Here is a 288,358-nt window from a genome sequence, read left to right as displayed (position 1 = left end):
GGAAATATGTCCTGCTTCACACTGTACTGCTTGTTAAGGCAGAACTGCGTGCACCTAACAGTAGTGCACACTGTATTGCCTTTGTATTTGTCAAAAAATTGTCTAATAGCCAAATTGCATCATAGGAGCCCCCCTGACTTAAGTGCCCGGGCCCCCCGAGCCTTAATCCAGTTGGTCAGCAGGAGGATCTGTGCTCCGTCCCGGACAGGGCACAGCCTGCAGAGCAAGCAGCGGAGCTCTAAGTCTCACGAGATTTATTAATCTCATGAGACTAAGAGCTTCCCTGCTCACTCTACAGGAATGTCAGCAGCATCAGAAGCATAGATAAGTACAGTGGGCTGGGGGTGTCATAATGTATCTGGGGGGGTGGCGTAATGTGGATGGGGAGGGTCTGATAAATGTAATGTTTTATTATAATGTATGTATCAACGCACCATTTTGACCACGCCCCCAACATAATGTAGCTACGCCTTTGGCGGCACCGCCACTGCACTGCGGCACACATTTTTTTTTCCAGCTTATCAACAGAGGTGGGCCTGTGTGCTTTAAATGCCAGGGCTGATTTTTAGTCCCAGTCCGGCCCTGGTAACAGTGCTATTAAGCAATTGCAAACAGATGCAGACCAGGACAAAGATGAACATGCATCTGAAAAAGCCATATTATTTGTGGGTGGTCAGGGGCAGGTGAAAATAATGGATGATAAGAATAATTGTCCCTAACACTGCAGGTACGCTTGTGATTGGCTTTTTGCGAATGATCTGCTTACACTGATCAGCTATTTCTTTTTAGTTGGGTCAATATAGTATGCTTTTTTGTGAGTATTTAAGCAAAACCTTTTTTTTTTCTTGGTTTCTCCTTTTCACTTTATTTGACATCTATGCCTCTAACCAAAACCAACATTAACTTATCTAGGAAATACATGATCTCAATTCAGAAAAGGAAAACTCATTGTGACTGGAGGCTTCAGTGCAGTTGCCTCTGATGAAATCACCGATTGGTGATGAAACGCGTCAGGTCACGTGACCAGATGATTTCATTCATTCTTAAGTGGATATCGGGGAAGCGTGCTGGCTGTGTTTACTCTAGAGCGTGTGTGCTCTCTGATATTGTTACACTGTTTCTGCAGCTCCAAGTCTATTACGAGATTCAGCACACAGCTTATTGGGACTGTGATTCTCCTATTATTGCATCTATTGTGGCTGTTTAACATATGGATACCCATCTCTGATTCCCGAAGTGTGGCCACACTTATCGGGTGGAGCGGGATTAATATTGTGGAATCGACTCGTGCATGGTAATCATTTGCATGTTTGCTGAAGACCGGATGATTTGTATTGAGTCCCGCAGACAGAGCTACATCTGCTATTTCCACCGAGAGTATTGACAGTCTGAAGCAGTGTTGAACTGCCGGGTGACCTACATCGAGCCCAGTTGGACATAGAGTCCATTTATTTACTATCAGAATCATTGACATTGTACAGCCCCTTATTGTAATTACTCATAAGCTAATATATACTACTCTACTTTCACGGAGCTCTGTGTTCTCTTAATTACCAGTAATTTACTGAGCATTTTCAGATATCGTGTTGCAATATCTATTCAAGGATATATCATTAGAATGGACACAATCATTTATTATCCCTAATTGAAAGTGCTTTTTAGCAACAACGCTATCAGTTGCTTATGATATTTACCAGTATTTAATGGGTTGGATCTTATTGAGATTGCGATCAGCTGGTCATTCATTCATTGTGATTTGTAATGTATTTGTTGCATTTTATAATAAATTGTGCTTTTTAATACACACAGTTATATGTTTCTATTGCAGAGATCATTCAGCGCTGTTATTTGGTTTGCTTCCAGTGTTGAGTAGCACTCTGGATAGATCTACTCCTCTGGCCAGTATTCCTGATAGAGCAAACCTCACAAATTTTCTCAAAATCCAATTCCTATACGACTCATGGAGAGTTAGGGACAGAGCCGGATTTAGACCTCATAGGGCCCTAGGCAGGATACTGTTTTTGGGCCCCCTCCCTGAAACAATCCATAGCACTATATTTTTGCAGCCTACCATATACCCCTATAGTTACGTAGAAGTGAAAGCATGTGCCGCCGCATGCCTACCATATACCCCTATAGTTAAGTAGATATGATAGCATGTGCTGCCGCGCAGTGGCGGCACGCCGCCAAAGGAGGTGAGGGCGTGGCTTGCATCTTTGGGGGCGTACCTAACATGTGAAAAGAGCAAGGCCACCCTGCTACAGAAAAAGGCACCCCTAAATAATTACCAAGCAGTCCCGTTTTTTTAAGTAGTTGGGTCAAAACAACTTAATAAATATTGAAGTTAGGGCAGAAATACTTACTTAAGTTGTTTGCAAAAATAATACGCATAAATCCAAGTATGTGCTCTTGTCACTTTTGTCCCTCTATCATCACACTGTGCCCCTTCATTGTCACTTTTGCCCCTTCACAATATCACATGTGCCCTTTCACCATCACCTCTGTGCCCATCACCACCTCTGTGCCAATCACCATCACCACCTCTGTGCCAATCACCATCACCACCTCTGTGCCCATCACCACCTCTGTGCCCTTCACCATCACCACTTCTGTGCCAATCACCATCACCACTTCTGTGCCAATCACCATCACCACCTCTGTGCCTCTTCACCATCACCACCTCTGTGCCCCTTCACCATCACCACCTCTGTGCCCTTCACCATCACCACCTCTGTGCCAATCACTATCACCAATTCTGTGCCCTTTACCATCACCACCTCTGTGCCCTTCACCATCACCACTTCTGTGCCAATCACCATCACCACTTCTGTGCCAATGACCATCACCACCTCTGTGCCCTTCACCATCACCACCTCTGTGCCCATCACCACCTCTGTGCCCATCACCATCACCACTTCTGTGCCCCTTCACCATCACCACCTCTGTCCCTCCGTTGTTTTACTTACCTTTCTATTGCCTTTCTTCTCCGGCTCGCTGCTCCTCCTCGGTCAGTCCAAACAGATTTAAAAAAAAAAAAAAGAGTCACGTGATCGCTCGTCGGGTCCCGGCAACCTCTCCTCCTCTCTCTCTATCACTGAGACACTGAGAGGAGAAGAGGCTGCCGGGACCCGATTCGGCACCCGACCCCCCCTCCCCCGATTCACAGCACCCGACCCACCCCCCCTCCTCCGACTAGCAGCACCCCCCCCCCCCCACGGGAGGTAGGGGGGGTGGCACGAGTCGGGGGAGGGGCCGAAATATTATTTATTTATTTTTTAAAATTGCTCCTGTCCTACCCAGCTGTGACCCCCGAGAGCCGCTAGGCCCTAGGCAGGTGCCTAGGTTGCCTAGCGGTAAATCCGGCCCTGGTTAGGGAGTAAATACCGAAGAGCGCAAAACAAATAAAAATGGACATAACTTCTGTAATCAAAAGAAATGAGAGTGTTTGCATTGAACAATTAAATTGTTGCATTATGAAACAGAGCAGAGTACTACAACTCCATTTAAGAAAAAAAACAACAACAATCTAATAAATGATATAAGCTCATGTAAGGAGGTGTCTAGGTGATTGAGAACTAGCAGACGGAGAAACTCGTGGTGGGGTAATTGTTTGGAAGTGTCGTTTAACTTCAGCCAAGTCATCAATTATATTCGTCATACCTTTTTCAATTAGCCTAACCTTTGCTGGATACAAAAGCACAAAGCACCTGTTGTCCGAACAAATACTTGCACACAGGCGTGAATTCTTTGTTTCAGTGTGAGCATGACTGAATAATCCTGAAGAATCAAAATCCTTTTGTCATTTATGACCAAATGCTTAAGTCGTCTATAGGCTGATCTTTGCTTTAACTCGGAAATCCAGAAACAGAGCTATGACGTGGCCTAGAAGCATTGCGCTCTGTAACTTGACCGAAACGATGAGCCTGCTCAATTTGAGTGGTGTCAATTTCATCATGAATATTTAGAACTACAAGTCAATCCTAAGGTAAGAGTGTTAGGAACCCCTCCAGCCGGTACAGCAAAACACGGAGTTCTGCTCTGCAAGTCTGGTGTTCACTGGAGCCCCTAGTGGTGGGGACAGACTTGGCCGCAGACTAACAGTGGGTCGTGAAATGTGTACCGGCTGGGGAGAACCCAGGAAAGTGGAGTGAAGTCCAGGCAAGGGTCGAGGGCCGGCAGCAGACAGCTAATCCAATAAACAAGCCGAGGTCAGAGGTCACAGGCACGGTAGCAAGGTCCAAGATACAGGCAAGAAAGGTCAGGGTCATGAGCAAAACAGGCAGGGTCCAAATCCAAGCAAGGGGTCATACACGAGAAATCCAACAGAGTATCCACAAGACAGTAACTAGGAGCAAGCAGATCAGCAGGACTGAGACAGAAAAGCTATAACCGGCAGTGAGGCTTCAGACCTCACTGCCCTAAATACCAGTCAGCCAATCAGAGCCTAGCTCTGAAATCACCCACAGCCCCTGCTTGATAAATAATATTAAACTTAATTAGCCCACAGGCTATGTATATTTTCTGCGCACGCGCCCGGCTGTCCCCAGCCGCCGGGATGCGGCGCTACTACAGCTGGCGTCCGACCGTTGCCTTGGCAACGGTCAGGTAGGCTCCGGAAATGAAGTACCTGTCGTCAAGGTGACGGCCGGGACGTCAGAGGGCACCAGAAGCGAGCCGCGGCGGCTGTGAGTACCGCCGTGGCTCGTAACAAAGAGAATAAATCCTGTCCTTTGAAAAGTTCTGGAATAACTATAAACTGTAAATTATTCCTACGGTTACGATTTTCTAAGTCATCTAGCTTCCCTTGAAGTTGCAACAACTGGTTAGCATGACGTTCAAACCCATTCTGCAGAAACAAAACAGTACCTTCAACGTCGCTAGTGCACTGTTCAAGAGTGGTTATTCTGGTTGTGTTATCAGAAACCGTAGCTATGGCAGAATCAAGGGAAGTCTGTAATGCCTCAAACTTTTTGTCAGTAATAGGTAACAGGATATTAAGTATTTCTTGAGCAATACCCAGACCCGAGATAGAAGAAGTAAGTAGAATGCGGGCACTGCCACTTTACTCTCACTATCTGATGGCAGGGGCATATAGGGTGGGGGGTAGACTTTTCCCAGTTTTATTTTTACCCATTCTAGCCTGCTCAGTTCTGTTAACTGAACGTTTAGAGGTTGTCTTATTATAGAATTTATCCATACTGTTTTTATAAGGAATGAGGGAGAGAGGATCTGTACAATCCCCAGGATGGCAAAATGGAAGACAAAGCAAAGGTCAAATAGCTATCTAGATAAACTCAATTGAAAATAGATACTACATTTTTACTGATGGAAATATTGAGTGCATGAAGAAATACAGAGTAAGAAACCATTCAGAGGGACGATTGTATAACGTAATTAATCAGAGTAGATGAGCCTGATGGAAACTCTGACTACAAATTGAGCAGCAGCAATTATACTTAGACAGAGATCAAAAACACAAAATATCACAGTACTCCTAGTGGCACAGACAGTAATATAACATTGTGACCTACAAATAAGAATATAGGATCAGCAGATTAAATAAGCAAGAACAAGAAATATACATAAAGGCATTGAAGCAATAATCAAGCATTGATCTTACAAATCTAGTGTCAGCAATTGTATATGGGCATAGATGTAAAACAGTAAATATCACAGTATTTCTTTGTCATAGCAATAATACTATACATTGTGATCTAGTGAGCGAGATAAAGCTGAACCACACGTTTCTATCCCAGCAGCCGACAGTAGCAAAAGGCAGCAGATGATGGAGCAAACAGGTAATAAAATTACATCTAAGTCAAGTAGTGCATGACAAATCGCAGAGGCAGGTCTTATTAATAGTCAAGAGACTGTTAGGAACTGGCTGAAACTGCCTCCTTGAAGGGTATGAACTCACCAACTCCTGGGAACCCTGGTATCAGATGAAGAGGCAACTTACCCCACCTAAATAACAGAGTAGTCCAGGAGCTGACACAGCAACCTCCAAATAGCAGCTGCAGTAAAGGTGATAGCAGGTACAGACTGTGGTTCTACACAGTAGAGTTTCCAGGGTAATAAACAGGTGAGCTTTGATTGGTCTCCATATGACCGTAATATCCAGGCAATGTGAACTGGATCCCAAGAGTGGAGTAAAATCGTGGAATCCTGAAAGAGGGGGGAAAGAGAACACACAAGCCTTATACCACTGGACTAGCATGTCCGTAGGCAGCCACAGCAATGGCAATGAGACACAGCCGTGAGGCTGGTGACGTGTGCAGACGGCCCCGCACCCTTAAACGACTTCAGCAGTGAAGTCATCGAACCTCTGCCTCACACTTCAGTTGCAGCAGTATGGAAAAGTCCCTTAGAGTGGTCCAGAATGTGAGCACTGCACTCCTGAATAATAGCTTGGATGCGTAGGGGCAGGTTGGGAACTTAAAGTGGCCCTGGAAAAATTAATGAAGTGTCCTCATGTGGGCGGGTCCAAATCAACTGTAGGTGGGTCCAATACAAAAGTAGGTGGGATTTGGAACTACTGGAATTCGGTTCTAGTAACATTTAAGAAAACCTAGATGTGATGACTTAATACACAGTGGGTCATTTCTGAAGCAATGCAGGAAAAAGGCTGTTAGTCCTGTGATATAAAAATACATTAATCCTTTTACATGATCTGCGACTGGTTTATGTGCTCAAACTTCAGTTTAGTTTAGTTTATTTTACTTGCCTACTAACACATCCTTCCAAAATTCCCATCAAAGAAACATATCTGACTTTATTTAATAAGTTTAACTATTACGAAACATGTTGGCAGAATCCTATCTGATCAGTCTGCCAGAGAAGCATATGAACACCTCACCGCATTGTAGCATCTTTCCTTGACATCATGAGCTGTAAACTACCAGTCAAATCTCTCTCTCTCTCTCTCTCTCTTATATGAAAATGTGTACTGTGTGTTTCGAAAAATGCATTAAAAATAATCCTTACAATAAATGACCACAAAGGTTAAATGCTTCAAGCATTTGCAAGAAAACACTTATTTTGTAACAATTGTGTATGAGTCCTAGTCCTGTGTCCAGTGATTGGTGGTGGTTTGATTTAATACCAGTGCAGGGAGGGTTGGAAGACAATGATATAAGTGAAGGGGAGAGCTATTCCAACGGTTTGCTGGTGATAAATTGCAAAGGAGGCAGGATTAATGATATTGTCAGTGCAATTGCAGCTGGCCATATGTTCAACAAAGTGATCTGAGAGTAGGACCAGTGCAAGGTAGAAGGCAGGAATGGAATCAATCCAAGAACCACTAAAGTAGTGCTAGAGCTGGAATAATGCTCTGGAGGGCCCGGGTCCTTAAGACAGGGGGGTTATCATGTAAGAAAAACAGGTAAAACTGTGAGCACTACTGTTGGGTACACACAGTTCTGCCTTCATGAGCAGTACAGTGTGAAGCGGGACATACCTCTCAACAGTCCTTTCAGTCAGACCAAATCCTGACTAAGTGAGACAGTCACCCAAATTCTGGACTGTGACACCAGATTCAGGACAGTTGGCAGACTGTCCTGCTCTCTCCTAACTGTTCTTGTCACTTTCACCACCTTTGGCTGCTGGTGTCTATAACTCAGTTGCTGCTTGTCTAGCTCCTGAAATGGGGAGGCCCTATTTGGAAAAAAAAATTGGTACATGAAATTTAGAAAACTCCAACCATCCCTGGCATTTAATCAATAGCACCCATATTTAATAATTAGGCCTCCCTCCAGCCCCAACATTAAATTAATAGTATTCCCATTTAATAAATAAGCCTATTTTCTTCCCTCCAAACAGCCCCAACAATAAATTAATAGCATTTATGTTTAATATAACCATTTTCCACAAACATCCCCGGCATTAAATAATTAATATTCACATTTAATAAATAGCCCTCGTCCCCAAACTCAGCCCTACATTCAATTAATAGCCCCAAAACACATCAGCATTTAATTAAAGGTCCCTTCACCCCATATTAATTTAATAGGCCCAAGTATTAAATGAAATTGCCCCACCATCACCCCACAAATAATAGAACCCATTAAATAGTTAGCCCCAACATAAACTCCACCATTAAATTAATAACCTACCTCCCACCCATGTACTGTTAAGATAGCACCCCTCCCTTTACTCATATCACACAATATATTAAGACCCTCACATTCCACACTTTAGCAGCCGCCCTTCTATCCTTCACACACTTTAGTTGCCCCCTCACACACACACACACACCTTAGTAGCCCTCCTCACACACACACACCTTAGTAGCCCTCCTCACACACACACACTTTAGTAGCCCCCCTCACACACACACACACACACAAATACACATGCACACTTTAGTAGCCCCCCTCACACGCACACAATTTAGTAGCCCCCCTCACACACATACACTTTAGTAACCCCCCTCACGCATACACACACACACACTTTAGTAGCCCCCACACACACACTTTAGTAGCCCCCCTCACACACACACACACACAAATACACATGCACACTTTAGTAGCCCCCCTCACACGCACACAATTTAGTAGCCCCCCTCACACACATACACTTTAGTAACCCCCCTCACGCATACACACACACACACTTTAGTAGTCCCCCACACACACTTTAGTAGTTCCCCCTCTTCACACACACTTTAGCAGACACACACTTACCTTGTTCCTGCTGCAGACTCCTCTCACTGCACACATGGGATGGCAGCTGTCATGTGACATGTCCCATGTGACCTGTGTACGGAGACAGCAACCACAAAGATAGGAGGGACAGATCAGCAGACCACCCGCGGCCACATTAAGGACCAGCCACCTAGTACCACACTGCTGCCCCCATCCTGCTGTCACCCGGTTTGGGGGGGGGGGGGGGGCGCTACACGTAATTTTTTATTTATTTTTAAACTCTAAAAAGATACTAGTCGGCCTCCTGAGGCAATAATCGGCCTACCGGAAAAAGTCCTGGTAGGTTACATTGCCAATCCACCCCTGTGTCACTCACCGGACCGTGAGTGCCTCTTCCCGGACATTTAGGAACCGTGGTCGTCCTCCATCCTGAGGGTCTGCGCATGCGCAGCCCTTTCCTATACTTCAGTGTATGTCCCTTTAACTCAATTGGCAGATCAGGCAACACTCCCTATATTAAGCACCTGTGGTCAACACCACGTTGCCTGATCTTGGAGTCTCATTCCCCATGAGCCTCTGAAGGTGTTCCTGTGTTTCCTCGTGTATTCAGCGCTGCTGATTCCTGTGGTTTCCAAACCACTTCTACCTCTGTGGTTTCCTAACCACTTCTACTACTGTGGTTTCCATACCACTTCTACCATCAACTGTATCATCGTGACTGTTTGCTGATTCCTATCCGCTGCCTCCGTGCACTACAGCCTCCAGCTGGCAACTCGCCTGTGTTCATCATCGTGACTGTGAGCTGATTCCTATCCGCTGCCTCCGTGCACTACAGCCTCCAGCTGGCAACTCGCCTGTGTTCATCATCGTGACCGTGAGCTGATTCCTATCCGCTGCCTCCGTGCACTACAGCCTCCAGCTGGCAACTCGCCTGTGTTCATCATCGTGACTGCAAGCTGATTCCTATCCGCTGCTCCTGTGCACCTCAGCCTCATCTCATCTCTCCCGTGGGTCCGCAGAGTCCTGCTGCCGCTGCCAGTCCTATCGTCCATCTACTGCTGATCCGCTCTCCACGCCTTCCTGGTTCCCCTGGTCGCTACCCCCCTGTCAGCATTGGATTCGTGTCCCTGTTGGTCTACTTACCTGTGCGCTGCACCTACTAGACTCCTGCTTCTTACATCCAGGGACTTCTCATCCTGTCGGCCTCCTGCCGCCCAGGTATCACTGCACTCCTGTCTGACTGCCTTCTGAACCACGGTATGCATACTTCTCATTGACTGTGCTGGTGTATTGCATATCTTGCTGGACTGTGTTGGTTCTCCTCTGGAGTCTGCAATCCGCTGAGTCTTTTGCCATCATTGACTGTGTTACCTTGTGCTGGATTACTTCAGAGACTTCCTACATTTGCAGACCTGTTCAGTCATTTATATATATTGTGCATATTACTGTTGATCGTGTTTAATGTGCCCGGGTACATCCTGTGTTGCAGTCTCTCCCCGTACACCTCCTCACATATATTTTCAGTGGTACAACTTGCTGAAGGCAGACCACTGATTCCTGTTCCAGTATCACCTGTTCCATTCCTCTCACATAGCAGTGGTACAACTTGCTACCGCAGACCACTGACTTCCCGGATACCTCCACTTGGATTCCATTCCTTCACTCAGACAGCGGTACCACTTGCTATCCGCAGACCGCTGACTCTCATCACCTCCTCGTTTCTGTTGGACATTCCTCCTCACTATAGCAGTGGTACAACTTGCTAACGCAGACCACTGACTACCTCCACTTGCCCTTGTCCATACAGTCCCTCGTGTATTATTACCTCCATATTACCAGTGCTGCTAGTCATAGACTTTCCTGAGCATCTCATCATCTACTATTGCCTGTTCCGTGATCACCCTGTTACCAGAGTACACTATTACCATCTACATTGCTCTGGTAAGCTTACCACCTGGTGATCCCTGGGTAAAGACTCCTAGTGCCCGTGACAGTAAGATCAGGCCATGACAGACCCAGATACGGAACCTACCGCCAAAGAGATGCTGCAGCATCTGGTCAGCCGTGTGGAGCAACAGGATGCCCGCCAACAGCTGTTACTTCAGTGTTATCAGTCATTAACCTCCCAAGGAACATCTGGACAGACTGTGACAGCGACTCCTGAGGCTTCTGTGCTTTCCTCCGTTTCCCCAGTGCCATCCCAGGTGTCTACAGCTTCCACGCTTCACCTGCCTACTCCGTCAAAGTACGATGGAGACCCCAAAACTTGTAGGGGTTTCCTTAACCAATGTTCAGTCCATTTTGAGCTCCAACCTCAAAATTTTTCTACCCATCGTTCCAGAGTGGCCTATCTTATCTCTTTGTTTTCAGGACAAGCCCTGGCTTGGGCCTCCCCTCTGTGGGAGAGAAATGACCCTATATTGCAAGATAGTGCCAAATTCATTTCTACATTTCGAAGTGTGTTCGATGAACCAGGTCGTGTGACCTCCGCTGCTTCCAGCATCCTCCGCCTACGACAAGGACCTCATACAGTAGGCCAGTACGTCATTCAATTTAGGATCTTAGCCTCTGAACTTCAGTGGAACACTGAAGCCCTAGTAGCCGCCTTCTGGCAGGGGCTCTCCGATAAAATTAAAGATGCACTGACTACTCAAGAGCTTCCTTCGTCACTTGAAGATTTGATCTCTCTTTGCCATCGTGTTGATATGAGATTTCGTGAAAGGGAGGCTGAGAGAACAACTTCTGCTAAGGCACCTCTTCGTTCTAACCCTCAATTTCGTCCAGTTTCACCCTCTGTGATTCCCATGGAGATAGGACGTTCCAAATTATCTTCCGAGGAGAGAAAACGAAGAGTAAAGAATAGACTCTGTATCTATTGTGCTGATTCCAGTCATATTCTCAGCTCCTGCCCTAAGAGATCGGGAAATGCCAGGCCCTAACTAGTTCTGGAGAGGTGAAGTTAGGGTCCCTGGAGTCCTCTCCATCTTCCTTGAAATCTAAAGTCTGCGCTTTTGGTGTTACGATTTCCTCTGCTACCAAAACCTTTGAGTCACAGGCGTTAATTGATTCCGGAGCAGCAGGAAATTTTATTTCCAAATCATTAGTAAATCAATGGTCTCTACCAGTGATTACCTTAAAAACACCCATTACTGTGACGGCTATAGATGGATCACGTCTCATCAACGGTCTCATCACTCAGAGTACGTCTCCAGTAACACTTCAGATTGGTGCCCTGCATCATGAAGTAATATCGTTTTTAATCCTTCCTGTTACGACAAGTCCGATTGTCTTAGGCCTTCCATGGCTTCAGTGTCACTCTCCCCAGATTGACTGGCGCACCCCTCAAGTCACGTCTTGGGGGCCTGAATGTCATCATCGTTGCCTTTCCCAAATTATTCCTCTCAAAGTACAGCAATCTTCCATCTCATCTACCTCACCGGGACTCCCTCCTCAATATGCTTCATTTACCGATGTGTTTGATAAAGCTCAGTCTGAACGCCTTCCTCCTCATCGTTCTTGGGATTGTCCGATCGACCTTCTACCTGGCAAGACTCCCCCCAGGGGCCGGGTCTATCCACTCTCGTTACCTGAGACTCAAGCTACATCTGAGTATATACAGGAGAACCTCCAGCGTGGGTTTATTCGACCTTCCACCTCTCCCGCTGGAGCTGGGTTCTTCTTCGTCAAAAAGAAGGATGGATCATTACGCCCTTGCATAGATTTTCGTGGACTCAACGCCATTACTATCAAGAATCGGTATCCCATTCCGCTGATCACTGAGCTATTCGATCGCATCAAGGGAGCCCGTATTTTTCTAAGTTGGATCTTCGTGGTGCCTACAATTTAATCAGAATCCGTTCCGGTGACGAATGGAAGACAGCGTTTAACACCAGAGACGGGCATTACGAATATCTGGTAATGCCTTTCGGGCTGTGTAATGCCCCCGCTGTTTTTCAAGGCTTCATCAATGAGATCTTTCGGGACTTATTATATGTATGTGTCGTCGTCTACCTGGACGACATATTGATCTTTTCCCAGGACCTGCCTTCTCACCACCAACATGTGGCAGAAGTCCTCTCCAGGCTACGAAAAAATTCATTGTTCTGTAAATTAGAAAAATGTTCATTCGAATTACCCCAGATTCCATTCTTGGGGTATATAGTTTCCGGAGTTGGCCTGAAGATGGATCCAGACAAGGTGAATGCTGTACTACATTGGCCCCAGCCAACTACTCTTCGTGCTATTCAGCGTTTTTTAGGTTTTGCCAATTACTATAGACGCTTCATTCAAGACTTTTCTTCCATTGCATCTCCTATTGTGGCCCTGACTCGAAAAGGGGCTAATCCTAAGCAATGGTCGCCTGAGGCTTTTTAAGCCTTTCAAACACTCAAAGAGTCCTTCTCTTCGGCTCCAATCCTTCGACAGCCTGATGTGACACTCCCCTTCTTTCTAGAAGTAGATGCCTCTAATGTGGGCTTGGGAGCTATTCTCTCCCAACGCTCTGAACAGCAAAAATTCCATCCTTGTGCCTTTCTATTCTCGGGGTCTTCTGCCCGCAGAGAAGAATTATACTATCGGGGACAAGGAGTTACTGGCTATCAAAGCTGCATTAGAGGAGTGGAGATACCTATTGGAAGGAGCTCGCCATCCGGTGACGATCTTCACGGATCATAAGAACTTGTCATATCTTCAGTCTGCCCAATGCTTGAACCCTCGCCAAGCAAGATGGTCTCTTTTCTTTTCCCGTTTCGAATTAATAATAACCTTCAAACCAGCTGCCAAGAACAAAAAAGCTGACGCTTTATCTAGAGCTTTTGTGACGTCCTCTGATATAGAAGAGGTTTCCAACCATACCATTCTAGACCCCAAATGTATCTCACTGGCTGCTTCATCCACCAAAACGCTACCATTTGGGAAGACTCTCGTGCCTCCTACTCTAAGGAGGAAAATCCTTTCGTGGTTCCATGCCTCTCGTTTTTCTGGACACGCCGGTGAACACAAGACCTTTGAGATGCTCTCTCGAAGTTACTGGTGGCCTTCAATGAGGAGAGACGTCAAAGAGTTCATTGCTTCCTGTGAATTATGTTCCCAATTCAAATCTTCCCGCAGAACTCCAGCAGGGTTGCTGCGACCACTACCCATTCCGTCCAAGCCGTGGACCCATATTAGTATGGATTTCGTTACTGACTTACCACCTAGTAAGAATCATAACACTATTTGGGTGGTGGTGGACAGATTTTCGAAGATGGCTCATTTCGTCCCTCTGTCTGGTTTGCCTTCCTCGTCTATCCTGGCCGAACATTTCATTAAAGAGATCTTCCGCATCCATGGATGTCCGTCTGAGATTGTGTCAGATAGAGGAGTACAATTCGTTTCCAGATTCTGGCGAGCCCTTTGTAAAACCTTGGGCATACGATTAGCACTTTCATCTTCTTACCATCCGCAATCTAACGGACAGACTGAGCGTGTCAATCAAGATCTTGAGACTTTTATAAGGATGTTCTCTTCAGCCAATCAAGACAACTGGGTAGAGTTGCTTCCTTGGGCCGAATTCGCCCATAACAACATGTACCATGAATCATCATCCAAAACTCCATTTTTTTGTGGTCTACGGTCACCATCCGTCTTTTCCGGAATTTCCTGCCCTCCCGCCCACCCAAGTTCCAGCGGTGGAGACGGCCTGTCAGACCTTTAAAAATATCTGGTCTCAGGTCAAAACCTGTTTGAAGAAAACATCTATCAAATATAAATCTTTCGCAGATAAGAAGAGGCGGGCTATTCCACCACTAAAAATTGGAGATCGTGTCTGGTTATCTACTAAAAACATTCGTTTGAAGGTCCCATCTATGAAATTCGCCCCTCGTTTTATTGGTCCATATAGGATCATTCAAGTAATCAATCCAGTATGTGTTAAACTTCTTCTTCCTAAGAATCTTCGGATTTCCAATGCCTTTCATGTGTCTTTACACAAACCTCTTATCATCAACCGTTTCTCAACTCCTCCCTCAGCTCCGCAGCCAGTTCAAGTTCACCAGGAGGAGGATTTCGAGATTACTGAGGTATTGGATGCAAAAATTTCGCGAGGAGTCCTCCGTTTCCTCGTTCATTGGAAGGGCTTTGGTCCTGAGGAGCGCTCTTGGATCAAAGCTGAAGATCTTAATGCTCCTGCCCTTTTGAAGAAGTTTTATTTCAAAAATCCGGACAAGCCCGGTTCCAGGCGTTCTGTGCCCACCTTTAAAAGGGGGGGTACTGTCACTCACCGGACCGTGAGTGCCTCTTCCCGGACATTTAGGAACCGTGGTCGTCCTCCATCCTGAGGGTCTGCGCATGCGCAGCCCTTTCCTATACTTCAGTGTATGTCCCTTTAACTCAATTGGCAGATCAGGCAACACTCCCTATATTAAGCACCTGTGGTCAACACCACGTTGCCTGATCTTGGAGTCTCATTCCCCATGAGCCTCTGAAGGTGTTCCTGTGTTTCCTCGTGTATTCAGCGCTGCTGATTCCTGTGGTTTCCAAACCACTTCTACCTCTGTGGTTTCCTAACCACTTCTACTACTGTGGTTTCCATACCACTTCTACCATCAACTGTATCATCGTGACTGTTTGCTGATTCCTATCCGCTGCCTCCGTGCACTACAGCCTCCAGCTGGCAACTCGCCTGTGTTCATCATCGTGACCGTGAGCTGATTCCTATCCGCTGCCTCCGTGCACTACAGCCTCCAGCTGGCAACTCGCCTGTGTTCATCATCGTGACCGTGAGCTGATTCCTATCCGCTGCCTCCGTGCACTACAGCCTCCAGCTGGCAACTCGCCTGTGTTCATCATCGTGACTGCAAGCTGATTCCTATCCGCTGCTCCTGTGCACCTCAGCCTCATCTCATCTCTCCCGTGGGTCCGCAGAGTCCTGCTGCCGCTGCCAGTCCTATCGTCCATCTACTGCTGATCCGCTCTCCACGCCTTCCTGGTTCCCCTGGTCGCTACCCCCCTGTCAGCATTGGATTCGTGTCCCTGTTGGTCTACTTACCTGTGCGCTGCACCTACTAGACTCCTGCTTCTTACATCCAGGGACTTCTCATCCTGTCGGCCTCCTGCCGCCCAGGTATCACTGCACTCCTGTCTGACTGCCTTCTGAACCACGGTATGCATACTTCTCATTGACTGTGCTGGTGTATTGCATATCTTGCTGGACTGTGTTGGTTCTCCTCTGGAGTCTGCAATCCGCTGAGTCTTTTGCCATCATTGACTGTGTTACCTTGTGCTGGATTACTTCAGAGACTTCCTACATTTGCAGACCTGTTCAGTCATTTATATATATTGTGCATATTACTGTGGATCGTGTTTAATGTGCCCGGGTACATCCTGTGTTGCAGTCTCTCCCCGTACACCTCCTCACATATATTTTCAGTGGTACAACTTGCTGAAGGCAGACCACTGATTCCTGTTCCAGTATCACCTGTTCCATTCCTCTCACATAGCAGTGGTACAACTTGCTACCGCAGACCACTGACTTCCCGGATACCTCCACTTGGATTCCATTCCTTCACTCAGACAGCGGTACCACTTGCTATCCGCAGACCGCTGACTCTCATCACCTCCTCGTTTCTGTTGGACATTCCTCCTCACTATAGCAGTGGTACAACTTGCTAACGCAGACCACTGACTACCTCCACTTGCCCTTGTCCATACAGTCCCTCGTGTATTATTACCTCCATATTACCAGTGCTGCTAGTCATAGACTTTCCTGAGCATCTCATCATCTACTATTGCCTGTTCCGTGATCACCCTGCTACCAGAGTACACTATTACCATCTACATTGCTCTGGTAAGCTTACCACCTGGTGATCCCTGGGTAAAGACTCCTAGTGCCCGTGACACCCTGTGGACACGGCTGCCCTCCATGACACCCACCGCTGTGCAAATCACTGCCAATTAACTCAGCTGACAACCAAGTTAAGTGCAGCAATAGAAAACAGGCAGAGTGGCAGGGACCCCAGTTCTCCCAAGAAAAGAGAAATGCAGAGTAGGCTCCAGAGTCTATAGCACTTATCACTGTATATTCAAGCTGGGGCCATGCAGTATGATATGCTTGGGACAAGCCCCACATGCACTCTCTGAATTGTCTCACCAATCAGGAGATTTCCTTAATAAGGAAATTATAATAGAAGAAATGACTCTCACTATTAAAAAGTAAACGTCGGTCAAATCGCTGGGTCTTGATGGGTTTTCAGCTGCTTATTATAAATCGTTCTCTGGTGTACTGTCACCTCACCTGCACTCAGTGTTTAATGCAGTACTCCAGGGGAGCCCCTTCATCACAATAGGAATGATTGAGACTTGCGAATACTTGTTATACAAAAGCAGGACAAATATGAACACAACTGTACCAGCTACAGGCCCATATCTCTCATAAATAATCGTGTTAAATGTATGCTAGAATTCTGGCTACCTACTGGCTTTATGGTTTCTAACATTATAACAAAGTAGGATTCATTCTGGGACGTCAGGCCAGGGACAACAAACAACTGGCCGTAGATCATACTTGCCAACATGGGCAAGTTGTTTCCTGGGAGGTCTAGGGTGCAGGTGGGTGTGTGGGGGGTGGGGCTCAAAGAATCGAGTCATTAGCCCAACCCCAAAACGGACATCACTACTCTGGACCAATATAAATGGGGCAGGGCCACGATGACGTGTCCATGATGTCACTAAGCCCCCTCCATTTAGTCTACACAGCCGGCCAGGATCAGGGAGAATTGCCTGCTTTCCCAGGAGTCTGGGAGGGCTCCCAGAAATTCAGGTGTCTCCCGGACATTCCGGGAGAGTAACTATGCCATAGATTTAATATATATGATAAACTCCAAAAAGACCCCAGCTACCATCATTATCATATTATTTATATGGCTCTACATAATCCACAGCGATGCAAAATCAACAAAAATTACAGATAAGTAGGCAAGAAACACAATACAAGAGACAAGAGAGAAATAAACTACATAAGAAGACACTAGTACTGTGATTCTCTCCCTTGATGCTGAAAAAGTGTTTGACAGAAACTTGTGACCCCCATCACATGATGCCATAGTGGTTCTTTGTCTTGTAATATATCATGCCTCTGTATCTCCCACATGTACTCATGCTCACAATGTGTCTGGAGCTTTCTTCCCCTACCATTTGTTATTACAAAATTCCTGTTGTTACTCCCCACCACCACCTCCCTCTCTATTATATATCCTGCATTGTATTGTGCTAAGTGAGATACTGAAAACATGCGTTGCATGGATTCTGCTCTACTACTGTACTAATGCTACTAGAGATAAACATATTTCCTACCACAGAAATATATTTCCTACTCATATATTATCTAGGGTGTGAGAGAAAGAGGTGTGGTTGTGTGAGATAAGCTTAAATATATACCATAACTGATAGACGAAAGAAGCAGATCTATACGGAAAGGGGGAAGTGACATAGACCGTGATGGGTTTGTTACAAGGTCTAGGATTTCAGAAATGATAGAGTCTGATTGAATAATATTTCTTTTTTATTAGACATAATATAATTTAGTTTGTTTTAAAAGTTTTCTTCCATGCACCCAGATGCATGTATTGGACTATTAGATAATGTCCAGATGGATGTTTTTCTCACTTATACATTCTTCCTGTCTCACCTTTTCCAGGACTCTAGAATATAAAGCAATCCAGGTTTTGATGGTGGAGTGGGAATACTTTCTTTCCACACTAAGAGCTCAGGACTCCTGTGCATTTTATGCACAGGATTGTCTTATGGTACAAAACAACATATTTGGTGCAGAATCTGTGATCACTGATTACTAGGCCAATATTTGTGCATTGTTCATATGAACAGAAATTACAATTGCGGGTTTGGCAGAACTATAGGAAAATCACACTTGCTATTTTTCAGCATTCCTGCTAGTCACGTTAGTAATGTCTGCTCATGTGGATAGTATTTACATTTTGGCTTAGATCTTAAAACGCTTTAAAAGCTCTCGTATGAATAGAAGTCCTAAATATAATGATGTCCATCATCAAATTAAAAACTACTCACCTACAATTCAATTTTTTAAATAGATTGTAATTATGGGTCATGGGTTTGATTGTGACCAGGGCTATATCTGTATGAAGTTTGTATGTTCTCCCTATGATTGCATGTATTTCCTCTGGGTGTTCCAGTTTCCTCCTACAGTCTAAAAACATATTGATTGGTTACTTGGCTGCTGACTAAAATGAACCCTAATGTACATGTTTGTGGGTTAGAACATTTTGAATGTAACCTCCAATGGGGCAAGGTCTGATGTAAATTATAAAAATTCTCTGTACAGCGCTGCGTAATATGGTGGCTATATATAAATAAGCATTAATATGACATATGACATAGGCCCACCTCTGTTTGAGTACACCTTTTTCCACTCTTTTGTAAGCTATTGATAGGACTTGCTATAGCTTGACAATTTTAATATCAATGAGTGTAGCTTTTGTGGTACAAAATGCAGTTGTTTAAGTTTGAATAGTCAAAAATGATAGTATTAATTATTTAATAAAGCTACCAATTGGCTCACATTTTTTTGAAAATAGTTTTCTATGTACTAAAAACCTTGTGATATTTCACATCAAACTTGTATTTTTAGCAGCTAGACTACATGGTCGTCTGTAGCCTTTCTAACAATAGTGCTAAGCCCTGTACTAGTTCTAATAAACATAATGTCATGCCCAAGCAAAACGGTGATCGGATTTAACAGGAGAGACCAGACTGAAACCAGATTGCAGGCTGCACTGTCTGTGCAGAAATAACTGTATAGATTGCAGACTGCTAGAAACCAGGTTGGCGTCTAAGGAATCAACGTTGCACTGGCAACAGATTAGGGCTCCAGGAAGTCCTTTTATAGTAACTGCTATCCCATGATTGGAGGCTACGGTCAGCTGAGCTGAAGCAGCACTCTGACTGAGTAAGAAGGATCAGGTAAATGGATCCAAGATGGCGGTGCTCAGGTACTGGTTTTTGAGGGATCTCTGGAGTGGAGACAGACTGGGCAGCATCCTGCAGAGAGATCTGAGACCAGCAGAGCCTGCGGACCGCAGGGACAGGGGAGGGGCAAGTAACAGGACCTGAGTGCATGACATTTAAATTGTATTTGTGGTTGTGGTTGTCCTTTGAAGCAACCCCTAAGACTGGCGAATGAATGGTCGACCAGATCTCTGTTTAGATTTATTTAGATTTAGAAGCCGATTTAAATTTGCTGGCTGGTTGACTGTCATTGACAAGAAGTGACATTTGTATATCAGAAAAGTATGAAAGCCCACACCCCTCAAAACAGTAAATAGCTTTTTACCATAATAATGATAATAATATCTAAATGTTTCATAATGGAGCGTCTTTCGAGATTTTTTCCTACCACATACACTAAATGTATGTATATTCATTTATCAGGTTGGAATTTCAGATGACATGGTGAAACGTTGTGCATTACAGCTGGCCTGAGCTCTAGCATACATGCATAATAAAGCCTTGGAAAACAGGGAACTGAAACCAGATAATGTAATACTGATAGTCAAAGAATGCCACCACTTTAAGCTGAGTGACTGTGGATTGGCTCATCTTGCATATACCGTTGTTCCATCCACATCAGCCATCATACCCTACATGTCACCAGAACTCTGTGGCTTGAAACAGTGATTTCTTAGACTTGGATACTAGTGGTGATGTCTGGGCATTTAGTGTTTCTGTTATATTCAGTGAAACTTTTTAGTGGAAAAGAGCTGTTGTTCAAGATCCACTTTTCCATGAGTTCATCAACTGGCAAGTGCTGTACAAAGTGTTTCACTTTCATGCTGGCAGAAATTCAGTAGAATTCTGCCCAGAATTTGTTTGATGTTCTGCTATCCAAAGATTCTACCGTCACGAATAAAGTAGGTGTTCTGAATTATCTTGACTTTCAATGAGTTGAAGAGGTTCCCCACTGAAGTTGTGATTGAAGAAGATATTGAAAGGAGAGCATATGACGGCTAAGTCATCATAATAGATTGAGAAGGTGAATTTATTATTGTAGAAAACCATGGTGAAGTGGACTATATCTTTGGGAGTTATATCTCAGAAAAAAAAACATTTTTTAATTCCTGCAGCTCAGTGTTGATGTTTTGACAGACAACACCAGCCCTAATCTGCGATATTTTAAGGTATTGGGTAGCTCTCACCAACCATTAGAAGTTGGGTGAAGCAAGAACATGTCTATTTTCAGCTAAAGAAACATCAGAGTGAGGAAGAGGTTGCAACAAAAAAAGCAAAACTTTGAGATGATTCATTTTATTTATCATTTTTGGGAGATAATGGGGTAGGTGGGGGATTTGTCATGTGTATGATTTTTTTCAATTTTGAGTAATATTCTAGTTTCTTATTATTTTTGTTTTATATCTTTATTTTACCTGTCTGAACTTTTTTCATTTTAATGTATGATTTGAAATATAATTTGATTAGCATGTTGATTTTAATTTTATAGTTACTGCAAAGTGGGAGATGATACCATTGTGGGCCACATATATGATTAATGATTATCACACAATCTGGTTTTTAATCCCACCAACCGTTTTTATTAATAATTTATAATATAAGATTGTATTATAATATAATAATAATTTAGATAGACTCCTAAACCATTAACTAATTAAAAACATTTTTTTTAAATAGATTCCAAAATATTCTTTAGACTTTATGTCATTACATTGTACTGTACTTTATTACATTCACTTTTTTATCAATAATAATTTGTCTGAACAGATTTGGAATAAGAGACTTCTATTTCAAGAGTGTCTGTCAGTGACATCTGACTGTCTCCCCTCTCTATGATGTCAGAATGTTTCTCTTTCTCTGTGACTTCTGAATCTACAAAGTCTCTCCATCTCTGTGTCTCCTGGCTGTAGACCATCTCCGTCCCTCTTTGATATCTTTCTCAAGACGGGTGCTTTTGTTTTAACACAATACATACACACCACTTACCATTTTTAATATTTCGCAGTTTCTTCATTTTAAATATATACAATAAAAGTCAAGTTTTATATTTACATATGGAATTCACTTATAAGGGACTGGAGTGCCTCTTATGTTTTTCTTTTTCTTTTTTCTATATGCTTTATGCTTAAAATTATTGAGAGTGCACCCTATCTATCCTTGGATAAATCTTGCCGTGAATAAATAGATAACGAGTCCCATCTGTGTGCGACCACATCCCTATGCTACTTTGAGACATATTTTATACATACATATCTCATGGTCTGCTTGTAACAATCCTGACCAGGTTTTGTTACTTTCCCTGTCTGCTCTGTTTTTCTGTGCATCACACGACTCACCCTCAGGGCGTGGTCATTTTACCTGCTCTATTTAAACTCAGCACTGACATCTGCTCACTGTCAGTGCAACTTGTTGCTAGCCTGATTCCTTGGACTCCTGTGTATCCTGTGCCTTCTTGTGTATGATTTTCAGTTCTCTACCTAGTGCTGGAGCACTTCTACTGGGATTTCCCTGCTGCAAGTATCATCTTGTGCATATTACCAAGACTTTGTTATCTCTCTATTGGGCCTCTACTGATTCACAGCCTGCTGCAAGTCTGTTCATGTGCATATAACAAGACTGTTATTGTGTTTACCCTTGTCACGCTCCGCCGTGGCTATTGGACACCTGCATATTATCATCTGTGCTGTGAATAGACTGCTATTGTGTTTACCACCTTGTCACGCTCCGCCGTGGCTTTTGGACACCTGCATATTATCATCTGTGCTGTGAATAGACTGCTATTGTGTTTACCACCTTGTCACGCTCCGGCGTGGCTAATTGACATCTGCATATCATCATCTGCATATTTATATATATATATATATGTGTTTTTCATTGAAGTTTTGAAGAACTACATCGTGTCTTGCCTCCTTATTCTGAACCTAGTAGACTCAGCATCTGGTCGTGTACAGGCCTGCTCTGACTATCAGACCTGTAACTACCAGCACCGTAACAGTTTGCACTGACCCAAAAAAGGAAATGAACACCATGGACGATCCCACTACAAAGGACCTATTTCAACACCTAATAGGGAGAGTGGAAAAACAAGAGACCAATCAAGATCGTCTCATGCAGTTCTTACAGGATGTATCCTCTCGTCTGGATTCTTTTCAGGACACAGGGCATCCTCCCATAAATCTAAGACATCTGCTGAGTCTTCTGCTAACACAACCACCATGTACCCACAAATTCCTAATCCTCCTATGTACGATGGGAACCCCAAGTCATGTAGAGGATTCATGAATCAGTGCGCAATTCACTTCGATTTATTGCCCAGAAACTTTCCTACGGATAGGGCAAAAATTGCCTACATTTTGTCCCTTCTTTCTGGTCAAGCCCTGGCCTGGGCCTCACCCCTATGGGAGAAGAATGACCCCTTGCTGCAAAATTATACAGAATTTCGGACAACCTTAAAAAACATTTTTTGATGAACCTGGTCGACTTTCCAGTGCAGCTACAGGAATTCTTCGTTTACGACAAGGCTCTCATTCTGTGGGACAATATGCTATCTTATTTAGGACAATGGCCTCCGAGCTGCGCTGGAATGATGAAGCGCTGGTGGCCACGTTCTGGCAAGGCCTATCTGATCAAATAAAAGACGTGTTGGCTTCCCGTGACCTCCCATCTTCCTTGGATGATCTGATCTCATTGTGTGTCAAAATAGATCTTCGATTCAAGGAGAGGGTTCAAGAAAAGGAACAGATTTGGTGTCCTAATCATCGCCCTGTTTTCCATAACTTAGGGGCCGCTAAGCCCCCAAAAGAACCCATGCAAGTGGGTAGGTCCCGCCTTTCTCCAAGTGAGAGAGAGAGAGAAGATTTAAAAATAATCTGTGCCTCTATTGTGAAGGGAAGTCCCATCACATCAGTAGTTGTCCTACGCGTCCAGGAAAACGCTCAGACCAAACAGAGCAAGTGGGAACCCCGTTAGGTCTGTTTGATTTTTCCCTCAACAGTTCTCATCACAAAGAGAACCTCTTGTTGTCTGTTTTTCTGTTTTTTGGGAATCTCTCTATTCCGTTGGATGCTTTTCTGGATTCTGGTGCAGCCGGTAATTTTATTGCCGCCACTGTGGTTGAAAAATATCATATTCTTACTACACCACTAGAACATCCTGTACGCCTCACAGCCATCAATGGCAGTAATATTCCAGGAGGCTTCATTCAGTTCCGGACGGTTCCTCTCACCCTTCAAATTGGAATCCTACACCAGGAAAAAATATCCTTCCTAGTTCTTCGAAAGACCATTAATTCCCTTGTGTTAGGTCTGCCATGGTTACGTCTCTACTCCCCAACTCTGGACTGGCATACTGCTCAAATTTTGTCCTGGGGATCACGGTGTCAGTCTCACGGTCTGAAGAAAGTAGTACCTCTTAATCTAACCAATGCATTGTCATTACCATCTTTACCTCATCAATACCAACAGTATGCAGACATTTTCTGTGAAAAGGAGGCAACAAAGCTTCCCCCTCATCGCATTTGGGATTGTGAAATCGAGCTTCTTCCTGACAAACCTATTCCTCGTGGTCGTGTATATCCCCTTTCTCTTCCCATTACCCAGGTAATGTCTACATATATTCAAGAAAACCTGCAAAAAGGTTTTATCCGGAAGTCCACCTCTCCAGCTGGCGCTGGATTTCTTTTTCGTTAAAAAGAAGGATGGCGGCCTCCGGCCATGCATTGATTTTCGAGGACTTAATGCTATTACCGTTAAGAATAGGTATCCGTTACCCCTCATCTCCGAGCTGTTCAACCGCATTAAAGGCGCTACTGTGTTCACCAAATTAGATTTACGAGGGGCCTACAATCTCGTTCGTATTAAAGCAGGTGACAAATGGAAAACAGCATTTAACACACATGATGGGCACTTTGAATATCTTGTAATGCCCTTTGGGCTTTGTAATGCTCCGGCTGTATTCCAAACCCTCATGAATGATATTTTCCAAGACCTTCTCTATCAATTCGTCATCATCTACCTGGACGATATTCTCATATTTTCTCGAGACCTCCCTTCACATAGGGAGCATGTAGGTCAAGTCCTGACTAGTCTGAGAGAACACAACCTCTTTTGTAAACTTGAAAAGTGCCTTTTCGAGCAACCTCAGATTCCTTTCTTAGGCTACATCATCTCGGGCACAGCCCTTCAAATGGACCCAGCTAAACTAAGAGCAATTGTGGATTGGCCCTTGCCCACGGGGTTGAAAGCTACCCAACGCTTCCTTGGCTTCGCCAATTATTACAGACAATTCATCAAGGGGTATTCTACCATCATTGCCCCCATTACTGCCCTTACCAAGAAATCAGCCAATCTCAAGCTTTGGTCCCCCGAGGCCATCTCTGCCTTTGAGCATCTAAAGTCAGCCTTCTCTTCTGCTCCTATTCTTCAGCAACCTGATTGCCAACGTTCCTTCTTCTTGGAGGTAGATGCATCTTCTGTGGGCACTGGTGCAGTTTTGTCTCAACGTGACGCTTCTAGGAAACTACATCCATGTGGGTTTTTCTCTCGCAAATTGCTCCCAGCAGAAAAGAATTATGGTATAGGAGATCAAGAATTATTGACTATTAAATTAGCCTTGTCTGAATGGCGACATCTGTTGGAAGGGGCCTTGTTTCCTATTACAATATATACAGACCATAAGAACCTAATTTATCTCCGTTCGGCTCGATGTCTGAATCCGCGTCAAGCCAGATGGTCCTTGTTCTTTTCAAGATTTGATATTAGACTTACCTTCTGTCACGGACTTACCTGATCCCCGCCGCTCCGTCCAGCCGCACTTCCGCATTCAGGACCATGTGACCGCACCCGGAGGCGGTCACATGACCACAACCCTAGAGGCGGGGATTTTGAATCCCCTTCAGTATAAAAACCTCACTCTGACACTCGCTGAGTGTCAGAGCAACACTTACCTGTTCCTGGCTCCTGCTCTTCGTGGATTGCAGTGTCTCCCTGTTCCAGTGTCTCCTGTGTGCTGATCTCTGCCTGTTTGACTTCCCTGGCTCTCCAATCCCTGTGTACCGACCCGGCTTGCTGACCATTCTCCTATTCTTGTGACCCGTGTACCGAACCTGGCTTGTTGACTCCGAGTTGCCTTCTGATTCTGCCTGACTCCATTTCTGTGTACCGAACCGGCTTGTTGACTCCGCTACCACCGCTTCACTCCGCTGTACTACATCTTGAGGCGAACCTGGGGACCGCGACCGGCGACTCCTGGCAGCGAAGCCCGCCCCGCCTTGCGGCGGTTCTTGGTGAACACCGGGGAGATCGTTAGACTCCGCACCTCAGGTAAGCCAGTGCTAATCAAGATTAGTAATATAGTATCCAGAATCTGTTACAGTTTGCTCTGACCATGGATACCACAGCTAAAGATCTGTTGGAGCATTTAGTAGGAAGGATGGATAAGCAAGAAGCTAACCAAGAGCAACTTTTAAAATTCCTCAATAGTCTATCCACTCGGTTGGATGTTGTCCAGAACACCCTAGTGGCTGGTGGATCACCTGGGCCGGCAGTGGCCCCTGTACCTCAGGCCGCAGCAGCAGCTTCTTCCTCGCAGCTACGGTTACCTAACCCACCTAAGTTCGATGGAGACCCTAAAAATTGCAGAGGATTTTTAAATCAATGCTCCATACAATTCGAGCTTTTACCTGGGAACTTCCCCTCCGGAAAAACGAAAGTGGCCTATGTGATTTCGTTATTGGCCGGTCAAGCTTTAGCATGGGCTTCCCCCTTATGGGAGAGGGACGACCCCATTCTACATAACTTCAACCTCTTCTTGTCCACCTTCAAGAAAATATTTGATGAGCCAGGAAGGGTGGCCGCTTCCGGCTTACTACGTCTCCGCCAGGGAAACCAGTCTGTGGGGCAGTATGCGGTCCACTTCAGAACCATGGCCTCTGAACTTCGCTGGAACGATGAGGCTCTAGTAGCTACATTCTGGCAGGGCCTTTCAGACCGAATCAAAGACGAGTTGGTATCCCAGGAACTCCCTACGTCTTTGGACGACATTATCTCCCTCTGTGTCAAAATTGATTTGCGTTTCAAGGAACGTAATTCCGAGAAGGAACAGTCGCGGCGTAGCATGATTCGCTTGGCCCCCAACTTCCAAACCCCTGTTCTTCCCCCTGAAGAGCCCATGCAACTTGGGAGGACCCGCCTATCAGCCGAAGAGAGGGAGAGGAGATTTCGGAACAAGTTGTGTTTATATTGTGGAGAGAGTGGCCATCTTCTGAGTTCTTGTCCCAAACGCTCGGGAAACGACAGGGCCTAACGAGTTCTGGAGCTGTATCGTTGGGCCTCTTTTCTCAGTGTCAGTCAGTTCCCAATAGTAATGATTGCCTGTCTATTCCCATTTCCCTTCAGTTAGGACAAAAGACCTTCCCGCAGTCGGCTCTTCTAGATTCCGGAGCCGCAGGAAATTTCATTTCTGCCACAGTAGTTAAACAATTCGCTATTCCCACACAAGCCTTGGAACAACCCATCTCTCTGATGGCCATTGATGGGGGAAGAATCCCTGAGGGGTCCATCCTGGTACGCACTATTCCTCTTGTACTTCAGATAGGAGCACTTCATCGGGAGAAGATTTATTTTCTAGTAATACAGAGATCTACCAACCCAGTCATTCTAGGACTTCCTTGGCTTCGTGTCCACTCTCCCACCTTGGACTGGAAATCTGGTCACATATTGTCCTGGGGACAGTCCTGCTTCTCTCGCTGCCTACAGAGAGTGGTTCCCCCGAATAGTCCCAGACGTACCCAAGAATTTCCTGTGACCCTCCTGCCTGAGCCATACCAAACCTTCTCTGATGTTTTTTGTCAACAAGAGGCCACTAGACTTCCTCCTCACAGAATCTGGGACTGTGGCATTGATCTGATACCTGGTAAACCCATTCCCAGGGGCCGTGTTTACCCCCTTTCCCTCCCGGAATCTAAGGCTATGGAGGAGTACATCCAAGAAAATCTAAACAGGGGCTTCATCCGCAAGTCTGCCTCCCCAGCTGGGGCTGGCTTCTTCTTCGTAAAAAAGAAAGATGGGGGCCTCCGCCCTTGCATTGATTACAGAGGCCTGAATGCCATTACCGTTAAAAATCGGTATCCACTGCCACTGATTTCTGAATTATTTGACCGGATCAAGGGTGCCACCATCTTTTCTAAACTTGACCTCAGAGGAGCGTATAACCTTATACGCATTAAGGAGGGGGATGAATGGAAGACGGCGTTTAACACCCGAGACGGCCACTTTGAATATCTGGTCATGCCTTTCGGGCTATGCAATGCCCCAGCCATATTTCAGAGCTTTATGAATGAGCTGTTTCAAGACCTCTTGTACCAATCTGTAGTCATCTACTTGGACGACATTCTCATCTTTTCCCAAGATCTAGCATCTCATCATACTCATGTATTGGAGGTCCTCTCTCGTATCCGAAAAAATCAGTTATTTTGCAAATTGGAGAAATGCACCTTCGAGCAGAGACAAATTCCCTTCCTGGGATATATTATTTCGGGCACCGGTCTACAGATGGATCCCACAAAATTGAAAGCCATACTTGACTGGCCCCAACCTTCGGGCCTTAAGGCCACTCAACGCTTCCTAGGATTCTCCAACTATTATCGTCAATTTATCAAGGGGTACTCCTCTCTCGTGGCTCCCATCACAGCATTGACCCGCAAATCTGCTGATGCTGGTATTTGGTCCTCTGAGGCTATCCAAGCCTTTATATTATTAAAGTCTCTCTTTTCATCTGCACCAATTCTTCAACAGCCAGATTGTTCTCGTCCCTTTGTCCTGGAGGTAGATGCCTCTTCTGTTGGCACAGGAGCCGTACTATCACAGCGAGGTCCTTCTGGAAAACTTCATCCCTGCGGATTCTTTTCCCGTCGCTTTTTACCTGCTGAGAGGAATTATGGGATTGGCGACAAAGAGCTCCTGGCCATCAAATTGGCTCTCTCCGAATGGAGACATTTACTAGAAGGAGCGCAATTCCCTATCACCATATATACCGACCATAAGAATTTGCTTTACTTACGCACTGCTCGATGTCTAAACCCTCGACAAGCAAGGTGGTCCTTATTCTTCTCACGCTTTGATTTCAACATCACTTTTCACTCAGGATCTAAGAATACGAAGGCAGACGCCTTATCTCGCTCTTTTGATCCAGCTGACATGGAATCCTCGGAAGATAAGAAATTCATTGTAAATCTATGTCAAGTATTGGCAGCTACACACCTGAAAAAGGGTTGTCCTCCAGGCAAAACATTCATCTTGCCACATCTACGCACCCGGCTCCTTCACTGGGCTCATCACTCACTCTTCTCTGGGCATGCCGGCATTCGCAAGACCTGGGACCTATTGTCCCGAAGCTACTGGTGGCCTTCCTTGCTGGAGGATGTGAAGAGATTTGTTGCTGCTTGTTCCAAATGTGCTCAACACAAGACCTCTAGGAAAAAGCCTTATGGATGCTTGCTCCCATTACCCATTCCTGATTACCCTTGGTCAAAGATCTCCATGGATTTTATCACGGACCTTCCCCCTTCCAAATCCTGTACTGTAGTGCTTGTGGTCATGGATCGCTTCTCTAAAACAGCCCACTTTATTGCTCTCAAAGGCCTTCCTTCTTCCTCCTCCTTAGCCGATATTTTTATTAAAGAAATATTTCGCCTCCATGGCTGTCCTCAACATATTGTCTCCGATAGGGGATCACAATTCATATCAAAATTTTGGCGGTCTTTTTGCAATAAATCCGGGATTAAGCTTGACTTCTCTTCCGCATATCATCCCCAGTCCAATGGGGCTACTGAGAGAACCAACCAAGAATTAGAGAAGTTTCTAAGAATATTTATCTCTAGTAACCAAGACAACTGGGTGGACCTTCTCCCTTGGGCCGAGTTCGCCCATAACAACCATTTTCATGAGGCCATCTCTAACTCCGCCTTTTTTGTTCTGTATGGCTGCCATCCTAGACTACCCACCTTCTCTCAAGTCTCATCTCCTGAAGTTCCAGCAGTGGACTCTCTGGTTCGTAACTTCTCTGATATTTGGGAACAAACCAAGACAAACTTAAAACAAGCAACTACTCGTTCCAAAAAATTCTACGATAAAAGGAGAAGAATGACTCCAAGTTTTGCAGTTGGTGACAGGGTATGTCTATCCACCCAGAACATTCGTTTAAAGGTTCCCAGTAAAAAATTTGCTCCCAAGTTTATTGGCCCATTTGCTATATCTGAGATTATTAATCCCGTAGCCTTTAGATTGAGTCTGCCTCCCTCCTTACGCATACCCAATGTCTTCCATGTCTCCTTGTTAAAACCGATGGTAACCAACAGATTCTCCACCTCATCCAGAACTCCTCCTCCTGCTGTGGATCGGGATCAAGTTGAATACGAGATTAAAACTATCCTAGATTCTCGTAAAGTTCAAGGTGCCATACAGTTCTTGGTGGATTGGAAGGGTTACGGCCCTGAGGAGCGCTCATGGGTAAGAGCCATTGACCTACATGCTCCCCGTCTACTTAAATCCTTCCATAAAAAATTTCCTTTGAAACCCTATTAGGTGTTCGGAGTCCACCTTTATGGCAGGGGGTACTGTCACGGACTTACCTGATCCCCGCCGCTCCGTCCAGCCGCACTTCTGCATTCAGGACCATGTGACCGCACCCGGAGGCGGTCACATGACCACAACCCTAGAGGCGGGGATTTTGAATCCCCTTCAGTATAAAAACCTCACTCTGACACTCGCTGAGTGTCAGAGCAACACTTACCTGTTCCTGGCTCCTGCTCTTCGTGGATTGCAGTGTCTCCCTGTTTCCAGTGTCTCCTGTGTGCTGATCTCTGCCTGTTTGACTTCCCTGGCTCTCCAATCCCTGTGTACCGACCCGGCTTGCTGACCATTCTCCTATTCTTGTGACCCGTGTACCGAACCTGGCTTGTTGACTCCGAGGTGCCTTCTGATTCTGCCTGACTCCATTTCTGTGTACCGAACCGGCTTGTTGACTCCGCTACCACCGCTTCACTCCGCTGTACTACATCTTGAGGCGAACCTGGGGACCGCAACCTGCGACTCCTGGCAGCGAAGCCCGCCCCGCCTTGCGGCGGTTCTTGGTGAACACCGGGGAGATCATTAGACTCCGCACCTCAGGTAAGCCAGTGCTAATCAAGATTAGTAATATAGTATCCAGAATCTGTTACACCTTCCGTCTGGGATCAAAAAATAAAAAAGCAGACGCACTTTCTAGGTCCTTTCATTCCGAAGACCAGGATTCTCCTGAGGACATTCATTCCATCTTTGACCCTAGTTGTGTCTTGGCTCTTACTCCTGTGAATAAATCTACTTGCCCTTCAGGCCAGACCTTCATATTACCACATCTACGTCTCAAGTTGTTACGCTGGGCCCATTTATCTCGCTTCTCGGGTCATGCTGGAGCCAAGAAGACTGGAGAACTCCTGACCCGGTACTATTGGTGGCCATCCCTTCTGAAAGATGTAAAACCATTTGTTTCTGCCTGCTCTAAATGTGCACAACATAAGATTCCTCGGCATAAACCATTCGGTCCCGTTATTCCTCTACCTGTTCCTGAAGTACCCTGGTCTCAAGTATCTATGGACTTTATTACTGATCTGCCTCCTTCCAAAGCTCATACAGTTATCTGGGTGGTGACAGACCGTTTTTCGAGAGCAGCTCATTTCATTCCTCTCAAAGGACTCCCTTCTTCCGCATTGTTGGCAGAACTTTTTATCAAAGAAATATTTCGCCTCCACGGCTGTCCACTCCATATCGTGTCAGACCGTGGTTCACAGTTTTTCAAGGTTCTGGAGATCCTTTTGTTCAGTTAGGCATTAAATTGGACTTTTCATCGGCATACCATCCTCAGTCTAATGGCCTGACCGAACGGACTAACCAAGAGCTTGAAAAATTCCTACGAATGTATGTGTCTGCTCACCAAGCGGATTGGCTGGAACTCCTCCCATGGGCTGAATTCGCCCATAACAATCATTTCCATGAAGCTGTTGGTAATTCACCCTTTTTTGTCATGTATGGATGTCATCCCAGACCACCTACCTTTTCGCAAACTCCTATCTCCTCAGTTCCTGCAGTAAATTCTCTGCTACGCAAGTTTTCTCTCATTTGGACTCAAACCAAAAGTAATCTGGAGAATTCTGCTGCACGGGCCAAATTTTTTTTCGATAGAAAAAGGTGTCCTGCACCTCCACTTCTACCAGGGGATAAAGTCTGGTTATCCACAAAAAATATCCGTTTAAAAGTTCCTAGTATGAAACTAGCACCCAAGTTTATCGGTCCCTACCGAATCTCCGAGATAATTAATCCAGCAGCTTTCAGATTGGAACTTCCATCCTCACTACGGATTCCCAATGTGTTTCATGTCTCTCTGTTAAAACCTGTGGTACAAAATCAATTTTCAAGAGTCACAGCTTCTCCGCCTCCGGCTACTTCTCAAGATCAAACTGAATATGAGATTAAACAACTATTGGACTCTCGTAGATCCAGAGGATCACTGCAATTCCTGGTCGATTGGAAAGGCTATGGGCCTGAGGAACGTTCTAGGGGTTAAAGCTTCAGACATTCAGGCTCCTCGTTTACTCAAACAGTTTCGGAAAAGATTCCCTAAAAAAATATCGTAGGTGTCCGGAGTCCACCCCTAGAGAGGGGGGTACTGTAACAATCCTGACCAGGTTTTGTTACTTTCCCTGTCTGCTCTGTTTTTCTGTGTATCACATGACTCACCCTCAGGGCGTGGTCCTTTTACCTGCTCTATTTAAACTCAGCACTGACATCTGCTCACTGTCAGTGCAACTTGTTGCTAGCCTGATTCCTTGGACTCCTGTGTATCCTGTGCCTTCCTGTGTAGGAGTTTCAGTTCTCTACCTAGTGCTGGAGCACTTCTACTGGGATTTCCCTGCTGCAAGTATCATCTTGTGCATATTACCAAGACTTTGTTTTCTCTCTATTGTGCCTCTACTGATTCACAGCCTGCTGCAAGTCTGTTTATGTGCATATAACAAGACTGTTATTGTGTTTACCCTTGTCACGCTCCGCCGTGGCTATTGGACACCTGCATATTATCATCTGTGCTGTGAATAGACTGCTATTGTGTTTACCACCTTGTCACGCTCCGCCGTGGCTAATTGACATCTGCATATCATCATCTTCATATATATATATATATATATATATGTTTTTCATTGAAGTTTTGAAGAACTACATCGTGTCTTGCCTCCTTATTCTGAACCTAGTAGACTCAGCTGGTCGTGTACAGGCCTGCTCTGACTATCAGACCTGTAACTACCAGCACCGTAACACTGCTTTACTACAAACCCTGATTTAGACATACTAACATCTGCTGCTTCTTGTCCTTCAGTCTCTGTGTTCTAGGAATTATGGCCTGCATCCTCTCTATTCTGTAAAGAGTTTACCTATGAAGCAGACTGTTCATCTGTTTGCACATTTACAGATGCCACTTCTCCATAGGTGGGCATACACTGGGCTTTGTGCCCACTGGGAATTAATCAGACCATTACTCGCTCTGAAGGGGAAAGAATGATAATTTGTGTTGGGTTATTCCTTCCTCAGATGTCCCCACTGACTGTATGTTCAGCATTTCTGTACCGTCTTCTTCAAAGCAGGAGATGCATACTTTAGCCTAGACTTGTCCAACCGGTGGCCCTCCAGATGTTGTGAAACTACAAGCCCCAGCATGCTTTGCCGGTAGACAACCAGCTGATAGCTGGAAGGGCATGCTGGGACTTGTAGTTTCACAACACCTGGGGGGTCACAGGTTGGACAGGCCTGCTTTAGCCCATGAAATGTATGGTGGCCATTTTGCCATGGACCCCCATATAAACCATGTTCCCAAAACTTTACTGACTTCCTGTATGGTTAGAAATGCTTTAGGGGTCTATAATGTTGACACAGGAAACACAGCACACACCACCATTTTTTTTGTGGTGGAGCTGTAGGGTTAAGGTGCATTTCTCTGCATAAGTTACCTTATTGTGTGTATATCTATCTTGTGATCTGCTGTTCACCAGTGTGTCCCATGACCTTTACTGGCCTTTTCTTTCTCTGTAAGTCTTGCCTGCACTCTTACATAACCATTGCTACATCCAAAATTGTAGACTCTTTCACTGCACTTAAGTGTATTGAATTATCAACATATGGGAATTTTTCCACAAACGTGTGGTACCCATATACTCTCATTACATATGTCATGGTTTCAAACCAATCACATAGAAACACATGCTTATCATTGATGGTGGGTTTAAAGTTGTACAAAATATCCGAGGTTACCTCCCAATGTCCTGTTACTAACCTCATAAAAGTAGAGCCTCTCTCCTCCTTGTCATGGTACTGTCCATTTTTAGGTGGTGTTTTCCCACATGCCTCATAACTCTCATTCAGGTGGATGGGTAACCACAATTTGTTCTGAGGGCCACAATAAATTTAGTACAGTCTTTCAAAAATATCACATGAAGTAAGGAGTATCTATAGTTGGGAATTTCCTTACACATTTTTGACAGAAATGTTTGCAATTCTGCCCCATTATTGTGATTTGTTTGTAGTGTATGTAAAGTTTCTAAGCTAATGTTTATCCCAGAAACTGGTTCATTTGTAGTATTTGTGCAAACAATAGATACATTGTCCATGGGTACTGGAGAAAAATTTAGTGTGTGCGGATACCTGGTGTCAACGGATAGAGCATGTTTGGTGAATGGATCCCAACCTTCACCTCAAAGTGTGCCATACCATACAATGGAGTGGGCAGGGTTAGTATTATGTAATCCAGAATGTCCTCATCTGGAGAGGCTCTGGATTGGGACATAGGCCTAGTTTAAATGTGCTTCATCGGCAAACCGACCTACATCATAGCTAAACTCTTGGCCTATTCTACCATGTTTGATGAGAGTGGGGCGGGAAGCAGGGGAGGGCTGGCAAACTTCAGCCCAGGGGGTGGGACTGAACTCAGCATCCTATTTTAAAGGAAAAAAAAATGCAGATGACCCAGCCCAAGGTAGCCCACTATGGGATCGGCCCAGGGGACAGATGCCCCCGAGCCCAGTCTGCCTCTGGTTGGAAGTACTGTGTTTACGCATATATATATATATATATATATATATATATATATATATATATATATATATATATATATATATATAGAACAATTTATGATAATAGAAATCCTTGGCTCTTAAAGTGCTACAGGTGAACAGGTAAAGCTGGGTACACACTACAGAATTTTCCACCAACTTTTTATGCCGATCGATTTTACATCCGATCGATGGTCCGATCGCTCGGTCCATGGAAGAGCGGCCGCCCCGTTAGCGACTTTTTACAGCCATGTTGTCGTGAGCAATAATTTTAATTTATTAATTCAGTACACACTGAAGCATCATTTGCAGGGCATGTAACGATATACCAAAGACATTAGCATAAAGGGGCAGAGCTTTCACTATATTTAACACCCAAGCCGCTTAAAAAGAGAAGGCAACACAGTCTCTTCATTCTATCCTATAAAATAGAAGTTAAGTAACATACATAAAATTTAGAAAAAACATTTAACTGGTAAAGTGCAATGCAATAATTATTCCCTAATAATAAAATCCCTTTGAATGTAATGGAATGCTCCATTCTCTGCGGTATCATCGCTGATTGGTCCAAAGCAGAAACGACCGCCCATGTCTGCGTGTATAAAATGATGGGAGCCTGTCTGGCGCAGAGGAGCGTGAGAAGATGGCGAGTGAGGAGAAGGTGTCAGTGGGGGTTGCAGCTATGGAGACGGAGTCTGAGTCAGAGATGGTGCTGAAAGGACCAAAAAATGTTGAAAAGTTAAGGTGGGGGGTGGAGATGCTCAAGAAGAGCAAAGAGCAAAGCCAATGAGCCCAGGAGAGGTGGAGATGATGGTAAAAGTACTGGACCAGTAAGACTACGACATTAAAAAAGGTCAGTAGCACATGTAGTGTACCTGTTTGAAGGACTCAATCTAGTTTCACACGAAGCAATCTAGACGCCTAATTTGTAACATAATTGTTTGTTCTGACAAAAAATAATCTAACGGTGAGAAGGCCTGTTTACATACCAGATACCACTAATGTAACACCTGTTATCAAACAAGAAAAAAATTGATGTTGAATCCCTAGATATGAAAGAAGTTATACACGAAGGTATTGCAGTGAACATATATAGACAACTAAATGCTTTGGTCAAATACCTGTACCGTTATAATTAACCAAAATGGCGCCTGTTTTCCAAAATATATGGAGGTTAAGCCCGCTATTATTGCGATTGCGCCACAGGGACCACAACATAATATGATCTCGAGCAGTGTGCAAGGTGAGCAAATGAGAGTATTTCTGGTGTTGGATATAAATTACAGATATAGAAGTTTAATGGTAAACATTTTTTATTTCCTTGTTTCGTAGTTAAAGAAATCAAAGGGAACAGAAACCCAAGCGACATCAAGAAAAAAATTAAAAACCTTGAGAAAAATTTTGTTGAAATGTGTATGCTGTTTGGAACTGTTCTGCCACAAACCAGTAGCACCTTTAAGGTGTAATACTATTTTTTTCACTTGTCATATTCTGCAATAAAAATTTGTGTACTTTTTTTCCTGCAATAAAACTGTTGCATGAACACTGTGTGGTTTATTCTGGGTATTTTACAAATATTAGTTAGTAAAGGTTATCATGACTAATAGTTTCTAAAGGTGTACGTTTATAAAGGGTAAATATGAATAGATTCCCAACATAGATGCAAAGGGTAATAACACACGTGCTTTATACAAGTGTACTGGTCTGTAGCCAGACAGGTGCAATACACATCTATACAAAACACAAGTCTGTGATGTGCGGATACCGCACCACGTGGGACTGGTACAGGCATCACAAATTTACATACACACGCCTCCCAGGTCGAGGAAGTATTGGAGGATTGTTGTGGATCGGTCAGAAGTTTATACACACTACACAACGTAAAGGAGATTGGAACGAAAATATTGAACGGTACGACCCACCAAATGAGGCGACAATCGTCCATTTGGGTAGACTTTCGACCATCGTGTCACTATACACACTGACCTGACTTTTGAATATGTCGGCTGGATGAGCTGATTATTGGACAAAAACCCTGTAGTGTGTACCTAGCCTAAGGTAGTTAAAAGTAAAAGTCTATAGTAAGAATTTACATAGACTATGTTAGTGTGAACCAAACAATTTCTAAATGGTCTGAGTTTTTAAACACCTTTATCTATACACATTAGCCTTCACCTGTGTTCCCAAGTATCAGCAGACATTGTAAACAAGCGATAGAATATATGATAAACCAATCTGACAATAAAGTAGGAAGGCCTGCTTTTTTTACCATAAATTTTAGCACTTGCCTATGTTATTACAGATAGGTGTCTCCTTCTTTGACTAAATGTATTGTTTTAGCTTATCACTGCGTTACTGAAGGGTGATGCTTGGTCCTTTTGAAGGTTAGAGGGACTCATGCTGCAGCCCCCCCATGGATGTGTATCAGGTTGCCTATCCCTGCATTAGGACATTCGAGATTGTGTGGTGTTTAAGCTAAAAAAAATAAAAAATAATTGTAAGTATTGTGAAAAAAAATAATAATGTAAGTTTACCCCTAAATGATTAATGTGTAAACTGTCATCTGCACTACAGTATAACTATAGCAGGATTGGAGGCTAGTCAAAAGGGTGCATGGTAAATATAAATTTAATGGAATGTAACACTTCAGTAGGTCTTTGCTGTCACACCAGTGTATTAAATTCTTAAAACAGAAGCTGTATAAACAATATCTGTTTGTTCACAAGAGATATCCGAGATGTATTAATTTCCACAGACTCAGATGAAACAAATGCTTGCGATGCTACTAATAAGGTCTTACATTTAGCAGTGAGTGAGACAACTGGACAAGTAGAGGAAGAGGAGATTGTGGAGTCAATTCCTACCAAAAAAAAAACCCCTATGTGTTGTATTTGTAGATTAGTATCAGTACACAACGTTCCTTTTTCTATGTATTTTTTGAAACAGGTTTTCCTTATGTTAGAGTGACAGTAAAGTGTGTTATTTGCAATTATCTGTAGTTGTATTAATCACATATTAATTATGATATTGGACTTTTTGAATAGTTTTCAAAGATAATTATATCATTATTAAATTTCCTAAATATGTTTTAATGATGTATAATTAATTTTATCACATTACACTTGACACTTATCTAGACTGTTAAGGTTTCATGCATAAGTGTCTTCTGGTGCTTTGTGCACCATTTGCTGCATGAACAGAACACAAATCATCAGGTTTTTTTTAAATGTTTCGACACTATTGATAGTTTTTTCAGAATCATGCCAATGATTACTACCTAATATTCTGACCAATCTTCATACTGGGCCTCATTTAGAGTTAGGAGTAAATCCAGGTAGAAGGTGCACTTTTGCACCTTGGCAAACCATGTTATGCTGCAGGGAGCTGAAATTGAAAATGTGTGGACAGATTTAGAGTTGGGAGGGGCTGGGGCATTTCATAGCTAAGCTCTAAATCATAGTGTTATAAAGCTACCCAGTATTTGTGTCCTGCATACAAAAGCAGGCAGTATTTTCAATGCATGCAAAATAAAATTATATTTGCACCCCTGCTCTTGACTCTAAATGAGGCTCGCTTATTTGCGTACCTCACACCCATATAAATAGCAGAACTGAGGGATGGGGAGCAAAAAGCCACATCCAAGTTGCCCAAAAATACCTTGATCTGCAAAATCCCACCCTGATCGGTCTGCCACGCCACCATTTCTACGATTCCACTCACTTTTCAAGAAGCCACAACCTTTTTGGCTCTGAGAAATAGGAAAGTGTCTTCGTAAAAGAAGTTCCCCTGATCCATCCTACTCCACCCATCAGTGGCTGCAATCCTTTATATTCCTAAAGACACAACCATCTTAGCTCATAATTCTATATATTTGTTATGCAAGACTGGCAAGTGGCATCATCAAAAAGCATTTTCCTTCCAGTATTAGACATTTGAACTATTGTAAGTGAGCCTTAAGAAGTGACCTGGTACATAGAACCCTGAAAAGTATGTCTAAAAAGTTGAGAGGGGGAGCTTTGAGAGTACCACAAGTGGCTCCAAGATGGAATTAACTAAGCTCTGCTTCAAAAGTGATAAAAACTTTTGTTTTTGTCTTTGTTTCATGTCCTTGTTCATATGTCATTAAAAACTAGTCAGAGAGAAAAAAAAGTGTATTATAAGAAAGGAGCTGGGTTTAATTCCATTTTCTAAATGTCCCTACTAATCTTGTAACCCCTAAAATTACCACCTCTCATACACTGATGTAGTGTCTATACTCCAAATAGACAATAAACTGTGGATATTCAAATGAAAGTGCAAGGAGTGGAATTCACTTTGCTTATTGTTGCCATGTTACATTACAACTGAGAGCAAAGTCCAACCTACACTCAAGCCATCATAAGCAAACATCAAGCAATGATTTACCCATCTAGTACAGTCTTTAACAATAGACAGCCAATACACAGGGAGGACGGGGATGTTATCCAACACATTTCAATTACATTGATACTGCGTTCAATTTGTGGCAACAACAGACAGTGGGACTGACAGGTTGCCTCAAGAAGAAAATTCAAAACAAATGTTTCATTATTTGTTGGGTATGATTTAAAATGCCATTATTGTATGTAGGTTAGGAGCTGAATAATGTAATTTTGTAATTAAAATCACAATAGTAATTTACAATACTTTGTCTTCATTAGAAAATCAAATGGCAAAATATGATATGAAGACAAGCACGGAATTAAAAACAAACAGTTACTTATGGATGGGCAAATCATCACATGACAGCTTCGAGAGAGATAACCTGATCCCTTCTTTTTTTCCCTTAGACAGTTATAGTCCTTAGGACATCTTCTAATAGAGCATCCAAATTTTGTTTAGTGTATTTGATTTTTGTTATTAGACACTAAGGGCCGGATTCATTAAGGAAAGTAAAGAAAAAAAAAAGGAGCAACTTTTCACCTTGGCAAAACCATGCTGCTGTTAGGAACCCCTCTAGCCGACACAGCACAACCCGGAGTCTGCTCTGCCAGTCAAGTGTTCACTGGAGCCCCTAGTGGTGGGGACAGACTTGGCCGCAGACTAGCAGAGGGTCGTGAAGTGCGTACCGACTAGGGAGAACCCAGGAAAGCAGAGTGAAGTCCAGGCAAGGGTCGAGGGCCGGCAGCAGACAGGGAATCCAATACACAAGCCGAGGTCAAGGGTCACAAGAAACACAAGCAGGGTCCAAATCCAGGCAAGGGGTCATACACGGGCAATCCAACACAATATCCAAAGGACAGGAGCAAGGAGCAGAGCAGGTCAGCAGACTGGTAACAGAAGCTATAACCGGCAGTGAAGCAGCAGACCTCACTGCCTTAAGTACCCAGATGGACCAATCAGGGCTTGCCCCATGATTGTGCACATTTGCAGGCTAATTGCCTGGTATACAAAACACCAATCAGGGCTTGGCCCTGGCATACACACTTGCAGGCTAATGCCTGCTAATACAGCCCACAGGCTGAAAGGAATTGTTTGACAATATGCGCGTGCGCTCCTGGCTGCCGGCCGTTGCCTTGGTAACGGTCGGGCGCTGGGCGGAAGTGACGTCCCGGTCGTCAAGGTGAGGGCCAGGACGTCAGAGGACACAGGAAGTGAGCCGCGGCGGTAGTCACAGCCGCCGCGGCTCGTGACAGCTGCATTGTAGGGGCATGTAAATTTAAAATCTGGGGACCGATTTATAGGGCATATCCTAGATCAACTTTAAATTTCAGGGTAAAAATAAAGCTATCAAGTATTTGTGTTCTAGATGAAATGGTATTGCCGCCACACCTTTCACACCCACTTTGTTTTCTTTTCTTTATACCCCCTCTACTTTGCCTGCCTACATTTTATTGTGTTGCTGTAAAAAAAAACAAAAGAAACAATAAAGGATTCTCATAAGTAAAAACAAACAAAACAATCTATACAATTGTGTATGTGGAAGTGCTTGTTTTCAGACCTGGCCATGGGTTTAAAGGCAACATCAGATGGGAGTTCTAGAATTTTCTGACTAGAAAAGAGCAGCATTCTAATGCAAAAATATACTCAGTCTATAATGAAAGTGAATGTTGTGACTCTATGGGGGAGAATGAATTCAGAGAGATGTGCCTTCAGATATCACTGCGATATCCGGCAGCACACATTGGCACCTATTATGGTAAGGAATCTCCGCTCATTTATCTGCACACCTCTATGAGCAGTGAGGAAAAATGATTGGAGATTGCATGTAGGACATTGTGTCGTTGTGCCTCCACAAATTGTTCGAGACATGTTAGGCTGAATTTAATCTCCGCCCTATGTATCATCAGATGCAGCGATTTGACAATTGGAATCTATGTGTGACAGCAGTCTGCATTCACACATCTGATCTTCAGCATCATTATCATTATCTGGAATTTTTTGTGAATGTAACAGGTCATTTATAAGGCATGGTGCAACACCAACTTTGATCCTGCCATGCGTCTTGAATTATGCAAATACAACTTGAATTTCTTAAGATGGCGATATTTGTCAATGAGCAGATATTTGTGCATGCCAAAGGGAAGAATTTGGCAGAGTGAAATCGTCCCTTGCAAAATACAGAGTAGGCACACCAGTGTACCTAGCTTTATGTAGCAGTGTAAAACCAAGATTCCATTTTGCGGAGCATGATTAGTAAAATGAGATAAAGTAGTGAATATGGTGCATTTTAGCAGCATTCCCAGCCACTGTCACATCGCAAGATGACTTCAAATTTGCACCAGCTCAGAGCTGGCAGTATTAAATTCTTGTCCTATAATTTTAATGGGTCACATTTTTGCACTTTGGCAGCTTTTCTAAGTGCACTGTGAGCAATGAAATAAACTTCACACACTCACACACATTGCGTTAGAGGTAGTTTAGGAGTTTTATTTAATGCACGGATGGTACTAAAGTGGTAGAAGTTTGCACTTCGATGTGATGTTTATATTTTTGTATAGTGCACATCCCTGAAACCTAGCCCATACCTCCCAACTGTCCAGGTTTAGACAGGACAGACAGGATTAGCATATGCCTGTTTCCACAAAGCAGTGGTACCTGCACAATGTCCCGATTATTACATTTTTAAAGTTAGGAAGTTTGATAGTATCTGTATATTGTATGGGCATGCAGGATCTTAGGCATTACTAGGTTTCTTATCTGCATTTTTACGTTGATAGGAAGGAGGGAATACAAAGCTAACCCCGGAACAATCATATCTGAAATTCTAGATCTTGTCTGTAGTTTGTTTTAAAACTGCTGTGTACAATTACTGTTCAGTTTTTGCAAATTAGTGAGTTACTTATACAACCTCTAATCAGCATTTACTTATTTTTTATAGCATGATGGTTTTGCTTTGATGTGCAAAATTACTTTCTGCAGTCTGCACACACACAACAGTTAACCAACATACACTAGGGTGTATATGTATTAAGCTGCAAGTTTCCGGCAGATTTGAAAAGTGGAGATGTTGCGTATAGCAACCAATCATATTCTAGCTGTCATTTGTAGACTGTACTAAATAACTAGAATCTGATTGATTGCTATAGGCAACATCTCCATTTTTTCAAACCCGCTGGAAAATCATAGCTTGATAAATTTACCCCTCTGTGTGCTTAATACCTGATTGCAAACTTAATCCACAGTGTTAGATTTTAAAACGGACCTGCTACCTCTTAAATCAATCCCATACTGTTAATCTCCCTAATTCTAAAGACCTAAACTATATTTAAAAAAATAAAGTCATCCCTATAAAATAAAACAAATTATCCCTATATACACTGACTTTTTATGATTCAAGAACAGTTTCTGGATGATGCTGGAACAGTGGCTGCCCCTCAGATATACTATTTACTACACGGAAAGTAGAAAAATACGCTGTCAGCATATGATGCAACTGTACTTTTTTCTATTACTTCAATAGTATTGTTATTAGTTTTCAAGATTTATGGGGGATAGAAAATGGGAGGGTGGAAAGGAAGGACAGAAAAAAAAGGGGTAGGGGCGGGTACATAGTGGGAGGGGACACATCAAACAATACAATATCTGTAATACACTCTATAGAAATACCCGGGAATCTTATGAGCTACCTATTCAAAAAAAAGCTATCCTGCGTTCTAGCCACCTAGAGGACTCTATGGAGACGGGTGTGGAGATTCTACTTTTCTCTTTTGCATTTACTGCTAGTTATATTGCAATGAGCCAGCAAGTTTATCACTGTGATATCCACCCACTACACTTTATATCATATTTAGTGTACCTCTGATTAAATACTGACTTGTTTTATTGAAATGTGCTTGCAGGCAGATAGCAATCATTACACAATATCCACTTCAAATGATGACATCATTCTTTTCAATCCTCATGTATACATGAACCCGAGAGATTATTATTAGCTCCTATCCTGATTTACTCTGGCTAAGTATTCTCATCCAGGCTATCACAGAACCCTATGTTTTAGCTCTGGAAGAGGGTCTTAACTCTACCCTAGCAAAAATCTAAATGTGCTCACACACAAACATTTTTAAGTGCAGATCTGAGAAGCTTATGCAATTATCACTGTGTGTGGCACATAAATGATCTACAAATCAAAATGAAAATGTTCAGAAATATGATTTTACAAGTTTCGCAATTAGGGCAACTCATTTCCATACTTCTCAACTTTTTAAGCTGAAGAGGGACACATGGCACGTAGCTCTGGCACACCAGACCACCCCCAGTCCCCTTGCCCTCCCTGAAAGATACCCTTTCAATGACACTTGCACACCAGTGACAAGTGCGCGTGGAACCAATTCACTGCTGCTGAACAGGACATACCGCCCAACTTAGAACTTTTGCAGCAGTGGCGCACGCAGGGGGGGTTTCTGAGTCTCTAAAAACCCCCCCTGCGCTAAGTGGCCACTGTCCTATACAGCAGCCGCGGCGCTGTCAAAGAAGCGTCCGTGGCAGTGCTGTAGTGTATACCCCCCCCCCCCCCGACAATCCTCCGTGCGCCCCTGTGCAGGGTCATTGCAGTGTCAGTCCTGGGTCGCCTGCAGTGTGAACAGTGCAACCCGGGACTCACTGAACACCATTGAAAAGTTAAAAAAAAGAAATAAAAAAAAAACCATCGCCACAAGAAGAGCCAATCAGAGCTCCTCTTGTGATGTTGCCAGGGAGACCCGGGCAGACCCGTGTTCAGTATGAACGGGGTTGACCAGGGAAATTCCTGGGTCCAAGATGCAGTGTGAACAGGGTCTCCGAGCTGGGATGCTGTGATGGCAAAAACACGACTTGAAAAACCTGAAAAATTGCAGGGTCGGTAATGTGAAATATACAATATAAATATGAGACTTGGCTAGATGAAAACCTTGCAGTGAATTTATAGCATGTTCAGATGATGATAACGTAGAGTCATTTATCACAGATTTATCAATCTGCGATCTTGAAAAATCAATGACATTTGTTGATTTGCTGGCGGTATTTAAAATGTAAATTTTATTAATGGTAAAATCCGCCAGTTTGTGTTTTTTATAAAACTGACGTTTTAAACATCACCAGCAAATTGCTGAAAATCTGCAATTTCTCAAGACCGCATATTGATACATTTACCCCCAAAGCAAGCACAAAGTAATAATATGAATGCAAAATGAAGAGGGCAGAAAAGAAAGTGGGGTCATAATTAGAGATGAGCGCACTCGGATTTATGAAATCCGAGCCCACCCGAACGTTGCCGATCCGAGTCGGATCCGAGACAGATCCGGGTATTGGCGCCAAATTCAAATCTGAAACTGAGGCTCTGACTCATAATCCCGTTGTCGGATCTCGCGATACTCGGATCCTATAAATTCCCCGCTAGTCGCCGCCATCTTCACTCGGGCATTGATCAGGGTAGAGGGAGGGTGTGTTAGGTGGTCCTCTGTCCTGGTAGATCTCGTGCTGTGCTGTTTAGTTCTGTGCTGTGCTGTTTAGTTCTGTGCTGTGCTGTGCTGTGCTGTGTTCTGCAGTATCAGTCCAGTGGTGCTGTGTGCTGTGCTCTGTCCTTCTGAGGTCAGTGGTGCTGCTGGGTCCTGTGCTGTGTCCTGTTCAGTCCAGTGGTGCTGTGTCCTGTGCTCTGTGCTTCTAAGGGCATAGTTATTTCCCCAATATTCCCCTGTGTTTAAAAAAATAAAAAAAAGTTATTTAAAAAAATACCAAAAACTAATTTAATTTTTTTTAATTACCACAAAATTTGCACAACCAATCCTGCAGTATAAGCCCATTGGTACTGCAATATTACCAAGTTCACACATTCAGCAGTAAAAGTCCAGTGGTACTGCAATATTACAAAGTTTACACATTCTGCAGTATCAGTCCAGTGGTGCTGTGTCCTGTGCTCTGTCCTGCTGAGTTCCGTAGTGCTGCTGGGTTCTGTGCCGTGTCCTGTTCAGTCCAGTGGTGCTGTGTCCTGTGCTCTGTGCTTCTAAGGGCATAGTTATTTCCCCATTATTCCCAAGTTTTTAAAAAATAAAAAAAAAGTAAAAAAAAATAAAAAATTAAAAAAAATAAATAAATATATAATAATTATAACCAAATTTGCAAAACCAATCCAGCAGTATAAGTCCATTGGTACTGCAATATTACCAAGTTCACACATTCTGCAGTATCTTGTGCTACATATAATGGAGACCAAAAATTTGGAGGATAAAGTAGGGAAAGATCAAGACCCACTTCCTCCTAATGCTGAAGCTGCTGCCACTAGTCATGACATAGACGATGAAATGCCATCAACGTCGTCTTCCAAGCCCGATGCCCAATCTCGTAGTACCGGGCATGTAAAATCCAAAAAGCCCAAGTTAAGAAAAAGTAGCAAAAAGAGAAACTTAAAATCATCTGAGGAGAAACGTAAAGTTGCCAATATGCCATTTACGACACGGAGTGGCAAGGAACGGCTTAGGCCCTGGCCCGTGTTCATGACTAGTGGTTCAGCTTCACCCACGGATCTTAGCCCTCCTCCTCCTCCTCCCCCCCCTACAAAAAATTGAAGACAGTTATGCTGTCAGCAACAAAACAGCAAACAACTCTGCCTTCTAAAGAGAAATTATCACAAATCCACAGGGCGAGTTCAAGGATGTTGGTGGTTGTCAAGCCTGACCTTCCCATCACTGTACGGGAAGAGGTGGCTCGGGAGGAGGCTATTGATGATGTAGCTGGCGCTGTGGAGGAACTTGATGATGAGGATGGTGATGTGGTTATTGTAAATGAGGCACCAGGGGGGGGAAACAGCTGATGTCCATGGGATGAAAAAGCCCATCGTCATGCCTGGTCAGAAGACCAAAAAATGCACCTCTTCGGTCTGGAGTTATTTTTATCCAAATCCAGACAACCAATGTATGGCCATATGTAGCTTATGTAAAGCTCAAATAAGCAGGGGTAAGGATCTTGCCCACCTAGGAACATCCTCCCTTATACGTCACCTGAATAACCTTCATAGTTCAGTGGTTAGTTCAGGAACTGGGGCTAGGACCCTCATCGGTACAGGGACACCTAAATCCCGTGGTCCAGTTGGATACACACCAGCAACACCCTCCTCGTCAACTTCCTCCACAATCTCCATCAGATTCAGTCCTGCAGCCCAAGTCAGCAGCCAGACTGAGTCCTCCTCAATACGGGATTCATCCGAGGAATCCTGCAGCGGTACGCCTACTACTGCCACTGCTGCTGTTGCTGCTGTTAGTCGGTCATCTTCCCAGAGGGGAAGTCGTAAGACCGCTAAGTCTTTCACAAAACAATTGACCGTCCAACAGTCGTTTGCCATGACCACAAAATACGATAGTAGTCACCCTATTGCAAAGCGTATAACTGCGGCTGTAACTGCAATGTTGGTGTTAGACGTGCGCCCGGTGTCCGCCATCAGTGGAGTGGGATTTAGAGGGTTGATGGAGGTATTGTGTCCCCGGTACCAAATCCCGTCGAGATTCCACTTCACTAGGCAGGCGATATCAAAAATGTACAGAGAAGTACGATCAAGTGTCCTCAGTGCTCTAAAAAATGCGGTTGTACCCACTGTCCACTTAACCACGGACATGTGGACAAGTGGTTCTGGGCAAACGAAGGACTATATGACTGTGACAGCCCACTGGGTAGATGCATCCCCTTCCGCAGCAACAGCAACAGCTGCATCAGTAGCAGCAACTACAAAATGGCGGCTCGTGCAAAGGCAGGCAACATTGTGTATTACAGGCTTTAATAAGAGGCACAACGCTGACAACATATTAGAGAAAATGAGGGAAATTATCTCCCAGTGGCTTACCCCACTTAGACTCTCATGGGGATTTGTGGTGTCAGACAATGCCAGTAACATTGTGCGGGCATTAAATATGGGCAATTTCCAGCACGTCCCATGTTTTGCCCACACCATTAATTTGGTGGTGCAGCATTACCTCAAGAGTGACAGGGGTGTGCAGGAGATGCTTGCGGTGGCGCGCAAAATTGCTGGACACTTTCGGCATTCAGCCAGTGCCTACCGCAGACTAGAGGCACATCAAAAAAGCATGAACCTGCCCTGCCATCACCTCAAACAAGAGGTTGTGACGCGCTGGAACTCCACCCTCTATATGCTGCAGAGGATGGAGGAGCAGCAAAAGGCCATTCAGGCCTACACAGCCACCTACGACATAGGCAAAGGAGTGGGGATGCGCCTCAGTCAAGCGCAGTGGAGACTGATTTCCGTGTTGTGCAAGGTTCTGCAGCCATTTGAACTTGCCACACGAGAAGTCAGTTCCGACACTGCCAGCTTGAGTCAGGTCATTCCCCTGATCAGGCTGTTGCAGAAGCAGCTGGAGAAAGTGAGGGAGGAGCTGGTAAGCCATTGCGATTACACCAAGCATGTAGCTCTTGTGGATGTAGCCCTTCGTACGCTTTGCCAGGATCCGAGGGTGGTCACTCTTTTAAAGTCAGAGGAATACATTCTGGCCACCGTGCTCGATCCTCGGTTTAAAGCGTATGTTGTGTCTCTGTTTCCGGCGGACACAAGTCTACAGCGGTGCAAAGACCTGCTGGTCAGGAGATTGTCCTCTGAAGAGGACCGTGACATGCCAACAGCTCCACCCTCATTTTCTTCCACATCTATGGCTGCGAGGAAAAAGCTCAGTTTTCCCAAAAGAGGCACTGGCGGGGATGCTGATAACATCTGGTCCGGACTGAAGGACCTGCCAACCATTGCAGACATGTCTACTCTCGCTGCATTGGATGCTGTCACAATAGAAAAAATTGTGGATGATTACTTTGCTGACACCATCCAAGTAGACATGTCAGACAGTCCATATTGTTACTGGCAGGAAAAAAAGGCAGTTTGGAAGCCCCTGTACAAACTGGCTCTATTTTACCTGAGTTGTCCCCCCTCCAGTGTGTACTCGGAAAGAGTTTTTAGTGCAGCGGGGAACCTGGTCAGTGAGCGGCGAAGGAGGTTGCTTCCTCACAACGTTGAAAAAATGATGTTTATAAAAATGAATAATCAATTCCTCAATGAAGTACAGCACTGCCCTCCAGATACTACAGAGGGACCTGTGGTTGTGGAGTCCAGCGGGGACGAATTGATAATGTGTGATGAGGAGGAAGTACACACTGTAGGGGGAGAGGAATCAGAGGTTGAGGATGAGGACGACATCTTGCCTCAGTAGAGCCTGTTTAGTCTGTACAGGGAGAGATGAATAGCTTTTTTGGTGTGGGGGCCCAAACAAACCAATCATTTCAGCCAAAGTTGTTTGGTAGGCCCTGTCGCTGAAATGATTGGTTTGTTAAAGTGTGCATGTCCTATTTCAACAACATAAGGGTGGGTGTGAGGGCCCAAGGACAATTCCATCTTGGAACTTTTTTTTTTGCATTATATGACCAATCAACAGTCGTTTGCCATGTTCAAAAAGTAAAACCAAATTTAAAAAAATTCAAGAAATTAAACCAAAAGTAAAATGCCCTGTCATAATTTAAAACAAGAGGTATTGACGTGCTCTAAAACTACTGTATTGTTGTTTATATTTTATAAACACTACACTTGAAAGCTTGAGTCTTTCAATAAAAAAGTAACTGTCCATTGCACGAATATTTGCAACAGGGACAATTTTAGGGTTAAGAAAGTCAACTAATAACACTTCGACGCTGTCTGTCTTTATAAACACTACACTTGGAAGTTGGAGGAGGTATTGTGGCCCCGGCACCAAATTTACTACCGGGGCCACTCCACTGTGCAGTCCATATTTAGGTGTATCAGATATTAAACAACGGTGACAGTTGATGCCCAATTTTTTAATTATATTGTGGCCTCGGTACCAAATTGTGTACCGGGGCCACCACACTACGCAGTCCATACCCTTTTTTGGTGGAATTCTGACACGTGGAGGGTTTTTTAATTATATTGTGGCCTCGGTACCAAATTGTGTACCGGGGCCACCACACTACTCAGTCAAGATAGATGCGTATCATAGATAAAGTACATTCAGTGGTGTGGGGCAAATTGAAAAATATTCAAAATGCACTGACATTATCAAAAACAAGAGGTTGTCACACGCTAAAACTCCAACATGTATATGATGGAGAGGATGGAGGAGCAGCCGTATGTGTAGTGTAATGCAGACCTGTTGAAGGTTTTTTATATATTTTATTGTGGTGCCCAGTGCCCACTCCTCTACGCAGTCCAGATACATTTATTGGTGCGAATCATAAAAGTTCAGGGTTTTTAATATATATTGTGGTGACCCACTCCTCTACGCAGTCCAGGTACATTTATTGGTGCGAATCATAAAAGTTCAGGGTTTTTAATATATATTGTGGTGACCCACTCCTCTACGCAGTCCAGGTACATTTATTGGTGCGAATCATAAAAGTTCAGGGTTTTTAATATATATTGTGGTGACCCACTCCTCTACGCAGTCCAGGTACATTTATTGGTGCGAATCATACAAGTTCAGGGTTTTTAATATATATTGTGGTGACCCACTCCTCTACGCAGTCCAGAAAGATACCTCGTTGCAACGTTTTGGACTAATAACTATATTGTGAGGTGTTCAGAATACACTGTAAATTAGTGGAAATGCTTGTTATTGAATGTTATTGAGGTTACTAATAGCATAGGAGTGAAAATAAGCCCAAAAACTTGATTTTTAAACTTTTTATGTTTTTTCCAAAAAAAATCCGAATCCAAAACCTTAAATCCGAACCGAGACCTTTCGTCAAGTGTTTTGCGAGACAAATCCGAACCCCAAAAATAATGAAAATCCGGATCCAAAGAACAAAGAAACTGACTGTTCAAAAGATGCAGATTTTTTTATCTATTAAAAAAAAAAAAAAAAAAAAAAAAAAGACGTGTTAGAAGAACCAATGCAAGGGGCTCTACTCTGCATTAAACAGATATTATATTTATTGGACAGCAAAGAGGGCGTTTGGGGAATACCAACCAGAAAATGGTACAATTTGATTTTGGGTTTTTGTGATTGTAAGGTATTTTGTTTACCTTCAATACCCTGCTGTTAGTAACCACTCCAACTTGTGCCACTTGTCCAAACCAGCCCCATGCTTGTTTGGACAAGTGGCACAATTGACACCAGCTGAGTGTCAATTATGAGCATGCTAATTCATGCGTACACATTACACAATTTACCTTCAGATCTGCTCCTTAGCTCTCATAACCATCTGCTGAAAAGATTGTGACTCTGTACACACTACAGGTATCGGCCTACTAAGCTGGTCGCGAGTACATACACTTCCACATTTGCCAGACATTGTTCCGTCATTGAACATGAATCGTGTGATCTGCTTGATGATTGCATAGGTGTGTACCCAATCTAAGTTAGCATTAAGTAAATACATGGACTGTAACAATGTTTAGAAAAAAAAAAGAAAAAAAAGACGAACAAAAAAGAAAAAGAACAAAAAAAAAAAATAGAAACTGAATAAACTGACTGCTAAATAAATGAAGTCTAATAAACTTTTTCAAGTACTTAAACTATAAAACGGATCATTGGGCTACTAAATGATATACTGAGGAAAAATAATTGTAGATGATAAAGAAGATATGTTTTTGAAAACATGCTTGGAAATGTGTTGTATAGTAATAACCAATGCATAACTGTTATTATTCCAATTATAAAATCTGGACAAAAAGCACCATTCACAAACAGATTTGGCCAAACCAAACACATTTTGAACGAGACCACTCCGTTTTGACTACTGAATATTGGGACTGTCGACAGGTATGTCAGTGCCCACCCTTAATTACTTAACGACCCTTCATCTCTTTTAATGTCTAAACAAAATTAAGACTGATCAAGCTGGCCTAGATAGCATCCTCCACCATGTGTGAAAGAAAGTACACCACTCTTTTTAACACTTATGGACCACCCTTATAATGGAGTCAGCAGATAGTAGACATGGTTGAAAACAATGTAATGTTATGTATAAAAGTGGTAGTAACAGTTCTACTACTTATACAATTAATGGGGTATTATTGTAGAAATCATGAAAAAAGATTTAGGAATACTAGTGCACACAAAGCTGTTTTACCACTGTATAACTGACTAGTAATACTATATTTGGATATGGGGTATGGTTTTGGGTGTCAGTTTATAATAAGGACATAGCAGCAATAGGTTTCAGTGGCAGGTAACATCATTAATAAAGGGGGTGGGGGTGAAATTATATAGAAACATTAGAAAAATAGGGTTTATTTACTTTACTCAGTATCAAAACATGTAAATGCATTCAGAAAGACTATATTAGACAGAATTGAAATATAATTAAAAGTCCATATTCACTTTTGATGTGTTTCTCACAGATGTCTGTGGTGTTGATCAACACATTAAAATCACATGGTATGACTAGCCTTAAAAAGGATCATATTATGTATTATTATATCAAAGACTTGCCTTATAAACTTTTATACCCAGCAATGTGCAGGTGATCAGACCACATCCACTGTGCTGAAAGACTTTTACCATCAGCATGGAAAAGGGTTCTTCACTGTAAGGGCAGTCAGACTGAAATTCTTTACCAAGGAAGGTGGTGACACAGAATTCATTAAGGCATAATTAGAAAATAGTTTGGATGCCTTTCTTACTTGAAATGGTATTTGCACTTCGTAAATAGTATTACTGATATAAATAATCCAAGGGATTATTCCAACAGCCCAATAGGTTTTTTCCCCTAATCTGGTTAATTTGCTGGCTGTACTACTTGTTGTTTATTTTCTCTGGATCAACGCAATTAGAATTTAACGAACATTCTACCTCACCATCTATCTATGCATGCGTACTTATCCCTAATTTAGGCAGCTATAGCAGGAAATCCTGGAGAGTTAGGAAGCTGCAAGTTTACAGTTACAAAATGTGGTCAATGACCAGGATTACAAACTGCAATGTGATCTACACAAAGGGAAAGGATACTCAACCCCTTTTGGATCACTGACACAATGATCTCCATTACATTATGGTGTGTTATGTGGTTTCTGTGATTTAGAAGCTCAAAAGGAACACTTGTAACACCCTGTGGATCTTGAAAGACTCGCACACAAGTATTAGGACACCCAAAAATCACATCTATTTGGCTTATTAAAAATCTCATTTCAAAGCGATGGGTATTAATATAGAGTTGCCCCCCCTCCCTTTGCTGCTATAGAACAGTCTCCCCTCTTATGGGAAGGCTGTCCACTAAGTATTCGAACACATTGGGAATTTGCATCTATTTAGCCACAAAAGCATTAGTGAGGTTGATCACGGATGTTGGACAATAAAGGCCTGGCTCGCAGTTGGCATTCCAATTCACCCAAGGTGAATGATGGGGTTGAGGTTAGGGCTCTGTGCAGGCCAGTCAAGTTCTTCTACACCAAACTAGGGCAAATAGTTTTTTGATGGACCTCGTTTTGTGCACAGGCCTTCCTCAAAATGTTGCCACAAAATTGGATGCACATAATTCTCTGTCATTGTCAGCTGTAGTAATAAGATTTCTCTTCACTGAAACTAAGGGGTCCAGACCATTATTCCTCCTCCAACAAACATTACAGGTGGCAGTAAGCATCCGCCAATCCCAGACCCAGACATCAAAGTGCCAGATAGTGAAGGCTGATTCATTACTCCAGAATATAATAGCAGTTGCTTTCCATTACTCCAGCCAACGTTTGGTGATCAGAGGCTTATTTCCATGGCTCAAAAAATAGAAACTTTCATTGGGATATACCATATGTAGGTTTCATTCGGTGAGCGCTACTCAGCCATGTAAACTCAATCCAAGAAGCTCCCGATGAACAGTTCTTGTGCCACCCAGTGGCAGTTTGGAACTTGGAAGTGAGTATGGCAACAGAGGACAGACCTATTTTTTACCCACTATGCATGTCAGCACACGACACTCCCATTGTGTGAGATTGTTGGGCCTACCGCTTTATGGCTGCGGAGTTGTCACTCCTAGATGTTTTTGCGTCAGAACAGCAGCACTTAGTTGACCAGGTCAGCTCTAGCAGAGCAGAAAAGTGATGAACTGACTTGTAAAGGTGGCATTCTATGATGTGTCACATTGAAAGTCACTGAGCTCTTCAGCATGACCCAGTCATCTGCTATTAAGTTTGACTATAGAGATTACATGGTTATAGGCTTCATTTTATGCACCCGTTAACAATTGGTGTGTATAATATATTTATGTAAAAAAGTCTGGGATGTGGTCCACAATCACCACTATACTGTCTATATTAATGATAAGATTATTATTCTATAAGGCAAATCAGCCTATAATGTACAGAACTTTTAAAGGAGTCTTAGGAATCAATCTGGAGTGCCTCCAAATAAAAAAAAACACAAATAGGTTTTGCAGCACCCTTCCAGTTACGTGATCTTCACAGACTGCAAGATCCATATGAAAGAGGAGAGGGGGAGCACCAGTTTTTTTTAAAAAAAAAAAAGTGTATTTTACTTCTATTGAGAGCATTGAAAAACGCATACAGGATAATGGCAAGAACGGTGCTTAACAGAGTGTATTCACAGTTGACCAAGAGAGGAACTTCCCCCTGCTCATCACTATAGCCACCCCAGTTGTACTAGGATAGACCAAGAGGAATTTCCCTATTATTTAAACCTGCCACCTACACATCAAACTATCCCCATAACAAAGTGGAAGCTCCACGTGGAGCCTTCTACGAAGATCTCTACATTCTGACAATCGCTGTTCTTATTAGTTACATGTTTATTTCACTTCCATTGAAAGTATTGTATAATCATTTAAACTGGCAAAATGGTTAAACTTGAATAATGAAAATGTATTAAGTACATTAAGAAACCAAAGCAAACTTAAGCAAAATTATCGCCATGTCCATTTAAATGTAGTTCCCTAAATTAAGACATTTTATTTTAGCATAACTAAATTGCTAAATTGTGACATAAAATAAAGTGAAATTTGCTCTACATGGATATTTTTTCGCTTGAACATAACATTCCATCTATGTCTCCTAAACAACTTAAAGTATTAAAACAAAAAACAAAAACAAAAAACACAAAATGGTCACTTGTGCTTTAAATTGTTTTACTAGCAAATACCCATACATTTTTACATTGTTTACAGTGTACAAATGTCCTCATTCAATTGTCATTTCCGGTTAGAAATTGCATATTGAAAGCTTTTCTGAAAGTGGCAGCAATAACTTATATGTTATATAGCTTTCCTTTCAACAGCCCTACAAAGTGCTCCAAATGAATGATTAATTAAGGTCAACAACACCTCAAGGCAGCAACAATGTTTACTACATGTGCAATGTTAAGAGACCTGCATATTGAGCACCCAGAATGCTCTAGCGCAACAAGTACAAGTGACCCCGATTAATCATGTGTCAACAGAGCTGTATCACTGTACTGTATTCATTTTGCAGTGTTTTGACATCAGTATGAAACAATGGTAATTTGATCACTGTACCAATATAGGGGTTCTGCTTTTGTCTGAAAACAGATACCACATCTTTAAATACCTCTTATTATACAACTTAAAATTGGGCAGAATCACTAGTTTATAATTAGCAAAGAGAAATTGTTGGTGCTTGTCAATTTGCTTAAAAAGACAGAGTAAATGACATTGAATACACAAATAGTTCCCGCTATATTGGATGTGGAATAAACACCAACCCTTCCTTGTATTACACCTCTACCTATACCGACAACCTTCCAGCCCTATCTGTACTTTGTGGAGAAGACTGTATAGTAGAATTAATTTATTCTGTTGTACTGTATAAAGCCAATATATAGAGGAAGCAATCCTTTCAGTAGTTGGTTTGTATTTCTAAGTAACTGACAGAACATATGATTGATTTCCTGCACTGCAATCCTTCTCTGAGCCAATAAATAAATATTGCAGTATTAAGGGCCTATTAGCTGAGGCGGCAGTTATGTGCAACGTAAGCCAAAACAATGTGGAAGAATAAGGAAATGAGAAAAGGGAGAACTGTCACTGCAGACAAGAGAACCAAAAGTGTACATATTTATGCCAAAAGAACTAGTAAAACATTCTTTAATCAGTCACACAAACAAAAAAATACATAAAATGCTAACTTGATATTACTAATGTTTATCAATGATGCGATGTTAAACAACTGCTGTGTTGCTCAGGTCTGTAACATTAAACCAAAGGTGAGCACTGGATGTTTATCTATTCATTCATTGCACTACCACAGCCCCGGCGTGCATCTCATGCCAGATAATGGTACTGTTTGGAGTTTTCTTTGTCCCTCTCCATGTAGTCTCTATCTATTAATGATTCGATCCTCTTCTTCAGGTCTCCAGGCTGGAATAATATAATTCAGTTTGATTAATACATTAAATATACAGAGAGAATTAGATGTGCATGTGATAAAGTCTGCCTAACGTCCAACATGCTTGGACTTGATGGGGTGTGGGAGAAGCAGAGGGTGTATTAATGGAAAAAGGATTATGGTGCATGCAACTTGGTAGCATCCTAACAAATACTTGGTTCCATAAAAAATTAATAATGAATGTCGACAATATTAAATTACATTTTGTAAAGTATGAACTACGACCTACATACTACGCAGATACCTTATATTTATACATCTGCCTTCCAATCAATCTTTAACTGGCAACACAACCAGCTGGCAGGGTGTGTGCGCCTCAGTAAGCCAAAGTCACTATGGAGGGGATGTAGTCAAGTAAAATCAGATTTCTACTAAGTAAAAACCTCTATAAAGCACCAAAATAGGTTAAAAGGTGGCGTTTGACCAATTGCTTTTTTTTTTTTTTTTTTTTACGGATCGTGATATTCCCCCATTCTAATCTATATACGCTATAAGGCGGCACTACTTTGGAATCATGGTGCTATACAATGGACCACACTATAATGTGCAGGACACCACAATTCTCAAGGAGCAGAAGATTTTTTCCATTGATGAAATAAAGAGATCTGGGCAGTTTACTTTATTTTCCATTAATTCTTAGAGAAAACAGTAGCAGGAGACCCAAAGTGTACATAAAGATAAACAAATTAAAAGCATGTGCACATGAGGAACACACAGAGCTTTGTTTACCTTTACAGGGAATTTCAGCTGATTATAAAGCTCAGAGACCAGGAGGTTGTGCGTAAGAGTTTTCCTCATTTTCATGATGCGTACAATCGCCGCATCGATCTGGTACTGTCTGTCCTGAAACACCCTCTCTGTTGTATTAACCTGTTCTTCCACCTGAAAATACATCGCATGTTACGCTGGACTTTACGAAAACGGATTAGCAAATATGAAAATTTATACATTGTACCACCTTAAAAATAGCCATTTAAAAGCACGGATACAAAACATTTGGAATAAGAAATGCTCACCGTTTCCTTCATTTGGATTTGGTTGATTTTAATTCGATATAACTTGTGTTTAAAGTCCCCATTAAAGTGAAACTTGTCTCCATCCTCCACATCCTTACTCTTTGGTGTTTTGTTTAGCACTCTCGCTTTCCCACATGCAAGTGACTGCAGAGTCCTTCTCAGCTCGTTCTCCTCTGCACATGGAAAAGAAAAACCCAAAAAACCTTCAATAAGATTCATATTGTACAAGTTCTTGAACATCTCTGCCTGGCTCCCTCATATCCTCTGACATCCCCACCATCATCATGGGTGATTTTAACAACCCCATTGATAACACACATTCTACTTGTGCTTCCAAACTTCTCTCTATAACTTCCTCCCTTGGCCACTGCAATGATCTTGTTATCTCTAGACTATGCAACCTCCTTTCCCCCTCTTGGATCATCACCTCATCAACTACAAGAGCTCCTTCAGTACTTTAACCTCTCAGCTTTCAAACTCTACCAAGCCTACTCATACCCGTAGAACTATTCCATTAATTTTCAACAGTTGTCCACCTCTCTCCAAAACCTTCCTCTCCTCAATTTCTACATCCTCCAGTCCTGATATAGCAGTACTGCATTTTCACCAAACCCTAACAGCCTTGCGGTAAGCAAACATACTTCCAATCTCATCTCTGCTCAGGCTTCTAAAGCTGGGTACACACAATAGGTTTTTCACCCAACTATCATGCCAATCACACAATAAACGACTGTTAGATCCAATATCACATTAGTGCAGGCCTGTCCAACCTGCGGCTCTCCAGGTGTTGTGAAACTACAAGCCCCAGCATGCTTTGTCAGTAGACAACCTGTTGATAGCTGGAAGGGCATGCTGGGACTTGTAGTTTCACAACATCTGGAGGGCTGCAGGTTGGACAGGCCTGCATTAGTGTGTAAGCTCCCACGATCATGTTTTAGTGTACCAAAGCACGTCATTTGCTTTGATAAAACAGACTAAAAAAAATCACTATCAACGATGGAACGATGTTGGGCAAATTCTGAAGTGTGTATGCACTCGCAACTAGCAGTGTAGGCAGATCTCCATAAAGTCTACAGAGTCACGATCTTTTCAGCAGATGGTTATGACAGATGAAGAGCACAGATTTGAAGGTAAATTGTGTAGATGAAGTACACATGAATCGACATGCTCATTGGGACTTTCAATCATTGGTAAAATCGTTACAGATATTTCACCGTGAGAAATTTTCTGTAGTGTGTAACCAGTTTTACCCCAAACGCCTTTTGAAACACATTTACATCTCTTCTCAACCCTCCCTTCCCAAACCCTTTGACTACTATCTGTGTTGAAGATCTTGCGTCCTACTTCAAGTACCCGATTGAAAAGATTCCAATTGAAATGGTATCTTCTGCCTTGGTAAACAACCTGCTCAATTCCTTCCTGGCACTCTCACTTCATTTGATTAAACAAATGAAGATGAAGTATCTACTCTTCTATTATCTTCTTACTCTACTACCTGTCCTCTTGATCCTAGAACTTCACAAATCAACTGATCCCTGTCTCCTGTGATCATTCCAACCTAAACTAAAATCTGAAATATCTGTCGCTCTACTAGTATCTTTCTGTCCTATTCAAGCATGTGATTACTCCTATTCTGAAAAAACAGATTCTGACCCAAACACTATCTCAAATTACCATCCATCTCTCAGCTCCTATGCGAGAGAGAATTGCCTACATTTGCCTCACACAATCTAATGGACCCTCTTCAGTCAGCTTTTTGTTCCCAACACTCCAGAGACTGCACTGACAAAGGTTGTCAATTATTTGACCACTGCTAAATCTAAAGGCCATTACTTGCTTCTATTTCACCTGGATCTCTCTGCTGACCACTCTTCTCATACAAACGCTACAATCCCAGGTCTTCAGGACACTGTCCTACCCTGGTTCTCATCCTACCTACCTCCTGCTCTTTCAGTGTTAGTTTCTCTGCATCCACCTCCTCTCCACTTCCTTCATCAGTTGGATTACCACAAGGCTGTCTTCTACTCTTCACTATCTTTACCACTACTCTTTGAAAAACTAATAAGTTCCTTTGGATTTCAGTATTATCCCTAATCGAATGATACCCAAATTTATCTATCCTCTTGTGTTACTGTCTCTCTGCCATCTCATCTTGGATGTCCTCTCGCAAACACTTTCAAAAACAAAGCTAATAATATTCCCACCAGCCAATAGAAGTTACCTACCTGATATTTCTATTTCTGTTGACATGATAATTTATCCTACACCACAAGCTTTCTGCCTAGGTGTGATCCTTGACCCGAAACTATCCTTTGTTCCCCACATCCAATCTACATCTAAATCATGTTACATACATCTAAAAAACATTTTCAGAATATGCACACATCTCAAAAAACACACTGCGAAAACTTTAATGCATGCACTCATCTCCTGCATGGACTACTGCAATACCCTTCTTACTGGTCTTCCCCGTATCAGACTCTCACCTCTCCAATCTATTTTGCATGCAGCGGCTAGATTGATTTTCAATGCAAATCATTCTTCCACTGAGAAGCCACTTTGTTGGTCTCTGCATAAGTTGCCTGTTTATTACCAAATCCAATATAAAATACTTCTGCTAACATACAAGGTATTAACAAAACTGCACTAACATACATCTCTTCACTTGTCTCAAATTATCTCCCAACTCAACACCTCCATTCTGCACAAGATCTGTCTCTCATCACTTGTTTTCATTCCTGCCCACAGTACTTTCTTCAATCAACACCTACTTTACAGGAAAGTCCTATTGTGCGAGGAAGTCTTCAAACCTACAAGCGTTCTCTGAAAACCTACATCTTCAGATAAGCTTACAAAAGTTGTCAACCACCCTCTTAACCTCCCCAGAGTACCCTATTACCACACTCTACACAGTTCACATAAGACAACTCTCTGACCCTCTGACTAACATTGCTTTGTGGCTAGATCATATAATGCACTAAGCACTTTTACCTTTGCAATGTGGCTGGACCAATACGTAGAACTTAAATCTGTATCAAAACTCCCATTGTCCTATAGATTGTAAAGTTGTGAGCCAGGCCCACTTACCACTCTGTCTGTATTACCCAGTCTAGATTTATTACTGTGTTGTTCCCAAATGTAAAGTGCTACAACATACAATAAGTACTTTACACAAATCAGTTCAGTTCATGTTGTATATATTACTACATAATTCTTCCTTTCTGGATACTAGCAGGCCTGGATTTGTTGAACTGCCCCTCAAAGGACAAGTAAAAATACCTTAAAAATATTTTCCCACCCTCCTGTCTTACAACACCCACCCTGCCCCTGACTAATTGCACAGGTCTTTCAATTTATTTATTTAAAAGATTTTATTGAAGGTTCACTGAGTATTACAATAAGACCAAGCATTACATGTCTCCGCTTATTGAGTTAGCGTTTACTGGTCCATTAAATTTCCACTGTTCGTGTGTAATTCATTTTTTATTCTTTTTTATTTAATGCAGCTACAGTTCTCCTAGCACTGGGGAAACAGGAGAGTCTGAGCACAATTACAGTGAGAATACATTTCTTTTGTATGTTGCTGGTTGTGGCAGTAGTTGGGGCTATAGGGTTCTTGGCAAACCCTACAGCCCTAACAACTCAGGGATTGTCAACATTTAATTAATCTAATGTATCTACAATTATTTCAGCAACTCATCATTGTAACTATACATACTACAACATTACATTTCAGTAGTATCAATTGTAAACCCCTTAGATTGAAAATATAACCTAAAAGAATAATAACGTGTACCATGAAAGCTATGATCAAAATACAGTCCAGTGTTCCCACAATGTGATGACTATTCTAAACTAACAATGCTATGAATGCCCAAACGATGTGATTAATGCAGTACCCCAAAAATTGTAAACATAACAGGATGGGCTGACAGGCACTGGCAAGATGCAGACCTTTAAAACTCTCTTATGCTAGTCAGCTTTCCCTAAACCTGCAGACATTCTCGTTCATAGAATTTGTCCTGGAAACACATATCTGTGACATATATGTGGCCCTCCTTTACTGTGTTAGAAATAAGTAAGGGGTTACAAGATCATATAGATGCTATACTGAGGGCAGACGGTGTATTACAGGTGACTTAAGGGGCAAAATTTTAAAAACAAAAGCTACATCTTTCCTGTAACCTAATTAAAATTACTGTAAGCACTGCACTTACAACAGTCATGAAGTCAGGTAAAAAACTGAAAAATAACCTAAGCTTCTATATATTATAAGGTTTAAAGTATCACATTAATGTAGATTATAATTTACCCACTACAGTAAAATATAACGATACTAGAAGTCATTGAGGATTTGTGTGGTTTGATAATGACCCAGGGTACTATTTGCCTGGAGTTTGTGTGTTCTGGCTTCCTCCAATGATCCATATAAATACTGGTAGGGATATTGGCTTCTGATTATATTGGCCATAGTGTGCACTTATGCACCTGTAGTAAAGACATTACATTTTACATTCCATTTGTGCAGCAAATTATATGCCTGAACACCACACTGGTGCTGTATAAATATCAATAATACAAACACGTACACTTATTTATTTATTATTGTTTAATTATATAATGCCAATCATTAACATCAGTCCCTGACCCATTGGAGCTTACAGTCTAATTTCCCTTACACACACTAGGGTCCACTTTTGTCAGAAGTCAATTAACCTACCAGTATGTTTCAGGACCTTGGGTAGAAACCAGAGCACCCGGAAGAAACCCATGAAAACATGGGGAAAATATACAAAAGCTACACAGAAAGGGCCTTGGTCTGAATAGAACCAAGTGATGTGAGGCAACAAGAATAACCTCTGTTTCCCTGTGCTGCCTTGGCATTTAGTAGTAGGAGTGTGGACTCTGGTACTTGGGTAGTATGATTAGTAAAATGGAAGCCACAACTGCCTGTTTTCAGAATAGGGTGACCTACTTGGCTCTGCCTAGCTGTATCAACCGATAAAGAAGCAAACATTCCATTTTACTAATACCACTTTTTATTTAGAACTATAGTCATATATAACGATGTGTGGATTAAACTCTGTTGCTCAGTGATGCCACTAGTTCATTATGAAGTAACAGGGTTTGAAAAAAAGAGCTGCCTCCAGTTATACATTTTTCACATAGCAGTCACATAATGAAAATGGGAGTCCTCTGAACACAATGAGACAGTGATCTCACCTATTCCTGTAGCCATTTTAATGTCTTCAAAGGTGAATTCTTCTCCCTCATTGAACATAAGCAGCACCAGTGTCTGAAACAATGATACCTGAAGCTCTTTCTTCTCCTACATGGAGTTCATAATGAAAAAAATATGTCAAGAAACACAAGTCATTAAAGTTCTGTCTTTGTTAGGATATGTATTGATGATGGTTGAAACCTGAATAGGAAAAATTTATTAAAAATGCTAGAATTTGTCCAACTTATAAGCAGTATAACTGTAGTTATACTGCTTATAAGTTGACTAATTTTATGCCAAGCAACCCCATTCTGTATTTTCTAATACAACACAAAGATAATTATCCAACTTGCTTAGACATTGAATAACAAACAAATTCAAGGTTTGTGTTTTAGAACAGCTTACACTAAGGGCTAGATTTACTAAGCTGCGGGTTTGAAAAAGTGGGGATGTTGCCTATAGCAACCAATCAGATTCTAGCTTTCATTTATTTAGTACCTTCTACAAAATGATAGCTAGAATCTGATTGGTTGCTATAGGCAACATCCCCACTTTTTCAAACCCGCAGCTTAGTAAATCTAGCCCTAAGACTCTTTAATTATGCTAAAGAAATTGCTTTTATACAATGTCTTCCAAATCAAACATAGAAGCATGTCTTTTGCATCTAAAATGATGGGAAAGGTGGAAACAAAATTATGGAGATAGGCAAATTGATATGTGTCAATATGCAATGAATCTAGAATGTATGGATCCAGTATTAACATAAATAACTGAAATTTGATCTTACAAAGAAAACCTTAAAGATGTTAAAAAAACCCAAACAAAAACAAACTATGAAACTATGAAAGTTTACCAAACAACTGAAAAAGCTCATTACATGGTGAAGACTGCTTGCCATGGTAGAGACTCCTTAAAATGGGGATACACATCCACACATTAAAAGCTACACATGTAAGGTTTTAAATTACTACTAATCCCCAAAAATTTAAATTTTCAGATATGAGCATTGAAAGTGAAATACATAGTGTGAGGATACCACCCTTAGCTGGGATGGCAGTTACCCTCTGTGGGATTCAACTCAATCGGGTAGACCAAAATATATCCAAAATAAGGCTTTATTACGACAGCACAACACCACAAGACGTTCACAAGATGACAACAGGATAAATGGTAGTATGTATCCGCCAGCAGCCTCTTGCAGTCAGCACTCCAAAGAAATAATCTCTGTCTCTTTCACAGTCTTATGCTCCCGCAATATTACCACTACCGTTTAGCTAGACAGTTACTATGTCGCCCAGCTTGGGATACTGGCTCACACAGACCATGTTCTGGTAAGGTTTCCTCCAGTGGCACTACAATACCTGCCCAGAGTCCATTTCGCTGATGTCTTGTACACCAGAATCCTCTAAGCTAGAATAGCTCTCTTGGCATTCTACTCTCCTTATAGTCTTGGCTGTATACACAGGGAGTAGGAATAAAAATTAAATGTCTCAATCTTCCCCTATCCAGCAGGGGTCTATCAATGGACACTAACTGTTAGACATACCATTTCTGTTAGCTTGATTATACAATGGAATGGCTTGACTGAATTAGTGGTTTGGTTGGATACACTAAAGAAACGGTTATGTGGAGGTTTAGGAGGCTTATAAGGCAGAATGGTGGTGATAATATAAGACAAATCAGTTGATGTTCTAAGAAACAATTACAGCTGCGGCCTTGCTAGTATCGGTGAAAATGGAATTTGGTTGTCCCCCCTCCCCCCACAACATCGCAAGCTGGGAACTGAAGAATACAGATAAAGAAATTCAACTTGTGACTGTTCATGTGAGAAAGAAAACTACTGATATCCAAATTAGGTCTGGTGGGCGTTGTTGAATATGTTATGCTTTAGCAAGTAGCAACGTATGTTATATCCTTAAAAGGCTTGGGAGGAAAAATGAATGTAGTGACGCAATAAGCTCTATAAAAAGGTGATTGAATTGCTGGGGACCTTCTAGATCAAGAAGGATTTATAACCTTTGATGCTCTCTGCTCCAAATTTCCCACACTAAACCCGCCATTCTACCAATACTTATAAATCAGACATTTCGTCCTCTCTCTCCTGTCGGGCAACTCACCTCCATCGATATCCTCCTTTGAGACCCTCTGTCTCTCCTCACCGCTTCAGAGGCATGATCGCCTCAATCTATAATCTACTTCCAGACAAATTACTGGTCTCCGTGAGTGGCCACGAGAGAGAGTGGGAGAGAGATTTGGGTCCCCCCCCCAGAGGAGGACTGTTGGGAGACCATCAGATCAAATGTAGCCTCTAGTTCCATCTCCACTCTAATTAAAGAGAATGCATACAAGATTCTCTACAGTTGGTATCTTACGCCTGACAGACTAACTAAAATGTACCCAACTGCCTCCCCGGCCTGCTGGCAGGAATGCGGACATAGAGGTACCTTCTTTCATATCTGGTGGTCTTGTCCTGTCATTTCCTCCTTCTGGAATAAAGTAGCTACTCTCCTTTCCTCCCTTCTTCAATTCCCTATCCAGAAGGATCCTTGGTCCTTCCTCTTTTGCTACCCTATACAAGATGCTGATGTCCCCTCTGCAAAATTGGCTTTGCATGTTCTAGCGGCTGCTAGGTGCCCGATAGCCAAATCCTGGAAAAGCGCACCACCTCCCCGCGCCTCCGTGATAAAGACGACAAGTTTTACCAAATCTGGGCCCCTTGGTTACACCACTGATGTCCCTTATACTTCCCCTCCTGTAGGTTGACTCGCTCGTACTAGACGCTTCTGTTCATAATAATCCTTCGGATAAAGTTACTCCTTCTGAGGTCTGAGACACCGACCTGTAATAGCTTACTAGCACAGACAACCCCCCCCCCCTTCCCTCCCACCCACCCACCCCTTTCTACCCACTGCCCTTTATAATAATAAGGATATTGCCTGTGTCAATACAGTTTTCCAGTTTTGTGCCACATGTTGCTATGAACAGCAATTACTAACATATATTGTGACAGTGATTGCCTTTTTTTTTGTATTATGTCTCTGCCATCTCTTCGTATGCTGGCTGTCACCCAGGTTGATTGAATAGAATTTGAGTTATAAAAAAAAAAAAAAAAAAAAAAAAAAAAAAGGTGATTGAAATAAATGACCTCAGCTCAGAATTTTAAAAGGATATACTTGTGTGTGTGTCTTGATTACTGGACTCCCAGTTAACTGGTTTATAATAAATCACAGACAAGCTGAAGGACGATAATTAAAAGAAGAAGTAACTTAACAGTTACAATATTGCAACAGGGAATGACACTTCACGCTTAACCTAATTCTCTCTCAGATTACCTGTTGACCTAGCTAATTAACTTGGGCTGCCAGTTAGTTAACTCAGGCATTGTACTGATTACAAACGGAATCTAAGCTGAACCTCATAACAATGGACATTAACTAACACAGGCAAAATGACTTCTGCTGTCCTGTTATTTTCACACAGTATGGCAATATTGTTTATATATCTAATACATACAATATTGCAGGTAATAGCAAGACCAAAATGTTCCTAATAACATGAAATAATAATACACATAATACACTGATGCTCTGGTGTATATACTTACACTGGGCCAAAGATTAAAAAGTACATTAAAATGTGAGAAACTGGTGAAGAATAAAAAGTCCTCAGTCCAGTAGCACCCCGTTTCCTCACACATAGTAACCTCACATTTCATTACAGTTCTGTTCCAAAGTACTAACCGCCATTAGACAGCTGTAGCTCCTCCCACATGCAGTCAGTTAATTAGCCTTTGATTGCAGAGTCAATAGTAGGGAGTGGAAATTGTTCTCTCAAAGCACACAACACCCTCTGATCGGCAGTAGGAGCGGACAATAAGGATATTTATATGTGACAATACACTAAACATGGCTTTGCATATCGAGTGCACATGGATATATTTAGTCAAGTATAAAAACTCCAGACAGTTATTCCATGACATTCAGTTCAGGAGCTGCACATATTTCAAATAGTATGTCTGAAAGTCTTCTGCCACTGTGTTTTCCCAAGATAAATAAATGAAAGTTCATGTTTGGCGTAGTGTCTAAAAATTACCACTTTACTGTGAAAGACCAGATATCAGCTAAACACTTTATTTTACGACCCATTGAAATAAATTCTCAAATACAGTTATGGCATCTCCTATCCATAAACACATTATCCTTAAAGCATAAATAGATCCAGATATTTAGTAACGTCATACAGGCTTGATCACTGATCACGTTTCCCTACAGTCGCTAGGAGGAGGAAATGCCAAGGGCAAAGTGGGGATAGAGATGGATATTTTTATATGTAAATTTAGAATATTTTTTAGGCATGTATCCCGAACTGTGGGGGAAAAAAATAATATCTAATAAACCCAAGCATTCAAGGTAATATTATAACACAAACACATGTTTACTAAGATAAACATGACATATGGCAATCACACTGTTTTCCTGATACATTTCTTCTTAGTCTCTGAAACATACGATTCTCATTTTTATTTTAGATAAAGAATACACTAGGAGATGTTACTTTAGATGTCAACCCAAATCTATTTTTTAATATTACACCTCCATAACATAAGTGTCAGAAGAGCAGAGGTCCAGAGTCCAGGATGCTTAACACACCGCAGAATGCTAAGCACCTCTCTAAACACAAATTCTCCTGTCATTGCGGCTGAACATTGTTTTTAATTGAACATAGGGACAAAGAGGGTCTTCTCATAGTCATGTTTTAACAGAACGGATTCAAACCCAAATCGCAAAGGTCATCAAACACCTGACTTTCTGATACTGGGGAGGGTAATATTAAACAAATAAAATGTTTTGGTTGAACTTAATTACACTGCATAATGACACATATCATATCCTGTGTAGAACACTTAAGTTACAATCTGTAGCAGCTAGACTGAAGAGTGAGTGTAAGCAGTTACTCTGCATTTACTCTTTTGTATGTAGTGCAGTAGCAGGTGTTAACATTATACAGTACAACTAAGCAGTAAAGATTGTTAACATAGGGGGTAAGGAGTTAATTTTCATTTATAGTGTTTGCTGGTTTCAAGAGCTCTTGTAACATCATGTATTTTTAGACATCATAGCTTGAGAAACTTGTTTCAACAATTCATTATCATTCATCAGTGGCTTGTGAGTAACAAAATGCAGATACAAATCAGTATCACATGACAGTTTATTGTGCAAGAAGGGAGAAGTTGGCAAGAATTAGGTGTCTAGTTTAAAAGCAGTACAAGTCTTGGCAAGGAGCAGAAAAATGCCTTATTAGGAAGCAGAACATGTGACTGCGAACTTGAGAAGATTTTCATAGTGAATTCTGATATAAGAGCTTGTGGGCGGTCTAAAGCATGGACACACACAGTTCAACCCAGTTGCTTGGTCCAATAGCAAAACTGCTGAATCTGTAACCTTCTGGCCAAACCTGAGAATGAGCAATTTGCATATAGCCAACAGGAAGCTATGCTGTTATGAGGTCATCAGAAGCCAGGATTATGCCACAGTGATTAGATTTTGACTGTTTATTAGGCTGGTTTTAAGGTCTACAAATGTGCTACTTATCTGCCAAGTTTGTGAAAAATCAAATACATCTGCAGAAAAAAAAATGTATACATGTGTAGATTCATACCCTGTCAGGGATAGAAGAATACGGCTGGAGTAATGAGCCGATGCACCAGATTATTTTAACATGCATCTGTTTTATGGATGCACCAGTACAGAGCTGTCCAAATGGTCAATGGGCTAGGTTCCATTTATGTAACAAGTTAATTAAAGCAATATATTCTATATAGTATACATACTTATGGACACAGCAAATTATTTCAAGCAACATTATACCTGAGGTTTGAAAAATAATAAACAATGCAGAACTCTTATGGTTGAATAAATATCTGGTGCTGTTTTGTTTGTGATATTTTCTTCATTGCATGATGAACACAAATACATATTTTTTCCTTAACAAATTGGCAAGAAAGATGTTGCAAGTAATATTGCAGATTTCACTTATTATTAAATATACCCATGTATTTACTTAACATTTATAGAAAAATAAAGTGAAAATAAAGCCTACTTTATAATCATTTGGTATGTGCCTTACAGTCATTAAGTCCTGCATTTGTGGGCTGGGGTTAGAGGAAAAGGTTCCAGGGAAAACAATAAGGTAAAGCTTCCAACACTGTTTCTTTAAGTAAATGCAGATTTAAAAAACAAAAACAAAAGAATCAGGTGTACATATAAGGCAAACATATGGAGAGCAATGGCCTTCAAAGTGCGAAGTGCATGACACAGTAGATGGTTTGAAAGTGTACTTGTGATAATGTTATAGCTTCTATCTCCTTCACCGCCTCACGAAATATGCCTTGCCATATGTTAACTGAACCAGATTTAAAGTTCAGCTCTGCTTCAGTAACGAGCCAGCAGGAGGGGAGGGGGGGGGCTGAATCTCATCCACAATTTGCTATCAAAGTTAACAATAATCCAGGGTGGCACAGTGGTTAGCATTGCAGAATCACAGCGCTGAGGCAATGGGTTCAACCAGTGGACTATATGTGTGGAATGATGTGAATGACTGAATATTCTCTGATAAGTGCTACAGAATATTGTGGCGCTATACAAATAAGTGATGGGTATATAAATAATCTAGGCACTCAGCAGAGTCGGTCCACATGTGGTCAACTAAGTACTTTTTTTAGGCACTTGGAGAGAACAGTTTCCACTACCTATCACTGGAACTGTGGAGTCAAAGTCCAAATCAAGCCAGTTTATATTAAATGCTGTGTATTACTGAGCTCAGTTGGCAAGAATTAGGTGTCTCCAGTTATTTCATACTGCTTTTAATAACTAGACTGTATATACCGTATATACTCGAGTATAAGCCGAGTTTTTCAGCACATTTTTTGTGCTGAAAAAGCCCCCCCTCGGCTTATACTCGAGTGATGCTTCAAGACCACAATGCACGGCCGTAAGGAGGGTGGTGCCTGCCTCCATAGCTTCAGCCCGCTTAAGGGCTGAAGAGAAAGAGAAGGAAAATATTAACTGAGAAGAGTTTGGTGGAAAAAAAAATCAACTCACAAGAGTTTGGTGCTTGCTGTTAGTTCCGCAGTGGAACGCATGTGCGTTCCACAGACAGGAAGCTCGGCCCTTGCAATGCAAGTGCCGAGCTTCCTGTCTGTGGAACGCACATGCGTTCCACTGCGGAACTACACAGACAGCCTTACAGACATTCAGGGAGAGAGGGGGCAACCTGGCTCCAGTCAATACCACGCCCCCTGAAAAATACATCATTGCACACAATTATTTTCATCTTGAGACCGGGACTGAGGATTCTAACGAGTGCAGAAGTGACAGGCTGTGGTGAGGAGGAGATTGGTTGTCCACGCTTACCTTGCTTTACTTACGCTGATATCTGGTATGAATCCCATGTTTGCCGGCTCTTGTATATTTTATTAAAAAGATAATGCGCTAGATCTCTTTTTATCTTTTCTTCTTGAGTGGGAAATGTCCATATGATGGCGGGAGTTGAATCTACATCTACCATTCCTGCTAAGGGCGTTTTGTCATGTACGTTTTAGTAAGCATATACCCTATGGGGTTTCTACACAGAGTGAAGACACGGGTGTTCCGTAGATTATTCACGCACGGGAGTTATTTGGAAGCTTGATTGACAATCATCTTTGTTGGACATACTACACTATTATTTCCTCCTATGTTTGATGATTGTATATTCTAGAAACTTGTCCGGAGGGATCTATTGCATATGTCCACATACAACTCTACACCCTCGTTACAAAATACAATGAAATTTACCAGTAGCTGCTGCATTTCCCACCCTAGGCTTATACTCGAGTCAATAAGTTTTACCAGTTTTTTGTGATAAAATTAGGTGCTTTGGCTTTTATTCGGGTCGACTTATACTCGAGTATATACGGTATTTAAATAAATATGTCCACTATGCTCTCTTCATGCCTCTGTAGCAGGTGCTTCTCGAACTAGATAAGTTTACCGTTACAGCTAGGCAGACACTACAAGAAATATCCTGTTTGGATTGGTGGGCTCATTTCCAGGGGCAGGGCCAGTGATGTCACAGCAACTCTAAATTCTGCAGCTCTTAGCTTTCAGACCTGTATAAGTTCCCATCAGGACACAGTCTGTAAGGTGTGCAAATGCTGCAATTCGAGGTCCTCCACTGGCCCCTTTATTCAATGCTAAAACCATGTACATTGTACAGGTGTCCATGTTTTGATGATTACTGCTGTTTATAGAGGTCATTGGGGATGGTTGCATCCCAGAGTACCCAAAGTTTTTTGCGATCTTAAACTGCAGCGAGTACTGCAAACAGCTGTATGTAAGAGGAAGGGAGCTGTGGAAGACCCCAGGCCTGCAAAATAGCTGCACAGGACGCCAGGGGAGAACAGAGAGGGACTCTGAAAGCTAGCTAGGACCCCTGATCAATAGCTGTAGATCAAGGTAATCAATTGCATCCAAAAAATATATAAAACAACAGTTTTCAAAATAAATATTAATTGAATAATGAATTTGGGGGCCAGAATGTAATTTGGTTGGGAAGCATGCATCTCTATAGATCAGATGCATGCACAATTTGCGGTTACAGTTCGTTGTTTTAAAACAGGATTGTGGTCTGGGCTAATGATTTATGACCTCTCATATTAATAAGGGAATATGGAAACAAATAATTGATGGAGATAAAGAAAGAAAAATCAGCGAAGAGGACTTATGATTGTTGAAAGGAGCAGTACGGGGAAATAAGTTGTTGAAAACAAAATACCAGCACTATAAACCGGCTAATCATATAACCAACTGATAACAGGTATCCAATTCACTGACGGGGTCTGAAAACAGGATATCATTATTTAAAATAAAAAACACTAGTGTAGTTAAATAATCAATAAGATACAATCACAAATAACCTACTTGTTTAAACTCCGCTTTCAAAACAGAATGCCCCAATGTTGACTGCCATTGCAGCCTTCTGCCACTGTGTTTTCCAAGATAAAAAGTCTTAAATATTTCCTGAAGTTTCACCATCTGGAAAGGAAGATGAAATAGAATATAATAAAAGGCAATGTCTCTTAGTGGCACTGTGTGCAGGAAAAACATTATATCTAAACCGATCTCAGGATAATGGACTACTCTGGAATGGAGGAGTAAAATGTGGATAGCCCATTTAAAATATCCACACAGCTATTTCACAGGAATTTGTGTTGTTGGTTTTTAACAACATACAGTAAAAAGTCACACACACACACACACACACACACACACATTGAAATTGATTGTGTTTGTGATGTAAAGCCAGAAACCAAAATAAATTATGTGTGGAGCCTCTGGTACCTACGGGAGAGCTGGGATTCTCTGTCCACCACCGCCCCGCCTAACGTTCTATGACGCCTCGCCCCACCCACGAACTAAGCCCTAAGACGCTTCAGACATCTCCGGCCTGGACATTCTCCATCTAGTACCCAAGGAACAAAATGTGCTATGCTTGTTTTTTTTTTCTTTGTTTATACTGCTGTATACCTGTCTTATACCAACTAAAGTTTATTACTCTACAGCAGTCAGTTTTATCCACTTTTTACCTAGCCACCCCCCATCCCTTTCCCCCCTAGTTATAGAGAAATATTGAAAGGGAATGACTTGAATGTATGTGTAGTACTACTGATTGTGTTTGTTCTCATTTGTCCCCTTTTTTAAAAAATAATAAAATAAAAAAAATATTGCCTTGTGCTGTTTTAGCAGCTCTCTATCAAGCCTACAAGCCTCTTTAAGGCCTTTTTGGATGTGGCTCACAAGCCAGCCTTTGCTAGATGTACACCTTTTAACACTGCACTCAGTGGCGGGGGGTTCATCCCTCTCCACGCGCTGCCAGGGTAAGGTTGGACTCCAACCCCTCTCCATCCTGGCACCACCAACTCTAGATGGGGAAATTTAGTTTTAAATCTTGGGATGGTAGTCAGACGCCGTTGCAGCAGTCAAAGCTTTTTGAACTTGGCTGTGGATTTTACGGTGTTTGAGGCATATAGGCGAGTGTAGGACCTGCATACAATGAGATACCCTTGACACTAGGATGCAGTGTTAAATGTTTTGATCAAAACATGAACAAATACCTAAAGTTTTCATTTTGCTAGATACACACAGATATGCAGTCTCAAAGATAAGCGCTGACAACAACTGTCTTTTTGTTTTGTAAATGTATAGGGCATTTCTACTGCCTTGCAGCTGATATTATATGCAATATGGGATTAACCGAGAATGGGCTTATTTCTTCTCTGGTTATGTGTGTAAAACTGTATAAAAAGAACAGCAAACACTCATGTAAAGTATTTATAGATCAATCTACCAGCTCAATTAAAAATTATTGTTGAGCAAAAAACACAACTATTTGTAAAGATGCAGCCCTATTGGTGCAAGATGCCTCTACCTGATAAAATCATGTGACTTACAGGTAAGAGAACATGTCCCCCTGCTGGCCTGTATTGAACACACTGTCCAAAGTCATTGTTCTGCCTACTACCCTGCAGGCATGATCCAAAGTAAGCTGTCAGGAGGAACCAGCCACAGTCACAGCAAAAGATTGTTGTAGGAGTTACACACACAACCCAGAGCCTGGTGTTGGCAGTGATCATTCTCCTGCACCTATTGGCACTGCAATAGTGTGCAGTTGATACTTACGGTCAGTGAGAAAACACCAGTAGGACGGGCCAGTAATGTCACGTTACTGATAAGAGGAGCCCTAAGACAACTTGTAAAATCTATCCCCCCAACAATGTGGCAAAGCAAGTTCATCTTGCCACACTCTGTGAATGTGCAGACCTATATTTTTTAAATAAACTTCTGTCTTTCCTTTGGTTATTTCTACCAAAATATGTACTGACTAACAGTGGTACAATGTGGTCATAAAGAATATAAATTAGTCAGAAGAAACATAAGTAATTAAGGAGAGCAAGGCAAAAAAAGGAATCATTTTGATCCTGGATAAACCATGTTACATACAAAATAATAAACTAATTTGTACCCCTTGCACTTGTAAGACAATACTGTCTGCTCTTTTTCTTATGTAGCGCGCAAATATTTGAAAGCTTTATTTTCACACTGAGATTTAAAGTTGATCTAGGACATGCCCTACCCAAACTATAAATCTGTGCATAAATTTACATTTACTTCCCCCTCCAATGCAAGATGGTTTTGCAAAGGTGTAAAGTTACTCCTTTTTTTGCTTTGCTTAATGACTTAGGTTCATTATGTGTATAACTTCCTTCTCTTCCAATAGGGTGTAATAAACCTGGAATATTTTGAATATGGCTCAAAGCAAAGCCTTCTTTTCAAAACGGTAATTCTGACTCCTTAGGGGAACTGAACCTACATTTGGTGAAGGTATGTATCTTTGACATCCAAAGACACCATAAATTCTCCCTTCCTGACTGACTGAATAAATCACCAAGGAGATTACATTATAAATCATTGCTATTGGAGGATATGAGAGCCTTGAAATCCAAAAGGATGATTGAAAGTTCCATCCTACTGTGAACCAGAAAGAGGTTAGTGTAGAATCCTAGATCCCTAAGGTGATCTGGGACCAGACACATGACCTCCATTTTTACAGAAATTGGTTAATAGCCCGAAGACCTGTTAGCTTCATGGGTGCTTGGGAACCAAAGACAAAAAGGAGCAGTTCCAAGGATGATATAGGTTCGAACCAGAATGAGAAGAACACAGGGACATGGGGTGCGAACAGGAGACACTGAAAAGCAAAAGACGTGCTTTCACTTCCCCCAAGCTTAAAAGGTCCACTTTGAAGTCCATTATATCTGGCAGTTCACACAAACATAACTATGCACTACCAGTTTGAATTTGGAGCCTTCCACTTAGGCTTCCAATTAGAATGTAAGTACTCATGCGTAGAGCCCCCCGTCTCATGTCTGCATATATTTTGTCTGCCCCTGCTTTCTCTATGTCCTCTTTTCCCCACTGTGCAGTGCTGCAAAACAGTGCTGCACCTTACAAAGCAATAATAATAACAATGATGATGATAGTCAAGGAATCTGGAAAATTGGGTATAACTATTCCAGAGGGGTACTCTGGAACACAATTAGGAGTTTCTGAGGTGAGTTGCAGCCAAGCACCTAGGATCACCTGATAAGAGTGTTACAGCCAAAATCCCCTACAAAACAAAAACACAAAAAAACAACATGTCATTAATCCAGAGGAAAGCAAAATACAACTGCTAATGAACACCTTCCTGACCCAAAAATAGCCAGCAGATAAATACCCAGGATCAATTGTGGCTACAGTGTCTTCTACTAATTATAGAGCAGATATCATTTCTTTTAAGAAAGTTAAGGGATTTTGAGTGGGAGTAGATAGGGGCTTCCAGGGAGAGAACGGATTTGCTTTTCTACCTTCAAGAGTGTAGAGCCTATCCAGCATCTATGCCCACCTACTGCAGAAGGAAAAAAACCCAGAAATGAATACATACAATTAAAAAACAAACATTCTGCATGCCTACCTCTGCTGGTAAGTGGACCTCCATTGGTGTATATGATGGCCAGTATCCCATTGTAAGTATATTAACTGTCAAGTCTATGTTTCCTGGGTCAGTATGATTTTGCATATACTAGAGAGAGAAAGCAAATATTATTAGTATAGTGTAACATGGTATGAGTTACAAAAACACATTGGCTCAGTAGTATATGTCATATATAAATAAGAATTCGATATAGAAAAACTACTAAAAAGGTGCTTGTGCAGCATAAGAAAACTTATCAGGAAAGAAGAAGAGCTAAATATATACAGCTTATAGAACAGAAGGGAAAGAAGAGACATGATAAATTAATAAAAATATTTATGTAATTCAACCAATATTTTTTTTAAAAAAATAAGTGATTTGCAGAACAATGGGGCACACTGAAACGGGAGGAAGACTGGAAGGCAGCGTAAAGGATTTTTTGTTTTGTTTTACAGAAAGTGTGAGGGATATATGGAAAAGTCTCACAGCAGTTGTGGTGGGGCCCACAGAGTAAAACACTGGGACCAACATAAGGCTATTGTTAGAGCTTTGATTTGAATTATTATAAAATGAAAAATAAAAAAGGGGCAGAACATATGCACCTATATAATCTTTTCTGCCATCAATTTCTATGTTATAACCTAAGAAAATACTCTGTAGGAAATAAAACAATTTTAGGATTCGTATAAGTGTTGAATCAATAAAACATTTAACCAAATAATGGATCAGAGATGAATCTAAATTCAGATGAGAAACTGAAATTGGGGGAGATAAAGTAACAGAAGTCCATCTTCTATATGCCGTTCTTTAACTTCAATGTCTGATAATGTGCTTTATTTTATTTTTTTATATGTAAAAAGTTATGCTTTTAAACCAAATATACATGTTCCATCTAATCAGGAGGAGAATAGAGTCTAAGAAATCTGTGAATCTAAATTACAGCTGGACTTTTAGGTTCTGTAAAATGTGTCAAGACTGTAAAATCTTAGCATTGCTTAGAATTAGTTGCATTACCTCTGCCTAACCGTAAATAAGCTTATCTACAACATTCCAATTATTCTGAAGAGATTTCCATTCTACTTTTGAACAATGTAGCATTTATGAGAATTTCTCATGTTTGTCCTGAAATGTGTATCTCAGAACCAAATAAAATAGCTGTCAATTTATGGGTGGTGGGGGGGGGGGGCGTGGGTTGGAGATAGGAAAATTACAAATTACCTAACAACTAAAACCAGAACTCATTTTATTAGGTATATATGACAGGTCGCAGTTTAAGCTGAAAGCAGTAAATCTTCACTGAAAATGGCTTTATTAAAAACACAGGAGAATATTACCTGCTTGAATTGAACCATCACATCTTTTGAGAGTTCCATATCTTTAAACATTCCCTCCAATTTACTGGTAAAGGCTGCACCACACTCTACAGATAAAAACAAAATATTATCCAGGTATTGTATATAAAACTATCCCAAAACTGAAAGTGTTACTATATAATTACTAGTCACCATCAAGAATACAAAGTGAAGCACATTTTGATCTGTCAGACAATTTAAAATCTAGATTTTCTTATTAGTTTTGTTCTACTTGGCCAAGAAAGAAAACCTTGACCATTCAGGTTTTTAGGACAGTAAAAAACAAAACAAAATAACATTCTAAGGGGCATATTCAATTAGCTTTTTGATTCGCGGTAACGCGCGTTGCCGCGAAAAGTGCGCGTTCTTGCGGGTATTACGGTACCGCATTAACGCGGATTTTCGTTCGCAACCCTATGGGCTGCGAATGAAAATCCACGTTATTGCGGTACCGTGTATTACGTTTCGCGGCTGTTCCGGCGCGTTACCGCGAATCCAAAAGCTAATTGAATATGCCCCTAAGGGGCATATTCAATTGTCGGCGGGACCGCCGAAAATCCCACCGCTGAAAAACGAATACATGTAATACGGTAATTTGTAGCTGGATTTCAGCTCGCGGCTCAGGGAGCTGCGAGCTGAAATCCAGCGAGTAAATTACCGTATTACATGTTTTTCTATGCACAATTACCGTAATATCAGTAATCGTGCGCGGACCGCGGGATTTTCGGCAATCCCGCCGACAATTGAATACCCCCCTAAGTGTTAAAAACAAGGTTTGATAATTCCCCCATCAATGGAGGGCCACGTATAACATTTGTAGACAGAGGGTCTTGTGGGTCATGGTACATCTGCACCAGCCGAGTTTTTAGAACGTACCACACTGAACTATCATTATTGCTCTCTCATTGCTGGTCAGTGACTCGTCAGTAAATGGTAACCAGACAATCATAGCATCAACCGGTATACATAAATGAATCCGTTATATCCTTTAATATCACAGATTTAAACAATGTTGACTAATAAACTTCATACCATGTTTTAGTTTAGATAACATTGATTTCTCTGAATCAACAGATGCACTTTTCCCCACCAACAGTCTTTTAGCAAGGTCTTTCTTGTAAAATGCCTCAAATACATCTTTACCTGCAGGATAAGAGAAAACCAATTTGTAGGGTGAGATAAAGTTGAAAAAAGGGGAAAAATAATTGGATTGTTAAAAAAAGAAGATAAAACAGAAAGGTAAAAGGTGAGAAAGCAACAAACAGCATTATTTTTACCAACAACATGAACATGTAAGACTTATTGAATGAGAGTGGAGCCAGCCATATATTTGTTTTCCACTGGATGCCGCATTGTCTACTGAGAATAGAGAGTACTCATACACAAAGAAGGGAAAGACAGAGCAGAAAAGGGGCACTCAGAATCTATAAGTGGAAAGGCAAATAATGAAATAAAACATAACCTTTATTATTATCTGTAAAATAGTGTGCTTCTCCTGATGAGAAAACTAGCGAAATATTAAAAACCAAAACATACAAAGTGAATTAAAATTGCAGTTCAACTGCAAACGCTCTGTGTTCCTGTCTAAATTTTTGTAAAGTATATAGGATAATTAATCTTCATATATATAGCACAATCTCATACATTTGTCCACTAAATCATTTGTCTATTTGTTATATAATAAAGGAGCTACTCATCCTCAGTATATCAGATAATTACAATTTCTAGCACTGAGAAATTATATTTCTTATATTCTTTGTGTTATAATAGAATTCAAGATAATTGGATTAATCCTTATAAAGAGTTTCAATTGGTTAATATGTAGTCTGAGAGATACAGTTCATACTCAAAAGTTTTGCAATAATATCTCAATTTTCAAATTTAGAACACAGATCTATCCTATTATTTTGTCTTGCAGGCTTAATAAAATATTTCTCCAAAATTATGGTCTTTATCTGTAAAAATTGTGCACCAGACAGTCTAATTTCTAATAGCCAAGTGTCTATCCAACATTAATACACAGGGTTAAATCCTTTTAGTAATGCCAGAGTTCAAATACTCCCCAGCCTGAATATAGAAAGGATTGGTTTCTCCTTTTACAACCTATTAGGTTAATAGGATTAGCAATCTTAACAGCAACAAACAGTCTGCCTGTCAGCTGTAGAAAAAAAAAATCCAACAACTGTATATGGACACAATGAATTTTTTTGCTCACCTGAAAATTCCCTTTTCTTCAGTGTCCAGTGACAACACACTTGAAAGATAGTTACACCAACCTAGGATCAAGCATAAAGAACACACCTCCAGAAATTTCAATTAAAGGCTACAAACCTAACTAAGAAAAAAAAAACCCCCAAAAGACTCGATACAAAGAAAGTGTTTATAGAACACTTTATTTTTGGAAGGGAGTCTATGTGCTTCCTTCTGGATAACGAGACATGGAACATTCTGGTGAGCACCAAAATTCATTTTTTCCTTTACAACCACTTCAGTTGCACAGCTGAGAGATTTACCAAAGATAGATCAGATGGTTTAAATTACTATTGCATGATTTTTATTTTGCCATATGCAGCTGGTTCAGACTTGGGAATGTCTTTGCAATGTTTAATGAACATGCCAGGAGCCGTTTAGATACCTGGTCTGCATATCTGGTCCATTGAACCCCCTGCTCTATCTGTCCTGGAAATGGAAATCAAAGTTTGAATGAACCTTCAATTTTGATGAGTGTCTCTTGTTTAATGCAATGCAGGCTTCAATTACAACCAACTTCATTTTAGAAGCTGAAGATCCATTGATAACATCCACAAAGCATAGGATCAGATAATGAGTTCAGAAAGTGTTGTAATCTATGAATGTAGGTAAGTAGAGGTTTGGTCATCCTGACTATAATGCCTCTTGCTCTTTCATTTTCTGAAATGGGTAGAGTGTAGGAAAGAAAATGTATGAAATAGAGGACACCTTCGGTATGAAATGTGGGGTCACTAACATGACTACTTGATTGTTGTGAACTACTAGGAACAGTTCTCTTAGTCTAAGTGCCTATAGTTTCCCGATTCTAATGGCTGATATCTTTTTGTCACTTGCATTTAAAACCAGATTGAAGTCCCAGGGTGGGACTCGATGGGTTTTTAATTAAAAACCTCTTATTGCTGTAGAAAAAAATGGAAAATTATTTAATTTCCTAAGGGTCTACATGTAGGAATGCTCCTTTAGCTGGAATTTGCATCTGGATTGTACTGGATTGCATGATTTTTAGGCAAAACCCTCCTGTAAGAAATCTAACACTGTAAGCTGGGAACATAGTAGAAAAAACATTTTTTTCTCTTTACACACTTAGAGCATTAGGATATGTTTCTATGTCTTTAGATAAATTCTTGAAATAACCTTTTAAACATAGAGGAAATTCTCCCCCCACTGGCTTGGAGAAAACCCTCACTTTGGTTTTTCTTGTGCAAGTCAAAGCACTCAAGGCTAGCATTTTGCAATCTATACATTACAGTTGCCACTGCTTCAACAGATCAAGTATATGAAGCAAGATAACAAGATCATGGATGGACACTTTGAGGTCTGTGCACCAAGCACTCTTCCTGACTATTCATACCTTGTTGCTTGTATTACTCTGGCCAACTTGGCAGAGGTAGTGAAAAAAGTCTCACCAAATCATGTACAGTGAATCTTAGGGGGGTATTCAATTGTTAGCGAGATCACTGAAATACTCGCGCTCCAAAAATATTACCGTTGGAGCTGCGAGCTGAAATCCAGCGAGTAAATTACCGTATTAACGGTATTTACACGCAATATTACTTTATTAACGGTAATATTTTTGGAGCGCGAGTATTTCAGCGATCTCGCTAACAATTGAATACCCCCCTTTGAGTGACAAACGGAAAAAAAATCTTTTACCTTTGCATTTGATCTTGAAGCCATCAGGTAAAACTGGAGTAACAAATCAGTACACTATCTCTTGGAACACTTTTTCATGCAACATCTGTCCTGCTGAAATAATCTACCAGGACATTCCTCAATGCTTTGATGTGAGTAGACAAAAGAGTCATGAAGCTTTTGCTATGCTCCGTCATAAACATGAGCTGTTAGTGAAATGAATGGAGCCGATCTTGTTTGTCCATTGTTGTTTAAGTATGCCTATATGATGGTCCTCGAGTATGCTGCGTTTTTGCATCCCTAACGTAAGAGTAAGCTTACAGCTGCAAAATTATGTAACATGCAATTTAAAATACACTGTAATTATGCAACTACATCAAGGTATGCTTAGCATATCTTTGTGCATCAAAAGAAGTGTTTCCCAAACCCAGTCCTCAGGGATCCCTAACAGTGCAGATTTTCCAGGTCACAAGTGAAATAATTAGTACAACCTCTGGATATTTTCAAAATGTGTCAGTCAGTAATGACTACACCTGTGCTCCAGAAAAGAGATATGGAAAACCTGCACTGTTAGGGGTCCTGAGGACTGGGTATGTGAAACCCTGATCTAAAGTAAGAATATGACAGCCATCATCAACGCGACCGTGGTGACTAATTTAAAAAAAAAAAAAAAAAAAAATAAAAAAATAGAATAATTAAATAAAAGAAACATCACTGTGCCATAAAAGAAGTAACCAGCACCAGTGCTGTAGTCTGGGCTGACTTACAATTAATGTGTACGGCCCATTGGAATAACCTTTTTGAAAAAGTCCTGCTACTGGACGGCTCATGGCTTCTGTGAAGGTTTTTGGGGTAAAGCTTAGCCCAGGAGGTGAGGCCTGAAAATGGAGATGCTTTATTTCTCGAGATGTGTTGATCGATGCTCTTAAGAACTTCTGTCAGTAAAGGCACGTACAGAGCTGCCTCCTTCAAATCCAATATTGCCCTAATATCTCCTTGGTCAAACACATGCTTGGTGAACCTGATGGATCCCATTTCAATAGGTATAGGTTTCACAAAAGTGTTGGCAAACACCAATCTGGGATCCATGGTAGCATTTAGTACTGTAAATAGTATTTAATAAGTTCTTTGGCCCTACAGTTCCTTTGGAATTTGTTTAAGCACTTAATCAACTAGGTATATTTCCAGTTGTCACAGCAGATGGAATGTAGACAATTCGACCAGGAGCATGCAAGTTCAATCTTCTAATTATAGCTTATTTAAATAAAATTTTCTAATTGTGGAAGTTTTTTTTTTTTTACATCTTTTCACTACTATCTCTTCTTCTTCATACCTTTGCCGTAAGATGGAGAAGTTACTACTGGAAAGAACCTTTGGGATTTTAATTTCTGAACCCAGGTAAATAAGGCTTTTTCATTCTTGCTTTCGATCAATTGGTTGACAACTTCCTTAAAAAAAAACGTGCATACACACTTATAATTACTGCGCTTCTTATCTTGGGAATCAAATGTCTTCCATTCTTCAAGAGGTTTCACTAGCTTGTCCAGTTTAATCCAGTATGGCCAGTATATGTTAAAACACTACAAGAGCCCCTACGGAAACTCAGGACTCTGCTATAAATCCAGAAGTTCCAGCAGCACTCAACATCTCCACTATGGTTATGTAGCAGGCTGGACTGAAGGTGCTAGATAAATGGATTCTGTAAATTCTTCAGAATAGAAAGAAGGGAGAGGGAGAGAGGGCGAGGGCATATGTTTTTAATGTTAAATATATTAACCAGCTGATAAAAGCAGTACACAGCACTATGAATAGGGAATACGTCAGAGAAGATAGGAGGGAAATAAGCTATTTAGAGAACACCTAAAAAGACTGGATGTTACTGGTAAATGAGGCCATTGTAGAAGTACAATGGAAGGTCCCAGAGATGTTTTAACTCTACTTCTATACACTTTTAGCATTTTTTCTTCATCTTTTGTCATCCTGCACTAAAATATAATCGGGGAGTTAACTAATACTGAAGAAAGCAAAGAGATTGAAAGACAGTCTAAGATTTACATATGAGATTAAGCCACCAGAAGCAGTCAGCAACATTGAGCACTTTTCCTAACTATTAATTGGGCTTGGGATCCAGTTAAACACTACTTTCCCACAGCAGCCCAACCAGTATACACATAACAATTGATATCTCTAGCTACTTCAGTGGTTGTTTCACAATGAGCCTGACTCTATTCCGCAGAAGGGAACCTCATAACCTGGACTTACATTTAAAAATAATCCAAGCAGAGTTATTAAAGTAAAAACCTGCTAGGAGGCTCCTGCCACTGCCTGAAAATGGTAACTGGAGAAAAAAAACAAAACAAAACACTGACTCAAGTTAGAGGTGGTAGCCTTTTACAGAAAATGAGGTGTGTTCTTTGAGCTTAATACTAGGTAGGTGAAACTTTTTCTCAGGTATGTTGCTAATGGAAGAGACAGGAAGGAAATTATATGTGTGTGTATATACGGATATATAACTATAGCTCTCTAGATATATATATCTCTATTACTTGCTTTATCAGCAAATTGTTTGGTAAAGTAAACCAAAAATGGTATTTAGAAACGAAGATTTGTTGCTTTATCACACTGTCGTGTTGTAGTGAGGTTTCCTTCCAGCAGTCAGACAATTGTTTACAACCAAAAAATGATGTTTTCACTATTTGTCGCTCTGTGGTCTAACAGCTTACTTTTTCGATACTAAACAACTATGTAAGGATGAGGTAAAATTAAAAACAAATAAACCATTAATCACCCTTTACCCAATGAGTCTAACTCTCCTCTGCCCACATGGCCGGTTTACAATAAGCTGAGTGGGTGCCCACGCCATTGGGCAGCAGAATGTGGCTTGGAAACATGCCGGGACACAAGCAGATGCAGTGAATAATATTGTAGAATATTTGTTATTATTCTGTTAAATAATCTACATACCATGGATGAATCTGAAAATAATCATAATTTTATCAAGGAATCTCTCCAGTTCTTCATCAGTGGCTTCTTTGTTTCCAGAGCGCAATTTGGAATCTACATATTTGGCTGTAAAAAAATAAAATAAAAAAAAATAAATGAAAAAAAACAAACATGAAACTGCTTTTTCATTATGAGGTGAAGCAATTTCATTGTAGCGATGTAATAAAATTTACATCAACAGAGTCTATTCATTGTGCTGAATTATCTGCTGTATTTGATAGGAAACTGTACCTTCAAGTGCCCATTACCCTCAATGGCATTAGAAAAATATAAGAAACAAAAAGACCCAGTTCTCAAACCTCCCCTCAAGTTTCTGTGTGCCAGCAAATGAGCAGGAGATTAGACCAATTTACTGCCAGAGATGTAGGCAAGTGCAACTCTATTAAACAATATGGATATAAGACCATGGTCATACTTGAATGCTAAGTTTCATACAGCAAAGCACAGTGTACTTTTGCTGGTTCGTGAACAAGTACAATGGAGATAAAGCTTATATTGTTATTTTCTTCTCCTTAACCCAGTTTAAAATAAAGTAAATAGGAGAAACATGGGTCTAAAAATGTGTCCTTCTGAAAAATAACTAAAGCATGGCAAAAAATAGTAGTAAGCACTTATATACAATAGAAGAACTTGTGAACCTATAAATTCTGCAGTATTGTTTCTATATTATCACAGGGGAACTTGTTGTGTAATGGCAAGTTGTGCCGTGAAGTGACCATTACACCAGAAATTAACTTATGTACTGTGGTGAAACGTTGAACCCGATTGGTATCCCATCTCGACAACATGTAGCAATGGTGAAACTTTAGATTAGGCAATAGTACTTTACACCACCTGGTATCTGTTTTCTGAAGTGTTATATTCACAGAGTGTGAGGTGTGCATTAAAGTCTGTTTGTGCTTGTAATCAACTATTTGCCTAAGTGATTCCGAACCTCTGAAGGGTACCACAAGGCTGCTCTTGGGAAATCCAGTCAGCTGGCAAGGCAAAAGAGCAAAACATTCACCCAGTATTCTCACATGTACCTATAAGTTCTGCTGGCTTATTTGTTCGCTTGTTGATAAATGTTTCAAATGATTCCTTCATCGTGTTGACAAACTTTTCATTTTTTTGGAAGCAGACACAGATTATATGGTCCACTTTATCCTTGAAATCCAATAACTCTGGCACCATGTCTTTGTCCTTTTCTGGATTCACCACTATTGAACTCCCAAAGCTCTATAAAAGAAAAAAAAAGTCAAATATATACATATAGCAGGTCTCAATTGTACACATCAAATATAAAGCTCACAATTACAAATAGGAGATCCTTACACAGTCTCCACTTCAAAAAAGGAATATTGTTCTACATTGCTATTTAAAATTCAGTTTCTTATCTTTGTCAACCACAGCTTTAGTGTTATTACTGTTCAACTCTAAAGGATAAAAAACGTATTATGTTGTTAAAATTGATGGTGAGTCAATAATGTGTTGTCTGTTATGCCAACATAAAATGCCAGAATACTACATTCTCCAGCCCGAGAACATAAAACCTTTGCCATTCTTTCAAAATGGAAGCCTCAAATAAGAAAGGACATTGTGTTGACCATGCCAGTAACTTGTTTAGTAAATCAAGAGTGAGATGATGTCCCTGACACAGCTCCCAATGTCTGGTCATCAGCCTATGAAAAAACCGTGGGAATCTAGAGAAGGAGAGGGAGTGCACCGATTTCATTGGACATGTAGACAATTTCTAGATCTGGGGGTAAATGTATCAAGCTGAGCGTTTTACGGTGGGTTTGAAAAGTGGAGATGTTGCCTATAGCAACCAATCAGATTCTAGCTGTCATTTTATAGAATGTACTAAATAAATGATAGCTAGAATTTGATTGGTTTTTCAAACCCACTGGAAAACTCTCAGCTTGATACATTTACCCCCTGGTCTGGTATTAAAATAAGATTAGCAGAGAGCCACCATGCTATAAAATGGAGGGAGCAAGTGATGTACAGGGGAAGAAAGTCCTCTCTATAAGGTGAAGACTGGAAAACAATGCTATAATAATTATTATTCTCTCCATTTTGTTTACATTTTATATGTTATGTGATAATTCCACTTTAAGTAACTAAAACAAGAGTTCTCTAGTTTTCTCTACTTTTAGGTAGTGGTGGGCGATTCAAATCAGTGCGATGTTCCGTAGGAACCTTTCGTGTTTTAAAGCTTCACCTAATTCCGGGTATTACGATACCTAAAACATCGCTGATTTTAATTTCTACTTCCAAGGGGTGCAGAGCAAAAATCAGCGATGTTTTAGGTACTTGCCATCCCATAGAGTCTCATCTTATGAGGCTCTGATGAGACATATTCTGTAACTGAATTTCTCCCTTAGAATAACATTTTCTTAAAAAAATAAACACCGAAAAATATAGAATTTGGAACTTCACAACTAAAGGGTCTACTTCTAATTTTATATTTAAGGGCCAATTCAAAATTATTTGAAATAAGAGTACTAATGCATTTTTGAACAAATTAAATAAGATAACAGCAAAAGAGCATTAGGAACACAGAAAAAGAACTGTAGTCGGTCACAAAAGCATGAAGCAGAATACAAAAATGGACGACACCACTGGCGGCTGGAAATTTAAGCACTTCCTAAGAAACTGAAAAAATGTATAGAGAGGGGGAAATCTCACACAGAAAAAGAATAACTGTGCCTCAGGATTTATGAAACAACAAATATATTTTTCATGTCTGTACAGTTGTAATGTAAAATTCAGCCTCATACAATTTCCCATGCTATTAAAACAAACTTTGAAATATTCAAAAATACTAATGCAATGTTTCAAGTTTTATAAAGAATAGATATAGCATACTTTAATGTACTCCCCCCAGTGCTGTAGGAGAATTGACTGACCACCTCTGACCCGACTGAAGAGTTGATACATTAGCGTCAGGTCCGGAACTCTGTTCTCATCAAGCATGCTCTTCAGACCTACGTATACAAAACCATTACAATGGATAAAGTATGCAATACACAGTAAAGGATGCAAAACGAGGACTTTTATACTTACGATAAATCCTATTCTCTGATTCCATCTAAGGGACACTTTTACCATGGGGTTTTATGAGGGGAGCTAGGAGTTGGTTAGTTACCTGTTTAACCTACAAACAGACTTCTCCCCTCTGCAACCCCCTGCATCCTCAGTGTATTTATAAAGCCCCAAGGAAGGGTAAGACAGCCGAGAAAAGAACAGAATTCAGAAGAGCAAAAGGGAGGGAACGCAATGTCCCGCAGATGGAATCAGAGAAAAGGATTTATCGCAAGTATTAAAATCCTCCTCTCTCTTTCATCCTATCTGGGGAACACTGCTACTATGTGGACGTTCTAAAGCAGCCCCCTAAGGGAGGGACTGCTCTGATAGCCCAACACGCAAAACAATGTGCCCAAAACTGGCATCCGAGGACACAATAAAAACATTAAACAGTAAAGGTAAGGACAGAGGATCAGATGGCTGCTCCAGAAAGCTGATCCGCTGAAACTCCATTTTGTTAAGCCCAAGAAGCACCACCTGAGCAGGCATAATGGGCGGCAACATGGCTAGGCACAGGCTGATCTGTCGTGACATAGGACTGCCTAATGGTGGATGTGATCCAACTGGCGATTGTCTGCTTAGTAGTCACCCATCCCCTCTTATAAGCCTGCAACAGCACAAAGAAGAATCTGTCTTGTGAATTTCAAAAGTTCATTTGACATATATGTTGAAGGGCACGAACAACAGCCAAAGATTCCTTGGATTGTAAACTCAAAGAACCACCCCGCACCCGGAAAGCCGGGACTACGATCTCCTGATTCAGGTGAAACCTGAAACCACCTTAGGTTGAAAAGAAGGAACCATCCACAGAACAGCCCTATCATGGGCAAGCAGCAAGAAAGGGATCCAAGTTCTGACACTCTACGTGCAGACGCTATGGCCAAGAGAAAAACCACCATCCAGGTGAGGAACCTGAACACGACTGTGCTCAATGGTTCATATGGTGCGCTCTGAAGCATAGTTAGCACCAAGTTCTGATCCCAGGGAGCTGTGGGCGGAATGTAAGGAGGTTGGATATGCAAGACCTCCTGAAGAAAGATCCTCACTTCCAGCAGCTCCGCAATTTTCTTCTGGAATAGACAGAGAGGGCTGATACATGGTCTCTAAGAAAGCCGAGTCTAAAGACCTGCGAACAAACCATCTAGGAGAAAGGCCAAGAGACCAGAAAGTCAAAAAGCCCCATGTGATAAAGAGCGACTTGTACTACCTGATGTAGATACACCACACTCTGTGATAAATGCGGACAGAAGCCGGCTTCCTGGCTCACAACAAAATGTCCACTACTCTGGTGGATAAACCTTTACCAACCAAAGACTGGCTTCAATAGTCAGGCCATTAAAGCCAGCCGATGAAGGTCCTGGAACCAAAACGGGCCCTGTAGTAGCAGTTCGTCACGAAGAGGTAGACGCTGTCCTTGCTCACTTGGCAATTGCACAATGTCTGCTAACCAGACCCGGCGTAGTCAATGTGGAGCCACCAGGAGAACAGGTAGCCCTCCTTGTTTCACTTTTCTGCCAGCATCAGAATGAGAGGAACAGAGATCCTAGCTGGAAGTCCCAGCGCATGGTCATTACATCTACTGCTATCGCCAGAGGATCCCTGGTTCTCGATCAGAATTTGTCCACCTGCTTATTGAGAGGAGAAGTCATCAGGTTGAGGCAGATCCCACCTCTGGGCCAGCGACTGAAAAAACCTCTGGATGGAGGGACCACTCACCAGGCAGCATCTTGTGTTTGCTTCAGGTAGTTGGCCTTCCACTTTTCCACCCAGAAAATGAACACTGTCGATATGGCTGAAACAACCTTTTCCGCCCAAGCCAGAATCCAAGCTACCACTTGCATTTCTCCCACACTTTTGGTACCTCCCTGACGATTTACATACGCCACGACAATAGCATTGTCAGACTGGGGTACTCTGCAGAACTTGCTGTGTCCCCTGCAGAGCAAGCAACATGACCTTAAATTCCAAGACATTTATTGGAAGCGAGGATTCCTGAGGTGACCAGGTCCCCTGAAAGCGCAAGTATAACACCACGGCACCCCAATCTAGGAGGCCTGTGTCCTTTGTGACAATGGTCCAAGAACTGTCCATGGTCAGAAGATCCTTCATCAGCCAACAGCGAAGGGACAGACAGGATTCCTGAAATGACAGAATCAACTAGTAATTCAATGGTAGAGCATGTCCGTTTCTTGAATAGGTTCCACTAAAGGTGCGTGAATGGAATCTCCCAAAGGGAAGTGTCTCGAATGTGGAGACCATCTGGCCCAGAAGCTTCATGCATACTAGCATGGAAGACGAAAGAAGGGACAGAACCCTTTGCACAGAGTTCTAAAGAGAGCGCACTTTGGTGTCTGGAAGAATAATATATTGCAACCTGGTATCCAAGATAAGACCCAGGAAGACAATCCGGTGACACGGAGTCAGTTATGACATTAGAAGATTTATTATCCACCCACATGGTATCCACTCGAATGGTAAGAGCGATGTTCTCTCAGTAGCTGGTCCAAATCTGCCTTGATCAGCAGACCATCCAGGTAAGAAACTATGCTGACCCTCTTGGAACGCGGCAGTGCAGCTATTATTGCCACGATCTTGAGGAACATCCTTGAAGCTGTGGAGAGGCTAAAGGGAAGAGTCTGGAACGGATAATGGGAGTCCTCCACTGTGAACTCGAACAGGGATTGGTGGCCTTCCCAATGGGCACGTGTAGATAAGCATCCCAAATATCGATGGATGCCAGGAACTCCAGTGGTTCCAAGCCATTGATCACTGGTCTGGGGGATTCCATGTGGAATTTGTCCACCCGAAAGGTGTAGATTTAGTCTAGAGGTTCAGAATTGGACAGAAGGACCCATCTGGTTTGGGGACTAGGAAGAGATTGGAACAGAACCCCTTGCCTCTCATATGACCCCTGCTTACTTGCCCATGCCAGTTTCTCCATCTGGGGCATAGTACTACCCTGGGAATGTTGTCCATGGGTTCCCACTTCACAGCCTGAACAAACCATCTCAAGAGTCCTGCTGTCCCCACTGGGTAGTTTTGTGCCTAGTTTTGGAAACATCTCCCCTGGATTTTACACAGACACACAGACACACAGACACACAGACACACATATATACATAGGGATTTTTGCTTTTTTTGCACACAACCATGTAAACCAGCAGCACATATATCTATTTTATCATATATATACATATATGGCTGGTATAGCACAAGATATGTAAAATAGTACTTAGCACTCCTAGGTGGCCAGGGATCCTCTGATACATTGTGAGGAAGATGAAGTCTGTTTGCAGCCTGTGGAATTTACAGCTTGTCTCAGGTGTCTGCTACTCGTGCAGCTGCTGTTTTTCTCACTCCTGGGAGATACCACTGACAGACATATCTAAAGGGGTGGCCTCTATGTAAGCCATCCCACATTGCTTCAGTCTGGAGAATGGCAAATTGCGTACCTGTCTGCGTTAGCAAACCGCCTGTCAAGTCCTCACTTCATGAAAAACGAAGGGATGTCATTGCAACATGGCTTATCACACTTCTGAGGATGTGTCATTTATGAGAACGCCACCAATATTGTGAGAGCATTACAGCTGGGTGAAATCCATCACATTCCCTGTTTTGTTCACACAATCTACTTGGTGGTACAGAGCTTTTTGAAAAATGACAGTGACATGCAGGAGATGCTGTTCTGTGTCCAGAAATAATTCGGGTCATTTTTGGCATTCTGCAACAGCATGTAGGAGATTGCAGCTGCTGCAAGAAGAATCGAATTTGAGGGGGAATGTACTTTAGTCCAGCCCAGTGGAGAATACTTTCTGTGAAGTTCAGACACTGTTAGCTTGAGTCAAGTGATTCCCCTAATTAAACTTTTGGAAAAGCAGCTAGAGAAATTGAAGGAGGAGATGAAACTTAGAAATTCCGCTAATTAGGTAGGACTTGTAGATCAAGTTGCTTCGCCAGGATCCGAGAGTTATCAACTTGATATCTGATCACTACATTTTGGCAACAGTGTTGAAACGAGGTATTAATATCACCTCAACCAGTCTGCACCTCATTTCTCACAAACTGTGGACTATAAAAACATATACTTTTTCTAGCCCTCTGGATCCCAATATTTGTCAATCATATTTAAACTTGTATATATATTCTATTTGTAAGTAGTTAAAATGTCTGACAGCATGGTTTTCTTATCTTGCAGACTAGTCCATTGTTTCAGCCTAGGCAAAAGGATTATTATCCACCAGTTCTGTATGAATGTACACCACACCAGAGGGTCTCATGTGTTAAGATAGAGAAAAGGTCCACAGCTAGAGCTCTATGTTTAATTATAGAGTTCTACATTGTGTATTTACATGTAATGTGTCTGGATTGTGACCTCACTTGTTTAAACAACTTCTGCTGTATAGCCATAGAACAATACCTATTCTTAATTATATCAAGAGTGACTCATCTGGTATCCCTATGTCTGCATGTTTACCTGTGAAATGGCAAACACAGAAAAGGACCAATCAGGCAGGTTCTGAAACTCCTAAAGGAGGTCAGTTTTGCATTTAAAAATGAGCTCCAGAAACAGCAAAGGAGCATTCACTACCCAGTGATGGCTGAAGTCAGGCTGGCACTGAGGGCTCAGTCCCTGGAGCACTGCCTTTGCCCTGATCTACCTCTACAGGTCTTGGGGAGCAGTGTGTCCGCAAAAAGCACAGAGACAGTGACTCAGGACCACTACCTTGCTGGTAGCCTTAAAAGAGAGATGGGGAGAAGCTTGGATGAATAGAGAGCAGTCCCTGAGAGTGGCTAGGATACTGGTGAGGTGTTTTCATTATACCCTCTATGTTGTCTGTGGCAAACTGTAGTGTTATTTGTTGCAGGTTATTATTTAAAGATGTTTATTGCTGTTTGGTGCTACCATTTTGTTAAATAAACTTATTTATTTTTATGTCGGATATTTGCCTGGGTGATTTTGAACCTTGGATAGGTACCAGGTAGGTCATCAGTGCGGTGCACAGGGTTACATTAAACCCGGTATCATTACAGCAACTGTGCATGATCCTAGGTTTAAGAGTTATGTCTTCTCTTTCTTTCCAACTGACCCAGATCTCAAGAGCTATTTTTTTTTACATTTTTGTTTTCCTGACTTAAAACCACTATGCACTTGAACATATGCTTTAGCACATGACAGAGTGTTTGGTATCATCATGACTGAGACTGGAGAGTGACAAGGACACTTTCATCCCTTATGTTTCTGTATGAGCTATGGCACAGCAGAATGTCACTGGAGACTTAAGAACACTGCCAGCCTTATTGTTACAATTTCTGTTTCAGCATTAAACATTGCCACCTCTCCTGTTTCTGTGTGAGCTATATCTCTGTAGAATGTCACTGGAGCCTTTGAAGAACACTGCCACCCCTCCTTTTTCTGTTTTACCTATGACGCTGCCCAATGCACTGATGACTGCCAACAATCTTGCTACCCCTTCTGTGTCTCTCTGCGAAATGGTGCTGGATCTCCGTGGATGGCGGTACTTATAGAATCGAATACACGTGAGATCCGAAGACGCAACGATAATGTTTTGCCTCATTTTCACTTCAGAGGGCGTGTGAAAGTACAGAGTCAGCTCGGTACTCTGATCGGGGAAGTTTGGGTGGGCTCGGTTCTCGGAGAACCAAGCCCGAGCATCTCTAGAACTTAGCCCTCCTGTATGGCCAATGACCCTCTGAGCAGCATTAGAAGGAGAGGAGAAATGTCTGATAACAGACAGTTGCCATTTACCCGCACTTTTCAGGGACACACCAAGTCGCGACTTTCTGTAGGGGTGTCCCTCTCTTTATGCTGCTCCCTGTTCCTATAATGTCCATTATGGCGTGCTTCTCTTTTTATCAAGCAGTCTAACGGTATCGCTTGTCTCTCTGGCGGATGCGCTAGCTTCCACATATAAACCCGCATCTCCCTTTAGCCCATCTGTGACAGTGTGCCTTCCAAGTCCCCCCTCATTACCAGGGAACTTGGTACCGTCCTAAAAATGGTGGCCTGTATCGGGATTGCGGCGCTCTCCGCTGAGTAACACCGCCAGTCACCTTCCTGTCACTTCTTATAGTGATATTTAGTACCAGACCCGTCTGTGCTCTGGCAATGCAGCAGCCGGGGTCCTGTGAGGAATTGGTTTCCAACACATCATCAGTAAGTAGATGCTGCTGCAACTGCACCTAATGTTAAATAATGAAAGATAAAATAAATGAAAATAAAATAAAGAAAAGTAAGAAAATGCTGCAGAGAATAGAGAGTCAGCCAACTCTTTGGGCACTGAAATTACACTGAAGATGCAGGGGTTGCAGAGGGGAGGAGTCTGTCTGTAGGGTTAAACAAATAATTAACTGTTTGAGTGCCAACTCCTAGCTCCCCTCATACAACCCCATGGTAGCAGTGTCCCCCAGATAGGATGAAAGAGAAAAGAGCATTTTTACTCAACATTAAATCTGTTTCTCCGACTCCATTGGGGGACAGTGCGAGACACTAGGGTATAGTAGGTGGACTAGGAGTGTAGGCACTTATCAAACTTGTTTAATTACTCATTCCTCCCCTCTACTATGCCCCTTCTCTCTGGCAGCAAACACAGTTTTGTATAACCAAGCATAGAAAAGACCAAAAAGACAAGCCTAGAACAAAGTAACTATAACAGAACAGAACATATTTCAGAGCAAAAGAGAGGGTGCGCAGTGTCCCCCAATGGAGCCAGAGAAACAGATTTTACGGTGCGTAAAAATCCTTTTTTTTTTTTTCTTTCCTACCATTGGGGGACAATGCGAGACATTGGGGACATACCAAAGCTGCCCCAAAGGAAGGGCTTGCTCTGTGACAGCTACACACAACACCTTGCGGCCAAAGCTCGCATATTGCCGATGCAAAGCCCTGCAACCTGTAGAATTTTGAAAAATGGTGGACAGACGAAGAATTTGCATCTGTCACAGCTGCTCCGCCAAAGCGCCACGACGCCCCGCCCAAGTAGGACCAACAGCCCTGGCAGAATGAGCCGTCAAAGCCATCGGCACAGGACGAGGCGCTCAGACATAAGCCAAACGAATGGTGGATGTAATCCATTGAGCCAGGGACTTCTTAGATGCAGGCACACCCCACTTACGAGCATCATAAAGAACAAAAAGGTTGTTCGTCTAATGACAGAAGCCGTGTGATCGACATAACACCTAAATGCGCGAATGTCTCAGGAGTAAGGTCTCATCCAAAGATAAGGAAGGACGGAACGCTGGCACAACAATTTCCTGATTCAAATAAAAACCGGGACACTACCTTCGGAACAAAGGAGGGCTTTGTTCAGAGCACCGCCCTATCACCAGGAAAAGAGGATTGCAGCACAGTGTTCCCAGAGTGAAACACAGACTTCCCAGAAACATAAGTCTACGGAATCCAACAGCTCAAAAGAATCCCCTCAGCACGAGATTAAGATCCCATGGCCCCATTGGATGGACTGGCTGTACATCTAAAACCCACCTGAAGGAACATTTGTATATCCCGAAAACCGCCAATGACAAGGTCCTTTTGCTTCTTCTTGTAAATAAGCGAAAGGACCTCGTCTTTGGGGTAAGTATACTTTCTGGGTTATCATGTTCAAGGGGAGTCCCAGAAAACGGAAAATCTGTTGCGCAGGACAGAGAGAGGACTTGGATAGATTTAGTAACCAGCTGTGCATTTCCAGTAACAGTAAGTTCTGTTGTAATCTGGATGTGGTGTAGAAACAGATATGGAGACGGCGCCTTTAGCAACAGGTCATCCAGGAAGGGTACTATGGTGACCCTATGGGTGTGCAGGATCTCTGTCATGACTGCTATCACTTTGAACACCCATGGGGCGGTAGCCAGGCTGAAGGGCAGAGCCTTGAATTGAAATTGATGTTTTAGTACCGCAATGAGGAGACATCACTGGTGTCCTACTCAAATGGACACATGTAAATAGGCATCCTTGATGTCAATGAATGCCATGACTCCTCCCTGTTCCATCCCTGCTATCACCAAAAGCAAGGATTGCATCCAAAACCTGAACATGTGGACCTGCTTGTTAAGGGTCTGAAGGTTTAGTATGTGACGGAAGGACCTGTATGGTGTGGGGATCAGAAAAAGGTTAGAGTAAAACCCCATACCTCTTTCTTGTTGTGGGACTGGAAAAATTAACCCGGAGGATAGAAGCTTCCTGATGGCTTCCTGAAGCGCTTTGCGCCTGAGTGCAAAAGAGGGGAGGGCTGTGGTGAAGAATCGCAGCATGCAAATTGAACTAAGTGAATAACATAACCTTGTGTCACAATCCTCCACACCCAGGTATCTGTGGTCGATATCCACCATTGCTACTAGAAGCGTAGCAGCCGAGTTCTCACCACATTATCGTGACGCGGGATCTCGTTATGCAGTGGGCTTGTCCTCCAACCTGGGGGTCCCACGTCTGCTGGAGCCCCAGCCACTGTGGTGCCCCACTCCCTAGAAGCTGATGATTGTCCTTTGGAAGGAACGCCGTGAGCTCTGCAAAAGGGACGAAAGGAGCGAAAATGTATCAGTTTCAGTCTAGTGGAGGTGACAGGTAAAAAAAGGTTCTCTTGCCCCTGAGGCCACCTGAATAACATGTTCTAACTCGGAACCAAACAGCGTGATAGCATCAAACAGCAATGCTTCTAAGGTGCGCGCCTGCCATTCAAAAGTCCAGATAGAAAGTGTGGTGGCTCATGATAACAGGGCCCGAAACTCTGAGTGACTGACATGGCATCCAAAGAAGCCTGACCCACAAAAACTCCTGAATGTGTTCTGCCAATGTCAGCAGTTCAGCTCTAGGGACATTGTCTTGGAGGCCCCTAACCAGTTGTTCTGCCCACAGCTGAATGGCCTTTATTGACCCGTGCTGTGGACATGTTGGGTCTAAACAAGCTACCTGTTGCCACATAAGTCATGTGCCTTTCTTTTCCGCTCAACGTATCAGTGGGATCCTGGAGAGAAACAGAGCCCTGTACAAAAATTGTCGTAGCTGTGGTAAGGCGAGACACAGTGAATGCCTCTGCTGGGAGTGAGTAAAGAGATTTAAATCTACCCTGCATCTGAAACTACTTATTTATCTTCTGCCAAGCATCAGACACCATTTCCAACAGTTGAGAGGAAGGGGGAAAACAAACACTCTGCTTTTCTGGTCTAATAAAAAGAAAAAGCAGTAGGGTCTCCAGTCTCAGGCTCTGCACAACCTAATGAGTGTATAATCCCCAGGATAAAATTGTCCACACTGTGTACGGAGGAAGAATCCTCCCTCAACCTCAGATTCTAGGAACAACTCTCCATCTTCTGCAGAAAAATGGTCAGAATCCGGAATGGGGGCCTGAAAGCAAGCAGTCCAAACTAGAAGAAGCCAGTGCCAAATCCTGGGCGAATTCGGCCAGAGATACAGCCAATCTTTCCTCGGCCTGGGAGTCTCCACTACCCACAGGTAGAGACTGTGAAGATTGTGTGTGTGATGCAGTAAAAGAATAGGAGAAGGATCATCTACCTATGTGGACCGTGACATCGCCCTTGCGAATTCGGCTACGGATGTCGCTAGCAATGCTATATGTAGGGCGTCCAGATCAGACTGTCCACAAGATAATTTGACATTATATTTTGCACATACATATTGCAGCACAGACTTTCCAGCAGGTCACTTACACTTGGAAGTCCCTTTCTTAGACATGATGGTACAGTAAAGAGGTGTCACTTTCTTAAATCCGGTCTATAGAATTTGTTTTTCGTTGTGGTTTGTTTTTAAACAGTAACTATTTCCGGAGAAACACAGAATTAACTCTGAACATATGTACTAAAAGTTAACCCCACTTTGAAAAACATCAGCACCTTGAGACACAGTACTCTAAAATTAGTTCAGTTTGCTCAGCTTCACTCCCATCCGATCAGTAATGCTACCGTCAGGGGGCATCCACGGCTGCCCCTGTCTTCCCCCAGTCAATCTCCACTTTGCTCATCTTGACTAGGGGGATTAACTGCCAGCAGACTAGTGTGTGAGGGAGGGAGTGAAGCAGACTGGCTGCTTACCCCTATGCAGGGACCCAGCCGACAGGCTGTTCTCTCACAGGATCTTAGGAGGGTCCCTGTGCTGACACCTGTTCAAAGAAAAAACAGAAAACAATGAAGAACTCTCTCTATGCTAACTACATGGGCAGGAGCCCATACAGACATGACCTAACTTCTAGGCACTTAACAGAAACGGAGTTTGCTGCCAGAGAGGAGGAGCATAGGAGGAGAGGAGTGTGTAATAAAACAAGTATGATAAGCGCCTAAACTTCTAGTACAATGTCTCGCAGTGTCTCCCAATGGTAGGAAAGAGAAATGTTTAGAATCAATGTTTTAGAATCAACAATTTATTCAGAATTAAGAGTCATTAGCCATTACCAAAAAGGAAAGCAAAACATCTAATGGGAGGAGATTAAGTAGAATTGCTCCCTTGGAGAAGATTCAATTACCCGTCTTCTTTATAACATGGGCCACGCACAATTGTTGCGCATTACCGTTTCGAGCTGAAATCAGTGTTAAAATCATAGTAACAGTAATAAGGTGCAGCAATTACCATAGTAACAGCAATTGTGCGAGGCCCGCGTTGTTCTTCGTGAATCTACCCCTTTATTTGGTTAAAAGCCCAAAATACATTAATTACAGAAAACAATACATAATATGATATATTGGGGGCAAGTGAGCGCAAATTAGCACAGAGGGTTAGAATTTCTAGCCCTTTATATCTAAAACTTAAAAGGGTCGTCTGTTTAGGCTTAATGAAAATGCCACAGCAAATAGCATTGTCAACCTTCAAAACCTTTCCATAACGGAAACTGGCTAGGGTTTAATTGTGCTTAATATGTACTGCCCTCTGTCCAAATCCCTTCAATTGAGCACTATGGACCAGCTTCCATAGAGCTCTATCGCAGAGCTATGGACTGATTGAGAACAGAACCAAGAGCCATGGTGTGAGCCTCTGGGTATCAGATACCATGGGGATGGTGGGGATTTACGTGGGGACTGTATTTGACTTTGATTTGAGAACAGCCCTATTAATGCACAAGTAATTCTATCAATTAATTGGATATTCCTCTGGATATACTCATGTACGGATTGGTCCAAATATGCTTTAAAATCTCAAAACACTTAATTTAAAGGCTAACTACTTGAAATAACATTTACTGCATGAAGCACATGTACTTTATTTACACTAGGATGTGTATTAATAACTAATAATGATCAAATATGAGAGTGTTTACCTTTTTGCAAGATGGCGACCAAGTGCTCTCCCAGTAGCTGTTTTTCCACACAAGCTATCAGAGGTTTACTGTGTGATAAGATAAAACGCATTACCTGGCTTGTTATACAATTTATTCTACACATACCTTTTAAAATCCTTAATGAACGGGATTGTTTGCAGTACTTCATGACCAGACCAATTTTCACATTTGTAATTGTTTTACTGGGAATAACTTGTAAAGTTAAACTGTTTAGACTAAGGAATAAACATTGTAGCTTCCCCAAAACAATGTAAATATGTTTTTAATAATAAAAACAAATACCAAATGGGGATTTTTATGCTGTTAGGCAAGGAACAGCTCTGCTAGTAAAGGTCCAGTCTAACTATACATGATCTGCTCTCGTGCCCAATACATCCAAGCCTGTCACCCTTAAGTCCTACAGCAACTATTTTGCGCTCAGTCTTTAACTCCAGCATCCAGTTACCCCCAACTGTCACTGGTCTCAGGTGCAATCTTGCTTATTGTGAACTAGAGAGGAGGAGATGAGCTCTGGCATTAGGCATCTGCACTACCACCGCACAATTGCTCCAACAATTACAAACATATTATAGTCTTTGCTCTTAGTCCACTAGGGGACAGTGGAAACATTGGGGTATAGTGGTGCAGACAGGAACATGAGTGTTTTAAAAATGTGTATTAGTCTGTAGCTCCATCCCCACCATACCCCATACCTGCGGAGGCTTCAGTTACTTTTTAACCAAGAGCCTCAGGAAAGAGTAGGAAAGGAGAGGAGAAAACAACAATGTCCTCCCAAAAGAATCAGACAGACAGGCAGAACTACAGAGTAAAGTGTGGGCGTCCAGTGTTCCCCCAATTAACCAAGAGAAAGGAATTTAACAGAATTGGGGGACACTGGAGACATAGGGGACATCCCAAAGCTACCCTAACAGGTTGGTATGCTCAGTAGAATCAGTCCAAAGCATATTCTTTCCAATACTGGCATCCATAGATGTAAACACATGAAACCTATAGAACCTGATAAATGCGTGAACTGAGGACTAGGTAGCAGCCAGATACCAAAGTAATACATCTAGCAATATATACTCTGGACAATGTGCCAACCACTCTTATAGGCTTCATAGAGAACCTCCTCACTCTTGCAAATGTCGCGAGTCCTATAAACATACGTCTTCAAAGGTCTAACAATATCCAGATTCAACCTCTTCCACTCGAGACCTACCCTGATTTAAGACCACAATCCCTGTATCTCTGTTGAGATGTAATCTGAAGACCACCTTAGGCTGAAAGAAAGGTTTGGTCCGAAGGACCACTCTATCCTCATCAAATATAAGAGTTCACTTGCAGGACAAAGCTGTCAGCTCTGAAACTATTCTAGCAGTAGAAATGATTTAACATCTGACAAAAGAGCCAATCTTCTTTGAACGAATGTGGATACAGGTGACATATGAAATTTCAGGGAGCTAAAAGCACAACCCGGCATTTAGCCCATCCAAGAATTAAAGAAATCTAGACAACCTGAAAGAAGATGCAAGCTACCCATTCCTTTTCTCTTCCACACACTGTAGTATTCTTTAATTCTTTGTCAAAACCTCGTGCAGATAGGGCCCTTCAATTACTAAGTCTGGTCTGAGAGGCAGACGTTGCTGCAACAGACCTACCGACATGGTGAGGACGACTGTGTACCAGGATCTTCACAGCCAATTTGGAGCCACAATGGGGGAAGGGGGAGCAGGTAAACTATATGGAACTTCCATGGAATGGACATGGCAATTACTAAGACAGCCTTTTGGTATCTTGGCCTTGAACAAAGTAGCTCCACCTTTTGTTCAACCAATAAGCCATCATATTGACGTCTAATTGTCCCCACTTGACCACAATCTGATGAAAAACTTCTGGATGAAGAGATCATTCTCCTGGATGAAAAGTCTGCTTCCCAGTTCTTCACTCTGGATTGAAGACTGTCATTATGTCCTGAACCTATAGTTACATGCAAAGCAATATCTTGCTAGGCAGAGAGGATTTCTGGTGCCTCCCTGATGTTTGAGCTCTGCCAGAGCCGTGTGTATTAAGACAATACCTTCACTGTCCTGCCCCGCAATAAATATTTTGCTCTGACTAGAGCACAAAACACTGCTCGGAATTCTAAAATGTTTATTGACTCTTCTAGAAAGAGTGTGTGAAAAGTAACAGCCCCCAAACGGGAAGGCTGGCGTCCGTAGTCACTGGAGTCCACTCCCAAATGGATAATGGGTGAGGTGCACCCTCTACAGAAATTAAAGGAGCAAGTCACCTTTGCGGAAAGGTGTATCACCAGTCTGGAAAGGCAAAGGTGAGATTTCTTTCACTTTCAGAGTTCTATCAGGACTTTTTTTGCAAGAATCTGAGCAAACTGGATTGTCTTAAACGGTGAAATCAACTTTCTCAGAACTGTCATGCAGAAATGTACAGAAGTCTGTTTGAGAGTCAGAATATTTACTATACTCTGGAAGGCCAGAATCTTATCAAAAGTAAGACCACCCTGTGTTTCTGGGTGTTGAAGAGAAGACCCTATAAGATCATCTTCTCTGAAAGTCTCAATTTGGACTTCATGTAATCTACCAGTGGGATTCTAAAGTCTGTGCAGACTCCTGCACATGGTCCTGAAGCATGGTTGTTGACTCTGCTTTGATCAAAAGATCATGTAAGTAAGGAATGGTCTTCACTCACCTGGACAGCAGCAGTGCCGTTATGACCATGGTGACAACAAAGCCAAATGTAAGAGCCTAAAACTGGTAATGATGCGACTGGACAGCAAACTTTAGAAAACAATAATGCCTCTTCCCATAGCAGAACATGTAGACAAGCTCCCTTGATGTCCAAGGTGATATTTATTACTGATCTCTAGACTCCATCTTGAATCTGCCCATCCAAAGCTTGGAGTTTAAAGGTCTTTAAATTCAAAATGAACAAACTGTCGGAAAGAAAAGGAGCAAAACCCTAAACCTTTCCGATGGTGCTTAAACCAGAACAACCACCTCTGATAATATCAGAAGGAAGCTCAGTGTTGAAGGTCCCGGAAGAGTATACGAGTCCAAACCACAGTAGTTCCAGGATGAGCATAATGCTCATCATGCTGATGGCTTGTCTGAAAACCTGGCTCCAAGGAGTTTAATAGCTCAAGCCAGTCTTCCTCTGTACATACCTCCCCAGGAGAAAAGTTTGCACTCTGGGATACCGATTCCTCATTTTCTCTCCAGGTACCTCCTATGAGAAAGGAGCGCAACCTGAGGCCCCTAACGCATTAATGGAATAAAAGCACTTCTTCCCCCTGTAGCTTGGTTGATAATCTTAGCCAGCTCAGGGCGAATGAAATACTAACAGAGAATGGAAGGCATTCTAGAATCTGCTTAGACGCCACACTGACTTTAAGCCAGAGAGTCTGATGAGCCGAGACTGCAGAGACTAAAATTCTAGACCTGCATTTCCCTAAGTAGTCTGTTGCTCCCTGAATCTGCTTCACTAAAGGTGGTAACTCAGACCAGATCTCCCAGCTATCAAGCCTTCTGAAAGCTGTTCAGACCACCTCCCTGCCACTTTATTAACCCATGCAGAGGGTAAATTGGGTCACAACTAGGTCCTCGCAGCCACAAAGATAAGACTTAAGGATGCTCTCAACATTACAATCAGCACTATCCGGACTATCAAACATAGTGCAGTGAAATCCACTTTGGGAGGCATTTCCCGTTTAACTGTATCCTCAATAGGAAATAACAGCTTTGCAGCGTAAAGCACACCAGGAACTTACAGTCCGGTGTATTCCACACAGTGCCAAGCAAGTCACCTAGCTGGGAAAAAGGAAGAAAAGAGAGTTAGTTTGCCTTTTTTTTTTTTTTTTTTTTTTTTTTAAATACAGTAGTTTCTGAGATATCACGAAATTACATGTCTTAGATGTCCAATACCTGGGTCACAGTCCATATTTGATCATCCACCTTTTCTGGCTAGAAAGATCTTCAATATATGAAGAATCCTCTAGCTCCTAACCTCCAGCTAACAAAATGGTGGAAGCTGCAAAGCTGATAGGACCAAATTAAGGTCTCATGACACTAAAGGAGGAACATAAGGAGGCTGAAGTCGGAGAACTCTCTGCAATAATGCCTGCACCTCAGGAATGAGGATAGGCTTCCTATGGAAGCAAACAGATGGGGGCGAGACCTGAACTTTTAAGAAATTCAATCTCAGACAACTGTCCAGACCATCCTTAAGAAAAGAGGAGGCAAGATAGCCTGAACATAAATGTCACCTACTTTCGCAGCAGACAAAAGATTTCAAAGCTCTGTGGGTGTTCTTTGCTGAAATAGGGTTCCTGGCCTTTATATAAAACATGGATGGTGTACATACATTAGGCGCCAATCTTTAAGGACATCAGAGTTTGAGGCAGTTTCCTTCTCTAAGGCCTTTAACATAGTTTGAACTACTCTTTCAGAGACTCTCATAACTCTCAGCTTCAACAGCCATGATGTTAAAGCTTGACGAGCTAGGATGGGTTTAAACGTTGACATAGAAAATTCTCTCATAGAAGAAGTCGTTATCCTGGTCCGGCCGCCATTTTTGTGTCAGCATACCAGACCAATCTGGTACCACCATGATCACTGAAGTGCTTTCCATTTTGGCCTTCTGAGGACACAAGGAAAAGGTATATAAGAGGAACTCTGACTCTTTGCTGGACCAGAGACCATGAAGGCTGGCATCCCTTGTTAAAAGGGTCCAGTGCTGGATGTATAAGGGGCGAACTCCGTTCAGGTGGTCTGCCATGAGCCATCACAGAAGGAACTGACCAGTCCAAGGCGACAGGCTAATGAATTGAGTGGCCAGATACAAATTGAATTTAGACCACTTTCTCAACAGGTCGTTTTAACTGTTAAAGAGGATGGAAGCATGAAAGCTGAACTGCTTTGAATGCTAACACCATATTTCCCAGTAATTTCATGCACAGGAGAATGATGTTCTCCTGCCTCACAGGGCCAACCTCACTAGCTTCAGTATAGACACAATATTCTCTCATGGAAGCAGAACTCTCTACAGGCAAGTATCAAATGGAAGGCTTAGGAACACCATGCGTTGAGTTGGAATCAAATTTGATTTTCTGTAATTTAGGATCCACCCACGAGATTCTATTAGCTGTGCCTTTATCAGAAGGTTGGCGAGAAGAAGCAGAGATGAGTCGGCCTTTATTAATTAATTGTCTAAATAAGGAATCACCATGACTTCTTTTGATCTAAGAGCTGCCATGACTTTTTTTAAATAATCTGGGGGGAAGAAGTAGTCAATCCGAAGGGAAAGGCTATGAACTGAAAGTGGATGTCCTTTATAGTAAATCGGAGAAGACTCTGGTAGCCTTTCCAGATCAGGATGTGAATATGTTCAGTGAATCAAGGAATTCTTCCTGCTCCATGGCACTGATCACTGACCTGATGGACTCAATCTTAAAATGAGCCATAATGTCTTGTCTGGTTTCAGGAGCAGGATTAAAATTTGAGTAAAATCCTTGTTTTCTTCTATGCTTGGTAACTGGAACAATCAACTCAGATGTCAATAAGGACCGAATGGCCCTCCTGAAACAAACCTCTTAGAATCCACAAATACAGCATCTAGAGCCGCTTCCATTAATTCCTCATCTTCAGATGCCTCTGTAATGTGACCAATTATGGGCTGGAGTGCCTGGCTGATCACCTGTACTGAACAACTCTCAATAGCCTTGTTGACCCATATTGAAGCCAGTGTCTCAGTTTGTAAGCTTCTGATGTGTTTAACTCTAAGGCAAAACCCGCCAAGGAGGAGGTGCCACAAATTGGGATTGCACTGTCCCCCCCCCCCCCAAAGGTTGAGCCCAGCATGTGCCATGCTGTCCCTAGTGGCAAAACACCCTTAGAAGGGTGACCTGTCCTCGGCCGCTGCACAGCCATACGGAGTAGCAACCCTGTACTGTTCACAACCAGGTTAAGAGATAACCAATGAAGCCACCGCCTTATCTCCTAAGGGGGAAGGATAAACCTACTCAAGCTTGGAACGTGGACCCTATTAACATGATGGAAGCGACCACCGGCGCTAACAAAGAATAGATGCCTGCGTTCCTGCACAGACACTCCGAATCGGGTTATGTACTAAACTGCGAAACCGAAAATATGGCCTGTTAACATGAAAAAGTCGGCAACCTAAATGCCAACACTTCCATTCTAGGGACAGCTTTAAAATGTCGACAGTGTGATTGTCAACATTCCGACTGTTGATATTTTTTTCAAGCTGTCCCCAGAACGGAAGGGTCTGCATTTAGATTGCTGACATTTTTATGTGGACAGGTTAACTACCGACATGTTAACTGCTGACATTTCCAGTTTTGGAACTGTGACCGCAGCTATCCGAATCGATAGTCTACAAACGGGAATGAATACTGAGGCACCTGAGCGGCTTCTGCAGTCACCGCAGTGCAGCTTCTCGATTGGGGACTGGAGCTCCTGCAGGACTAGCCTCATACCTAAAACAGCACTAGCAAACAATATTAAAGCAATTGAAAATTAAATGAAAAGCTGCCATAGGCTGCCCAGAGACAAGCACACAAACTTTAGGGCACATAGTTAAAATTGGAGTTTACATCAGTTTTGGTATGTAGAGGAGGAGCATTCCCTGGAGCCACTATACAAGCAAGATTAGATGTAGAATTTTTTTTTATTATTTTGTTATATGCGGCTGAAAGGAGAGATTCTGAAAGAGGATACAAGAGAAAAATATAACATAAAGACCCTTTATTGAAGTTAGCCACATTACCCTGAATAAGCCTAATCTAGACTAATCTTGGAAGTTAAAATATGATTGGGTCCGCTCAATACTTAGATGGGAGACCATCTGGGTATATGATATAGAGATGTGGATGATTTATCAATATAAGAAGAAAGAAGATACAAGAGAAGAAAGAATGTAAAGACCCTTTATTGAAGTTGATTGTCGTCTGCCTGTTGATGTAAGCATAACACCTAGGGGGGATCATAAGACACCTATCCTTTCAAGATAGATGACACAAGAGTGCTTTAAAGATTTTATGGAACTATTTTGATTCATTTCATTATATATGTTACATGTGTCTATGGTGAATTTTCCTATACGTTTTTCTAACATTTAGTTTGCACCTTTTTACCGTTGTATGTTCAAATTGATTTAGTGGTATTCCATTAGGTTTGTTCAAGGCTGCTGTGGTTGTTGAAGCGCCCTAGATCTAAATTTTGTTTTGCTATTCCACTGAAACAGTTAACTCCTAAGTGCCCAGCTGCAGCGTTGCCTTTATATCCCCATGGTGAAAAAGTGCCCTCTAGAATGGATGACACAGAAATAAATATCTCTCACACACTGAAGTACATTTGTTTTACAATCAAAAATATTGCTTTCTGACTAATTGATGTTCCTGTATAATTTCCCTTAATTCCGTGTTTGTAGAACTTTGTCTGCACAGTATTTTTATGAACTATGCTAAACCAGAAGTGCTTACCTAAGGATTAAGATCCCAAGAGCAGTCACAGAATCTGTTTTTGGTCACCCAAAACTATGACATTTTATTGGAAACCCCCCTCTTTTGGAGTCCCAGTACAATGTTCTGGGAACACTTGTGTTCCCAGAACAATGGCTCACTGACATTTAAGGGAAAAACTTCTTCAGCATTAAGTCACTATGTTAAACCATGGATGTATCATGGATGTATCATGGATGACAGCAGTTGCAATTCCTTACTGTGTCCCATTGTCCAAATATGTAATTACTCTGTCTGCCTCTTCTTCTAAGCGTCTGTTCACATGATGGAGGTACTCTGGAATCTAAAAATAATATTGTGTTAAAATATAGTTACAAATAAAAGCAAGACCACTATTCATCTACAGCTCATTAAACAACTTTCCACTGATCAACAGCTCAGTCTTGGATCAAATATCTAAAGACGAATAATCACCATGTACTTTGACTTTCTTTTGATTACATTAGCAACATTTCGTCAGCAAGATTTATTTATAAAGCGCCAACAAATGCCACAGCACTTTACAATTAGGAACAAACACAATACTGGGGTCACACAGACAGAGGTAAGAGGGCCTTACTCAAAAGTTTACAATCTTATGAATTATATAGTTAAAAATAAAACAAACAAAAAACTTACACATTGGCCAGAGAGAAAGATATTAATCCAGTGAGCTGTATATCTGCTAAACTCTCTCCTGTGCCAGTTTCCTCCAGACCACACAGTATGAGATCTGTGAGATATAGAGGAAAAAAGCTTAAAAGCAGGCATTCTACTCTGATAGTTCAACTTGCCTTTTGAGCTGAGCTTTCAAACAGCACTAAATAGCAAGCATAAACAACCTCATAAGAGTGCCCACTAGTGGCCAAATCATGTAACAGGAAGAACACCAAGCTGGCATTACATTTTTTCAATACAAGATCTCTGATACATGCGCATACATCTGCTAATCTAAGAAAAGCGCCACACATTGTTAAACAAATTTGTAGTATATGTTACTAAGGTGGCTATTATAATTCTTACATCAAATAACTCCACACAAGGAATATAACTTGTCTATAAGCCACTGATGCTCACCTCTCTTTCTTGCATTAGCCTCTGACCTTCAGATGCATATAAACAATTTGTTTCTTCTAAAAATCTCACTTCAAATGAGTCTTTGTAAACCTGTAAAAATATAAATCATATTTGTGTATTTATATGTACAAACATATTAGTCTGCATCCTGTCAAACACACTGTAAAAACACAGGTAAAAAAAATAAACAAAGTCCAAACATAAAAAGGTGCCCAAAACCTAAGAGTAATAAGAGAATGTTGAATGTAGAATGGAATTCCTTATTAGACAAGGCTGTTCAGACTAGCAGTAAAAAGAGAAAATAGTAAACCCAATTTTGTATTAAAGACTTCTATATTTTGTTTATAAAATGTTTATCTTCCCTTAACTCAAAACAGATTTTCCTTAATACATAATTAAACCGGTTGAGTGCACAGGTTCAAAGAACTGGCCGGCACCATTATGTTTACTAGTTAACAACCACCAATAATTTAGCATAATAAATTTAATTTTGTCAAGCTAGAGGAAAAAATTGGGAATTATACATTTTAAACACTAGCTCTATGATTTAAAGGACTTGCCCACCTTTGACAACCTCTGCTATTTAAGAAACCGCCCCCACCAGCTATTCAGTGGACAACCACTTTAACGTATTTCAATTAATATTCTGATCAGATTGACAAATGTCCACAAAAACCACTTACTTGCAAGTCAGACAACATGCCGAGTAAACTTCGCAAAAGGCTTCGGTCTACAGCCTCTCCAGAACGCTCTCGTTCTATGAGAAGGAGGATGCCATCAATTGTCTTCATCTGAACCAATCTGTCGCTTATAACATGACTGCAAAATAGCTCCAAGCCCATATCCCTGCATAAATACCAAAAGCATGCATATAATTTTAATGCAGTTTCACTAAATGCAAATATTATATTGTATAATAGATAATCACAGTTCAATGAGATCATAGGGTGAAATAATAAATCGGAATAAAGTAAGTGCTAAAATGGTAGTGGAGTCAAAATGATGAGTGTATTGGAAAACAACACAGTTTATCAAAGGAGTATGGATAAACATTTAAACCTTATATTTAAACTTGCATCAGTATGTGTATACAAACATATAGTCTTGCCAAACTGAGTCCCTAATCCCCCATAAAACTCTGGCGTTCTGTTTGGTTTTAAAGCCTGTGAGTAGCAAATTATTTTAGCCTCATAAGAGATACTTTATGTTGTTTTTATAAACTATTACACTTGTCCTGATTTCCTGCAATACTGTAAACATATTATATACTAGCAGGGTCAACCGGCGTTGTGCAGGTCCGATATGTAATGTGTAGCAGTTGTTATATATTAGCAAGTTACCTGGCAAATAGACCAAAAATGATATTTAGAAAATAAGACTTGTTGCTTTGTCATTATGTCCTGTTGGAGCGAGGTTTCCTTCCAGCAGTCAAACAAATGTTTACAGCCAAAACATTATATTTTCAATATTTGTTGGTCTGTCACTTTGTCGTCCTATAGCCTACTTTTTCAATACTAAACAACTATGTAAGATTTGTCAGCTTTACCTTGGAGCTGTGTGTATAAAATATAAATATATATATATATATATATATATATATATATATATATATATATATATATATAAATATATATATATATATTTATATATAATATTTTTTTTCATTTATTTTTTAGTGACTAACCATACCTGGCATCCACGCACCTCCTGAAATGTGAAACACCCCATCAAAGAATCACATCCCCCAGACACATTTCTTAGATCATATTTTTAGGTCAATTAATTAATGACCTGGTAGCCACAAATAGTTCAGAATATTGTCTTATTTTGGATGGGAGACATATTTATCTAGCATATAGTGAATTTAACTCTACTTGAAAGAACAAGTGCCAACAATCAAATATACTCTAGTATGTCGCAAATGGTCATCAAAAATAAAATTACATAATGGCTGGAGATCAGGACAAGCACCTTTGTAATGTTCACATCATAAAAATACTTCAAACTGCAGTACAGTTTATTTAGTTTTATTTTGGGTAAAAATTGGATTTTTATATTTGCGTATCCACCTAATATGAATCCTTTCGGGGACAAACACCATGGGGTAAAGAGCCTGAGTTTAAGACACTGGGACTTTAAAAAAAAAAAAATCTTATAATTTCTTCTGTTCCTCTCCATATCCCCATCCTGAAGGCAACTGAGTTAATCAAACCCCACAGGACAGAACCAGACAAATAAAAAAAACAAACAAAAAAAAAAAAAAAAACCACAAACAACAACGGCGGAGTAGATTTACTAAAAACTAAAAAAAAACAAAAAAAAAAAAAAAACGCAAAAGGTGCTGACAGCAACCAGATTCAAGCTTTTATTTAGCATCTAGAAAATGATAGTTAAAATCTGATTTTCTTTTTATAAATTTTAGTAAATCTATCCCTAAGATTGAAACAACCATCCTCCTGAAAACATTCTGCAGGAGAACTAGAGCATATAAGGGTGGACACTCAATGCTCCCCTAAGGATTGAGAGAAAATAATTTAACACAAGTATAAAAATCCTATTTTTCTCACTCATCCAATTAGGAGACACTGAAACCATGGGAACGTCCTAATGTTGCCACCTCCAGGTGGGTACGCTCCCAGAGCTGTGTTATGAAGCACCCTCAAAATAAAACTGGCGTCCTTACAAAGAGACAATGACCTGAAAAAAAGCTTATAAATGTATGAACCGAATACCATGTGTCTGCTCGACACAGTTGCTCCGTCAAAGCACAATTGCAAACCTCCCATGATCAGCGATCTGATAAAATGAACATTCCCTTCACTAAATAAGGGACAGGCTTCTCCACTCCAGTGACGGTACATCAAAACGATCCATGAAACTATAATCTGTACAAATGCTAACCAGCCTTTATAGAAGCATTGTAGACGACTAGAAAATCACTGTTCACCCATTGTCCTGACAACATCCAGTAAGAGTAAACATCCATCTAACTCTGAGAAGTGACCCAAAGCCGGCATCACTATGTCTTGATCTAAGTGTAATCTAGAAAGGCCTTAGGCTGAAAGGATGAAACCATCTGAAGAACAGCCCTCTGAAAACACATAGGGGGATCTGCAACAAAAGAGCCACAGAACAGAAACCATCAGGGCTGAGAAAATTGCCAGAATGGAAACAATTTAAAATGTGAAAATCCAGTGGTTCAAAAGGAATCTGTTTATATGACTTCAACTCTATATTCAAGTTCCAATAACCATACGGGGGACAGAATGGTGGTCTGCACCTCCAAAAGACTTATCTCGTCTGGAAGAAAAAGTGCAGAGAACTGAAACTTGCGCAAAATCAGTGTCATGAACCAGGCCATCCTTTAAAACAATAGGATAAGAAGCAACTGAATGAAGAAGTTGTAAACCTCCTAATTCCCATTTCGAGAAGAGTTTGATTAGGAATGTGCCCGAATGAAACCCTGCAACCGCAAAGCCTCGAAGTCAAGATCTCCACCTGAGCTTCATACCGTCCAGGGCAACATCTGTCAGATAGTCAATAGACCTATTCAGATCCAGTCTATACAACAATCCACCTTTTATATGCAGTCAAGAGTCCAACAACAGACCCAGATGAACTCAAGAAATCAAACACCATGAGCTACCCACCCAGACTGAGATTACATACACATGCCACCAAGCCCTGCTGAGCAGAACTTATCTCAGAGCAGGGAACAAGTTAAATCTCTGATAAATTATTCCAACTCTGGGACGTAAATACCTTTGCTTTTGCTTAGTAAAGTGCATGAAGCAAATTTAGGTATTCCACCTTGCTCAAGAGTTCGTCCAAGCAATGGTATAACCAAAAGAGCAGCCATGCTTGCCATATCTATATGAATACCCAAGCGGCTGTCACTAGCCTGTACAGCAGAGCTCAAAACTGGAATTGGGGAAACAAAATCACAAACCTGAGAACACGCAACATGTATCCCTGACGGCCAAGGACTTTTTTTACTGTATATAACAGTTCTTAAGACTCCATCTTGAAACTATTCACCCAAACAAGGACTTGAGACACAAAATGGTTCAAAAGCTCCATAGGGCTTGAACCAATACAGGTTTGAAAAACACTGTTCTACATGCAGTGGGGTGATTACATCCACATATGTAAAGCCTGACTGGTCGTGCGCAAAGCGTGACACTTCGCCTAGTACACATGGAAGACCGGTATGGAAAACCATCTGGATGGAGGTTTGAGGAAGACTATAAATCCCTAACCATAAACCCTTCACACAGAAATCTGATGTGGAACAGAACCACTGATGCAGGAAGAAAAGCAGACAAGCTCCCACCCCAGTTTCTGTCGGGTGGGCTGTCTGCAGTCATACAGACAGTTGGCTGATCCCTTGTATGCTGGATGCTTCGCAGACCATTGCAAACTGCAGACGGCTTCCCTCTTGACACGAGCCTTACCTTGTCGACAGCCCAAAGGACCAAATGAATAAGTAGCCTGCTCTTTTGGCATCTTTACCAGCTAGAAGGAACTCTTCTCACCCACCTCCTAGCTAATGATATCCAACTTCGGGGTGAATAAGATATCACCTGAAAACTCCAGGGTCTACTTAACCTCTGAATCCAACTCCCCAGCTTTGACCCAATGAATATGGCAAAGTGACATCTCTGGAACCGAAAATTCTGGTCCCAAAGAGACCAGCATCCAAAGCTGCATCCCTTAGCTATGCAAACACATCACGGATGTGCCAAACCAGGATGCTTCTTACTGGGCCTCCCAGATTGCAATCTTCCAAAATTTGATCCAACCACTTTTCCACAGCCTCCCTGTCCCAAGTTGAAGCTGAAATTTATCGCAGAGATGCACAAGCCTTAACATAATAGAGACATAAGACAGTTTCAGTTTATCTATCCTTACTATCCTAAAGTGCTGCAGAGTCAGTCAGTGTAATAGAACAGCCTGTTATAGGAGCACCCACATGGCTGGATGCTTCCATTATGTTCCTGGGGGGCAAGGGATAAAAGGTAAAAATCAAAGCTTCAAAAGGAGGTGAGAGAAAAGAAAAATCTTATTTTTCCTCTGAAACAGTGTATTGTCCAACTCCACTGACTCTAGGCTGTTCTGGATGTTTTGTGCCTGCCGTGACACACACACTAACTCATACTCCAAATACCATTTTGCAGAATCCACATATGAGGAATCCCCCAACATTCTAGTCTTCTACTACCTCCCCCTCTATGAACAAGGGGCCCTTGAAATCAGACCTTCCCCAGAATGGAACCAATGCAAATCTCTGATGCTACCATGACCTAGACACTGACAATCTCCAAACTCCTTTCTAAGAAAAGGAAATTGAACAAGACCCTGGACCCACTTAGCCAAGGCTTGCCTTTATACTAGCTCGGTATTGCATAGAGAGTGAAGAAGGCAGAAGGATGGCTTCCTTCACCTACCACCTGGGTAAATGCAGTAAGTTATGGGATCTCAGCAATAATTTAGGCCAAATTGGTCCTGGCAAATTAGTGGCGAAAAACTGTGGGCATGTCCGACAGTTGGCTGTCTGCTTTCCAGGCTAAGCAAAGGCATGCCTGTCTGACTGTCCACTGGGCAACCTAGCATGACATTTACACAAGTGTAAAAAGTCGAGCAAAATAGCCAATGACTACTTCCCACCTCCCCCATCAGACATGCCACAGGAGGGGAGAGAAAACAGGCAGACACAGGGTACATAACCAGGAAGAAAATTAAGCTGTAAAGACAGACACAGAGACCCAGCAGTACATTACATTAAACAGACAAAAGGTCCTTCTCCACCTGTTCCTCCTCCATCTAGAGGGACCATGAGTCGCAGCACAATGTCTGGTCAAGAGACTGAAACCCACCAAGCTGCCACTCTATGTCAGCCCTAGGCATCCGAATCTGACTGTGGTTAAATTATCTCAGGATGGGTGGTGGTGGGAAAATTCCGCTTACCTTGTCGCCACTCCTTGTGTGTGCGGTCTGGCAATGTCAGTGCAGAGCTCCCAGACATTGCCCGCGGTCCGAACTGGTGCGGAACTCTAAAGAGCCGTCCAAGGAGTGAGGTACCACCGGGAAGAGCTACTGAGATTGGTTCCTCCTCGTTCCTGCTCCAAGGTACAGACAGCCCGGCAAGGCTGTCTGCTCCAAATGACCGCTGGAGCGGTAAATTCAAAAAAGCTGCAGCAGTGGCAGGAAATGCAAACAAAAAGAAATAAAACAAAGTATACAGGGTGCCGAAGTAGCCCAAAAGAAAAAGCATCCTGTCCTGTGGGCACTCTAAAACAAAAGTAGAGTTGCCTACATGATGGGGACATACAAGAGGGAGGACTAAAAGCAATGGTTGGTTTTTGTTTTTTTATTAATATAAGTAAAGCATCTATACCCTATGGTCTCAGAGTCGCTCAAATTGGGTGAATGAAGAAAAGATGCATCTCTCCGTGTAAAGATAATCATCAGCATTTATTTATATAGCGCCAACATATTCCGTAGCGCTTTACAATTAGGGACAAACATAGTAAACTAATAAACAAACTGGGTAAAACAGACAAAGAGGTGAGAAGGCCCTGTTCGCAAGCTTACAATCTATTCAACAATGGGAGTTTGACACGAGGTTAAGTCTACATTTGCAGTCGGCCCAGCCAGACTGCAAAGGTAAAAGTGACTCATAAGCTAAAAGATCCTGTCACACAACAATGGTGATCAAGGAGTAGTAGTATAACAGGTGGTAATAGGGTAATGTAGTGAGGTTAAGAGGGTGGTTGAGGAAAATTATAAGCTTGTCTGAAGAGGTAGGTTTTCAGAGAACGCTTGAAAGTTTGTAGACCAGAGGAGAGTCTTATTATGCAAGGGAGAGAATTCCATAGAGTAGGTGCAGCCTGGAAAAAGTCCTGTAATCGGGAATGGGTGGATGTAATGAATGTGGATGAGAAACGCAGATCTTGTGCAGAACGAAGTTGCCGAGTTGGGAGATATTTTGTGACAAGAGAGGAGATGTATGTTGGTGCAGCTTTGTTGATGGCCTTGTAGGTTAGTAAGAGTATTTTATATTGGATTCGGTAGAAAACAGGCAACCAGTGTAGAGACATACAGAGTGATTCAACAGAGGAATAACGATTTGCAAGGAAAATCAATCTTGCCGCAGCATGCAAAGTAGATTGTAGGGGTTGGAGTCTGTTTTTGGGAAGGCTAGTAAGGAGGGAATTGCAATAGTCAATGCGGGAGATGAGAAGTGCATGAATTAAGGTTTTTGCAGTGTCTTGTGTGAGATATGTGCGAATTCTGGAAATGTTTTTTAGATGTATGTAACACGATTTAGATATAGAGTCAATGTGGGGAACAAAGGATAGGTGTGAGTCAAGGATTACACCTATGCAGCGAGCTTGTGGAGTGGGATTTATGGTCATGTTATCAACAGAGATAGAAATCTCAGGTATGCTCTTGTTGGCGGGTGGGAATATTATTAACGCTGTCTTAGAAAGATTAAGTTTGAGTTGGCGAGAGGACATCCAAGATAAAATAGCAGAAAGACAGTCAGTTACACGGGACAACACAGATGTCGAGAGATCAGGAGAGGATAGATAAATTTGGGTATCATCCGCATAGAGATGATACTGAAATCCAAAGGAACTTATTAGATTTCCAAGAGAAGCGGTATAGATAGAGAACAGCAGAGGACCTAGCACTGAGCCTTGCGGTACTCCAACTGATAAAGGAAGCGGAGCAGAGGTGGCCCCAGAGAAGTTAACAGTGAAAGAGCGATTAGAAAGGTAGGATGAGAACCAGGATAGAACAATGTATTGAAGCCCTAGGGATTGCAGTGTTTGTATGAGAAGAGAGTGGTCAACGGTGTCAAATGCAGCCGAGAGATCCAGGAGAATTAGGAGAGAGTAATGGCGTTTAGCTTTAGCAGTGATCAGATCATTGACAACCTTAGTCAAAGCAGTCTCTGTGGAGTGTTGAGAACGAAAGCCAGACTGAAGAGGATCCAACAGGTTGTTTGCGGATAATAAGTCTTGCAAGGAAGAAACCAAAATAGTACCTAGGGGGCATCGGGCTAGGCATATGTGATTGCATTCACCATTTCACTGTAAGTAATTCAATAAAACACATCAAAGTTAGAAGGATGTTTTAGAGCAAAAAAGTTATCGAGTCACTTACCATATGGAGGGAAGCATTGAGTTCTGCAAGACATAGGTTCGGTCCAAAAATAAGAAAATGCTCCGGATCATGATCTAAAAAGAGATTAAAAAAAACCTTCACTGAAAAGCCAAAATGACAGAATAACTAAGCAAACACTGGGGTTAAGGGGGCTGGACAACTCCTACTCATTCAAAAGTGTCTCCAACCACCACCATTAGTGATCTGACAGATCACCAATGGTGGTGGTTGGAGACACCACCATTAGTTTTGCTACTTCTGGGCTGGCGGATGGAAAAACAGGCTCTTACACCATCCAAGTCTGGATGTTGTGACTGAGGTGTGCAATTCAGTCACCTAAATAGAATCAACATCTAGTAAAATAAACTTCCATATTAGTTACATTTTTTCTAGGGGATTTCAACAGATAAACCCCATGCAAGGATTAGTCCACATCTTGAGGTTTTTCTTCATTCAGAATCAAAAGAACCTTCCTCAATAAGGACTCCAAGAATGTAGAAGCCATGAAAGATTTGTTTGCTTTTGAAGGGTAACCTACTTTGTTCTCCCCCTCCCCCTTTGCCCTCCAACTTAGACCTGTCTAAATGTCCAGAAAGGGACCAAACAAGGAACAGAAAAATGACCCAATAGGTCTTAGAGAATGTTATCCCACAACAAACTCCTTAGAAACTGCAGGGAAATATTTGGTTGGGACCTGGCCAAAAAGAATCAAATATCAAAGCTTTTGCTGTGCTATGTCCAGTTTCTATGTCTCTGCCCTGCCTACTATAGTGTGGAGCTTTACCCGTCTGTTTGCATTGATTTATCAAATGTAGGTTGCCATAATAAATATTGCAAGTTTTGTTGGATACGACAGCCACCAATGCCACATTCTTCATATTACCCATAAGGGGTTCCAATCTTGCCTTTCTAGGCACTTATAAACTTATTTACTTTATATCCAAGCCCTTTGTGACCTGGGACTTCTCAATGTTCTCATAGTATTTGTTTGGATACTTTGAGATTCTTTTAATATATAGTGTATATAGTGTAGTTTTGCATTAGTATAGCTCCCCGATTTGTTCGTGCATCTGTCACTTTATCTTTAGAATGGTTATATGTGGGTACTATAAGGACTCTAATTTATAGACTGTCTGTGTATAAGTACATTTTAATATCTCTCTCTCTATATATCTACATTTTCTACTTGGAGTGTCTCTGAATTAGCAAAAAAAATAAGTATTTTGTCTATAACAAATAATGTGTGTTTCTCTTTGTTCATTTCAAATGTTGGTAGGTATACTTGCATATAAAGTGTGTGAGATTATACATATTTAATTTGTGTTCAAGTAAAATGGTTGAGAAACAGTTATAGACCACTACCAAAAAAATGTTTTACTGCACTTTTAAGCCTTTATATTTTTATTTTTTAACTTAAAAGGTTTTTATTAAGTTTTTAGTAAAAGAATATGTAACAAACATGGCAGTTACAACAGAGTACAGTGCATAATGTAGATCCAATAAATCAGTCAGAACTGCCCATAACAAACAATCAAAAAAGTAACAAAAAACAATAACACAAGAAACATTCAAATACACATAAGACAAAGCATTCAAGGGGGAGGGGGAGACAGACAGGTGGGCAAGAGTCAAGCCTTTTAATAATTAGAACTCCGTAATTGGATACTTGGCAGCAAGTAGGAAGTGAGGAGACCATCATGTGCATCATGGCTGATATCAGGCAATTCACCAAATCAGCTGTAATGCTGGACACAAAAAAGTAATATTGGGGTCTAATGTTTCAGTTATGTAATTTCATCCAAAACAGAAACAACCTTTAAGATTAAGGAGAAGTTACAATTCAGCATGAGGTACCGGCGAGCATCGCTCATTTTCTCTGCGCCTCTACTGGAAAATGAGTGGAGAATTCATTCAGGGCATCAAGGCAATGTGTCTCCATGGACTGTCCTGGAGACACATCGCACTGAATTAGAGATAGGTTGTTACCCTCCAACTGCAAAAATTACAGATGTAACATAGGTGAAATGTATATATCTGTACATTAATATCCGTCTTCCTGCCTCACATGAACTAATATAGAAGCACTGGTGTGACAACAAAACAAAACCAGAGCATAATTGTATGGAACAGTTGTCAGTTTCTATGGCAAACAGTTGTTTGGGATCTGTTTTTTAAATTTTTAAAGACATTTGTATATAGACAGGATTATAGACTTGATAGCTTGGTAAACTTACCATTTGTCTACAGTGATCTTTCCAACACAAGTTCACCTTTTTTAAAAACAGAAAGCTATCAAGAGATTCTGTGAAACATTAGAGTAGTTAAGGAAATGCCATAAATATATTTGGTACATCTAAACATTTAGAAGGAACAGGTGAATTTTAGGGTATATTTTCTGGGTTACAATAAATATGTCAAAGAAACTTTGAACAGCATAAATGCAACACATATTTCTTTCCATTTTATATTAATTTATGTATCTATTTGCACCACATAATAATGTGCACTGCACATGAGCAAAAAGATGCATATTTATAGGTATATGTAAATTGCATTTGGTATGGAGTATGGAGAGGTGAATCAGTGGTGTCTATGTGTATCTTCCACACAGTAAGAGTAAAACTGAAGCAGGTCCTTTAGAGATGCGTGCTATAAAGCCTCAGCACTGGGGTCATGAGTTTGATTCCTGTGTGTGGAGTTTGTATGTTCTCCCCGTGTTTGCATGGGTTTCCTCCGGGTGCTCTGGTTTCCTCCCACAAGCCAAAAACAAAAAACAAACATACTAGTAGGTTAATTGGTTGCTATTAAATTGACCCTAGTCTGTCTGTGTGTGTGTATATTAGGGAATTTAGACTGTAAGCTCCAAAGGGGCAGGAACTGATGTAAGCGAGTTCTCTGTACAGCACTGCGGAATTAGTGGTGCTATATAAATAGATGATGAGGATTATAAAAGATAAAGTAAAGTTACTCGGAGTCCACTGGGGGACACTGGAACACTGGGAAGAGAGGCTCATTAGAGTTGCACTTCAAATTTCACTCAAAGAGTAAACTCTTCCCCTTCTATATACTTGCAGTATGCTGGGATACTCAGTAATTTTTATTTTTTTTAAAAAAGCACCAAACACCAGAGCAAAGGAGGAACAAAACAAGAGAGGAAACAAGGTTCTCTAACAACAACTGTAGAACATTTTTTATTAACAAGAGAAACCAAGAGAAAGACCAACAGAGTAGAGTGGGTGTCCAGTGTCCCTCAAAGGACTCAGAGTAAAGGATTTAACAAAAGTATATAAATCCTGTTTTGGTTTTTTTTGCAATTCTTATGGGGTAACTAGACCAATGGAGATGTCTCAAATTTGCCTCAGGAGAGTACACTCAGAAGTTGAGGTGCCGTCCAAAACTGGCATCTTCGGATACAAAAATATTGAATCTGTGCCACCCAGGAGTAATTGACTCCGTGTTCTCCCCAGCACCTATTTCACAAATGCTCCACCTGGCTGTTTTTACTTGCCACCCGGCTCTTGGAGCCCAACAGAGTCCTATTATACTTGAATAAACCATTATTTCTCCTATTAGAACAGACACTATGTGAGCACGACAGCCAGCAGTGTGTGTTACACCATTGACCACCAGTCTGACCAGTCCTGGCAGGTGTGGGCAATAACTTACAACACTTTTTATTATTATTGCAAAGAATTACAACAGCCCTTAACCGGCTACTTCTTAATACCACCCGATTGGCAAAATTGTCCTGGGAGAATACTGTAGCTAATCTGGGAGAATGAGCAGTCACATTTTTGGGAACAGACTGTCCTGCTCCAATGCAAGCCTGACAAGTTACAAAAGTAATCCCCCTAGCAATGATCTGCATGGATGCCAGCCAATCTCTGTTGTGAGGATCATAGATGACCAAAAGATCATCAGTCTTGAATACTTCACGGGTCCTATGAACAAAGGTTCTCAAAGCCCCAATGACATCCAGAGTGTGATGATAGCACTCTTCTTCCACAGACCTACCACGTCTAAGGAAAGAATCAATGATTTAGGCGAAACATGGAGACCACTTTTGGCTTGTAAGGTTTAATCCAGAGAACCGCCCTGTATCCATGAAAGAGTGAGATATGGAGACCTACAAAGACAGAGCTTTTAAGTCCTGAAACTGCCCTAGCTGTGCAGATCATTAAAAAAAGCTTACCTGTCTTCCTGGTATGAAATTAAACACCTTCAAATTCAAAGGTCTGAGCTGTAAATCTGTCAACAACCTGGTTGAGATCCCAAGGAGTTTTTGAGGTGTTGAATTCAGGTTGCTCGCGCTTCACTCCCTGTAAAATATCCTGCACCTCAAGTAAAATGCGAGTATTCCTGGGGGAAAAAAAAGGAGTGCCGAAACCTGAACCTTCAGAGAGCTCGGTCTAAAACCACCACCCAGGCACTTCTACAAGAACAGCAGTAGTCTGACCGACTGAAAAGAAGTGGTAGGATACCCCTTCCTTTCATACCAAGAGATGCAATTCTTCTAAAAACTGTGACAATTCACAGCTGAAACTGGCTTTCCAGCCTTAAGCTAGAAGTCTGAACCATGCTGTCAGAGAAACGGTTAGGATCATGACTTCAAAAGCCACACCATTAAAGCCAGCTGAGCAAAATGTTGGTGATGATAGAGCCAGTGACAGAATAGGTCTCATCTTAGAGACAGACACCATGATGGTCCCTCTACCATGTTGAGAATGTCTGAACACCCTCTCTTTATCAGACCAACAATGCTTTTGCATCCTTTGTCATTGATAAGAGACACTGCGCCTTGTGGTTCAATCATGACAACATCTGGCTGGCCCCATCTTTCTACAAACTTCTGAAAGACTTCTTGGTGATGGGACCATTCCCCTAGTTGTAGAGCATGTCTGCTGAGAAAATCGACTTCCCAGTTTTCCAACCCTGGAATGAAAAATTCTTCGGTAGCTGGTACATTCCGCTCCGCCAATCGCATGGTCCTGTTTGTTTCTCTCATGGTAAGGGAGCTCTTGGTGCCTCCACGATGGTTGAGGTATACCACTGCTGTGGAATTGTCTGACTGTATCATTACTGGCCTTGCTTGAAAAAGTTTACATATTCTGATTCAAGCTCTTAATAAATAAGTGTCTGTGGACAAGCGTCTGTGGAGATGCCGGACAGGGTAATAATATTAAAAGAAGAAAGTAATAAAATATTTTAAATGCTCAGCTGCCAATGGAAGCCAAAGAAATGCACTCCTAACTCCTGGCAGGCAGTTTTAAAAACGGAGTCTCTCAGCAGGCTGCCAGGGTATAGATTTGGAGGATTTCAGACTTTTGGAGTGAAATTTAAATTGCCCATATTGCAGTTGAGCCTAAATGCCCAGTGTTCTAGTGTTCTCCAAAAGGATGAGAGATACATTTTCTTTTAAATTAAGTTTTATTGAAGTTTGTTTTCTTTTTAAATAGTTTGTGTGTCTTATTTTTATTCTATTACAGCTATTGCGGAACTACATATTCCAGCGTGGCCAGTGAAAGCCATGATCAGGCTGGTGCTTGTAGATCCTTAGCGCCAGCATGCACAAACAGTTAAGGGCTGCTAGGGCTTGCCTTGGACACACTGCGCCACAATAGTTATGCTAACTGTGAAGACATATTTGCCACTCCAGTGGTCCCTAGTTTTCACAGTCACTATTGCCTAGGCACCAACCACGCCAGGTGTACAGGGAAGAGCCCGATTGGTGTTCAGCAGGAGACTGTTTGGCTCCAGTAGGATGGGCACTCATTTTTTATGGGACCCCCGAGAAACTTCAGCAACGTGTTAAACAGGCTGAAGCTGGACCACGTTGTAAGAGTGCAGAACCCAAGGTGCAGGTGTCCCTGTTACAGTGTGATCCAGCCCAGTATCGGTTAACACTTTACTATAGACAAGATTTTTTTTTTATAATAATAGTAATAACAATAATAATAAACAATAATAATACAAACATATAGCAGTCATCATTATGGTAACTACTTTTGTATCTTTACTCCAGCCACATCTGTAGGCTGTTATAAAACTTCTATGTCCAACCCAAACTACAGAGCGCAAAAGTGCAAGTGTCCATCATTATTGTTGCGTCTAAGTTTGTGACACAATCATCAATATAAAACGTCACTGTGTCAACTGTGAAATATAAAGCATAATCAATGTGTCTGATACATAGAAATCATTCAGAGAATTAAATGGAAATGAAAACTATGGGCATGTTCTGTATTCTTTTACATATAGAAGAGTGTCCTGTAATCTATGTTACATCAATAAAATGGCACTTATTAATTTTTCTGTATTAATAATTTGGAATTGCTCTGTATGCAAGTCCACTGGATCTATACAGAGCTTTATACAGCAATAAGGGCGGCTCACTTGCTTTATTCATTCAATTAACTTGGCTCATATACTATCCAAATAAATGACACTTACAGCTAGTTAGTGTGTTATGCCTATTGCTGAACATCACATTGAAAAGTGACAATCCCACGAGTACTGAACAAGACAAGCTACCAATAACAAAAGCTGCAGGTCCCAACAACAAATGTAATATATTCTGAAAATAAATCTAAAGATAATTGGTAAGAACTATTTCCTCTACATTCAGATCTAAAACTCTTATAGCCACTAACATAATTATTTTCTCACAGTTTTTTTTTTTTTTTGAGTAAAACAAAGTACTCACTGTGACCAAATACAGTATTTATATATGAATGTAGAAATGAAAACTGCAGCATATGTGGGCACAAAATGACCGTCCATCCTCATCAACATCATAAACATTCAGATGTCAATAACGATTAGCAGAATATCCTGTTGGATGATGACTGCCATCTCATGGTGTGACATCATCATCCAACTACAATATTTGAACCCCATGGCATAGGGACACACGCAACTGCATGGATAGATTTGACTGCACAGGTTGAACATTGGAATCTGCAGCACTATTAGCATCTTAAAATAAAACAGATTCCCCCTCAACAATTTCCTGCATCCAACATGTAAAGGATATTCTCTGAACTGATGGATCTGAGCCTTCATATGCTCCTCACATACTTGGCGGAGCTGTTTATACAGTGTGTGTGAGACTTTATAAGAACATAAGTTTTCCACAGCCTAGAAAAAAAAAACAAGTTTAGAACTGAATTTAATTCAAACAGCATAGATCAATAAAAGTAAATAAAAGTAAAAGTACTGCAAAGAAATACCGAAATAGTAAATAAAGCACCTGCAAAAGCAATTTTATTTTATATTCAGAAGGATGTTTGCATTGAATGATTTTTTTACTGCAGTTTATGTTACAATATATAAATAACAAAACTGCACAAGCAACGCACACATATAAAAGAGTTTGTTAGAAATTCTGCAAAACAGATTACACTATGACACATTATTATGGTTAGGCATTTTACTCCTTAACTGGACTTTTTAGATTAGCATGTGCAATGTGTATGCTGTAAATGTGAAGCAACACATTACATTTTAGCACAACCCAGCACAAGTGAGGAGCATCACTTTTGGAGGAAATTGCAATATAGGGAATGTCATCTGTTGATTTATATTTAATCTGCTATGGTATGGAAGCATACTTCTGAACAAAAGATATATAAAAGTTCTGCTGACTCTGTCCAGCTCAAAGAACAGAACCTGTTTACAAAATTAAAATAAATAAACTCAAGGTGCATAAAGTCAGCCAGAGCTACCACAGCATCAGTGCTATGAATGCTGATAAGACAGGCAGAACAGCAATATATGGATAGGAGAGTGGCATCACAGAAGAGCTTTTCATTCTGATACTTCAAAACGTTTTTTCTTGTTGGCATGAAAAATATTGCTTGAAAAGTTCTACATAGTACCCAAGCAGTTTTTCAGCAGCATCTTTTATAAAAATAAATGAAAAAAATGAAAAATTATAATAAAAAAAAACAACAAAAAAAAAAACAAAAAACAGAACAAGCTTGTGTGTGACACCACCCAGATTTTCATATGAACATAAGAAAAATACTCCTAAGGGTGGATTCAACCTTGCTAACACACTTAAGTGAATGGGGAACACTCAACCCATGACAGGGAAGACATTATGCTCAGAGAACATTGCATGCAGCAAATTCAGTAGATCCCTGTTCACTCCAATATGTATGCATGGAGTGATTTGACCTTATCACTGCTGGCTAATTTTTTACCTGGAAAAGTATCTTGCTATGATACAGACATAATAACTCCCATTTATTTACCACAGTTATAGTATAACACATACTACACAAACCTTTTTACATCCGGCAATACCCCGGTCACTTTTCCAGAATTCACATACAGACACATGGAGAAAAATGGTAAACTAAACACGGCGATGAGAAACTTGTCTAAAAAGGTTTACATAGCTGAAGGCGTTACCAACATTAACTAATTAATTGCAGTGGCTACATTTTCACTCCCTACATTACACTGACAATAATTTGGAATTAGAACTAGACAAATTACTTGGAAAATTAGAAGCCACAAGTTACGAGTCAGTTAGGAAAAACTTCCAGTGCACACAAAGAAAGCACTTAAGAAAAACTAGTCGGAACCACTGAATCACATGGACAAGGTCAGCATGACTGTCGCACATATACAACCATGCAGCCTATTGCTGCTCACCTGCATTTAAGTGACGGAGGAGCATTTAAGTGTACAGCCAACAGATAATAGAATAGCAAATATATTAGCATATATTAACCATACAGACTTTGTTTGAACAGTGTACATATAAGAAAGAATGACAAATCCTAGTAACACTTACCAGGTTTTATAGGTCCCTAATCACTTACATACTAAACAATGATCTCTCATACCTGGTAGAGTTCCTCCAAGTTGTACTTTATAGAAGTGCTACTTTCTATTGCGTTTACTGCTTCATGGAGCTTCTGCCAAGTATCCTGAGTGTAATTGTCAGGCAGCTTTGGTTTATCTGCAATAGCCAGTGTTATAGTCAATACAAAGTCTCAAAGATAAACAAAGTTTTAAGACATCGTATCATTTGTGATAAGTGACATTTGATTATAAACTAGAAAATGAGAAACTAAAAATGGGAGGGAGAGAGGAAGAGAGAATTTAGGAATAGGCTTGTTTCTAATCAACCATCTGGAACTTCATTGGCCAACACACAGAATTATATGCTTTTGAAGTAGTCAATAAGCATAATTAAACGTGTCAGGCTATAGTGAATACAACTTGCTAAATTCAGTATACACTACCTATCTGCACAAATTTATAAGTGAGGAGAGATATGTTTATGTGCCAAAGCACAGCATGACCAGAGTGTGGACTCTGTAAAATACCACACATTTTTTGCAGAATATATGCATAAATGGTACCGGTTTATAAATGACGTACTGTGCATATGAACAGGTACCATAGAGCAGCTAGAAGGGTTCCTACTTCATATAAACAATAATGATCTTAATATGAAGTTCACGGCCCACTTCAGTAGGGAGAAAGTTGTATTTTTGGACTTAGAAATATACATTGAGAGCAACAAGGACGCATTTAAAAGAAGTAGACTGCAACTCGTATATCCCAGCCTGTAGCAGCCACCATGCCAACTGGCTGCGTAACATTCCCAACGGCCAGGTCACTAGGATTAGGAGGAACTGTTCCACTTTAGAACAATACGACATTCAAGCTAACCTGATTAAGGATAGATTTCTACGAAGGGGCTATGACAGCACTATTGTAGAAAAAGCCCTAGTTGAGGTCAGAAAAGAAGACAGGGGGAGTCTCTTGATTAAGAAAACCACCAAACCTCTCGAGCAACCTGATGCCCCCCTTATTTATCACCAGATACAGTCGGGATTCCAGAAAAATGGAAAGGATTATCTGCAAACATTGGAACATCCTTCTGGGCGACGAGAAACTAAGGGAGATTCTCCCGAATAAACCAAGGTTCATTTATAAAAAGGCCAATAACCTGAAAAATGCCCTTGTTAAGAGCAGTATTCCGACTACCACACAGACACCTACAAGTACATGGCTAGGAGAAGACAGAAAAGGGTTCTTCCACTGTACTAGGTGTCAAGCGTGTAGAACTAGTGGTATGAGGGGCACTAAACCTGTCAGTACATTCATCGCAACTGCCACAGGTGTCACATGCACCATAAAAGACAAAATATCCTGTGACACTAAGGGGGTGATATATATGCTAGAGTGCCCCTGTGGCAACCAGTATATAGGAAGAACTGCGAGAGATCTGCACACCCGCATTAGTGAGCATCAGAGGAACATTAAAAAGGGATTTGAGGCACATAGTGTCTCAAGTCACTTTGCCCTCCTTCACAATAGAGATCCTTCATTGCTTAAGTTTCTAGGCATCTGTAAAGTAAAAAGATCATGGAGGGGGTGACTTCATTTGATCCATGTCACGTGAAGAAAGTAAATGGATCTACACATTGAAAACTTTAGCACCGCGGGGTCTAAACATTGATTTTGAGCTCAACAACTTTCTATAACATCTATCTGTGTTCATCTTTATTATAACCTATTTATTTGTATTCTTGTTCTCCAATTACTCAATATTGGGTTATCTGTCATCCTGTATTTACACTAATACTTCAGGTGGTGTTTTTACAAATTTGCTTGTACTCACTGCTGAATAGAATCAGTACTGAACCTACCCATTGGCAGGTTCTGATTAGCACATCTGATATACAGATTCAACAACCTATCATTGGACAATCCTTTGATAAGGCAACTACATAAAGAGGCAAAATGGATTTTGCCCTCCAGATATCCCCGAGGAAGCCTATTATCGGGTGAAACGCGTAGGTAATGACTATAAACGGATTTTATACATGTGAACCAACACTCGGCATATTTTTTCTTTTCATCGCTAAGAGAATACATATCGGACAGACATAACCGCAGGCTCTTACACTTTCACTCGGCAGCTGGATTTGAAGCAGCGCAAACGGAAACTTGCATAGCAGATTCCCCGAACGTACACTTGCACAGCGGGTTCTCTGGGAGCGGGGTAAGTGAACTCTTTTTCTCCTCCTGTGCATCACCGAAGTTGCTGTTATCCCTGGAGTGTTACAGTGAACTGACTTTCATTGGCGTCATTATTTCTGGGATCCTTATTAGTTACAGGAAACTGCTGCTTATGTAGCTGTTTGTGCCACACATGTGGCTCACGGACTGTCTGTGAATTTTTAGCCCATGATGTCAGATGATATAAGATTGGACTTTTGTATGCACTGGAATCCATTTAAATGTACTTATATAATGCCTTTCCATCGTTACTGAGAGAGTGAGCAAATTTTTTACGTTCTGCAGAACCCTTTACAGTAGCAGAGTTTCCGCTGGACGTTCTGATCTATTCAATCAGTCATACAACATGGTTTTTAATTGGTACTATTACCTTGAACTTGAAGATAAAATTATATGTCTATCTTTTCTTTTGTGTCTGCATCTGTTTGTGATACACAACTGATAGTCGATATTACACTACATTCATCTGGTATCCTATCAGGCGCCTGGGGATTACCCCAAGTCTACTTGTGGTTTTTCTATATCCTAACAGGGGGAGGGATTCCCTCTTCACATTATCCTCATCCTTCGGCAGCCAAATCAGATCTACTGGGTATTAGCGCAGATATTTTTCTCTAATTGTTTGAGTATACACTACCTATCTGCACAGATTTATAAGTGAGGAGAGATATGTTTATGTCCCAAAGCACAGCATGACCAGAGTGTGGACTCTGTATAGTAGTTGGTAAATGTGTGGTATTTTACAGAGAGATTTTTTCCGAGTCACTCATTGTAAGGACCTTGTCACAGTTTTGGGCTAATACAGTTTACTCATGTAGACAAAAAAATTTTCTGTGGATGATATCACATAACCTCAAAGATGTTGAGATTACGCAGCAGTTCAGGTTTACGTAAGATGGCAATTAACAACAAAGTCTGGATTTATATATCCATATTGAGTATAAAAATGTATTTGAACTAAAATGTATATATTGGAGGAAACATATTTGCTTGGCAAATAGGTTGGTAAATGAATAGATTTGTAAACTAAAGAACTGTGGTTATTGATTGTTCATGGTAATATACGCTATACAACTTTATGTATGGAGTTAATTATTGTTGATTTATAAGGCACCATAGTGCTCCACAGTGCCGTAAACTAGGGAAAACACATAAAACAGGGACAATAAATGCAGACATGAAAACAAAGGGTATGAAGGACCCTGCTCAATAGAGATCTTACACTCCAAGTGGAAGAGGGCACAGCTGAAACAGATTAAATTTAGTAAAAATATATAGTGTATGGTTTTAACAGGAAGCCGATTCTTCTTAATAATTTCATCTGTAAAATTATATTGATCTAGAGATTATCGCTCAGTGTGAGAGCAACAATTAGCACAGTTTTGTGTGTTTGCAAGCACTCAAATTGCCTGCTCCATGTAACACAGACAGTAAGTGTTTAGGAGTTACAGCAGAGCAGTGATAATGACGTTTCATAAGCATAGCAACATAAAACAGTGAAATGGTAGTTATTTAACTTCATAATATGGGTGTCATTCTAGCGTAAATATACACCGTTTTATGTTAAATTTTTGGCACTCCTGTTGAATCTGCATGTTTCAGTTAATCTCTAAGTGACAAGTTACCAAAACCTATGCAGGTTAGGAACTTAAACATGACATTTTATGAATCATAGCTATTTAATTGCCGACTTTAACAGATTGGAAAAAATAAGTTAATTTGGGTATGCTAATTTCCTTTTCTCGAACTCCATGGCAGCCCTCACGAACGGGTTAAATCCTTGCTCAGCTGAACAGAGACAGGACAAGGAAACACATTACAAGGTGTATAACGCAGCTTCTCCTTCAATCATGTGTCTTCGAGTAACTTCTCAAGATGGTCCTGATAAATATGCATACAACATTTGAGGGGTATATTAGGGATAAAGGGATGTACCCAAGCAATGATAGAAGGTGGGTAAAACAGGTAAACAGACACCAGTATGGATGTAAAATAAAAATTTCTTTTTTGATCCATACTAACCATCCTTGGATGAAACCACATCAAGAAGATCATGTTTCAAGAAAGTATGCAGTGACGACCATCCTGCTGCTTTACAGGTGTCACTTGTTGAGGCATCAGCTTTCTGAGCCATGGGTGCCGTTACTGCTCTTTCTAAATGAGCCCTGAGGATTTCTGGTGCCTCATGTTTTCTCATTATATGCCTGTATGATAACTTTCCAGATCCATCTTGAGATTATATCCTTATATGGAGCATATCCTTTAGGAGTTCCTGTTGGAAGGATGAATAGTTGGTCAGACCTCCAAAGTTCCTTACTCCAGGAGAAACAAAAAAGATTCATCTCACGAGGTCAACAGTATGCAGGTGCTCTTCTTTGTGACTTGATGGATGTGGACAAAGGATGGTAAAATACACTCCTTTGCTGTGCAAGGATGATACTTCTTTAGGTAGTAATTCAGGCTTCATCCGAAGCACTAGTTGATCATTTGCTTGGAGCACTTAAGCAAGACCGTTTGCAAAGGCTCAAGATGACTCGATACCAAGACTTCTAGTACAAAATTAAGGACCCATTGGCATAATGAAAGAGCAAGTTATCTTTACTGCTTGAAAACATCTTAATACAAGAATATTTCATGCAAAGAAAAAACGACATTCAGAGTGGATATCTGTTAAAACTTTTTACAGATTCAGTAATAAATCATTAATTATTCTTCACAGTGGTTTATAAAATCCAGTTGGAAATTCTATACTGTTTGATCAGCATCTGCTCACTCTCCACCCCATCAAAGCAAGACTGCTCAGATTTGGGTGATAAATGGGTTATCAAGAACCATGACCTGCGAGGCCAGAAAGGGAGAACTACAATTACTTCCACTTCCTCCCTGCTGATTTTCCTCAGTATTTGGTGAATGGTTATTTATATGATATAATAAGTTATATATAAAATAAGATATTTATATAATATGTGAATGATGGTGAAAAAAAAGTTACGATTTTTGTACTTAAATCCTTCTCTTGGAATCAAATGGCATCACTGGAGATGCCGGGTATAGAGCATTTAGGCACTTTCAAATTTATCAATGAAGTTGAAGCTCCTCCCACTCTATACCACATGGGTTGCTTCCTAAACCTCAGTACTCGTTTAACAAAGCCCGAAAAGGACAAAAACAGGAGTACAGAACAAGAGGCAGAGGAGAAAACAATGTTCTTCCACAATAAAAAAAAAATCTTAAGAACAAAGAACCAGAACATAAACAAAGACTATAAATGGAGAGTGCCAGTGTCCCCCACTGAAATCAGAGAAAAGGATTTAACAGTAGAAAAATCCTATTTTTTCTTACACCCATGGGGCACACTGTAGATGCTTTGGATGCCCCCAAGCTGTCTCTAAAGGAGCGTATGCTCAGAAGTCACGGTGCAAAGCATCTTGCATACAAAACTGGCATCTTTGGACGCAAAAGTATTAAACCTGAGGAACTTTGTGAATGTGTGCAACAAAGACTAGGTGGCCGTCTGGCACAACTGTTCAGCGGAGGCCCTGTGCCATGCAGCCAAAAAGACACCCACTGACCTAGTGGAATGCGCCCTCCCATTGTCCAGCCCAATGTAAGCCACCTGTCAATGGTTTGTTTAGAAAGTAGCCAGCCTCTCTTGTGGACGTCAGAGGACCAACAGGTCATATGTCCTTCGCAAATCCTTGGTTCTATCCACATACCCTCAAGGTCATAACCACATCTAGAGATTGAAGAGAACTCTCTTACTCCGAAGACTTATCCTGATGCAAAGTCAAAATCATAATTTCTTTATTCAGGAGAAATCTTGATAACACCTTATGCAAGGAGTGGTTAGCCCTAAGCACTGCTGTGTCCTCATGAAAAATGAGAAACTGAGTTCTACAAGCCACCAGTTCCAAAGCTCTTCTGGCAGAAGAGGCAGAAAACAGGAGGACTGTTTACCAGGTGAGGAATTTCAACTCCACCGAACAGACTGCTTCAAAAGTAGAGTGCTGCAAGGCAGAGAGCACCAGACTGAAATTCCATGGAGCTGCCAGAGGGGTGTATGGAGGCTGCACATCTATCAATCACTGCAAAAAAAAAATAAAAAAAAAATGTCTGCACCTCAGACAAAAAGAGACAGCTTTCTCTGAAAGAAAACTGAAAAGGGCTGAAACCTGGACCTCCAAAACCATCCTGCAGAAAAGTCTGAAAGAAGAGGTAGGTAACCCCTTAAATTCACAGCAAGAGATCTAGATCTAATTCCTGTCTGACACAGTCTTACAAGCCTTGATCATGGTTTGCTCAAGACTTGACCTTAAGAATCATGCTTTTTACCTCGGCTGGCTTTAATGCCATAGCTGTTAAACTCGCCACTAAACGCCTGCGGATCCTTCATCCTGGAGCAGAGGTGCTCCACCTTGGGTTTCAACTGAGACGCCATCATATTGATTGATCGCATTGTCCTGCCCTAATCAGACTGCCTCTTTCTATAACAAAACACTCACTTCAGCCATAGACAATGCGGCTTCAGCTACTATATACAGTCTCCGACAATACAAACCCCGAACAGACCTGCTACCTGCAAAAGTGCACCTGCTCTGCAGAGAGCCACTGGAGGAAATATCCTTTCTTTGCAGATTTCCTCAACTATAAATTCATTCTTTTAGTTTTACAGCGTTGCCCTTTCAATTGACAAACAAAAATACTTCAAATCTTTAATATCCCACCCAGTCTTCTAACCCATGTCCTGTCTTTGCCAACTTTAACAAACTTCTCTGCCCACCTGCATCTCCTCCACCTTCTTCCCTCACAGCCGATGATTTTGCCACCTAGTTCAAAGACAAAAATCAACACCATTCGACAAGATATTTCCTCATGCCAAATTCCAACCACCTTCATCTACACCGCCCTATAACCCTCAATTCATTCTCTCCAGCAACTGAATACAAAGTTTCCTCACTTATCATATTTCACCCTACAACCTGTACCGATTCCCTCCCAATTTCTCTGATCCATCTCCACTCACTGCATGCTCGCCTCTTCAACCTGTTTCTCTCCACTGGCACATTTCCATCCTCCTATAAACATTTGCTTATCTCACCAAATCTAAAGAAACCAATTCTCAATCCAGCCGCTCTCTCCAACTACCACCTTATTTCTCTCCTCCTCTTTGCCTCCAAACTACTTGAGCGATTGCCTCCATCTCACTTTCTCCTCTCAATCCATTCTAAACTTTCTGCTAACAGGCTTACACTCCCAACATCCCACTGAAACTGCTCTCACAAAAGTGAGACCCTTAGACTGTGCAGCAAGTAGATCATCAATCACTTCTGCCTACAAGACTTCTCCCGTGTTCCCTACCACAAGCAATCAGGCTTTCTCACAACCTTCAAATCTTTAGACGCTCTCTGAAAACCCATCTCTTTTTATTTTTAGATCTTACCTTATCCCCAATGACACTATTCACACTGTCCCAATCTCCACTCTGAACCATCCTCACTTCTCTTATTTTAAATGTGCCCATTTCCACTTACAATGTCAGCTCTCTCATAGGCAGGAACAAACCAAGAACAGGAGTCTTAGCTAGCTACAAGAAGTTTTTGGAAGCAGTGATTTATGCCAAAGGAAATATTACAAAGTACTGATATGATGCATAAACATCTGTCTGTTAAATTCAACAAATAAATAGCAATTGTCCATTACAATGTGCAGACATGTTTAAGCTTGAACTGGCAGAGATTGTGCTACCTTGCTTTAACTGAGAATTAGTTTGATCAGGTGTGTCCAAAGTCTTGCCTACAACTATATATAAACATGTAATATCGGTTTTTGCATTTTAGTCTGATGATGCAGAGTATAAGTGGAAGTCATCCTACAATGTGGTTCAATAATCACTGGAGGTAAGCGGGTAACATTTTTATTGCAGGTTGGAATATTTAATGCAATTCAAGTGACTCCCATGTTCCAATTAAGTATATTTTGCATTATATGATTAAACATCCCTATTAGATTCCAAAGCATACAAAATCATAATTCACTTAAAGTGGATTGAAGCCTAAATATCCCAGAAACCTACCTTTAAAATTTTTAATGATCAGTTTTCTTGAAGCCGCAGGTTTGGACGCCAGTGCTGAAGTTTTAGTAAGTCCATTAGTATGGCCAACTGGTGTTGAAAAATTTGCTTTTTTATGAGCGTCTTGCTCCATGGCAGCAGCAAAAGAATAATTTCAAGTAGGTGATTATTACTAACCACTCATTTGGTGTCTGAAAAAAATAATAATTAGAAACTGAAAAACAGCATGCTATTAATACAGTATAGCAATATGAAACTCATTCATTTTGGAGATGTTTGATCACAATATTGGAATTGAAGGCTTAACAGATATGCAGATTTTCTCTCATATTTGGAGAAATGGCTTTTGCCAGGAATGTGCCATGATGTGAATGTGTTCATAGCACAATACCCGCTATATGCTCATTATTCCAGTAATAAGCATGCAATAAGGAAAACAGAACTATCAGCATTAAAAGATCACAACCAAGGCACTTGATCTAACAAGAGACCTTTGTGGAGAAGCAAGAGCACCAACATACATTGTTCACACAGCTAGCTAGCATGTTAGGCTGAGTAAACACTACAATGTTTTTAGCCCATTATCAGGCCAATCACACAATAAAGGGCTGTTCGGCCTGATATCGCATTAGTGTGTACACGGCAACGATGAACAATTAGCATTCCAAACCACATTGTATCATTTCATCTGAATTTTAAACCAGACTTAAATGTCATTTAACGATGAAACTATGACACTCCCATTCTGCAGTGTGTATGCACTCATGATTAGCAGGGTTCTCTATAGAGAGTGTGCAGTCACAATATTTTCAGTTGATGGATATGACAGATGAAGTGAACAGATCTGAAGGTAAAATGTGTTTAGTGTAAACCAATTAATCAGTACCCCCCCCCCCCCCACCCCCTTAATCGTTTGTAAAATCTTTACGGATATTGCATCGGGAGAATTTGTTATAGTGTGTACTCAGCCTCAAGACAAGCTAGTCAAGTTGGTAAACAGACATGACCAACAATGACAGACAAAGCCGCTAGACTGTGTGAACACATTGTGCTCAGTCTGCGACATCAAAAACTCTAGCAGCAGGAAGCAAAGATAGGGTAAGTGGCCTGCATGTGACACTTTCAACTGCCAGGGCTGTCTGCTGTCCACCACTGGACTAAACAATCATTTTTGGTCTTCTCTGCACAACATATTTTCTTTAAATCTAATGAAAACACTACAATGTCAAGATATTAAGTATACATCACTATTATGTATTAACAGTCACCCTGCAGACAGAATCCAGGTGTGTAAACAATTACGTAAAGCAATAAATTGTGAAACCAACATAGCCATAACAGTATTATCCTGAAATACTCTACTCACAACAGTGAGACACGAACCTAACACAGCAATTATTATCATTTATGCAGATAGTTCCATCCAATGCAGCAGTTAAAAGCACAGATGAAATCATTTACTTTAGGGTGCACAAACTCTATATACCACAATAAGGTTGACACAGTGTTAACCGAGTTAATATTAAATCCTGGTCAAAGTGCGAATATAGCAAGTACCAGACAATACAGTACACTGATATTTTAAAACAGAATAACATTGGTAGCAGAGGCTCTGAGTACTACCAGGATATATAAAATATTCTAGAAATGTATAAAAACAGGTTAGAAACTTTGAGGGGAAAAACAAATTGAGAAAGAAAGTGAATTCTATGGTATCTTTAAAACAAATCACAACAGCATGCAAGCAAAGAGAGGAATCAAAAGTTTAAGGCAAAAGCTTATGAATTTAAGTGGGAAAAGCACCAAGATGTAAGGATATCGGGGGAAACTACACTTTGCTTCGGTTTTAAAGACCAAAAAAAGTTTACGTTAACTAATCGATTAGAAAATCGGTTCTGAAGTTTATCTACTTTTCATTTCATTTTTTGTAAGTGCTATAGGGAGCATTTTATTTTTAAACTACCAGAATACTTCCAGACTCTATCCCGTTCATATGATTTTGACTCAAACATGAACATTGAGAAATATAACAGAAGGAACTAGAACATTAAACAATTCTACAAAATGAAGACTTTAACAACACTAAAACATAATTGTGAACCACAAAGTCACATTCTATCAAAGATTAGTAGCAGCAAATATGTATTAACAAAAATCTGTTATAGGCTTATTAAAAGAGGTGAACATGCCCCATAACAAGAGACACCTGGTTCCAATATTGGAATACCTGAGTCTGTTTTCTCACAAGTCTACTTACAATGTCACTGGCTTAACAAAGGAGAAGTCAGCAAAGCAGAAGGCAATTTCTCACACAATGTCACTTAACATTAGCAACCAACCAGTGTATTACAGTCTACAATTAAGCTGCTGACATATAATAAACATTATGGTAAATTGGGACAGCACACTCTTCAGTGTTATTATACTGCAGGCCTAATTTTATGGAAACTAAACATACTAATAACAAATACGACAGTGGTGAGGTGTCTCGGTATCGCCAGGCTGCTATTACTACACACAGCGTTTCTCTCTTCCGGTAACACCGGGACCGAGTATTGGCAACTATCGGAGACTCACCATGCAGGGACCGCGCATGCGTCAGGAAGTCTCGCGTCGCTAGACATTACAAATGACGTGAGGGTTCGTAGCGCATGCGCCTTTCAGTGAAAAGTATCGCGGACATCTCAACGTGACGTCATCAGAAATTGTCGGCGCTTGCGCGGTTCTGTATGGTGAGTCCTGGAGAGGTGCTCTATTCTTGCCTTTAGTAGCCGATTGCCACCAGAAGTTCCAATTAGATGAAGACAACAACAGAGTGATTATATTGTCGTCACTCTGGGATATCCGAACGATCAGAGTGTATCTCAGAGGTACTTATCTCATTCATTGTTCACTAGCATAAGTGACTGTCAGCATTTAGATAACCCAGCTGCAGCTCTCCATTGGTGTTTTCCCAGGCACGATGGGTGTTTATATGACTGGCTATATGAGTGCCTAGGAAGCAGATCCCATCATTGCGGAGAATTTTCAGTATAGCAGCAAGATCAGCCATACACAACCCATAGCTGCTGGGAATCAGGGATATGGCAGTCTAGGCAGTATCCACAACTTTCCACTATTGGGAATCAGATATTTTGCAGTCTAGGAAGTGGTTTAGAAATCATTACTTCAGAGAACAGCCACTTGATGCAGACATTTGGGAGCTTGCCAGCTGTCCACATCCTGAAGTTGTAGGGATGGGGGGAATATGCTGTTTCAGCAGCTGCCACATCCCTTAACTGTCAGAATTTGGGAATATGACAGTTTAGGCAGCAGTCCATATATACTATCAATTTGAGGAATGATGTGTATAGCTGTCTAGAAACCACAAGCCATCACTACTGGGATTCGGGGATGTATGTGTGACAAGAAGTCGGATATTGTGCCTGCTACATTGAAGCATCAGATATTTCATTCTGACAGCGAGAAACTTATAAATCCAGTTCTTACAGCCCTATAGTATAAAGTCTGATAGCAAAATAGTGTGTCCAACCAAATGTACAGGTAGACATCTACTGTGTAAAACAGTGCTGGTGTGCCCCCCTTACCCTATGGTATTACCTGTCGGTATACATGGGGATCAGTTAAAAGTGAAGACCATTGAACAGGGCCAAATTAAACTTTTATATATATATATATATATATATATATATATATATATATATATATATATATATACACACACACACACACACATAGAACACTTAAACTAAAATAGCAAATGGAACAGAGTAATCAATGTAAGACTTTGAATTTGTCAACTTGTACTGCATTTTGTACAGTGCAGCACTATACATGTTACAAGCAACACAAAAATGGATAGTGTAAATATTTTAAACATCATAGAGAGTAACTAATTAGAAATATGTACTAAGATGCTACGTACTTACTCAAGGCACACATGCCCTTCTCCTTCAGTCAGCAGTATTGGTGTGTGCCTGCACTTGTGGTTGTACCAATTATTGTTTTGTGCTTACCTGTACCTCAAAACTTGGTGTCAGGCTGACCCCATGCTGCAGAGTTTTCCCTGTTCTTTACTGTTGATTGTGCTAGGTGAATGAAGGTGTCAAAGCTCCTGTTGAGTCTGCAGGATGTCTACCAATCCCTGGTGCCCACCAATATGATCATCCCTCCTTTATGTATTCATATAGCCATTTGTAACTATCTTGTCATATTCTTCACCTCACCTCCTCCACTCGCTCTCCCTTCTCTCTTCTGGCTCCCCTTGTGCCTGGTTCTGTCTACCCTCCTTTAGGATGTAAGCTCACATGAGCAGGGCCCTCTTCCCTCCTGTCTCCTCACCTGTTCTTCGGCTCCATGCTTATTGGAGCAGCCTGCCTGGAGTTTCTGAAGTATTGGTATTTTTGTTTATTGTTCTGTACTGTTTCGCCCTGTATAGTCTACTGTTTGTACTGTGTACGGCGCTGCGGAAATCTTGTGGCGCCTAACAAATAAATGATAATAATAAATAATAATAATAATTCTTATTACATCAGTATGCTTTGTTAGCTGATGCTTGCTGTTTTTTTGTTGTTTATAACAGGCCCAGAATAAGCTTATATTGAGGAGGAAATATGGCACACATTACTATTAATCAATATTTACAACAGGTATTGTGACTTTAATCGGTTATATTTTGGCTGTTTGTGGAAATATTAGCAAATGTAAAAAAATAAATAAAGAGGATCTGTCATCAATGTATAAGAAAATGATTTCAGAAATGAAGATAACGTTTGTAAGGTAACTTTATTATGACACTTGGAATATAATATGTTCTGTATTGACCTTGTCCCAGTGGGTCATATGTTGTAAATGTGTGTGATGTTTCTTTTGCTGAAATTGTGGACAGTCTTCATATTCACAGTATAAGATGAAACTACTACAAATTATGCCAGCTGGGATTGCTTGTTTTCATAGCATTTATCATATGCTGTTTCACTGTCTTTTTCCAGGGTTCCAGAAAATAACCCTTTCAGTAGAATTGAGTATTTTCATTTCTAGATAATGCACAGAGATTAGAGGTTACTACAGGGCTAGGCACTGGTCCCAGTGAACTAGCCCTCACACCTTTCTCATGAACATAACTATTTATATTACAGACTGGTTTTTAGTTAGGGTTACTCTACCATTTTTAGTAGCATAATTGTGTATAATTAATCTCGTGAGACAACTTGTGTGATCTGTAACCAATGCAATTAATCTCAAACAATTGTGTGACTGAATATTGCTCAGTGGAAAACTACCAAAATTGCAGACTTATAGTATAGTAGCTTGAATCAATTCATAATACAAACATGTGCTTTAATACAGTGATTATCTGTAGTCATAATATAATGTGCAGACTTTCAAGTGTTAACTATTATGAAATTTACTTTCAGCCTCAAACATGAATAAACAAGAAATAATTTGAATGCTTGTAGTAACTGTATATGTATTGTGTGTTAATCTAGGTGGTGGAGGCTATTGAATCAAAAAATGGTATCAGTTTTGCAGACCTGGTTTCTTTTAGGCATCCTCACATTGCAAACCCCAGGTTACAGGTAGGAAACAAATCACACATGTGCCCTTTAGTATATTTCTTTTTGAAAACTATTAAGTGTATATAAGTTCTTAGTATTTTGCATATTTAATGGTTGTACATTTGGTGTTGATTTTGTTAAGCTAATTGTTCATCTTCATTTTGTTTTCTTTGCGTCCTTTAAAGGGTTTTTCTCTTTTATAGTGAAGGGAGACAGGGGATTGTTACATTCAGTATCAAAGTACGTTTGTGGGTTTCCCGCCATTTGCTGTTCTCAGATTTACTGGAACTTAAATATAGCCGAGACTTTGCTGAACAACGTCAGTTCTGCTTGGGTATCTCCAGAGCAGATGATATCTGAAGCAGCGCTCTTATCGTCAGGAGCCAGAATCAGACCTTTCCTGCTCTGGAGAGCAACAGAGACCCAGCTATGTTTTAATACTAAGTACAGCAGATAGTGGGGGTCCCATTATAGGAGTCCCGTGAGACCCCCTCCAAAATTAGAGATGGGGGGGTCCGGTTCTCCGAGAACGGAACCCACCCGAACTTTGGGTATCCGAGTACCGAGCTGAGCAGCTCGGTACTCTCTCGCCTGTTCCGAATCGAGGCCGAACGTCAACGTGACGTCGTCGGATCTCGGGGCTCAGTTCTCGCGATACTTCAACTTTATAAATACACGCCTCCACAGCAATCCATTGCCATAGCAATCTATTGCCATTTGACAGAGGGAGAGAGCAGGATGTAGTCATAGGCTGATTAGAGCAGGGACAGAGAATACAATATTGTTCTTGCAATTGCTCTAACCAAAATCGCTAGTGCAGAGAGGAGGATAGAGGTTTATTATTTTTTTCTTAATATTTGGCACTCCCCAGCGCTTTTGGGGTGTCCACCATAATTGTGCATAAATATTTCTGGCTGTCAAAAGTCATATCTGTCAGCAGTATCTACTAAATAATTTTTAGCACTCCTCAGTGCTTTTGGGGTGTCCTCCCTAATTGTGCATTAATATTTCTGGCTGTCAAAAGTCATATCTGTCAGCAGTATCTACTAAATAATTTTTAGCACTCCTCAGTGCTTTTGGGGTGTCCTCCCTAATTGTGCATTAATATTTCTGGCTGTCAAAAGTCATATCTGTCAGCAGTATCTACCAAATAATTTTTAGCACTCCCCAGTGGTTTGCGCTCAGAATGGATTCAAAGCAGTCCACATATGATCAGAATGAGCAACCAGGTTCTGTCACCAGTCCTGATGTTAGTGTTCCCAGTACGTTATCTGGCCAAGGCGATGTCAAGCAACAGAGTGTTTCCAAATTAGTGCAAAAAATAAAAAACCCCAAAAAATTTACTGTATTGAAGCGAAAAAGAAGTGTAACTGAGCAAAAGTTAAGTGACGATAAAAAAAAAATTGCAAGCATGCCATTCTACACACGCAGAGGCAAAGCGAGAATGAGGCCTTCACCTTTGGCTATTAGTGGCAGATCCCAAAAAGTTACCCAGCCTACAATTGGTGCACAACTACTGTTACACGTCAAAGCCGAGCTGCAAGATAACAGTGAGGCATTACAGGAGAATATTTGCTCTGATTCACAAATGACAACAATCCCTGTGGAGAGTCCATCCAACAGTGGGATGTCTAATCGTGAGCATTCTGCTGATGTGTGCCTTAATAGCCCGAGTGTAGCCGGTGATACCCAAATTAAGGATGCCACTTTGGAATTAGAAGAGGATGAGGGGGAGATTTGTGTAGGCGACGAGGGCGCTAATGAGGATGTTGATGAGGATGAGGTTGTTTGTGTAAGTCCTGCACCAGTGGCAGCAGTTCTGGCACGTGACAAGAAAAGTGTAGGGTGTAATATACATTCAAAGACGATGGCTGCATTGCCAATATGCATAGATGGAGAGGAAGACAATCTGTTTTGTGTGTAGAATAAATGAAGGCCTACCAACGAAGAATTAAACTGTTTTTTTGGATGATTTATTACCTCAACAATTAGATTACTTGTCTCTAAAACAGTTGGAGCAGTAAATTTGGTTAATTTAGGCCCAAAAACATGGATTTTCCCAAAAAATAGCAAAACTAAACCAAACAAAACCAAAACACGCAATGGCGGTTTTGCAAAACCAAAACACGACGGTAATCCAGATCCAAAACCGAATCCAAAACCAAAACACGGGGGTCAGTGACCATCTCTATCCAAAATACTATTATATGATAGGGAGGGCAGTGGGTTAAATTCAGTATTATAGTCAATAGCCACAAGAGCTCTTCAAAATAAAACATGATATTCTGTGTCTCCAAGGAGTAAATGTATTATGCTGTGGTTCTTGCAAGACTCCGACATTCCGACACTTGCCTTTAAAGACATTGTCGTTTTAAATTTGCCCTGCAAAGTCGCTGAATGTTGGAGTCTTGCAAGAACTGTGGCGTAATACATCTACCCGCAAAGGGGAACATCTACCTCATTAAGTTCCCCTGTGGTTTGCAGTACATAGGCAGGACCAGCTTAGACTTTTGACCTATAGCCTTTCCTAACATTTTAAAACTCATCTTAGTGCCAACTCATTTAACTTTAAATTTATAGGAATCCAGCTTACATGTTTGTACTGTATATCAATAGTCTATTATTTTCTGTATTAAGCCTGCAATATTGTTAATGCAACCCCATGCACCACGTTTGTGCGTCCTAATGGATTTATTCTTAATGTCCATGTATATGGGACCCAGTTAATTTTTTTCAATTTTTTACATTTCATTGTTTTTATTCATTATATATTTTATTCATTATTTTCCTCTATTATTCTTTTATTTACATCTGTGTTTTATTTCCCCCTTGTAATGATAACCAAATTTATGGCATATTTGTACTTGTTGTCAACGTCACTGATTCAACAATTATCTAATTATGCATACCCATTCTTCAACTACCTTTTACAATTATCCAATTAAGCCTATTTTGCACTCCCCTCTGCAACACTCAACATAATATTAATTCCACTGTGGAAGTCAGTACTAAATATAAACCTGTATTGATTGTAAGCTACCCTTTGTTTTCATTTATGCATTTATTTTGCCTTTTTTTTATGTCCCTGTTTTATGTGTGCCCTGATTCCCCACTGTCTGGCGATGCCTTACAACATCTACAATAACAGGAATAATGATTGATAACACATTTAAAAGGTTTAAAAACGTTTTGCTGAAAGGAAGTATTATTGGTCATTAAAGGCTTCCATAGTTATCAGGCTGTAAACAAGATCATTAGGGGTTGACTCTCTGTGTCTTTTGCTGCAGCTCAGCAATGACCTACCTAGGTTTTATTTACATTGTAAATACAATTGTTACCTAAAACACAACTTTTCTCTTACTTGTATGCATGGATAACCCATCCCATTATAACACCAAGTCAGGAAGTCACATGCCCATAAAGAACAGAATATTTGAAGGCACTACGCTGATCCCTAAAGACTGCTGGGACCAGTAGTAGATCCACTAACTACTCTGGACTTACCTGGGTCCTGAGATGGGTGCTCGTAATTCATTTATCTTATTTCATTCTATTTTAAGTAATTTATTTATTATTGTAGCTTGAATTTCTATTCATTGCTGAATATTTAGATCCTTAGATGAACTTTACTAGTCTTGAACTTCTATATATTGACATTGTTCTTATTGATTGACAACTGCTACTTATATTGATTTTACTGCATTATATTGGTTTCTGCATCTTTGTCTCATCCTGCACTGAACAATATAGATTTCTCAACTTACAATTTATGAAGATCTTGCTTGATTGTGGAAGTTTAGTCAGTCCCACATTTGAGCAGCAGAATAAAAGGGTTCAAGAAGAATTATTACTTTAAACTATGGGGGTCCACTTCAAAATTAGCATTGTGTAATGAAATTCTGAAACAATGCAAAATACAATTTGTAGAATGTATTGCTTAACACTAGACCAATTACATACACTGCCTACCAGATACATTCATATATTTTATCATTTAGTTGTCTGCTCCAGAAGAAAAGTGTCAGCAGATGCTGGAGCCGCCATATGATGAAATGTTTGCAGCTCACTTAAGGTAACATCAAATATCGCACCTAAATGTCAGTAAACTCAAGCCTTTTAAATGAACAAACCATTTATTTTACTTCAAAATGTGCCAGTTGCCTCCTCATAGTGGAGGTAGCCATTTTGTGGAGTGAACCAATGTTCACAGCTTCATAGCTCAGAGGTATCAATAAATCCTAGTGAACTGGGTGTACTCTCATGAACACTGGTGTAGGCAACAAATTGGTTTCTAGTGGCCAATTCAACTATTCCTATACAAAACCCCCAGAGAATACATTTAGTATGTGTGATCTACAACTGCAGCAAAGAGCACAACCAGTAAATTACAAATAGCAATTGCTTGGCCATTATCACAATTGATTCAATCATATCTAATTTCTGTCAGAAATTAAAATATCAAAATATCTTCATTATCATTGTTTAATAGCTTCAACTGATTGCTACAATAGCAGATTTTATAGCTATATTATGTTTTTAAGAACATATAACAATGCAGTGCACATATAACAGTACAACAGGGGAACAGAGAAAGGAAGTTATAGGTGAATTGGAGGTGCTTCTTCAACTTTTGATGAAAGATGGTGGGCTGGAAATGGTTATGAAGGTGAGGTGAGGAACTGGATGTTATTGTGAAATGACAAAAGACTGAAATTGAGGTATTGTATATTAGCAGTGCCTTGCAATGGTTAAACACTCATGTAAGACTAAACCTATAGAACAGAAGGACCTGCTTTCCTGTTCAGGTGCTGGCCACACCCACTTCAGTCACGTGACACATTGTGAAACTTCCACATTTAATGCATTGAAGGAAGAATACATGTAAATATGTGAAGTACCTATTGCCAGCTACTTGGTTTGTCATGTTGTCCTATAGAGACGTTGTGCTTCCTATCAAACAGATAGTGTTTCCCCAACTGCTGAAATGCAGCATTCATTAATTCTACTCATGCAGTTTGAGTATGGGAACTTTTGCGGAAATATTAGTGAATGTACTATATAAACATGTTCCATTTAGGATTGTGTTGACACCTTATAACTTTTCTTTAAATGTCTTTATTTCTAGGTGCACATATGCTGTTTCCAACCATGATTTTGTGGAGGCATACAAATGCCAAACTGTTGTCGTTCAATATCCTTTTATGTTGTAGACGCGTGTTCTGAGTAATTAATATACTAAATGTAGCAAAAACAACTAAATAAATAAAAGGTTTCTTAGAAGTAATATATGATTTGTGTGTTGTAGCAGTCTACCGATCTAGTAAATTAGTGCCAGTACTCCTGTCTTAAATTACTTAAATGAAAACTTATTATCAAATTATTATTTTTTTAAATACATTTTTATGGTGATATAAATGTGTCTCATTTAATGTATATATTTGCAAAATAGTTTTCATAAGTTAACTGGTTAGTTATAATCTCCTCTAGTATTGTGGTGCAGGTGTTACTAGTGGTACAACGGTATATGGATGGCACCGTACTAAAAGGGAAGCATCAGAACAAAATACTAAATTTAAGCAATACTATGTATGTTTATCTAGTGCAATTTGCAGTGTTCTTTTTGTATGTATTTTTGCACAACATGTTTATTTTATGTCTTGATAGTTTTCCTTTTATTAGGTTAATAATTAGTTGAAAAGTTATTGATTAGTAACTCATGTTTTATGACCTTTTTTGCCACTGGGTGGCACGGTAGCTTTTTATGGTTTACTACTATCTATTCATAATGTTTTTTTTATGTCTACAGATAAAGGACAGCATTCGCTGAGTAATAAGAACAATTAGGCCCAATTTATTTGTGGTCCTTCCCCTGGGACCCTTAAATATTCAGTTGGGGTGGGAGTAATTGTGTTTATTTGTGTTTTTGTTTTTATATTATAAAGTGTAATTGTTCTGTAACTATTTGTGGTAATAAGGAGTATACAAAGAAAATAAACTGTAAACTACTTTGTAATGGTTCATATATGCAGAGATTTGGTCACCCAATTTGATAATTGTAGGCCAAATTTGCCACAAATCACTTTGTGGGTTGGCCAAAGAGACCAACAGACTTGTTCAACATCTTATGAAGACTGGTAGAAAATCTGATGACCATGGTCTGCCAGAGTGCCCAGCCGTTCGTCAACCATGTTGTCAAGGCGCCTTGTGATCCATACAATTTGGTCACCCATGTTTTTTTATATCCCAGGCTGCGATACAGCATGTGTTTCAAATTACACGCACCAGCTTTACTTTTATTTTTACCTATAAGTGTGGCTGTTTTCCAAATTTAAAGCCAGATAGTACGTTAACCTTAACACAGTTTACATCCTTTTTGAAAACATTTCAGGCACATAAAGAAGAAAACTGGTAAGTATGATCGATCACACATGAGCATACAGTGTAAATAATTAGGTTCCATGATTTTTCTTTAGTAATTCAGTTTTCACTTAAATCACATAATTATATAAATCTGCAGGCATAGGTAATCTGTGGCTCGCTGCTGCTGAACTGTAAATTAGAGCATACCCTGCCACCTTCTTACAATATACTGTATGAAGAGCTGATATTGGCATTCCTTTCAACCTTCTGAAAGTTCTACAAGTTGATATGTTTCTGTAGTATATTTTATAATGTAATACACTACTCCTGTATCATTGTTACAATGAGAAAAAGTGGTGATAGTTAAGACAAAGTTGAGGATTGTTTGACTGTTCCGAGACAAGACATTTAAATGGGTCCCATTAGAGACAACATTGTGTTTCTTGAATAAAAGTCTAGTGCTGTCTTGTGTTTTCTTACTGACATGGTCAAGACAATATTTTTCATCTACAATCAGTGTAGCCATTTTAAAAGCACTTTACTGAATGCTCTTTAGCATAGAACATATAGGTGAAAGTATTTGAAGATGTTTGGGTAAGTACATGTGGGTGCTTGCTATGCGCTCACTGTACATTTACTTGTCACTGAACTCGTGATCACTAAACCCTAAATTTAAAAAATATTGTATACAAAGCCTGAAGGTAAAATGCATTGTTCAGTGTTTCCTCAACACTCAACTGCAACTCTCTTAAATGGTTTATTAGAGTATTACCTCTTCACTATTTACAGGCAGCTGTTGCCAGCATCAGTGTCCTAAAGGAATCTGATACAGGTCATATGCTCTGACATAACTGGCCTTGCCCCTGTGCATCCCAATCTTTACAGTGCAAGTCTGCAAGCCTTTCACTCGTGCTCTGCTGATTGAATGATGTATTATAGGGAAGCACATTCCTCGTAACTTGCTTTTCATTATTAATTAAGTATGATCACTTCCATTACTTCAGAAGCATTATTATGCAAGTAATGCAACAATACACAACCTTTTGATTAATATTGAATAGTGGCTTTACGTGCTATTGTAATAGTTGTAAAAATAACCTGTAATAAATGCAATGTTTATATACACTTGACGGAGCAGGAACAGATCTTAGCCTGTGCCTTTGTGCACATAACCTTTAAACTTCTACAAATTCCTTTGTTTGATGGTAGTTTAGTGTTGGTTGATTGTATTGTTTTGCTAGAGAACTCTGTGCATGATGTTACAATATTTGGACAGGAGCGAAGAGTCACTAAATTAATATCCCTCTCTTCTGGTAATTCAGTAACAAGTCTGTTCTATTCAGTAATTATTTATTTTTAATGTCCATTCTTGCAATGGCTCTCTTCACTGGCCTTCCAATCAGTGCTCTCTATAAAATAAATTTAGAGCTCTGAGATTTCAAATAATCCTGCAAACAATGTTATCTTGACTGAATCACCTGGTGGTTAATGTCTCATGAATGGTGTTGTCTCGGAATCCAGGCCCCCATTAATCCTAAGTGTGGGGGGGTTCTACTTTTTATGTATGGCGGGAGTTCTTTACATTTCATGGATACTTTTTTTTATCTTTTCATAAAACTAATCAATTATATTCATAAAGTAATAATATGCATGCATACAATGGCATGCTTACACGACGATAGACAAATTACATATACACTGGATAAGGTTAACCAGAAATACTTTTGAGAATTATTGACATTGGTCATGTAAGTAAACAATTGCACAGGAGATTTACAATTTAGGTAACACTTTGTCAATAATTAACACTATGGGCCTGGACAAAACTCTGTAGATGTACTGCAGAGAAAGAACCTTAAATGAACAATACACTGAGATGACCTTTCTGTCAGGCAAATGCTGGTGTTTTGTATTCACTTCTTGTACACTGTTTAAAATGTGTTGGGTTTTCTTTTCACTTTAAATAAAAGTTTGAAGAAAACTCATTTTAACTGAACAGTGGTAGAGAAGGCACAGTAGATTCCCATGTACAGTGTCTTTCAATATGTGACTATTCTACAAGCTGATTTTGTCTTCCTAATATTACAGGGCCTTGCCTGTTATGTATGCTATTACTCTGGATTTGCGGAATTTTGCCAATAGTGTAAGTAAAATGGACGTATTTTACTGTGGACATTAAAGTTCATCTGTTGTCTACATAAAGTAGGGGCAACTATTTTGTTGCTGAACCAATATATTTGAGAATGCAGCCTATGCATTCAATAGGAATCAGTATATAGTGGGACAACAACTGCAGCAAAATTTGGGGACTGTACTAACTCTTTATCGTCCCTATAACAATATACTTCTCTTTCTGTTTACACCCACTCATACTTTTTTGTTTGTTTTTAAAATATGGCTACATGGGAATATAACCTCAACTATCCTTTCAAGGATACATTCACGCCATGAGGTCTACCAGTGCTGTATTTAAAATGTGTTCACGGTTTGATGAGTGTGTGTGGGATGCAGGTGGCCAGTGGATCATTGATTGCTATAGCACCAAAAACCTTGTTGCTACTTTACATGTGATCACAGGTCAATCCACAACATGGTGTATTTTTGGCACATTGACCCTGTAACACATATGGGCATGGTTCTGGTGGTCCTAAGGATCTATGACCAGTCTAGCCTCATTCATTTTATAAGCAATGACAAAGGAATATATTTTAAATACACCTATAGAAAAAGATGTCTGGTAATAGCTCCCAGTTATGACCTATCTTCAGCTTGTTTTATGGACTGCATGCCAGCAGTACATTTTGATTTGTTAAAGTAGAGCAATGATAAATGCTCCCAATGCTCCTGATGTATTCTCAAAACATGCCCAGTTGTTGTGGCCTAAGGACCTGCTGAGAGTCACTTTCCTGCACCGTAATTTGTTGATACTTTCCTCTAGACATTTAACTGTCAATAGTCCCACTTGTTACATCATTGGGGATCTTCTCACAGTATGACCCAACAGAAGTAAAACTAGCAAAATAGAGACTTCGGAAGCAATTGGTATTGGTGTAAATTTATTCGGACATTTACACACTTCCATGTAACGTTGAGGCTTACCACCAAGCAGCAGCTGTTCATTCAAGGTATATCTGAAACAGTAAATTAGAAGAAACCTGCAGGATATTGTTTCTATTCGAGTCTAATGTGTTTGTCTCCTGTTGGGGCTGATGTAGTGTTGGATATAAGTCCAAAATATAAGTGCAAAACGCACTTTTCCATACTGCGCAGTAAAATGACGTACATCTGCGGCTGTATGCGGCCTGAGACATATCTTCCCATTGTGTCTTTCTACGCTTAGATGGGGGAGGCAAAGTGACAGGCTGGTGCTGCCCAAGTATACTAAGGGATTTATGCACCTTAATACCGATTGTAGAGAGGAAAATGGGCAGATACATCTCTAAGTAGGCTTATCTGTCCTGTTTTCTCCCTGGTGCAAAATCCATGCAGACAGAAATATCATTCACTGTTGTTTGGGGCTAAGGCTCAATTTCATATACTAGTGTACAAAAATCTGTATCTATCTCTTTGTCATAGACGTTACAACATTACAATTACTACTACTACTACACTCTGAGGTTTATCAAGTTGTCAACCTCAAGGAGTGTTTATAATTGAAGAGATGAGGAATACTTGGCACTTTTCTAATTCTCTCTGAAGCTTCTCTTAACAGTGTTGCTTTAAAATGAGTGTCTTGACAGCTTAAATATTTGAGCTTACTGTTCTAAAGACGCGGATGGAAGGGTAGTATGCAACTGTTTTAAATCTATTTATATATATATATATATATATATATATATATATATATATATATATATCTCTATTTATCTATTTATTTCTTTAGGCTGACCAGCAGCTGGTTAAGAAAGGCAAAGGGAAAATTGGAGATATGTTAGAAAAGGCTGCTGAGTTGCTAATGAGCTGTTTCAGAGTGTGTGCAAGTGATACGTGAGTATATCTGTTTTTCTTCATAAGTTTTTCTGATTATTATGCATCTACAGCTACACACATTCCAATATGATCCAAGCTGGCAATAATTGCTGCGAACAATAGCATATTTATTGTACTTGTTTAGCCGGGATTATCAGGTTATATTTGTTGCTGCTCCAATGTGTATGTATGTGTGTGTGTATATATTTATATATCTATATATCTATCTATGTCTATGTGTTACACTCAAAAAAGAAGTCCCAATCAACAGACCATAGCTTGGAGCCCCGTGGTTCCGGAACAAATACCTTGCCTGCACTTGCAGCCTATGATGCTCCAGACGGCATTTTAAATGTAAATTCCTATTGATGTGCCAATGCGGGTTGTTGAAAGAGCTGATTAACCACCACAGTTCTGCTAATTAGGCAGAGGTGTATTTATAGAAACATTTTATTTATTGACCAAATAAAAAAAAATGCCTCATTTATTTTGTTTTGTGTTGTACATGTTTCACTTTTTTTTTCTCTTTTTCCTTTGTTACACTCCCTTTTTTAACAAATTGTAATGTACAATAATTCTTAACAGAAAAAATCTATAGCTGTTATTTAGGTTTGCATTGTGTACTAGATACTTTATAACACTTTTTTGTTTGTAATAACAGCCGCGCTGCCTTCGATGACTCTAAAAAGTGGGGAATGTTGTTTCTCGTCAATCAGCTTTTTAAGATTTATTTTAAGGTATGATTCCAGGTATTTTTTCCCTTTCTAAATTTTTTGTTTTATATTTTTGGAGCTTTACAAATTTACAGTTGATTTTTCTTACAGGACATCCACATAATGTCTGATGTTTTGTCTAGTTATCTTGTTGTTTGAAGATTATTTCTAGTCTTCAATATATTGTGTAGCAATGTATGTTTATGTCATGTTGTTGCATTTATTTCATCAGTTCAAGGATTGTATTTAGGGTACCAGTGCCTTTGTCCTCATTCAAGGACTGATGTGTAGTCATAAATTACGCCTGTGAAAAGTACATTTGTGTAATGCGTAGAGTCGCATATATCTTAAGATACCTGGAAGTCTGCACAGTTCTCAAATTGCATACATTTGAGTAAATTATGCTTTATGCATACCTTGCAGTGCCGGCCTTTAATAAAATAAATAGTAAAAAAAAAAACTGGCTTTAGCGCTGCCAAACTAGGCTGACATCACCAAGGCTGTTGCTACTATAGCAAGAAACCTAAGAGTGGCATCCTCTTGCCATAGTTCCAATGAGCTCTAGGCCTAGTGTTTGGGCATGTTTTTATCAGAATTTTTTATTTTCTTTTTTTTTTCTGAATTTATTTTTTTAAATGCTGATGTAGGATCTGTGCTGATGATCATCATCATGTGTGTTGCTCCAGGGGGTAAGCATCCACAACAGACACGCCTCTTAGGCTTGTCTTCTACATAGCACATAAGCGTGGAATGTCCTTGCTGTACCATAGGCTATGCTGTCCCGTCCATTCCTACTCCTGTCCCACCTCCCTAAGAGTAGAGAGGGGCAGCGGGCAGGTATGTCTAAGTCTGCATAAAGGCTTGGACATACGCCATTTTATTGCACATACACAGTACATTAGGGTATTTTGCGCTTCATAGTGGGACTTGGTCTAGTTCATGGAGGGCCACATTCTTTTGAGTAAATACTCCCCTTTCTTTACAGTAAGTTTTACATATGTTTTATTTTTCTCTTTCTCACTTACAGATCAGCAAACTACACTTATGCAAGCCCTTAATCAGAGCTATTGACAGTTCCAATTTTAAAGATGAGTACGCAATGTCGCAAAGGGTCACTTACAAATATTATGTTGGTCGCAAAGCCATGTTTGACAGTGATTTCAAAAAAGGTACATAATACAGAAATGTATTGAGGTTTTTCTAATTATCATTTTTTTAGTACATTATACAAAATGATAGCTAGATTCTAATTGGTTGGTGGATATTCGTACACAAAGCACTCATTAGCCAGTAAATATGGGTATTATAAAATTGACTGTATTGATCTGTAAGACAACAGAGAAGTATACTGGTTGTCAGGAGAGATGAATGTTTTCATGAGTTATTTATTAAGCATTTACAGAGATAAGAGCATACTTGATAAGACAGGAGTTTAATGAACTGGGCTTAACTTCCTTTTGGCTCTATAACAATATTTCCTCTTATGTGTGAATATTCATAAGCTACCCGCATAATTTACATAGAATGTCACAAACGTGACAAACCTGCACATCTGAAAGAGACAATTATATAATCTTGCTTTTGTAAATTATTATATAAAAAGATAGTGACTTGTTCTTTATAAATTTTAAATCCCAAACTTCAAATGCTTGCATAATCAGCATATGGTGATTACTATGACTGAATGCTTTCTGTAGGCTCACTATGGAGCGAGACTGTTTGGTAACTGACAGAGGACACTGGGCTCAGCGCAGTTATCAGGGGGACAGATTAAAGTATGTGCTTTAATATGTTGGTCATAGGAACAGAGTAGGGTCAGACACTCCGTAGAAAGTCACTTGATCTTCTTTGTGATTTTGTTTATTGGCTCTTCTAAGCACTGTGCATACAAACACCACCCAAAGGGAGCGCCGGTGGATAACTTTTATGAGCTACTAGCCCTTCTTTTATATGGTTTTTACACACAGGGCAGAGGCTTAGTAAAGCAACCCCTTTAGCCAGTCCAGTCTGACTCTCTCTTATCTATGCACCAGGGTCACCTGGTCACTTTACTTTCATTGTACATTTACTTTAGCGGTGGAGGGTAGTGTGGTTTTTATTTTTCACACTTACAGATCAGCAAATTTCAAACGCCCCCTTTACCTGTGCAGCCAGCTGCCAGGGGAACACAGCCACCTCTTGGTATTGATGCCTTTACATTTGGGTTAAGTGACATTGTGCCTTAATCTCCCACCAGATTTACTACCAGGACTATGGATTATGTAGACGCTTAGGGGCATATTCAATTAGCTTTCAGGTTCGCGGGACCGCGCCGGAACGGGCCGCGAAGTCAATACACGGTACCGCAATAACATGGATTTTCGTTCGCAGCCCATAGGGTTGCGTACGAAAATCCGCGTTATTGCGGTACCGTATTACCGGCAATACTGCGCAGGTTTTGCGGTAACGCGCGTTACCGCGAACCAGAAAGCTAATTGAATATGCCCCTTAGAGTTATTAGACAATGTTTATTACTATGGGGACCTGAGCATGCTTTATTCTGGGTTAGGAAATTTGCTGGTCTGCATCATACGAAGTGTTGAATTAGGGCCTGTTCCTGCATAGCCAATCAAATGTGCTCTGCATATAGTGCGGCTTTACCTGCTGACAACTTGCACGACATATTAAAACTACAAACGTTTTTGGAAACCCTGATCGTGACACTGGTAGACCTTCACCATTCATTGTAACGCACATTTAAACCCCAACACACCTATACTACATTACATTTTTGTCTTTGTTTTCATCATCATCATCAGCGCCACTAATTTAGCAGCGCTGTACAGAGAACTCATTCACATCAGTCCCTGCCCCATTGGAGCTTACAGTCTAAATTCCCTAATATAGACACACACTCATACAGACACAGATAGACAAAGAGGGAGATAGACAGACAGAGACTAGGATCAATTTTTGATAGCAGCCAATTAACCTAGCAGTATGTTTTTGGAGTGTGGGAGGAAACCGGAGCACCCGGAGGAAACCCACGCAAACACGGCGAGAACATACAAACTCCACACAGATAAGGCCGTGGTCGGGAATCGAACTCATGACCCCAGTGCTGTGAGGCAGAAGTGCTAACCACTAGGCCACTGTGTGACAATGTGTGTGTTTTTGGTTTTTATTATGTGCTTTCAGCTGTGAAGGGGCTGTCATGGAAACAATGGAGAACTGACATGAATAACAAAACTAATAATGTTGAACTCATTCTGGCAGCATAGTCCTCCGTTTACTGGTGCTAGCTCATTGAAGTCTGTCTATGGTGGGGAAAAAGTGACGCATGAAGAGATTATATATGGAGCTACAGATGAAATAAAAACCACCTATGTTCTAGTAGCTGCTGTAGGAATAGAAACTAATATTTTTATATTTTCAGTCATAATAGATTATCATATTAAATTTCTTCTTTTAAATGTATCTGTTTGCTCTATACCTATCTAGCTGAGGAATATCTATCATTTGCCTTTAAGAACTGTCACCGTTCCTGTCAGAAAAATAAAAGGATGATTCTCATCTACTTGCTGCCAGTAAAGATGCTATTGGTGAGTGGAGCAGTGTTTATACAGCTGAAAAGGATTATACTCATTCAGGCATATTTGTTATGTGTAAATTGCCTGAAACTAAAGATATTTTATTGCCTGAAGTATGTCAGGTGCTCCTGGCTACTTTGTCCATGTTACATTTTTTTTCTCTTTAAATCAGAAATTTTTGTTAAAGTCTAAAATTCCTGCTGTCTCACATGAGATACCCTTATATAGAGGATTATCTGAGAAAAAAAGCAACAATTCTGACAGGATATTGGAGAATTGGCACATGTAAAATAGAATACATGATTGTGCAGGTCTGGACATGCCCAGGAGTAAATAACAAATTTAGTCTTCCTCCTCCCGAGAGTGTACTGCTCACCTTGTTCCATTTTTAATAAAGTATTTTGAGCTTTTACCTGTGTGTGGATCTTGATCTTTTTGACCATTTGCCACTGTCCTATTTCTGTGTACCTTTACCAAATCCCAAGTCACTAAGGCTTATTTAAGAAACAGAAACAATGCAGGCTCACGCATCTTATTTATTAGCAGAAGTACGTCTAATTGTCCACCAAGCGTATTGCATCTGTCTGCAGATGCTCTGGAAGATGCCTATGGTGGAAACCATAAAAAAAAAAAAAAAAAAAACCCCACAGGAAAGTCCAAGCCATTTTAGATGTACTCCACTTCATTTATTTATACGTTTACACATTTATCCTAAAATACTGCTTTGTTTTATGTCGTAAATTAATCATCGGAATGGAGGGATCAGAACTGTTTTAATAACGTGTCACTTTTGTGTGTGTGTTTTTTTTATTTTTATTATTGTGTTGGTCAAAGTTCACATACATATGTGCTTTTCTACCAAAGAGCAACTCTAATGTACGAAATATGCCGCTTTAAAAGTATAGGGAGAGGTCTGGTTTAAGTCACCAGTGGTGTAATTATCCGTGTAGTAGCTGCTACATGGCTCCTAAGCTTCAGATCCGCCTCTACCTGCTACTTATGTTGCTCCAGGGAAACATGAATTGCAGCGCTAAAAACCTATATGGCTAACTGGTACAGGAATGGTGACTAATAAGTATAAATGCTGCTCCAGGGCCTCAATCCCCTCTACAAGGAATTTTGAGGCCCTTACTGTGTGCAGGGGGAAGGGAACTCTGGGGTTTCTCCTTCAGTGGAAAGTGAAGTGGAGAGCAAAACGTTGTGGGTGAAGATTAGGTGGCTGGCAGTTAAGGTAAGTGAGTGCAAGGGTGTCCCTCCCCTAGAGGGAGAAAAGAGCATTTGCAGGTTCATACTTTTGCATAGTGGTAAATGAGTCTTGCCAACTTTAATACATAAACGCTTATCCGTAAAGTATGATGATGTAAGATGCATCATCTTCACAATCGGAGAAAAATATTTCTAATATCTTTGCTCTCCATTTATACTGCACACTCCCACCCACTTTAACATTGATCATCATGACAACGCCTACTCAGCAAAATCTGAGATTATAGAAATGGTATAAGGCAACAGAAAATACTTGCGTATCACCCTCACGTGTATGAAAAATGTCTCGGTTATGGAGTTTAGTCTTTGTTTCACTTTAACCTCTGACATTCATATCGGCATAATAAAGCACACAATAATAAAATCGGCATAACATTTTTTGGGGGCTCTAGAATGTGCCCCTCCTCCAAATAAGTCCATTATCACTTACCACCAGGTATATTCTACGTACAAAAGTGAATTTAATTGTATTTACTCACTTATACACCATACTTGGTATATGAGTTAAAAGTGATATAAAACTGGAACATCAGTAATACAATGCAAAATAAATTATTATTATTATTATTATTATTATTAATTCTACCCACTATTCTCTGTGAACTCTAGAGACTGTGTGTGAAAATCCCAAGAGATCAGCAGTTTCCGAGATACCCAAACCACTCCTGGTGCCGACAATCATTCCACAGTCAAATTCACTTAGATCACGTTTCTTCCGCATGCTGGTGTTTGGTCTGAACAACTGAACCACTTGGCCATATCTGCGTGTTTTTATGCATTGAGTTGCTGCCTCATAATTGGCTAATTAAATATTTGCATTAACAAGCACGTGTACCTAATAAAAGTAGCCACTGAGTGTGTGGGTTGATGGATATAAATAGTAAAGTGTTCCTTGTGTAAGTTTATGATCAATTGTGTTGTTTATATGTTTTGTCTTTTTCTGTCTAATCTTAGGGTCACATGCCGACTATTCAGCTGCTGAGAAAATATGACTTGATGCAATTTGCTGAAGTTACAAAGGCTGTCAGGTATTGCACTGCATGTTTTTTCCCACAAAAATATTAGTGTGATATGGAAGTCACAATCCATTAATATTAAACCTCTGTTTTTGCCTTTAGAGAATAAATACACTACACCTAAACTGAAAAGTGTTTGTGTAATTATGGCAAAGTTTCCAATGCCATGATGGCTTAGCTTAGAATGCTTAGAATTGTATGAAAACCTTGTTACCTCACTAAGAGCAAGCCATTATCATCTGTTGTCAGGCATTTTAGGCTATCAAAAGCTCTGTTATATCAGCACAATTGGACAAATTTCTGCACAGCTATCAGGCAGGGCTAGAAATTTCTAAGGAAAAACTTGTGGTGTTCATAGACAATAGAGTAGGGTATTTTATACATCACACGTGGCATGCATACATAACCAGCTACTGATCTGCGCCCACAATTAGATGAGAACTGGTGTCACCTCAGTATATCAAATAATACAACAAAATATAGAAGTGATTTGAGCGCTCCTGGTGACTCCCACGTTCACCAATTGATGTGACAATCAGTAAAATATACAATACTTTTATTTCAAGTTATGTAAGTCCAGTACTTCTTTCTGTTTCAACATCCAATGTGAGCATTAAAAGAAATTAAACATTCAAATAGTGTGATACCAACTACACAAAGCATTAAATTTGTATAGTACATATGATGATAAAATAAATTGATAGATTTAGGTGATTTTACGCTCCAGATTTCCAAGGAATGTAACCTGGTTCCCCTAGTGGTAACTGACTCATCAGAGTGTCAGCTTGAGTAGACCTTTAATAATGAATGTTGTATCTGTCTTTTAAGTAGATCTCCAAGATATACACCACTCTTTTGCTTGTCAATAGCTATCTGAAAATTGAAAGAGAAGATCTAGTGTAATATTGTATTAAAAGGGGGTAATTTTTATTAAGTAAAATATTACACACTCATAAATAAGCATCAAATCGTAGTACGGAAACAAATGTGCAGAATATTCATACCAGAGTAAATGGGGTGATCAAGCACTAAATACAGATCTTAAGTCCTCCTCAGGGTAGAGTGGATACTGGATGGTCTAAGATGGTAATACAGGTCAGAATAGTAGCACCTCTCTCATCCTCCATATATATGCCATTGGCACCCCATCATTCCACAACATTAATATTTTGTTTGTTTATATAACTTTGCATATCAGAGAGATCACTTCCACAAATCTAACAAGCATACAACATGTTTTGTTGTGTTTTTTTTTATCTTTGTAATAAGTTGTAGATACAAATATGTTAATGCACTATGCATTGGTTATTTGTTTGATAATTGAGTTGACTATAATACTGTGTATATGGCACCATGATTTTAATTATTCTTGCACCTGAACGAGGCAGAAAACTTGTGCACTTTGATATCCATTTGTCAAGTTAAAATGAGAATATAAAATGTCTGCTATTTGAGTCACCATGGCTACCTGGTGATCTGCATTTTTACAGTTCCGTAAATACAGTATTTATTGTTCAATTAGTATTAATCTAAATATTGCAACTGCCACTGGCTCAAAAAAATGTTTACCTATGCTATTTAGGATGGGTCCACATCAGCATTTTCTTTTACAAAACTATTACTTGAAGTCATCAGTAACTTATTTTCTCCCTGCTTCCTTTAGTGGACATCCGTTACATTGGAGTAGGTATGGAGTAGGGGATCTAGGTGTACAGACACTTTAAGAATATTAACAGTTATCCAAAGATCCTCCCACTTTATACCCCTCTCCTATTAGGCCTTTAACTTATTGCCACTGAGTGGCATAACACTCTTTTTGGGTTGGGGCTGCTGGGCAGCCATTTTTATTCATTTTTTAGTTAATTTTTTTAATTTATTTTCAGGCTTTTACCTTGTTAGGTGAATGGAGCCGCATCAGCGGATCCATGAAGCTGCAATTGCAGCTGGCTTCCGTGCTGTGTGCTGCTGGGAGAGGGGGATCAGAAGTACTGAGGGAGCTCCCAATGGTGGATTCCTTTCCGAAACTCCGCCACAGACACCGCAGGCTGTGCCCAGGACTGGCAGTGACTGCTTCACCACACTCCAGAGGATGGCAGGGCAGTAAAAGTTCACCTCTATCAGCAGAGTGCTAGGCGAGGGGTTTATCAATTCTCTGTGGGCCCCAAGAATGGCTGCCTCTTTAGAATATGTTTCCTTACAGGGCTAGGTGAGGTGGGGGTTGTTACATTTAATGCCCCCGCTAGGCAATGGATTGGTGGAGGGAACTGTCTCTCATCACAGCTACCAATCCAGTTCTGGGCTTTTTCGCTTTCCCTGCACTTCTTCCCTGGTGGTCGCTCAATCTTTGTGTGCACATACCTGCATAGCAGCCATCTTGGAGCTCCAGCACTCCCATTTTCCATCTGTAAGGTCCCAAGTTGTGGGGTTGGTTTTCTGGGTGGTTAGTCCTTCAGATTTATTAGACTATATTGCATGCTCACTTTTTTTTTTTCTGGTTGTGGGATGCTTATGTATTTTCTTGTATGTTTTCCTTCTATCTTTATCTCTCATGTCAGATAGGAGGAAATAAACTGCCTTCTGGACAGCCAGACACGGACGCTTTGTGCACAGCCTTCTGGCCTGTGGATCAGGGCTCTGGTTCTGACATGGCGGAGCATGCCTGGACTAGGTCAATAGCCATCTCTGTGGCTGAGATTGCTCAGCTAGTCTGTTCCCAATCGGGGGTGGTCCTGCCCAGGTTTCCTCCGGCTTTACAGGGTGTCTGGCAGATTCCATGTATGTAGCGCTGGCCAAGTTCCTGTGGGTCCTGTAGCAGCGGTCTCAGAGAAACCAGCTTGGGTCAGAGGTCTAGTGACTTTGGTACCTGGTTTCTGGTTTTCTACTCTTTAGAGAGGATATTGGAATCCACTACACTAATTTCCTTGTGTAAGCGCAGGAGGGTGGTGGCGACCTAGCTGGGAAATGAGTAATATTCTGACTGTTCTTCCCAGGAGGAGGGTTTTTTGCTTGTTGGGTCAGATGTGGAGGATTCCTCTTTTGGGGAGAACATCCCCTCTGACCATCAGTTGGTGGAGGAATTGATACAGGCTTTGCTGTATGTTAGACATTCCACAGGTGACAGTCCCTGAGACTGCAAAGTCTTCTCTGCTTAAACAGGTCGAAAAGCTCTCTTTCTCTTCCTTCTTCCTCCCAGCTGGTGTATTTTTTGAGTGTCCCACAGGCTGCAGTCTTGTTATCCTCTTCCCCCTTAGGATATTGCTACATGATAAGTGCCTTCCAAGGGAGATACTCCTGTTGCGCGTTTGTCTAAGGCAACCACAATCCCCTTTCCCAATGCAGCTACGCTTAAGTATGGTGTGGTCTGTAAGGTCGAGGGCATCTTTAAGTCCATCCTTGGCATCTGCTTGGGTGACCAAGGCTGGGGAATGCTGGTCTAAGTAGCTTTCAGAAGGCTTGTTAGCTCGCAAACCGGGATCTGAATTGCTTCCTTTGGTGGAACAGATTCAGAGAGCTACGGTTAATTTCGGGGAGGCAGCCCTGGATGTGGGACTGATTGGGGCACAGATGTTTGCCTCTGTGGTCTCTGCTTGTTGGACTTTCTGGCTTCAGTCCTGGGAGGCTGTTGTGGAGTAACTTCCTTTTTCTGGGGGTGTTCTGTTTTGGCCAGAGCTTGACAACATTATTAGTCAGGCACAGGTGGAAAGAGTGCTTTCCTTTCTTTTAATGCTCTAAAGCTTAGAGTGTCCAGGTTTCGCTCCTCTCCACTCCAGTGGACAGTCATATGTCCCCAGGAGTGGATTGCAGCGTGGGCGCCAGGCCTGGTCTGCTAGATGTTCAGTAGCCAAGTCTGCTGACAAGCACTCTGCATGACTGGCATTCTGCCCATCCAGGATCCACTGTGGTGGGAGTCTGTCTGTCTACTTCTCTTCCAGGGTCAGTGGTTTCAGTCTGCCACAGATGCCTGAGTGAGAGTAATCCTGCAACTGGGGAACATGATAGATCTCCACAGCTGTCTGCGCCCAGACGGTTCTTTTCCACAGGGTTACCCGCAGGTTGGCAAAGTTTCTTGCTCTGCGAGAGGCCATCCACTCACTGATTTCCTCAGGGGTGGTTATACTAATACCAAAGACCAAACCTCAAAGAGGTTTGTGATTTTATTCCAACCTGTCTCTGGTTCAAAGACCCCAACCGGTCGTTTAGGCTGATCTTGAATCGCAAATCTTTTAACACCCAGCTGCCCAAATTCAAGATGGAGTCCTTGAAGTCGGTAATTTACCAGTATGGAACAGGACGAGTTCATGGTTGCTTTAAATATCAAGGATGCCTATTTACATGTTCATCAATCCCTATTCCAGTTTGCTTTCCAATCGGAACATTATTACATTTGGTCTCGCCACAGCCCCACGGGTCTTCACCAAGACCATGGCAGTTCAGTTGCGATCTAAGTAAATGACAATCATCTGTTACCTGGGCGATCTTCTCATCAAGGCAGAGTTAGTGTTTCTGTCCAGATCGCTGCACAGAGTCTGGCATCCCATAGTTGGTTACTCAATTTAAAGAAGTCCAAATTGACTCCGCAAAACTGATGATCTTTTTGTGTCTCCTCTTCGACACCCGCAAACAGAGGATGTTCTTACCACCAGACAAGATTCAGGCCTTGAAGAAGAGGGAAAAGTCTCTATTGGCTGTCAGACAGACTTCTGTACACTATTGCATGAAGATTTTGAGAAAAATGGTATCGACTTTTGAGGCAATTCAGTTTGCTCTGTTTAATGTGAGAGAGTTTCAACTGGAATTCCTCTTTAAGTGGAATAGATCTCACCTGAACCTTTCCAGTCAGGTGTTTCATTTTTCCCATCGGGTATGTCAGTCGCTCCTTTTAGTGGCTTCCAAAGGACAATCTCTGTAGAGATCACCCTTTCTCTATCTAGGATTGGACCTCGGTGAAGATGGATGTCAGCCTTTTGGGTTAGGGGGCTGTATGTCTACATGCCTGTTTTCAGGGTCTCGTGAACCTGGAGGAATCCAAGCTTCCAATCAATGTGTTGGATCTGTGAGCAGTGTTCCGCACTCTAGTCTGTGCGTCAAATTTGCTAGACAGTGTAGATACAATCGGCCAATGCCACGGCAGTGACATATCTCAATCACCAGGGCAGCACCTGGGGTCTTCTCGCTATGCGAGAGAGAGACGGGATCTTTAACTGATCCAAAATACAAACTCATGTCATTATCTCAGGGGAAACATTGGGAGGCCAATTTTCTGAATAGGCAGACTTTCAACCCACCAAATGGTCCTTGCATCCAGAGATATTTTGCATGTTAGAGAACAGGTATGGTGTCTTGGTTGAACAACAAAGTCAAGCTCTTCTGTTCCAGGGAAAGAGATCCTCAGGCAGTCTTGGTAGACAAACCAAATAACCAAAAAATAGATCTAATTGGCGCACTATATGGATTAACTACCACAAAGTAACCATGTGGTCAATATTACCACCTTCCAAAAATAATTGGCATACAACACTAACAATTAATAATATCACACGTTGGAGATTAGTAGCACAGCTGTCAAGGTTTGTGAAGCCCTATAATCAGATACCAAGAGAAAAGAGGCCCCATGGGTTTTCACCAATGAAAATGAATATAACCACAATGCTAAAGAAATATAACAAACATATATTTAATACATCATAATATAAAAACTACAACGAGAATGGTAAAAACAATGGGTCAAAAATAAAATAATCCAACTTTCAGTTCCTTTACAGAACCTGATAATATTGGCAAGTTGATTTACGGCAAGTGAGCATTATACTCGCAAATGGATGTGAGCTGAAAAAAAATACACAAATAATGTGTGAAAAAATGTTAGTTGTTATAGCGCTTTATTAGTAAAAAGAAAATAAATATAGTCATGTAGCTACAGACTCACAGATAGCTATGATAGCGGGTATAGCTCTTCCTGATACGGTGTAAAATGACTTCAATCATCTCCATGTGGTGAGAAGAATCTCCGGACGCTTCTCTTATGTGAACTTGTATCACCATCCAAACTAGTCAACAGCTCCGTGTATGACCAATGGAACATCCGTGACCTCAGGTGAAGTGTAGAAATACAAGCTCATCCGTTCTGATAGGACTGAGAGCTGTTACAGGATATCTTATAAGTTCCGTTTTAATGGAAATCAATTTCCTTGGCCTGCTCCATGAACAGCCAGAAATGAGCAATCTTCCAATAGTCCTCAAACAGCTTACGTGTCGATGATTATGAAAATTCCTAATGCGTTTTCTTGCCCCAAAGGCAATTTCATCAGAGGAAATACAATGAAATAACTGACCAGCACCTGTTAATAGACTGTCCCGTTCCAGAGGTCCTTATACCTGCAGTGCCCGAATTTCAATCGTAGGCAGCTATGTGCAGGTTTTTATATTATGATGTATTGCATATATGTTTGAATATAACCACGATGCTAAAGAAATATAGCATTTTGATTAGTTCCGGCGCTGTTATATTTCCTCTTTAATTTTGATAGACACCATGTCCATTCCCTGGTGGTACCTCCTGGTTTATCTGTTCCCTCCAGTAGCCATGCCGCCGATGGTCTTGAAGAAGATTGTAGAGATTAAGTGTTTTGGTCCTTCTGATGTCACCAGATTGGCCTCTGAGGGCCTAGCACACTGATATTCTCTTCATTGTGGTGGGTCCATCGTGGCTTCTTCCACTCAGGCAAGACCTGCTAAGTCAAGGACCGGTTTTTCTTTCCCAGTTTAGAATGTCTGGCTTCCATGGTGTGACGCGGAAGCCATGTTCGTGCACATATTATCATAGGGTCTGAAGGACATATATTGCCTGGTGTAAAATGAAGTGGTTTCTTTTCAGTTGTCCAGGTTACTTCTGTTCTTACAGGATGGCCTGGATGCTGGTTTGTGCCTTAGCTCTCTTAAGGTTTAGTTGTCTGCTCTTTTGGTTTTCTTTCAAAATTGACTGTCCCTGATGTGCAGACATTCTTACATGGTGTACTTCATGTACTACCTCTATATTTTCTTCCTGTGGTTCCTTGGGATTTGAACTTGGTATTGAATGCTTTGCAGCATTCTCCTTTTGAACCCTTGAACTTTGTGGTTTTCAAATTCCTTGACTGGAAGATTGTCTACCTTTTGCCCATTTCTACGGCTAGTCACTTTTCAGAGCTAGCAGCCTTGTCCTGCAAGTCTCCTCTTCTAGTTCTCCATGAGGATAGGGCGGTTCTTCAGACCAAACTTTCCTTTCAAGTTAAGGTGGTGTCCAGATTCCATATCAATCAGGACATTGTCATTCGATCTCTGGTCGTGAGTAGGTCAGATCTTTGCATAGTTATGTTCGTAGGACTGAAGACAGCCGTAAGACTGAGGATTTTTTGGTCATGTGCACAAAAGGGGCTGGTCAGCTTCTAAGGTTTTCATTGCTAGATGGAATATGGCTGTAATCCGTCGGTCTTATAGTAAAGCAAGACAGCTTGTTCCAGAAAATCTTCATGCTAACTCCACCAGGTCGGTGAGTGCTTCCTGGGTGGCACAGCATGGTGTCTCGACTGAGCAGCTGTGTCGGGCGGCCACCTGTCCTCTGTTCACACTTTTACCCAATTCTAAAAGTTCCATGTGTTTACATCCAGGAATGTTTCTTCTGAGCATCCCAACCTGTGACGGCAGCTTTGGGACGTTCCCAATGGACACAGGCGAAAACAGGATTTTTATACTTACGTTAAATCCATTTCTCTTAATTCATTGGAGGACACCGGGCCCCCACCATTGACACTCTTGTTTCTCCTTTTGTGTTACATATTGTGTTTCGTTGTTCAGGAGAATGTTGTTCCCTCCCTCTTTTTTTTTTTCTGTTCATTTTTCCCTCTGTTTGTCTCCTTTTCAATGGGGCTTGGTTAAACATAAACTGGACACCTAACAGGAGATGGGTATAGAGGGGCGATAGCTATTAAGATTTTTAAAATGCCCACACACCTGGATTCACAATGTACCCGGTGTCCCCCAATGGACAAAGAGAAATGGATTAAACACAAGTATAAAAATCCTATTTTATATAGTACATCATTAATTAAAAAGTAAAGCATGGTTTGGAAGCTGATCCTCTGATTTAATTTTCGGCCCTATCTGAGAAAGGTTAATAGAGTTTAAGCCCCTTAATGAGTATTAAAAAGTAGAACATGGTACCACTTTCTTTCCCTAAAATTAAATACCTATTACTAGGAATTGTCTTAAGGGAAAATGCATACTAAATACTTTTTAAAATATCTTTTTATAAGTATACAGTGTTGTCTTTTGGATTAATACATTCATACACAGAACCAGTAAAGGATTGTATTTTCTAAAATGTTGTCCTAGAAAATGATTGCAGAGTTAGAAAGAAGCTTGGTAATTCACAGACCTATCTCTTGTTCTTAGTGATGGTAATCTTCTGCTACTGACTGAGGCTTTAACCAAACATGAGACCTTTTTCATCCGTTGTGGCATCTTCTTGATCCTGGAGAAACTGAAAATTATCACATACAGAAATCTTTTCAAAAAAGTGTAAGTACATTCTGCTTTAATTGAAACTTCCTGTCTTATTTTGTATGTATTTTGGGGATTACATTCATAGCCTTTAGCCTTTTCATGGAGTATATCTTGCCCTCATCTTTGTTTCAAATGGGTTTGGTACATCATAGAAAGATTTGTTGTGGGCAATTGTAATGAATTGATTTTCTTATAAGGGTGCTTCTATTTTAAACCATGGGTGTGCTGGGCAGCCTTCTTCCCTGTAATGTAGCCCTGTATACCCTTTTCTGAGGGCAACCTGGTTTTATGGGCGATAACCACAGCTTCATAGCTATTTCAGATTAGTTCCTCTCAGGCGCAGCTTCCAAGTCAGCACTGAACAAAAAGAAATATATGGGCATTCATATTGCCATATATAATATGGGATATACAGATCACAGGCTTATTTTTCTCCTCTTCCAGTCCCCCCCCCCCCCCCCCCCTCCGGTTTTGCCTCCAAGTCAGGACTGGTCTTGAGCAGATTTCTACGCTTTCTGTGTTTATTGCATTGTCAGTTAGTTCTTATTCCTGAAGTAAAGGTTATCTTGCAAGGGATGGGCCACATTAACTCACACTTTCGCTCTTAGGTTAAAGTTCCATGGTGTAACTTGATACTGACGTACCTTTGGGGTGTTTCCCTTGGGTCCCTCTATTCAGTCCCTTTTTGCTTCTTCTGTGACATTCCATTTTTTTGTGTCCTCCTACTGCCGATGAATAAAAGGCGAATTGTTTTTAGTACTGTTGTTCTCCAATTCTGTAGGGGGGTCACAGACCAGTCCACCCAAGAGAAGCAGGGGAGCAGATAGCATGAGTTAAAATCCCCTTTTTGCAATGCACAGATCTGAATTTATCTGGTCTCATACTTCAGAGCAAGAAACATCTCAACCCCACGAGTCAACACTATTTTATACCTGAAACATATTTTTTTTTCTTAACATTTATATAGCGAGATACTCAGTGCTTTACAGTAGGAAATATGGAATACTGCTGATTTAGGAAGGTTTTTCCTGTATTTTATTCACAAATGAGAATTTTGTTGCTATTTTTAACCAACTATTTTTAACCTTCCTAACCTTATCATTATCATCTTATCTAAATGTACCTCACTAAATTAGATTGGGGTTTATTGTTAAATAAAGCATACCATTTTGTAGATTATAATTAACTACCTCCAGATTTTCTATGTATATGAAAATCCAGAAACCTTACAAAAAAAACATTTATTTGTTTTGGATTTAGAAAGATCTCCACGAGTCCAAAGTACAAATACTGTATTTAAAGGTTAACTAACTCTAATTAATTGCTTTGTTTTGGGTGGAATAAGGTGTATTTTGCTTACCTGTGACTTTGCGGATCTGTCAGTACTGTGGGCATATGAATGCTTACATTGGCCCAAGCAGCAGATTGTCTCTCCCGCTCTGGCAGGCTTTGTTGCAGTTATCAAAGCCCCTTCCCAGTGAATATCCCATTTATGCAAATAGACTCTTATACTGTTCTGAACACTTTCACTTTGTTTTTTTAAATCAAGTTTATTTATTAAAGTTTTTTACATTTCAAAAACTCAAACAAGCAACATAAGAGTACTCCAACCAAGAACTAACCCCAGGTATTTTTACTTAGTTGTATAAATTTGCATTACAGTGGAGGTGCACAAACATATTAGAGTGCATGCTCAATCCCATTTAGTAAAGATGGATGAACTCCTTTTTTGCCTGTCGGACCAGAGTCTAGGTATGGAAGCCTTGAATCCTGACTTATGCAGGAGGGATGAAGTTTCAATTCTTGTACTGGATGTATGGTAGTTCACAGCAAGTATCAGGAATATTTGAAAGAGGTCTCCCAAATCTGAGGCAACCTCAAATATAATGGCGTGAACAGGAATACCTGTCCCAGCTATAGGAAAAAACATTCACCAGAGTTATAGGTCGTCTAAAAGAGGACTGAACACCCTCGTAGCCCTCATTCAGGTTTATCTACCTGAGGATGCAATGCATACCTTAATTTGAACCATATGACACGTGGTCACCTCAGAAGACCGATCAGTGTCCTGAAACCTTAAGGGCTGCGAAGTCAGGGTCAGACAGTCCCACTGTGGTGGTTTATTGCAGGGTTTCACTCGCAGACCCTAAGCCATGAGGGAAGTTCCTCTCCTTCTGGAGTGAGTGGAGTGTTTTGTTCAGACCACGCCAGAAACCTACATTCCTGGGGTAGACAACTGTAAGGTGGTGGACTTCCTGAACTGTCCACGTCACGACTGCCTTAGTGGATCCTCCATCCTAAACTTTTTTGGGACCTTCTGTATATCTTGGAGTTGCCAGGAAAATAGATCTACGGGTATCGCAATTGAAAACACAAACTCTCCTCTACAGCTCTAGGTCCCGGACTCTGTAACATGTCTGATCGACTCGGTCACAATTCAGTGGCCATTCCAGTTCATTCACTTATTTGCCCTGACCGCATTGGTTCCTCAGATCCTATAGAAGGTCAAAATAGGTACATGCATTTCTACAGTCTCCTTTTCGGCCAAACCTGCTGTCTCATGGCCCCTTCTTTGAACAGGGCCTTAACAGAATTTACTTTAACAATATTGCTCTTGAAGCCATGTTTTATAAGTGTGAGAGCATTGCTGACCCAGTTATGCTTTAAGCATGGAACCACTCTTTTTTTTTTTCTGTGTCTGTCACAGGGTTTTAAAATAAAATAATACCTGGCCTGGTGGAAGAAGCACAGTTTTCTGCCCGAGGTGTTTTGTATCTCTTGTTTGCTTCTTTTCTTCCAAAGGAGCATGGAAAAATGCCTCACTGTGAATTCTCTACATTTTCTGCCCCATGTTCGTTTTTTTCAGTGCCGATGCTGCTTCCAGATTAGTGTTTAACAAGGAGCAGCCATGTTGGACTGTTCTTCCATTTTGTTTTATTTATCGCTCCTTTGAGCCCTTTTTTATTCTTGTGTGTTTTCTCACGTGGGAGGGAGATCTTTTTTATTCTTGCTGCTGTTTTGGCAAATGGGACTGTGAGCTGCCAGGCATCTCTTTCCCATAGGTCTCCTCAGCTGGTTCTCTACTTGCACAAGGTGTTCCTTCTTATGGTTCCCTCATTACAACCTAAGATTGTGACTGGTTGTCACATTAACTAGGAGTTTGTGGAGCCATACTTGTGTAGTAGTTGTAGCAGGGGGAAAAGCACCAGCTTTTGTAATCGCCTTTCTGTGCTGCAGTGAATGTGTGTGCTGACTTCACCCAGTGTATAGAGACAAACTTTATTGGTGATACTTTTTTAAAACCCGCACTATAACTGTTCGCTAGATTCGCTGCTGAGGAAGAGTTCTGTGAAGTGTGAAGCTACTAAGGCATATCTGATCTAACCTACTTTTATGCTACTCTATATCGCCAATCAAGTTTTCTTTTATTTGAACAAAGCTTTTCAGAAGTGCTTTATGCCACCGTGAATGCAGCCATTGTGGTAATTTTGCTCAACCATTCCAAAGGTAGCAGCAATTCACTTCCTGGACATGGTGCACGGTGTGTAGATCTGTCAAGGATTTCAGTCATGCAGACACCCTGCTTGTCTCTTACAAAGGTCATAGGAAGGGATATAGTGTCTAATCTGTCAATCTTCTGGTGGATTGGGATGGCAATCTGGCAGGTCTATTCTGTAGCATGGGTTACTGGTTCCCTCTGTTGGCTAACTGCACACTTAACATAAAATCTAAATTTTACAAAATGGACATTAGTGACACTGCGGAGGCCACACTAGCAGGAAGGTCCTCTAGGTGGCTGTTCATTCTTAGGCGTTCCTTCTCTCCTGTTACAAGTGACTTTAGAACATGCTACTATCTGCCCCACTGCTTCTGAAGGAGAATCATTTTCGTTGTTTTTTTTGTTTAAATCCCTTTCTCTAAAGCTAGAAGTTGACACAGATTAAATTGCCCAAGACTGCATATCTATTTTTTTTTGCCTGTGCCTGTCTCTCACCCACTATCTGTACCCTCCTACACCCTCTGAGAAAGGGATTTAACAAGTACAAAAATTCCATTATTATAACAACCCTAATTCCCCTGAAAAGTTTTCATTTTGTTTTTTGTATTTTAGTGGGTTTATTTTATTCCAACCCATTAAACTGTTGAAAGAATGTCCAATATGCCTTTTGGCACATGAAATCCTATCTGTATTATTTTCCAGTTACATGGTTTTCTAATGATTAGTATTATTTGTGTGTGTATTTGTAGTATTGCTGTGTATTATTTATAACCACTCAAAAAATGACCTTTCTGTGTTCCAGGTATTTGTTGCTACGGACACATCAACTTTCTCTAGATGCCTTTTTGGTTGCAGTAAAATTCTTGCAAGTGGAAGATGTGGATATCGATGAAGTCAATTGTATTATTGCTAATCTGATTTACATGGTACAAACGACTATTTATATTCCGTATCATAGAATGGCATCCATTTAATTGTTTTGGATCTTAAGCTGTGTCTTTAAAGTAGACCTACCATCTCTTAAAACTACAATTATGTCTTCAAAAAATCTAAAATTAATTTTTCTAGTTGGCCTAGCAACAGAACCATAAAGTAACTTTCCAATAGTGTTTTGTTCCCTTACCAAGTTACTTTCTATTTCATCTACTGGTTTACTACACCTTAAGTTTGATTGTTTAGTGATTCTTTCTCTGATTCTTAGTCTAAGTTTTCTACACTTTAGTGGAACATCTAGTAATCTTAATACATTACCCAGTTATTATTTTGTCCTCTTTTTGTTTTAAAAAAATACGTCAATTGCTTTAACTTCTGATTTAAAATTTGTTTCATGGAAGCTGATCATTTGAATAGTGTTAAACCATTGTTCAGGGGTTGTGTTTTGCCAAATAAATGTAATCTAAGTAATTTTCTTTTATTAGGGACATATTAAAGGCTACGTCTCTCATCAGCATCAAAAGCTTGTGGTAAGCAAGCAGAATCCCTTTCCATCACTGTCAACAATCTGCTAAGAACCGTGGTCCTGAAGATGAAGAATGTGTTTGATCGATGGACACAAATTCATTCCACAGACCAGTTAATTTCTTATGCAGAATTCAGTGATTCAATAACGTAAATCAGTGGCGAGAAACCTAAAATTATTTGCATTGTTTCTCAATTGTACATTCTTTTATTATTATTTTTTACTATGTATAGTATTCATATAAAAATAAAACCAATTTTTGTACCTGCTGCAAGTCCTGTTGTTTAAACGAAAACGAAATGCATAGGGTATATCAGTGTTACATGTTCATTGTTTATTTCACACATCAGAATTACATCAAACAATTTGAAAGGTAAAGTATTTAATGCATTTAAATATACTTTAAAAATATAGTTGTATTAATATTGACATAAGATTGAACAATTAACTTTTTGTGTAAAAATCAAAAAAAATCAAATATTCATAGTGTTTTATTCAATTTTATTAGAAATTCAGATATATGAAAGAATAGGTATGAGAGTAATCACCTCATATCCATAATATATAAATTGGCTGCACTTTAAAATATAGCATAGATGATAGGTCAATACTAAAGCATATCATGTGGCATATATAAAGCTGACCAAGGTGTCCCTAATGATAATTTTATAGTTGTCTAGCATTTACAACATGATCACACAATGAACATTAGCTGTTGGCCTGAATGAACCACATAATGTATCTGGATATTTTAGTAAATAAAAATACATTTGGCTTTCTTGATTCTGGATTAATTGATCCCATTATCCCTGTCAAAAACCAGGCACCATTGTATTCAACAGCAAAATGGCTACCATCAGCCAGCTCAGAGTCTATATTCCTGTCTGATATTCCACAGAACATTCGGTTTGTTTGTGTAACATTTAAAGCAAGTTCACAAGTTCCTCTATCCGTCTCCGTTGCTGAAAAGTGAATAGGCATCGATCCCAAACTTTCCTCCTCTGAAGGTATCTGCCAGCCACTGACCGTACCTGGGACACGTGGATTCAGCACATTCTCTGCAAAGTCCTTCTGGGGAATGCATATGGGTAGAATGTGTTTGTGAAACGTGATATTGCCTTGGAGTTTCAGCAGAGCAATGTTATTCTCTCCGGTGTCTGTACAATATTTTGTGTGTACATGATAACTTGCCACCTTGATCTTCTGCATGTTCTCAGGGTTATCGTTTCCTGTGAAATATCATACATCAACTTTATGTGATTTGAGCAGCTCACTTATAACTTACATAGCTGAAGTGTATACCAACCAACAGTGGTTCTACAGAGCCAATAAGAAGGGAAAAAGGGAATTTGCTGCAATTAGCAAAGCAGCACTATCCTCTGTTACAAGAGGAATGTAATCCTTTACATATATCTTATCTTATTACCGTTTAATCATTAAAGTTCTTACCTACAAGGATAAAAGATGGCCTGTGCTGATTGCTGCATTTTGCAGTTGTCAGTACCAAAGATTGAAGGAGTATGACCCCGCTGCAGAATGGTTTCCCCTCTGCGTTTAACAACAGTACCTTTTCAAATAAAGAAAAAAATGTTTTAAAGGCCATTCCCTTGAAACAATTCTGAAAACAGGTGCTAAAAGAAGGTGTTGCCCACCTCAATTAGTGCATTACTGAAAATTGAATGAAATGTGGTTGCTATAAGAGATACCAGCTCTTTCCTTTGCATCCGTTTTAAAGTGTGAACAAGAAAATGCTCCCTAATTCAACATAAAGGACTATATAGTTATGAAAATTGATGCAAAAGGAAAATGGTGATGGTGTTCATTGCAATCAATCAGATATCTGTTTCCATACTTGCTGTCAGCCATAAATAGTTATAGGCTTATCTACTAATCAATCAATACAACTTGTGGGTCTCTTTTTATCCTTTTTTTTTTTTTTTTTTTCCCAATGTTAAAGTTAATTGACCGTTAACCACTATTACTGTGTAAATTTTACACTTCGAAAAATATTTGACCATAATATGTATTTTGCAATACACAGTAAAATTATTATCAAAAAATGAAATACCTGCCAAGGGAAAGCATGTGTGTGATTGTCATGGGGTCTTGAAAATGTAATATTCTCATCATTCAGTAATTGTCCACATGCGTAGGGATCTATTAATGGAAGATGAAAACAACAATTACCTATACCAGAATACTACTAGTCTACGTTACTTGTTCTATCCACTGACTACATTCAATGACAGCACAATATAAGGCACTGTGAGTATGCTATCATTTTATGCATGGAACAACAGTGTGCTGGTCCTCAGTGAGGTGATGTGATGCACAGAAATACAGTTTTTGTGGTGGTGCTGCATTAGTGGTATACAATTTTGCTCACTTCTTTCAAATGGCTGCAGAAGGGGGGGGGGGGGGGGGTGTAAGCAGTAGGACCAATCAGAAAGCACATTGTCCATTATCGCAGCTTCTGATTGCTTTTCCCAACTACCCCCTGCAGCATTACAGTTTTTGGGCGGGGAGAAGTTCAATAGCTTACTAGCAAGGGCTGTAGCGGTTTAGCTAACAGAATGTGATACAACCATAGATAAACCCGTTGGGCTGATATGTTATTCGTAACAGATATTCATGATAGTATGTGACGAATGTTCTAAACAAGGTAATATATTAACATAGACCCCACCTGCATCTTTCACACACAGACTTTCATGCATGCTGTCTCTCCTGTTTGAAGACGGTGCACAAACCTGCTTTCTCATACATATATATTTATATATTGTGTTCAAACAAGTTTTAACTTGCGTATTTTCAATATTTTGTAATGTCATGTTCTCCCTGAACAACAAATATCCTATGTTTCACTAAAAGGGTTTAACGTTTTAGAGATACAATTTCTAACTGGTGTAAACAAAATAATATCTTCTAAAGACTGCAAGCAAACTAATCCATATTGTTTCATTTTAGCTTACATATTGATATTGAAACATTGGCATAACTAGATTTTTGGGAGCTAGTGTACAATTTACATTGGTGCTCCCCATAATACCGCTATGATTTCACTGAACAGTATGTGTATAGCAAGCAGCAGAAACCATGGGGCTAATGCTGAGTATCATTATCACCATTTATTTATATAGCGCCACTAATTTCGCAGCGCTGTACAGAGAACTTATTCACATGCTTGGAAGTAAATGTGTTCACAAAACAAGCTCTAACATCAGCATGTAAAATACATATTAATGTATGTATGCTGAAGTTTCATTTTAAAATATGCCCAAAAAATCATATACAGTGTAACATATATACGATGATTGATGACTGTACCTATCGTCTTCCCAGGTGAATTCGGTATCTGTCAGAAGTGGTTAGCTAGTGCTAGCAACCATCATCATTAGCACCAGTATTTTGGGTACGTGTGCTGATCTGTCTCAGTTTGTATTTTACTGAACACTCCCTTACTATATTCAGTCCGTGTAATTAGGTGCAATCACCAAATACGCATAGAGACGTTTGTTTTAGGGGGGGTTCTGTGTACATGCGCAAGTTTACAAATTTTGCTCCTTGTTTTTCACTTGCCTGCTGGGTGACATGACTTTTCATCTTCACCAAGCCTGTAGCCAGATGCACAAGAACAAGAGTAAAAGTCAAGTCCGTATCTAGGCTCGCAGAAATGCTGACATCCATCATCTGCATCAAGGTGGCATTCGTTTGGTGCTATGGGTATATACAATAAAAAAAAAAAAGAAAAAAATTGCATTCTTATGATCATCAGATGACTTTAATATAATAAACATTGTTACATGTTATTTGGGGCCTCTCCTTTTCCCCCCACTATCCTGTGTACTTTCTACTGTGGCTGATGTTAGCTCTTAAAGAGCTGACTGCTTTGAAAATCTGTTCCTCCTTGGCTGTATTTCGGCACTCTCCACAATTACTGATTTAAGTTTTGTTACAATACTTAGGGTTGGAAAAGTCAGACTGATTACAAGAGCTTGGCCTCGTGCATCTTCTCAGCACACAGGCCACATTATGAATGTCTTTCATCCAGCCACGCTTTGCTGTGGAATAGCCTGGGGAACATTAAGCATCTACTCCCTCTTTTCTTCATCTCCCCTTCCTCCATCATTTCTCTTCCAAGCTGTGCTGCAGAACTTACTCCCAAATAAATTTGCCTGTAACTGGCATGGACCTTTACAGTTTGGTAAATCTCCATGGACAACATGAAATTCATCCCCTTTTTCTTGACTTAATGTAGTTTCTTTTTTATCACATTACATCTACTACCCACCTCACATGCTTCCTTGTTACTTTTTCATTTGTATGTTGTATTTACTCTTATTTTTTATTAAGTTCTTGGTAGCATGTTGTCCATAAACCTATAAATAATATTTATGTTTTATTTATTTATATTTAAAAGCATTGGTCACTGACCATTATTACACCGGTTGCAACATTTATATAATTGCTAAACCTTAGACTGTACTACTGACCTCAGATGCTTTTCACTAGATCTGCAAACATCCATGATCAAAACAAGAGTTAGGGACAATGTCATTAATAGGGTATCATCATCATCAGCTATTTATATAGTGCCACTAATTCCGCAGCGCTGTACAAAGAACTCACATCAGTCCCTGCCCCCATTGAAGCTTACAGTCTAAAGTCCCTAACATACCAACACACAGACCAAGAGAGACTAACTCACAGATAAAGCCATGGTTGGGAATTGAACTCACGACCCCAGTGCTGTGAGGTAGAAATGATAAACACTATATATATATATATATATATATAAAAAAAAAACACTATAGGTTTAAATAGATCATAGTCTTTATTTTCTGAGAATACAATTTTCTAGAGTTTTATTTTTTATTGAGCTTTATTGTTCAAATAAACATACATATAAGAGCATCAGTTTAGTTTCTGGATGAACAATTTGGTTGTTACTTGTAGGCCAATTTTAGCTCACACATTACAACCATATTCCAAAATATGATTGTTTGCCAATAAGATCCCTCATCAATAAATAATAACACAACACAGAATGATATGGATCTGACATCTTAAAAAAACAAAACAATAAAATAATTATAAAAGTATTAGATTAATATACTAATTATCTGGTTACAAAAACACCAATGGTTAATTTTTGGAACAATGGGATTTTTATCCTTGCGTTATATCCTTTTCTCTAAATCCAGAGGGGACCCTGGACCATGGAGTATAGAACCTCATTTAGGACATGGGCACTTCAAATAATTCTAACATGAAATGCTGCTTCTTCTTATACCTTCTGATCCTCCAGGGAACATGGTTATTTTTCTAACCAACCCCAGGACGGAACAAGAAGGAAACAAAAAGAGAGCAATAACTTCATCCCTGAACGAAAAACTTTTGATAAACTTTTTTCAAAGGAGGACTAATGTGCAATTGGGTGGGTGCACAGTGTCCCCAATGGATTCAGAGAATAGGATTTAACATAAATATAAAAATCCTATATTTTCTAGCATCCACTGGATAACACTGGACCATGGGGACAAACCAAATCTACTCCCTTTGTGTGAGTGAGCTCACAGACTTGTAGTATGCAGCACCCTATTCCCAAAACTGGCATACTTACCTGTAAACATATTGAAGCTGTCATTTTTATAAAGGTACACAAGTAGGCCCACGTGACTGCCCGACACATCTGCACAGCTGAAGCTCTCTGCCGCTCCACCCACAAGGTACTCACTGATTACACTGTTAAAGCGAGCTGTGCAAATCCCTGCCTCAACTATCTTGACCAGTCTAAAGCCACAAATTTCACCCGGCTTCTTTCCCGGTGTACTCTTTTTTTTTTTTTTTTTTTTTTTTTTTTATAGTGCAGAAAGCATCGCCATTGGAGGGACCAGTTAATTAACGGAAATCCCATGGACCATCAGTGTTGAAGAGGAACGCTTGTAGTTCTGTGGTTATTTTATTACAAGGGAGATATTTGAGTCTTCCTGATGGTTGATGTACGCCACTGCCGTGGCGTTGTCTAACTAAAACCCTATGTTATTTTCCAGAAGGTGACCCTGAACAAAAGCACCCCCTCACTTAATTCTAGAATATTTATTGGAAGCTTTGCTTTCACTGGGGATCACAAACCAAGAGGCTAGCATCTCTTGTCACAATCCTCCAATTCCATATGACAATGGGACAGCCCCTGTTAATGCTGCTGTCTCTTAGCGTCCATATGAGTAGCATTCATCTGAGAGCCAATAGATACCTTACCAGTATGAGTATGTTGACCCCAACATAAGTGCTGAGTGTCTTGAGGATCATTGGCTGAAAGAGTCTCTTTGGTTTCTGAACCAAAAACAGGTTTGAAAAGAAAACATGTCCCCCTATATCCTAGTAGCACTAGGATGATCACACCCAGGACTTAGAAGACAGATAATGTATCCATGATCTACAATCCCAGGAACCTGAAGTATTATAAATCAGCAGACAGGCTCCCACCACAGCATTTGCGGGTATTCAGAAAGTCCACCATGCAGCCTGTTTGTCTGAGAGCTTAGCTGGTGGCTTCTTAGTGGACCAAGCCAGTATTCTCCTCTGCTGTTCTCCACAAGAAGCTGAGAACTGAAGATTTGTTTCCTAACCTCTGCCAGACTGAGACCGAGAGTCCTGCGCTCTTGGGAGATATACCTTGTATCCTACTTTGATAAAGGATAAAGGGTCTGCAATTTGTATGTAACCTGAAATATAAGTGTTTGATCCCTGACTCTCAGCAATTTTTCTAATCACGAAAAAAATAAGAAAGGAAAGCAACTGCTTTTTCTTCCCGTTAAACATCTTACTGCCAGACTCTTCAGACTCCTCACCAGTCCTACTGTAGATGTGTAGTACCTGTTGAACTGCCCGTACGAAATTATCAGCCAAATGCCATTTTGAAGAGTCCATGTCAAACACAAGGAATCCTCAATGTCTGATTGCTCTTCTACCTCATTCTTCTTGGGATGAGCACTTAGAATCCAATACTCTCAACTTGAGAGTCTCAAGGATTGGACCAAAACAGAACTCTGAATTTCTGTGTCTTAGTCGAGGAGTTTTATAGAATATTCTCCAGGGGTGGATTGGCCATATAACCTACCAGGAAAAGTCCCAGTAGGCCAGTGAGGTAATAAAAATAGAATAATTATGTGGAGTGCCCCCTCTCCACTCAATAGGGAGGGGAGAGTACTCCACATTCCATGTGTACAGAGAGGAGTCTCCACAGCAGCTGTAACAAGGTAAGAGTGAAGGAGGGCAGAGGGGGGGCTATCATGTGTGAAGGAGGGCAGGGGGGGCTGTTATGTGTGAAGGAGGGCAGGGGGGCTGTTATGTGTGAAGGAGGGCAGAGTGGGGGCTGTTAAGTGTGAAGGAGGGCAGAGTGGGGGCTGTTATGTGTGAGAGAATGGGGGGTCTTAATATATTGTGTGATATGAGGAAAGGGAGGGAGGCTGTCATAATAGCACATGGGTGGGAGGTAGGCTATTATTTTAATGGAAGTTAAAATTTAACGGGTGCTATTTTATTTATGGGCTGGTGGTGGGGTTTGAAGCTATTGAATGTGGCGCTAAGTTTGGGGAGGAGGGCTGAGTTTGGGGAGGAGGACTATTTATTAAATTTGAATATGAATTATTTAATGCTGGGGATGGTTGTGGGAAATGGTTATATTAAACGTAAATGCTATTAATTTCACTTCAATAATTTTTTTCAGGGCCACTTTAAGTTCCCAATCCGCCGCTAATATTCTCTAAGGAGGATGAAACCTTTACAAAACCCTGTACCAACTTAGCGAGACATATCGCTTAAACCGACTCACCTTGTGGCATCGCTGTAAGTTGCATGTGGTAATTGGCTGAAGATTCGGTGAAAGAGATGGAAGGACAGGTACCAGGGGACGTAAAGCGAGCTGTGTAAACACAGAATTAGACTGTGCAAGTGCCTTAGCCCAGACTGGTCCTACCAAACCAGGTAGGACTCACTCAGATGCTGTGTCTCTCAGTCATACTGCATACCTATCAACATTTGGAGCTCCGAAAGAGGGACAAATAAGCCACGCACCCCGTCAAGCCCAATCACCGCCTATGAACTTCCTATTTACGCAGTTCGCGCATGCGCAGTAGCGCTTTTAGGACAGACGTACGGCTCCATTTCCTCCTAGATCACCGGGGAAACTGACTGCTATAGAAACGGAGCGTGGCGCTCTGTTAACGGGACAAATTGTAAGACGGGGGGACAACGGGACAGTTCGATTTCAGTGGACTGGAACCAGGACACTTGGGAGGTATGATACTGTTACGTTGTGAGGTAATGTGGTATATTCCTGACTGAGATCTCCTCTCTGGCACACAGGCACATTGTGAGGTAATTTCTCCCTCAAATCTGTTCCATTTCACTCATATTCTTATAGTTATGATGTACTTAGGCCTTCGTGGTAGCAAGCCACAGACCAGCGCCCTAGATTGCAAGAGGGATCCCGGTATCTCCTCCCCTCCATATTGGGTGCCTGGTTGTCACTCTCTTGCCACTAAATCTTGAGTCCTAATGCCGGAGACACACATTCAGTCACCAGGAGGTGTGAATAACAGTGCCAATGGGGGCGTTACATACTGATGAAGCCCAGTCCTAGACCTCCATTTTATCTGACATGACCATAAATGAAGATGGTAAAGTGAACTCAGTATCAACAGACACAAATAAATTTAGCAGAAATATAAGACACGATCCCCAATGCAATCTCGCCACAGGGCTTTATGTAGAGTCAGACGCAGGGGCGGATCTAGGAAATTGCTATACCCGAGGCGATGTAGGGGGGGAGGGATTTAGGCCCCGCCCCCTTTCCGACTTCTAAGGCTGCCGGCGGCTGCACAGTATGTGCAGGTCCGCTCGGCAGTGACAGTGTGCTGCCCCGCTGCTCTGATTGTGTTTTAAAACACAATCAGAGCAGCCGGGCAGCACACTGTCACTGCTGAACGGACCTGCACAGTGTGCAGCTGTCGGAAGCAAGCCCCTGGTAGGGGGGGCGATCGCCCAGATCGCCCCCCCCTGGATCCGCCACTGGTCAGACGTAATATGCAATTTCAGCATAAGTATCCCATAATTTACTTAGGATTGGTATTTAAATTGCATCAATTTTGTGAGATACGCTTAAAACATATTCAACATTACTAGTGTCTGTTACGCTTTAAGCACATCAATAGCAGCGCCCCCCGTAAGGTGGATAAGTAAATAGTTTTAAGAAAAAACAGTGTGCCCTGCAATTTCCCGCCCCCCCCCCTCCCCCCTGCCAAACACCTTAATGCTAGTGGTGCTAGCCTAGGCTGGTACTAGCAAAATGGGGAACGAAAAAAGGTGGAGTCTCTACCGATTTTCTAGTACCAGCACTAGGCTTTGCCAGCCAGGGCTGATGGCACTATAGTAGAGAAACCTGCACCATAGGATCCCCCTGCCATAAAGCCGAAATAACTCTAGGCCGGTCAGCACTGGGCTGGATTCCTTAAGGTTATCAGCCCGCAAAAAAAATGCTCTGGTTTGGTTTTATAAATATCCTAAAGGAGGCTCTATATTCCATAATCCAGTGTTGCCCATTGATTGATAGAGAACATTTGTTGCCTAGATTTGAAATGCTTTTGATACATGCAAATTAATTGATATTTTTGTTTAATCATTTGTTTTTAGGGCTTGTGCACATGAACGTGTTTTCAGGAATTTTGTTATAGTTCAGATAATGACAGCGTCCTTTTAAGGATGTAGAATTGCTAAAAATATTTTTCTACATCCTAATAGATGATAGAAAGTGCCCATAATGTATACTGGTATTGAGGTACAAGAAGTAAATTATTTTATATAGGTAAATAAAAGTCATATATCTTTATCATTATCTAATTCATTACAGTCATGACACATGTAGATCAGTAATATAATGTACATATCTTGGCCAGTAGAAGTATTACACCAGCAGAATATTTAACATATAAACATTATGTATTGAAAAAGGCAACCTATATAACTGTATGACATCAAATATATTTCTTGATTCATGGCAAGTCTAACAAGTGCAACCTTTTCTAGATTCTATTGCTCTATTGTGTTCTCTACACTATTTTATTGATCCATAACAGAATTTGGATTTATTCCCTGGATTAATCACACCACAATAGGCTTATTTAATAAGGCAACGGAAAAGCTAAGTGCAAATATTTTCATCGTTGCTCTTAGCAGCTACAACATTTCAGCAAAAACAGGTTCATGAGCTGCATACGCATGCTAGATACCTTTAGCACATACATTCTCTTTGGAAATAATGCCTTCCTTATCTGTGACCTTTTCACAATGGCATTTTCGGTTCTCCAATTTGAATTGCCCATGATGTTGATCATGTTGCTATATCTTACACTTTTGAGACTTTTTGCAAAAATGCTAATCACTGTATTCACAAAGTATATTTTCTTATATTATAAAAAAAAAATACAAAATACATTTTAAAACCAATTAATGAAATACACTGTCCACAATGTCATATAGTGCTTTCAAAGAGGGGGATTTTTGTCCTCACCAAATTGGCAATTGTTCCCTTTGTATCCGTCAGAACAGCTGCAGGTATAGCTGCGAATAGTGTCTATGCACACACCATTATTCATACATGGGTTGGAGGAGCACTGTCGACCACCTGTAAATATGGATACAATCCTATTTTGTTAAACAAAAACAAAACAAAAAAAACAAGATGGATCTTTAAAATTCATATTGTACAGGAATCTTTTTGTGTACTTGTGTTATTTTCCAGATATTACAAATAAACTGACAGTTAAATAATGGCGGCTAGAGATGTATTGAGCCATAGAGTCAATATTGCAAACGTGATATATATACTTGTATCCCTAACTGACAGTATTTTACCACCAGTTTACTCATGTTGTGTTTCATTTACAAATTACTTCTGAATGGGTGCTTATCTGGACAAACCCTTAGGGGCTAGTTACCATTACTCACAATTTTGCCCCGTAAAGTATCATCTGTCATTGCAGCAATTACAGATGAATTATGTCAGAAGCACTGTCATGTCGGGACAGTGCTTCTGATAGGAAGCTGTCCAGCCAATGAATCTGATTGAAATCTCCAGGGTCTGACCCGGAACCTTTACAGGTCGCGAATGTGCAAAGTTCATTTCTGTTAATAAACGCAGGGAAGAGAAGGAAGGCTGTTGGAGAGGGATCTAGATGGCCATTGGGGTCAAGCTCTAAAAAGCTAAGCTTTTCAGAGCTTGATAAATTTGCACAACAATTCTCCAACAATTCCTGCATTAGGCTTTTGTGAAATTGCCTAAATGCCATTTCCACATGGTTTAGGGCTTGATAAATAGGCCCCTTAGAGCTGTAGTTTGCTGTGTAGCCTTCACCTGTCATTTTTCACTGTGCAGTAAAAATGTACTTGTGTTACCTCTGCTTAGCTGATGTTATCTGTATCTCAGGGAGTCTGCAGGCACACTTCAGCGAATGCAGCAGATATCACCAAGTCAGACTAAAGGATATACGCGTTGCAATTTTGCTGGCCAGTTAGGTCATTTTAGAACCAATTGTCTGCAAATCACATTGTGTTTGGGTAGAAGACACCGGCCACTACTGATTAACATATGATCTGAAGCATTCAGATGTCAATCAGGTTTGGCGGAAAAAAGAGTCATAGAAGTGTGTGTTCATAATCCAACTGCACCAGTTTCACGGTCACCCCTACGATAAGATGGATCCGTTGTGGTCACATTGGGCTAAGTTCTAGATCTTGGGCTTAGCAGCTACATCTGACAGTAAGGGCACCATGACTATCTGCAAAACACTTGTATACATGTGACTTGCCAACTTTTTCACTTACCCTTAGAATTAGAGGATACTTACAACCTTATACTTTAAAGCATAGACCCCAAATACTTATTTGTAATGATTGTGCCCCTATATGGATGCAGAACTTTTTTCAAAATGCTATCGGGCAATGGAAGCTGCCAGTAAATTTATACTTGTATTGAAGTACAAGAAGAAATACAGTTACTTTATATAGGCAAATATAATTCACGTGTTTATCAATCATTTATTATAGTTATGGCTGATGTAAATAACAATAATGCACAAATTTTGCCCTAGTATTAAGTATTACACCAGCAGAATATTTAACATATAACAACATTATTTATGAAAAGGAAACCTGTCTATATGGCATATACTGTGTTTCTTGAATCATGGCCATTTTAGGGAGGATGAAAAAAGTCACATGTCTATCAAATGTTAGCTTTCCTAAATTCATAATGGCAATTGGATGTTTTCCCTGCATTAACTACACCACTACAGGCTTATTTAATAAAGCAACAGAAATTTTAAATGCAAATATTTCCTCTTTGCTCTTAGCAGCTACAACCGGTTTAGGAGCTGTGTAAGTTTGTTAAACACATACTTACACTTATACATACACTTATGTCGTGTTTGTGAATAATGCCTTTTTTAACTGTAGCGTTTTCACTATGGCATTTTCAGTTATTAACCACAGCTGTATTTGCTAAACTTTTGACTTTAGCATTTTCGCAAAAAACAAACGTATAAATAGACATTATATTATATTAAGTATATTTTCAGCATCTAAAGACATTTTAGCACTGTCTGGGTTTCACCAACACAGAAAAAACACCACATGGATTGTCCTTTACATTTTCCTACTAAATAATCCTGCAAGTATGTTATCTACTAGTCACTCACACACACATGTCATTTCATGTAAGAAAAGCATCCAGTGTATTTCAAAATAATTAGCAAATTACATTGTCTACAATGTCACATAGTCCTTTCTATAAGATTTTTTCCTTACCAAATTGGCAATTAGTTCCTTTGTAGCCTTCAGAACAACGGCAGGTGTAACTGCGAATAGTGTCTATGCACACACCATTCATACATGGGTTGGAGGAGCACTGTCGACCACCTGTAAATATGGATACAATCCTATTCCTATTTTGCTAAAGATAAAACAAACTGAATGTATGAACTTAGTTTCATATTGGATGGGGTTTGAAAACACAATTTTCCACATCGGTCTGTGGCTTGTTGCTTGTATCTTTTCCATCCTAACATCACATTGCCCCTGTCCCAACATATTCACATAGATAGAAAGTTCACAGATCCTTGTTCTCTTGCTGCTGTAAACTGTTTAATAATCTAATTGGTGTTCGTTTGTTCTTGCCCTGCCCACTTCATAACTGAGGGTACCCTACACGTGCTGGAGATGATTAGAATAGGCTTCTCAGAACCTAGTCAACTGCATCTTAAATATTCCTTCTTTTAAGAAAATTACTTTACAACGATATGATTAAATTGTTACTCTGCTTCAGGAGTTATTTTAGGTTGAAAGAGTTAACGGAATCAAGATCATTATATACATGTTCTACATCTGTCTGTCTTTTAGATCCCCCTTCCCTCTTACCTACATTACCTCCACCATCTTGGGTCTTATTTATGTGATGATTCCTAAAATCCTCTTGTCTGTCTCTTAATTCAAAAAAATAATTTCAATCTTGGTTATTATAAATGGGTTGCGTACGATATGGAGACAATAAAAATGCCACCATTCAGAATGGCGACACCATACTGCCGACAATCACAATGTCGCCACGCTTAAAATGTTGACATTGTGACTGTCGACAGGTTGTAATGCCGACAATCACAATGTCGACAGCCAGCGTTAAATTAAAAGCGGCACTACCGCCGGCACTATAAAATAAAAATAAAACATGTCACTAAAGTTTAACCCTAGTGCTGCCAGCCTAGGTTGGTACTAGCAAATTCAGAGGCCAAACATTGTGAGGTCCGCCCGAATTTACTAGTACCACCACAAGGCTTTGCCAGCCAGGGCTGCTGGTACTATAGCAGGGGAACACGCACCGAGGGGTCCTTCTGCCATAACCAACCCCAGGGCTGAATTGAACTAGGGAAGATGTTTATTTTTAATTGTTATAATGCAGTGCCAATATTTAATTTAATGATGTCTGTTGACATTGAGACTGTCGATAGTCACAATATCAACATTTTAAGTGTAGCGATATAATGAACATTCTGAATATCAACATTTTAACTGTGTCAACATTCTGATTGCCGACAGTATGATTTTGCCATTCTGAATGGTGACATTTTTCAATGTAGCCATTTTGACTACATCCCCATTATACATTATAGATGTTTTATGAATTTGCAGCCAAGTACAGTAAGCTGAGTCTGAGTTAGCTGTGTGTATAAATAGAACATAACAAAAAGTGTGTCTGTTTACACTAATATTATGTATTTCCCATATACATGTCAGAAAACTGTACTTAAAAAAGAGAACATTTAAATATGGAAATGTTCATAACAAATATTACCAGAAAATTGAAGTAATCTTTAGACTTACCATAATACGTGCTCCAAAATTTATTCTGTGAAAATATAACAAAGTGTTAAATTGGCTGATGACATGGCAGGATATTTTAAATAAATATATTTAATGGCTTCCTGAGTATTTGGTACATTTCTAAATACAATTTGATAACATAATTAAGGAATTGTGATAACGTATTAATTGAAGATTATCTATATATAAATTTCTGTTGTATTTTCTGTTCTTGGAACAACATTATCCTTGTAGAAAAAGTAGAATTTATCTCTCAGACAGTGCTCTGAAGAGTCTGTACAGAATTATTAGCCTCATGTATTTAAAAATAAATACATGAGACTAATAACGGTGCCTGACAGCCCCACAATTCAGAGCTCAGATAGGAAGTGTAATCACTTCCTGTCTGAGCAGCAAGGAGCGCACAGCGGATTGGCGCTGGAGGTCACTATTATGAGTATGTAGCACTGGCTTCCCGAGCAGGACGCACATGCACTTTAGATTATACTTACCAACTCTCCCGGAATGTCCGGGAGACTCCCGCATTTTGCGAGAGTCTCTCGGACTCCCGAGCGAGTGTGGCAATCTCCCGAATTCTGCCCACTTCACTAGGAAGTGCCCCACTTCCTAGTGAAGTGGGCAGAATTAGATCCCAAACGCCGCGATTCCCGGTGAAGCGCGGGGCCGAAATGACGCGATTTTGGCCGCCCCGCCCCCCTCAGGCCCACCTGCACTGGCTGGCTCCCGGAAGAGAGCCGAAGAAAGTAGATAAGTATGCTTTAGATACCTCCCCTGCAGGCAGAGAACAGCATCTCCCAGCATGCAGTGGGGAAGGAGGAGCGGGTGAAGTATCAGTTACTAACGGCACTTATTGTAAGAGGGCAGCAGTTGGAAGAGGAGAAGGAGCATGGAGGAGAGGAAACAGTATTGAACAAGGCTTATGGTGGTGATAAGAGAGACCAGCAATATATAGACAGAGGAGGATGCCATAACTGGAGGCACTATAAGCTGGACTTCTGGGAGAGATATGAAGAGAGGAGCAAAGAAAGAGAGAACGTCTGATAAGTACCAATGTTTCTTATATTGTATATGTGATTGGACTGAGCCAATTGTGTTAGTTAGATAGGGTTGTGGTGAGGAACCCTGAAGAAAGTTACCTTACACCCTTGTGCAGGACTGATATATTATTATAAGGGTGAGGGGTTAAAAAACGAGGGGGGCAGTATGGCACAGAGGGGTTAAAAAATGAAGGGGAGCACGGAGGGGTTAAAAAACTGGGGGGGCAGCATGGCACAGAGGGGTTTAAAAAACGAGGGGGGCATGGCACAGAGGGGTTAAAAAACGAGGGGGGCATGGCACAGAGGGGTTAAAAAACGAGGGGGCAGCATGGCACAGAGGGGCTAAAAAACAAGGGGGCAGCATGGCACAGATGGGTTAAAAAACGGGGGTGGGGGGGGGCGCCATGGCACAGAGGGGTTAAAAATGGGGAGGGGGGGCCATGGCACAGTGGGGTTAAAAAACTGGGGCGGCATTGCACAGAGGGGTTAAAAAATGAGGGGGGGCATGGCACAGTGGGGTTAAAAAGCAGGGGGGTGCATGTCACAGTGGGGTTAAAAAGGAGGAAGGCATGGCACATTGGGGTTAAAAAACAGGGCAGCAAGGCACAGTGGGGTTAAAAACAGGGGCCGACATGACACAGTGGGGTTAAAAAATGGGGGAGGGCATGGCACAGTGGGGTTAAAAAACGGGGCAGCATGGCACAGTGGGGTTAAAAAACAGGGGGCAGCATGGCACAGTGGGGTTAAAAAAAGAGGGAGGCATGGCACAGTGGGATTAAAAAAAGGGGGGGAGCAGCATAGTATAGTGTGATGAAGGGGAGCCATGTGAAGGGGGCAAAAGCAGCATGGAGGGCGCAGTGTGATCATAAGGCATGGCGATGATGAAGGGGCACATTATTGTAATATTTGCGCTGGAGGAAGGCCTAATTATTAATCGTGGGTGGTATTGATTTAACGCCAGGGTTGTTTGGAATTATCTAAATGTAGCCATTTTTTCCAAATAGGGCCTTCTGCATTTCAGAATCCAGACAAGCCGCAACTAAAGAAACATGCAGCCACAAGTGGTGAAAGTGAGAAGAACAGGTAGGAGAGAGCAGGACAGTATGTAAAATGTTGTGATTCTAGTAAGGACAATGGGAATTTTTGGTGAGTGTTCTGCCCAATGTAAGGTGCAGGCCAAGACTGAACTCTTTGTGTACATACTGCATTCTTTCTATACTACACTGTGGTGCTAGATGTCCTGAAAGTCAGGAGTGTTTGGACATATGTGACCCTCCGGCGAATTGAGAGCCTAGTGATTTTGCTGTGTTAGCCACGCCCCAATGACGTATTTGCCACGCCCCCAAATGCATGACCACTCCTCTGAAAATTTTTAAGCATACTCGACTATAAGGGGGCCCCATGAATTTGTTGTACCGGGGCCCTGAATTCCTCTTGGCAGCCCTGCTTACACCCTTGTGCAGGACTGATATATTATTATAAGGTGAGGATAGGGATAGTTAACTAGGGTGAATTGACTGAGTCAAATCAAAAGAAAACTGTAAAAGTGTCCAGTTATTCATGCAACATTTACAAAGAGGAGATAATTTGTTTGGCAAAGAAATTATTATATGGATGTCACCGTTTGCTATGTCTGCTAAAGAAAGTCAGTAAAGAACTGGAGGAAGGAGAAAACTGACATCATTATAGATATTACCAAAGCACAAAAATTAAACCGGGCACAAATGAGAGGCTATAAACTGCTTTATGTTGGAGTAGAAAGAAGTAAGGACCTATATTACAGCTACCGTATGATAAAGTTGCATAACTATATAGATAAATATATATTTGCTTCTTTAGGACTGTACTAATAGGATAAGTGTTCAGAGATGTTTAAAGTGATTCAGACAGATATCTGTATATAGATTTATATCAATATTTAGTATAGATAGCAAGTATTATTTAAGTGGTAATAGAATTTCCTCTACTATATAATAGGTCAGAGAGATTTGTTTTAGGCGATATGATACCAAATGTTGTAGTGTGCTTTTTGTTAAGGTTATGTTATCGTATTGTTTACACTATACTAGTCTATTTTACATAAAATTCTAAATTCAATTCAGTGTGATTACATTTTATGTGTGTGCTTTGATCCAGAAAAGGGGGTTGAAGGGTTCCTTAGTCTCACTCAGGTGTTGCTTAATCCAGGAGACCAACCAATAGAAACCCTGATATGATTTGTCTAAAGGTGGAGGCACTGTGCTACTATTGATGAGAGAACGTTCAGCTCACCCATAGACAGGACACACATACTGATACACCTACATACACGCCCTAGTACTACAAAGGGGTCTTACAGGTAATGGACAAGCAATATGAATGGGCCTGCAATGAGACCTGTGTGTGTATATGTGGGGGGGGGGGGGGGGCAATGATCCCTATGAGAGAGGAGAGGGGCTGCAATGAAACCTATAGGAGAGGAGGGGGGTGCAACATTTCGACCTATGTGGGAAGGGAGACTGCAATGAGACCCATGGGGAAGGGGACTACAAGAGTGAGAATTAGCATTTGTCAGCAATGAGAGATACACTGAGGGAGTCTGCAATGGGAGAGACAATGAGGGGCCTGCAATGGGAGAGACACAGAGAGGGCTGCACTGAGAGCAACATGGAGGGGGCTGAAATGAGAATGACACAGAGGGGGGCTGCAATGAAATAGACATGGAAGGGGATAGAAATGAGGATAACAATAACAATTTTTTTCTCTCTTGTGAATGATGACACAATGCTCTTGTATTAAGTGCCCCGGCACCCCCAAAGTCTTAATCCAGCTCTGACCAAGTCATGATGTGGATATGTGTAAGTATAAGCATAGACATAATGTTTGTCGTCATTAGCATACACATTGTGTAGCACATGCAAAGTGAAAGGAAAATCAGGCAAACAAATGATGTCTAAATAACAGAAGTATACTAGTCTTGGGTAGTAGCCGACACATCCTGCAAAAAACTGTTTGCATGGGACTTGCATCCCCAGAGACCTTTGCTTTGAATTTCCTAGCTGTCTCAAGTCAATTCCTGCAATTATGTGTGTAGCATAAGCTTATTATTGGTCTTGACTCCGATATTGTGTGTTACTCACTATGTACATGTGATTCAGCAGAAATACAGTTCTCAATCAGATATGGTTTATTTCCTGAATGGATTATCATCATCATCAACATTTATTTATATAGCGCCAGCAGATTCCATAGCGCTTTACAATTGGGAGCAAACAGTAATAAAACAATATTGGGTAATACATGCAGAGAGGTAAGAGGGCCCTGCTCGCAACCTTACACTCTATGGGACAATGGTTTGATACACAAGGGTAAGTGCTACATTATATTGCATATTTGTCCAGCTAGAAAACAAAGGTTACAAAGTATTTAGTGGGATGTATGCTCAGCCACACATCTATGTTGGTCAGAGGAGAGTTGTTGTCTTGTGTTAGATGTGTAGAGGTGATAATAGGGTAACTAAGAGGGTGGTTGAGGCATATTATAAGCTTGTCTGAAGAGGTCGGTTTTCAGAGAACACTTTTGAAGGTTTGAAGACAAGAGGAAAGTCTTGTTGTGCGAGGGAGTGAATTCCATGAAGTGGGTGCAGCTCGAAAAAAGTTCTGTAGCTGAGATTGGGAGGAATTAATGAGAGTGGAAGAGAGACGCAGATCTTGTGCAGAACGGGGGTGTGGAATTGGGAGGTATTTTGAGACAAGTGAGGAGTTGTATGTTGGTGCAATTTTGTTGATGGCCTTGTATGTTAGTAGAATAAATTTATATTGGATTTGTTTGAAAAACAGGCAACCAATGTACAGACTGACAGAGTGGCTCAGCAGAGGAAAAACGATTTGAAAGGAAAATCAATCTAGCCACTGTGTGAAAAATAGATTGTAGGGGCTCGAGTCTGATTTTGGGTAGACTAGTAAGGAGGGAATTGCAATAGTCAATGCGAGAGATGATGAGAGCATGAATTACAGTTTTTTGCAGATTATATTTCTAATATGTTAGCTAATACTATATCTGCTTTCCACAAAACTTGGATATCAAGACCATTGCTGGTCTTAGTTGATGTCATTTTGCAAGGCAAAAAATTTCAAACTGATGCCACTGGTGCAGATGTGATAGTTATTCCTAAAGAAGGCTGAAACTTCAATTTATGTGCTAACTACAGACCCATATATCTCCTTAATGTGGACCTTAAACTATTTGCTAGCAGGTTAACTACCATCATTTCCATCTTTGGTCCATCCCAGGCAGATCATGGAGAGGTGTGGATCTCATTTATGCTGCATATTAAGGGGTGTTGCAGCTGTATATTGTAATCCTTTAGTGACAATTCTCCCTAATAATAGTGCTTCCGCTGCCTTCTCAATTTCAAATGGTATAAGACAAGGCTGTCCCCATCTCTTCAGCTTTTTGCACTTGTAATAGAGCCATTAGCAGCAAGTATTCAAAACAAGCCAAACATAACAGAAGTATGAACTGCCCCCCCTAGAAAACACACTCTCCTTATATGTATAGGATAGTCTACAGATACAAATCCCCTGATATATCTTCCGTCGCAATGTAAAGAACTTCATAAACATAGGGAACTCTCCATTTTCAAAATAAAAACAGATAAAAACAATACAGAAAAGCTCCATAGAATTAAATACCTGGGTATCTTTCTGACTAGATATTACAAGTTACGACCAGCTTGAAGAAGTATATTTCCCAGCATTAATTGCGTCAATAAAGAAAAACCTAACACACTGGGGGACGCGTTGTTATTTCTTGGATTGGTAGACAATAAACAATAAAAATCAATATCTTCCAAGAATTTAATATCTATAGCAAAATCTACCAGCAAGAGTGCCATCTCACATGATGAAAACTTTGCAGAGTTACCTCACTAGATTTATCTGGTCAAGTAAGAGTCCCAGAGTACCCGCTCACATACATTGCGGGGAAGAGCTTCCCTAATATACAAAAATATTACATAGTGGCTTCCCTGACACAACCAGTGCTAAGTCATACCAATGCTTATACAACGCTCTCAGTAAGTATAGAAGCAGATTGTTTAGGAATATATTCCTCTTACACATTGTTCTGGATCCCTCCCACAGAGACCTCCTCCTACACAATTGCCCCAACGCTTTGGATCACGTTAGTTGTGTTGGACTACAGCACGCAGTTATACAAAATTAATCCTCACTCCTTCTAAAATTACACTGGGAATAACATTGTTTTAGACCATAAGTCTTTTAACTGCCTCAGTGCTAAAGACGAATGGGGCTCATCCTGCCTATACCTCAGTAGGACAAGTCTCACTAAACACAACATTAAATTCTTGACAGACCTAGCTCCTCTTTGTTATTCTCTGGATTTTCTAGAACTCTAACAGCGTTTCCATCTCCCTGACATTTTTATTTTAGCTCCTCCAATTTAAACATCTATATAATTTGATCCCATCGATGCAGGCGAAGGCTCATACCCGCTAGAGACTTTTTGTAAACTCAAAAATAATTATAGAAACCTCATATCAACATTTTGTTTATTGCTGGTAGCACATGTCCAACTTAAAAAAAAAATATTCATGAACTAAAGAGGGAGGAGAACTGCTAAGAGTTCTATATGTCTTAGAATTAAAGAGAACGCTTATAGTCACTTCTATGGATGATACTTGGTTCCCACCCAACTTTATGCTAAAGTAATAATAATTAAAAATGAATAGTAGAAACTCACAGTTTTCTCTTTGTTCTCAAATGTCTCTCTTGCCTCTTCATAGGAGCATACTTCTTCCAAGCATTCTCTTTCTAAATTCCCTTGCCTCAATTCCTCTATCATTATAAAGTTGTCTCTCTTGGATCTCTGCATTATATTGTTAGCATTTTCAGAAGATAAGAAAACTATATAGGAGTAAAAAATAGCATTGTTAGGCTAGGACTACACTAGTTATTTTTGCCATGTTATTGTGTAAATTGCATAGCAGACACCATGTAATTTTGGTGTTTTATATTGTTTCTCATGTAACAATAAATGAGTCAATGTAAATTAGCCATAAGAGAATGAGGTATGTTGTACATTTCCCACCAGGAAGGAGTACTGTATTAGTCACTAGTTACCAGACAATGGAGTCTCTATTTTATACTAGTAACCAAAGTTTGTATCCGTACTCTATACTCGCCACAAGAGGATTGAGTGTTCATAGCACATAAGGCAATACATAAATAGTGAGGGCTATTTATTCCAGCAGCCATCAGAGAATATGATATATACAATAATGTATATTACCCATCACCGAGGCCATCTATATAGTATATTAGCCACCAGGAAGAGGTCTGCACATAGGATACACATATACACACACACACAGTGGTCGAAGTGGACGTTTAGAAGTGGCGGTTTCGTAAATGTAAATAAAATTTGATAGTTTAACAATGAAAGCAGTATCAAAAGTGGCGGTATGGCATACTACCGTATACCAACCCACTTCAAACACTGTGTATGTGTGTATATAAATAAAACCAGCTTAAATGTATGCTTTTATATGACTATGGAAATATTCATAGCATAGCATATGAGATGAAAGGTTTTTGAATAAAATATACTATAGTTCTAAAAGCCCTTTTTCATACACAGATAAAGGAGAGGCATTTAAAGGAGTTGTGTACATATGTTGTAGAACGATTGCCACTGAATAAAAAAAAGTATTTCCAGGGCTGTTCCTCCCATGAGGTGAGGTGAGAACCTCCTCAAGGGGACAATACACTCAGTGTCAGACTGGGGAATGAAGGGCCCACCGGGGGACTGCAACGCTAGGGGCCCACCAGAGGGGGTGCAGCCAGCCATCATAGAGGCGAGACCAGACACTAGAGGGGGAGTAGTCAACCCACGAAGTACAGCTAGCACCATAGTGTTGTATATAAAGAATGTTGTGTGTATATAAAGAGTACACAGTCTTAACCTGCCCCTTAAATTGGGCAGAACAGTCACCAAAAATTGGGATTGTCCCACTAGAGCAGGCTTGGCTAACCTGTGGCCCTCCAGGTGTTGTGAAACTACAAGCCCTGCCAATATATAGCAGCTTATTGCTGGAAAGGTATGCTGGGACTTTTAGTTTCACAACACCTGGAGTGCCACAGGTTAGCCAAGCCTGCACTAGACATACTGTCCTACCTGTTCTTGTCACTTTTACCACCTGTGGCTGCTGTTTTTTTTTTAGTTGCGGCTTGTCTGGATCCTGGAATGTTGGGGGTCCTATTTGGAAAACATAATGGGTACATTTAGAAAATTTCAACCAGCCCCAGCGTTAAATCAATAGGACCCACAATTAATACTTAGCCACCACCTACCACACACACATTACATTGCCACAAGCCCGCTGTGCCATCACACACACTACTGTTCCCCTTAATCACCATGATGTGCCTCATATGATCACACTGCGCCCACCATGCTGCTTTTGCTCCCCCCATCTCCTGGCCGCCGTTCATCACCCTGTGCCATGCTGACAAGGCTCCCCTTCACACTCTGCCATGCTGCTTTTGACCCTCTTCACCCTGTGCCATGCTGCTTTGGCCCTCCCTTCACACTCTGCCATGCTGACCTGGCCCCTCTTCACACTCTACCATGCTGCTTTTGCCCCTCTTCACCCTGTGCCATGCTGCTTTGGCCCTCCCTTCACACTCTGTCATGCTGACCTGGCCCCCCTTCACACTCTGCCATGCTGCTTTTGCCCTTCACCCTGTGCCATGCTGCTTTGGCCCTCCCTTCACACTCTGCCATGCTGACCTGGCCCCCGTTCACACTCTGCCATGCTGACCTGGCCCCTCTTCACACTCTGCCATGCTGCTTTTGCCCCTCTTCACCCTGTGCCATGCTGCTTTTGCTCCTCTTTACACTCTGCCATGGTAGTTCACATGCCATTATGCCTCATCTCTCATGGCCTTATTGCACCTCTCTCTCATGCCCTTATTGATCCTCATCTTATATGCCCTTATTGCCCCTCATCTCTCATGCCCTTATTGCCCCTCTCTCATGCGCCTCTTCCCCAAAATGACAGGCTGCTCGCTGCTGCAATGCTGCACGCTTTACTAACCTTGTCAGCAATGGCTCCTGCTGCTCCTGCATTCTTCGTGTAGCTCCTCTGGGCAGCAGGATATCTCCAACGTGGGCGTGTCTTCTTCCAAGATGAGTCATGTGACTCATCTACCAATGACTGTCTGCATGGCGCATGTGCACAGAGCCGTAGTCGCGTCTGGGCTCTCTGCACTTAAATGACAGTGCAGTGCTGTCAGTGTCACCTGACCTACCTGTCACCAACAGACCCGGGCAGGGGCGTGGCTAACCAGCATCGGGGCCTACCGGTGGATCGCCCGGTTCCCCGGCAGGCCAGTCCGACGCTGAATACACCCTTATTCAAAAGCTATCAACACATTTATAAAACACATTTCTGTGGCTTGTAAATGTTTCCATTGCTGCATATGGTATTGGTCAACTGCTTTCTATAAGCAGAAAGTGTAAAATTGACATTGACTGCAGTCCATTTAAATATCACAATGATAATGATGTGCAAAACAATGAATATAAAAAAATGTGTCTGTTGGTGTCTTTTATTTATGATGAAATTAATTATTTCAAGTATGTATAATTTTATAGCACCTTTGAAAAAAATAATTATTGGATGCTACAATCCCTTTAAGAGAGTAAGTAATGACTTAGAGTTTGTGGGCCTGATTCATTAAGGATCTTAACTTGAGAAACAAAACCATGTTACAATGCAAGGGGTGCAAATTAGCATTCTCTTTTGCACATACGTTAAATACTGACTGTGTTTTCATGTAGCACACAAATACTTGATAGCTTATTTGTACACTGAAATTTAAAGTTAATATTTGTGTGCTACATGAACAAACAGTCAGTATTTAACTTATGTGAAAAACAGAATGCTAATTTGCACCCCTTGCATTGTAACATGGTTTTGTCCTGGAGACTGAAATAAGAAGTTTCTCAAGTTAAGATCCTTAATGAATCAGGCCCTATATTTGTAACAAGTCAATCTATTTATCCATGAAAAACTTCCTCTAAAATATTTTATCTGTCTGTCAAAATGTGGTATTGTAATGTAATTCCCTACATGCAATCAACAGAAAGTACATGTTAGTGGTAACATGTTCTAAGGTAAATTGCATATAATAAATAAAATATTTAAAGTAAAAAATCTGTAACTAAAACATTATTTTAGGACAATAATAGTTCTTATGTTGTTTAAGAAATTATAATCTAATTACATCAAATATATTCAATTACATTTTAATGTATGTTTTTTTGTTCTGCCTGAGCTTTTCTGATTTAGCCTAGAGATTTTCCCAAGTCAATATTACAAATTACATTTGTAAAGAAAACACTGAAAAATAAAATGTTACTGAAATTAAATCATACCTCTTTGTTCTGTCTGGTGAAAGAGACATATTAGGAAGAAAATGCCTGTTGTCTGCATAAAATTTGCCATTTTGTTACCCTTGTTAAATTGGAATGCAGCCTTGTACTAAAAGCTGGCAAATAAATATTTTTTTTTAAGTTCAAAGTTCAGGGTCTTATGCACATAAACTTTGAGAGTGAAGGCTTCATTTGTCTAATGGACAGAGCACTAGTACATCAGTTAATCATTATATCATACAAATTATTCAGAAAAAACTATGGAAAATGTATTTGCAATTAGGATCAATCTTCACATTTTCATTAAAGGGCCACTATTTAAATTTGCAGATTGAAAGCATGAAGATTGTTCAAAATTGTCCAGTGTAACCTGTTAGTCCACTGCAGCTCTGTCCCCAAGTAAATTATTACCTCCCCACTCCTCAGTCACTGTCTGCTTGTTTATTTAGAGAGGCACCACCCTCCTAACATGATTGACATATTTAGTATAATATAAACATTGCTATTTTATGAATATATTCCAGCTCAGTAAAACACAATCTTTGATGTTAAGTCATACTTGCCAACTCTCCCTGAATGTCAGGGAGACTCCCTGAAATAGGGGTGATCTCCCTCACTCCCTGAAGAGTCTGGCATTCTCCCTGATGCTAAACCATTATAAGACGTGGTTGGGTTAGTCATTTGTGGCATGATGACACAGTTCAAAAATTGTGTCCTATGTCCATGTATTGGTGCCTATGGAGGTGGCCATTTTCATGGAGACCAAGATTTAATCAAAGACTGACAGGTAAAACAACATGACTTTAGTAATAGAGACAGAAATGTAAAAGACACTTCAGTCTCTAGAGATTCAATAGCTGCTTTTCTTTACGCATAGTTGCCTATTCTCCCGGAATGTCCGGGAGACTCCCGCATTTTCTGGGAGAGCTCCCGGTTCTCTACCCCGCAATAGATAAGTGACGGAGGGAGGGAGGAAGGGGATGGGGGGGGTTGGCTTAATGTCACAAATATTGCATCATCTTAGCCACGCCCCCTGCTGTACTTGCCCAGAATTGTGACAGTCGTCTAGGGTGGCGGGGCCAAAATGATGCAATTTGTCAAGCCCTGCACGCCCACTTCCCCTGGGATCTCCCTGAAGCCAACAAGGAAAAGTTGGCAAGTATGTGTTTAGTGATTTCAAATAATGCTTTCCTTGCTCTTTAAGTATTCAATAATAAACATAGAATATAATGTACAGAAATACATGGTATACAGTATGTCACTCTGCTTGCTTTCTAAAAAAAATAATGAGGATATTTATGGAAAATGATGTACAGGAAAAGGTGCTTAACGCTTGTCGTCAAATGTACTTATGTATGAAAAAAAGTTCATATATCCAACTTGATCCACCGGGACCCAGGGTGCTAACTCTTGCGGGAGTCAAGGATGACTCCCCGAAATTCGGGAGCCTCCTGAGATTCCAGGAGAGTAGGCATGTATAATAATACATTTAATCATAGAAAGAGACCTATCTGTAATAACATATCAGCAGGCAATTTACACAAGTGTTACAAACTATAACAAACAAATCTGACAATAAAGCAGGAAGAGCTGGGGCCACAGGTGAGGGCTCGGAGGGCAGCCTTTTGCATATTACTGTCTTAGAAAATAAAGCAAATATCTGATTCATTGTTATGGGTTACATCTCTGTTTTTCTGTATACTATAACTTAATGATGGGCCCTCTGAGCCTTTCTCTGTGGCCCACAGCTTCTTCCTCCTTTATGAACTGGTAGTCCTTTTGTTTGATTAATGCCCTGTCAGCCCCAACTCTTATTCTCTGCTTTTTGCTCAGCTGAGGTTCACCCACTCTTATCAAGATCTGGGGCAGAGAGGAAAGCATGGTGGGTCATCAAACAGAGAATAAGGCTATGCCTTTATAGTCAGGGTGTGTTATGCAACTGTCAGGCGCCGCCTGTAACCTCTTGGACGGCCGCCTTGCTGATCCGTCATTTCCGCCCCGCTCGGACGCCTACCTACAGACTCCAAAACGTTCCCGTTGCTAGGCAACGGGACGCTGCACTCAGGAAGCGCTATGGCGCTAAAATTATGACAGTGCTGCGGCGCTGATGCTCATTGGCTGCAAGTTGTATTTAAGTCTCTCTTGGTCCCACCTCCAGTGCCAGAGTTTCAGGTCCATTCCTCTTTCCAGCGTTTTCCCTCAGTGTCCCTGTTATTGCCTGTCTCCTGATTAATTGCCTGTCTCCTGATTATTGCCTATTTGCCTGTGACCCTTGTGACCCAGATTGCCTTTGACTACTCTTTTGGATCTCCCTTTGTACCGTGCTGCCAGAACGCTACCGACCCAGCTTGACTCACCATTCCTTTGGATTCTCCTTGTGTACCTGCCTTGCCCGCACCATTGCTGAACCGGCCTGTCTGACAATTCTTCTCGTGCTTCGCTATCTGACTCGTGGAAGGACCGCGACCTGCGTGTTTCCTGCAGCTGAGTCCAAACCTCCTTGTGGGGGTCCCTGGTGAACACCAGGGGCACGTTAGATTCCGCACCTTCCTCGAGTAGTGCCAACGATAGCAGGTACACTATACTCAGTCGTGACAGTAAACTCTGGCGATGACTTCCGAAAGATCGGGTGAACCCTCAGCCTGAGAGTTACTTCTTCATTTGGCTCAGCGTGTAGAACAGCAAGAAACAGCCCAAGCACATCTCCTACAATGTGTCCAAGGTATCGCTACCCGTTTTGATGCCTTACAGGGCTGTCTGCCTGCTACCCCAGCCATAACCTTCTTCACGGTGGCATCCTCTAGCGTGGTGACGGTATCCACAGCAACCTCCGGCCTGCATATTCCAGCACCCGAGAAGTACGATGGTGATCCCAAGAAGTGTAGGTTTTTTTTTTAAATCAGTGCTCCATTCAGTTCGAATGTAACCCAGGAGCCTTCCCTTCTGAATGCACTAAGGTGGCATTCATCATCTCCCTCCTGAGCGGTCAAGCACTGGCCTGGGCCTCGCCCCTGTGGGAAAGAGGTGATCCTCTTTTGAATAACACTACCTCATTTATAGAAGCCTTCAGGAGAGTTTTCGATGATCCTGGGAGAGTAGCCTCTGCAGCCACCAGTCTGTTAAGTCTATGTCAAGGCAACCTATCTGTGGGGCAATATGCCATTCAGTTCCAAGCCTTGGCATCTGAACTAAAGTGGAATAATGAGGCACTAGTGGCAACATTTTGGCAAGGACTTGTTGATCGCATCAAGGGTGAACTAGTTTCCTGTGATAATCCTTCTGACCTTGATACCCTTATTGCCTTGTGTATCAAAGGGGACCTACATTACCAAGAACACACGCAAGAACGTCCTGTCTCTAGGCGAATTGCACCTCGTCTAGCTCCACAGTTCCAAAACCCGGTGCTGCCCATGGACGAACCCATGCAAGTTGGACGTTCTCGGCTATCTCCCTGGAAGAGAGGGAGAGACGCTTCAAGCAACGTCTCTGTCTTTACTGTGGGGACTCTGGACACCTTCTCAAAGTCTGTCCCAAGAGACCGGGAAACCCGTCCTCCTAAACAGTAGCAGGGAGGCCAGTTTAGGAGAATTCACTGTTGCTCCCTATTCTAAGCATACTCCAGAACTTCTTATGGCTGTCACCCTGAGCACCCCTAAAGGTCCTTTCTCCTCGTTTCTGGGCTCCAAATTCCGATATTTACTTTGCCTCAACCATTATCATTAATGGTAGTGGATGGTAACCGTGTCGTCAGCGGCTCTATCTCCTCCGTCACCGCGCCTATTTGGTTGATGGTAGGAGCCCTTCATAGCGAGATGATTCAGTTCTTGGTGTTGCCTAAATCCATTAACCCCCTTATCCTGGGGTTACCTTGGTTACGAAGGCATTCTCCGCAAATGGATTGGGATCGTGCTCAGGTTACCCATTGGGGTACGGGATGTTATCACAGATGTCTGTCCAGTGTTCAGCCTCCCGGTTCTCAAGTTATTGCTCATTCCACCGTTACGGAATCCGTCATTCCGGCAGCATACACCGAATTTCTGGATGTGTTCAGCAAGATTGAAGCCGAAATTTTACCTCCCCACCGTCCCTGGGACTGCTCCATTACTCTGCTTCCCCACCAACCTATACCTAAGGGGCAAACTTATCCTCTATCTTGCCCAGAGACCTTGGCGATGTCGCAATACATCTCTAAAAATCTGAAATGAGGGTTCATTCGCAAATCTACCTCTCCGGCTGGGGCTGGATTCTTCTTTGTCGGGAAAAAAGATGGATCCCTCTGCCCGTGTATTGACTATCGGCCCCTGAATCGTATTACAGTCAAGAACCGGTACCCTTTACCCCTTATCTCTGATCTCTTTGACAGGATCAGTGGGGCTCAAATTTTTCCTAAATTGGACCTTCGAGGGGCCGACAACCATATTCGAATAAAAAAGGGCGACGAGTGGAAAACAGCTTTCAATACCAGGGATGGCCATTTCGAATACTTGGTAATGCCCTTTGGCCTTTGCAATGCCCCAGCTATCTTTCAGACTTTTGTCAATGACATCTTCCAAGATCTGCTGTACACCTCCGTAGTTGTCTACCTGGACGACATTCTAGTGTTCTCAAAAGACCAGAGTTCTCATCGAGAACAAGCGAACGAGGTCTTACGAAGACTGCGCAAATACCATCTCTATTGTAAATTGGAAAAATGTATCTTCGAAGTTCTCCAAGTGTCTTTCCTTGGTTTCATTGTATCTGGTTCAGGTCTACAGATGGATCCCATCAAGGTGTCGGCCATCTTGGACTGGCCTCAACCACAATGCCTTAAAGCAATTCAGAGATTCATCGGTTTTGCTAATTATTATCGGCAGTTCATCCAAGATTTTTCCTCCATTATCGCTCCTATCACAGCATTAACTAAGAAATCTGCCAACCCTAAGATCTGGTCTCCAGAAGCTATTTCTGCCTTCGCTAACCTTAACAAAGCCTTTTCCTCTGCTTCTGTCCTTTCCCAGCCGGACCAGCAGTGACCTTTCTTTGTAGAAGTGAACGCCTCGTCGGTAGGCATTGGAGCCGTGTTATTCCAAAAGACACCATCTGGTACCCATTCTCCATACGGGTTCTTCTCCAGACAATTCCTCCCTAATGAGATCAACTATGGGATTGTAGATAAAGAACTCCTCACTATTAAAGCAGCTCTTGAAGAGTGGTGACACTTACTGGAAGGTGCCTTATACCCTGTTACCATATTCACGGACCATCGGAACTTGACATTCATTTGGGAGGCCCGCTGTCTGAATCCTAGACAGGCCCACTCAGCGTAATTCTTCGCTCGCTTCAATATGACCCTTACATTCTGTCCAGGTGCAAAAAATTGGCGGGTGGACGCCTTATCCCCCTCCTTTGATGACATGGATCGCCAAAATACATTGGTTCCCCAATGCATCATCGACCCCTTTAACATTGTGGCATTTACCAACACTGAGATGTCTTCTCCTCCTACTGGGCGATCGTTTGTGGAACCACACTTATGACTCAAGGTATTGCGATGGGCTCATTCTTCCCGTATCGCGGGTCACGCTGGGATAAAGAAGACCACATTCCTTCTCTGTCGTCGTTTCTGGTGGCCTACTATACGTACTGATATACGTGAGTTTATCGCAGCCTGTACCATTTGTGCCCAGCACAAGACTTCCAGAAATGTTCCTGCTGGATTGCTTCGCCCCTTGCCCATGCCTAATGCTCCTTGGGTAAGTATAGTCATGGACTTTATCACCGATCTTCCCTGCAGTTCTGGATTCAATACCATCTGGGTTGTCATTGATCGGTTTTCCAAAATGGTGCACTTCATCCCTCTCTCAGGTCTCCCTTCGGCCAGTCACTTAGCTGACACGTTTATCAAAGAAATCTTCAAATTACATGGTTGTCCAAAAGAAATCATCTCTGACAGAGGGGTCCAATTCATCTCCCGTTTCTGGAGGGCCTTCTGTAAGAAACTTGGTACGGAATTAAAATTCTCGTCGGGGTATCACCCCCAGAAAATTTGGTCAGACCGAGCAGATCAACCAGGATATGGAGACTTTTCCTTATTGCTTTACTGCTGACAATCAAAGCAGATGGTCACAATTTCTTCCCTGGGCAGAGTTCTCCCACAATTATCACGTCCATGAATCCACCGGGTTTTCTCCATTTTTTATTGTGACTGGGGCGCATCCTATTATCCCAGATCCTTTTCCGAATTCTTTCTCCTCAGTTCCAGCGGTGGACTCTCTCTATCGAGAATTGTCCCTCATTTGGGCCAAAACCAAGGCAGCCCTGCAAAAGGCAACACAGCACCACAAGACTTTTGCGGACCGGCACAGAAGATTTACTCCTCTATTGAAGGTAGGGGACCAAGTATGGCTTTCCACTAAATATTTAAAACTAAAGGTACCATCTATGAAAATGGCTCCACATTTTATCGGTCCCCACACCATCTCACAGGTCATCAATCCTGTGTGTGTCAAGCTAAACCTACCTGCTTTGTTACAATGTCATAATACCTTTCATGTGTCCCTACTTCGACCATTAGTGCTTAACAAGTTCTTTGTACATCCATCTCGACCTCCTCCAGTTCAAACCTCCTCTGGAACAGAGTTTGAGATCAGCCGAATCCTGGATGTCCGTATCTGCTACGGTTGATAACAATTCCTTGTTCACTGGAAGGGATTTGGTCCTGAAGAGAGATCTTGGGTGGACAAACCCGACCTTCATGCTCCTCTGCTATTCGAAAGATTTCTCCAATCAAGGGGAGGAGGAGGAGGAGGAGGACATACTGTCAGGCGCCGCCTGTAACCTCCGGGATGGCCACCTTGCAAATCTGCTATAGCTATATTGCTAAGCAACCAGACGCGTCATTTCCGCTCCGCTCGGCCGCCCGGCTAAGACTCCAAAGCGTCCCCTCTGCTAGGCAACGGGATGCTGCACTCAGGAAGCGCTATGGCGCTAAAATTATGACAGCGCTGCGGCCCTGATGCTCATTGGCTGCAAGTTGTATTTAAGTCTCTCTTGGTCCCACCTCCAGTGCCAGAGTTTCAGGTCCATTCTTGTCTCCAGCCTTTTCCCTCAGTGCCTGTCCTCAGTGCCTGTTATTGCCTGTCTCCTGATTAATTGCCTGTCTCCTGATTATTGCCTATTTGCCTGTGACCCTTGTGACCCGGATTACATTTGACTACTCTTTTGGATCTCCCTTTGTACCGCGCTGCCAGAAAGCTACCGACCCAGCTTAACTCACCATTCCTTCGGATTCTCCTTGTGTACCTGCCTTGCCCGCACCATTGCTGAACCGGCCTGTCTTACAATTCTTCTCGTCCTTCGCTATCTGACTCATGTAAGGACCGCGACCTGCGTGTTTCCTGCAGCTGAGTCCAAACTTTCTTGCGAGGGTCCCTGGTGAATACCAGGGGCACCTTAGATTCCGCACCTTCCTCGAGTAGTGTCAACGATAGCAGGTACGCTATACTCAGTCGTGACAGCAACTGTGTGCTACACAGTTGTTTTCTATTTTCTTTCCAAATTACACATTTGAACAGACATTCTCCATGATCGGGCATATTAAAAACTTTAAGCCATGGGCACGCGCGGAGGGCTGGCGGGCATGGGAGCCTTGCACCTGAGGTGGACGGTGTAGAGAGGAGCCAGCTACCTTCACTCTTCACATGTGTCGAGTGGTGTGTGGCCTGGAAGCCATCTAAGCTGGACAGACTTTCTGGTGGCTCCTTGCCTCGGTCTAGGAAATCAGCAACCATCGGTGTCTAAGGACCTCTAAAGGGCCCTATTATTGGTGCCTAAGTAAGACACATTACATTGCCTCGAGCTATTTTTGAGCCTTTCGCCTCGGGGAGCCCATCTACCAGGAGACGAGGAGGCCTGGCCAGCGAGCGCGAATTGGATGCAGGGAATGAGCCCCGGAAAATCAAAAAGCACGGCCCCCTGAGAGCACCGCTGACCCCGGATCGAGCAACATCTGAGCCTGGAAGCTTCCCGAGGTACCTGGTCGGCTGATTGGGGAGAATTTGCCAGCAAAAGAATCCAGAAGTGCTGGGCCGACACACGAGCCGAACTTCCGGTTACAAGTTTCTGAACGTAACTACCGCGCTGAGCCGAAGGAAAAAAAGGGAGCAGTATCTGCATATACGGGAGTCAGGTCAGTGCGAGTGGGACACCGCTGGCGGCAGAGTCAGCTGCACTATACTTCACTATACTTTCCACGCTCGTCTGCTCCCTCCTGGTGCTCTAGGGAGATTACGTGCCTGCACTTGGGCCTCTGCATTGCAGCCCTTAACCTGGTGGGGACAGCCATGGAGCCCATAATTATTTTCTAAAATGCAGCCTTAGCTGCTGCCCGCATGCATTTCACAAGGCTCAGCCAAGTATAGAATACCTCTAATATGCAAGAGATGAAAATTCTGCCCAGACTGCCATTTGCTCTTATAAATTGACCACGTTTATAGGAATCCCATAGGAACAGCTGGCGACCCTGGGTTAAACTATAAGCCTACTCAAGCAGAGTCAGCCCTGACCAGGTTGTGCTGGTCTCCTGGACCTCTCCACTTGTGGACTATTATTTCTATATCTCTATATCCCTGGATATGGCTCCAAAAAAGATTAAAAAAATTAAACCATCTAGGCCTGCAACTCAGGCACCCTTCTGCAAGCCCCAAGGCCAGAGAGCCTTGTCCTTATCAGTGCGAGCGGAGGGAGGCCCGGAAGAAGCGCTTGGTCAGGCAGATGCCACTAAAGCCTATGCCTCTCCATCTAGAGAAGCGCTGCAACAGATAGATCCTGAAGCTCCGATCTCATATAAGTCAATGCAGCATCTGCTAGCTACCCTGAAAGCCTACCTGTCTGCGGAGATGCGCTCCTCCATTAAAGCACTTTAATCAGAAGTAGCGGGGCTGGAGAGCAGGACTGACCATTTGGAAAATAAAACGGAAGAGATAGTTGCATCGCACAACGAGTTAATAACATCCAACGAGCAGTTGGAGGCTGAAGTGAGTTCCATGAGAGTTAAAATGACAGATTTAGAGAACAGATCTCACCGGAACAACATAAAAATTTGGGGAATCCCGGAACAAGTTTCCAACGCGGATCTCTACTCTTTTGCTACTAATCTGTTCCAGAAACTCCTGCCCACAGCCTCTGCACAGGACCTGCTTCTTGACCACATCTACCGCTTAACCAAGGCTAGAAACGTATCTGAGGCTCTCCGCAGAGATACATTACTACGGGTCCACTTCTTCCACATCAAGGAACGTATTCTGTGGGCAGGAACTCCAGCTGTTCCCGGACCTTTCCCTAGCTACAGTCTCAAGGCATCGCTCATTTCAACCGGTAACAAAACTTTTGAGAGATAATGAGATTCCATATAGATGGGGCTTTCCAGTAACGCTTTTAGTCCACAGGAATGATGTCCTACATGTTATATCCTCGGTAGAGGAAGGAACTAAGCTCCTAACATCCTGGAGTCTCCATACCCACCAACCTGACCCCAAACCCAAATCTCATATTCCTAAAGAATGGTCCACACAGAGAGGTTCAGCAACTCAAGAAGAGTCATCTTAGTATGTGAGACTGGGTCTTACAATCTGCGAGTTACAGTTATGTTTGGTCTGGATGAACTCTCCATTGGGCCAGTAGAGTCTACAAAGTGTAAAGACCCTTGCCCGATACCGAACATGGGCTTTCATCTGTCACATTACCTCGGGGTCAGAGAGTGGAAAATTGCAAGCAAGAATCTCTGCGCACCAAGTTAAGTTTTGACCTCCTGCCCTATCCAAGACTTGTGGACTTTAGGGAGAAAGTTTATAGTCGTTATTACTACCAATATTTGTTTAAATGCCTAATGTTTTGACGCTCCTCCATTCTCTACCCGACCCCAGCTCCCCTCCTTCTCTGTTCCTAAGCAGGTCTTCTCATCACGTTAGCTGAATTCAGGGGAAGGCTGTCGTATACTAAGGCTGGAGGGTCTGAGTGGCACAACCTGGTTGATGTATGTGTCACGGGCACTAGGAGTCTTTACCCAGGGATCACCAGGTGGTAGGCTTACCAGAGCAATGTAGATGGTAATAGGGTACTCTGGTAGCTGGGTGATCACGGAACAGGAAACAGCAGATGATGAGATGCTCAGGAGAGTCTATGACTAGCAGCACTGGTAATATGGAGGTAATAGTACACGAGGAACTGTAGGACAAGGACACGTGGGGGTAGTCAGTGGTCTGCGATAGCAAGTTGTACCACTGCTATAGTGAGGAGGAATGTCCAACAGAAACGAGGAGGTGATGAGAGTCAGCGGTCTGCGGATAGCAAGTGGTACCGCTGTCTGAGTGAAGGAATGGAATCCAAGTGGAGGTATCCGGAGAGTCAGTGGTCTGCGATAGCAAGTTGTACCACTGCTATGTGAGAGGATACTGGAACAGGTGATACTGGAAGCAGGGATCAGTGGTCTGCTACTAGCACGTTGTACCACTGAATATATATGTGAGGAGGTGCACGGGGAGAGACTGCAACACAGGATATACACAGGCACCTTATACACGATCCACAGTAACATGCACAATATATATATAAATGACTGAACAGGTCTGCAAATATAGAAAGTCTCTTGAAGTAGTCCAGCACAAGTTAACACAGTCAATGATGGCAATAGACTCAGCGGATAGCAGACTCCAGAGGAGAACCAACACAGTCCAGCAAGATATGCAATACACCAGCACAGTCAATGAGAAGTATGCATACCGTGGTTCAGAAGCAGGCAGTCAGATAGGAGTGCAGCGATACCTGAGCGGCAGGAGGCCGGCTGGATGAAAAGTCCCAGGATAGATGAGGCAGCGGTCTAGTAGGTGCAGCGCACAGATAAGAGACCAACAGGGACACGAATCCACAGGAATCAGTAACACGTGGAACTGGACTCAAGGAGGACCCAGGAGAGTGAAGATGATCCAGCAGAGGAGTAGTTGATGAGATATAAATCCAATGCTGACAGGAGTGTAGAGCAGCGGGACACGTGAAGGCGTGGAGAGCGGGTCAGCGGTAGATGGGTGATAGCGCGGTCAGCAGCAGCAGGACTCTGCGGTACACGGAGGTAACCAGTAGCAACCAATAGGTGTCAGTAGCGATGGAACACGGGAGAGCAGAGTAGACCAGGAGCTGTTGATCACGGAGAGTAGCGAATGGCAATGAGAGCAGCAGTCTCGAGGAAACACAGGAGAGCTGAGAAGAGACTGCAGTGCACAGGGGCAGCGGATAGGAATCAGCTAACTTGTCACGATGATGAACACAGGCGAGTTGTAGGCTGGAGGCTGTAGTGCACGGAAGCAGCGGATAGACATCAGCTAACAGTCACGATGATGAACACAGGCGAGTTGTAGGCTGGAGGCTGTAGTGCACGGAAGCAGCGGATAGACATCAGCTAACAGTCACGATAATGAACACAGGCGAGTTGTAGGCTGGAGGCTGTAGTGCACGGAGGCAGCGGATAGGAATCAGCTCACGGACTTGATGAGGAACAGGTGAGTGGATGTAAAGTAAAGGTTGGAGTGCACAGAGGCAGCGGGTAGGAACCAGCACACAGTCACAGTGAAATATAATAGCGTGATGTGGATTAGAGGACTGTAGTGCACGGAGGCAGCGGATAGGAATCAGCAAACAGTCACAATGATATGTAATAGCGTTGAAGTGGTTTGGAAGACTGTAGTGCACGGAGGCAGCGGATAGGAATCAGCAAACAGTCACGATGATACAGTTGATGGTAGAAGTGGTATGGGAACCACAGTAGTAGAAGTGGTTTGGAAACCACAGAGGTAGAAGTGGTTTGGAAACCACAGGAATCAGCAGCGCTGAATACACGAGGAATACAGGAACACCTTCAGAGACTCATAGGGAATGAGACTCCAAGATCAGGCAACGTGGTGTTGACCACAGGTGCTTAATATAGGGAGTGTTGCCTGATCTGCCAATTGAGTTAAAGGGACATACACTGAAGTATAGGAAAGGGCTGCGCATGCGCAGACCCTCAGGATGGAGGACGGCCACGGTTCCTAAATGTCCGGGAAGAGGCACTCACAGTACGGTGAGTGACAGTACCCCCCCTTTTAAAGGTGGGCACCGAACGCCTGGAACCGGGCTTGTCCGGATTTTTGGAGTAGAACTTCTTCAAAAGAGCAGGAGCATTAAGATCTTCAGCTTTGATCCAAGAGCGCTCCTCAGGACCAAAGCCCTTCCAATGAACGAGGAAACGGAGGACTCCTCGCGAAATTTTTGCGTCTAGTACCTCAGTAATCTCAAAATCCTCCTCCTGATGAACTTGAACTGGCTGCGGAGCTGAGGGAGGATTTGAGAAACGGTTGATAATAAGAGGTTTGAGTAAGGACACATGGAAGGCATTAGAAATCCGAAGATTCTTAGGAAGAAGAAGTTTCACACATACTGGATTGATTACTTGAATGATCCTATATGGACCAATAAAACGAGGGGCGAATTTCATAGATGGAACCTTCAAACGAATGTTTTTAGTAGATAACCAGACACGATCTCCAATTTTTAGTGGTGGAATAGCCCGCCTCTTCTTATCTGCGAAAGATTTATATTTGATAGATGTCTTCTTTAAACAGGTTTTGACCTGAGACCAGATATTTTTAAAGGTCTGACAAGCAGTCTCCACCGCAGGAACTTGGGTGGGCGGGAGGGCAGGAAATTCCGGAAAAGACGGATGGTGACCGTAGACCACAAAAAATGGAGTTTTGGATGATGACTCATGGTACATGTTGTTATGGGCGAATTCAGCCCAAGGAAGCAACTCTACCCAGTTGTCTTGATTGGCTGAAGAGAACATCCTTATAAAAGTCTCAAGATCTTGATTGACACGTTCAGTTTGTCCGTTAGATTGCGGATGGTAAGAAGATGAGAGTGCTAATCGTATGCCCAAGGTTTTACAAAGGGCTCGCCAGAATCTGGAAACGAATTGTACTCCTCTATCCGACACAATCTCAGAAGGACATCCATGGATACGGAAGATCTCTTTAATGAAATGTTCAGCCAGAGTAGACGAGGAAGGCAAACCAGATAGAGGAATGAAATGAGCCATCTTCGAAAATCTGTCCACCACCACCCAAATAGTGTTATGATTCTTACTAGGTGGTAAGTCAGTAACGAAATCCATACTAATATGGGTCCACGGTTTGGACGGAACGGGTAGTGGTCGCAGCAACCCTGCTGGAGTTCTGCGGGAGGATTTGAACTGGGAACATAGCTCACAGGAAGCAATGAACTCTTTGACGTCTCTCCTCATTGAGGGCCACCAGTAACTTCGAGAGAGGATCTCAAAGGTCTTGTGTTCACCGGCGTGTCCAGAAAAACGAGAGGCATGGAACCACGAAAGGATTTTCCTCCTTAGAGTAGAAGGCACGAGGGTCTTCCCAAATGGTAGCGTTTTGGTGGATGAAGCAGCCAGTGAGATACATTTGGGGTCTAAAATGGTATGGTTGGAAACCTCTTCTATATCAGAGGACGTAACAAAAGCTCTAGATAAAGCGTCAGCTTTTTTGTTCTTGGCAGCTGGTTTGAAGGTTATTATTAATTCAAAACGGGAAAAGAAAAGAGACCATCTTGCTTGACGAGGGTTCAAGCATTGGGCAGACTGGAGATATGACAAGTTCTTATGATCCGTGAAGATCGTCACCGGATGGCGAGCTCCCTCCAATAAGTATCTCCATTCCTCTAATGCAGCTTTGATAGCTAGTAACTCCTTGTCCCCGATAGTATAATTCTTCTCTGCGGGCAGGAGGCCCCGAGAATAGAAGGCACAAGGATGGAATTTTTGCTGTTCCGAGCGTTGAGAGAGAATAGCTCCTAAGCCCACATTAGAGGCATCTACTTCCAGGAAGAAGGGGAGTGTCACATCAGGCTGTCGAAGGATTGGAGCCGAAGAGAAGGACTCTTTTAGTGTTTGAAAGGCTTGAAGAGCCTCAAGTGACCATTGCTTAGGATTAGCCCCCTTCCTAGTCAGGGCCACAATAGGAGATGCAATGGAAGAAAAGTCTTGAATGAAGCGTCTATAGTAATTGGCAAAACCTAAAAAACGCTGGATAGCACGAAGAGTAGTTGGCTGGGGCCAATGTAGTACAGCATTCACCTTGTCTGGATCCATCTTCAGGCCAACTCCGGAAACTATATACCCCAAGAATGGAATCTGGGGTAATTCGAATGAACATTTTTCTAATTTACAAAACAATGAATTTTTCCGTAGCCTGGAAAGGACTTCTGCCACATGTTGGTGGTGAGAAGGCAGGTCCTGTGAAAAGATCAATATGTCGTCCAGGTAGACGACGACACATACATATAATAAGTCCCGGAAGATCTCATTGATGAAACCTTGAAAAACAGCGGGGGCATTACACAGCCCGAAAGGCATTACCAGATATTCGTAATGCCCATCTCTGGTGTTAAACGCTGTCTTCCATTCGTCACCGGAACGGATTCTGATTAAATTGTAGGCACCACAAAGATCCAACTTAGTAAAGATACGGGCTCCCTTGATGCGATCGAATAGCTCAGTGATCAGCGGAATGGGATACCGATTTTTGATAGTAATGGCATTGAGTCCACGAAAATCTATGCAAGGGCGTAAAGATCCATCCTTCTTTTTAACGAAGAAGAACCCAGCTCCAGCGGGAGAGGTGGAAGGTCGAATAAACCCACGCTGGAGGTTCTCCTGTATATACTCAGATGTAGCTTGAGTTTCAGGTAACGAGAGTGGATAGACCCGGCCCCTGGGGGGAGTCTTGCCAGGTAGAAGATCGATCGGACAATCCCAAGAACGATGAGGAGGAAGACGTTCAGACTGAGCTTTATCAAAAACATCAGTAAATGAAGCATATTGAGGAGGGAGTCCCGGTGAGGTAGATGAGATGGAAGATTGCTGTACTTTGAGAGGAATGACTTGGGAAAGGCAACGATGGTGACATTCAGACCCCCAAGACGTGACTTGAGGGGTGCGCCAGTCAATCTGGGGAGAGTGACACTGAAGCCGTGGAAGGCCTAAGACAATTGGACTAGTCGTAACAGGGAGGATTAAAAACGATATTTCTTCATGATGCAGGGCACCAATCAGAAGGGTTACTGGAGACGTACTCTGAGTGATGAGACCGTTGATGAGACGTGATCCATCTATAGCCGTCACAGTAATGGGTGTTTTTAAGGTAATCACTGGTAGGGACCATTGATTTACTAATGATTTGGAAATAAAATTTCCTGCTGCTCCGGAATCAATCAATGCCTGTGACTCAAAGGTTTTGGTAGCACAGGAAATAGTAACATCAAAGGCGCAGACTTTAGATTTCATGGAAGATGGAGAGGACTCCAGGGACCCTAACTTCACCTCTCCAGAACTAGTTAGGGCCTGGCATTTCCCGATCTCTTAGGGCAAGAGCTGAGCATATGAGTGGAATCAGCACAATAGATACAGCGTCTATTCTTTACTCTTCGTTTCCTCTCCTCTGAAGATAATTTGGAACGTCCTATCTCCATGGGAATCACAGAGGGTGAAACTGGACGAAATTGAGGGTTAGAACGAAGAGGTGCTTTAGCAGAAGTTGTTTTCTCAGCCTCTCTTTCACGAAATCTCATATCAACACGATGGCAAAGAGAGATCAGATCTTCAAGTGACGAAGGAAGCTCCTGGGTAGTCAGTGCATCTTTAATTTTATCGGAGAGCCCCTGCCAGAAGGCGGCAACTAGGGCTTCAGTGTTCCACTGAAGTTCAGAGGCTAAGATCCTAAATTGAATGACGTACTGTCCTACTGTATGAGATCCTTGTCGCAGACGGAGGATGCTGGAAGCAGCGGAGGTCACACGACCTGGTTCATCGAACACACTTCGGAATGTAGAAATGAATTTGGCACTATCTTGCAATATTGGGTCGTTTCTTTCCCACAGAGGGGAGGCCCAAGCCAGGGCTTGTCCAGAAAACAAAGAGATAAGATAGGCCACTCTGGAACGATGGGTAGAAAAATTTTGAGGTTGGAGCTCAAAATGGACTGAACATTGGTTAAGGAAACCCCTACAAGTTTTGGGGTCCCCATCGTACTTTGACGGAGTAGGCAGGTGAAGCGTAGAAGCTGTAGACACCTGGGATGGCACTGGGGAAACGGAGGAAAGCACAGGAGCCTCAGTAGTAGCTGTCACAGTCTGTCCAGATGTTCCTTGGGAGGTTAACGATTGATAACACTGAAGTAACAGCTGTTGGCGGGCATCCTGTTGCTCCACACGGCTGACCAGATGCTGCAGCATCTCTTTGGCTGTAGGTTCCGTATCTGGGTCTGTCATGGCCTGATCTTACTGTCACGGGCACTAGGAGTCTTTACCCAGGGATCACCAGGTGGTAGGCTTACCAGAGCAATGTAGATGGTAATAGGGTACTCTGGTAGCTGGGTGATCACGGAACAGGAAACAGCAGATGATGAGATGCTCAGGAGAGTCTATGACTAGCAGCACTGGTAATATGGAGGTAATAGTACACGAGGAACTGTAGGACAAGGACACGTGGGGGTAGTCAGTGGTCTGCGATAGCAAGTTGTACCACTGCTATAGTGAGGAGGAATGTCCAACAGAAACGAGGAGGTGATGAGAGTCAGCGGTCTGCGGATAGCAAGTGGTACCGCTGTCTGAGTGAAGGAATGGAATCCAAGTGGAGGTATCCGGAGAGTCAGTGGTCTGCGATAGCAAGTTGTACCACTGCTATGTGAGAGGATACTGGAACAGGTGATACTGGAAGCAGGGATCAGTGGTCTGCTACTAGCACGTTGTACCACTGAATATATATGTGAGGAGGTGCACGGGGAGAGACTGCAACACAGGATATACACAGGCACCTTATACACGATCCACAGTAACATGCACAATATATATATAAATGACTGAACAAGTCTGCAAATATAGAAAGTCTCTTGAAGTAGTCCAGCACAAGTTAACACAGTCAATGATGGCAATAGACTCAGCGGATAGCAGACTCCAGAGGAGAACCAACACAGTCCAGCAAGATATGCAATACACCAGCACAGTCAATGAGAAGTATGCATACCGTGGTTCAGAAGCAGGCAGTCAGATAGGAGTGCAGCGATACCTGAGCGGCAGGAGGCCGGCTGGATGAAAAGTCCCAGGATAGATGAGGCAGCGGTCTAGTAGGTGCAGCGCACAGATAAGAGACCAACAGGGACACGAATCCACAGGAATCAGTAACACGTGGAACTGGACTCAAGGAGGACCCAGGAGAGTGAAGATGATCCAGCAGAGGAGTAGTTGATGAGATATAAATCCAATGCTGACAGGAGTGTAGAGCAGCGGGACACGTGAAGGCGTGGAGAGCGGGTCAGCGGTAGATGGGTGATAGCGCGGTCAGCAGCAGCAGGACTCTGCGGTACACGGAGGTAACCAGTAGCAACCAATAGGTGTCAGTAGCGATGGAACACGGGAGAGCAGAGTAGACCAGGAGCTGTTGATCACGGAGAGTAGCGAATGGCAATGAGAGCAGCAGTCTCGAGGAAACACAGGAGAGCTGAGAAGAGACTGCAGTGCACAGGGGCAGCGGATAGGAATCAGCTAACTTGTCACGATGATGAACACAGGCGAGTTGTAGGCTGGAGGCTGTAGTGCACGGAAGCAGCGGATAGACATCAGCTAACAGTCACGATGATGAACACAGGCGAGTTGTAGGCTGGAGGCTGTAGTGCACGGAAGCAGCGGATAGACATCAGCTAACAGTCACGATAATGAACACAGGCGAGTTGTAGGCTGGAGGCTGTAGTGCACGGAGGCAGCGGATAGGAATCAGCTCACGGACTTGATGAGGAACAGGTGAGTGGATGTAAAGTAAAGGTTGGAGTGCACAGAGGCAGCGGGTAGGAACCAGCACACAGTCACAGTGAAATATAATAGCGTGATGTGGATTAGAGGACTGTAGTGCACGGAGGCAGCGGATAGGAATCAGCAAACAGTCACAATGATATGTAATAGCGTTGAAGTGGTTTGGAAGACTGTAGTGCACGGAGGCAGCGGATAGGAATCAGCAAACAGTCACGATGATACAGTTGATGGTAGAAGTGGTATGGGAACCACAGTAGTAGAAGTGGTTTGGAAACCACAGAGGTAGAAGTGGTTTGGAAACCACAGGAATCAGCAGCGCTGAATACACGAGGAATACAGGAACACCTTCAGAGACTCATAGGGAATGAGACTCCAAGATCAGGCAACGTGGTGTTGACCACAGGTGCTTAATATAGGGAGTGTTGCCTGATCTGCCAATTGAGTTAAAGGGACATACACTGAAGTATAGGAAAGGGCTGCGCATGCGCAGACCCTCAGGATGGAGGACGGCCACGGTTCCTAAATGTCCGGGAAGAGGCACTCACAGTACGGTGAGTGACAGTATGTATATGTATTTATTTGCCTTCCATTCAAAGATACCCTGAAGAGAGACATTCCAGAGGGGGAGGCTGGGTCAGTATATACTATACAAGATAAAGTCGGGTTAACAGTTGGCTAGATATTGAATCAGGCAGAGTTAGGCTCTTCAACTGATTCCATTTATTCATCTCACCTGCTATTTTGCCAAATGCTTATTATAGAGTCATATGCACATAGACTAGTCAGTTGTCAGTATATCAGGTTGAATAGGTTATATATTTACAAGTAACTCTTCATGTTCTATACTCTGGTTTATTTGAGTTAATTTTTGTTTCGGATCTTAAGAATTTGCATACGGGCGGTGGTGTAGAGGGGCCTTGGCCATGCACCCCGCACCAAGTATTTTTCTGGATTTTTGTCCCTTCTGGCAAAAACTCTAACCCTATCTATAGGGTTATATTTGTTCCCCCCCCAGAGGTGTGTCATAGACCCCTCGTACACCTCCCCATTTTGGTTTTCCCTCCTCTTTCCTCAGAACACAACACTATTAGTGCTATGTATGCTCTCTACTGTACAATTCATGACCCGCTTGTTAACATCATACCCGTTGATCTACATTTAACTCATATTTGGTCTCCACCGCTTAGAGATGGTTAAATTTCTATCACTGAACACTACTGAACTACCCTTCAGGAAACCCACTTCGCGGCTAAGGCCCCCCCAACCCTTAGAAACTACCAGTATCCTAATTGCTATATGGCTAATGGCCCACATAAAATATGTGGGGTGGCGATACTGCTTAGTTCCAAATGTCCCTTTAAGTTCTCCTTAAAGTTCTCCTTAAAAGTAGAAGATAAGAACGGTAGATTCTTGATAGTTATCGGCCAAATGGAAGATATTTGGGTCACCCTGATGTCATTATATGCCCCCAACTCTAGGCAGATAGCGCTTTTGAAATCCACACTGGCTTTAGTCGATAGAGTCAAGAGAGGTAAAGTAATTATAATGAGAGATTTTAATCTTGTGGTGGATCCAAGATTGGACAGATCATCTAAGCCCAATACATCACCCCGTACAGGCCAGGCTCAACCTTCACTGGCATTTGGGAGACTCCTGGTAGAATATGGCCTGCATGATGTATGGAGAGTGGCTAACCCTAGCGAAAGAGACTTTACTTTCTTTTCATCGTTACATAACTCATATTCTCGGATCAACCTTATCCTTTTGGATAAATGGTCATTACAGCACACTCACAGAATTCTCCCCATGACATGGTCAGACCATGCTCCTGTAGTCTGGACATGGAAGCTTAGTGGTTCACCACCTCCGTTAAGGACATGGCACCTACCGGCCCACTCGTTATCTTCTCTGGAAGTCAAGTTGGCAGTTACAAAGTCTATTCGCTCCTATATACAAACCAACGATCCTAAAGACACATCTATTTTTACATATTGTTGTGCTCTTAAAGTGATAGTTAGAGGGACTATAATTCAGGTGGCTGCTAGATTGCACACAGCAAATCTCTACCAGCAGACGGAGTTGAAATCTAAGCTTAATCTTTTAGAAACTAGGAATAAAAAAAATCCTTCTAGAGCACTGGGGGCTGAGATCTTTCTAGTAAAGGCAGAGCTGCAGAAACTGCTCATGAATCGTACCCTCACTGCGTTAGCAAAATTGCTACAAAAGTTCTATGTGGCAGGAAACAGAGCAGTGAAGCTGCTGGCGAGGAAGCTAAGGGGCATACAGGCTCGCAACCGAATCAAGGCCATTGTAGGTATCAAGGGAACCAAGCGCTTCAACCCGAAAGAGATAGCAGACATCTTTGCGTCTTTTTATGCAAGCTTATACAATTTACAGGCTGACCCATCCACCCATTATCCAAGTAAGACGGATGTGTCCTCGTTCCTAGATGGACTCCCTCTCCCCTCCATAGACCCCTCACTAGGGAAGTATTAAACGTCCCATGGTTCCAGGAAGAAATCAAGAAAGTAATCAAGCAGCTCCCTAGGGGTAAGGCGCCAGGCCCGGATGGATACATAAACAAATTCTTTAGCTCTTTTCAGACAGACCTACTACCCGTGCTAGAGCAACTATATAATGCTGGCACTGAGCAGGGGAAGTTTCCCTCCCGAGATGTTAGAATCTCATATCATAGTTATCCCTAAACCTGGGAAAAATCCCTCTGACTGTAAAAACTATCGGCCTATATCACTCTTAAACACAGATATCAAGATCTTTGCGAAGCTTATTGCCAATAGATTGTTCTCTGTTATACCAAAACTAATACATCCAGACCAAGTAGATTTTGTAACAGGCAGGCAAGCCCCGGATAACTCGAGGCATATATTCCATCTTATAGAACAGTCCCACAAAACTTAAGGATGCTATGCTTTTACTTTCTCTTAATGCTGAAAAAGCGTTTGATAGACTCCATTGGCCCTATATGATAAAAGTTCTTGAACAGTTTGGATTTAGGGAAGATATTATAAAAGCCATCCTAGCATTATACTCTAACCCGTCTGCAAGGGTATTTAGTGACGGGTTCCTGTCCTCAAACTTTCCTATTTTTAATGGTACTAGGCAGGGCTGCCCCCTGTCCCCCCTTATTTACATTCTAGCAATAGAGCCATTGGCAGCGAGTGAGACTGGAGCGAGATTGCAAGGGAGTGGCTTTGGGAGGAGTGGCATATAAGCTATGCTTGTTCGCTGATGATGTCATACTATTTGTCACAGAGCCAGAGACCTCATTGCCAGCAATCCATAATATCCTGTCCCAATTTAGCAGAGCCTCCCATTATAAGCTTAATACTGCTAAAACAGATGCTCTTCCAATTAATATTCCTATTAAGAGGTTACGGTGTTTGAAAGACAAAATTAATTACTCATGAAAATCCACTGAGCTATCATACCTGGGTATACAGTTAACTCCGCAACTAGACTCAGTTATAGATAAGAACTTCTCTTTACTTCAGGCTCATTTGATATCATTAACAACTACCTGGATGTGCTACGAGGTTACCTGGATGTGCTGCGAGGTCTCCTGGCTGGGCAGAATCTCAGCATTCAAGATGACGCTCCTCCCGAAGCTAATATACCTATTCCGCATGTTGCCATTCCGTCTACCCGCACGCTTAATGAGCAAACTAATCTCTATCATGAAGTTTAACATATGGAGAGCTAGGCCTCCTTGTATGGCATTGCAACGCATGACCCAGGGGAAAACCCAAAGGGGGTCTGGCCCTTCCTAACTTGAGAAATTACCAAGAAGCTTGTCTGTGTTAGGAACCCCTCCAGCCGGCACAACACAACCCGGAGTCTACTCTGCCAGTCAGGTGTTCACTGGAGCCCCTGATGGTGGGGACAGACTGGGCTGCAGACTGACAGAGGGTCGTGAAGTGTGTACCGGCTGGGGAGAACCCAGGCAAGAAGAGTCAGGTCCACGCAGAGGTCAAAGGCCGGCAGCAGGTAACAGTAATGATGAACAAGCTGAGGTCAGAGGTCACAGGCAAGGTAGCAGAACGGGTAAACAAGCCAAGGATCAGGGTCACAGGAAACACAAGCGAAGTCCAATACGAAGCCAAGGGTCATACACGGGAAGTCAAACGTAGATACAGGATACAGGAACTGGAACAAGCAGGTCAGCAGACTGGAGCACAGAAGCTATAACCGGCAATGAGGCAGCAGACCTCATTGCCTTAAATACCCAGCTGAACCAATCACAGGTAAAACACACTCCTGCAGGTTAATAGAGCAGTCACTAATAGAGCCAATCAGGGCTTGCCCCTGGCCTGCACAGTTGCAGGCTAATGCCTGTAATTGCCTCCTATAATCTGCCCATATTAATTAGCCCACAGGCTGTAGAACGCTGCGCCCGGCTTCCTCCTATTGCCGGGACGCAGCTCTGAAGCGTCTGCTGGTTGCCCCGGCAACGGCCGGGTTATGGCCGGAAATGACGTCCCGGTCGCCATGGTGACGGCCGGGACGCGGGTGAGTGAGTCGCGGCGGTGCCCAGCTCGTAACAGTACCCCCCCCTTGAGGAGGGGTCGAGGGACCCCGACATCCTGGTTTTCTAGGGAATTTTTTGAAGAACTCCTTCAGTTTCTTTGGGGCATGGAGTTGTCTCCGCGGAACCCAAGATCGCTCTTCTAATCCGCGATTCCTCCATTGTATAAGGAAATGCACCTGTCCTTGAACATTTTTAGAATCAAGGACCTTTTGAATCACAAATTTTTTTGGCCCACTGGAACCTCTCCCAGGCACACTTGAAGACTGGGCTTGACCAGGATAAAGCACTGGCTTCAATAGAGAACAATGAAAGGTGTTTGGAATTCTTAACGAGCCTGGAATTTTTAACCTAAATGCGACGGAGTTCACCTGCTTGTTGATAAGAAACGGCCCGATGAACTTAGGGCCCAATTTCTTGCAAGGTTGTCTGAGCCTGATATTTTTTGTAGACAGCCAGACTTTCTGGCCAACCTTAAGGGAGCAGGCGGTACGGTGTCGGTCCGAATTTTTTTTTGCAACAAGTGAGGCTTGTTTTAAAGATGAATGTACTTTCTTCCAGACAACTCTGAGATCCCTGGCAGTGGAACGGATCTCCTGGATACCAACGGACTGGAGTGAATACAAAGAGTTAGATCTGGGGTGGAAACCATAATTGCAAAAGAACGGAGAGGTTTTCGTGGATGAGTGACAGGAGTTGTTACAGGCAAATTCTGCCCAGGGCAACAAGGAGGACCAGTTGTCATGGAACTCCGATATGTAGCATCGCAAGAACTTCTCCAAGGACTGGTTAACCCTTTCAGTCTGCCCATTTGACTGAGGGTGGTATGCAGATGATAAACTGACCTTGATTCCCAGGAGGGTACAGAATGATCTCCAGAACTGCGCTATGAACTGGGAACCCCGATCGGAGACGATGTCTGTAGGGAGTCCATGGAGGCGGAAAATGTGTTGAATGAACAAGACTGCCAAATCTCGAGCAGTAGGAAGCCTAGTGAGTGGAATGAAATGCGCCATCTTGCTGAACCGGTCTACCACGACCCAAATGGTATTGTGTCCCGCAGAGGGTGGCAGATCGACTATAAAGTCCATGGACAGATGTGTCCAAGGTTTACCAGGGGCGGCCAACGGAACTAACTGACCTACCGGGCGAGTCCTGGGAACTTTGTTCCTGGCACAAACTTCACAGGACCGGACGTGACTCTTGACGTCAGCAGACAGAGACGGCCACCATACAGTAGGGGAAAGGATTTCCAGTGTTTTGTAGACTCCAGGATGCCCAGCAGTCCGACTGTTGTGTGCCTCAGCAAGGACTGTCTTCCTTAGATGAACTGGGACAAACAAACATCCTGCCGGAGTGTTATCAGGAGCCAACCTCTGGAACCTTTGTAAGGTACAGCTCAAATCTTGAGTTAATCCTACATGAATCATAGACACAGGAACAATAGGCTCTGGGCAGGTGACCGGAGCATGATGTGCCAGGAAACTTCTAGACAGGGCGTCCGCTTGAATATTTTTGGAACCAGGACGATAGGTGATAATAAAGTTGAACCGAGTGAAGAACAGCGACCACCGAGCCTGTCGGGGGTTCAGACGTTTGGCTGACTGTATATACTGTAAGTTTTTATGATCCGTTATAACGGAGATCTGGTGTGCAGCGCCTTCCAACCAGTGCCGCCATTCCTCAAAGGCCCATTTAATTGCCAGCAATTCTCGGTTTCCCACGTCATAGTTGGTTTCCGCTGATGAGAACTGACGGGAAAAAAAGGCACATGGATGTAAGCGGTGGGTCTGGGGGTCTTTTTGTGACAAGACGGCCCCAGCACCGACGTCAGACGCATCTACCTCAAGAACAAACGGTACCCTAGGATCCGGATGTCTGAGAACCTGAGCAGACACAAAAGCTTTCTTCAGGGTTTTGAATGCATTTATTGCCTGTTGTGACCAAACAGTTGGATCACCTCCTTTGCGGGTCAAGGTGACGATAGGAGCCACAATATCAGCAAAGCCGCCAATAAACCTCCTGTAGTAATTGGCGAATCCCAGGAATCTCTGGACCGCCTTGAGGTTATTCGGTTGTATCCAATCCAGAATTGCTTGGACCTTGGTTGGGTCCATGGAGAAACCTTCTGAGGAGATTAGATAACCGAGGAAGGATACCTTCTGGACCGCGAACTCGCATTTCTCGAGTTTAGCGTAGAGGTGATGTTCCCGTAATTTCTGTAGGATTTGTCTGACATGACCCTGGTGCACAGACAACGATTTTGAATATATGAGGATGTCATCTAAGTAAACAACAACAAAGTGTCCCAGGAACTCACGTAACACCTCATTACTCAAGTCCTGAAATACGGCAGGAGCATTACTAAGGCCAAACGGCATGACCAGGTATTCGTAATGGCCCGAGAGCGTGTTGAAAGCCGTCTTCCACTCATCACCTGCTCTAATACGTATGAGATTATAGGCCCCACGAAGATCAATTTTTGTGAAGATAGTGGCTCCTCTTAATTGTTAAAAAAGAACGGAGATGAGGGGAAGGGGGTAGGTGTTCTTAACCGTAATAAGGTTCAGCCCTCGATAATCGATACAGGGTCTGAGTCCACCGTCCTTCTTGGGTACAAAGAAACACCCCGCTCCTACTGGGGACTTGGATGGCCTGATGAAGCCCTTCTCCAAGTTTTCGTCAATATACTCCTGCATGGATTTGGTCTCTGGACCAGAGAGAGGATACAAGCGTCCCTTGGGTAATTTAGAGCCCGGAATGAGCTCAATGGCACAGTCGAAATTGCGGTGCGGTGGTAGTGTGTCAGCAGCCTTTTTGGAGAAAACATCCCAGTAGTCATGATACTGAGAAGGGAGCTGCTCCGGAATAGACTGAATAATACGTAGAGGTAGTGTCAAGCAAGACTGTGTACAATGGGGGCTCCACTGGACAATTTCTCCTTTTGCCCAATCCATGACGGGGTTATGGCAGAATAGCCAAGGGTGGCCCAGAATTAAAGGAACCGAAGGACATTCGATAAGACGTAAGACTATGGATTCCGAATGGAGAGCGCCAATGTTCAACTGTAATGGTGGGGTCTCCCAAGTAATCTTGCCGTCTGGCAACGTACTACCATCTAAGCCACATACCGTAATGGCAGATTGGAGTTTAATCCGCGGAATCCCAGCAGAGCGGGCAAACTCGATGTCAAGGAAGTTGCCAGCAGCTCCACTGTCAATGAAGGCTGATAGTTTCGTAGAACGAGCACTGAACGTGAGCTGTGCAGGGACCAATAGTGCATTTTTCTGGGAGACAATTTGTAGACCTAAGTGAACTCTCCCCTCGTTCCTTAGGCATGCTCGTTTCCCGACTTGTTTGGGCAAGAACGGGAGAAGTGGCCTCTTGCGCCACAATATAAACATAAGCCTTGTGACCGTCTCCTGTCTCTCTCCTCAGAGGAAAGACGGTATGCTCCCAATTGCATTGGTTCCTCACCATCCTGGGAGATAGGAACGAAGGCGGATGAAGGTGATGACGTTTCCTTTTCAGTTTTCCGCTCTTTATATCTCCTGTCAATTTTAATGGAGAGGTGCATCAGATCCTCCAGAGAGCTAGTATACAGGTATTGCACCAGCGAATCTTAAATCTGTTCAGATAGGCCGACACGGAACTGACTACGTAAGGCAGGATCATTCCATCCACTGTCAGGTGACCATCTACGGAATTCCGCGCAGTATTCTTCTGCCGACCGTCTGCCTTGTTTCAAGGACCGTAGGTGAGCTTCTGCGGAGGCCACTCAATCCGGGTCATCATACAGTAACCCCAATGCCTCAAAGAAGGAGTCTACGGACTGCATGGCCGGACTGGTCTGTGGTAAAGAAAACGCCCAGGACTGGGGGTCACCCTGTAGAAGGGAAATAATAATCCCAACTCGTTGCTGCTCTGAACCGGAGGAGCGGGGTCTCATCCGAAAATAGAGCTTGCAGCTCTCCCTGAAGTTCCGAAACAAGGTTCTATTTCCGGAGAACCGATCCGGTAAATTCATTTTGGGCTCACAGATGGGATCTGGAGGAGATTGTGAAGCTTTTGTGGCTTCTTCTTGAACAGACATACGCTCAGCCAATCCCTGCATCATCTGATACAAAGACTCAACATGGCCTGCTAGGGTTTGTGCCGGAGACGGTGTGGATCCACTTGCATCCATCCTAATCTTGTCTCCGTGAGTGGGCCGGTTATAATGTTAGGAACCCCTCCAGCCGGCACAACACAACCCGGAGTCTACTCTGCCAGTCAGGTGTTCACTGGAGCCCCTGATGGTGGGGACAGACTGGGCTGCAGACTGACAGAGGGTCGTGAAGTGTGTACCGGCTGGGGAGAACCCAGGCAAGAAGAGTCAGGTCCACGCAGAGGTCAAAGGCCGGCAGCAGGTAACAGTAATGATGAACAAGCTGAGGTCAGAGGTCACAGGCAAGGTAGCAGAACGGGTAAACAAGCCAAGGATCAGGGTCACAGGAAACACAAGCGAAGTCCAATACGAAGCCAAGGGTCATACACGGGAAGTCAAACGTAGATACAGGATACAGGAACTGGAACAAGCAGGTCAGCAGACTGGAGCACAGAAGCTATAACCGGCAATGAGGCAGCAGACCTCATTGCCTTAAATACCCAGCTGAACCAATCACAGGTAAAACACACTCCTGCAGGTTAATAGAGCAGTCACTAATAGAGCCAATCAGGGCTTGCCCCTGGCCTGCACAGTTGCAGGCTAATGCCTGTAATTGCCTCCTATAATCTGCCCATATTAATTAGCCCACAGGCTGTAGAACGCTGCGCCCGGCTTCCTCCTATTGCCGGGACGCAGCTCTGAAGCATCTGCTGGTTGCCCCGGCAACGGCCGGGTTATGGCCGGAAATGACGTCCCGGTCGCCATGGCGACGGCCGGGACGCGGGTGAGTGAGTCGCGGCGGCTGGGCACCGCCGCGGCTCGTAACAGTCTGCTCTCTCAGGTGCAGGATTGGTACCTGTCGAAAGGCGAGAAGCCTTGGGTGGACCTGGAGTGCGCCTGCAACCCTAACTTCTCACTGGTAGATCTCCTATGGGTGCCCCGAAAATGGGTGCCCCCTGCTAACAGTTTACCTACCCTTACTAGAGATGCCTTAGTAGCATGGGACAGATTATGCAGAGATACAGAGGTGATGCTGCGACCCACAGCTAACGTGTCCATTCAGGCAGTGGCTAAACAGATTCCTGACTTAAACCTGACAGGGTGGACAGCTAGAGGTATTCAGACATTGGGCCAGTTATTTGAAGAAGGTAGACTTTCGTCGTTTTCTCACCTTTGTGATCTTTATCAGTTACCTAGAGGGGATTTCTACAAGTATTTGCAGGTCAGACACTGGCTTGCAACTCCGCCACTTAGGAACAGACCAATTGGCTGGCCCACAGCATTATTCTACTCTAAATTGACAAAGGGGAATAATAAAGCAGGCATAACGGGTTGGTATAATATTTTGCAGGCGCAAACGGTTCCACCCAAGTCCAAAGTACAGATTCAGTGGGAGTCAGATCTCAGACTGGATCTCTTGGGGAAAGACTGGGAGCGTATCTTTTTGAATTCATTTAAAATGTCCAAATGTCTTAACCACACTGAAATGTTAGTAAAACTTATAAACAGAATATATGCCACCCCAGAAACGTTACACAAAATGTGGCCATCCACTCCCCCAACATGTTGAAGTAACTGTTCGGAAAGGGGAGACATACTCCATATGTCTTGGTCCTGCTTGGAGTTGCAGCCCCTGTGGAATGAGGTATCCATGCTCCTCAATAAGATCTTTGGCTACCCTGTACATTTGACCCCTGAATTGGCCCTCTTACACCACTACTCGGCTTCAATCCTGAAGTGGGATAGATATGTGATGGGGCAGATCTTTGTAGCCGCTAGAGCAGCAATTGCCCAGGCGTGGAAGCAGCCCCTCCCTCCTCCACTGGCAAAGGTTATCTCTTAAACCAATTTCAGTTTTGAAATGAAAACTCTTGGTGTGCCTTATTCCACGGCGACTGCCTCCCCATTGGTGAAATGGAATGCATGGCATATATACGTGACTGATGGTGAGGGGGGTAACGGGATCCACAGTAAAGTGCATGAGCTAAGCCCTCAAATATATAGCTTAGGATGGATCTGGGGAGCTCAAGAGTTAGATGTTAGCTGATCGTGTAAGCCTTTGGTTACTGGGAAGATATAATGCTGGGTCACCCAGTATATTCTTGTGCTTGTTATAATACATTGAAAGGGTTTTTGATGTGTTTTCTTTGGCTAAAACCTTTTGATATATTGCTGTGTTCCTTACCCACTATGTACCCCCCTTTTTTACCCATTTGTTTATTGTCCTTCCCTCCTCTCCCCTATTTTATTTCTGTACTCCTTAAAAACTTTTCAAAATCCAATAAAAACTTTCAAAGGTTAAAAAACAACAACTTGAAAATCCACTGAGCTATCATACCTGGGTATACAGTTAACTCCGCAACTAGACTCAGTTATAGATAATAACTTCTCTTTGCTTCAGGCTCAATTGATATCATTAACGACTACCTGGATGTGCTGCGAGGTCTCCTGGCTGGGCAGAATCTCAGCATTTAAGATGACGCTCCTCCCGAAGCTGATGTACCTATTCCGCATGTTGCCATTCCGTCTACCCGCACGCTTAATGAGCAAACTAATCTCGATCATGAAGTCATGCATATGGAGAGCTAGGCCTCCTCGTATGGCATTGCAACACATGACCTCTTCTCTGTTTCTTCTTATGAAATGTGCTGCATAAGCCTATGACTGTGAACACCTTAGTTTTGCATTGATGCACCTTGACAGCCTTCACAACCCATTTTAATGTGCTTGCCTACTCTCTCGAATCATTTAATGACTTAAATTAATCATGAGAGTCAAAAGACATTGTGACATTAACACATGTAACATTTCTGTGTGGTTGCTGCGTTGTTCTGTTTCTCTGGCGAAGTGCAATTGTAAGATGTAGAGCCGACCTCCGCCAGCTCAGAGCTGATACAGTATTGTTGTATACAGGCTAGAATGGTAATGAGGAACGATACAGTATAGTCATAGCCAAAAGTTTTAAGAATGACACAAATATTTTTCAGTCTGCTGCCTCAATTTTTATGATGGCAATTTGCATATACTACAGAATGTCATGAAGAGTTATCAGATGAATTGCAATTCATTTGAAAGTCCCTCTTTGCCACGACAATGAGCTTTATCCCAAAAACAACATTTCAACTGCATTTCAGCCCTGTCACAAAAGAACCAGCTGATATCAGGTAATTCTCTGGTTAACAGAGGTAATAATGTAGAGGAGGACAAGGCTGGAAATCACTCTGTCATGCTGATTGAGTTAGAACAACAGACAGGAAGCTTTAAAAGGAGGATGGTGCTTGAAATCATTGTTTTTCCTCTGTAACCATGGTTATCTGCAAGGAAACACATGCAGTCATCATTGCTTTGCACAACAAGGGCTTCACAGGCAAGAATATTGCTGCTAGTAGGATTGCACCTATCAACCATTTATCGGATCATCAAGAACTTCAAGGAGAGAGGTTCAATAGTTGTGAAGAAGGCTACAGGGAGCCCAAGAACCTCCAGCAAGCGCCAGGACCGTCTCCTAAAATTGATTCAGCTGCGGGATCGGGGCACCACCAGTGCAGATCTTGCTCAGAAATGGCAGCAGGCAGGTGTGAGCGCATCTGTATGCACAGCGTGGCCAAGACTTTTGGAGAATGGCCTGGTGTAAAGAAGGCCAACAAAGAAGCCACTTCTCTCCAGGAAAAACATCAGGGACAGACTGATATTCTGCAAAAGGTACAGGGCTGAGGACTGGGGTAATGTAATTTTCATTGATGAATCCCCTTTCAGATTGTTTGGGGCATTTGGAAAAATGCTTGTCCGTTGAAGGTGAGTGCTACCATCAGTCCTGTGTCATGCTAACAGTAAAGCATCCTGAAACCATTCATGTGTGGGGTTGCTTCTCAGCCAAGGTAGTTGGCTCACTCACAATTTTGCCTAAGAACACAGCCATGAATAAAGAATGGTACCAAAACATCCTCCAAGAGCAACTTTTCCCAAGCAACCAAGAACAGTTTGGTAACGAACAATGCCTTTTCCAGCATGATGGAGCACCTTGCCATAAGGCAAAAGTGATAATTAAGTGGCTCGGGTATCAAAACATGGAAATTTTGGGTCCATGGCCAGGAAACTTCCCAGACCTTAATCCCATTGAGAACTTGTGGTCAATTCTCAAGAGGCGGGTGGACAAACAAAAACCCACAAATTCTGACAAACTCCAAGCATTGATTAATCAAGAATGGGCAGCCATCAGTCAGTATGTGGCCCAGTAGTTGATTGACAGCATGCCAGGGCGAATTGCAGAGGTCTTCAAAAAGAAGGGTCAACACTGCAAGTTTTGACTCTTTACATAAACGTAATGTAATTGTCAATAAAAGCCTTTTAACACTTATGAAATGCTTGTAACTTTACTTCAGTATATCATAGCAACATCTGACGAAAAGGTCTAAAAATACTGAAGCCGCTAACTTTGTGAAAACCAATACTTCTGTCATTTTCAAAAGTTTTGGCCATGACTCTACATAGAATCTTCAACAAGTATGTTTTACAAGTTAACCCATGCATGATACTCATGCATTCTAATCAAATCAAGCTACTTAAGGTGTTAAAAAGGTTCTTGTCATGCATTTGGGCCATAGCCCAGGCCTCCTCAGGGGAAGAGCGTTACTTCCCGACGTAAGCGCCCTTTTTTAACGTGGTTTTGTCCACATGTCACCACCTCATCATTCTTCTCCATCACCTCATCCTTCATTTTCATCGCCACATCTATCCAGATGTCTATCCAGACACAGGGATCTCTCTCAGCGGTCCTGAGTATCACACTCCTCTCACTCTGTCACCCCCGGCAACCACCAACCACTTCCCACTGTCACCCCCGGCAACCACCAACCACTCCCAACTGTCACTTCTCCTTCAAGAAATATATATATATTTTTTTTTAAATCTTTATAAACACTTTTAACAATTAAATGAAATTAACAAATTAAAAACATCTTAGTATACCAAATTTCAGCCCTTTCTGAATTATTTTTTCCACACACACTAAGAATTTAGTAGGTCAGTGTATAACTCCGCCCAGCAGGTGGCGCTGCAGCTTGGTTTTATTTTTTCCACACACAGACAGACTAACACACGCCACTAGACATTTATATTATAGATTGGTGTATTCCCATGTGCCCAATGTTGCTGCCAGTTTAAAGTTGAAGAACTGATCATGCTCTCATTTGTTATTTGTTCTTAACCATCTCAAACAAAAAGTAATTTACAAATGTATACAAATGCACAAAACGTAGTAAATTGATTTGCATAAATATGTCTATTTCTCTGCTTTTATATGCAAAGGCGGGCGCCAACATTCCAGTTTTTGAACCTGCCCTCAGGAAATCAGTCTGTACTTACGTTTAGGGTATTGTAAACCCAGGTAGTAATGCGCAAGGTGGAAACAATAAAAACATTGCTTCAAAGTCTACACTAGCACCATTTACGACCACCCATTCATTAAAATAAACTTTTAGAACAGTCTTTATTATGTATCACATTTGATTAGATTTGCACATTTGATTTATTAGATCTGTCTTTGTGCATATATGAATGTGTATTCCCTTATAAAATGAGTCTGGGTGGTTTAATAGGTATCTCATTGGAAGGTTAGGAAGATTCACAATTACCAGTACCTATTAAGCATCCATAAAAGTGAAGTCCTTTCACTAGGAGAAAGAGGCTCTGTGGGCATTCGGTCACCTGGACTGTGCACACTCGTCACCATTTGATTTTCGTTCACTGTAAATGTCACATGCCACAACATCTTGTTTTTACACGTGGGAGTAATCCCAGGTAAAAATAACTTTTGCGCTTCAATGATTGCCGTTATTGACATCAGTCTGGGCCTGTGTTCCTGTTTGTGAATGGAAAGTAAATACTCTATCACATTTTACTGTTTTTAATGGAAAAGGGATTAAATGTGTATAAAATTGTATACTTATAACTAAATCAGTTGCTCAATGGACACGGTAATATTATGCAAAATTTCATCCCCAATTCATAAATTTAGATCAATGAACTGTTAAGTTACAGCAAATGTTGTACTCATTTAGATACCACAAATTAAAACGGAACCACAGGAGACACATATTTCCATTATCATGACATTTTCTTTGCTTGTATTTGCAGCACTGTGTAATCCAGACAGAGTATCATGGCAGCAATGAAAGTCAGTACACACCCATTTTTATCTTTCAAATGAATGAAAAGATATCTCTTTCATAGAGTTTTAAAATAAGCATTTAGATATTTTAAATGTAACAGAAAGAATGGTAAATCTTTTATCTGTTACATATGGTTATATTTGTTGTGCAAAGTCTTCATCTTCAATATTCAGTTGATTAAGATAATGTTCGTAAGTTGTGGAACTGTAGCTTTTCTCTCTCCGTTTTAAAACTGTGAGGGTGGCTTCCTGGAACCTCACAAAATTTGGGATTCTCACAGACATTCCAGGAGGCTAGGCAATCATGCACAGGAGAAAAGATGGGGTACTGACATAAAACTACTGGGATATGGGTAAAGGCAAGATAGAGGATAAAAGACAGAGTGGAGGGATGTACAGTATAAATAGAAAATTAGGATGGGAAATACGCTGCTTATAGAAAATCATCATACTCTGACAAAATCATTACCTGTTGTCAGATTACAACAAGAAAAGTGAAAAGTTAAATCAAACTTTTTCCAACTTTATTTACGCATTTCAGCTTGCAACATTCTAACTAAGGAAAAAAAGGCAACAGTTCTGAAAATTAAAAGAAAATTAAAAACTAGAATAGCAGGGTTGAAAAAGTGATCAGTTCCCTAATCGAATACTTTGTAGAGCCAACTTTTGCTGTAATTACAGCCACCAGTCTTCTGGATATGTCTCTACCAGGTTTGTGCACCTAGATAGGGGAATGTTTGCCCATTTTTCATTGCAGAAGTGTTCAAGGTCACTCCAATTTTGTGGAGCGTGACGATGGACTGCTCTCTTCAAGTCCATCCACAGATTTTCTATTGGATTTAGGTCAGGGTTCTGACTTAGCTAGTAACCTTCCTATCCTTAAGTCACTGCATTGTTTTCTTGGCAGTATGTTTAAAGTTGTTGTCGTGCTGGAAGGTGAACCCACCTGCCCATCTTCAGCTGTCTTGCAGAATGCCGCAAGTTTTCCTTAAGAATTTGGATGTACTTGGCAGCATCCATCTGCCCTTCAATCCTGACCAACCGCCTAGTTCCTGCTGAAGAGAAACATCCCCACAACATAATGATGCCACCACCATGCTTCACAGTAGGTATGCCACCTACAGTAAGCAGCCTTGTGATGGTAGAGGCCGCACAATATGGGGAAATGCAACACATATATCAACCACAGTTGTTTGATAAATACTGCTCTGGCTCAGTTACAATATAACAACATAGCAAATATTTCATATCATGAGGTTGCTTTTATAGTATGCTGCAGTTTTTTATTAGTTTTATTGAAATAAATATATATATATTAAGCTGGAAGCCTTGTTTGTGTGTTTTCCTGCCATTTTCTACAATATTTTTAAGAGCTTTTATTATTATTTGTGGTATTCTAAATGTGCAAATCTGTTGCTTGGCACTACTTTTCTCTATACCTTCTTTCTTGCCACCCTGCCATACAGAGCAGCTTAGTGTAAAGCTTGTAAGATAGTTGTCACATTCACAGACCAGCCAATCTCAGCCATAAAGACTTGTTAGTCCTTCAAAGCTACCATTGGTCTTGATAGCTTCCCTGATCAATATCCTCCTGGTTCTGTCAACCAGTTTGGAGGGACGGCTTGATGTAGGGAAGGTGTTAGTTGTACCATAAGCTTTCCAGTTCTTAATAATACTTTGAACTGTACTCAAGGAGAGAAACAGTCTTTGAAATCTTTTTATATCCTTCTCATAACTTGTGCTTTTCCACAACTTTATCCTGGAGCTCTTTTGAAAGCAGCTTTCATGGTGAATTCTTTGCCTTACCATGCACTACTATTAGTGGAATCCTCAAGGAACAGACGGTTCTATTCTGAAGACATCAAAACCACTACAACTGATATCAAGTAATGGCCAATTAGCTTGGTGTGTGATCTAGAAGGGCATTGGTTGTATCTGAGCATGTTTATAATAGTTACTGTCACGAACAGCACTGACCTGAGTCTGCGTGATGCGTGTGTGACACAGGGTTAACCAAAAAACAACCACCTGGTCTGTCTGAAATGATTAAATACTTCCCTATCTATGCCACACACTAGCTTTGCGATACTAATTATACCACCACCAAGGTTTTTTTTCTGACAAGAGCTGACACTCTTATTAGGAAGCCTTCGGTTTTCCCTAGCATTAATCTAACACAATTTACTTTAATCAGAGTTCTCATAAACCACAATGTTCGCCCCATTTCAATTATGTAGCGTCTGGACCAAACTGTCGCGTGAATTCGCAAGAACACAGAGACTTGAACTTATTAAGTGTAATTTAATATGGAAAATACATCCACAATGCTTAAGATAAAACAGATAATAAAAGGCATACAAATATAATGCAATTGTTTCTTATAAAATAAAAAGGATAAAACACAGAATTGATACCTCACTTAGAATCAAGTTTCTGGTGCTGGGAGAAGCAGAAAAAATAGGACCCTCTTCAATATCAAATTGACTCCCTCAGAGTGAACAAAGACTTACGGTTATACTATAGTTTTAAAACCAAGATACAGGGCCCACAACCCCTCTACCTGTGAGGTCAGAACCAACAGGACTGTAGAATGCAAATTAGGGTTTTATGATTCTGCTGTAGAGACAGGTTTTTGTCACTCTGTCCTAACTTTTCACCCGTATGACTTACAGACATGATTTTACCTCCACACATCAGGTCATAAGTTTCCCTTTATCTGCATACTACACATGCCTCGGGTATGTATGATATTGGAGAAAATGATATGATATTTTCCTGTGACCCTATTCAGCTTGAATCTGGCATTAACATACAACCCTATCTCTGCAGTCGACATGTCTGGGGCCTCCCAAACATGTGTTAGATTTCATTGTCTTGCAAGAGATATCCTCAAAGGCTTTCACATTCGTGTCCTGCCCTAAATGGTACAAGCTGCTACCCTTATCTACCAGCCCCCTCTGGGTAGTCTAACATAAACAAAACCCATTGATCTAACAGCTTCTAAGAGAGCCATGTCACACTATTAATTCACAAACATATATTTGCAGATTTATGCCTAAAAATTAGCTTGCACATGACAGTTATTCTAAGGGTATGATCACTTATCCAAACCAGGTATTTTAGTGATTAAATTATAGCAATTGTTAAGTTTTTTTGGAAATGCTATTTTCACTTTGATGTTGACAGTTATGATGTGTAAATACAGCAGAAAAAAGTTTGATTTAATTTATTTCAATTTCCATGGTGTCATGTGACAAAAGGTAATAATTTTTTTCAGGGTATGATGGTTTTCTGTAGACACTGTATAAAGAAATAAGGAGGAGATGTAAAACAGAGAGAGATAAGTGCAAGCATGGAAACAATCTGGCTAATTCTAGACTATTAATGCTTGTTTGTGTATCCAGGTCGCAGATCTAATGAGAACCTAGCAATGCCCCTGGGTAGGCAGTATTTCAGTGTGGTGTCCTTTTGACCCTGAACATGACCCTGTTTCTATGTCCCCCCATACTGTATGAAATGTCGTCCCACTGTTGCTATCCCTATTTTCCCTTCCCAAGTATCTGTTCTCAGATTTATAGCAGCGATTTTTGTTGCTTTGTTCCTAAATAAAGCATTTGGAGTCTTAAGAAAACCTGCACTTGCCCCTGAGATAAGCCTTATAGTAGTGTTCCTTAAACCTGTCCTTAGACCTCACCAACAGTCTATGTTTTCTGGATCTCATGACAATAGCATAGGTTTTTCTTGAGCAATGTATCTGAGTGTTGAAATGTATAGAAGTAGAAGTGTGAAAAATGATGTTTTGTACTTGAATATTTTCCATACTTGTCTACTTTTCCTACCACACTTCCAGGAGATGTGGAGGCCAGGTAACAAAAGAAGATTTGGTAAAGACTAAGTGGCCGTGGTGTGATGACACAATTAGTGTCATCATGCCTAGGCAACTTTGGGCTTGATTCAGGAACGCAAAGTGAATGCAATTTGTGTGTGTGTTTTTCTTTTTTAAACGCATAGAAAATGCAAGAAGAAGATCTCAAGAAACATTTCTAGTTGAACACGGGTCTTAATACGCTTAGTGTATACGGCACTTACCATAGGCAAACAGACACAACACACTACAGGATATGAACAATGCATATCTATATATATTGCTCCATCAGAATGCCCAGATAAAATATATAATACATGAACACCTATCTATAATATAATTATTTATGAAAAAACATTAAAAAAAAGTTAATTTTTTTTACATGAAATACATTTAGCAGGATGTTATTAATGCCTACTATACATAAAATGCATTTTTACAGTTGCTCTTGACTGCAAATATATGTTCTGGCATGCATACGTGACAGTCATCAGTAGCAATCATGACTTACACCTGCCCTGTAGCTGGCGCAAGTGATGCAGTTTAAAATCACGTACCTGAGAGATACCAAGAGCTTGAATAGGACGGATTGCGTGTGCACTCAACCTTGGCATGGCCTTCCTATAAACTGACTAGGTGCATACGCCCCTTTCCCTCCCTTGTTCCACCCTTGAAATAGTAGGCAGTTAGAAGTGTCCTTTGCGTTCAAAATTAATTGGATGATGCATTTGCGTTCACTGGTGTCTAGTCCATTGCTGAGCATGCATAGAGCGATTATACGCAAAACACAGCACAAATCGGCATTTACATTCCTTAATGAATCAGACCCTCTGAGGCATATCCAATTGTCGGTGGAAACGCCAAAAATCTCGCGCTCTGCGCACTATTACCGTCGCTAAGGTAATAGTGCGTGGAAAAACCATTATTACGGTACTTTTCTCGCTGGATTTCAGCTCGCAGCTCCCTGAGCCGGGAGCTGAAATCCAGCTGACTACTACCGTAATAATGGTAGTAGTTTTAAAACCGCGGAAACCCACAACAATTGAATATGCCCCTCTGTGTTTAATGAGATGGGTGAACTTGTTGACGCTGTTTGAGTTATGTCCACACCCACCTTGCGGGAGAAAAGCTCCCTTTGGAGTCTGGTTGGTTCCTGCCTAATTCGCGAGTCTGGTGGACATTCAGGGAGTGAAGGCAACTATGATGTTTTTTAACAATTATTTTTCAATTATTTTTTATATATTGTTGTTTATTAATTATTTTAAAATGTCTTCAATGTGTTTCTCGTCTTTCTGTTTACAATAATGTTTCGAATTGTCATGCCTATTTCAAAACAATACACAAATGAATACAGAACCTTTATACAACCCCTTCTGGGTACAAGATGAACATGGGGCTGGCTGAGTACCTTTGACACTCTGTTCCTGTTTGTCATGTTGATCTGGCTGTGTGTAACTGAGCTAATGTGCTCGATAAGACTATGACCTTATGTTCCTCTTCATCTATGAAGAAATACTTGCGACATGTTGTTTGAACTTTTCTATAATGGGAAACATATTTAACAACATAAAATGGTTATGTATTTGATAGTATCTGGAGAGTCATAGGTTGCCTCTCAGTATGAGTGTCCAGGGACACACACGTTGATGAGTTTTAGACATATTGACATCAAGGTCAAATAAACATGTTATAGACAAACTGACAATAGGAGTTACATGTATATACATACTTATTCAGCAGGACAATGTGAAACTACTCTATCAAGAATAAAATACCACATTTTTCATCTGATAATGCTGAACTCGAGAATGTTTAGTAAGATAATTTTATTAATTTTTTACATATATCACTATTATAGAAAGTGCCTTGATAATCTTGTTGAATCATAAACAGTAAAGTAAAACAGATATCATTTGCATTAATGAAATGTCAATGGAGAAAAAAAAAGCTTAGAGTCCTACATAATTATTAGTACTTCAAAAGAGCTAATTATTTTAATATAATAAAATAACCACTAGATTCGAGAAGAAATTGATTGCTTGACTTGGTATCATAGTCATGTGTATGATAGTTTTCTGTCCCTCAAAAGAATGAGAATATATACACATGTTCTTACTTTTATATAATGTCCACTGCTAAACATGCAAAAAAGGAATCGTGCAGATATATTATCAATTGCAATGTGCATATATATATAGATATAGTTATAATATTTTGTTTGTTTGTACTCCATGTTAAGCATTGATAGAGATTGAAATCCAAATAACCTTTTGATGTGCAATTACTTTTCCTTGTAATGTTAGTTTAGTGGAGCATATTGGTGTAGAATGTAAAAAAAAATTCATTGCCTCAATGGAGTAAACGAACTCTAAATTTACTGGTTTCTTTTCAATACCCCTTTAAGCCACTTATGCAAGTTGGATACTTTAGTGTAAATGCCATATTTGCCTTGTTGTGCACAACCTTCTCCCCAGCTAACAATCCCAGTGACAAAAAAGACATCTTTGTATTGGGTGACATGTGGACCTCCGCTGTCTCCCTGACAAGCATCCTTCAGTTCTGTGTTGTAGCCAGCGCAGAACATGTTTTCAGTGATCCGGTGCTTACTGGACTGTATGCAAGTCTCTCTACTAATGTAGGGGACTTGGAGCTTCTGGAGCTTTGTTGCTTGAACCCCTCGTTCATGAATACGTCCAAAGCCGCTCACTAGCCCTGCCTCACCTTTCACCAGCACTTGTTCTGCAAAATCAGGGTCAGGAAGGCATGCCGCAATTATATTATCAGTAAAGTTTATAGCTTCTTTCAGCTTAATTACGGCAATGTCAAAATCATAGGTTTCCTTGACGAACTTTGGATGTACAATTATCTTTTCCACCTTATGTGTTGATTCAGTACCCTCATGCTTTAGTCGATTCAAATCGCCTGTAAAATGGTACAAAATAGAAATATTATGCACACAGTAAAGTTGATGAAAACCTTTCTTAGTGATATCATGCAGTTACGAAAAAATTGGTAGTCATCAGAGACAAAACATTTTCTTCTATTTTAGTCTATTTAGCAAAATGTATTGTATGCTTTTGTCAATAGTGGATTACTTACATACATACACTATATGGACAAAAGTTTTTGGACGCTTGACCATTGCACCAACAGGGACTGTAATAACATTGTATTCAAATACATATACTTTAATATGGAGTTGGTCCTTTTGCAGCGATAACAGCTTCCACTCTTCTTGGAAGGCTTTCCACAAGATGTTGGAGTGTTTCTGTGGGAATTTGTGCCTATTCAATCTGTAGAGCATTTATGATGTCAGTCACTGATGTTGGCTGAGAAGGCCTAGCTTGTAATCTCCTTTCCAGTTCATCCCAAAGGTGTTTGATGGGTTTGAGGTCAGGTCTCTATGCAGGCCAGTCAAGTTCTTCCACGCCGAACTCATCAAACCATGTCTTTGTAGTCTTTGTATGTTGGAATAGAAAAAGGCCTTCTCCAAACTGTTTCCACAAAGTTGGAAGCATAGTATTGTACAAAATGACTTGAAGCATTAAGATTGCTCTTCACTGGAGATAAGGGGCCTAGCTCAAACCCTGAAAAAACAGCCCCATACCATTATCCCTCCTCCACTAAACTTCACAGTTGGCATAATGTAGTCTGCCAAACCCCGACTCGCCCATCTGCTGCCAAACAGACAAGAGTGATTCATCACTCAACAGAACACGTTTCCACTGCTCCACAGTCCAGTGTCTGTGTGCTTTACACCAGTCTATCCGAAGCTTGGCATTGGTCTTGGTGATGTGAGGTTTGCTTGCAGCTGCTCGGCCATGGAAACCAATTCTATTAAGCTTCCGCCACAGTTTTTGTGCTTACACTAATGCCAATGGAAGTTCGGAACTCTTCAGCTATGTAATCAGCAGAGCGTTGGCAACTTTATGCACCATGCGCCTTAGCACTCAGTGACTCCGCTCTGTGATTTTATGTGGTCTTCTGCTTTGTGGCTGAGTTGCTGTTGTTCCTAATAGCTTTCACTTTCTAACAATATCACTTACTGTTGACCGTGGAATATCCAGCAGGGATGAAATTTCACAAATCTTCTTATTGCAAAGGTGGCATCCTATCACAGTACCACGCTTGAAGTCACTGAGCTCTTCAGAATGACCCATTTTGTATAATAAATGTTTGCGAATGTAGACTCCATGGCTAGGTGCTTGATTTTATACACCTCTGGCAACAGATCTGATTGAAACACCTCAATTCAATAATTTACAGGTGTGGCCAAATACTTTTGTCCATATAGTGTACCAAATAGTGCAAATACAAATCCTATCTAAAATATCAATAATTAAATTTGCTTAGAGTTTTGTCTGTGAGTAGTTGTCAATCTTGGCAGATAATTGCAGGTCACAGGAACTTAAGGGAGTGGATACAGTTGTACAATATTACAGCTGTGCTCTATGGTAGTACAAATAAACAACTGTTTTGATAATATTAAAGCAGCCGGGGCAAATTTAATTAGGATGGCAGATCACGGTTACGTGTAGCTGCACACTTCCCGTTACCGCAACTTTGCGGATTTCCCTTCGCATCCCACAGTGTTGTGAAGGGAAATCCACAGTGTTGTGGTACCGTATTGGTACTTTATGTGCGCAGCCGCGTGTAGCTGCAATTTGCCATCTTAATTGAATCTGCCCCTTAGGGGTAGATTCAATTAAGTGCAAAGACCCATTGGAGCCTAGTATGATGTTTTTTACTGCATGCATTTACAGGAATAATGGTACATAAATCATCTCTTATATTTGCTTGCACAGTCCCTTCAGATAGAAGAAAATGATTGTAAATATAGCACGTTTTTAATGTATGCTTTGAGGCACTTCTGGTTTCTACTTCCAGTTCTTTTTCTTAGCTTATCATAAAGGGAAAAAACTGGCAGACCTAGTGGTGTGTAGGTCTATCCTGCACATAGAGATACATTGTAGATGTTGCATCTCCTGATACGATATCCTTAATGATTTTACCAACAGTTAAAAAACAAAACTCCTGATCAGCTTACCGATTCATGTTTACACACTAATCATATTTTACACAATTTACCTTCAGATCTGTGCACTTCATCTGTCATAACATCGGCTGAAAGATTGTGACACTGCATACCCCATAGAGATCTATTGACACTGCAGGTCATGAGTACATACACACTGCAGAATTGGAACAACATCGATCCATCATTGAACGACATTTTAAGTCCGGTTTAAAAATAATATGAAACGATACAATGTGCTTTGGAACGATAATTATTCATCATTGCAGAGTACACACTAATGCAATGTCAGGCCGAACGGCTGTTCATCGTTTGATTGGCCCGATAACCGTCTGAAAACACTGTAGCGCGTACCAAGTCTTAGGCTGTCATTGATTTCATGGGATGCATAAAGGTGTTCCATATTTGGTGACAGGTCTACTTACCTACAACAACTTTGAAGTACTTTGTCTGATTCATGCAATGCGCTGCAGTGAGGATAAATTGTTTGGATAGGATTGTTCCTCCACAGAAAGGATCATTGTTTTCACTTATTAAGACAGCCTATGGAGATTTATATAAAAAGACAATATTTATCAGATTTATATAGAGATCCAAATGAGTTCTTTAATTTCTCCTCAAGATGAATTTCTATCCCATGGAGGGGTATATGGCTATATTGTGATCATGCACTGTACAACAGCATGTAATTGATAAAGGTTTTCTATCACCATTCTTACATAGTGTCGTGATGAGGGTATAACAGATTGTAGCTCGAAAGAAGCAGATGATAGTGATCACTGAATGAATCAACAAAAAAGACAGAGTTTTCAAAATGCACAACACACCATGAACACTCATCCTGCTTTAGGTCTATTACACATAGGAACAAATGCATTTGTATATGGCTGATCTATTTTAATTAGGGATGAATGATTCCTTTTTTTTAACTTTCAAACTGCACCCATTATCTGCCGAATGTAGAACTTTGCAGTGGGACTCTATCTATTTATCTATCTATCTCATACAATTTCTATCTATCCATCTATGTATCTCATTCCATATCCATCCATCTATCTCATACCATATTCATCCATCCATCTATCTGTCTCATACCATATCCATCCATCCATCTATCTATCTATCTCATACCATATCCATCCATTCTTCTATCTATCTCATACCATATCCATCTATCTATCTCATACCATATCCATCCATCCATCTATCTATCTATCTCATACCATGTCCATCCATCCATCTATCTCATACCATGTCCATCCATCCATCTATCTTATACCATGTCCATCCATCCATTTATCTTATACCATGTCCATCCATCCATCTCATACCATATCCATCCATCCATCTATCTCATACCATGTCCATCCATCCATCTATCTTATACCATGTCCGTCCATCCATCCATCCATCTCATACCATATCCATCCATCCATCTCATACCATATCCATCCATCCATCTCAAACCAAATCCATCCATCCATCTCAAACCAAATCCATCCATCTCATACCATACCATATCCTTCCATTCATCCATCTCATACCATATCCTTCCATCCATCCATCTCATACCATATCCATCCATCCGTTTCATACCAAATCTATCCATCCATCTCATACCATATCCATCCATCCATCTCCATCCATCCATCTCCATCCATCCATCTCATACCATATTCATCCATCTATCTCATACCATATCCATCCATCCATCTCATACCATATCCTTTCATCCATCCATCTCATACCATATCCATCCATCTATCTCATACCATATCTATCTATCTATCTCATACCATATCTATCTATCTATCTATCTCATACCATATCTATCTATCTATCTATCTCATACCATATCTATCTATCTATCTATCTATCTCATACCATATCTATCTATCTATCTCATACCATATCTATCTATCTATCTCATACCATATCTATCTATCTCATACCATATCCACCTGTCTATCTATCTCATACCATATCCACCTGTCTATCTATCTCATACCATATCCACCTGTCTATCTATCTCATACCATATCCACCTGTCTATCTAATACCATATCCATCTGTCTATCTATCTAATACCATATCCACCTGTCTATCTATCTCATACCATATCCACCTGTCTATCTATCTCATACCATATCCACCTCTCTATCTCATACCAAATCCATCTGTCTATCTATCTCATACCAAATCCATCTGTCTATCTATCTCATACCATATCCATCTATCCATCTCATACCATATCCATCTATCTATCTATCTCATACCATATCCACCTGTCTATCTATCTCATACCATATCCATCTATCTATCTCATACCATATCCATCTATCTATCTATCTCATACCATATCCACCTGTCTATCTATCTCATACCATATCCACCTGTCTATCTATCTATCTATCTATCTATCTATCTATCCCATAACCATCTATCTACCTATTCTATGCCATATCCATCTCATACCATATCCATCTCATACAATATCTATCTATTTATCTATCTCATGCCATATCTATCTATTTATCTATCTATTTCAGGCCATACCTATCTATCTCATACCATATCCATCTATCTATCTATCTATCTATTATCCATCTATCTATTATTTATCTATCTATCCCATACCCATCTATCTATCTATCTATTTATCTATCTATCTATTTATCTATCCCATGTCATATCCATCTATCCATCTCATACCATATCTATCTCATGCCATATATATCTATTGCATGTCATATCAATCTATTTATTCATCTCATGTCATATTTATCTTTCTATTCATCTCATGTCATAACTATTTATATCATGCCATATCTATCTATCTCGTACCATATCCATCCATCTATCTATCTCATACCATATCCATCCATCCATCTATCTCATACCATATCCATCCATCTCATACCATATCCATCCATCCATCTATCTCATACCATATCCATCCATCCATCTATCTCATACCATATCCATCCATCCATCTCATACCATATCCATCCATCCATCTATCTTATACCATATCCATCCATCCATCTATCTTATACCATATCCATCCATCCATCTATCTCATACCATATCCATCCATCCATCTATCTCATACCATATCCATCCATCCATCCATCTATCTCATACCATATCCATCCATCCATCTATCTCATACCATATCCATCCATCCATCCATCTCATACCATATCTACCCATCTATCCATCCATCCATCTATCTCATACCATATCCATCCATCCATCTATCTATCTCATACCATATCCATTCATCCATCTATCTATCTATCTATCTATCTATCTATCTCATACCATATCCATCCATCTATCCATCCATCTATCTATCTCATACCATATTCATCCATTCATATCATACCATATTCATCCATCTCATACCATATCCATCCATCCATCTCATACCATATCCATCCATCCATCTCATACCATATCCATCCATCCATCCATCTCCATCCATCTATCTATCTCATATCATATCTATCTCATACAATATCTAACTCATACCATATCTATCCCAAACCATATCTATCCCAAACCATATCTATCCCAAACCATATCTATCTCTCTATTTATCTATCTTGTTAAAGGAAGTTTAATGTCAAGTGGTCACCATCTGCATTTTGTGACATAACATTTTGGTTAAAGCAATAGTTCAGTCAATTGTTAGACTATTTAAGTGATATTCCTAATATCAATCTGTGACTAAATTTAAATAATATAATTATTACATTTACCTGCCATGGACATTCCCCAAATTTGCAATCCTTTCCACCAACAATTCTTGTATTAGGGTCATCGTCAGTCTCAGGATTGCTGTCAGAATGGTCAGTTTCTCTTTGGTCGTTACTTTTTGGTGCAGAATCAGCAGGATTCACAGTAATATTTCTTGTCTGAGGACCATCTGTGTGATTTTCCACTTCCTCAGGTATTGACCTCTTGGATTTGAACCCAACTCTCTTCCCGCAGGGATATTTCCCTGCACAAGACAATCAACATTTTTAATGACATGGAAATACAAAATTAATCTGTCAGTTAACAATATAACACACAGTGAAATAACGGAAATATCCACCCAATTTCACATAATAGAAAACGTAAAAAGCTTGTTCATTGATTTTCTTTCTTTTTAATTTTTTGTTTTGTTTTAAGAAGAGTGTATGCAAGTAATTGGGTGCTTAACTTTACTTATGTTTAAGCATTTCACTGCTTTAATTTAGTTTAGATATGTTAAACACATGTATCATTATATTAATTATTATTTTTATTAAGAAAGCAGCATAATATTATTAAAATACAACGTGTCCAATCATATGTATGTAAATACTAGAGATGCTCAGGCTTGGTTCCTTGAGAACCGAGCACACCCGAACTTCGCCAATCCGAGTACCGAGCCAAGCCAGCTCCGTACTTTCATGCGCCCTCAGAATTGAAAACGAGGCAAAACGCCATAGTTACATTGTCGGATCTCGCAAATTTTGGATTCTATAAGTACCACCCTCCACGGTGATCTAGCGCCATTTCAAAGAGGGACACAGAAGGGGTAGCATGGTTCCTGGCAGTTTCTAGTGCAGTTGGGCAGCGTCTTAGGTAGAAAAGAAAGAGGAGGGTTAGTAGTGTTCTTCAAAGTCTCCAGTGACATTAAGGAAAGCTCCATTGCTAATTGTCATTGCTGAAATAGAAAGAATAGGGCTGGTAGTGTTGTTCTTAATCTGTACTGTACTGTGTTATAAAAATGGATTCACAGCAGTACACAGAAGACCTGGAGCAGCAAGCAGCTGCTGGCACCAGTCATTATGATAGTAATCCCTCTACGTCATCTGCTGAAGCCTATGTTAAAGTGAATAGTGTTTTTAAGTCAGAGAAACAAAAATCTAAAAAAACACCTTTTACCTTGGTAAAGAAAAAAAGACCTGTAATCCAGGCAAAGATATCTGCAGAAAAAAATAAAATTTCCAACATGCCATTCTACACACGCAGTGGCAAGTAAAGAATGAGGCCTTTGCCTTTCTCTATGAGTGCTAGGTCTGCAACTGTCACTGAGGCATCTTCTTGTAAGGTCAGTCATGACCAAGCAAGACCTTGTCATTTGGACTCCAAAAGTGGTGCCCAAATACTTTTATGTGTAACAGCCGAGCTGGAAGAAAACAGTAAGGCATTAGAGGAAAATGTATTTTCAGATTCAGAAATGACACAAATCCCTGAGGAGAGTCTATCCACGAGTGCTATGTGTAAGCCTGACCTTTCTGATAGTGTACCCATAAAGAAGGCCCCTTTCAGCACTTCTGCAGATGTGTGCATGAACAGCCCAAGTGTAGCCGGTGATACACAAATTGAGGATGCCACTTTGGAATTGCAACAGGATGAGGGGGATATCTGTGTTGCTGACGAGGGCGCTAATGAGGATGATGTTGTTTGTGTAAGTCCTGCACCAGTGGAAGCAGTTCTGGCACGTGATAAGAAGGTGGCCATTGTCATGCCTCGGCATAAGACCAAAAAATCCACATCTTATGTGTGGAATTATTTTTACCCAAATCCTGACAACAGTTGTCTAGCCATTTGTTGCGTTTGTAAAGCCACAGTAAGTCGAGGTAGGGACCTTAACCATGTAGGAACCTCATTCATGTTACGCCATTTGAAGCGAGTTCATGGAAAGCTGTTGGGAAAATCGGAAACTTATGCTAAAAAAATAACAACAAGCAGTCCAGCAGACGCCATGGCGACTATGCTAGTATTAGATCTGCGTCCAATATCCACTATTAATGCAGCTGGATTTAGACAGTTACTTGAGGTCTTCTGTCCCCGTTACCAAATTCCATCACAACACAATTTTACTAGAAAAGTTATTCCTCACCTCTACCAAAAGGTTCGTAAAAATGGAATTATTGGGCTACAAAATGCCATTCTACCCACTGTACACTTAACCACAGATATGTGGACAAGCAGAACTGGGAAAACTAAAGATTATATGACTGTGACAGCCAACTGGGTTGGTGACTCGCCTTCACAAGCAGGAACAGCAGCAGCATGTACCCAAGTATGTCACATTTGTCAGAGGCAGGCTACTCTGTGTATCGATGGCTTCAATAATGGGCATACAGCTGACAATCTAAGGGATATTATTGCAACATGGCTTATCCCGCTTGGACTCTCCTCAGGATATGTCATTTCTGATAACGCCACCAATATTGTGAGAGCATTACAGCCGGGTGAATTCCATCACATTCCCTGTTTTGCTCACACAATACACTTGGTGGTGCAGAGCTTTTTAAAAAATGACAGGGACGTGCAGGAGATGCTGTCTGTGGTCCGTAAAATATATGGACATTTTGCGGCATTCAGCAACAGCATGTAAGAGATTGCAGCTTCTACAAAAGCAATTTAATTTGCCCTGCCACCAACTGAAGCAAGAGGTGCTAAAAAGGTGGAATTCCACCCTGTACATGCTTCTGAGGATGGAGGAAGAGCGAAAAGCCATCCACGCTTAATCCACAAGCCATGACATTGGGAAAGGAGGGGGATGTATTTTACTCAAGCGAAGTAGAGAATACTTTCCGTGTTGTGCGAGGTGCTGAAACCATTCGAAGTAGTCACCTGTGAAGGGAGTTCAGACACTGCTAGCTTGAGCCAAGTGATTCCTTTAGTTAGACTTTTGGAAAAGCAGCTTGAAAAACTGAAGGAGGCGATGAACAAAGCAATTACGCTAAGTATGTCAGACTTGTAGATCAAGTACTTTATTCGCTTCACCAGGATCCAAGAGTTATCAAAATCTTGAAATCGGATCACTACATTTTGGTGACTGTGCTTGATCCTAGGTTTAAGCTCTATGTCTTCTCTTTGTTTCCAACTGACCCAGATCCCAAGAGAAGCAAGGAGCTCCTGGTGAGCAAGATGACAGCTCAAGTGTCACGTGACAGGACGGCGTCTCCTCCTTCAGTTTCTCATCAATTGCTGCTAGGAAAAAATTAGCTTTCCCAAGACGAGGGATGATGCAGATGACTCAGCACAACATTTTGACATCTGGTCTTGTCTACTGTAAAAGAATTGACCAAAATTAGTGACACCTCTGCTGTAACTCCACCTGATCCTACTATCAACTATCAACATCAAAAGAATGGTGGAGGATTATTTTTAAGTTTTTTGAACGGTGTAATGACAACAGTTTTATTAACAAAGAACAACTTTGCTTGCAGAAGTAATGTAAGCATGGTTGTCTAAAGAGACGTGTATATGTATTACTCAAACCTTACACTTTGCTGCTCTTTCATCAGTATTGCAGAAAGTGTTTGTAATCTGCACTTTATGTCAAAGGTACCTAACTATATTATAATTTTTGGGGAATTGGGTCTGATTTGAAGCACAGTGATGAACTTGCTATTTGCTGTGAATTTCAATGGCTCTTTTTAGTGCATTGTCTGGCACCCTGGATTGATCTTGATCTGATAAAAGCACGCATCCTTGGGGGGTCAGCGCTCGTTGCCATGTATTAGCTGTAGAATTACCACAATTATCCAAGGAACGGGTGGAGCAATCAAATGAACCATAACTGATTTCATGGTTCATTCTCAGTTTCACTGTACCCGCCATGTGCTCAGGGTGACGGCGATCTCCTCATCTTCATCTTCCAAAGCATAGTCTGCAGGGGCCAGTGACACACCCATTTGTTTTCTCAGGTCTCTTAGCTGTTCTTTAAACTGGACATATTTATCGTCAGGGCCTCCTCTGTATTATTCTTCTGAAGCGCAGTGTATCTCTCATGTACAAACTCTCTTAAATCCGGGATCTCATTTGGTGGGTCACATTTTAACTTAAGAATGGCTTCCTCAACTGCCACTATATATTGGTTCAAATCTCTGTTCAATGCAGCATATTCCAACATGACAGATTCCATGCTGCCCACATGTTCCGTGTCACAGTCTGTCTGAAGCAGATCTAATGCCACTCCAGTTGTAATATCCATTCTTGTCTCTACATAAGTTTGGCAGTTCTTCAGGGATGAGAGGGAGGTATCTACAGAGGAGAAGGAGATTAAAGATGCAGCACGAGCAGACATGGTTTAACAATGTAGAGTTCATTGACAGCACTGTTAGGCTTAAGGCAGCTAAGCTATTGGTAGCTTGTTTTTGGGGGCCCAAACAAACCAAGCACTTCAGCCACAAAAGTGGCACTGCTTGTCGCTGGAGTGTTTGCTTTGTTAAACTGTATATGTCCTTTTCAATATCTTACATAAGGATGGGTGGGAGGTCCTAAGGACAATTCCATCTTGCACAACTATTCTTTTCTGCCACTGCTGTGTGACAATGTTTCATAGATGTGCTATGAACTGCCGTGTGTTTGAATCATTGCTCTGTCGCTTAGCATCCAGTCAGGTCGCTGCAGTATTTGTCCGAAAGTGTATGAAAATAATATTGTGACCTGTGAGGTGGCCAAAATTGACTGAAAATGACTTGAAATTAGTGTTATTGAAGTTAATAATAAAAATGTAGGGGAAAAAAAGAGCAAAATTAAGTGATTTTAGCAAAAAATTGGGATTTTTGAGAATAATAGGGATCCAAAACCAAACCAAAACACGAAATGAATCCACATCCAAAACCAAAACCAGAACACAGGGGTCAGTGAACATCTCTAATAAATACAAAGAAAGGTAAAATAATATGATAAGAAAAAAATTCTCCTCAAGTAATTTATTACACACGAAATGTGTTGGGTATTTTTCTTATACTTTTGTCAATTTGTTTAAAACATGAAATGTTGGAGTTGTCCACTGTGACATAACCATCTCTCTTTAGCAGAAACACTGCATAGAGGTAAATCCTGAGGTCCGTCCATTACATGATAGCAGCCCTGGACAATGGTGTTTGGCTGTAAGAAGAGAAAACACTGAGAACTGAAACCATTCTACGTATTCAGTCTTTTACGAGAGAAGCTTTGGAATAAATAAGGTACCTCATGTGATTTACACAAGTTTTATGCGATCAGGTACTGCATTCATTTTCTCATATGACTACCTCATTTGAAAATCTAGTCATGTCCTCTTCTTAGCTCTCCGTCTCTCTCTCTCTCTCTCTCTCTCTCTCTCGATAGCTCTCTCCTCTCAAAGCTATCAGATGCTGCAGTGCAGTGCCAAAAAGAACATAACTAGGAAATCCTCTCCCCAACTGAACGGCTACATGTCCATACATGTATACATCTGCTACCCAAAATAATATATGATTACTTGAGTGTATCTCACAATCACCATCACAGAAGTTATATGGGAAAGCTAGATCTCCCAGTTGGGAATTATCCCTGGGCTATATTAGGGCTATATTGTATGTGATGGACCTCTAGTTCTTCCCTATATCTATATTTTAGGTATCATAGGTAGGATCTAGGGGTGCACAGAACATGTACATTTCTTACCACCATTATGAGGAAGGGTCATTAGCGCAATCACTGTTGGATCTCTAACTTAGTAAGGAGTGTTACCAAACCCAGCATGATTGTGCCATAGTAATGACTGATCCATAGACACAAAAGAGTAGCCACAGGCATGTTACATTGATTTGATGAAATTAAGTGGTAAACGTGCTTCAAGAGACATTTATTTCTCAAACACTAGCAGTATGTATAGAATTAGTTAGCTATCAAAAGATATAATTAATACAGAGATGTTATTGTTTTCCAGTACAAAATATATCCTGCACCTTCTGCTAGCTAATCTAGGTTGAAGTTACCTTACATTCTTACCAAGTACATGAAGTTAATAATATGAAATTGGAGGAAAGACAACATAAGAAAGGTTAATAGAACTAAGGGACATCCACCAATGCAGATGATTGGAGTAAGGATAACATTTAGCACACAGGAAAATTGGACGACTTGTTCCATCACATTTCTATAGACTTGATTGATCTTTCTTACCGGTTGCAATGCAGGATTTCAAATCATCTCCAAGTTGATAGCCGGGGGAACAAGAACAGGTCACATCCCTGTCTGTCACCTTGCAGAATTGATCACAGCCACCATTGTTCAGGCTGCATAATTTTTGTATTGCTGGAAAAAAGTTTGAACAAATTAGGGTAGCCAGTTGTAAGTGCTGTGCATTTTTATATAGCGACTATTTTGCAGATGGTTCGCTGAAAACCTACTACTGTTGCAACTATTGCATCACTTATTTAAACTGATATATTGTCAGAACTCATTTACAATGGAAAAAGCCACACCAAGATTAAAGACCTCATCCTTTTTAAATGCTCAGAAAATGAATTTATTATAACTATTTAGTTCTGCTATCTATTTCCCCTCTCTATTTCCAATTTTGCTACTTACCGTTCTGTTAGTATATTTCCTATTCATTGTGCACTGCCAATATGCTGACAATCTTCATATTGAAGTATTTTTATGTGGCTTGGCTTACAATTACCTTACAATACGTTAGTTTAGGGTTCTATTCTTATGTCCTGGCGGTAGCCTTCGTGCAATCAGAGGTTCCATATAGGATTTGCTACATGTGTGACTAACTGCTGACTTATAGTCATCCTGATGAAGCAAAGATCTTTCATCTGCCACCCATAAATTATTCTGATATGGTCAAGCATATTATATTTATATTTCTTGACATACAGACTATATATCACTTTTCTAAAATAAACTTCTTAAAAAGTCCCATCTTCTGTCCATTGATTATCCAGTTAAAGAAATCTGTGCTGACTCAAATGATTAAGATTTACATCCATTAAACCTAGGACATTACAAATTGAAAACCAAGATTCTGCATTTTTGGCTGACTGTGGGTTTAGAGTGCAGCAGTCAGAAGTGAGTGTCTGCCAACTGGCTGCTTTACTGATGTGGTAACATCCAAGTAATCACCAGCATAGTGTGCCAAGAGGCTGAAAGATCAACTGATTAAGTGTAGAATCATATTTAAAACAGATATAAAATTGTGTCCTAATTAATTTTAAATTTGAATGTAATCACTGCAGCCCTTGTGGATGTCTTTTTGTACAATTAGCTAGCTTATCAGTTGGCCTGGTAGGCCTGGTTTATATAGGAAAAAACAATATGTATCATAGTACAGTAAAACCCTATATTTACATCCTCTGAATCCATATTTTCCAGCACATTAAAGCCTGCATTCCCACAATTTACACCCAAAAAATCCTAGATTTGCAGGGACATTTCTGGATCACTGGGTGTACAGCTAGCTGGCGTATTCACCATGGGTGTAGGGTATGCTGTGCACATGGGCCCATAAATCAAAGGGGTTCCTCTTTGGGCTCTTGATGTAAAGATCCGTCCTGCACCTACAGTTGTGCTGACATGGCGGGATTGAGCCAGTCTATTATAGGAGGTGTTGGGTCCTTCCTGTTGGCTTCTCACTCCCAAGGAATTAGCAACCATGATAAATGTCCTACTGCTAAGAGTAGACATCAACACATTGTCCTCACTGGCTCAGCTCCCTGTCTATCAGTCTAGGCCAGGATGCTTAGAGTATGGAACCACTTAATAGCACCACCACACTAGGATAACATACATGAAAACTGTTGCATTGGTGTGCGTCCAACAGTGTAATCTGTACTTTTTAAATACAGCAAAATGTTTTAATTGATATGGCAAGTTCCAAAAATGTTGCCGACAGGGGTGAATTGACCTCCAGTTGGCTGCTTCTAACCTGGCTTATTCTCTGCTTTGTTGTAAAGCACAGACCAACCAGGAGCAGCCAACTTCCTCGTGGCATGACCACCTCTGCACAACACAGGGTAGTCACGTTGCATACCAGGAGGAGGGAATGCAGTGTGATCTCCCTCCTTCCCCTGTACCAAAGAGTCTGCAGGTACCAATTTGGTTAAGTCTGATGGCATGTGGGGGGCCTGATTGTCATATAAGGGGCATGTGCTGCAGTGTGGTGGCACATGGGAAGATCTGTTGGTCATGTAAGGGGCATGTGGGGACGTCTGAGGTACGTAGCTCTTTGCAATATCTATAGATATTTTTAGCTCTGGTTGACCACCCCTGATTGAGATTGTTCATAGGTGTCTTATAATGAAGAAATGTTCTCTAAATAAGCTAAAAGCAAATAAAAATAACACAAGGATCTAGGGGAACATACAAAAAAGAATGAACATAGCAAACTAACCTAGAATAAAAACTGTATTTCATAACAATTACTTTTTTCAAGGTAGTTGGAGGTAGGATGTTTTGATATTTTCACTTCAGAGCCTGTTACATATCTTACTTAATTTAGTCTAAGGTCATTACTTTTCATTCATTCATTCGCTTTAGTAGGCCAACTCTCTGTGTTTATATGGTAGTTAAAGCCTTGTATAGACATTTTTGATTTCAATGAGACATGAACCATCCATTAGGCTCTCTAATCAACTGTACGCATGGAGCCTTCCATTTATATATTTCTTCAATTGTACATGGAAATGCTACAGCACTGCAGAAAATAATGTTGCAATATAAAGTATAAAAATATGGGTCATCAATATATTTATTTTCATAAGATAAATACAGTATGTTACGGAGCTGTAGTAAACAGAACACTAGATAACAAAGATGATATCCAGCGCTTATAGTTATCAATTACTTACCCGTCTCACATTGTTTACCCTCAAAACCAGCATTACAGAGACATGTGTATTCAGCAATCCCATCCTTGCATGCCCCATCATTCTTACAAGGATTAGGTATACACTGGTCACCATCTGCAAACACACAAATCATAATTAACAGAGTTGTCAGAGTATGCAAATCTAGCAAGCAAAGGATTACCAGATGCACAGATGGAGCACATTTCTTTGGAACAAATTGTGCAGCTCTAAATGAGTAGGGAACATTTAGTGCATTATGTTTATATTTTCCCGTGCGGCTTGGGGTTCCTACGAGTTACCGATGCTCTTCACGAGAGGCTAAAAAAACTTGTAAATGCAAGGTACGCAGTGTACAGTACAGTGCATTCTTGTTTTTTTAAAGTCTTTGATAATGTACATAATTCTTATGAGCAAATCATATTCATGGAACATTGCATTTGTCTGTGTTAATGAAGTGCATGGAAGATGATGATACAAGAATGGAGACTACAGTACATGCTCTACAAGACGTGCAAATGATTATTTCAGATTTAACATAACCAATACTGGTGAGTCCGGCGGCTATCCACCAGGGGTTGGGTACGATAGTGCGGCAACCACAAACCCGACAACACTTACTCCGACATGGATTATCAGAACTTCTCATCTCCGACAGAGCGCCTAATCCGACTGTTCAAAAACCAGAACTTTATCCAATGCGACGAATGAACATGCCGGGAGCCTAAATGACGTCACTTTCAAGGGCTACAGTAGTATTTCTGGTGTTAAAGGGGTAATGCCAGGAGGCGCCACCTGTACAATGTGTTTTAGTAGCGCTTCTACATTGTACAGGCGGCGCCTCCTGCCATTACCCCTTTAACACCAGAAATACTACTGTCGACCCTTGAAAGTGACGTCATTTAGGCGTCCCAGCATGTTCATTCGTCGCAAGATCTACTTATTGAACAGTCGGATTTGGCGTTCTGTAGGGGATGAGAAGTTTGGATAATCCATGTCGGAGTTATTGTTGTCGGGTTTGTGACAGTCGCTGCAATGACTACCACCAATCCACCGGCATTGGTCTTTTAATGTCGGCAATGTGATTGTTGACATTGTGAATGTCAACAATCACACTGTCAACATTTTCAAGCTGTCCCCACAATGGAAGTGTCGGCATTTAGCCTGCCAACATTTTCATGTCAACAGGTTAACTGCTGACATTTCCAATGTCGGAATTCAGTACCCTACCCAGCTTAAATCACTTACAGCTATCGTGGGATGTGAATGCACTTTCACTCTTGTACTGTTCTGGGACGTTTTTGGACATTGTTTTTGGGATTTTCCCAATTTATTTCTGCAAGAACACCACAGAGGACTTGCACATACCCTTCATCAAAATCTTGTATATTATTAGAGAGTTACTATTATTGCATTAATTTGTGCCATCAAACTAAATTAGCGTGATCGGTTCACTTTCATTTGGTTTCACATTTTTAACTTTGAATTGATGTTATGATCAAAATTTTCAGCATGCTTTGCTTTAAATAAATTGTAGTTGCTGTAGTTAGAGGAATGATTCATTTTTTTTCCACATTTAAACAAGAAAATTATATTTACGGTTAATTCCTTTTCCTCAAAATATTCCATGGCAGTCATTACAATGGGTTAATCCCTTCTAGCCTTAGGTTGAGACAGGAAAATAGAAACACCCCAGATAATTTATGGTGCAGCTCCTCTTCTTTCCCTTTGAGCAACTTCCCAAGCTATTCCTAAAATAGATAAGCTAAACATATCGACCAACATAGGTAGGAATACTGGGCTGCGATGGAGTATTTTGAAGAAATAGAATTAACAGTAAATCTAATTTGCTTCTATTCTTTAATATTCCATGGCAGCCTTTACAATGAGATCTACCAATGCAATAAGAGCAAGGAGGGCAACAAACATCAAATCAGCCATGTATAATGCATATTCAAAGATAACTAAAGTAGTTGTATGTCCAGTAGATAAAGACTGGCGAAGATATGAATAGATGACCATCCAGTCGCCGATATACACTATTGTGTCATGAGCCCTCTGAGCCCAAGTTGTTGTCACTGCTCTTGATGAGTGAGCTTTCAGGATTTCTGGCCCTTTATGTTCAGTTCTCTTGTATGCCTCTGTAATAACTTCACTGATCCATTTCGAGATGGTCTTTTTTGATGGGGTATACCCTTTTTGGGGTCCTGTCAGGATAACAAATTGTTCTCGGTTCCTATATACCTGTTCTGGATTAGTACACAGAGATTGCTATGACTAAATCCAATGTGTGTAGCTTTCTTTGTCATCAGCTGGTAGTGAAAAAATGGAGAACAATATGATTTCTTGATTAATATGAAAAGTGGATCCTACCTTTGGTAGGAAAGCTGGATTAGTCTTTAATAATCCCCTATCTGTGTAGACATTCAGAATGGGTTCTTTGCACCACAAATCCTATAGTTGTCCAATTCTACAGACAGAAGTAATTGCCTCTAGAAAAACCACCTTCCGTGTAAGCCACCTTAAGGAAACATCGCAAAAAGATCAAAAAAGGAAAAACCGAAGTAATAGCAATACTTCTATTCAAAGGAATCAGGTATCATTGTGTTGAGAACTCAATTGAAATCCCATTCTGCCACAAAGGCCTTAATTCAAGTACAAATTTGTTTTCACTACTTGAACAAAAAATGGATAATAAGGTCTTCTGAAGCTGACTTGGTGTCTGGCAAGTCATAGAGTGCAGATAGCTCTACCATTAGAGTTGACAGAGCGTTACCTTTGCTCAGGCCATACTGAATAAAAATCAAGGATATGCACAATAGTATATGTACAATAGTAGCTGAATCTGGATGCACTTTAGGCTCAGATGAAGTTTTTAATTGACCAGTAGAAGTTTATCTGACCAAAGAGGTAGAGCCTGCATTGTGACTAGAATAGAAGTATTTCTATTAATTATGTTTGTCCTTTTTTTATTCTTTTCCAGGGTGCAAGCAATGAAAGGAAGTGTAGCTGAACCTAGCTGAAAGATCTATGGGATTGCCAAAGCATCTATCCCCTTTTTTTCATTACGGCAGGAGAAAAATCTAGGTGTTGCTGATTTGTCACCCGTATGTCTACTTGAGGGAAGCCAAAGTTTTTTGAAGAGAGTCCACTCTCTTGGCTATGACATTCTGTCGGCCTGTCACATAAAATGCTAAGAGTGATATCAGGTTTCTTTCTGCCCATGACATGATTTTTACTACTTCTGCTATCATGGTCCAGCTCCTGCACCTACTTGGCGATTTATGAACAACAAAGACACAGGACGAATTTGGGACCCCGGTACTGTAAGTTCTTGGTGCTCCCTCCATAGATGAAAACTTCAGAACAGTGTGGCCAACAACCAGGGAGGGAAGATGTGCAACCCACAGAGAACATGACTAGCGTCATAGTGTAGTATGTAAATAAAATTATTAAAATCAGCGGATTGTACTTTACTACCATCCTCAGGTTCTGCAGTTATATGGCGTTGGAGATGCCTTTGTTTATCCGTGTCACTTTTGAATGCCAGCCACTTACTTCATTCATAAACGTCAGTGTGGAAGATGAAGGAGGAGGTGGGAGAAGGTGTAAAGCAAGAAGAAAAGTGGGTTGTGAGGGCCACAAGGGGAAAAGTGAAAGGTGGCGGCAAATGGTAGAAGACAGTGGGGGGATAGATATGATAAGAGGGGTAAAGGGAGACAGACACACAAAGGGGGAGAAAAAAAAGACAGAAACCCACAATGCAGAGGCAGAGACACACAACAAAAAGGGAGGACAAAGAGACAGATGGGAAGAAAGAGGAAGACATACAAAATTAAATTCACACACACAAAGAGGGGGGCAGAGGCACACATGAGGAGACACAGACTGGCACAGATAGAGACACACTGGCGTAGGCAGTGGCAGGAGTAATGCTGGTGCCTACAGTATTATGGCAGAGAAGTTGGTACAGACAAGGGAATTGCAGAAAGACTTGTGTAAGAAGGGAAAAGGCAGAGAAGCGGGGCAGACATAGGAAATAAAAATAGGCTGGCATAGAGAGAAAAGGGAGAGAGGTTGGTACAGACAGGAAGGGCAGAGAGGCTGGCGCAGACAGGGATATGTGTCTATGTACACATACTTAGACATACTAAGTATGTGTACATAGACACAACTGTACTCCTTCTCCACTGGACCACGGTTCCTGAGATCCATATATACAATGGCAAATAACAAACCTATGTTATTTGCCTTCCATTCTTCCTAGATGTGGATCTCAGGAACCGTGGTCCAGTGGAGAAAGGTGTAGAGGTGGGTTGAGCAGATGCGCAGGAAATGTTGTAGCACTGGCTGACCACTGACCCCTCCCTTGCATACAATGCCAGAAATATGGTGACGGCATGAAACTTGATAAAGCTGTGCCAAAGCTTAATTAACTTAACTTAATTTAATTAAAACTTGAGGTGGCTCCAGCTTAGGCCCAGGCCCTCAGGTACCCAGTACTTCATACAACTATCCTTCTTCCTATCCATAGGATCTCTCAGAGGGCCACCATCTTCTGAAGGAATTGTAGTCCAGGCTGATAAACAGTTATAGCCGTTTCCCCTTTTGGAAATGAACCTTATTTCTGTGCCTCTTCATCACTGAAGGGATACATGTATTCTAATATTTTCATGTTTCCTAGATTTTCTACTTGATTCCATTCTTTATGAATAAAATAGTTTACTAATTGATGCACAGGAAAAACTCTGTTTCTCTTACTACGATCGTCAGAAGAGCAGCTTTTGAACTGTAGTGGAGGTTGATGCTTCATCCACTCTCATGTGTCTGAGCAAAACCTTCACATTATCCAAACCGAATAGTTGTTCTTTAATTTCAACGCTCACTACCAGAGATTTCATTCACATCTCTCAAAGAATCCAGTTCTGCCGGGAAGACCAGTCCTTTAAGATCATACTTGTCTGGGATGTTACTCTCTTCACACCCTGCATATGTATCCTCCTTAGTCACAAATGATTTTTATCATCCTGGCTATCAGTTCCTTTTATTGCTCAGGGGACTGGTAATTACAAATTGCACAAAAAAGACCTTCACAATCAGTAAGCAAAGGGTTTTCATAGGCTCCCCAGACCCGATTCTGCTGGATTTTATTCTCATTGTTCCCCTCCACAGCCTCTATAAGAGTACCGAGACAGAAGATTGTTACTATACAGCTAACAAACTAAAAAATCCAGAAAATCAAGCAAGGGATTACATAGAACGGGTGTTCTGTGTCTGTCTAGGTTTAAACTCCATTCTGCTTGCAAATGGCTGGTTGCTCATTTGCTCCATTTTCCCAATGTGATGGCCAGCGGTCCTACCAGGGAACAGGGAACATTGATATTGGCAGTGCCAAGGTCCTCCTCTGCTTTATCCTCCAGATTGGCGTAGTTTAACCCTTAACATGGTGCTCGCATATGAGCAAAGCACCCCTGAAGGAGCACACATTCCATCTTCAAATTCGAATTACAAATTTACATTTCTTTCTACCGTGTTTACTACCAAAGGTAGAAACTTGCCGTCCGCGGATATCCTGCTCTGATTCTTTGGCTTTTACCACCAGTGATGCATCACTGGGACCACAGAACCAGGTAAACCCTACATAAAGAGAAATAACAACCTACTACCTGGCCTCTCTATTCTCAACTAGAGACAAGAAAAAAAAATAAGGGAAGAGAGGGAGCTGCACAATATACTACTTGGGGTGTTTCTATTATCCTGTCTTTACTTAAGGGTAGAATTACGCATTGTAATGACTGCCATGGAGGATTGGTGAGGAAACACTGGTTTCATTTTTTCTCTAACAAGGTTGTATGTCTTTCTCTAAAACACACTGTATAGACTATATTATTTTATAAAATATTACATTGCTATACTGTTCATCACATAGCCTCTCCAAGTAGGGGGAGTATGTGATTTGAATGTCTGCTAAAACATCTATTCATGATTACAGTACTACATGTGAGTTCCAATAGCTGTGACTTATTACCCAAGTAACCCTACAGTAGTTTTACCTTATACAGATGACTGTAGCATTTTGGCATATCACACAACCTACACCCCCATGATAATAATACTCCACAGAATATTGAATTAAAAGTACGGTGTACAATTTCAAAATGTCAACAGCAATATACTGTAGTATACTGTAGTAATTTTATGTAGCTTTATGTAATTATACACAAAGACTATTGCAAAAAAACTCATTTAGTTTAACATCACTGTAATATATCAAAGTACAGATGTCACATATATCCAGGGGCAGGCTGGGGGTATGGGGGCATCACAGGACCACTTGCATTTTTTTCCCTTTAAAATGTTCCTAATAGGCTGTTGAGTTGTGTCTTGTCCCCCAGGCTAATATTTGCCAGCCCTCCTCTGCATGTATCCCTTTACTGTAGAATTATTATCAAATCTCAATAAGCTTCAGAGCTCCGGGAGGAGATAAAGAGAATATGACAAGAGAGAAAGAAACAGTGGCAACTGTAATGAATGAAATGGTGTGTTCTGCAAGTAGACTTCATAGCACCATTGAAAAAACTTAGTAAAGTTCTAGCACAAGAATATAGTTATACATTATTCCCTTAAAATTTACATTAGACAAACCCAAGAAGAAAATAAAAACATATGGCTAGAGTATTTTAGTTATGTAAATCCTCATAAAATGTACCACTTGGAATAATTGTTTGATGGACCCTTAGAGGGCTTTATATAACCTTCTGTAGATCGGTCACAAAATCCATGAACTAACTGACATGCAGAAAGAATATGTATGTTACATCTGTAAGGATTTATATGACTGCTCTGATAACCCTAAGCAACATTATGTTATCTGCATAAAAGGTGGCCCACAGGAAATTTAAGATATGTGGACTTAAGTCATGCTTTATGCCACTCTTCTCAGGACAATGACAATCATATTAGGTGAGTGTCCATATCTCCCCTGCTAACTTTAAAACACCGATATGGATACCCTTAGAAAACAGTGGGTATAGATAATAGGATTCATAAAGAGTACTCATCAAGGAGAAAATAGGTTCATTCAATAATTAAGGGCCTGATTCATTAAGGATCTTAACTTAAGAAACTTCTTATTTAAGTCTCCTGGACAAAACCATGTTACAATTTAAGGGGTGCAAATTAGTATTCTGTTTTGCACATAAGTTAAATACTGACTGTTTATTCATGTAGCACACAAATATCAACTTTAAATTTCAGTGTACAAATAAGCTATCAAGTATTTGTGTGCTACATGAAAAACAGTAAGTATTTAATTTATGTGCAAAACAGATTACTAATTTGCACCCCTTGCATTGTAACATGGTTTTGTTCAGGAGACTTAAATAAGAAGTTTCTTAAGTTAAGATCCTTAATGAATCAGGCCCTAAATCTTATAGTCAAATAAGGCAAGCTTTGGGAAGTATAGATTCCTGCTGCCCCCAATCTCCCCTGCAGGTCACGTGCTGTTTACCAAGTTGTTGTGCAGCAGTCTTAGCACAGCAGAAGACCTGCACTTGTTGTCCTTGCAAAACAGTGTAATTTTTATAAATTTTCAGGGCAGAAAAGGTCTAGTATATTTATAGGTAAAATATCAATATATTGGTGAAATATATTAGCATCACCTTATCTATTTACAAAAATTGTCTATGGTTGAAGGGTATGCAAAGAAAACAACCAATGAGAGGTGAAAGCTGTGTCCTCCTTTTTGAGGTCGTAGTAATGGCTGTGATTATTGTATGTGAAGCTTCCTGGGGAATTCTCCTATACATGTTTGTATAATGTGCTAGTAGGGTGCAGTAAATTACACTGACAGACAGTAAATACAGCGACTGTGCACTAAATATGCAGCTCTCAATGCCAGCCCTTTCTTGCCTATAGGTAGGATTTTGATAATCTCCTCAAATTTTCATAACAAGACCCGCATTACTCAATATAGACTCACATTGAGATTGAGACTTGAAGGGATTACCCCTAATACTGTTCCGTCTTTAGGATATATCTTTTCAGTGCAAATTGTCTGAAATATTAAATTATTTTCTTACCAATATGCTTGGTCCAAAATTCTCTCTGTCAAAGAAACAATTATGAAAAGTTAAAAATGACTATATGTGTGTCTGTTGTAAACTATGCAGCAATTTTAAAATACATACTAAATAAAATACATCTACTGTATGAGGCTAGTGTTCTGTAAATTATTCAGCTTCAGATAATTTTATAATATATATATAACAAAATAAGTGGGAGGGGGCGCCACATAGTATAATACTGTATTTAACAATACAGAAAGGTGTACCACAAGCCAGAATTTAAGTCACCAAGTGGATATAGACACTCAGATATTATGGCTGAATCAGTAGGAAAAAAAGGAAGAAATATTCTGGAACACCAACACCATACCAATATGCGTACCAGATAGAAAAACTTTAAAGCTTATCTGCAGGTGTAGTTGATCTCTTCATGAGTCAGAATAGATTTTGGTTCCCCTTCAGAATGGTGGAGTGTTTTACTCAGCACTTAAAGGGTCACAGACTGGCACTTAATATATCCTCAGTGATAACCACGATTATAGGAAGGAGAAAGCTCACATAGTGTAGTACTGTATAGTTACATATTTATTACATAGTATAATACAGATGTACACTTACATAAAAGACTAAAACATATGTTTATCTGGGTATCTTTAGCTGGAACAGGACAGCAAGATCCAATTGGGGACACACTACCACGCTGCTGGGCATAGAGTCAGCTGGCTCCTTGGAAACACAGTCCTCAACGCGTTTCGTCTCATCAAGCAGAGACTTCATCAGGAGGGATTATATTATTAGATCTAAACTGAGCAATGTTTTTTTACTAGATGCAGATTTTAACAGCTTCAATTTTGATTTCAGCTTCTTTCTTTCAAATAATTCTTTTTGTTTCTGTCTTTCCTGTTTGAAAATTATTCTATTCCTTGTTTATTCACTGAGCTGTGAGTTGTGGACCACACCCAACTCACAGCTCAGTGAATAAACAAGGAATAGAATAATTTTCAAACAGGAAAGACAGAAACAAAAAGAATTATTTGAAAGAAAGAAGCTGAAATCAAAATTGAAGCTGTTAAAATCTGCATCTCCTAAAAAAACATTGCTCAGTTTAGATCTACTTAACCTATATGTTATAAATCAAATATCCAACAAGAAAGAAAAGAATACCTATTACATGTGGGACTATGAAAATATGTAACCTGCTTCCTTTTGGATATCTGATTTGAAAAGCTTTAAAGATCTTCATTCTGGTACGCATAATCATTCACAAGAGTGTTTGGTTTATTAACTGCATCCTTTTTTGCACCATAGACCTCTTGGTCCATCTCTCTGGTGATAAGGATATTTTTCACTCTGGACCTTTCTTGGTCCCAACATATATTATAATACTACACTATTGTGCACCCTTGTCCTTTTTTCTATTTATTTCCAGATTTTTCCACATTACACCACTTGGTTTTTGGAGGACTGGCAGCCACCTGCAAATGGGAAGTGTATAATATACCTAACAGACTTTTTGGACAAGCAGATCCTCATATGGACTTGTGATATTTCAATTCTCTATTATATACTGATATTTTGTTGAAGCGCCCTACGTGGTATTTGGTTTGTTGTATGTGTATATATATATATATATATATATATATATATATATAAATATATATATATATATATATATACATACATACACACACAAAAGGAACTAAGATTATTCACATATATAAAGTATATGTAAACATGAGAAGTTTACAGAAATATACAGTATTTCAGAATTTCTCTTAAGAAAGTTGCTGGAGGGACAAAACATCAAACTGCTTCATTTGTATATTTGTTACTATTACCACAAACTGTCTACCTCCCCAGAGCCCCATTACACGGGACAGTCAGAGCCAAAGGGAGTGTGCTTTAGTGAAAGGGTATGGCATTGACAAAACTGCCTATGGTTTGGGTAAATCAGGTGCATGTCCTGATGCTACAGTAACCTGCAGATGGACAGTGGATAATACAAAGCATCCATATAACAGGGACATACAAAATAGACAAAATAAATGAAGACTGAAAACAAAGTTGGCAGTAAATAGTTGACTTTTCAGAGTGTTTAAAGATTTGAAGGTTTGGTAGAGTATGATCAGACGTAGGTGGGAATTCCATAGGTACTGGCACGTCAGAAACTTTGTAGGCTGGAGTGAGAGGTGGTTATCAGAAAGGAAGTGAGGTGCAGGTTAGTGGCAGATCTAAGAAGGCATGAGGGCAAGGACATAAACAGAACTGTGGGGGCCACATAGCAATGTTTTGAAGGTGCCCCTTCCGTCACTTACTTTCAACGGCCGGCAAGCTAGCTTTCTACTCTTCCTCTATCGCTACACTGGTTCTGCACTTTGCCTCAAGCTGAGAGAAAAGATCCCCTCTCCTTTGAGCAAAATTAATCCTTTGCAGTGTCATAGTCACACAGTAGACAGCTTATTATGCTTTCTCCTGACCATGGATGCCACAAGGAGACCAAAGATCAGAGAAGCATGGGTGGCAGTTACACAGAATCTAGCAACTCAGCTGTCCAGACTACCCCTGTCACCTTGGTAGTTACGCCCTTGCATGAGGGAGAGTATTTCTATTGGCGGTTTGAAATATACGAAGGCTTGGTTTTATTGTGAGCTTTGTAGGTGAAGGTGAGTAATTTGATTTGGATTCTGGAGAATATGGAAAGCCTGATGTGGCTGACGTGGAATGGCAAAAGAGGAAAATCCATCTTGACACAACAATAAGGATGGATTGAAACAGGAATAGGTGGGCGAGTGGAATGCCACATGGTAGGAGGTTGAAGTAGTTGAGGAGCGAGATGATAACATAATGAATAACAGTTTTGTTTGCATCTTAAGTGAGAAAGGGGCATATTCTATCAATATTTCGAAGGTGGATGCAACAGGACAGCGAACTGGTATGAGGGGTAAAGTAGAGGGTGGTGTCAAAAGGTGACACCAAGTCAGTGGGGCATTGAAGTATGAGGAAATTGTAGTTTTATTGATGGTAAGGGAGATCAAGCTATTGGCTCTGTTTTTGTTGGTCTTCTGGTAGTGTTGTGACACACATGAGGAGCAGAGGAGTTGAGAGGGATAAACAGTCAAGCAGGCAGGTTGTGGAGTGAGACAATAAGATAATTCTTAGTAATGAGGGGAGAAACAAAAAAATTTGTTTGGCAAGTGTTGCAAAATGAAAGGGTGATTTTATGTTGCTGCAAGACGAGAGGAGAGAAATTCACATAGATGGTCGTACAGAACTCACTCAAGTAATTTGGAGGCAAAGGGCATGAGAGAAACAGGCAAGCAGTTGGAAAGAGGTTGGGTCAAGAAATGGTTTCATTAGAATTGATGAGGTGTGTGCATGTGTAATAGAGGATGGGAAAATGCCAGTGAAGGTAGACCGGTTGAAAGGTGAGTTTGAGGTTGGCATGCAGCGGGGGAGAGGGAGCAGAGAAGTTGAAAGGAAAAAGAGTCAAGTGGACAAGTGGTGGGGTGAGACAATAAGATGATCCTTGGCAATGAAGGAAAATTAAATAAATTTGCTTGGTAAGTGTTGTAAAATGAAAGGGTGAGTTTATAGTGGTGAAAGATTTGCAGGTAGCGGGTCTGTTTGGTGTGTAATGATTGATGTATGAATTTCCAGAAACTGTGTGTGGTGACTGGAGCTGCCTTGTCTATGGTCGAAGTGAGTGTGCTGTTATATAAAGAGTCAAAGAGATCAGGGCAGGACAAGGTAGTTATAGGAGTGAGAAGATTTATGTATATTATTTTTTTTATACATACTGTTATATAAATAGAGGGCATCAAGGAGGAGACCGCGTAGAGACAGTCAGTGATGTTAGTCATATAGAGGTAGAGGAATCACATGTCTAGATGCATAGCTTAAGCTGCACTACCACCTAGGTAAAAGATTTTTGTAAGGTGTCCTCTCCCTATCCATAGCTATGGGACCTGCTAAATGCAGCCATTTTTCACGAGAGAAATCAAATTAAATTTCCAAGTCAAGATATTGGTGGATGGAGGTATGGGAAGGGGGACAAATCACAACCTACAAACTCTTATACATCCTACCCCAATTTCCTCCAGGCTGTAAGAGGAACGGAGGGGCCCCATAAAAAATATCTGCACGGAACACAACTCCCCTTCCCTCGGGCTTCTGTAAAATCTTTTACTGGGTGGGAGTGCAGCTTCAAGTAAGTAATTTCAGGCAAAATCTATATAATCTTTACCCCCCAATTACTGGTAATTGGCTTGGTAGATACTTACATCTACTGGTGCCTGCTACAAGTCACTGCAGGTCTACTAGTTTAGGGGAGAGGAGTTTAGGATTAAAAAAATAGATTTTGCCTGGAATTCCCCTCTCAAACCAAAGCTGCAGATTTTCAGGGGAAGCTGCTAAGAGAGCAGCTACAGAAGTAGAGTGAGGGCCAACAGAAAATATTTACCATCAATAGAATACACTAATTTCCAGCAAAGGTGGCTGCCCCACACTTACATAAGTGACATAAGAAACATAGACAAATATGAGTGCTCCCTACTATTCAGTATTTCTTAATTTGTATTGACTAGTTGAGAATCATGGTAGATAATATTGTTAGTGTAGATAATTGGGATAGTAAAGCATTTCCACCCCTGTTGTAAAATGTATAGAAGAATTTAAACAAGTGATCCTTACAGTTTTTTCGTCATCCTCAAATACCTCCCGAGCTTCCTCGTGGCTGCAGATTTCCTCATAACATTCTCTTTCAAGGTTCCCCTTTTTGAATTCTTCAAATGGTGAATTTGCACGCCTCCATCGACTTAAAATGCTGTGTGCCTTGTCATTAGTCACAAACACTGCAAGTCAGGAATGATCATTAGTGCCATTGTTTTGTGGAGAGCTCTCCATAGAGCTATTGCTAATGTCACTATACAGTGGCCTGGTACGGTGCTACACCAGATAATGGGGGTATTCTTTCCAAGACCTGTGTGTGTTTGGATGCTTTCAATTTTCTGAAGCTTTTCCTATATATTATACTCTTTTAGTGTATTAAGAAAACATTTGAAGAAATTTAATTTCTACTTTGACACATAGTTTTCTCTCCTCAAATGTATTATTCCATGATAAGGACACACTTGATGAAAAAGCATTTCTAATTTTAGCAGTCTATAAATGTTGCTCTCTTGGTTGAGGCATATAATTTGTTTCCACATTTTGGGCTAATATTGTTTAAGCCAAGTGATTTGGCTACACAATTTGGGCTCATGTGATGACACTTAATAAAACCACTCCACACGTAACTGTGGAAATGATACTGTTATCTATAGCAACCAATCAGATTCTAACTGTCATTTTTCTAGAACAGTTGAAAGAAAACACCTGAAGACCCACATTTTCTACACCATTAACTGTTTTTACCAGTAGAATAATTTTTATAAATGGCACCTCAAAATACGTTTTCATCCATCCTATATTTCACCTCATCTCCGCCTCTAATAAAAAAATGTCAACTATCACTCTTCTAGTTATTCTTGGATTAGCTCCCTCTTAACTATCAACCTAGGTTCTACCATTATCCCACAATTTGTCATTTCGTCCTTTGTACATACAGTATTATATCAATCCCATATTGCTCTCTATTCCCTATTTTAACATTTCCTTATTTACTCTTTTCTTCACATGTCTTAACCGGTTTGCTATACATCCATTCTTCTTTCTCGTAGATCCTCCACTTCTATTTCTGCCAATCTTTAATTCCAACTCATTCTCTGCTTCTCATGCTTTCCATCTATATTTTAGCAAACCTCATTCTCCATTTCTTTCTCTTGGTTTCCACCCATACTTTATCCCACCTCATTTCCAACTTCTCTTCTCTCATACTTTCCAATTATCCTTTATTATATCTCATCTTCCTCTTCTCTTCACCCTCATGCTTTCCGACTACTCCCATATCTTGTTCTTGTCTCCCCCAATATACTTTCCACCCATTCTTCTAGCAACCACTTCCTTTGACTTTGTATTTAAATTTCATCTTAAAAATGACAGCTGTACAGTTAAATTCACAAATTGGTTTCCTTCAAAAGGGGGCACAATATGCAACTGGTTTTGATCTAACTCCACTTTTGTCGATTTAAATACAGAGCCTAATTAAAGGGGGGGTATGGGAGTTCATGTGTCCTGAGCCCCCCCCCCCTTCCCTCTGTCAACTGCCCACAACTTCCAGAGGAGGCCCCCTACTCTCTGCTGCTTGAAGCGCTGTGCAGGTGATGTCATGTTGTGGCGATGCAGTCAGTGAAGAGGAGCCAGCAGAGAAGAGTAAGAGTTAGAAGAGAAGCAAAGGGAAGAATAAATAGAGAAACAGAGAGAAGCCTGTCAGTAAACTACTGGGGGAAAAGGGTGCATTTTCCTACACATCATAAATATCTTTTTCATAGATTTTATTTTTTCTTTAATAAAAAATATATATTTGGCAAAATCCCATTGAGAGGGGGGGGGGGGGGAGCAGGGAGGAAGTTTGTCTGAGAAAACCTGGGGATGAATCTATAAAAAATATAGAGGGGAGCTTGGCAATTCTATACTGACTCCTAATCTATACATAATGTATAAGGATGGGGCGCTGATACGAATATTCTGCCACCCTGTCTATAACAAAAATGGGTTTGACATGACTATTCTGGCGGCAAATCTATAAAGAAAATACATGAAGGACGGGTTTGATGACTATTCTGGCACCTAATCTTTAAAATATATATTGGAGGCGAGGGATATTTGGTGAAACTATTCTTGAGCCAAATCTATAAAAAAGTGGTGGGTTGACATGACTTTTAGGGTGCCTAATCTGTAAAGAATTATGGGGCTGGAAATAGGCCTTTTTTATTTATGCTATTAATTTAATATTGGGGCTGGTGGGTGGAGGGGGGGGGTGCTATTCATCTTAAATGGGAATGTTATTAATTTAATGTCAGGGATTGTGGGGGGAAATAGATCTACATATTAAAAGTTAGTTAAGTTATTGCTCTGCTTTCCAAGAGGTTAATAGTAAAGTATTTTCCAAATAGGGCCCCAACATTCCAGGATCCAAGATGAAGCTGAGCTTAAGACACCAGCAGCAAGGCAAAGTAGTCAAAGCAGTAGGAGAAAGCAGCACAGAGTTTGAGAACAATCTTGTAGAATGGTAGGAGTGTCTACTCACAATACTTTGCTGGAGGGGGGCAAAAGGAGAGGGACATGAAGGGGCAACATTAGAGATACAAGATGTTTGTTTGTGGGCAACACTATCTTTATGTGTAGTAGACCAAAGGAGCCCCCTTGTCTTAAGTGCTCTGGGCCACCCAAATCCTTAATCCACCATGTTTGGCTCCTAGGGGTCTTAAAAAAAAAGTACTTTTTTGAGATTTTGAAATTGCATTTAAGGCAATCTTTAAAAAAATGGTTACAGTATAAAAGTAGCAATTCCATGAAAAAATAAAGGTGTTTTTTTTTTTGTTTTTTTTTTACATAAATCACTGTAGTAAACTAGAAGAAGAAGTTTGGTAATTACTATTTTTCTATTGTTTTTACAATTCTGCACAGTTTCTACAGAGTCATGTGATAACCATGACAATCGCAGTCACATGACACATGATGTAGTGAGTAGAGATGCTTTGAGAATGAATAGAGAATACACCAATGAGCTCTGTGTGCACTGTAAAATCTTCCCACTCCTTCTCCATCCTCTGCCTTCACATGACATGCTAAGAGCCTGTGTGTTACTGGCAGCCATACTTGTCTTCCCTCAAGAAAGTTTTTGAAAAGGAGATAAAGATTTGCAGGAGGACAGCTAAAAAAAATCACTATCACATATAAGCTTAAAAGTTTCTTAACTGCTATTTAAAGAAAAAAACCTTCTATGTGTGATTGCTACTTTAACATAGATCTTGAACTAACTCAATTTTGTTATATTCTTAAAGGAAGATTCAATTTTGGTAGAAAGCTTTTTAGTGGATACAAGAAAACTTATTTTATAGGGGTTTATTTTACAAATATATCATCACTTGTACAGTTGTTTGCTAGATACACTCACTAATGGAGTGTGTCTAGCACTTGCCTTCCTGCAGTATTTTACATCTGGGCTGGAACACTTCTGTCTATCTCCAGCCCCCACTGGTGCGTCACAAAACTTCCAACATCGACTAGACAGATGACTGCATATGCCAAGATAGAGACTGCTCTAGATACACTCTACAAGAGATTGTATCTAGAAATCATTTGTATATAGGATAGAAATTATAATTACAAAGTAGACCCATTTAACCCCTACAAAGAGTACACCAAGGTGGCTTTATTTGTTAATAACTCCCACACTGCGTGTATGTGTGTGTGTGTGTGTATATCTATATATATATATATATATATATATATATATATATATATATATATATATATGTATATATATATATATATATATATTATACACACACACATACACATTGTAATTATTGGATTGGAGTCATGTATAACCGCACAGTATTATACAATGTCTGGTTACTAGTTTGGTTCTATTTATCTGCACAGTATTCAATGAGACAATACATTTCATTTTGCTTTGGTGTTAACAGATGCTGTTGTTAACTCATTTTATATTTACCAGACATTACACACTGCAGAATGATATTCTTCAGATTTTGCCTGTAGTGAAATATACTCTTCATGAAGCTGTTTTTCTTATGTGCATCAAACATTCAGAATATAATCTATACGACACCAACATTGCACTATGTAAACAGATACTAAGTACCCTGAGAACTGAAATAGCTTTAGCCCCTCTCTATTCAGTACAGAACACTGCCCCATAACTGCACATGACATGATCCACACACAAGCAGCATTCTTACCATTTTCTGGCTTTTGAAGGAGCGCGACAGGTAGAGAAATAAGAAGTATCAGGTACGTCTTTCCAGCCATGATCTTATGTTATTGAATGAAATGTTCTTATTCCCTTTTGGGCGGCTGATGTGACAAAAAGAGTCAAGAGTTCAAGCTCCAGCTTGCAGGGGAAATTAGGAAATTCCTGCCCGGAGAACAAAACACTGGAAAGAAAGCTGTACAGTCCGTCAGCTACAGCCACATCTCATTAAAGTTGTTCTTTGTCAAAGTATGTTCTTGGTTGGGAAGAAATTAATTGCATTAATACAGAAATGGCTGTGTGGGCATTGGACTTGGTGAATGCAGCGTGTTTGTTTCCGTTATACAATATGTGCCTCTGATACGTTTTATTTGCTTTGTTTACATAGGGAAAGGACAAAGAACAGGCTGTGCACTGGCAAAAAAAAAAAAAAAAAAATGCTGCTATTGAGATTAAAAGATATAGGTGTACATCCACCCAAGTTAAAAAAAAACCCCAAAAGAGTTGTATATATGCACCTATTTCAGTAGAGGCACTTTTCACCTCTGAGTTTTGCTGATGTTTCTATAATTAAAAATGTATAATGGTTAAATATGCAAACACTATATTTTTTTTCTGTAATGCACTGACACGAGATAAATAAATAATAGGATAAGATAATGAGTAATCCTGGATATTTAAGAGTAAATAACAAATCATGCATATATTAAGCTTTATTTACCTTGTTTTGGAGATGAGAGCTCCCCAGGTTGCATGTATTTCTGTCTCTCAAAAGTTTTTTGTTTTTTTTTAAAGCCGCAAAGAGAAAATGAAACATGAACTGAGGGAACAATGTGGGTTATCTGATTGGGTATCAATAACTGAGCTGAGGAAATGTTAAATGAACTAGAACTAGATTATTCATAAGGCAACCTGGGCTCCCACCTAGGGCTTGGGGCATTGAGGGGGTCAGATTACCATATCCTGTTGGGGTTTTTTGACAAATGGAGGGGAATGGGGGCAAAAATCTATATGCTGCCTTAGGCCCTAAGGGATCTTAATCTGAAATTAATTAGGAGTTTGGATAACAGAAGGAATTTTATTTATCTGGGGATTCTATAGTGTAATGCTGCTATGATCTGCTCTACGACAAGATTTTTGCCTCCTATAGTGGGCCTTAAATTTTTAATCATTTCTGGTTTTGGAGAATATGATATCTGCTAAAGTGCTGCCAATTTATTTTAAATGCAGCTCATGTTTGCAAGGGTTGCACACAAACCTGGCATTTAAAAGTGGACCTCTAGTAACACTCTATACAACTCTTCCCACTATTCAATCTCCATACTCACACTAGTGACGACCACCTATCAGTCCTTCTCACAAGACCAGCTACAGAGATTAACAATGACTGGAAGATTTAAATGTCGAAATTACAGAGGAAGAAGTTACCCAAACAATCAAAGAGTTGGAAGCTAGTGAAGCCCATGGATCCTCTGGTTTCATAGCATCTTACCTTATATTTTTCAGCAATGTACTTGATCCACATCTGGCCCCCCTGTTCAATAGTGTAATAGAAGATCATCCTCCCTCTAAACAAGCACATTTAGCTAAAAAAAACATGAATCTTAAGATTCATTCTAAGATACTCATGAGGCACCAAAACACAGTTCTTCTGCTCCTAATTCACAGTGTTCAGGATTTGTACCCTGGAGATTGGCTTCTGCTTTCTCTTGACACAGAGAATTATGTGAACTTTCAAACTCAGAATACTGCGTCAATGTTACTTTCTAACAAGCTTTATATTCCACTCCTTCTGTTAGGGTGTCGTTAAGCATTATTACACCTGAAGTTCTTACCATAAAAAACGTTACTCTTCCTACCTCTACTTTACTTCCCTCTTGATCTTACAATCATCCATATCATACAATCTGTTCTTGGCACTTTCACACCAAGAACAGATTGTGCTTGGTGTAAAAAAAAAAATTCAGAATGTTTCCGGCGTTTTAGTTGCTTATATATGTATTTGTTTTAAAAGTCAAAATGTACATATTTTGGTGCACTTTTACTGGAAGAAAAATTTTCATTGCAAAAAAAGAAAGAAAAGCCGAACTCTGGTTCTCACAGTAATTGACTAGGAAAGCTTCAGTGCATAGTGGGCGAGTAACTTATAAACATCAGATGCTGCCCCCTATTCAAAGTTGATTTCTATTAAAACCAGTAGTTGATATTTAACAGCAAGTTTGTGTAGAGCCCCTTTAAATATAACTTTGCTGTATACGAGCTATATAAATTAATGTGGGAAATTGGTCTACTTTAATTAACAGAAGGTGCAATGGATGGCCGTATTCTGCCATACAGGGGATTTAAGGTTAGGTGCAAAGTCATGGCATGCATCCATTTGACCCACCCCATGACAGCGTTCCAGAAATATTTTCACATTAGTTATGTTTTAAAATGTCTAAAACAAGCATCCATTGAATTTCTTTTATTCCATTACTACATCTCCCTCTTAATGAAGCCATTACAGCTAATGAAAGGTAACTATAAACCAGGTAGGTGGTTGCATTGGACAAAGATCATTTTAAGTCATAACTAATGGGAAAATATTTATGGAATGCGTAATGTTTTTCAGTTGCTAATCTGACTTATTTTGCTATCAAACATCATGGGGAAGTAAGGAGGACAACAAGCTGTGTTTCCATTATGTTTTGAGGTTTTGCAAAATACATACATCCTACCCCAGTGATGGCAGGCCAGGTCACCTAGGTCGTTTAGGAGAGAAGCTCGTGCCTCACTTATAGCTGTTGATGCAGACAGCCACTGGGAGTGCAGGTCTGAGTAGCACAGTATGAAAGTGACAGTACTGGGTATAGTGAATAAAAATACTGGGTATAGGCCATTATGTGGGGACCTAAATCTATTTAGAATTCTGGTTTCCCACATGTAAAGGATAGATGCCATTTTGCCGGGGACCTGTGACTGACGAGAAGGAGGTTTTGGGTCCCCCAGGGTGTAAGGGAGAGAGTCCTCGGTAGCTGCCACAAGGATGCAGTATAATGGAAGGAGGAGGAAATCCACTCTGGATGCTGAGAGATATCCTGAGATTGAAGATAAAACCCCCTAAGAAAGCAAAGTGGCGATATTAAGAGGGGAAGGAGTCTGTTTGAAGGCAGTGTGAATGCAATTTAGAAGAAGAGCCCCAAGCACCCTTAAAAAATGCCCCCGTACAGTGAGGGGTGTCTTTACACATCCAGTGTTGTTGTACTGAGGGCTGAAAGAGAGAGCTCCTTTTCAAATACCTCAATACTGTTTGGTGAGGTTACTGCAGAGGAAGCATGGCTTAGCTAAGTACAGTATCACCTGGTTATATATCTATATACTGTATATCTGCCTGGAGAAAGCCCTTTAGCCAAGGACCACTGGCAGAAACAGTGTGGCGACTCAGGATGGTTCTTATTGTAGGAGATGATGTACAGTTATAATGGAGAGTCCCTGGATATTGGGATGTGATATTAGGAGGAGACAGTACCTGTTTGAGGGGATGTTGTGTTAAAACCACTGAGATCTAGTCCACTGTGTGTTTGCAGGTGTGAAGAGTCATAACCAGACATGCTGTGGAACCACTTTACCTAGAATCACAGAGCATGTGACCATCATTGTTTTGCTGCAACTGTCATGATTAAGGCTACGCCGAAGAACTTAGAGTGAAGGGGTCTTTATTGATGTTGAACAGACCAGGCCACCAGAGGGGCATCATAATTCAGTAGGTGCAGACCTGTGATCCAGTTACAAATCCACTCACAACTTCCAATGAAACTCCGGTTTTACACCACATCTAGACCAGGCATGACTGTCTGCATGTTGGAGAAGCTCTGTATCCCCACACAAATGATGGGAGTACCTCAACGTTTGCCTACCTGGTCATATCTCAATTTAAAATTACCTTTTGTGCACACATCATGAAATTCTCAAAGCAGAAAATAAAACTTCATATAAAAAAAGTGATTACTGGAGGCAAAAAAAAAAGTGATCGGCATCACGGTTTAATTTTAGTAAAATGATTTTTATGTACATACACAAAATATTTATGAACTACTGAAGCTGGACTTTCCAGGGTATCCATTTACCAAGACCCCTCCAAAAGTAAGATTTTCTATCTCTGCATAGAAAATATTTTGTTAGGCAATTTATCAAAAAATCTGTCATGGGGCAGCTGAGCAATGAGAGGGCTCTTACTGCTAGTCATGGAGCAATACCGTCCCGGGCTTCCAGTTCCAGATTCAAGAGACATTTTTTTTTTTTTAATATAAATCCAAAAATGAGTATAATATATATTTGAATAAAACAACCTTATTTAAAAATTAAACAGTACAAAAATGATGATGAGTAGGGAGAGGACCTGAATCCTGTGAAAACGCCCGTTCTATAGACCCCCAAGTGAGTTATGTCATATGAAAGGTTTTGTAGCCATATGTAAAGTAACTGTGATAACAAAGTAAAGTTTATACTGCACACATCGTCATTAATGCAGTGTTCCTTTAAAAATAAGTACGTTTCAAAACTTTATTCCCAGAAATGTATGGACCTTACATCCAGGAAGACGACTGAAAAAAAAAACTATGTGCAGGGAAATGAGATAAGCCTGAGGTATTGTTTCCTGCAAACACTGTAGTCAGTAGATTGTATTGTAGAAGTTCTCTAGTGGTAGAGTGAATACAAACCGCTCAATTCTTTTGAGAACTTACTAGACAGCTATGTCAAGAAGCACCACTGTCAATTTGTTGCTATCATTCTGTATCTCTCGTGAAAACATCATACTTATCTTGTTTTGTTCATATTGAGTAAATAATTGTTGTGAAAGCATCTGCTGTTTACTGCAAATATTTAATAGTTGTAGATTTATCTACTGTTTTTTTTGTTTTTTTTTAAATATACCTATATAGCATTTGCACACGTAAAAATGTATTGCACCCATGTCTATTTTGTGGTTTGTAATTGACCTGTAATCTCCAAAAGGCTTTACACTATAAGTACTATGTATACACATGTAAAGTTTTAGGTGACCCTACTTTAGCAGTGTAGAAAAACTAATTTTGGGGTAACATTGATCCTTCTTCCAATATCATAGGTAGCAATGCAATATTTGAAAACACTTTAACACATGTACTCAATCTCCTGCATTTACTATTGCAATTCCCTCCTCACTGGTCTTCCCTTAACCTAGAATGCAGAGCGAGACTAATTTCCATACTTCCTCTTCTCTGCTTCATTTGTCCCTAAATTGGTTGCCTGTACATTACTGGATCTAATATAAAATAGTTTTACTAACAACCACTAACAAAACTGCACCATCACACATCTCTTTCCTTGTGTCTCATCCACACTCATTACTTGCTCCCATTCCCGATTACAGGATTTTTTTCTGTGCTGTACTCTCTGTGGAATTCTCTCCCTCATACAAGACTTTCCTCTAGCCTCTAAACCTTCAAGCACTCCTTGAAAACGCATCTCTTTAGGCACGCTTACCAAATTCCTAAGCCACCTTTATGAACCTCCCGGGACTATTCTTGAGGTGTTTCTGTATGTGCGCATTCATGGAGACCAGGAACTGTGCTATGCGTGCAGTAAAACACTTTTTACTAAACTGAAGAACAAACATAAAGCAACATGTTTTAGAGCAGGCTGCAAAACAGCATAGTAAACCAACGCAGTGGTGAAGCATGGTATTGCAGGCATGAACACCAATGTGGATCTGGCTGAGCCAGATCACAATATCTAACAATTGTACCTGATCACCACTACACTATGCAGTACACGCAAGATTACATTTCTTCTCCACCTGTATTCAGAAGCCCTCTGACACCAGACTGGATTACTTAGGTAAGTAGTCTGAATACATACGCCCTCCGGAGATCGTATGTATTCAGACTACTTACCGGTAAGAGAAGTCTTTTCTTCTATTTTTCCCCCTCATCTTTAGCGTGTGAACTACTGATTTCTACCAAGTCTCCAAAGCAGAGACAGGAATCTTACACATCTGAAACGCCTATTTGGAATATATTTTTGCTATACCAACCTCTACTCCTGGAAATTATCTTGGGCTCAGTACTCCAATAGACTCAAATATTCTTCTGAGAATACATTTTTCAATAATTTGTTTATGGATGAATCCCATAAGAATTTTTTTTGATATTTACAAGATCTTGGGTTTCACGGATTGATCATTATCAGCTGAATAAGCAGCTTAACTTCGGATCTCGTTTTATCTGTATTTATGTATTTTATTAATGTTATACTCATTGTGGTGTAATAAAGTTTTTTATATTTTGAACCAGTCCTTAAATCGATTTATTAACAGATTGATTATCAGAGTATATGTTTCTACCCTACTCTCCACAGCGCAGTTCTTTCTGTGTATTGTTCTGTTTGTTTTAGGGTTTGCAATAGGCCCTGATTAAGCTGCAGTGGCGAGTGGATAGAATTCGGACTATTTCATGTTTATGCATTATTCTGGATTTATTTAGATTATCTCTGGAGTGTATCTCTCTATCGTGAGCGCCGAAGTATACCCCCTGGTGGGGAACAGGTTGCTATAATAAAAATAAGGCTGTGTGAAAGCTCTCAGAGTTACAGGGAAATAAAAAAAAACAGCTCTTTGCTCGTCAGATTAGGCCCTGGGCTTGGAAGCAGTTACTACTTCTCCTGTAACCATTGCTAAGCTATTGCATACTTGCCAACATTAGCCAGCTGGCATCCAGGAGGAGGTGTGTGTGTGTGAGGGCAGAGCTCAGTGAATTGTGCAATAAGCCCCGTCCCACCATTTAATTAATGAGGGGGACTGGAACCAGGAGGTTGCTCTGCTCTCATGGGAGTCTGGGAGTCTCCCGGACATTCCGGGAGAGTAGGCAACTGTAAACTTCATGTCTGTGGCAAGGAATGTTTAGAAGCAGGGGTGGACAATGTATAGGTGCATTGGCTACCTGGCTCCTGGGATCTGTATAGTCTTGTTTGCATGCCACATAGGCATTCAATGTGTTTATTTCTCAGTCAACAGTACACTGTCAAGTCCATCTGTAGTATAAAGCGTTATTATGCTAACCCAGCAAATAACCAAAGACATTGTATTTTGAAAGACACCTGTGGGATACCCATGATGTTTGAAAAGTTGTATATTTTTTCTCAGAGATTAAAAATAGAAAAATACAATGAAAATATCTTTCTGGCTTGCTGAATAATACATGTTATATATCATATTAGAACTTTTCAAAAGTTGTGGTACCGTTTCCGATCATGTGTCTTCTCGATTCATGTGCTCCTTTAACCAATTGTTATATCGAGATACTCTCGTATAAACACCGTATTTATCTAATTTGGCGCATCCCAGGCCCCAGCTGACAATGCCAGTCAAGTAATAGGTGTCCTTATATTTTGTGGCATATGGACCACCACTATCACCCTGGCATGCATCCTTGGTGCTATTAGTGAAACCTGCACAAAACATATTGTCTGAAATATCCATCCCTGTACTCTCTATGCACTGTTGGGTTTTGACCCGAGGCAGCGTAACCCGCCTTAGTACATCCGGTGTCGCTCCGCCTTCTATCAGCCGACCCCAGCCACTGACAGTGGACGAGGAGCCATGGTGTAACAATACTCTCACAGCAAATTCTCTCTCAGGCAGGCATATGGGAACCACGTAATCTGTGTAGTTCACCGTACTGTTCAATCGGAGCAGAGCAATGTCATTGTCATTGTTTGTTTTACGCCCAACATAATTCTCATGCATTATGATTTGAACAACTTTGCGCACTTGTTCTGTTCCTTCAGCTTCACTAATCTTATGGTCCCCTGGAAAGTAAAAGAAAATGATAATTATCACAATAACCATAATCAAAGGAACAGCATAACTTAAATATGAATTGCACACATAGTGTAAATATTCAGGGTTATCGATATTAAGAGTTTCCAAATAGAATGTAGAATGATCTGAAGAATGGGGGATAAAGTGTACAAACTGATTAACATTCAGGTGTCAAGAAGGATTTTACTTTTCAGCCGCTAACACCTGAAAAATAGTGTGTTGTAAACTTTTTTTTTTTTTTTTTTTTGCTGATTTTCATGTTGTGTATCTCACATATGCTCTTTTTCTGCATTAAGAACTTCTTTAGTACAATTAACCAACAGGATTCTGGAGGATGTGGTTATATAATTATATCATAAAATATATATCAAATGGGAGCTATCACAGAAGCATTTACAGAATTGATGAGGGAGGAGAAAGTAAACATTAAATAAGAACCATCACAGTTCTGCTCAAATTACGTTTTGACAAATCCATGATGCTTTAAAATTATATAATTACAAGTATGTTCTATATTATTATTTCAGAATACGTTCTTTAAAAATGTAGGTATCTAAATGTATTTCCCTGATCATATTCCAGATAGGAGAGCCCAGATGCTAAATTTTCAGATTATGATTTTTGTAAAACACTTTTGGCTTTCCAAACTTATGACTAAGTCTAATGAAAGTGGTTAAATTAACAGATTTTCATAATACAGTATGTAGAAATATGTTAATGTAAACAAATGCAACATGTCTAATTTCTGGCTGCTCTAGTTGGCATGTTATGCTGGGACTTTTAGTTCCACAACTGCTGGAAAGCCACCTGTGCTCTATAACCTGTCTCATAATAGTAGTAAAAAGAAAATATATCAGTGTTGGTGCCCACTATTGTGACAAACATTTGACAGTTCTACAGCATCTGTCCACTTCCTAATGAAGTGAGCAGATTTTATTAGGAAATGTGAATATTCTACAATGCCACTTCATGTAAGATCAACTTAATGTCCAATTAAGGTCTAAAGATATGATTTTGTTGTAGCAACAAATCTGATAAGCAAATTTTGTTATGTGAGGGTTTTTAAAGTTTCAGAATTTGGGAACTTCATTCTGACTCATTTAAAATATGTGTAGATTTGGGGGGCCTATTCAATCTGAGGCTCTGACATCACTTCCAAGATTGAATTTCATTGAGTTCTATAGGTTCCTTCTAGGGCAGGCCCTCCTGCCTGTACAATCTCCACAGTCCTGCAACTTCTGTAGGGGCTACCTTACCCGGCAGCCTAACAATACCACCTCCAGTCCACTTTTTCAAACCGCAGGCCTCTGGCACTAAATAACCAGAAACCTCTACAGAGCATCCCACCCATCCAACTTTGGAAGAGCCTCTGAATACGGGAAATCTTGACCCTGATGGCCCAGTCACATTTACAACCATGCAAGCCATGCTTGCCACATTCAGGGCAGAATTGTTATCGGATGTGAGGTCATCAATAAAAGAGATGCAACGTGAGGTCACTGGCCTTGGAGTCATCTAGAAGACAAAATGGAAGAATTGGATTCCTCCCATAACGATTTAGTTACAGTGCATGAAAAGCTGGAAGCTGAATTCCATGCATATCATGACAAAGTAGCGGATATGGAGTATAGGTCAAGATGAAATTATATTAAAATAAGGGGCATCTCAGAGATCTTTTCACCTACTGAACTTCTCTCCCTTGTAACCACATTGTTTCCATAACTACTCCCCTCTGCATCCGAGCAAGACTTGATCATTGAGTATATTCACCGATTCCAAAGACCAAGGTCTGGCACGGGAGCGATTCTGTGAGATACTCTTTTAAAAATTCACTTTTTCCATATCAAGGAGAGTATTCTGCAACCTACCAGATTGGGGGAAAGTTCAGCAATCCTCAAAGAACTCCAACTGTTTCCAGATTTCTCCACTGCCACCATAGCGAAGCATAGATCTTTTGAAATGGTGACTAAAGCACTTAGGAATCAGGATATCCAGTACCGCTGGGGATTTCCAGTAAATCTGCTTGTCTGCAGGCAAACCATCTTCCACTGAAGGGATCACGTGGGTGATGTTATTACCCTATTGAAATCTTTGGACATTCCGATACAAGAGGCTTTTGTCACCTCCAGAACGCGAATGAGGAATGAATGGTCAAAATAAATCTCAGGGAGTGAATGTGACTGAATTCCTTCCTAGTTCTGGACTTGTTTTGACCTAGATTCAAAGATTGCAATATTCAAATATTAAGTTTCCTTGAGGCATAGGTCCTCCTAGTTCCTACCAGTTGTGGCTTGTTATTTACCATGTTACTTACATGTTCTTTGTTCGATATGACAATATGAGTTTTAGAATGAAGCAGGTAGTCCACTTCATGGAATAACTGACACAAGTTGCTCATGTCCAGTCATGTTTAACAAGAACATTTAAGGTACTGTGTATAAAACCGTTTCAAAACTACTTTACTATCTGTTTTACTGGGTTGATAACTAATAATAAAATATTTGTTGAGTGACGAATAAGAAATAATAATTCCCAGTGATTGGAGCATTGGGTGGTGTGGGTGGGAGGGAACACCGTTTCTGTGGCCCCACGCCCCAGATACTTATTTGGCTGGTTTCCCCTACTTTTACTCTCCCCCAGCAAATAATATAACACAATGTTTAGGGTTATTTCGGTGTCTTTATCCTTCTTAATTTCCCCCATTGCCCTAACTGTCCCTTACACCCCTTTGGAACACACCTTCTACTCACTCAATCCTACAGTTGTTCCAAGCATCTTCTACCAAGATTGGATCCACTCTGAGTTTTCCATACCCCCTCACCTAATTTTAACTTTCTGTTCGTCTAGCTTATGCAGATCATGCATCCCTGGCACAAATACTTATGGTCAATTTTCTGTCCCAAATTGCTAGGGGTTTTCTGTCCCAAATTGCTAGTCTCCGAACAAACGGAGACTAGCTCTGGCCTCACTTCACAAACTCAAGGCTGATGTTGTTGCAATGCAGGAGATACATTTCCTTGCTTCCGCCCCTCCTCTCCTTTGGGACCGATATTACCCAACATGCTACATAGCCAACTGCCCCCTCAAACGAAATGGGGTTGTCATACTGATCAGTTCCAGAGTAACTTTCACCCTTCAGTCTATTTACAGTCCCATTGCCTTACTCAGTTCAGACATAAAGATATATGCAAACTTATTTCAAATCGACTCCGCACTATCATCATGTCATCGATTCTCCCAGATCAGGTAGGATTGATAATCTTTCAGATACTCAATCTGAGCTACTAATACTTTCGCTTGATGCCGAGAAGGCATTTGATAGACTTCATTGGGGTTACATGGAGCAGCTCCTTTTCCAGTCTAGGGATAGATTTCTAAGGGCTATCAGCATGCTCTACTCTGACCCCATGGCCAAAGTATTCAGTAATGGATTCTTATCAGAAAAATTCCACATAAAGAATGGAACCAGAGAGTGGTGCCCCCTCTCAATGCTTATCTTCATTTTGGCAATGGAACCCTTGGCAGCCACTTTTCAGGACTCCGAGTTATTCCCAGGTGTCACTCTAAAGGTTTGTATATTTGGAGATGATGTTTTGTTTTTTTGTAACGGAACTAGAGGCCTCCTACTATAAGCTTATTACTTCCAGATGCGTTACCCATTAACATTTCCCCAGCTAAGGTGAAGCGACTTAGTGCCCAGTTTAGTTATTCATGGAAAACTTCCTCTATCCCTTACCTGGGTCTCCCCAAATCTAGACACCACCCTGCAACTCAATTTTTACGGCCTTAATCATACAACTTTCTATACTTACAAAGTCCTGGATATGCTATGAGGTCTCTTGGTTGGGTAGGCTTGCAGCCTTCAAAAAGATGGTACTGCCAAAATGAATGTCTATGTTTCATACCATACCTGCTGCCATCCCTAAATCCACCTTAACCAAACTTTGCTCTGTTATGAATGCCTATCTTTGGAAGAATAAACCTCCCTGTATAGCTAGCTCTCAGATGTGTATGCCTAAATGACTAGGTGGTTTAAATCTACCAGATCTGGTTAAATACCACGAGGTATGCTTAGCAGATCGACTTTGGGTCCCTAAGGCCTGGCGACTTCCCAGCGCCTTGATGCCTCGGACTACAAGAGATTCTTTGTTGGCTTGGGATAAGGTGCTGGCAGCCAATCCAGACATTGTGGTCCCTACCAGAAGCGTCTCAATAACAGCCGTGACCAAGATGATACCAGACCTTAACCTTAACTTATGGAGGTCACAAGGTGATTGCAGACCTCTTTAACGACCGAAATTGATTTTCTTACCAGCAGCTCCAAGACAAGTTTGACCTGCTTGCACGAGAGTTCTATAAATATCTACAGATAAGTGACACAATGTTAGCATGTAATATGTTTCTATACTACTGAAAATATAAAAGCCTTTTGGCACCATTTGTGATATGTCCTTTCAAAGTGTACACCTACTAGAGGGTCTGGCCAATTTCTCTATACTTACCAAGTATAACGGTTAGTTTTTTCACAATTGATGGCTTTATACAATGTGCTGCAGTGATTACCCAATTCGGTGCAATTAATGCCCCTCCGCAGAGTGTATTGGAAAATTTTTCAGAGACCAGCCTTGCCTGTAATAAATTTAATAACAAGATTAACAATCGTATTTGAATCACTCACGTTAGCAGAAGTAGAACTTTGATTACCTGTTCAATGGTCAAATTTGCCGGTGTGATATATTTATCACACAGCTAAGAAGCCCATATATGGGCAGATCTGACTGATTGGCTTGAGCCCATGCACATGTGCAGCCAAATGGAACAGATCCAGCTATCTGACCCTTCAGGCTCTGCAACCATGGGGCCCAATTACTGCGTTCGGGCAATGACTGTACACATCAGCATATCACAGTCATCAACCAACCAGACTATTCAGCAGCCATCCCATCAAGCCAATTGGGATTACCATATGTTCAATAACATGATAAATCCACCAAACTGATTGCTGAATGTGTGGGCAGTTATCTAAACACACAGTACCATTAGAATTTCTAAAACTACAGTTAAAAAGCACTCAAGTTGTGGAACTTTGAATGAAGGCTGGCCAATACTTTTAGTGGTCTAGTAAGCACAGTCCAATGCTTCTTGGATGATGTTGGGTTGCAGGTCAAAGTGACAGAGCACAAAACACCATTGGTGGTAGTGTGCACAAAGATTAATAATTCTTCTCTGAAGAAGCTGCTGGCGTTACTGATCGCAGCGGGAAATATCATCATCAACATTTATATAGCATTATGGGAAATATGTGGCATTAGGGATACCCTATGGCAACTTTCCACAGCACAATTATAGCCATAGCCCTGGTACTAAACTTAATGTAGCTTAGGTAGGTTACAAAGTTATTAAAACTTATTTAGTATCTTGTAACATTGACAATGAGCCCTATTCCGAAAATACCTAAGCTCACCTGCCAGGGACACTCTCCTTTTGGACATACTTCACCTCCAACAATTCGACTACTTATCGTTACATTTTTGAACACAGGTATTTTTCCACATGGATATTCCACTGGTAAACAAGATCAAAATATCTCAGAGACATGTAAAGAAGAAAGCAAAGGGGTTAGTATATAACTGATCTATCATCATCATTTATTTATATAGTACCAGCATATTCCGTAGCACTTTACAATTGGGATGCTTCACACTAATTTATAAGTGCTTATGTCATAGTGGAGCTTTGTATAATTTGAGCATGTGTAGGAACAAAAGGGTATGAACAATTTATATTATTATTACTTCAGATTATAATTGATAAAAATAATAACATTGAATCCATGCTTCTTGGTTAAATCAGTTATTAGGAATCATTGTTATATATTTTTATTAAATCATTTTCTATTCTCTGTAATTTGTGTCTCATTTCTAATTTCCTCAGTGCCCTTACTAATTACATTGCAGTCCCGAATTACGTGGAAACACATGTAAAACATTAGACACACAGATCCTTTCATGGCTACATGTATTACCATAGGAATGTTATATCACTCACCTGTAGGAATGCATGACTTTCCATTTTCCCCTAGAACATACCCTTCCATACACAAGCAGCGTCGGGGTGAACCAGGAGTGTCACGGCAGAACTGGTCACATTGCCCATTGTCTTTAAAGCACTTCAGTGCTTCATTCAAATCTGAAAAAGTAACAAAATATTATCCTCCATTATCCAGAAAAGAGATACACCAACTCCAGATTACACACTCCAGGTAGGAGTAGTGCCTTTTCCTCTGTTTTAAGGACGAATATGTGAGGGAGAGAACAAGATTTTGTGCCTTCTTATGGGAGATGTTAGATACACTTGTGTGTTTATTGCAGAGAATAAGAGCACCATCCGCAGTAATGCACCTGCTTTTGAGGACAAATATAAAGATAAGATTTTGCTTAGTTGGACACGATATTCTAATAATCTTGATGGGTTGGAGACTGCAAATATTGCTGGTTAAGTCTGTCAATAGAACCCATTTGAATGTGCAAAACATTTTTTTTTGCATGTCCTCTGATAACCAGAGACTGGATGTGGACCTGTGCATTCCTATTACATACCACAATGCTGCACATTGTGACACAAAGCATCTATGCTGCTGTATTTCATATAGTGGAATGTGGAGGCGCATCTGTGTGAGAGTAGAAATACTGGCAGCAAATATCCAAGATCCTGGATAGAACACCCAGTGAGGGAGACAGAGGGGGGTATCGAGAGTGAGCTGAAGGAGACTACAATCAAGACGGACAGCAGGAGTGACACCATCTGTTCCTGGTACCACTGATTTCCGTATGGGATTCAGATAAGTGAAGTCACACACCTTAAGATATACATACACACTAACATATATATATATATATATATATATATATATATATATATATATATATATATATATATATATATATATATATATAAAATATTCCCTAGCACCCAACAGTAATGGTAGTGAAATATAATAGTATATGTAAATAGAATATGCAGAGAGTGATAGTTGGATACTGGTGAGGTTAATTACTAAATGACATATGTCCATAATAAGGCAACTTTTTTTTTCAATAACTCTTGCTTACAGACATAACATAGTCCACGTCTCCCTAATAAACCTGCTGGAGTGGCTTCTAAAGATCAATCTGGTGTGGTAATATATTATTTGTGTGTGCCTATGGTCCAGAGTAGGGGGACGGAGGGTTCTTTGGTCCCCTTCTGATGTTGCTACAGCCGAGACACTACCCAACGAAGACCCTACGGCACCCAGACCAAGGTGGAGGCGCTGCGCGATACAGAATACAAAAATTCATTCACAGACAGGACACACAAACTGATACATAAACACCCCCTTTTCCTAGCTGTAAAAAGGGGTGTTACATAAGCCCCACCTCTTTTACAGCTCTTGTGCGGTATGGGATTGAGTGAAGTCTCTGGAGCACATCTCAGCAACAAGCAGTTGCAGAGAATAGCAGGGACTGATCCAGGGAAGACTCAATGATCTGGCACAGAATATTCACAGAGCCAGGCATATTACCTGCTGAAGAATTTGCTGCATTGCTAGACATCAGGAAAGTCAGATGCAGCAATCCTACCTACAGGTGGGAATACCAATTGCAGCAGAACTGTCTCAAATACATAAAACAGGACTCCAAGTCCTGTTAGGCTTTTCCCTGAATTTTATTTTGACTAAATTTCCAGTATATTTCTTAACATAACTATACCATTAATTCATACTTTCTTACTTTTAGGCACTGAAGTCCGGGAGATCCCGGACAGTGGAAGGGACTAGAGGGCGGGAGGTGCTAGGCGCGCTCAATTGTGTCATTTTGGCCAAAGGAAATTATGTTTTGATGCAGGAGGCGGGGCCAAAATGACGCGATTCACAGCAAACAGCATTTTTGGTCAGGTATTTGCCGGATACGGGAGAATTGCCTGCTCTCCCGGGTGTCCAGGAGACCGACTCTGATTTTGGGAGTCTCCCGGACATTCCAGGAGATTTGGCAAGTATGCATTAAATTGCATACAATTCTACAAAACAAATTCAACCTTAATAAAACCAAAACATAAAACAAAAAATGAATTATATATCTGTGTCACTTCATCAAACTGTACACTACTTGTTTTTAATAGCTTACCTGTTTCACAGTGCCTACCCTCATAACCAATGGGACATGTGCAGACATACGACTGAAACTCATCATGGCAGGTTCCACCATTGGTGCAAGGGTTGGAGAGACATTGATCTACATCTGTAAAGATGTAAAGGTTACTAGTCTGTAAACACTACATGACAGAGTCACGTATTTAGCAGTTTAGTCCCCCCCTTTCCCTCTTAGAACAGTTTGATTCAGCTTACCTGAGTATGTCTTCCAAAATTCTCTCTGGGGAAAGAAATAATTAAACGTGAGCACATAATAAATTATTTCAAATGTACCTACAAGCATACAATCATTACATAAACAAAACTGAGCACAATTATAAAGCATAGTATACAGAATACATCCGAGCAAATATTTCAGAAGTAATAGTACTGTATATGCCTTCACTAACATCTTACCATTCCTGTTGGGGGTGATGCTATGGAGAACACTTTTCTGCACACAATCTTGTAAAATTTTGATTCAAGTATAGATTATTTTTCAGTGCTTGTCAAAAGAGTGACTTAACTAGCACAAACACTGATACATACATAGCAGAAAATGTAAATACAAGGAAATGCCATCTATAAGCAGTATGGCTACAAGGGAACACCTATTGTAATTCAAGTATTTCTAATATAGAATATCACAGTCACCGAACTTCTTCAGCCTTTGTTGTCATTGTTTAAATGCATTTATATGGTATGAAACAGACCAAGGGTACACTATAGACTCTAGGTAATTTGGCTTCAGAGTAAGAGGATATATAAAAATTAATTTAATAGGCTTATAATGGCAACTAATACAGTTACACTTGGGTCATGAGGAAAGTTATATACAAATTTAAGATGTTTGGTCTTTCTATGACTCAAAAGGTTTGCACCCAATCCATTCCCTGTACTCCAACTATGCTAGAGCAGTATCTATTTTAATCAAGAAATCCCTAACATATAAATTGTCTAAGGATGCTTCATACTTTTTCAGTGCCTTACTCATAGTATTTCACTGGTCATGTGTCCTATTTATATCCCTTCTGCGTTCCACGCTTAGATACTACGGGCATCTAGTTTGTGAAAGAAGCCCCAGATGTTCAATTTTCATGTATCAGTGATTTTAATGAACCCTCACTAGACTGGTTTCTATTTTGTGGATGATAACCTAACTACTGCTAACTCCCCTATATACCTTATGACAAGCCTACAAATTATAGATATTTGGAGAACTAGAAATTCAAATTAATTAACCATTCTTATGCATTGAATTAGCTTTAGTCTCCATCACAGTGGCTTTGTACATTACCAGTATGAAGTATTTTTCCCAGGGGACCTTGGACCACCCGCCCCTTCAGGTTAAGCTGGACGTCTGGGTTCCACACCCAGCTAGAACATGCCCTGCTGGCTGTCACTCTGTAATGCCATTATGTCCACTACAACTGATTAGTTACAACTAAATCCAACCACAGCCCACAGTAATGGTTTGGGACAGAGCGAGCGCCTGCCGAAGTGGATCTTATATTGTCAATAATTGCACATATTGGAAAGTTGTGTGCAAAATACTTAAATTATTAGCAACAAAGTAATTGAAACAAGACGAAATGCAGAACAGATTAAAAGCTATGGTGTACCCAGCACATCCATCTGGACATCCGGGTAAAATTGTGGTGATTCTGTTTATTTGGTTTGATAATATCCCTCATGTAGAGACTTCTAAAGAAGTAGACACATCTCTTGTATTCAGGCTAACAATAGACTTCTAGGGGTAAATGTATCAATTGCACATTTTGCAAGTCGCCAATATTCGGTGACTTTGTAGGAAACATTTAAAACGGCAATGGCTTTAAAAGCAAAACAATGGCATTTCTCTGGAAAGTCATGCGTACATTTAGCTTTGATCCAGTCTTTATTGGTTGGATTCTGAATAGATATAGAAGAGATACAGAAGAGATATCTGCACATTTGTCGCTAAAAAGTGGGACCTGACAGGACTGTTCCCTTACTCCTGTCCTATATGCAATTGCACTAAATATACCTTGCAATAGCAATCATAAACAAAGACTACATTAGTGGGTTACATTTTGGTTCCACACAAGAAAGGCCTGTCTATGGCTAACGATGCATAATCTAAATACAAATAGTATGTGTATTGTGACAAAAATACTGGAATAGTGTTTTTAGGTGGATATGTTTGTCCCAGGTTTCTGATCTACATGTTTTAAAAACCCCAGGTAGATTGTTTTGTGTGGGAAGGAGTGTGTTCAACTTTAGTGAAAAGTTGGTAAGGGCCCCTGGGGTATATAAATAGAGAAAGATGGGTGGGCTCCATTTATAAGGTCTAATCCGGGTCTTCTGATCTTCCAGTAGACTGATTAATGGTTGAACCTGTAAGGTGTATTTAAAAAGGATGTCAGTGTGATCAGTCTTAGGGCTAGATTTACTAAGCTGCGGGTTTGAAAAAGTGGGGATGTTGCCTATAGCAACCAATCAGATTCTAGCTTTCATTTGTTTAGTACACTCTACAAAATGAAAGCTAGAATCTGATTGGTTGCTATAGGCAACATCCCCACTTTTTCAAACCCGCAGCTTAGTAAATCTAGCCCTTAGTCTCTGTTCTGTCTGGGGACAGGGACTGCAGGGTCTCTATAGGAGATAGTTTACTAATAACAGATATCAGGCTATGTGTGCTGGAACTTCTTAACTTTTTGTTTAGTTTGATATTTATGAATGACATTACAGAACAGACAAAGGGGTATATTGACTAAACTGCGGGTTTGAAAAAGTGGAGATGTTGCCTATAGCAACCAATCAGATTCTAGTTCTCATTTACTTAGTACATTCTACAAATGTTTAGTAAAATACCCCAAGGTAAGTTTTCTTTATCGTTTTCTGCTTAAAAAAATTGGCTAAGGCCAGTTGTACCAAAACCTTGGACTTGTACGACATCTCTGCTGCTGTACACTACCATCTACCCCAGGAGATGGCACCTGTGCCGTCACCGAGCTACAGTATGTATAACTTTAGGCTGTAAAAAGTTTTACATTACTATGAAGAGAGATTGAAACTGGCCACATGATTCTCACAACACTTCATCTAATCTGTTCTAAAATCAGAGAATTCACCAGAATTTCTTGGATTTTAGATGGATTAAAAAAATGTATTTAATTCTAGAAAGTCAAACAGGTTTGACAGTTTTTTAATTAAATACTCTTTAAATGGGACTTAAAAAAAATGTAAAAACACTAGATTAAGCATGAACGTTGAACCTTGAACACGACTAGCAAACACAAATTTTAAACGTGAACCGCAAATTTTAAACCACAAAATTGAATTGTTCTCTATTGACAAGTTGCGAACCAGTTTGAAATATCAGAGCATCTCTATTAATATGTACGAAACAGTCAGTGGCGGATCCAGGGGGGGGATCGGGGGGATCGGGGGGATCGGGGGGATCGCCCCCCCCCCCCCCCACCCACCACCAGGGGCTTGCTGCCGACAGCTACACACTGTGCAGGTCCGTTCAGCAGTGACAGTATGCTGCCCGGCTGCTCTGATTGTGTTTTAAACACAATCAGAGCAGCGGGACAGCACACTTTCACTGCTGAACGGACCTGCACATACTGTGCAGCCGCCAGCAGCCTTAGAACACAGAAAGGGGGCGGGGCCTAAATCGCCCCCCCTCCCCTAAAATCACCCCAGGTAGGGCAAATGTCTGGGTCCGCCCCTGGAAACAGTAGTGAACACTCAATCAATTTCCCAGAACCCCCCCTACACACTACACAGTTATGTGGTTTAAAATGAAGAAAAAAGGTTCTAGAAACCTTCTTCTCCTTCCAGCAATAAAAACTTTCACACTTAGGGGTATATTTACTAAGCTGCGGGTTTGAAAAAGTGGGGATGTTGCCTATAGCAACCAATCAGATTCTAGCTGTCATTTTGTAGAATGCACTAAATAAATGAAAGCTGGAATCTGATTGGTTGCTATAGGCAACATCTCCACTTTTCCAAACCCGCAGTTTAGTAAATCTAGCCCCTAGTCTGCAGTCTAAGACCCGTTCTTGTACTGATCTGCCTTTGCTGTAATGAACTCTGGTGTCAACAAAATGGCCACTGTTTGTTCTGCCTTTTGGCACTAGTGTATAGCTCTAACTTGTGTTTTGGCTCTAGTGTTTCTGTGACTTTAGGGAAAAAGTTAATGCAGTAAAAGTAACTTGTGATATTCTGCATTTTCTTGTCTGCTGAGAGTGATGTGAAGCATTAGGTGAATAACACTAATTGTATTTTTTTTTTTTTTAATTTAAGAAGACGTGAGGAGGGATTAGTATACATTTTGAGAGCTGTCTTAATTTACAGTGTTTTCCATCATATTCATTTGGTAAGATTGATTTATTTAAAGTAGGTTAATATGAATGTGGATTTCTTTTCTTTTTTTTAAGTACGGCTTACTGTATGCCTCGTTCTTTTTGGGGGTCTTTTCTTTTATATACATTATTACATTTATGTACATTGTAGTTTTCTAATTATATTATTATTGTAGCAAGCTTATTTTTATTTTATTTTTTTTTGCTTTTTTCCCCCCTGAAACCAAGCATGTGCAAACACTCTAGAAATCCTAAGTTTCCCTCGGGCACTGCAGATGTAAGTCACCTGATATAAAAAAAACCCCAGAGATTCTTAATGGACCATAAATACAACAAACTGCATTCAAGGTCTGTCACACATTTGTGAAGTTGTCAGTGAAATTGTCTTATGATCAGTCAAAAAAGATATGACAACAGCTCCAGGTCTGACCGACTGTATTATTGCCATAAATCAAGTACCTATGTGTATGTGTCTGTAGGTGGTCTCTTACGGATTTGCCAGTGAAGCTACTGAATCTGTCCCAGATACCCTTTCAGTTCTTTATGTGCTAATAGCTGTCATGTCCATCACTCCCATGGATAGCCGAGTCTATTGTCTGCTTATATAAATCCCTTAGATAATCTCCATTTGTTTGAACAAATCTGCCACAGTGCCAGCATCGGTTTGTTGTTTACCTGGGGCTGCTTCTCTGATTCAGATCCATTTTGACTTTCCCATTTTATGAGCCTGAGCCTCGGTTTTGTTTTACCCTTCACTATGGATATGTCTGCCCTGATCTCCAGCCGTATTTCAGACTTCCTTTTGCATAAAGCTTTGGTACACCGCCAGCAACCTCTTAGTGATACATCCCTCATGTAACCCTAGCGGAGACTCTGAGGGATACGCAGCCTGTGACTCTGCCCAATCAGCGCATCTCTATCGCTTTTGAAGGGCTGTGTTTATATTAGAATATTGTCCAGACTGTCATGGCTGGAAAATCATCCACAGCTGGAGCTATGGAGGACGAGTGTCTTTCAAGCTGGTAGGTCTGGAGACATGGGAACCCCACCTTTCTATGAGATTCAGGGTTGAATATGAGTTGGAGTACCTTTAAAGGCAATTGATGCATGTAGTCCCTTACAGGAACTCTTATTCTAAACATTGATTCATTGACTCTACTGCCCAATAATGTTGCCTTCTTCATTTTGAAATAGGTCATTGTATCCTATTGAGTAGATAGATGTCCAGATATATTTATTCTTCCGAGTTACATATGTACATTATGTCTCTCTTATAATTTTTTTTTATTATAGCTCATCAATTAAAAAGTTCTAACAGGGTGATTACCGTGCGCTTGTCATCCTTAAATATTTCTCTGGCTTCTTCATATGAGCAGGTTTCTTCAATGCACTCCCGTTCCAGAGATCCTGATTTTAGCTCCTCAAAAAAACTGTTAGCTCTCTTTATCCGACTCTTCAGCACACTATCGGCCTCCTTACTCTGTATGAAAACTAGAAAACAGCACAAATCAAAACCACCAGACAGATGTGCTCAACCATTTTGACTAACAGTAGCTTACGCAAAGTTTAAGACTTTCTTTCGTTTTGCTTGCTGCCCCTTCCACTCTGGGCCTGGGTGTATGTCATACTTGCCAACTCTCCCGCATTGTCCGGGAGACTCCCGCATTTTGCGAGAGTCTCCCGGACGAGTGTGGCAATCTCCCTGATAGGAAGGGGGAAAAATTTAGTTTAAACGCCGCGATTCACCCGGAATCGCGGCGTTTAGCCCCGCCCCCACTGTAAAATGACACGATTTGCGTCATTCCGCCACGGGGGCGGGGCCAAAATGACGCGATTTCGCAGCCCCGCCCCCTGCACGCCCACGTCCCAGCCGGCATCTCCCGGAAGAAAAAAAAAAAATGTTGTCAAGTATGGTGTATGTGCTTGTTTTGGAAAGTCAGGCTGTTACTATTATATATAGTCTTTTTACCCCGTGCAGTCAAAATGACGGTATCTGTCATTTGTGTAGTCGAACCCCTTATGTGTTATGTCTATATTAGATATCTCATTGTTATTGGCTGCTAACAGGATTCAAAAGAACAAAAAATGACCATCATGAGATAAATATCATGCTCTTAAATGCAGGCTAGTGTCCACTGACTAATGTTACAAAATATTAGTTTTAAATGTACCTCTCTGTGTTATACGGATTTGTAATTACTGTGTGTAGGTAGCCAGTATATCTATAAGATTAAGAGCACGTTAATCAGGTCTCACTTGGTGATCTCTTATATTCACTTCATTAACTTGGTTCAGTCTACCTAGACAACAGCTAAATAAGATATAGAAAAAGTATAAGACGCACAAGAAAGGGAATTAAAAGCTTATTTGACAGCCCAATGTGCACTTTAGGGCAGAAAGTTACATTTTGCACATTTATGTTTTAAAAAATGCATTTGGAAAAAGGAACTGAGCTTGCCAAATAAATCCCATTCAGAAACTGCCTATGTAGCAGGAAATAAATGTCCAGCTTCTTTCCTGATGATTAGTCATCCAATTTACAGGGCTGCATAAAACAATGAGGAATTCATGATTCACATTTACAAAGTCTTCATGCTATTATTATAATTAAGCATACTGTCTTTTTCAGGTCTGGGTTTATAATTTTGACCTCCATTTTTTTTCTGCCACATAAGCCCCTAAATTCTCCCCCTACCAGAAAAGTTCTCCATAGTTCCATCCAGCTATATCTCTCATTTATATAATATAAATAAATCATTCAGCCGTAATAGAGCATGGAATAATGTTTATAATATACACAATAAATAAAGTTAAAACCACAATGTACAAAATGAGCAGTGTGCAATCCGCTCTAGGCTGCGGCGTATGTGGACTTTCAGCTCTGGTACTGTTATAGAGCGTTTCTATTACATTGTGAAATAATGTGCTTTTGCAAGCATAAATGTCCTACTGCAACTGTTATTTGTGTAGGCTAACCCATAGACAACAATAATATCCACATTGTCACTCTCTGGGAAAAAGGGAGGTCTATGCACCTACATTTCTTTTGTAAATTCTATGCTTGAATACTGGAACTTGTAGAGCATAAAGAATAAAACCAGACACTGAAAATGATATCTAAATCTAATGCCCAAAACAAAACTAATAGTACATAGAACTTATTCACTCTAGCCTCAAACACTTCCTTTGCTCTACTGTGTTATTTACAAGGTATTGTACAGTATATGGATATACTATTAAATGTAATTTATGAACCAGAACCTCTGCACAATGCGCCTATTTACAGACGGTACACTTATTGCTATGAATTACATACAATAACGCGCCTTCATTTGCACAATGTGCATATAAACAATACTTTATTTTGTAGACAGTTAAATTAGCTGACTGGTAGATATTGTGCATAGATGATGCAGTGAATTTAGGCATTTTACACCAACTTTGGTGCTGGGGGAAGACAACACTTTCACAAAGCTTTAACTAAAAGTAGCTAAAATTATAGACAAGTGAGGTATAGTCCGCATGTACATGTGTAGGTACTTCAGTTTGACAAAGTCAGCCCTGGTGTCCCTATACTTGAGCTATGTGAAACATGAATGAGGGTTAAAACAAGCATAGTTTTGAGATGAGGGGGAAATAGCGTGCCCAAAATGACAGCGGAACATTTGCAGTTGTGCAAGACGTGCATTGGAGTCCCACCCTCCCAAATACAATGATTACACAAATGTAAGCATGGACATTATGTATGTGTTGGCCCAAAAAAGGAGAGATTACACACATATATATATAGATGCAGGGTGTCTTTTATATTCTCCCAATATCTTATTAGTTATCATTGCACGCTGTGAGTGAATTCAGGGTATTGTTACTGTCTCCCCTCGTCATATTTACCAGGGAACAAAACATCCACAGACCAATCTGTACAATTTGAAACTTTTGTTTAAAATTAGGAATATTGGCCAATTATGTATGTAAATCACCCTATATTGCTGACATGTTACTTTACATTAGATGCATCAAATATGAAGTTTTTAAAAGAAGTTTCCAAAAGAGAAGTAGATTTATCAATCCGTCAAAAAAGGAAAAAGTGGAGATGTTGCCCATAGTAACCAGATTAAGGATATGAATTTCTAGAATGTACTAGATAAATGATAGCTAGATTGATTGGTTGCAATGGGCACTTTTCCTTTTTAGAAGATTTGACAAATCTACCCCTAAGGGGGGAAATACAATTCCCCCCAGAGTATCGCCACACTAAACCTATTACTGTTATTACGGTTAATTTAACCTGGCTTTCTGCTCGCAGCAAAAAGCTGGCGTTGAAACTACCGTAATAACGGTATTTAAGCGCACTTTTACCATAATAACGGTGATAGTGTGCAGGCCACATTACATTTTACTGTAACGCGGCCAATTGAATTCCCCCTTAGAGTCTAATGTAGAGTTTAATTTTTGTTATAGATTGAACTCCATAGTCAAACTTATGTTTAAAGTAGCTGCATCTATGCCCTTGTATGTTAGCTTCTTTAGTAAAGATATAAAAGTGGCTATAAATATTTTATGTATTTGTATTCTTGATCATTGTCGCCATATTTGGTCACTTACCTGCAAGTGTTAGGAGAGGCATTGAGATGAAAATAAACCAGAAATACACAGTTTCCTTCTGTTGGAACCACATGGTTGAGAGCTTCCAGCACTGACTGTTCTCAGGGGAACACTGCTGGTCCAAAGTTTAGTGTGTAAATATTTGGACTTGGGGGAAGGAACAGGTTGGCAAGCACTGCAAATCAATACCATAGGGTGGATATTACGTTTCATACTTAACACCGCTCCTTTAGATTTCCAATTAGATGAATAAAGCAGGAAAAGATACAATGCTAGACAATGACAGTGAGGATGTTGCACTTCTTGGTTTTAAAAAAACAAATTATATGAATTTTAGGAAATCATTTGCTCATGTTTGAAAGCACAGTTCTGCTGGAGACAAACACACGCACAGCAATATTGGCATTAATCTCAGGCAGTTGTCTTACTATTGTAATGGGTGTAGTCCCAAAACCAGCCTGATATTAGTTTCCCTACAGAATATAACTAT

The 288,358-nt window shown here is 41.0% G+C and overlaps 5 protein-coding genes across 11 annotated transcripts; 1 reads left to right on the top strand and 4 right to left on the bottom strand.

The window, feature by feature from the left end:
- Window positions 1–54,289: 54,289 nt before the first annotated feature.
- Window positions 54,290–133,481, bottom strand: CUL4A (cullin 4A). Of its 4 annotated transcripts, none has more exons than XM_075200044.1 (21): window positions 133,436–133,481; window positions 130,862–131,049; window positions 122,598–122,713; window positions 120,776–120,879; window positions 115,977–116,046; window positions 113,743–113,816; window positions 106,254–106,416; window positions 105,571–105,660; window positions 104,715–104,797; window positions 96,957–97,024; window positions 85,459–85,577; window positions 83,634–83,826; window positions 82,570–82,674; window positions 76,756–76,866; window positions 75,706–75,791; window positions 74,372–74,479; window positions 70,780–70,893; window positions 61,822–61,927; window positions 56,599–56,771; window positions 56,312–56,464; window positions 54,290–55,554 (listed from the first exon to the last, which is right to left on the bottom strand). In XM_075200044.1, exons 2-21 carry the CDS (start codon window positions 130,989–130,991, stop codon window positions 55,459–55,461), a joined length of 2,262 nt encoding a protein of 753 aa, XP_075056145.1. In that variant the 5' UTR covers window positions 130,992–131,049; window positions 133,436–133,481; the 3' UTR covers window positions 54,290–55,458. The 4 variants fall into 4 exon arrangements, with proteins under 4 accessions (XP_075056145.1, XP_075056146.1, XP_075056147.1 ...); XM_075200045.1 differs by lacking the exon at window positions 133,436–133,481 and adding an exon at window positions 133,378–133,427; XM_075200046.1 differs by lacking the exon at window positions 133,436–133,481 and adding an exon at window positions 133,317–133,375.
- A 62-nt stretch (window positions 133,482–133,543) lies between these two features.
- Window positions 133,544–166,965, top strand: PCID2 (PCI domain containing 2). Its single transcript, XM_075200041.1, has 15 exons — window positions 133,544–133,728; window positions 135,441–135,507; window positions 136,348–136,437; window positions 140,415–140,488; window positions 141,542–141,602; window positions 142,778–142,824; window positions 144,865–144,919; window positions 146,660–146,763; window positions 147,407–147,482; window positions 148,486–148,627; window positions 150,939–151,039; window positions 153,248–153,321; window positions 161,740–161,865; window positions 166,152–166,275; window positions 166,768–166,965. The coding sequence occupies exons 2-15, from the start codon at window positions 135,472–135,474 to the stop codon at window positions 166,855–166,857; spliced, it is 1,200 nt and encodes a 399-aa protein (XP_075056142.1). The 5' UTR covers window positions 133,544–133,728; window positions 135,441–135,471; the 3' UTR covers window positions 166,858–166,965.
- A 327-nt stretch (window positions 166,966–167,292) lies between these two features.
- On the bottom strand, window positions 167,293–192,022 carry PROZ (protein Z, vitamin K dependent plasma glycoprotein). 3 transcript variants are annotated; one of them, XM_075200037.1, is made up of 9 exons: window positions 191,723–192,022; window positions 188,024–188,187; window positions 181,245–181,269; window positions 179,676–179,786; window positions 177,382–177,495; window positions 170,388–170,525; window positions 168,877–168,965; window positions 168,258–168,375; window positions 167,293–168,037 (listed from the first exon to the last, which is right to left on the bottom strand). In XM_075200037.1, the coding sequence occupies exons 1-9, from the start codon at window positions 191,790–191,792 to the stop codon at window positions 167,517–167,519; spliced, it is 1,350 nt and encodes a 449-aa protein (XP_075056138.1). In that variant the 5' UTR covers window positions 191,793–192,022; the 3' UTR covers window positions 167,293–167,516. The 3 variants fall into 3 exon arrangements, with proteins under 3 accessions (XP_075056138.1, XP_075056139.1, XP_075056140.1); XM_075200038.1 differs by lacking the exon at window positions 179,676–179,786 and having other exon boundaries at window positions 191,723–192,019; XM_075200039.1 differs by lacking the exons at window positions 177,382–177,495; window positions 179,676–179,786 and having other exon boundaries at window positions 191,723–192,021.
- Window positions 192,023–230,132: 38,110 nt separating this feature from the next.
- Window positions 230,133–263,704, bottom strand: F10 (coagulation factor X). Of its 2 annotated transcripts, XM_075200036.1 has the most exons (9): window positions 263,623–263,704; window positions 262,891–263,157; window positions 258,713–258,873; window positions 254,039–254,063; window positions 245,961–246,074; window positions 243,289–243,420; window positions 237,123–237,364; window positions 233,784–233,901; window positions 230,133–231,245 (listed from the first exon to the last, which is right to left on the bottom strand). In XM_075200036.1, exons 2-9 carry the CDS (start codon window positions 262,958–262,960, stop codon window positions 230,698–230,700), a joined length of 1,410 nt encoding a protein of 469 aa, XP_075056137.1. In that variant the 5' UTR covers window positions 262,961–263,157; window positions 263,623–263,704; the 3' UTR covers window positions 230,133–230,697. The 2 variants fall into 2 exon arrangements, with proteins under 2 accessions (XP_075056137.1, XP_075056136.1); XM_075200035.1 differs by lacking the exon at window positions 263,623–263,704 and having other exon boundaries at window positions 262,891–263,398.
- A 6,196-nt stretch (window positions 263,705–269,900) lies between these two features.
- F7 (coagulation factor VII) lies at window positions 269,901–287,991 on the bottom strand. Its single transcript, XM_075200034.1, has 8 exons — window positions 287,869–287,991; window positions 284,591–284,754; window positions 279,128–279,152; window positions 278,907–279,020; window positions 276,790–276,930; window positions 276,206–276,306; window positions 275,244–275,370; window positions 269,901–270,728 (listed from the first exon to the last, which is right to left on the bottom strand). The coding sequence occupies exons 1-8, from the start codon at window positions 287,939–287,941 to the stop codon at window positions 270,169–270,171; spliced, it is 1,305 nt and encodes a 434-aa protein (XP_075056135.1). The 5' UTR covers window positions 287,942–287,991; the 3' UTR covers window positions 269,901–270,168.
- Window positions 287,992–288,358: the final 367 nt, after the last annotated feature.

The sequence above is a fragment of the Mixophyes fleayi genome, chromosome 2, assembly GCF_038048845.1.
Source record: "Mixophyes fleayi isolate aMixFle1 chromosome 2, aMixFle1.hap1, whole genome shotgun sequence".
Lineage (NCBI taxonomy): Eukaryota > Metazoa > Chordata > Amphibia > Anura > Limnodynastidae > Mixophyes > Mixophyes fleayi.
The sequence above is the reverse complement of the archived record's forward strand: the minus strand, read 5'-3'. Positions and strand labels throughout refer to the sequence as shown.

Coding starts and splice junctions, on each gene's coding strand:
- PCID2 (XM_075200041.1), top strand. CDS start 135,472: ATGGCACACATTACTATTAATCAATATTTACAACAG. Junction 148,628..150,938: donor TGACAGTGATTTCAAAAAAG/GTACATAATACA, acceptor ATACCTATCTAG/CTGAGGAATATCTATCATTT. Junction 151,040..153,247: donor TGCCAGTAAAGATGCTATTG/GTGAGTGGAGCA, acceptor GTCTAATCTTAG/GGTCACATGCCGACTATTCA.
- F10 (XM_075200036.1), bottom strand. CDS start 262,960: ATGGCTGGAAAGACGTACCTGATACTTCTTATTTCTCTACCTGTCGCG. Junction 258,874..262,890: donor CCTTCAAAAGCCAGAAAATG/GTAAGAATGCTG, acceptor CCTGACTTGCAG/TGTTTGTGACTAATGACAAG. Junction 246,075..254,038: donor ATTTTGGACCAAGCATATTG/GTAAGAAAATAA, acceptor GTGTGTTTGCAG/ATGGTGACCAGTGTATACCT.
- CUL4A (XM_075200044.1), bottom strand. CDS start 130,991: ATGGAGCAAGACGCTCATAAAAAAGCAAATTTTTCAACACCAGTTGGC. Junction 120,880..122,597: donor ACTTGGAGGAACTCTACCAG/GTATGAGAGATC, acceptor TTTTTTTTCTAG/GCTGTGGAAAACTTATGTTC. Junction 116,047..120,775: donor CAGATCCATCAGTTCAGAGA/ATATCCTTTACA, acceptor CTAATGTTTCAC/AGAATCTCTTGATAGCTTTC.
- PROZ (XM_075200037.1), bottom strand. CDS start 191,792: ATGGCAAATTTTATGCAGACAACAGGCATTTTCTTCCTAATATGTCTC. Junction 179,787..181,244: donor ATTTTGGAGCACGTATTATG/GTAAGTCTAAAG, acceptor CCATATTTACAG/GTGGTCGACAGTGCTCCTCC. Junction 177,496..179,675: donor AGGAACTAATTGCCAATTTG/GTAAGGAAAAAA, acceptor CCATATTTACAG/GTGGTCGACAGTGCTCCTCC.
- F7 (XM_075200034.1), bottom strand. CDS start 287,941: ATGTGGTTCCAACAGAAGGAAACTGTGTATTTCTGGTTTATTTTCATC. Junction 276,931..278,906: donor GGGTAGGCACTGTGAAACAG/GTAAGCTATTAA, acceptor TTACTTTTTCAG/ATTTGAATGAAGCACTGAAG. Junction 270,729..275,243: donor AAAACTAACCGTTATACTTG/GTAAGTATAGAG, acceptor TTTACTTTCCAG/GGGACCATAAGATTAGTGAA.